Here is a 223,861-nt window from a genome sequence, read left to right on the forward strand (position 1 = left end):
GCTGCAGTCGAGTTCTCGGGCAGTGGAACTTTCAAATCAAAACTAATGGAAAGTGAAATTCTTGATGAGAGCTGATTACTTCTTAAGTCTCTTTTTCGAAGTGTTCCTGTCTGGTCTCCACATAGGAATCTCTCGACTCAGACTCCAGATGCAGACTATGGGGCCTCCACACCTCCAATTCTTTCTGCAAATGTTCCATATTTAATTGTCGCCAGAAATCAAGGACATTGGTTGGTTACGCAAGAGTGAGGGTTCCCGACCGATAAAGATAACGGACTTTGGTAGTCTACAGCGACTTGTCTCGGACACCTGACATTATCAGTTCGATAAGTATTTACTATCATCTACTTTTAATAGTTAGTTTTATTCATGAGTGCTAACGATCTAAACTCTCGCGATACTCTATCCTTATTCCGTGAGCTCCCATATTTTGGATTAAATGTAAACTTAGCTCATGGTCAATTTAATAATTGTTTACCTTCCCATTTACCGGCCAAAAAATACCTAGAAAAACTCTCTAGCATTTATGACCTTAATCTTTTCAAGCTAAACGCACTTGAAGACACCAATCCGAGTGATAGTATCTATAATCATCGTATCCATAGTCGATACTACTCCCCATATAGTTTCTACAAATTTAAAAGTGAACTTCCCAGTCGTGTCAGTGATTCGAGCTTCTCTCTTTTACATAATAATATCAGGAGTCTTAAGCGAAATCTTGAAAACTTTCAAGTTCATCTATTGGACGAGTTAAATTTCGAATTTAGCATTATAGGAGTCTCAGAAACTAAAATAATCAGTGGTAAAGAAATGGATTTTAATCCAAGCATACCTGGATACACCATGACCATGTTAAATATCTTGGCGTCCTATTGGACAGCAACTTAAGCTGGAAATTTCAAATTAATAATGTTGCATTAAAAATAAGCAGAACTGTTGGTGTTGTTGCCCGTCTTAGGCACTTCGTCCCACGTACAACCCTTTTAAATATTTATCAATCATTGATCTTGCCTCATCTGACATATGGTTTGGCGGCTTGGGGTCAAGCTGCCAAAACCCATTTAAAAAAAATCCTCGTGCTTCAAAAACGAGCCCTTCGTTTGATGTACTTTTCTGAACCTAGAGCCCATGCTGTGCCTTTATTTATTTCCTCGAAAATTCTACCCTTACAAATGTTATATGCTGAAAAAGTATCTTCTATAATGTTTGACGTTTCCTGCATGAATGCTCCGTCTAACATCTGTGATTTCTTCACTAAAGCTAATTCAAAGCACAGGCATGAGACCAGGTCTTCTTCGTCTGGAAATTATTATGTTCAAACTTCAAGACTGAATCTAAATCAAGATTCTTTTTCCAGGTTTGGAGCTAAACTTTGGAACGCAATTCCTAACGAATTTCGTCAACTCTCCAAGGAGCTTTTAAGAAAAATTTTCATGACTTTTTGCTCTCGATAATGGAAGCAGAGGACGATTATGTTGAAGTGCCCATTCTCCTACAAAAAATGGCAAATTCTGCATCCTCGACTCAATGTATATAATTGATAGTTCTGTTAGTAGTAAATTTGATTGTAATATCATTCTGTAAGACTATATGTTTTGTAACTTTAGCTTGTTTTTTTTTTTTGTTTTTTTTTTTCAGTAGTTCTTATTTATCCAGATAGTTTATTTAGTTACTTTACAATTATTATATTATCTGTTATGACTGCTGTAACCTTTCCTCTCCGCCCGCCTCGTCTAGCTTTTGCTATTTGCGGGTGGAGATGGCAAAATGATTTGCATGAAATAAAGTATAGTGTCTGTGACATTTCGAGCCCGCTAACAATTATCAGCGGTATATCGTATTACACTCCGGAACAATAGAATATCAAGAGAATTCAATATCGATCGATCGATCTGCAAAGAAGAGTGTTTCGTACCATGACTTATACAATTTGAGCACCGCAGATCTTCTATTTGATGAAAAGGAAAAGAAAAGAAGACCTGCAAGTAAATCTTTGGGATTTTTCGAGGCAGAGCGATGACATGATGTCAGAATTTTGATTTGCTTTAATTTAATTTTCGCGCTAAGACTACTGAATTTGCATTCAATGCCTGGCATATCTTTATTCCGAAATGGACTGAGAACTAATTTATTTCCCTGCAAGAACATAAACAAATATGGCCGACGATTCGAAGATCAGCGTTGCTCGTGTTTAACTATTTCAGTCATAGTTTTCAACATGGCGTCTCGTCACTTACTCAACATGGAAAATAAGGGATATTCTGGCGCGTTGGGAACTTTTTTGATGGGAGGAAATGGCAATTTTACAGGATATTTGGACGCTTCGAACTCTGTAGCAGTCAATTTGATCGAGAGCAGTTGACTTTATTGATGCACTTTCCTGTATGAATAGGCGAGTGTTTGGGATGGAGAACGACGGATTTTGAAGAACTGTATGGCGACCTAGGTCAATGATCAATTACAAAAGAACTGGCTCGGGAAGTAAGTGGTTTTTATTTATCGAGTCCCTGTGAGGTTTGATGAATAGCAGAATCAGTACTGAATATGTCTCGATCGAGAGCAGACGGGACCATGAGCTCCTGATTGTTATATTTTAGAAATTTTACAAATTTCCATACAGTTTCTTATATTATTTGGACGCCATTATGGACGAAATGCGCAAGCGCTGCCGCCAGAGGTATGATAATTATTGTAAGGAGAAATTTGATGTTAGTCACTGTTGGGATTTAAAGGGTTAATTTTCCATTTAAGTTTTTTCTCCCAGTAAACTGGTGAAGTAAAACATAAATGATCAAGAAAACAACCCAACAAGAAACAATTAACAGATCTTATGGAAACTTCCCTAGGAAAGACTCGGTTTTTCTTGAAGATACTAATTTCTCTCTAAAATTTAATATACTTTCTGGGAGACACTGTTGATTCACATGTTTACATTGTATATTAACCCATCTCAAGAATTAAAATTTTTGATGTTTTTCAGATTTTTTCAACTTGTTGTCAGCCACCCAGAAAGATTTGCAGAAGGTTTTGAAAGAGGAAAATGTGAGTTTTTCAAATAATAAGATACTCTTACAGATATTTTGCTATGATCCCTGTGAGTGTGGGTGATTTTTCCCATAAAATTTGTAAACTGACATACTATAGCAAAACAACACTTGATTTAAACTCCATGGGTATATTTTTCATATAATCAACAATAATTGTGACTATTTTCATCTTAAGGGGTCATAAATGTTTTAAAGATAAAATCAGTTGACACAACATCCACTGAGCCACTTGTGAGGAATTATGTAGAAATGGAGTGAAAATTGAACTACAATTCACTGCAACAATGGGCTCTTCCACCAGTCAATGTTGTAGAATGGTGTAAAACAATTAAAGAAACATTGTACATGAGAAGAAGAGTTAAAAGTAAGGAAAATAATTGGTATGCTATTCCAGAATATTGCCATTTCAATGGTAGTGTGTTGACAATTTTCTCACTGATTGTATGTATAATTATGCCTGGGGGATTTCTTTTGTGACAAAATATCTGTTGCAACTTACTGAAACTAAGTTTGATAATCATTATTAAACTCCTTGCTCTGAGAAATTAATCTCTTTTCAACTCAGTGATCAGTGGCTTAATGGCATCTATCATGCTCATAAATTAGATGTCAGTCACTCTCAGGGATTAAGCTGCTGATTACTTGGTCCCTCCTTATCACTGTTAACCCTTCACAGGCCTCTCAGCAGCTTGTGTTTCTCTACTAGGCCTCATTCTCTTCTGTGGGTGAAGAAACACTTGACAAAGTGCAATTAACCTTTAAACTCCCAAGATCTGATTATTAATTCTCCCCTGTAGCTGCTACACATTTCCTTGTAAATTAGTTACAAGAATTTGGTGTTCAATCAGGGTAATATCTTGTACCAGATGAGTTTGAATATTCTCATTACCTGTTTGCTGAATAATATATGGATATTAAAGGGAGAAGTTACATGTTCATCACTTCTGGGAGTTAAAGGGTTAATGAGGCCCTGCTCACAGATGATCTAACTTTCTTTTGAATTTAACCATTACAAGAATGACTTGGCCTTCCTAGAAATAAAAATAACCAGAAGTTATTCCTTTTGGTTAGGATCTTGTTGAAGAATTTCAGAAGAAAAGAGATTTTGTGGAAGAGTACACACCACTTACCAAGGAGACATATGGGGTCAGTAGTAGTAATATTTTTCTAGGGGTGCATTATGATTCAGTAATTCCCTTTACTGTCTGCCATACAATTCATATGATGTTAGTTGGGAGAATTTGGTTTTGGATCAACTAATAATCAGAGCATTATTTGCCTGCTTGGTGATGTATTGATGTGGTGAGGAGAAATAATGTTTTGGTCATGCATGGGTGTTTAAGGGTTGATTGTGAAAATGCTTCTCTCTCACCATGTCAGTCTGGGCTAGGATTCTGCACCCTGAGCTACTTGTGGGTGAAGGATAGATTACATTTACATGCATCTTGTTGGTTTGCTTTAGGGGTCTTTTATGAGGGAAAAAAAGACCTGGAATTCCAAAATGCCAACTCTGCTGGAAACTGTGGTTGAAAAGCCAGAATGTCTAATTGTCAATAATAACATAAACAATTAAGTTATGATTCTGTAAATTGCTTGCGCCAAACAGCACCTATGATGAGAACAAGGTTTTTGAGGAAAGTCAGATTTGGTTTTAGCTTCTAAGTAAGATTTGACAATTTTGAGAATTTTTCCTTCAATAAATAAATGTTTTTCTACTTATGATTTTTCGTAGAACTTCACCGAAATGGTACACAGTCAGCAACGTATGTAGCAATTAATGTTTTATTTGCTGGAATGTGTAATCTGCATTAAGGTTGTGTAGGCTGAAATAGTGAATTACAACTTCAAATCTCATGATTTTGGTGAATGGTCCAGTCTAGTGAATTTTAACAGAAAGTATGGCTAAAAACATTGATATCTAAAGAACATTCATGTGAAAACAACATGAGGGTGGCAAAGACCTACCTGAATTATTATTCAATCATACAGTATTGTAATGCATCAGGATGTTACAAAATATATGATTGATTTTGATAATAAATGATACTGTATGATTATGACAATCTCACCATGATGGCATATTAATACATATGTAAATTTGGTAATTTTGAATTTCTTTGTGAATTTCAGGTGTTGCATTAGCAGTAAATGATTTTAGTTTTGGCATCATGACAGCATCTGCCAGTGATGATAGTAATACCAAGGAATTGAAAGGGTTTGTTGTTCTTTGTCTGAAATTGCTAAATGATATGATTTTGTAATAATGACTTAATATTTATTTCATATCTTTCCATTATTAACCTGTGGTGGCAAACTTCCAATGCAAGCAATGATGGACCAGACATACAGTTTGGCTGATTTTTTTCCCATGTGAATAACCACTGTTTTACCACATCTTACATGCTAGCTCTACTCACTGTAACCATCATGAGAACTGGCAATAAGATGCAATCAAGACCTATCAAGACCTTAGCATGATAGTTATGTCTTCCTCTCTTGTTGAAGTGATCAGCATCTAAATTCTTCTCACCATATCACTGCTGCATAGTACATTAAGGTCATGAGAATAAAGGAAATGATAGAAAAAAACAAAGAAGCTCTTGATTGTTGAACAACTTCTCCTTGTCAGTATAATAGAATATGTACCAAGAACAGTATTGAGAATATACATTCTGATGTCAGGTTGTAACAAAAAGCTATTTTTACTTTTACAGGAGTTTTGTGACTTTTTCAAGCGCACTAAATGGTGTCAAGGTATGATAGCATTTTTAGACAGGAACTAGTGTTGCTAGCAGTATTTTAAATTCCAAGAGTTTAATTTGTTTTGTCTTACTTGTGTGTGTGTGTCTTCTCCTTTCCTTAGGAATCGCTGGATGTTATGTCCACTAATGATGACAACACATTAGGTTTTACTTTAGAACTTTATTCCAGATGCATGGATGCTGCCAAGGTATGTGAAATGTGTATTGGAAAACTTGGATCTTATTTAACTCTTCAAAGGATACCAACTTTCTTTTTGTGGGCAGGGTTAGGGAAGGGGAAAGGAGGTGACTATTTTCTTTTGGGGTGGGGTGGGATGAGAGAATTATCACAGCCTGAGAAAAGCTCAGGATCACTGCACATCTAAAGATGACAGAAAAGAAAAGCCAAAAATAACCAAACAACAACAAAAAGTCATCAGCCAGACTGTTGACCAATCTATTTCTCATATCCCAAATGATTTGTGGGTTGTGTCTTGAGTGGGAACACTGGGTTCTACCCCCTCTATCTCTATTGCATTCAATTTTTTCAATTCATTGGCAAGAATTAGTGCATTTACATGAATGTAGCACAAGAGAGAGGTTATCTGTAGAGAAAGTGCCCTTTGGAGTAAATATTTACATTTCATACTGCTAAGCAAAAGGGATGGAAAACTTACAAAGACTGGAATGGTGGAATGGAATCATGAACTGACTTGGGGAGTTTTTTTTTAAATTTACAATGCTTCATGGTTTAATTGAATTTGGAACCATCAAGTACAGATGAGCTGGAATGTGGGACTTCTGGATTACAATTCCAGTGCCCTAACTTTGAAAACCCCTTTAATTGGTTATTTATTCTTGCTGTCTCAAGATGATTATTTTAACTGTTTACGGCACTTGTTTTGTCCATCTGTTACCCTGCAGGAGATGCTTTTCCGTCGTACATGTAAACTAGTTGAGTATGAGAACGCAACAAAAGCACTGGAAAAAGCCAAACCCAAGAACCAAGAAATGGTAAGGTTCTGACAAACATGTGCTTTGCACCTCTCTCTGATTTTTCTACATGTGATTGAGTGTTGTTGTTGTTTTTTTTTTCTCGTGATTCACATGAGGCTGCACTTAGCAAGAGACTCAAAGTTCAAGTTGAGCTTCTGAATAATTATGGTGAACACCAGAATTGAAGAATCCTAAATTGTTTTATACATTTTTTTTATTTTCAGCTTCAAAAAGCCAAAGACGATGCAGAGGAAGCATACAATTCAATTTCAGAAGCTGCAAAGAAAGAGGTGAATAAAATGATATAAAAAAAGGCCTTTTGTTTTACTTAGACTTTTGGCTTACTGTTTTGCCAGAAAATTGTGCATGCCACCCTTACCTGGTTGCATTTTTTGGTTTGTTTTACAGGCAGACCACCCTGTTGTTGCTTTACTTGTAAGACACATGTCAAACAATAATATGAATATTTGTGCCATTTTCATGTTAAAACCTGAATATCAAAAAATTAGTTTATACCACACAAGTGAATAGTATTTTTTGTACACACTGATTGGCTAACTTGAAAGTGATGAGCAAGTACCATTAACCTCTGAGAATCCAAAGTGACAAAATCGCTCATCAACAATTTGATTTTCAACCATTTTCCTTGGTTTACAATGAATCCTTTGTGCCGGTGTAATAAACAGAGGAGAAATGGCAGATGATTTAAATATTTGTTAAGGGCACATAAAAGAAATTGTCATTTGGCTCTAACTGCAGTAGACAATCTGCTTACTCGATTGATTTTAATTTTTGTTTTTTTTTTTTATTTAAATATAGATGATCCGTTACAATAGGCAAAGGGTGTTGAGCCTGCAAGCCAGTCTTATCCAGTACGCTGAATCGCGGTTAAAGAATGGAAGAGATACCTACGCCATTTTGGCCAAACTATTGAATGACATGAAAAAATCTGCTTAATCAATGAGCACAGAGAAAATTAGACGGCACCGTAAATTTGGGAGGCCAAAATTTAATTCTAATTTTCTTTATGAAACTAGATTATGTTGATTTGACACGGATAATACAAAAATAATTTTTAAAACGATGCAAGGTCGTTTCAGGCATTGGCTCACTCCAGGTGTTCAGTTAGTAAAACGGAGCAGAGACTGGAGCGGAAAAGTGAAACAGCAAGAGAGGCTTGGGTTAGGTGGGATTCATTGAGTGACTCAACCCAAGCCTCCCTCGCTTTTTCACTTCTCTGCTACTATAGTGCTGTTTACTATCACACTTTGTTTTGCCGACTGAATGCCTGGAACAGGCTATTCAGGCACTAATCATAACCATTGCAATTTCTTCAAATGTGATTGGTGCATTAGCTGCTTCATTTTTTCACTTCTCATTCTGTACAGCTTTAATTGGACAGCATAATTGGACAGTTGGCTTTAATCGGATACCTGTAATTGGACAGTTGAAGCAACGAATCATACTAAGTTCAATCAGCCAAATCCACCAATCACAGATTTAATCACAATAACCATAGCAACAACCACTTGTCTCAAAAAAAAAATTAAGAATTTCCAAAATGGAGACATATTTTTTTACTGTAGACATTGTCTATACCAGAGATATTTGACCTAAATGTATTTCTTGTTTTCAGAAATAATAACAATTAAGATTAAATGCTAACAGGACTTTTTGTCGTCCACTTCCTTCTGTAATCATACTCGTGATTGACAAATTGGTCTCTTGCTTTGCAGTCGTCCAATTTTGTTAATCACGGGTATGATAACAACAGACCGAATAAGACTCCACTCAGTCCTATTACCATTGTAGATTGGCTGGAAATGGCGGCAAAAATCCAGCAATTACTTGAAATTTAATCAGCAAATATTTCATGACAGAAAGAAATTTTCCAATTTTGTGAAGGCTACCAGCCTTGAATGAAGGCTCCAGAACATTCAGTAAACACTTAACATGGTGAATTTTCAACTTTATGTTGTTTTCATACAGATCACCATTATACTAAAGAGTGTGTGAATTTTTTTATGTCGTATAAAATAATACTTTTATTAAATCTGAATGAATGGGTTTCAAATATGCAAAGTTTTCTACATACTTTCAAGGTAACAGACATTATGGAAAAAAATTTCCTCTCCAATCCTCTGAAAAGTACCAACCAAAAAATTGATTTCCTTTGTATTGAAAAGCTTTTGAAATTTATATTAGATATAGCGATGGTAAGTTTTTGTTTGAATTGCTTCATAATTACCTGTAAAGGCAGAACTTGACGTTTTCAGTTGACTTAAATGTGAGTATACTTCTTATTCTGACGAAAACTATGTTTTTCCAGTGTAATTATTTTTTTCAATATAGAATGGACCATATACAATGCTAGTTGACGTTTTAGCTCTACCAAAGCTCTTAACTCTGTTAGAGACGACTGATTCCCCCTCCTTTCCTCCTGAAAACTATGTGATCCCAACCTCTCCCTTAAAAAAAAACATTTCCTCCAGCCCCCCAGGCTATAAAAATGACTCTTTCTTTAGTATCGCCGCTAACCCAGAAATTAAGCCCGAAACGACAAAACTTCCTTAATGATCCCCTCCTCCTAACCCTACCCCTACCTACAATTTAGTCATCAGCTGTTTGAATGACCTGGATTCTTTTCTAATGAGATCAGGCGCAAATCTGTCTGCTGCTGACGTTTAGTTGTGAAAGTCAACACGTGAAATGTCATCAGATATGCTGCGCTCTGCAAGTTGGTTTCACTTTTGAGCGTGGTTGCTTCCGAGCAGTACTTTTGTCATTTTGTTGGCTGAAAACGTCGACTTGTTCCCGCGATCCTCAACGAAGTAAGTATAGATCATTTGTAATCAAGATTCGAGAAGAAAATTCCAAACAGCGTTTGTTTACAACGAGACCAAAGCTCGGTGTAAGACCATTAAGGGTGTTGTTAAATATTCTTGCTCGTAGACTCAAACTGCAAAGCTTAACGGCTCTATGAACGAGTTTAACATTGCTTCATTTTAATCATTTATCAACTGCTAAGTCGATTTCGTTTTCAATACAACAAATAAGGAATTTGTCCTTCATCAATTTTCAGAACTATGGTTTCTCTTAATTAGACGGAATTAATACGATTCTTGATTTGCTGAATGGTAAATCTTATCTCGTATGAAGAAACTGTGGTTATTCATCGTCGTTAAATACAATATCAGCTAAAGTATAATCGTTTATATTGCGATTTGTTTTCACATCCGATGTACGTAGATCGAGACGTTTTGATTGCAAGCAAACGGCTCGGAGTCTTTTTCGTGCGAGCTCGGCTATCACGATCTACAGCGGCAGTGAAAATATCGAGAGACAAAGGATACCATTTATTGGCCATAGTTGTTCCTCAGGGCAATAAAATTAGCCTCGCTGGTAAGTACATTGTGTTATAGAGTAATTTAGTTGTTTCTGTAGCAGGCTAGGACTTGCTAACTTTGAAAAACTAAACATACACCTGCCTTTGGACAACAGCGAGAAATACAGTACTAGTCTTCGATTTCGAGATTGAAAAACGATCGTGATCTTTCTATCTATTTAGTCATTGCGTGTGTTTTGATGTTGGGGAAGTTTTGCGACTGTCGATTGTCTGAGAGAAACAAACAGACAAAAACAACTCCGCAGTCGATTAGAGATCCAATATTTCGAATTCACCGTTCAGTCCACAAACATTTTCCCCTAATTTTGTAAAGTTACACGCTCTTAGCTTGCTGAGCATTTTGATGAAGAAAGTGTAAGGTTTGTTTTATTGTTGAAAATTGTGAACTTTAAACTGAATTGTGTTCGTTCAAAAGTTTTACCTCTAGTGAAAGACTCTCAATTTAGATTTTAGATTTTAGATTTTAATTTCAATGAAGGATCACGAACTTTCTTGTCTGTTTAGTCATTGCGTATGTCTTGATGTTGGGGAGCTTTTGCGAATGTATGTTGTCTAAGAGAACACCATAGAAACAACTCCGCAGTCGATTGGAGATCTTTTCGAATTCACCGTCGTCCATTAAAATAAACAAGCATACATTCCGGAAAACTGATATTGATACGACACACGCTGAAGGAGAAAGAGCTTAATAAAACAGTTTCAGCAAAAAAAAGGTGAAATTGCACAACAATTTCTACAATCGTTACCCAAGATTAGTGAAAATGTCAAAAGTGACGTTATTTGATGCACTTAATGATTTGACCATCTGATGTGCTGCGTGTGTCAAATGAACGAAAGAACTGCTTTGTTTTGTTAGAAAATAATGTTGGAAAAAGCAAAAAGCAGATTAACCCCAATACCATTTCGTTAAAGCAGCAGAATTTTCGGTGTGAGAATTATCCATTTTTTATGGACAACGGTACAATATGGAATAAAGTATAATCGTTTATTGCGCTTTGTTTTTACCTTCAATGTGCAGATCGGGGCGTTTTGATTGCAATCCTTCTCTGTGCGAGGCCGGCCATCACGATCCACAGCGGCAGTGAAAAGATCGAAAGACAAACGATAGCATTTATCAGCCTTAGTTGTTCTTCAAGGCGCTGAAATTAGCGTCGCTGGTAAGTCCATTTTGTTATAGAGTAATTTAGTTGTTTCTGTAGCCGGCCATGACTTGCTAATTTTGAAACTAAAACTAAACATATACTAGTCTTCCATCTCAAGATTGATAAAGGATCAGGAACTTTCTTGTCGATTTAGTCATTGCGTATGTTTTGATGTTGGGAAGTTTTGCGAATGTATGTTGTCTACGAGGACACCGTAGAAACAAACTGACAAAAACAACTCCACAGTCGATCGAGATATTTTTCGAATTCACCGTTGTCCATATAAAAAAAGTTTTCCCTAATTTAGTAACCTTATACGCTCTTTGCTGGCTGTGCATTTGAATGATGAAATTGTGAGTTATGTTTTATTGCTGAAGATTGTGAACTTTAAACTGAATTGTTCGTTCGAAAGTGTTTCCATCCGTGAAAAACTCTTAATTTAGACCTTTTCCCTAGTTTGCTCCAAGAATTGTTTCAATGTGGTTTAAAAACAAAATTTGAGCAGAACATTCTAGTAGAAGAAATGCGAATATGGTTGACCTCTGGTCAAGAGCTTACTCCAGTTACTTGAAATATCACACCAGACACGACTGCAGTTAGAAAATCGCTGAATTGAGTATTTTCTTGGGGCTGTCTTTTGTCTGCTTTGTATCCAGAGAGGGAATGTAGAATGGTGTGCAAGTAAACCCCCCTTCCCTTTACCCCAGAACCCACTCCTACCGATTCGAGAATTTCTTTAAATATTTTCTCAAAGACTCGGGGGGAGCTGGTGTGCTTTGCTTTCCCACTTTGTAACGTTTTTACTTACATCGAACTAAACAGTTCAGCTTACACTTAACGGATCAGCGCATAAATGTGACGTTTGCGGTTATCTACGCCACCAAAAAACACGCAATGTCATCGGATTACTATTTGTTGGGGTCATAATACGTAACACAATGGTTTTACTTTCGTGTTCCTGATGAAATTAGGAGATCCTCGCAGCTAAGAACACTACTGAAACGAGTAGTTGTAAATAGGACCTGAAAAAAAAAAAAAAAAAAAATTTTTCAGGTCCTATTTACAACTACTCGTTTCAGTAGTGTTCTTAGCTGCGAGGATCTCCTAATTTCATCTTTCCACCGCAGTACAAATATGTGAATTTCGTGTTCCTGTTTACGAGTTGAAGGCTGGTTGCACATGAACCATTTTTGTTTCTTTTCTTGTGGGTTGAAATTTTGACTCTTACACGGAAATCAAAACCGATTGTTATACTTATTGCATAGATTCTTTGAAAAAGATTTTTACAGTCTCTCTGTGAAAAAGTTTTTTTTAAATCTAATGTTTTAACCTTGTTACTGCTCTAAAAAAGGGCCTTTGACCTCTGTTGAAGAATTCACATTTCCTTGCTTAAAAAATGTCACGCCAGATACTCGTAAGGTCAGCAAATCACCAAAATTTAGTATTTCCGTGATGCCGTTCTATTATCTACTTACCATTTATGTGAGCAATGTGAAATAGTGTCTAATACGAGGAATTTTTCACCGACTTTTGTAGAGGGGTGGAAGTTTGAAAAATTTTTAAGATCAACAGGCCAAGGCACATTGTCGTGTTAATTTGCTGGGGGCCAAAAATGGACCAATGATGAAACCAACGCGAAAACAATTAATATAATACCAGCAGGGTGCAGCTATTTAGGGATGTGAATAATGTGCATTGCGACAAAGCCAGATTAGCTTTTGCTTTTGAGTTCCTTGAGTGTTTTGTTGACTACAGAAAGCAGCCTTGTTCTTTATGTTCTTTATCGCAAATGAAGTATGCATACCTCACCAAAAGGTTTCTAAAACTTAAACGACGGTACGCGTACTTCAATCCATTTGCATGAAAGTTACGTGTAGCAGTTAAAACTCGTTTTAAACGGAAAATAAACACATGCGACACAAGCTGGCGGAGAAGGAGCTTAATAAAACAGGTTTAGCAGAAATGTGAAATATCTCTACCATCGTCACTTTACATTAGTGAAAATGTTAAAAAGTGACGTTATTTGATACATTTTACGATTTCATCATCTGATATGCTGAGTGTGTCAAATGAACGAAAGAACTGCTTTGTTTTGTTGGACAATAATGCTGAAAAAAGCAAAAAGCAGATTACCCCCGCTGCCATTTCGTTAAAGCAGCAAAACTTTTTGTGTGAGAATTTTCAATTTTTTTTTCTGGACAACGGTACAATATGAGATGAAGTATAATCGTTTATTGCACTTTGTTTTTACCTTCAATGTACAGATTGGAACGTTTTGATTGCAAGCCTTCTTCGTGCAAGCCTGACCATCACGATCCACAGCGGCAGTGAAAAGATTCAAAGACAAACGAGAGCATTTGTCGGCCTTAGTAGTTCCTCAAGGCGCTGAAATTAGCCTCGCTGGTAAGTACATTGAGTTGTAGTGTAAATTTATAGTTTCTTTAGCGGGCCACAACTTCCTCATTTTGAAACTGAAACGAAACATCTAACTGCTTTTGGACAATCGCAAAAAAAAATGCAACACAGTACATGTGTACGTGACAAACGATAGAATTTATTAGCCTTAGTTATTCCTCAAGGCACTGAAACTAGCCCCGTTAATAAATATGTATTATGTTATAGTGTAAATTTGTAGTTTCTGTAGCGGGCCATGACTTGCTAATTTTGAAACTGCAACTAAACTTCTAACTGCTTTTGGACAACAGCAAGAAATGCAGTACTGGTCTTCGATCTCGAGATTGATAAAGGATCACGAACGTTCTTGTCGATTTAGTCATTGCGTATATTTTGATGTTGGGGCGGTTTTTGAATGTATTTTGTCTGAGAGAACACCGTAGAGACAAAATGGCACAAAAAACTCCACAGTCGATTGGAGATCTTTTCGAATTCACCGTTGTTGTTTATAAACACTTTCCCCTAATTTTGTAACCTTATTCGCTCTTGGCTTGCTGTGTATTTTGATAAAGATATTATAAGGTATGTTTTATTGCTGAAGATTCTGAACTTTAGACTGAATTGTTCGTTCGAAAGTTTTTCCTCCGGTGAAAGACTCTCAATATAGAACTTTTTCTTTGTTTGCTTCAAGAATTGTTTGCGTGCAGTTCTAAGAAAAAATTTTTTTTTTTTTTCGAATTCACCGTTGTTGTTTATAAACACTTTCCCCTAATTTTGTAACCTTATTCGCTCTTGGCTTGCTGTGTATTTTGATAAAGATATTATAAGGTATGTTTTATTGCTGAAGATTCTGAACTTTAGACTGAATTGTTCGTTCGAAAGTTTTTCCATCCGTGAAAAACTCTTAATTTAGACCTTTTCCCTAGTTTGCTCCAAGAATTGTTTCAATGTGGTTTAAAAACAAAATTTGAGCAGAACATTCTAGTAGAAGAAATGCGAATATGGTTGACCTCTGGTCAAGAGCTTACTCCAATTACTTGAAATATCACACCAGACACGACTGCAGTTAGAAAATCGCCAACTTGAGTATTTCCTTGATGTTGTCTTTTGTCTGCTTTGAATTCAGAGAGGAAATGTGGAATAGTGTGCAAATAAATCCCCCTTCTCTTCACCCCAGAACCCACTCCTGGCGATTCGAGAGATTCTTAAAATATTTTTTTTAGGACGGGGGTGATTTTTTTCTTATCTATCCCGGACTAAACAGCTCTGCTAACACTTAACGGATCAGCGCTCAAATGTGACGTTTGCGGTTGTCTACGCTTTCAAAAACCACGCGATATCATCGGATTATTATTATTTGTTTGATACTGGTTTTACTTTCGTGTTCCTGTTTACGAGTTGAAGGCTGGTTGTGCATGGGCAATTTTTGTTTGTTGTCTTGCGTGGTTCAAATTTTGACAAACCCACTGTTGTACTTATTGCATAGATTCTTTGAAAAAGATATCTTCAGTCTGTTAAAAATGCTTCTTAAAATCGAATGTTTTATCCTTGTTACTCTTCTGAAAAGGAATTTGATCTAAACATTCTTGAACATAATTTATGTTCGATTATTGTAGTAGTCATATCAAGCACTGGTGTTTGAAGATTGCTTCTTCATCCGCCTTTTTTCTTGAGTTAGGATGCTAGAATGGTTTTTATGTAAATGCCCCCTTCCCCCTCCACCCTACTTTCGCTGATAGGGGAGTTTTCTAGCGAGAAATACAGTACTAGTCTTCGATTTTGAGATTGATAAAGGATCACGAACTTTCTTGTCGGTTTAGTCATTCCGTATGTCTTGATGTTGGGGAGATTTTGCGAATGTATGTTGACTAAGAGAACGCCGTAAAAACAACTCCGCAGTCGATTGGAGATCTTTTCGAATTCACCGTCGTCCTTTAAAATAAACAAGCATACATTCCAGAAAACTGATATTGATACGACACACGCTGAAGGAGAAGGAGCTTCATAAAACAGTTTCAGCAAAAAAAAGGTGAAATTGCGCAACAATTTCTACAATCGTCACCCCAGATTAGTGAAAATGTCAAAAGTGACGTTATTTGATGCACTTAATGATTTGACCATCTGATGTGCTGCGTGTGTCAAATGAACGAAAGAACTGCTTTGTTTTTATAGACAATAATGCTGAAAAAAGCAAAAAGCAGATTAACCCGAATATCATTTCGTTAAAGCAGCAGAATTTTTGGTGTGAGAATTATCCATTTTTTATGGACAACGGTACAATATGGAATAAAGTATAATCGTTTATTGCTCTTTGTCTTTGCCTTCAATGTGCAGATCGGGGTGTTTTGATTGCAATCCTTGTTCGTGCGAGGCCGGCCATCACGATCCACAGCGGCAGTGAAAAGATCGAAAGACAAACGATAGCATTTATCAGCCTTAGTTGTTCTTCAAGGCGCTGAAATTAGGGTCGCTGGTGAGTACATTTTGTTATAGAGTAATTTAGTTGTTTCTGTAGCCGGCCATGACTTGCTAATTTTGAAACTAAAACTAAACATATACTAGTCTTCTATCTCAAGATTGATGAAGGATCAGGAACTTTCTTGTCGATTTAGTCATTGCGTATGTTTTGATGTTGGGGAAGTTTTGCGAATGTATGTTGTCTACGAGAACACCATAGAAACAAACTGACAGAAAACAACTCCACAGTCGATTGAGATGTTTTTTCGAATTCACCTTTGTCCAAAAAAAATTTTTCCCTAATTTAGTAACCTTATACGCTCTTTGCGAGCTGTGCATTTGAATGATGAAATTGTAAGTTATGTTTTATTGCTGAAGATTGTGAACTTTAAACTGAACTGTTCGTTCGAAAGTGTTTCCATCCGTGAAAAACTCTTAATTTAGACCTTTTTCCTAGTTTTCTCCAAGAATTGTTTCAATGTGGTTTAAAAACAAAATTTGAGCAGAACATTCTAGTAGAAGACATGCGAATATGGTTGACCTCTGTTCAAAAGCTTACTCCAGTTACTTGAAATATCACACCAGACACGACTGCAGTTAGAGAATCGCCAGATTTAGTATTATTCTGCTTTGTATACATGGAGGGAATGCAGTGTAATGTTTGCAAGTAAACCTCCCTACCCCTCTCCCCACAACCCACTCCTGCCGATTCGAGAATTTCTTAGAAATATTTCCTTGAGGACCGGTGGAGAAGAGGTAACGTGCTTTGCTTTCCCAGTTTTTATTTTTTCACTTACCCCGGACTTAACAGCTCTGAGTAAATGTCCTAAACAGTTCCACTTTCTTCTTCCCACCTCGCAACTAATTTTATTGATGTCTACCATTTCAACTACTCTCCTGTTTTTCATTCTTTGCTGCCATCTGGTCCTCAGTATCCGTCTTAGGCATTAGTACTGAAAACTTTTCAGTGTTCTTTCATCGGTCTTTTTGATTTTCCATGTTTCATAACCATGTAGCAGGACCGATCGGACTAAAGTCTTGAATTGGCACATCTTGGCTCTCTTTCCTATTCTTCTGGCTACCCACACCTTCCATAGCCTCTAGAATGCACCTCGTGCCTTCTGCATTCTGTTCCTAATGTCTTCACTGCCTCCACCTTTCTTGTCTACAATAGCTTCAAGATACGCCACCACAATGCTCTCCCTGTTCGTTGCAAACTCCATCCTCAGTGTCTTGCTGTTGTCTTCCTCATGATCCAAACCATAGTCAGTAGGAATAAGAATCCTGACATTACGCATCCCTGCTTTACTCTTGACTAAATCTTGAACCAGTCTGATATCTCCCGTCCGTCGATTACGGCGCATTCAAACCCTCCGTATATCCCTACTACCACTCTCACCATCTTGCGCGGAATTCCATAGCTCCCCGTGGTGATCCACGAGCTTTCTCTGTGTACCGTATCAAGGGCTTCTTTTCAAAGTCCACAAAGTGCGTGTGCAGACTCGCCCTCCAGTCGTTTGCCTGCTCTAAGATGTTTCTTTAATGTAAAGATCTGTTCAGTTGTATTTCCATTTGGTCTAAAGCCGGCCTGCTCTTTTTTAAGCTTCTTGTCTAAACCTTTCTTGATCCGTTCTAGCAGCATCCTGTGGAATATTCTATTGATGGTGGGTAGCAAAGTCACTCCTCTCCAATTGTTACAATCACGCAAATCACCTTTCTTAAATATATTGACAACAAGTCCCTTCTTACACACTTCTGGCCACCTTTCTCTTTTCTAAAGCCTGTTATATCATCAGTCTGCCCACTTGCGGTGTATTCCATGTCAGCCCTTAGTAGGTCTGGGCACTGGCTTTGTTTTCCTGAACGCATCCTTAACCTCTTGTATTCGCCATCTTCCTATATCGATTTCCTCAATCTACTCCAGTTCTTCTGTTTCTTCTTTCTCTTCCACCGGATTTGTGGGGTCATCTCTGTTTAAAATTTTACCCAAGTTCTCTACCCAGCTCTGCAATCTTTCTTGTGATTCTGTCTTATGCACCCCCCGTTTGTCTTTCACACGCAATTCTCGCCTCCTCTGTTCCTGGCTATTGTCTTGGTTATGCTGTTTAGCTCCTCGTCTCTACCATTCTCAGCGGCCTTGTCTGCTGCTGTAGCCCTTTCCTCCAACCAATTCCTCTTATCCTCCCTAGCACTCTCTTTCACTTCCTTTTCTTTCGCACTATACTCCTCTCTCTATCGCTGTTCAAGTCGTTCCAATCTCGCACCCTCTATATTAAGTTTTGCGTCTTACCCCTCCTGAATTTTTTCCCACGTCGTGTCTCCTATCCATGGCTTGCTCTCCTTTTTTACCTTCCAATAACTTTCTATGTGGCATCTCTGTACGTCACCAAGATCTTGTCGTGCTTCCTTTGAATCTTCTATATCTCATATCGTTGCAAACCTGTTCTTCACTTTAATGTTATATCTCCTCCTGATCTCTTCACTTTGTAACTAACACAAGTCAAATCTCATACTTGTTTTCTTCTTCCCATGCGCCTTTGCCAACTTTAGTCTCATTCTGGTTCTCATCAGGTAGTAGTCACCATATACGTCTGCTCCTCTCATCACTCTCGTGTCCGGAATCGATGTTCTCATGCGTCCATTCACAAAGACATGGTCGAGCTGGTTAACAGTCTTCCTACCTGGTGACTTCCAGGTCAGCTTATGGATCTCTTTATGTGGGAAACTGTTCCAGTTACAACTACGCCATTCGTACCACAGAGGTCACATAACCTTTCCCATTATCATTCATGACTCCGACACTAAATTTCCTCAGTATCTCCTCTCTGTTAGTGTTGTTACTCCCGTAAGCGTTCAGGTCTCCCATCATCAAAATCATATCATGACTACTGCAGCTTGCAACAGAGTCTAGCAGTTGATTGTTAAATTCATCCTTTCCGTCGTCCATCGTACCGTCTGTTGGTGCATATGCTTTTATTACCGTTAGCTTTTGTGGTTTGAGTAGAATCTTGCCTTGTACTAATATAACTATGGTTTTAATAGGATGTAACTGATAATGGCCACTCGGTTGAAGTACACCACAGAGCAACTGAATTACTACAGGATTTGTTACGTTGTCACTGACATACTAACTGAGGGTCTGCGAACCATCTTCAAACAAGAATGGGACAATCGATACAAGACAACACTGGGAGAATGGAAAGATCAACCCAAAAATGGAATGGTCTTCTGGAATGGCGAGTCTACTCGAAACAGAAAAAGAAACGCTGGGCTGTTGACAACCATGAAGAATGGCGATAGGGCTGAGTGGGATTGTACCATGCTGTTTTACGCTATCCTGTATTCAGACTGCATATATTCACTCAATCCATCAATTAGATCAAATGTGGACGACCTAAGGAAATTTCGAAATGAAGAATTTGCACATATGCGACGGGGCCACCTCTCCAACGGAGATTTCCAAATTGTTATTACAAAGGTTAAAACTGCATTCCACGCACTCGGTCTCCCGACATTGAAAATCAATGAAGTTCAAAATCAGACAAACTTCTTAACAGAGGAGTTAGACGACGTTTTAAGGAAGGTGGACGACTTGAAACAAGAAGTTAACAAGAAGGAAAAGGAAGTTCTAGAAAAGGACAAGGAAGTTCAACAAAAAGAAGAACAGAGGCTTGCCTTGGAAGAGCAATTACATTCCGATGTCTCTCCATTTTGTATTCTCCCTCCCAAACCTAACCACGACATCGCTCCTCGGGAATCTGAAGTTGGTGAAGTTTTACAAAACCTCCAGACACTAAAAGACGCAAATGATGGGTTGAGCATACTGTATTTGTCAGGAAATCCAGGAAGTGGAAAATCTCAGCTGGCCCGTTTAGCAGCCAAGCGATTTTACGACGAGGTCGAACAAATACCTTCCGCAGCTTCATTTGTCATGACATTGAATGCTGAAAACTCAGAAGCACTTTTGAAATCGTATGTCCTTTTCGCTCAACATTGCAAATGTCCCGGCTATGAAATAACAAACACTTACGGCTCCAAGGATTTGAACACAGACGAGAAGATTTCATATTTCAAGACCTTAATAAGTACAAAAATTGAGCATTACGCTTCATGGCTGTTGGTAGTTGATAATGTGACCAGCGAATCTCGTACCAGCGACTATTTGCCAGATGCAGACAGCGAGTTGTGGGCAAGGGGTCAGATGCTAATAACAACACAAGACACTGCGTCTATGCCGTTGTCAAGCTCTTCCATACGAAATATCTCACTCAGCGCTGGAATGCATCCTGATGATGCATGCTTTCTGCTGAACCTCCTTACTGGAACCACGGATGTCGAGATTATAAAAGAAACTGCGAAAGTACTCGACTACCAGCCACTTGCCTTGGCAGGCGCAGCTACGTATGTAAGACAAGTTCGTCAGAATAAAGCAACCCCGAAGTTTGGCTGGACCGACTATTTGAAGAAATTGGAAATGGGGAAACGAAGTGCTACTGAAAACATTCTTGCTGAGACAAATCCATGCTATTCAAAGTCCATGACCAAAGCAATAACACTCGCCGTCGAAAAGGCGATGACAGATGACATAATTTGGCATCGCACGTTCCTTTTTCTCTCAATGTGTGCATCACAGCCGATCCTGCAAGACATTATTACCGAGTATATCAAAGCAACTGATGACGATTTTGAAGATGAAGATATGATAAGAACAAGGATGAGTCGATGTTCACTGTTGCTAATTGAAGAAGAATCAACTGGTGTTTATATTCGAGTCCATGGTGTGGTTCTTGATGTTATTAAATCTGCGACAAAAGGTTTCGCAAAGGATCAAAGCTACAAAGTGGTGTATGGCGCGGTAATGTCTTTCTCAAAATTTGAAGAGCTAGAATCTATTGTTGTGGGAACAAGAATAGTTCCCCATCTTACAACGTTGAGCTTAAAAATTGAAGACATGTCACTCGGGAAAGGAATACCAGAAGCGACCGAAAGAGCCTTGTGTAATTTTCTGGATGGCCTTTGGAGCCTTAATGACATGTGCCTAAACCATAGTGAGTTTAGAGCGGCGCTAGTCTATGGTAAATGGCTGTTAAAAATTCAGATGAAACAGCTGGGACCTGAGCATGTTGATGTTGCAAATTGTTACAACAATCTGGGTACTTTACACAGTGATCTGGGCGACACAGATGAAGCAAAAGACTGCTATAAGCGTGCACTGGAGATTCGTCTGAAACAGCTGGGACCTGAGCATGTTGATGTTGCAAGGTCTTCCAACAATCTGGGTACTTTACACAAGGCTCTGGGCGACACAGATGAAGCAAAAGACTGCTATAAGCGTGCACTGGAGATTCAGATGAAACAGCTGGGACCTGAGCATGTTGATGTTGCAACCTCCTACAACAATCTGGGTATTTTACACAGTGATCTGGGCGACACAGATGAAGCAAAAGACTGCTATAAGCGTGCACTGGAGATTCGTCTGATAAAGCTGGGACCTGAGCATGTTGATGTTGCAAGGTCTTACAACAATCTGGGTACTTTACACAGTGATCTGGGCGACACAGATGAAGCAAAAGACTGCTATAAGCGTGCACTGGAGATTCAGATGAAACAGCTGGGACCTGAGCATGTTGATGTTGCAAGGTGTTACAACAATCTGGGTAATTTACACAAGGCTCTGGGCGACACAGATGAAGCAAAAGACTGCTATAAGCGTGCACTGGAGATTCGTCTGATAAAGCTGGGACCTGAGCATGTTGATGTTGCAAGGTCTTACAACAATCTGGGTACTTTACACAGTGATCTGGGCGACACAGATGAAGCAAAAGACTGCTATAAGCGTGCACTGGAGATTCAGATGAAACAGCTGGGACCTGAGCATGTTGATGTTGCAAGGTGTTACAACAATCTGGGTAATTTACACAAGGCTCTGGGCGACACAGATGAAGCAAAAGACTGCCATAAGCGTGCACTGGAGATAAAGATGAAACAGCTGGGACCTGAGCATGTTGATGTTGCAACCTCCTACAACAATCTGGGTACTTTACACAGTGATCTTGGCGACACAGATGAAGCAAAAGACTGCTATAAGCGTGCACTGGAGATTCAGATGAAACAGCTGGGACCTGAGCATGTTGATGTTGCAAGGTCTTACAACAATCTGGGTACTTTACACAAGGCTCTGGGCGACACAGATGAAGCAAAAGACTGCTATAAGCGTGCACTGGAGATTCAGATGAAACAGGTGGGACCTGAGCATGTTGATGTTGCAAGGTGTTACAACAATCTGGGTAATTTACACAAGGCTCTGGGCGACACAGATGAAGCAAAAGACTGCTATAAGCGTGCACTGGAGATTTGTCTGATAAAGCTGGGACCTGAGCATGTTGATGTTGCAAGGTGTTACAGCAGTCTGGGTACTTTACACAGTGATCTGGGCGACACAGATGAAGCAAAAGACTGCTATAAGCGTGCACTGGAGATTCGTCTGATAAAGCTGGGACCTGAGCATGTTGATGTTGCAAGGTGTTACAACAATCTGGGTAATTTACACAAGGCTCTGGGCGACACAGATGAAGCAAAAGACTGCCATAAGCGTGCACTGGAGATAAAGATGAAACAGCTGGGACCTGAGCATGTTCATGTTGCAACCTCCTACAACAATCTGGGTACTTTACACAGTGATCTTGGCGACACAGATGAAGCAAAAGACTGCTATAAGCGTGCACTGGAGATTCAGATGAAACAGCTGGGACCTGAGCATGTTGATGTTGCAAGGTCTTACAACAATCTGGGTACTCTACACAAGGCTCTGGGCGACACAGATGAAGCAAAAGACTGCTATAAGCGTGCACTGGAGATTCAGATGAAACAGCTGGGACCTGAGCATGTTGATGTTGCAAGGTGTTACAACAATCTGGGTAATTTACACAAGGCTCTGGGCGACACAGATGAAGCAAAAGACTGCTATAAGCGTGCACTGGAGATTCGTCTGATAAAGCTGGGACCTGAGCATGTTGATGTTGCAAGGTGTTACAGCAGTCTGGGTACTTTACACAGTGATCTGGGCGACACAGATGAAGCAAACGACTGCTATAAGCGTGCACTGGAGATTTGTCTGAAAAAGCTGGGACCTGAGCATGTTGATGTTGCAAGGTGTTACAACAATCTGGGTACTTTACACAGTGATCTGGGCGACACAGATGAAGCAAAAGACTGCTATAAGCGTGCACTGGTAATTTATATCTCCAAGTATGGTCAAGAACATGTAAGGACACTAAAGGTCAGCAGGAACTTATCTCGGCTAAAACAGAAAAGAAAGAGAGTTGACCCTTGTGCTGTTTTGTAAAAGAAGAAAAGAGACTCGTGTTAATCGTTTAGTAACTGTGCTGATTAATAGACGTTGTTGGTCTTTAATTTAGGTTTACTCGTTGTGTTTTCTTTGCACGTGAGAACTTAGACCATTTTAATTTTTTCATAATATCTTGCATAATTTGTGCTTTTAATATTCCGATCTGGAACCTCGCACAATTGATATGTTTTTTTTTTTATTTCTGAAGAAGTAGTTCATTACTTTCTAATTTCTGAGGTTGCTACAAAAGATTGCAGTTCTACGGATAATCAACAGTCAGAATATGCACCCAAGTAGAGAAATTTTTAAGTTGCTAATCAGGGCTGCTTTTTCAGAATCGTGCTCTTTTAAATTGATGATTTTTATTCATATTCATAAATAAGAGAGAGTATCCATACAAGTGGTCCGGCCGATCTAGCTTGAAAATAGATTTCGCTGATTTCTTGTATATTGAAAGACTTTCATGTCCTTATTCTAGAACCACAATCCACTTCATCTGATCTTTAAAATTTATCGAGTTGTGAGAGATTTTCTGATCACCCCAGCGAACACTTGTAGCGACCCATATCGAGGCTCAAATTTAAGGTAACATTGGAGGTCGATTTTACGAAAACTGTCATGCCCTTTATAAAACGAACACCAAAACGAGCAATTTAACAAAAACAATGTTTTACTAGCTGAAAAAAGAGTAGAAATAGATATTATTAGATGTTAGAAGAAAATCTATGAAATTTCGCTGTTCACAGGAAACGTATTAAAGTTTTTTATTAAACGCTTCAGTACCTTATAATTGAAAAATCGAAATCTGCTGCTCACCTCCCGTTCCCGCCCCTCTCTTCCCTCCCCCCTCCCCGCCACTTGTCATCAAGGCCCACGTGAGCCTCAATCACTAGAGTCTGATCAGCGGTTGTCTTAAAGAAATAAACATCATTTGTTCCGAACTTCGTAGACGGAAAATTATTTGGATAAATTCATTTGCTAACATGCCACAGGAAACTAAAAAGAAAATCCCGTTACTTCTTCATCAGTAGCCGTTTAACATCCAAGGTTGAGAGGAAGTAACCTCTGCTAACCTCTGCTAAGAACACTACTGAAACGAGTAGTTGAAAATAGGACCTGAAAAAAATTCAGGCCCGTACAAGTCCTTTTTTCAACTACTCGTTTCAGTAGTGTTCTTAGTGACGCGGTGAAGTCTCACAATGTATTGGCTCACAATTCCTAATACCCACATTCCTACAAACTCCTCTTTCATCTTGAAGAAAAAATTTTAAACGAAAGTTTAAGCTTTTTTTAATTGGACTTGAGGGTTGAAATTATCGCTAGTTTTTCTCATACAGGGCTCCCTCCCCTTCTCCCCAGTCAAAAATTTCTCATGAAAGCCTAATTAAAGCCTGGATAGCGCGTGGGTGATCATTATCATGTCGTAAAGAAGTTACTTGCATGGGGATGGGGTTATTTATTGATGAAAAAAGTTAGTAAGATTGTTGTTCGTCTGAAGGTAGAATTGTAACATGTTTTACTTCTCCATAATATTGCGGGACACGAGTGAAAAAGGGAACAAATGTGGTATTAGAAACACTTTTGGAAAACGAAATTAAAATACTTTTTTGATGATATACTCTTGTTAGATAACGAAACTTATAAAGATCCAAATCCAACTAAGAATGAAACATTTTATTCTGAACTCGTAACTCTACATTGCACCCAAAGTGTATCTTTGATTGTAACGTATTACACTGTCCAAGGGATTGGATTTGAATTGTCTACGTGGGCGGTTTTATCGTTGAATTGCGGCCATTTTCTCCGTGATAACGCTTCCCTCGATGCCTTTAAGAAGTATTGAACCTTTCATCTAATCCTTATAGACCTTCCGCACTAGAATCCATCAATAGATACTGTATAACAAGATCCAAGTAACATTTTGATGAACCCGTGGATATAACGTGCAGAATATAATTGGTTATTTCGGCGGGTCAAGTCCAAAACAACCTTGACATTTGATTTCCACTCTCCCAACAAAGTGTTCAGAGGGAATGTCCAGTTGTTCACATTGTGATAAAAGGGCTATTGTGCAGTACATTATCGGTACAAAATTAGCCGTCATCCCCACAAGAGCTCTCCTTGATTGATTTGCCAAAACTAACATTGGGTTCGCATCCTATATAAGATATATGTATGCTCTCCCCAGACTTCCTAGGCCGCGTTAACGCGTTGCTTTTTCCTATGCTTTGCATATCCACGGCTTAAACCGGTGAAGGTAGGACTATAGCAAAAAAGAATCTCAACTCAGATTATCTGAAGTCGTCAAACTATTTCCTTAGGCTTCAGAGTGACTGTTTCGAAGCTCCGCGTAAGTATGTGGTTCCGTGTTCAGTAACTGATAATGGGAATGAGGACTCGGAAACTGCAATTCTTTAATTCCTCATAGACACAGGTATTAACTGGATCTTCATATGCTGGATTGTTGTTTCCCCTGGTCTCAGACGTTGTTCGCTGAGTTCTTCTGACGGAGAAACGATAAAATAGCTGAGAAAGAGAGACACGAATCTTTAACTAGCTCGCATGTATCAAACCTTGCTATGTGATGCCATGTCATTCAAGCGAACGCGCCCTGGAATTCCGAAACAAGAAAAAATCTTAACTTTGTTAATGCCTTACTCGGCCAAAATAAGAATATTTGTTTTATGCTTTGTGCGTGAGTTGTTGTGTAGTGGAGGTAACCTTCAGACGCTAATATTACAAAGGATACGGGAAGAGAATATATCAAAGTTGGGAATTGCAGTGGTTTGTTAAATAGTGCGCAGGAACAACTGATGGAGAGGTTCAAATTTGAGGCACGGTAGGGTCACTGTGATGCAATCTTGAGGAAAATACGTTACTTCTTTATTGTCAATGTGATGCTTTACACCATTGAATATCGAGGGCAAGTGGAAAACTATCAGAGAAACTTAATGAATCGGTAAGGGAATGGGAGGGGAGGGGGGAGGGGAAGAAGGAAATGTTTTTCAGCGATGAATAAGCCTGGCATTCAGTACGATTAGTTAAATGCTTCCTGTTGTTATTTTACTGATATTGAGACGAGCTCTGACGATTTTGGCTTGAACGCTGTCAACATGTTACCCCACCATCACCCTTGCTCTGTTCCCGCCAGTTCACCCTTCCTAAGCCTTTTCACCTCTTTTTCTTCCATTGCAATTCAACTCTATCGGTTTGTATTCCACTTTTGAAAAACCACGACGTCAGTAAAAATAACAGTAAGAAATTCTTTTTTTTTTTTTTTTTTACACTTTTTTTTATTGCCGTTTTGAAAATAAGAAAGTGTTTACAAGACTCTCAGGTGACTCTCTATGGTGACGATAATGACAACCATAAAAAAAAAGAAAAGAAAACGATGCTTTTGACTTACATTCTTTGCTTCCATACACAAAAGATGGCGACAGCAACTATTACAGTGACTGGTACAACTATTGCCATGGCAATGATGACATTGAGAAGGTGACCTGATGTCCCTTGCCCATCGGCATTTGACGTTTTGGAATTTGCTGATGAAAATCAGAATTGTCAAGTGGTCAAATACGAATATTGTTTACAGCAGTACAAATAAATTCATCACAAGTCAAAATAAGACATCTAGTATAATTTTTTTAGAGACGTTCACAGTTTCCCTGCCATCTAGATGGTAACGCGCCAAACGTTGAAGTCCCGGATGGACAAGGAACACAAGAAGTCTGCGCCTCTTTATCCTGGTAATGATCCACTGCGCATGCCTGGCACTCTGAAGTATTGTGGAAGTATCCAACAGGACAGCTCACTATAAATAGCAAAAAAAGGACGATGATGTTCAAAAAGGTTTGACCTATCATCAAACTGTTTGAGTCAGCAATTTCAGAGCTGTTTACAGCATCTGACTGCATAGCAAGGCAAGTGCATTGCCTTTTCGATACTTATATTACAATCATTCTTCATCGTCATGCGAGGAAACTCATTTTCAGGAGAAATGTTTTGTACGTTGATTCATTTGAAAGAATGACTTTTTGGTGCTTGGTTATGATATGCTTCCTTCGTTGAGTTAATTGCATCTTTCTTATTACTTACGATAGGGTCTAAACTTAGCCAAGTACTCCGTAAACATCTAGGGGTTTAAAAGCTATGGGAAGATTTTAGTTCTCCTTAAGTTAGAGTTAGCGCTTTCAATACGTTTTTTTCAACTCACATAATTTTTCAAATGCCATCTGCGAAGAAATTCTGCGCCTTTGAAAGATTGTTGATCTAGAGTAGGCAGCCAATCGTATAACACCTATTTTCTTAAATAAACCAATAATAAAGCGGAAGTGAAATTGCTTTTATGGCCACTTTGGAAAACTCGGGCATTTTAGAAAATTTCATAGTTATAGGGAAGTACTTAGCAAACGTGAAATAAAAAATTATCTGGCTATTCTTTCATTTGCATCATGCATCTCACTGCTCCTGTTTGTCTAAAGCGATCAAATTATAGTGAAATTCTTGATGAGAGCTGATTACTTCTTAAGTCTCTTTGTCGAAGTGTTCCTGTCTGGTCTCCACATAGGAATCTCTCGACTCAGACTCCAGATGCAGACTATGGGGCCTCCACACCTCCAATTCTTTCTGCAAATGTTCCATATGTAATTATCGCCAGAAATCAAGGACATTTCGAGCCCGCTAACAATTATCAGCGGTATATCGTATTACACTCCGGAACAATAGAATATCAAGAGAATTCAATATGGCGGCGATCACGGCTCGATCTGCAAAGAAGAGTGTTTCGTACCATGACTTATACAATTTGAGCACTGCAGATCTTCTATTTGATGAAAAGAAAAAGAAAAGAAGACCTGCAAGTAAATCTTTGGGATTTTTTGAGGCAGAGCGATGACATGATGTCAGAATTTTGATTTGATTTAATTTAATTTTCGCGCTAAGACTACTGAATTTGCATTCAATGCCTGGCATATTTTTATTCCGAAAAGGACCGAGAACTAATTTATTTCCCTGCAAGAACATAAACAAATATGGCCGACGATTCGAAGATCAGCGTTGCTCGTGTTTAACTATTTCAGTCATAGTTTTCAACATGGCGTCTCGTCACTTACTCAACATGGAAAATAAGGGATATTCTGGCGCGTTGGGAACTTTTTTGATGGGATGAAATGGCAATTTTACAGGATATTTGGACGCTTCGAACTCTGTAGCAGTCAATTTGATCGAGAGCAGTTGACTTTATTGATGCACTTTCCTGTAATAGGCGAGTGTTTGGGATGGAGAACGACGGATTTTGAAGAACTGTATGGCGACCTAGGTCAATGATCAATGACAAAAGAACTGGCTCGGGAAGTAAGTGGTTTTTATTTATCGAGTCCCTGTGAGGTTTGATGAATAGCAGAATCAGTACTGAATATGTCTCGATCGAGAGCAGACGGGACCATGAGCTCCTGATTGTTATATTTTAGAAATTTTACAAATTTCCATACAGTTTCTTATATTATTTGGACGCCATTATGGACGAAATGCGTAAGCGCTGCCGCCATAGGTGTGATATTTTAAGGAGAAATTTGATGTTAGTCACTGTTAGGATTTAAAGGGTTAATTTTCCATTTAAGTTTTTTTCTCCCAGTAAACTGGTGAAGTAAAACAAAAATGATCAAGAAAACAACCCAACAAGAAACAATAAACAGATCTTATGGAAACTTCTCTAGGAAAGACTCAGTTTTTCTTGAAGATACTATTTTCTCTCTAAAATTTAATGTACTTTCAGGTAGACACTGTTGATTCTCATGTTTACATTGTATATTAGCCCATCTCAAGAATTACAATTTCTGATGTTTTTCAGATTTTTTCAACTTGTTGTCAGCCACCCAGACTTTTGAAAAGATGAAGATTTGCAGAAGGTTTTGAAAGAGGAAAATGTGAGTTTTTCAAATAATAAGATACTCTTACAGATATTTGGCTATGATCCCTGTGAGTGTGGGTGATTTTTTCCACAAAATTTGTAAACTGACATACTATGGCAAAACAACACTTGACTTAAACTCCATAGGTATATTTTTCATAAAATCAAGAATAATTCTGACTATTTTCATCTTAAGGGGTCATAAATGTTTTAAAGATAAAATCAGTTGACACAACATCCACTGAGCCACCTCTAAAGAATTATGTAGAAATGGAGTGAAAATTGAACTACAATTCACTGCAACAATAAGCTCTTCCACCAGTCAATGTTGTAGAATGGTGTAAAACAATTAAAGAAACATTGTACATGAGAAGAAGAGTTAAAAGTAAGGAATATAATTGGTATGCTATTCCAGAATATTGCCATTTCAATGGTAGTGTGTTGACAATTTTATCGCTGATTGTATGTGTATGCCTGGGGGATTTCTTTTGTGACAAAATGTCTGTTGCAACTTGGTAAAACTAAGTTTGATAATCATTATTAAACTCCTTGCTCTGAGAAATTAATCTCTTTTCAACTCAGTGATCAGTGGCTTAATGGCATCTCTCATGCTCATACACTCACAGTGTAAGGTATAAACACTTTTTTTATTACATAGCTTGCAGTGAGAAGCAAAGTAAGAAGGGTCTTAGGACAAGTCTATTTCATGAGCTGTGGATGATCTCAGGCATCATAGTCACAAGGTGCAAAATGTTCCAGGATTTTTTTATGCTTTTTTGTTTTGTTTTGATTTTTTTATCTAAGAAGTCTTTGTTTAGTAAAATTGTGATATCACTGGATTATTGTTTAATTACAATACAGTGTATGTCTCATTCAGGGCTGTAAAATATGAATAATTGTAGTTTGAATTATGGCATACAGAGAGACAGTGTTTTAACCCTTCACACCCTAACATCAGTATGTATATTCTCCACACTGTTCTCTAAACATTTTCTAGGATGCTGACATTTCTAACAATCAAGAGCTTCTGTAGTCAGTGATCAGCTCCTTTATTCTCCTGACCTTAATGTTTGATTCAGGGGGGATATGGCAAGGGGAAAATAGATGTCAGTCACTCTCAGGGGTTAAACTACTGAATACTTGGTCCTTCTTTATCAGTGTTAACCCTTTAACTCCCAAGATCTGATTTTAAATTCTCCCCTGTAGCTGCTACATATTTCCTTATAAATTAGTTACGAGAACTTGATACTAGACCAAGTTAGCAGCTTCTACCTGACAAGTTTGAATATTCTCATTACCTGTTTGCTGAATAATGTATGGATATTATAGGGAGAAGTTTCATGTTAATCACTTGTGAGAGTTAAAGGGTTAAACCCTTTACAGGCCTCTCACCAGCTCTTGTTGCTCCAGGTCTCATTCTCTCCTGCAGATGATGAAGCACTTTAGCCAAAGTGCAATTAACCCTTAAACTCCCAAGATCTGATTTTCAATTCTTCCCTCTAACTGCTACACTTGTCCTTATAGATTAGCAACGAGAATTTTGTGTTCAATCAGCATAATATCTTGTACCTGATGAGTTTGAGTATTCTGATTACCTGTTTGCTGAATAATGTATGGATATTATAGGGAGAAGTTACATGTTTATCAGTTCTGGGTGTTAAAGGGTTAATGAGGCCCTGCTCACAGATGACCTTTTTCTTTTTTTTTTTTAATTTAACCATTATGCGAATAACTTAGCCTTCCTAGAAATACAAATAACCAGAAGTTGTTCCTCTTGGTTAGGATCTTGATGAAGAATTTCAGAAGAAAAGAGATTTTGTGGAGGAGTACACACCACTTACCAAGGAGACATATGGGGTCAGTAGTTGTTATATTTTTCCAAATAGAATCTTACTCCAGGGGTGCATTATGGTTCAGTCATTCTCTTTACTGTTTGCTATACAATTCATATGATGTTTGTTCAGAGAATTTGGTTTTGGATCATACATACAGTGTATGTCTCATTCAGGGCTGTGAAATATGAATAATTGTAGTTTGAATTATGGCATACAGAGAGACAGTGTTTTAACCCTTCACACTCTAACATCAGTATGCATATTCTCCATACTGTTCTATAGACATTTCCTAAGATGCTGACATGGAAAATTTGTCTAACAATCTAGAGCTTCTTTAGTCTGTGATCAGCTCCTTTATTCTCCTGGCCTTAATGTTTGGTTCAGTGGGGATATGGTAAGGAGAAATTAGATGTCAGTCACTCTCAGGGGTTAAACTGCTGATTACTTGGTCCCTCCTTATCACTGTTAACCCTTTGCAGGCCTCTCAGCAGCTTGTGTTGCTCTACTAGGCCTCATTCTCTTCTGTGGGTGAAGAAACACTCTTGCCAAAGTGCAATTAACCCTTAAACTCCCAAGATCTGATTATTAATTCTCCCCTGTAGCTGCTACAAATTTCCTTGTGAATTAGTTACAAGAATTTTGTGTTCAATCAGGGTAATATCTTGTACCTGATGAGTTTGAGTATTCTCATTACCTGTTTGCTGAATAACATATGGATATTAAAGGGAGAAGTTACATGTTCACCACTTCTGGGAGTTAAAGGGTTAATGAGGCCCTGCTCACAGATGACCTAACTTTCTTTTGAATTTAACCTTACAAGAATGACTTGGCCTTCCTAGAAATACAAATAACCAGAAGTTATTCCTTTTGGTTAGGATCTTGTTGAAGAATTTCAGAAGAAAAGAGATTTTGTGGAAGAGTACAGACCACTTACCAAGGAGACATATGGGGTCAGTAGTTGTTACATTTTTCTAGGGGTGCATTATGATTCAGTAATTCCCTTCACTTTCTGCCACACAATTCATATAATGTAAGTTTGGAGAATTTGGTTTTGGATCAACTAACAATCAGAGGATCACTTGCCTGCTTAGTGTTGTATTAATTAGGTGAGGAGAAATAATGTTTTGGTCATGCATGGGAGTTTAAGGGTTGATGGTGTAAATGCTTCCCTCTCACCACGGTAGTCTGGGCTAGGATTCTGCACCTTGAGCTACTTGTGGGTGTAGGATAGATTACATTTACCTGCATCGTGTTGGTTTGCTTTAGGGGTCTTTTATGAGGGAAAAAAAGACCTGGAATTCCAAAATGCCGACTCTGCTGGAAATGTCTAAATGTCAATAATAACATAAACAGTTAAGTTATGATTTTGTAAATTGGTTTTGTGCTAAACAGCACCTATGACGAGAACAAAGTTTTAGAGGAAAGTGAGATTTGGTTTTAGCTTCTAAGTAAGAGTTAACAATTTTGAGATTATTTCCTTCAATAAATAAATGTTTTTCTACTTGTGTGTTTTTTGTAGAACTTCACCAAAATGGTAAACAGTCAGCAAGGTATGTAGCAATGTTTTATTTGCTGGAATGTGTAATCTGCATTAAGGTTGTTTAGGCTGAAATAGTGAATTACACCCTCAAATCTCATGATTTTGGTGAATGGTCCAGCCTAGTGAATTTTGACAGAAAGTATGGCCAAAACTTTGATATCTAAAGAACATTCATGTAAGAACAACATGAGGGTGGCAAAGACATACTTGAAGTATTATTCAATCATATAGTATTATAATTTATAAAATAATTCAAATAGTATGTGCGCTCTGATTGGCTATAAAACTATTTTACATGAGCGTATGTAAACACAGTTTTCATTCCTCTTTCATTAGTTATTTTATAAAAGAAATGTAAAATGGTTTCCGTGTTTACATAGCCTGATGTAAAACACTTGGGAGGTTAGGAGAACACTCGATAAGCTGGAAACCACTCCGCTTTGCATCATGGTTTCCTACGCTTATCTCATGTTCTCCCAACTTCCTGCATGTTTACATCAGGCTATGTAAACATGGAAACCATTTTACATTTCTTCAGTATTAGGATGTTGCAAAATGACAGTTATTTTTGATAATTTATGATAATGCATGATTATGACAATCTTACCATGATGGCATATTTATACATATGTAAGTTTGGTAATTTTGAATTTTTTGTGAATTTTAGGTGTTGCATTAGCAGTGAATGATTTAAGTTCTGACATCATGACAGCATCTGCTGGTGATGATAATAGTACCAAGGAATTGAAAGGGTTTGTTGTTCTTTGTCTGAAATTGCTAAATGATATGATTTTGTAATAATTACTCAATATTTGTTTCATATCTTTCCATTATTAAACTGTGGTGACAAACAATGATGGACCAGACATATAGTTTGGCTGATTTTTTTCCCATGTGAATAACCACTGTTTTACCACATCTTACATGCTAGCTCTACTCACTGTAACCATCATGAGAACTGGCAATAAGATGCAATCAAGGCCTATCAAGACCTTAGCATGATAGTTATGTCTTCCTCTCTTGTTGAAGTGATCAGCATCTAAATTCTCCTCACCATATCACTGCTGCATAGTACATTAAGGTCATGAGAATAAAGGAAATGATAGAAAAAAACAAAGAAGCTCTTGATTGTTGAACAACTTCTCCTTGTCAGTATAATAGAATTTGTACCAAGAACAGTATTGAGAATATACATTCTGATGTCAGGGTGTAACATTTTCCCTATTAGTTGTTTCTTCTTGCTGTCCCTAGATGAACATTTTAACTGTCTACAATGCACTGTAATGCACTTGTTTTGACTATTTCTAACCCTGCAGGAGATGAATTTCTGTCGTATGTGTAAACTAGTTGAGTTTGAGAATGCCACAAAAGCACTGGAAAAAGCCAAACCCAAAAACCAAGAAATGGTAAGATTCAGACAAACACATGCTTTGCACATGATGTGCATTCTTTTGGTATCTCCCTTTTGTTTTGTTAAACATGATTGAGTGTTTGCTTTCACCTGATTCACACAAGGCTGCTCATCTGCTAGCAAAAGAATTGAAGGTCAAGTCAAGCTTTTGAATGATTATAGTGAATGCCACAGTTAAAGAATGCCAAATTGTTTCATGCATGCTTTTTTATTTTCAGCTTCAAAAAGCTAAAGACGATGCAGAGGAAGCATAAAATTCAATTTCAGAAGCTGCAAAGAAAGAGGTGAATAAAATGATATAAAAAAAGGCTTTTTGTTTTACTTAGACTTTCAGCTAACTGTTTTGCTGGAAAATTCTGCATGCCACCCTTACCTGGTTGCATTTCTTGGTTTGTTTTACAGGCAGACCACCCTGTTGTTGGTTTACATGTAAGACACATGTCAAACAATAACATGAATATTTGTGCCATATTCATGTTAAAACCTGAATATCAAAAAATTAGTTTATACCACACAAGTGAATAGTGTTTTTCGTGCACACTGACTGGCTAACTCGAAAGTGATGAGCAAGTACCATTAACCTCTGAGAAGCCAAAGTAACAAAATCGCTCATCAACAATTTGATTTTCGACCATTTTCCATGGTTTACAATGAATCCTTTGCGCCAGCGTAATAAATAGAGGAGAAATGTCAGATAATATAGATAATTGTTAGGGGCACATGAAAAGAAATTCTCATTTGGCTCTAACTACAGTAGACAATGTGCTTACTTGATTGTTTTTTTTTTAATTTAAATATAGGTGATCCGTTACAATAGGCAAAGGGTGTTGAGCCTGCAAGCCAGTCTTATCCAGTACGCTGAATCGCGGTTAAAGAATGGAAGAGATACCTACGCCATTTTGGCCAAACTATTGAATGACATGAAAAAATCTTAATTAATGAGTGCAGAGAAAATAGACGGTACTGTAAATTTGGGTGGCCAAAATTTATTGCTAACCTTCCTTATGAAATAAGATTATGTTAATTTGACACAGACAATACAAAAAAAGTTTTTAAAATGATGTAAGGTCGTTTCAGGCATTGGCTCACTCCAGGCGTTCAGTTAGTAGAAGGGAGTGAAGACTGGAGTGGAAAAGTGAAACAAGAAGAGAGGTTGGGTCAGGTGGGATTCATTAAGTGACTCAACCCAAGCCTCCCTCGCTTTTTCACTTCTCTGCTATTATAGCTCTGTTTACTATCACACTTTGTTTTACCAACTGAATGTCTGGAACAGGCTATTTAGGCAATAATCACAACCATTATACTTTCTTCAAATGTGATTGGTGCATGAGCTGCTTTGATTTTTTACTTCTCATTCTGTACAGCTGTAATTGGACAGTTGGCTGTAATCGGACACCTGTAATTGGCAGTTGAAGCAACGAATCATACAAGTCCACTCAGCCAAATCCACCAATCACGGAGTCAATCACAATAACCATAGCAACAACCACTTATCCAAAAAAAATTAAGAATTTCCAAAATGGAGACATATTTTTTACTTAAGACATTGTCTCTACCAGAGATATTTGACCTAAATGTATTTGCTATTTTCGGAAATTGTAGCTATTAATATTAATTGGTAACAGGACTTCTTGTCGTCTAATTCTTTCTCTAATCATATTGATTATCATCAGATTGACAAGTTGGTCTTTTACTTCTTTTTTGTCTAAGTTTGTTAATCATGTGTATGATAACAACAGATGGAATTAGACTCCACTCAGTCCTATTACCATTGTAAATTGGCTGGAAATGGTGGCAAAAATCCAGCAATTACTTGAAATTTAATTAGAAAATATTTGATGACAGAAAGTAATTTTCGATTTTGTGAAGGCTACCAGCCTTGATTCAAGGCCCCAGAACATCCAATAAACACTTAACAGGGTGAATTTTCAACTTTATGCTTTTTCATGCAGATCACCATTATACTAAAGAGTGAATTAATTTCTCCACGTCTTTTTATAAAATAATATTTTTATTAAATCTGAATGAATGGGTTTCAAATATGTAAAGTTTTCTACATACTTTCGCAGTAACAGACATGGATAAAAAAATTTCCTTTTCAATCCTCTGAAAAGTACCAACCAAAAAACTGATTTCCTTTGTATTGAAAAGCTTTTGTAATTTGTATTAGGTATAGCGATGGTAGGTTTTTGTTTGAATAGCTTTACCTGTAAAGGCAGAACTTGACGTTTTCAGTTGACTTAAATGCGAATATACTTATTATTCTGATGAAAACTGTTTTCCTAGTGTAATAATTTGTTTAACTTAGAATGGGCCATGTACGATGCTAATTGTCGTTTTAACTCTACCAAAGCTCTTGCGGTTTGAAATTGGTGACTCCCCCACCAGTCGTGTGGGGCGGAGTATTTTGGTTTTGTAACAATAAAATTTACTTGTTCCCTCCATGAAGCTCCGTGGTATTCTCTTAATCCCCCTAATGTGCAGTCAATCTTCTGTAGTCCTCTTTTTAACTCTGTCAGAGACGACTTTCGACGACCTTCCGTTCCCCCATGCGATCCCACCCTCTCCCCTAAGAAAACAAATTTCCTACAGCCCACCCAGGCTATAAGAATGACTCTTCCTTTAATATCCCTGGTTGTCTAGAATTTTAGGCACGAAACGACTAAACTTCCTTCCATGATCCTCCTCTTCCTAACCCTACCCCTATCTACAATTTTGTCATCTGCTGTTTGAATGGCCTGGATTCTTTTTTAATGAGATCAGGCGCAAATCTGTCTGCTGCTGACGTAAAAGTCATCACAATGTCATCAGGGATGCTGCGATATGCAAATTGCTTGAACTTTCGTGCATGGTTGCTTCTGAGCAGTGCCTTGTCATTTTGCTGACTGAAAACGTCGACGTGTTCCCTCAACAGTTCCTTAAAGAGAAACAGAAACAGAAATCGTTAAAGAAGTAAGTATAAATCACTTGTAATCTAGATTTGAGAAGCAAATTCCAACAAATGTTTGATTGCAACAACATCAAAGCTCAGTGTAAGATCCATGAAGGTTGTTGCCACAAATTCTTGCTCGTAGACTCAAACTGCAAACCCTAACGGCTCTCTAAACGAGTTTAATTCAACTTCGTTATAATAATTTATCAAATTATACGTCAATTTCGTTTTGTATACAACAATTTAGGAATTTGTCCTTCGTTCATTTGCAGAACTATGGTCTCTTAACTGGACGGAAGTTTTACGATTCTTGGTTTGCTGACTGACAAATCTTGTACGAAAAAAACTGTGGTTATTCATCGTCGTCTTATCGAGCCTTATTCAGTCTAAAGGCGCTGAAATTAGCCTTACTGGTAAGTACATTGTGTTATAGTGTAATTTAGATGTTTCTGTTGCGGGCCAGGACTTGTTAATTTTCAAACTGAAACGAAACATCTAACGGCTTTTGGACAACCAAGTATCTACTTTTCATTTATGTGGGCAATGTGAAATGATGTCTATTGCGAGGAATTTTTTACAAACTTTTGAAGAGCAAATTAGCTTTAAAAACTAAATGAAGATCAACAAGTCACAAGGCACATTGCTGTGTTATTTTGCTGGGGGCAAAAACTTGACCAATGATGAGGCCCAAGCGAATTCAATAGTTGTCAGTAAAACAATTGATATAATACCAGCAGGGCGCAGCTATTTAGGGATGTGAATAATATGCATTGCGACAACGCCAGATTAGCTTTCGCTTTCGAGTTCTTCGAGTGTTTTGTTGACTACAGAAAGCGGCCAATGTTCTTTATCGCAAATGAAGTATGCATACCTCACTGAAAGGTTTCTAAAACTTTAACAACGGTAAGTGTACCTCAATTCACTTACATGAAAGTAATGTGGAGCAGATACAACTCGTTTCAAACGGAAAATCAACAAATATACATTCTAGAATGAATGACTTTTGAAGAACAAATTAACTTTGAAAACCAATGAAGATTAACAGGTCAAGGCACGTTATTGTGTGCTTTTGCGGGGAGCAAAAACTTGACCAATTATTAAACCAAAGCGAATTCAATAGTTTTCGGTAAAACAATTGATATAATACCGGCAGGGTGCGGCTATTTAGGGATATGAATAATATGCATTGCGACAATGCCAGATTAGCTTTCACTTTTGAGTTCCTCGGGTGTTCTGTTGACTACATAACGCATACTTCACTATAAGGTTTATAAAACTTTGACAATGGTAGGTATACTTTATTATCTTACATGAAAGTTATGTGTACCAGGTACAACTCGTTTCAAACGAAAAATCAACGAGCATGTATTCTAGAATATTTATATTGATACGACATACCTGGAGGAGACGGAGCTTAATAAAACAGATTGAACGAAAAGGTGTAATTGCATGTACTGCGATTTCTACTATCGTCACTTTCGATTAGTGAAAATGTTAAAACTGACGTTATTTGATACACTTCATGACTTCATTATTTGATATTCTGAGTGGGTCAAATAAATGGAAGAACTGCTTCGTTTAGTTAGATAATAATGCTGAAGAAGGCAAAAAGCGAAAAGCAGATTTTTCTCCGCTACGATTTCGTGAAAGCCGTACAATCTTTGGTGTGAAAATTATCCCTTGCTTTAAGGACAACAGCACAATATCAGATAAAGTAATATCGTTTAATGTGCTTTGTTTTCCCCTCTGATGTACAGATCGGGACGTTTGGATCGCAAGAAAACGGCTAAGAGTCTTTTTCGTGCGAGTCAGGCCAGCACGATCCACAGCGGCAGTGAAAAGATCGAAAGACCAACGATAGCATTTACCAGCCCTATTTGTTCCTCAAGGCACTGAAATTAGCCATACTGGTACGTACATTGTGTTATAGTGTAATTCAGTTGTTTCTGTAGCGGGCCAGGACTTGTTAACTATGAAACTGCAACGAAACATCCACCTGTTTTTGGACAACAGCAAGAAATGCAGTACTAGTCTTCGATCTCGAGATTGATAAAGGATGACGAACTTTCTCTGTCGATTTAGTCATTGCGTATGTTTTGATGTTGGGGACGTTTTTCGAATGTACGTTGTTTAGAGGAACACCGTAGAAACAAACTTAGTAAAAAAACTCTGCAGTCGATTATAGATCTTTTTTCGAATTCACCACACTAAAAGTTTCCAAAACTTTGACAATTGTAAGTGTACTTTAATTCAATTACATGAAAGTTATGTGTACCAGATACGACTCGTTTCAAACGGAAAATAATCAAGCGTACATTCTAGAATATTTATATTGATACGACACACGCTGAAGGAGAAGGAGCTTGATAAAACAGATTTGGCGAAAAGGTGTAATTGCACGGCGATTTCTACTATCGTCACTTTAGATTGGTGAAAATGATATTAAAGGGACGTTACATTTCATCATCGGATGTGCTACGTGTGTCAAATAAATGAAAGAACTGCTTTGTTTAGTTAGATGATGATGATGAAAAAAGGATAAAGTAAGAAGCAGACTACCCCCGCTACGATTTGGTTACAGCTGCAAATTTTTTTGTGAGAAAATTATCAATTGTTTTAAGGACAACGGTACAATATTAGATAAAGTATTATCGTTTCATGCGCTTTGTTTTCACTTCCGATGTACAGATCGGGACGTTTGGATTGCATGCAAACGACTAGGAGTCGTCTTCGTGCGAGCCCGGCTATCACGATCCAAAGCGGCAGTGAAAAGATCGAAAGAAATTAGCCTCGCTGGTAAGTACATTGCTTTATAGTGTAATTTAGTTGTTTCTGTAGCGGGCCAGGACTTGCTAATTTTGAAACTGAAACTAAATATTTAACTGCTTTTGGGCAACCAAGTATCTACTTTTCATTTATGTGGGCAATGTGAAATGATGTCTAATGGGAGGATTTTTTTATCGACTTTTGAAGAGCGAAGTAACTTTGAAGACTAATGAAGATTGACGGGTCAAGGCACATTGTTGTGTTATTTTGCTGGGGGCAAAAACTTGACCAATGATGAAACCAAAGCGAATTCAATAAAACAATTGATATAATACCAGCAGGGTGCAGCTATTTAGGGATGTCAATAGTATGCATTGCGACAACGCCAGATTAGCTTTCGCTTTCGAGTTCGTTGAGTGTTTTGTTGACTGCAGAACGTAGCTTATATTCTTTACCGCAAATGAAGTATGCATACCTCACTAAAAGTTTTCATAACTTTGACAACCGTTTATATGCTTCAATTCACTTTCATAAAAAGTGATTAGAGGCAGAGAAAACTCGTCTCAAGCGAAAAATAAAGAAGCGAACTTTCCAGAATTCTTATGTTGATATGATATTCGATGTTAAGAAAGAGACAATTATCTGGAAGAGAAGGAGCTTGTTGAGACTGTAACAAGATGAAATATCATGCTGATCACTGTAATTTCTTCCATCGTCCTCAGCACAAGTTACTTTAAATCAATGAAAATGTTATTGATTTTATTTTAATACGCTTTATGATTTCATGATCTTATATTCTGAGTGTGTCAGCTTAACTACTGATCAGAAGTGCTGTCTTTAGCGGGACAGTAAATTTGAAATAAGGAAACGCGGATTATTCCCGCTTCAATTTTTTCAAAGCTCCAATCTTTATGGTGTGAGAGCTGCCTATAGATATACCAGCTGTGAAAAGACTGCAACAGCTAAGCAAACAAGACTTCAAAACATATGAGATGCTGTGTCTGTGAGATCACGGAGGAACGAAATAAACAGCAAAAAAAAAGTAAATACCTTGAACACTTACGCTCTTCGCTAAGTGTCTTCTTCAATGGATTTGGTCCAAATGTCAATATTTCATAGAAGGCCTCGTATTATTTCAAATGGATCTCTTGGCTTAATTTGGGGAAAGTCTTTTACTAAGCGGGCTATATTCATTAAAGTCTACCTGTCATTTTGACTTTTCTTCGACGATCAAATCTTACAGTAGAGTGAAACCAAACGTACCCAAGAGAAACTAAATTATCTTCTCTCGATTGACGCAACCCAGTAACCTACCCAATAAAGTAATTACTTTAGCAAATCAAGAGAAATGGCCCGTCGGTTCGACATCATATTAATTCGATCGACGCCTTAGAAGTATTGTCTTTTCCATTTAAAATTTCTCGAAGGTTTTTTACTTGTAAGTTATGATCTTCTGGATTAGTCCCCTGCCAAGTGAGCCACGAATTTTCTACACTTTCGTAAGGCGAAAGAAGTTTGAAAAATAATCTTGACTAATGTCAAAGGTCAAAGCACATCGAACGTGTCATTTTTCTACGGCAGATAATCGACGAAAACCGCAACAAAGCGAATTATAAATAGTTTTCAGTCAAATAATATGCATAGTACCTGCAGGGTGCAGACTTTAAAGCTTGTGAGATTTCTATTCTGGGACATAAAGAAGGAACGAGATAAACAGCAAACAAAACAAATGCTTTTCGTTAAGTTTCCTCTCAAATCATTCTGTTCCAAATGTCAACATTCCATAGAAGGAAGCTTTTCATTTCCAATAAATTTCTTGGCTGAGGGCTTGGGAAAATCCTTTTTCTCGGCAATTTTCATCAATAACCCCGTTTCCTTTTCATTTTTCCCTCATTACGCTTGACCAGACGCAAATGTAATCCTTGACTGATTACCGTCACATAAGCCGTGAACAGAAAGTAAAAAAATTTTTTCGAATACTTGCAAAAGATACCTTAAGGAAGAGAAACTCACTAATTGTGGCAGTGTTAGATGCAGAAGGCGCAGAATAGCTGCTTCCGCCGGCAGGAATCCAGAATGTCCAACAGCTTATAGAAGAAGTTTTGATATTCATTATATAATTGGGTCAAAGCGTTTCAAATGTCTGTGTCATTTTGTGATAGGAAGTGAAAGACTGAAAATAACAACAAACTACGCTCAATACTTGTTAATTCAAGAAATAACTTCCGCGTCGCCCTGCGTTTGTTCAGTAAGAAATCACAGATGAAGTCAAAATGTGGCGCGAACAAAAAGGTGGCACACGAAGCGCAGCTGACTGCGTCTACTGTCCTTGCCACATTTGTGATGTCATCTGTGATCCATTATTGTTAAGAACCCAGGCAACATGGATTCTATTTGTTTTATATACTGCATTTGTCCTCCAATAGAGCATAGATAAGAACCAATCACAGCGCCTGAGTTTTTTGCTTATAATATAAAAAAAAACCTGCGGGTACCTTTGCTGCTGGTGCAGCTTTAAAAGCACGTGATTCTAAATTGTTCAACCTTTGATTGCAGACAGTTCAAGTATTCCCAAGGTTTTTCAAACTCCTAGAGCGGTATGTATTACCTAAATCACTGAATCCTAAGTAAGTTCCAAGTAACCTTTTAAACGGAGGCTGCGTGACATGACTCTTAGGCAGTCACGGTTAGGTTAAGATGTCGGAAATGATTCTAAAAAGTCTGCTATGTTCCGAAACTTCACGTCTGTTGTATAAAAAACAACTTGATCTCCCTCTTTCTCACACTGTTCAAGTCTCACGCTCTGGTCTCTCTCATTTTGAATATATTATATGATCCTTTTGTTAAATCATCTGTCACCTCATCGCAAAAATATCAATCGGGAATCAATTAACTTTGAATAATCCTGACACAAACCCCTGTTTTTCTCCAACGGAGAATAGTACCGCCCGAGCGTTCCTTCCCTGCTTGAAGTTTGGCAGCTCGAACTGTTCCCTCCCGTCCCGAAATCAGACCTTCCTCTATTCCAATTTTCCATTTGTTGCGATTTCGTTCCTCGTCTTTGATGATGTGTGTATTTTGACCCTTGCTTTTCATCCGGTTTCGTTCTCGCAACCCTCGTAAATATTCAGCGGTCCACCTGAACCACAAAGCATGCTTGCATTTTTGCAGGTAATTAGCTCTTCTGCGCTGATCAAATTCTCTTAGATGGTGTGGTGCCAGTTTTGGTAGCTGGTTTGATTGAAGAAATAACATTGAGTTAGGGGTGGGCACTATTACTTCGACGTAACATAAAGCTTAACTTGTTTGAGCCACTTCTCGGTGCCGACAAAGGTTTTCCCATGGTCGGAATATATCTTCTCCGGACGCCCACGACGCACGATGAGCCATTTCAAACTTCTTAGGAATTCTCTGGTCGCCAGGTTTGGTAGCACTTCCAAAAATAATGTTCGAGTAAGACTGCATGGGTACCATGCAAGATAGGTCTTTCCTTCTGTTTTGGCTCTGATACAGTACTTAATGGGCCCTGCAAAATCAACCCCAATAACCTCTAATAGGGTGCTCCCCTCTGCACGGTTAGTGGGAAGGAGTCCAGGGGGTGGTGTTGCCAGTGCCATGGCCTGATAACGCTTGCGGCCTGAACACGCCCTGAGAACTTGTTATGCAAGTGCCCTTAAGCGCCGTACCCATTATTGCTCAAGTCCTTTGGTCATGGTAAGGGCCACTCCTCTGTGCAATGTGTCGACGTGAGATCAGCGAACTAACTTGCGATTGAAGGGCGAGGAGTCTGGCAGAAAGATGGGGTAATGGCCTTGAATTCTTCCTTTACACTTTAATATTCCCTATTGATTTCTTTGCTCATTCAACTGTAAGCCGTGTTCTTGAAATTTCTCGTTCAAATTCGCTTGCCGTTAAGCTCGCTTGATTTAGAACGTTGTCTGTTTCTCTATTTCTTCAATTGTAAGGGGACCAACGACTATCTATTTCTGGCGGTTCTTACGTTGTGGAGGAATCTCGCGATTCAGGCAACACACGCCACAGCTCGTGCTTCTCGAGCAGCTCATTGAAGGCGTCGTAGTTCTCTGTTTTCTCTATTGCTAGAGCAAACAACTCGTGCGTTTGTTTTACTTCTGGTTTTGTTTCCTGAGTGGATGTCGTTACAAGGTCTGGCGGCCAGTCCTGTGGCTTTGATATTCTAACACCTCCTCCCCGAATCCCCACGTCCGCTTTATTTTCTTCTGTTGGTACATGCCTCCAGTTGATTTGATTTTTCTGAAACTTCCTGACTCGATATCCGACGAACTGCATGTATTCGCCGTTTTCACGGATCCAGTGCAGTGCTAATGTGCTATCCAGCCAACCATAAACACTTCCTACGGGAAAACCCCCCCAGGACTTCTTTGACGTTTAGCACTTGATTTGTAGATATATGTCCAGCCACTAGTTCTAAGTGGGGAATCGTGAGTCCTTTCTTCGCAAGCCGCGACTTTTCAGTCACAAGGCCTTGATTCGTGGCTGATGGTTGATCCGCTACTGCAAAAGTTGCGGCTGGAACTCCTTTCCCGCTTGAGTCTCCAAATGTATGTAAGTCGATTGATAATATCTTCCCCTCATGCTTCACTACGTTTCTTGGCGCGTTTACGTGCTCTGGAAGACCTTGTTTCCATTTTCTCCATTTGGCTTGTAAGTCACACGGTAGGAGGCTATCCCACGCGAACCTAGTGCCACAGGCATCTCTGTAAAGGATTTCCCCGGAGAGGGTCACGGGCGAAGCTAGTCTAAGAGGATTGTAAATTTTTGCGACTTTTCCTAGGATGTCCTTTTTTTTCGGCCTAGCGGTTAAGGTAGGGAAGCTGACCTGAATTTCGTCCTTTTCTTTGTCCCAGGGGATTCTCAGCAGTTTTGATTCGCCCTTTCTGGTACCCAGTTATTGTTTGGCGTAACTCTGACTTTCTTTATCTTAAGTCACAGTTTCAATCTCTAACTCCCGATTGTTTGAATGCCACTTGTGCAGCTCGAAAGTCGCCTCAACAAAAATTATTGTGGATGTCATCTGGAATTCTGACGCTTGGTTTGTTGTCTTACCACCACTGATTAGATCGTCTTCGTACTTAATGCGCTCTATCTCCTCTACTAGTTCCAGGCTCACCAATTTGTATCGCTGTAGATGTTGTTTGATAACTGCGTCTAAGAGGAGTGGAGACAGTGCTAAACCAAAGAGTACTCGAGTGAATCGCAAGGTTTCTACTTGCTTGCTTGCCAGATCTTTTAACCAATGAAAGCGTAAGGCTTCGGACGTGAATTTGCAAAAGTGCTTGTTTTAAATCGCCAGCTATTGTCACGGGATAAAACCTATTTCGTATAAACAAGTTATAAAGCTGGTTCTGTAGTGGAGGGCCGATCTCGCGACACTCATTAAGTGAGGGGACACTTGCATTTGCCCTTGCAGAAGTATCATTGACAATACGCATCTTTGTAGATTGTGCGTTCTCACGCACGACGGTTTTATGAGGAATGTAGAACTCTATTCCACCCCTGACCACATCCTCGGCGCGTTCCACGTTCCCTTGACTCAGTTGATTCTAGATGATGTCGTTGTACCTCTCAAGCTTGTCTTATTTCTCTAACTTACACACAAGATTTGGAAACATTTTAAACTTCCGCTGTGATTGTTCGGTAAGGGAGGATGATTCCTTTTCCATGGCAGGCTCCTCTCGTATCGCCTTCTGGACTCTAGTTAGTTGCTCTTCGTGAACGGTTTCCTGGTTTCCACTTGATATATCTGAATTATCCTTTAGCCCCAAAACATCTAACTTGCACAATTGTTTGTAATCGATTGCGTTGGTCTGCGCTATGAAAATGTTGCTGAGATCCAACTCCGTACTGGGTGACAAGATTGTCCAGCCGAACTTCGTATATTCTGCCATTGGTTCTCCCGAGCGCCCACTCTTGGTCTCTTCCATGTTTTTATCTTAGCATACTCGTTTGTTCCAAGGATCAGATGAACGAGGAAAATCGCCTTCTCGTCGTTATCATTCGAGGTTACGCCCTTCAAATGAGAAAACTGCGCTACTATTTCTGTGCATTTTGGGTTTCAACAACTCTTTGTGGTCAACCTTGTTTACTTCGGCTTCTAAGGTGAATTTGCCATCTATGATTCGAATTGTAGGCCTAGATGTCCATCGCTTTGTTTGAAGTACCATACATCGTTTCAATACGCTTGAATTGTTGACGGATCGGACGCAAATGGAAACATTCCAGAATCGTTGGTGAAGCGTGGGAACTTCTGGCTCCCGTATCCAACAATGCTCGACACTTAACACCATTCACGTCAAATGTGACCATGGGTTACACCAATCATTTTCTCTCTACGCTCGTTGCAGTCATCAGCTGGTCTCGCGATGTAGGTCTCTCGCATATCGACGTATGATGTCTTCGGCTACAGATCTGGCAGCCAGAACAACATTTGCTCTCAGCAGCGCGGTGTCGACTTCCTGCAAAATTAAAACACAGTTGTTTCAGACCTAGTTGTTACAATTGTAACAAAATTTTTACAATTCACAGCTCTCTGTTCAGTTGCGTTGTCATTTCGTTTGCAACGAAATTTTTTTCGCGATCGCAGAATTTAACACCTGGCTTCCCTGCACTCGCAATAAGATTTATTTCCTTCCAACTTTTCAAAGCTTTTATCAATTGTGGAAAGTTCCACTCCTTTCAGTCTATTTCTCCTCTTACTAGATCTGCTTTTACGCCCCTTAGTTTGTCAAACACACTCCTTGCATTTCCTGTCACGTCTTCCAATTTGCCAAGTGTCTCCAAACATTGCACATTTTACACGAGCTTCGAGGATAAGCTCAGGTTGTGTTCCTGTTATGACAGGCAACTTCGCGATGTTCTGGACTTACGCATTCACGATCTCACTAGTTTTCTCATGTTCGCCGAAGAGGATATTCTTTGACCCCTCGTGGCGCTCTGTTGTGAAAGGCAGTACGTCTATCTCCGTTCGAACCTTTGGATCAACCAGCTTTTTTAGATATGCAAACTTGGTCATAGATGCTAGGTTTGCTTTATCAATTTCAGCTTGAAATTTGTTCAAGAACGGCAGCCATGCTTCATACGTCCCATCAAACTTTGTGCTCTGTAGTTTTGGTAGCTTTGTTGTCCTTTGTTCACTCTGATTAGCCTTCTCAACTGGTTGTTGTTGTTCCTTGTCCTTTTCCAGTTGGCGTTCGAATTTTAGCTTCATCTCTATTTGTTCTCTTTCGAATTTAAGCTCCTCTTCACGAGCACGGGCTTTCTTCTCTTCTTCGTCATTTTGCTTTCGACGTTCGATTTCTACTTTCTTCTCCACGAGCCATTTCTCCAGTCGCGAAATTTCTTCGTCAGCTTCGGTGATCGATTCTTTAATGATACTGCTCCAATTTCCAACGTTTCTGCGCTTTTTCGGCCCCGAACATGGTCCGCTCAACCCTTAGTTTAAGCGCGTCTGCTACTTTTACCAAGGCTTGTCGGTTGTCGCTATCTCGCTCAACTGTTTCTAGGTTTCCCTTTTCCACAATGCCGCGTGTTTTTTTCATAAGTGTACAATAGCATCTGCAAAATTCTTTGGTCAGCATCATGCTTCGCGAGTCCCGTCGGAAGTGCCACTGTGATGCAAATGAGACTAAAAGGTCTGCTATGTTCCGAAACTTCACGTTTTATTTTATAAAATTAACTTGATCTCCCTTTCTCTCACAAAGTTCAAGTCTCACGCTCTGGTCTTTCTTATTTTAAATATATATGATCCTATTGTTAAATCATCTGTCACCTTGTCGCAAAAAAATCAATCGGAAATCAATTAGCGTTGAGTAATCTCTGACAAAGATTGAAATGCGAGACGTGATAATTAGAGTGATAGGTTTGAGGAGAGAGCGTTCGAAATTTGTGAAGTGGTGAACGTTGATGATAAACAATAAAACAGGGATTGGATGATTGGGAGTAGAGTGTACCCCGCAGGTTCGGTACATTTTTTCTTTAGACGGATGACGCCTCGCCCACTGACAGGGGGGGGCACGGACAGGAGAAAGGCATTTGTATTCAAAAGGAAAGAGGGAGAACGTGCATGAGCCTAAAGCTCCTTCGTGCCTTAACTGTGGAGATTATTACTGGGGAAATCCTGCGATGTTAAATTGTGTTACAACTGTGGACGAGAGGGTCATGAGGCAAACCACTGCAGGAGTCGCCCATGTTTCAACTGCAAGTCGAGACACCACACAAGCCTATGGGACAAACCATCAGTAAACGGACCGAGGGACAACATGAAGTTCACCACATACACCCTGGCTCTGAAGATAGATCCTTACGGGCCATCATTCCGCTAGAGGTTCAAGGCGTTACATTGTGGGCATATTTGGACACGGGATCTGGTAGGAATTTTATATCCAAAGAAGCAGTTAAAAAGTTAAATCTGAAGCCCTCACGCCATGAAACGCGCCGAATCGTTACCATAAACGGCGTGCAAAGACACTCCGTGCCCATATCAATGTGAGAATTCATTCCCTGGACGACACAACAGGCGAGCCGATAGAAATCTCTAGAAGTGAGTATACGACTTTTACAACCGCGAAAAAGCCGACTATTGGGAAGTTAAAATCAAAGTACGAACACGCCTGAGACAAGCTGTTCTATATGACGAGGAATAAAGAGTACCCAATACACGTGAAACTGGGGGATCACTCTACTGGAAGATACGAACTGAGCAAACGTTGAAGGGACGCCCTGAGGATCTCACCGTGGATAGTACGACTTTTGGTTGGGTAATACATGGAGGAGAAGATTACGCCGATAACAAGTTTATGTATATCAAGGAGGCAAACGAATACGAGAAGCTATACAGTCTAGACGTATTGGGAGTGGAAGACAGAGCAGAGCATGACCAGTCAGAAGTGCTCAGCAGTTTAACGAGACCATCACAAGGGAAGCGAACGGCAGGTACGAAGTGAGCGTGCCATGGATCCAAGGAGGTTCCTTGGCAAGTACAAACGAAGAACAGTGCAGATGACGTTTTTGTAGAGTTGAAAGGAAGCTAAGCCAAGATCCCAATTTGAAGAAAGAGTACGAAAAAATAGTAAAAGACCAGCTAGAGGAAGGAGTAGTGGAGGCTACGTCCGAAATACCCGCAGCAGAACGCACGTTTTATATGCCACATAAACCAGTGGTTAGGGAGACTGCGAGCACAGCAAAAGTGAAAATGGTTTTCGATGCTAGTGCCAAGCCACACCCTTTGGGAAACAGTATCAACAGGTGTATGTACACGGGTCCACCACTGCAGCCCTTACTGCGGGACATTTTAATCAGAGCACGCGTGTCCACACACATCTTAATGGCAAATATTCAGAAGCATTCCGACAGATTGGCGTCAGAGCGAAAGATAGAGGTTCCTTCCTACTCTTGTTGAACACAAACGGTAGAGAGAAACACTTGAGATTCACCGGAGTACCCTTTGGAGGAAAGTCAAGCCCATTCTTGTTTGGGGCTACCCTCAACTATCACTACGATCAACAAGATGAAGAATGTCAAGAAACCATTCAAGCCCTAACAGAAATCACGTATGTAGACAATTTGATGAAAACAGGGGAAGAAGTAGAGGAGCTAAAAGAATTCAAGAGGGAAGCACATGACATTCTGGAGAGTGGGAAGTTTCCCGTCCACAAGGGGGAAGCAGACATTGAGCGCCTAAAGAGCGAAGACTCGACACACCCAAGTTAGATCCTTGGGACGGTCCGGGACAAGAGAGGAGACATACTAGAGGTGCAATTACCAGAGCCCCGTGTCAGCCATCGACAAAGAGAGTACTACTCAGCCACCTAGCAGGTATTTACGACCCACTGGGGATAATGTCACCGACAACTGTGAAAGGAGAGCAGATCTACCGAGATGCATGCGACGAGATGAAGGGTTGGAACGCGGAAGTTTCAGAGAAGCTAAAGAGGGAGTGGATCAAATGGTCTACGCAATTGAAGCCTGTGAGAGTTCCAAAAAGCATAGCAAGAGGAGCTGGTCGAGTGCAAGCTGTACATCTTCATTTATTCGCTGACGCCAGTAACGTTGCAACCATAACCGTAATCGAAAGCACGGCAGGAGTAGTTCAAGGTTTACTCACCTCAAAATCTAGAATCTTAAAACGAGCCACATCTACTGCGAGACTATAACTAATGAGCGGTCAGATGGCGGCAAACATGGTCCGAAATCTACATGACGCCCTGGAGCGATTGCTTATTGGTTCCATAACTGTATGGATGGACGGTATGGACGCCCTGTACTGGATCACCAATCCGGGAAAACCTTGGAAAGTTTTCGTAGGAAACCAAGAGAAGAAGATGGCAAAAATCCCCAGCGAGATAGGAGTCAGCTGGAAGTACTGCCAACAGAGAAGAATTTGGCTAATTTGGCAGGTCCAAAATGTGGCCTCTAGATGAGAAGCAGCGGCCGGTGCAGCTAGATCTTCAATGCACTAAAGACGTCAACGATGAACAAAAACCTACCAAGATAGAAAGTACCTACGCTAAGGATCATAAACCCGATGAGTGGGAAACAATTCTAGAAGGAAACAGGTATGGGAATACTCTGCAAGTAACGGCGTGGGCACTGAAGTTCGAGAACAATTCCCTAGCATAAAGACGAGCAACTGGGAAGACAACAGGCCCCTTTACAACGGAGGAGATTGTGGGCGCAAGGAATCGTTAGGTCAGAAAGGTCCAAAGTAGTACGCCGCCAAACTTGTAAGCACCTGGCTGGGAGTTATTCGAGGACCACGCAAGCATATAAGGTGTAAGGAAAGAATACCTGGTTATAATCCAATATACATTGAGGGAGGCCTATTTGGCTAGAAGCTAATTTCTCATACGCATGAACAGATACTGCATCTGGGAGTGGGAAACACAATGACAACCTTACAAAATCACTGGTGGATTTCAAGGCTGAGGTCCAAAGTCAAGAAGTTTATCAATCGTTGCAACATTTGACAGGTGTTCAGCACAAAGCCCTACGGATCCGCATTTACAGCAGAAATGCAGAGTTTTAGTTCGGAAGGTGGGTAACCATTTGAGACAACTGGAGTGAATTTCTCGTGTCCACTCGACTACAAGATCGCATAGAAAGAGCGAGGAAATTGACACGTTCTAATATTTATCCGTGCCACTTCGAGAGTTGTACATTTGGAGGTAACCAGACCATAGACGGCGGAGGACACGAACACGAGAAGGACACGACCGCGTCTTATCATTTCAAATAACGCATCGTTATTTAAAGCCAGTGCAAGCTGGATAAAGAAAATACGCAAGAGCGAGAGGCTGCAAGATCATCTTGCAAGAGAAAACATTAGATGGCAGTTCAACCTCTCTAGATCCCTATGGTGGGGAGGGTGAACGAACGTTGATGATAAACGATAAAACAAGGATTGACGACTAAGAGAAGAGTGTAACCCACAAGTTCGGTAAACTTTTTCTCTGAATTTATTTTTGTTTTCGATCTCTAGCTTCAGAGTTATCATTTATTTCCTTTCGCCGAGAAACCACCGGATACGATTTCACGTGAATTGAAGTTAACTGTTAGGTGTGTCATGCTTGATCTAAGTGAAAAGTGACGATCCGTTCCCGGCGTAATTTTGTTCTTGGGCTGAATGATTCAATGTCAACATTTTAACCTAATTTTTTCTCTCTTGTGTGCGAAGTGGGCAAATCAGGTGAGATCTGTAGAGTTCCGTATTTCAGGTCGACTGTGTCTCGCAAAAATACCTATCCTGGGACCAATTGAGCACTGAAAGAAACGAAAAAATTAATAAATAACTGAAGGAAGAAGATGATTTCTTACACACATAAACCGCGTCTCTGATGCTTCACACTCTTTTCTGTATTATACTTATGTTATGAGTGACAGTGAATCTTTATCACTCTCTTTTCCTCCCTTCTAATAGCCTCTGACTCCATTTAGCCAACTGCTTTTAGAACGAGATTTTTTCCATTCCCCTTACCCTCCTCTCTCCTATACAACTGACATGAATCGTGGTAGGTAAGTGAGTGGTTAAAAATAAGTACGGCAAAACCGTAAGAGGATCAGCAAAGGTATAGTGACCAATGACATATCCGAAGTGGGTATTAACATTACTATGGTTTTCACAGGATGTAACTGATAATGGCCACTGCTCTCACGTACACCCCAGAGGAACTTAATTACTTCAGGATTTGTTACGTTGTCACTGACATAATAACTGACGGTCTGCGAATCATCTTCAAACAAGAATGGAACAAACGACACAAGACAAAATTCGGAGAATGGAAAGATGAACGTAAAAATGGATACGACTTCTGGGATGGCGAGAAGGATGAAAACAGAAAAAGAAACGCCCAGATGTTAGAAACCATGAAGAAAGGCAACACAGCTCAATGGGATTGTTCCATACTGTTTTACGCTATCCTGTATTCAGATTGCATTGGTAAGTGGCACAATCCTCGTCTCGAATTATCGATTAAATCAAAGGTGAACGAACTAAGGGAAGTTCGAAATGACGTATTTGCACATGTAAAAGGAAGCAAACTCTGCGACAAACTTTTCCATGAGGCTCTTAGGAGGGCTAAAACTGCATTCGACGAACTCGATCTCCTCACATGGAAAATCAGTGAAGTTCAAAATCAGGAAAACTTCCCTACAGAGGGGTTAAACGAAGTTACAATGAAGTTTGAAAAATTGAAACAAAAATACGAGGAAAAGGAAAAGGAACTTCAACAAAAAGAAGAACAGAGGCTTGCCCTAGAAGAGCAATTACATTCCGATGTCTCTCCATTTTGTATTCTCCCTCCCAAACCTAGCCACGACATCGCTCGTCGGGAATCTGAAGTTGGTGAAGTTTTACAAAACCTCCAAACACTAAAAGACGCCAATGATGGGTTGAGCATACTGTATTTGTCAGGAAATCCAGGAAGTGGAAAATCTCAGCTGGCCCGTTTAGCAGCCAGACGATTTTACGACGAAGTCAAACAAGTACCTTCCGCAGCTTCATTTGTCATGACGTTGAATGCTGAAAACTCAGAAGAACTTTTGAAATCGTATGTCCGTTTCGCTCAACAATGCAAATGTCCCGGGTATGAAATAACAAACACTTACGGCTCCAAGGATTTGAACACAGACCAGAAGATTTCATATTTCAAGACCTTAATAAGTACAAAAATTGAGCATTACGCTTCATGGCTGTTGGTAGTTGATAATGTGACCAGCGAATCTCGCACAAGCGATTATTTGCCAGATGCAGACAGCGAGTTGTGGGCGAGGGGTCAGATGCTAATAACAACACAAGATACTGCGTCTATACCGTTGTCAAGCTCTTCCATACGAAATATCTCAATCAGCGAAGGAATGCATCCTGATGATGCATGCTTTCTGCTTAACCTCCTTTCTGGTATCTCAGATGCCAAGATGGAAAACAGAATTGCAAAAAAACTAGACTACCAGCCACTTTCATTGGCAGCCGCAGCCACGTATGTGAGACAAAATCGTCAGAATAAAGGAACCTCGAAATTTGGCTGGACCGACTATTTGAAGAAATTGGAAGAGGGGAAACGAAGCAACACTGAAAGCATTCTTGCTAAGACAAATCGAGCCTATCCGAAGACCATGACCAAAGTAATAACACTTGCTGTCGAAATGGTGATGGAAAATGATATAATTTTGCATCACATGTTCCTTTTTCTTTCAATGTGTGCATCACAGCCGATACTGCAAGACATTATTATCGAGTATGTTAAAACAACTGATGACGAATTTGAAGATGAAGATATGATAAGAACGAGGATGAGTCAATGTTCACTGTTGCTAATTGAAGAAGAATCAACTGGTGTTTATATTCGAGTCCATGGTGTCGTTCTTGATGTTATTAAATCTGCGACAAAAGGTTTCGCAAAGGGTCAAAGCCACAAAGTGGTGTATGGCGCAGTTATGTCTTTCTCAAAATTTGAAGAGCTAGAATCTATTGTTGTGGGAACAAGAATAGTTCCCCATCTTCAAACCTTGAGTTCAAAAATTAAAGACATGTCACTCGGGAAAGGAATACCAGAAGCGACCGAAAGAGCCTCGTGTAATTTTCCGGATGGCCTTCGGAGCCTTAATGACATGTGCCAAAACCACAGTGAGTTTAGAGCGGCGCTAGTCTATGGTAAATGGCTATTAAAAATTCAAACGAAAAAGCTGGGACCTGTGAATGTTGATGTTGCAAGCTCTTACAACAATCTGGGTACTTTACACAGTGATCTGGGCAACACAGATAAAGCAAAAGACTGCTATAAGCGTGCACTGGAGATTCAGATGAAAGAGCTGGGACCTGAGCATGTTGATGTTGCAACCTCTTACAACAATCTGGGTACTTTACACAGTTCTCTGGGCGAAACAGCTGAAGCAAAAGACTGCTATAAGCGTGCACTGGAGATTCAAATGAAAGAGCTGGGACCTGAGCATGTTGATGTTGCAACCTCTTACAACAATCTGGGTAATTTACACAGTGATCTGGGCAACACAGATGAAGCAAAAGACTGCTATAAGCGTGCACTGGAGATTCGTCTGAAAAAGCTGGGACCTGACCATGTTGATGTTGCAGCCTCTTACAACAATCTGGGTACTTTACATAGTTCTCTGGGCGACACAGATGAAGCAAAAGACTGCTATAAGCGTGCGCTGGAGATTCAGATGAAAGAGCTGGGACCTGAGCATGTTGATGTTGCAACCTCTTGCAACAATCTGGGTAATTTACACAGTGATCTGGGAGACACAGATAAAGCAAAAGACTGCTATAAGCGTGCACTGAAGATTCGTCTGAAAAAGCTGGGAGCTGAGCATGTTGATGTTGCAACCTCTTACAACAATCTGGGTACTTTACACAAGGCTCTGGGCGACACAGATGAAGCAAAAGACTGCTATGAGCGTGCACTGGAGATTCAGATGAAACAGCTGGGAGCTGAGCATGTTAATGTTGCAACCTCTTACAACAATCTGGGTATTTTACACAGTGATCTGGGCGACACAGATAAAGCAAAAGACTGCTATAAGCGTGCACTGAAGATTCGTCTGAAAAAGCTGGGAGCTGAGCATGTTGATGTTGCAACCTCTTACAACAATCTGGGCACTTTACACAAGGCTCTGGGCGACACAGATGAAGCAAAAGACTGCTATAAGCGTGCACTGAAGATTCGTCTGAAAAAGCTGGGAGCTGAGCATGTTGATGTTGCAACCTCTTACAACAATCTGGGTACTTCACACAGAGATCTGGGCGAGACAGCTGAAGCAAAAGACTGCTTTAAGCGTGCACTGGAGATTCGTCTGAAAAAGCTGGGAGCTGAGCATGTTGATGTTGCATCCTCTTACAACAATCTGGGTACTTCACACAGTGATCTTGACGAGACAGCTGAAGCAAAAGACTGCTATAAGCGTGCACTGGAGATTCGTCTGAAAAAGCTGGGAGCTAAGCATGTTGATGTTGCAAGGTGTTACAGCAATCTGGCTGCTTTACACAGCGATCTGGGCGACACAGATGAAGCAAAAGACTTCTATAAGCGTGCACTGGTAATTTATATCTCCAAGTATGGTCAAGAAGATGTAAGGACACTAGAGGTCAGCAGGAACTTATCTCGGCTTAAACAGAAAAGAAAGAGAGTTGATGACCCTGAAGCTGTTTTGAAAAAGAAGAAAAGAGACTCATGTTAATAGTTTAGTAACTGTGCTGATTGATAGACGTTGTTGGTCTTTAATTTAGGTTTACTCGTTGTGTTTTCTTTGCACGTGAGAACTTAGACCATTATAATTTTTTCATAATATCTTGCAAAATTTGTGCTTTTAATATTCCGATCTGGAAACTCGCGCAATTGATATGGTTTTATTTCTGAACAAGTAGTTCATTACTTTCTCATTTCTTAGGTTGCTACAAAAGGTTGCAGTTCGACGGATAATCAACAGTCAGAATATGCACCCAAGTAAAGAAATTTTGAAGTTGCTTATCAGTGCTTCTTTTTCAGAATCGGGCTCTTTTAAATTGATGATTTTTATTCATATTCATAATTAAGAGAGAGTATCCATAAAAGTGGTCCGGCCGATCTAGCTTGAAAATAGATTTCGCTGATTCCTTGTACATTGAAAGACTTTCATGTCCTTATACTAGCACCACAATCCACTTCATCTGATCTTTTAAATTTATCGAGTTATGAGAGATTTTCTGATCAACCCAGCGAACACTTGTAGCGACCCATATCGAGGCTCAAATTTAAGGTAACACTGGAGGTCGATTTTACGAAAACTGTCATGCCCTTTATAAAACAAACACAAAAACGAGCGATTTAACAAAAACAATGTTTTACTAGCTGAAAAAAGAGTAGAAATAGATATTATTAGATATTAGAACAAAATCCATGATATTTCGTTGTTCACAGAAAACGTATTAAATTTTTTACTAAACGCTTCAGCACCTTATAATTGAAAAATCGAAAACTGCTGCTCACCTCCCGCGCCCGCTTCTCTCTCTCTCTCCCCCCTGCCACATGTCATCAAGACCCACGTGAGCCTCAATCACAAGAGTCTAATCAGCGGTTGTCTTAAAGAAGTAAACATCATTTGTTCCGAACCTCTTAGAAGGAAAATAGTCTGGATAAACTAATTTGCTAACATGCCACAGGAAACTAAGAAGGAAATCCCGTTACTTCTTCATCAGTACCCGTTTAACATCCAAGGTTGAGTGGAAGTAACCTCTCATTCTTGTGGAATCGAAGAGCGAACTTCGATAAAGATCTTCAACGACGCGGTGAAGTCTCACAATGTACTGGCTCACAATTCCTAATACCCACATTCCTACAAACTCCTCTTTCATCTTGGAGTAAATTTTTAACGAAAGTTCAAGTTTTTGTTAATGGGACTTGGGAGTTGAAAACATCAATAATTTTTGTCACACAGGGCTCCCTCCCCTTCTCCCCAGTCAAAAATTTCTAACGAAAGATTAATTAAAGCCTGGATAGCGCTTGGGTGATCATTATCATGTCGTAAAGAAGTTACTTTCATGGGGTGGAGTTATTTATTGATGGAAAAAGTTAGTAAGATTTTTGTTCGTCTGAAGGGTAGAATTGTAACATGTTTTACTTCTCCATAATATTTCGGGACACAAGTGAAAAGGGGAACAAATGCGGTATTACAAACACTTTTGGAAAACGAAATTTAAAATACATTTTTTGATGAGATACTCCTGTAAGATGAAGATAATGATAAAGATCCAAATCCAACTAAGAATGAAACATTTTATTCTGAATTCGTTACTCCAAGTACTTCTTTGATTGTAACGTATTGCACTGTCCAAGGCACTGGATTTGAATTGTCTACGTGTGCGGTTTTATCGTTGAATTGCGGCCAGTGTTGACCCTTTCCTCTAATCCTTATAGACTTCCCGCACCAGAACCCATCAATAGATGCTGTATAACAAGATCCAAGTGACTTTATGATGAACTCGTGGATATAACGTGCAGAATATAAATGGTTATTTCGGCGGGTCAAGTCTAAGTTTACCAAAACAACCTTGACATTTGATTTCCACTCTCCCAACAAATTGTCACGAGGGAATGTTCAGTTGTTCAAATTGTGATAAAAGGGCTATTGCGCAGTACATTATCGGTACAAAATTAGCCGTCATCTCTACAAGAGCTCTCCTTAATTGATTTGCCAAAACTAACATTGGGTTCGCATCCTATATAAGATATATGTATGCTCTCCCCAGACTTCCTAGGCCGCGTTAGCGCGTAGCTTTTTCCTATGCATTGCATATCCACGGGTAAAACCGGTGAAGGTAGGACTATAGCAAAAAAGAATCTCAACTCAGATTATCTGAAGTCGTCAAACTATTTCCTTAGGCTTTAGAGTGACTGTTTCGAAGCTCCGCGTAAGTACGTGGTTCCGTGTTCAGTAATTGATAATGAGAATGAGGACTCGGAAAGTGCAATTCTTCAATTTCCTCATAGACTCGGGTACTCATTGGATCTTCATATGCTGGATTGTTGTGTCCCCTGGTCTCAGATGTTCTTCGCCGAGGTCTTCTGAGGGAGGAAAGACAAAATAGCTGAGAAAGAGAGACATGAATCTTTAACTAGCTAGTATGTATCAAACCTTGCTATGTGATGCTATGTCATTCAAGCGAACGCGTCTTGGAACTCCGAAATAAGACAAAATCTTAACTTTGTTAATGCCTTACTCAGCCAAAATAAGAATATTTGTTTTATGCTTTGTGCGTGGGCTGTTGTGTAGTGGAGGTAACCTTTAGATGCCGATATCACAAAGGATCTGAGGAGAGGATATATTAAAGTTGGGAATTGCGGTGGTTTAGTAAATATCAAGGGAAACTGGCAAACTATGAGAGAAACTTGATGAATCGGCAAGGGAATGGGGGAGGGCGAAGAAGGTAATGGTTTTCAGCGATGAATAAACCTGGCATCCAGTACGATTAGTTAAATGCCTCCTGTTGTTAATTTACTGATATTGGGACGAGCTATGGCAATTTTGGCTTGAACGCGGTCAACACGTTACCCCACCATCACCCTTGCTCTGTTCCCGCCAGTTCACCCTTCCTAAGCCTTTTCACCTCTTTTTCGTCCATTGCAATTTAACTCTATCGGTTTCTATTCCACTTTTGAAAAACCACGACGGCAGTAAAAATAACAGTAAGAAATTTTTATGGTGACGATAATGACAACCATAAAAAAAAAAAGAAAATGATGCTTTTGACTTACATTCTTTGCTTCCACAGACAAAGATTATTAGAATGACTGGTACAACTATTGCCATGGCAATGATGACATCAAGAAGGTGACCTGATGTCCCTTGCCCATCGGCATTTGACGTTTTGGAATTTGCTGATGAAAATAAGAATTGGCAAGCGGTCAAATACGAATATTGTTTACAGCAGTACAAATAAATTCACCATAAGTCAAAATAAGACATCTAGTATAATTTTTTTAGAGACCTTCACAGTTTCCCTGCCATCTAGATGCTAACGCGCCAAACGTTGATGTCTCAGATGGACAAGGAACACAAGAAATCTGCGCCTCTTTATCCTGGTAATGATCCACTACGCATGCCTGGCAATCTGAGGTATTGTGGAAGTATCCAACAGGACAGCTCACTATAAATAGCAAAAAAGGGACGATGATGTTTAAAAAGGTTTGACCTATCATCAAACTGTTTGAGTCAGCCATTTCAGAGCTGTTTATAGCATCTGACTGCATAGTAAGGCAAGTGCATTGCCTTTTCGATACTTGTATTACAATCATTCTTCATCCTCTTGCGAGGAAACTCATTTTCAGGAGAAATGTTTTGTACGTTGATTCATCTAAAAGAATGACTTTTTGGTGCTTGGTTATGATATGCTTCCTTCGTTGAGTTAATTACATCTTTCTTATTACTTACGATAGGGTCTAAACTTAGCCAAGTACTCCGTAAACATCTAGGGGCTTAAAAGCTATGGGAAGATTTTAGTTCTCCTTAAGTTAGAGTTAGCGCTTTCAATACGTTTTTTCTACTCACATAATTTTTCAAATGCCTTCTGCGAAGAAATTCTGCGCCTTTGAAAGATTGTTGATCTAGAGTAGGCAGCCAATCGTATAACACCTATTTTCTTAAATAAACCAATTATAAAGCGGAAGTGAAATTGCTTTTATGGCCACTTTGGAAAACTCGGGCATTTTAGAAAATTTCATAGTTATAGGGAAGTACTTAGCAAACGTGAAATAAAAAATTATCTGGCTATTCTTTCATTTGCATCATGCATCTCACTGCTCCTGTTTGTCTAAAGCGATCAAATTATTTTTTAGAATACTTGCTTATGGAAAAGTGCCAGCGTAACCAACTATCTTGGACAAAATAAGAATCTTTTAAGCAAAGTAAGTTAACCAGTCACTTTGTGTTTTGAGATTCTTAAGGATTTTTTTGATAACAAACTCTGCTTACCACATTTGGAGCCTCTTAGAACCTGTCCACTATCACATAAAAGGCGCACGAAGCGGACTTGAGGTGGTTTTGAAGCATCGAAAACTAAGGAAATCCCACTGATATTTTAGATTCATATCTGCTCTGTTAAACTTTAATAATAGGCTACTGGAAATTTCTTCATGTTGTCTGATTAAGATCAGCTTCAGTCGTGTTCCCGGGCAGTGGAACTTTTAAATCAAAACTAATGGAAAGTGAAATTCTTGATGAGAGCTGATTACTTCCTAAGTCTCTCTTTCGAAGTGTTCCTGCCTGGTCTCCACATTCCACCTCGACATTTTCGATTGTGCATAACCTAAGTTAATCGCAGCCATTGTGTGGTCCCAAATAAGTGGTGTAAAGTGCGATAAAGTTGCTGGCGATCTGCTGATGAATTTGCTGGCTGCACTGATGAGCTAGGTAGTGGAGCTGAATTTTGAGCAGAGTCGTCGGCTGGCGTGTTTCTGTAAAAGAAGTTTTTAAAATGAATAATTGCTGATTTTTTTGTTTAAAAAACCTTTTTAGAAAATCCCTAAAAGTGGAAAAACGCGAATGAGTTACAAATGGTATCAGATCTTTGACTCCCAAAGCAAGGACTCCATGTTGTAAATGATTGACATAGATATTTGAAATGCAACAGTTAGTTGGGAGACGATTCGTTTTAGGCTCACAGTTCAGCGGTACTTATTTGTAATCCTGTTTAGAGAGAGAGGCCTAACGATTGTGAAAAAAAACCCCTTCCTATGAAAAAGGCCAGGAGCCCGTTTCTCGAAAGATCTGGGAAGTTAACGGGCCAGGCGGATTTTGTTTGCCATGTTTCTTTCGAGATAGAGATTTTGACAAATTTGAAATGCAAACAGTAAAGACGACAAGGAAAGAAAAAGAACTCACTAGTGCCTGGACGAAGACTCGCATCATCATTGCGTATCATGTAATTTAATTTGTAAATGTTATATTTGTTCTTCTGAAGTTAGTGGAACTTCGAAAATCATGCCCCAGGGTTGAATAGGAATCTCTCGACTCAGACTCCAGATGCAGACTATGGGGCCTCCACACCTCCAATTCTTTCTGCAAATGTACCATATGTAATTCAAAACATTTTTTCATAAGCTACCCAAGCCCCTTATGTGAGCAACGTCTTATTTATCAGGCCTAACAAGGCCAAAAAAGCTGTACATGGCTGCTAACTTGATGACCAGCCTTGCTTTCTGGTAGTAACGATCTAGAGTCAGTAGCATCGTTGCCATTAGGCATTCATTTTCCATAGATGCAGCCGGTACTTTGTCATTTGGAAACCATCCTATTGACGCACTACACAAATAGAACTCTGCTGGTGGTTTGTTAGCGAAGTGAGACAGGGTGGTTACCAAGCGCCGCAGATCGAGCTACTGAACTACACATCATAAAGGACTGGTAAGACAGAAATTCAGGGACGATGTGGATTTGGGTTACAGAGGAATGTTCAGAGAAATGGAAGAAAGGAGAAAAACTGGTATATTTTAATGCTGAAACAAAGACAACGGTAGAGTAAAGAAATTGAGGATAACCAATGGAAAGGAGTAATGAAGGAATAGGAAAAGGGGACAGTTGAGTAATTGTATGGATTTACAGCAGATTACAGAGTATTGGAAAGAAAAACAGTGGGTTGGGAAAGTTTTTTTAACCCTTTACACCCTAAATTCAGTATTCATATTCTCCATACAGCTCTTTATACATTTCCTAAGGTGCTGACAAGGAGAATTTGTTTACCAATCAAAAGCTTCTTTTGTTGATGATCATTTCCTTTACACTCATGACCTTAACTTGTGATTTAGGTGTGATATTGTAAGGAGAAATTTGATGTTAGTCACTGTTGGGATATAAAGGGTTAAATTTCCACTTAAGTTTTTTCTCCCAGTAAACTGGCAAAGTAAAACCAAAATGATCAAGAAAACTACCCAACAACAAACAGATCTTAGAGAAACTTCCTCAGGAAAGATTCAGTTTTTCTTGAAGATATTATTTTCTCTAAAATTTAATATACTTTCTGGGAGACATTGTTGATTCTCATGTTTAAATTGTATATTAGCCCATCTCAAGAATTACAATTTTTAATGTTTTTCAGATTTTTTCAACTTGTTGTCAGCCACCCAGACTTTTCAAAAGATGAAGATTTGCAAAAGGTTTTGAAAGAGGACAATGTGAGTTTTTCAAATAATAAGATACTCTTACAGATATTTGGCCATGATCCCTGTGAGTGTTGGTGATGTTTTCCAAAAAATTTGTAAACTGACATACTATGGTAAAACAACACTTGTTTTAAACTCCATAGGTATATTTTTCATATAATCAACAATAATTGTGACTATTTTCATCTTAAGGGGTCATAAATGTTTTAAAGATAACATCAGTTGACACAACATCCACTGAGCCACCTCTAAGGAATTATATAGAAATGGAGTGAAAATTGAACTACAATTCACTGCAACAATAACCTCATCCACCAGTCAATGTTGTAGAATGGTGTAAAACAATTAAAGAAACATTGTACATGAGAAGAAGAGTTGAAAGTAAGGAATATATAATTGGTATGCTATTCCAGAATATTGCCATTTCAATGGTAGTATGTTGACAATTTTCTTGCTGATTGTATGTATATGCCTGGGGGATTTCGTTTGTGACAAAATGTCTGTTGCAACTTGGTAAAACTAAGTTTGATAATCATTATTAAACTCCTTGCTCTGAGAAATTAATCTCTTTTCAACTCAGTGATCAGTGGCTTAATGGCATCTCTCATGCTCATACAATTACAGTGTAAGGTATAAACACTTTTTTTTAATTACATATAGCTTGCAGTGAGAAGCAAAGTGAAAAAGGGTCTTAGGACAAGTCTATATCATGAGCTGTGGATGATTTCAGGCATCATAGTCACAAGGTACAAAATGTTCTAGGGTTTTTTTTGTTTTTTTTGTTTTGTTTTGATTTTTTTATCTAAGAAGTCTTTATTTAGTAAACTTGTGATATCACTGGATTATTGTTTAATTACATACAGTGTATGTCTCATTCAGGGCTGTAAAATATGAATAATTGTAGTTTGAATTGTGGTATACAGAGAGACTGTTTTAACCCTTCACACCCTAACATCAGTATGTATATTCTCCACACTGTTCTCTAAACATTTTCTAGGATGCTGACATGTTTAACAATCAAGAGCTTCTCTAGTCAGTGATCAGCTCCTTTATTCTCCTGACCTTAATGTTTGATTCAGGGGGGATACAGTAAGGAGAAATTAGATGTCAGTCACTCTTAGGGACTAAACTGCTGAATACTTGGTCCTTCTTTATCAGTGTTAACCCTTTAACTCCCAAGATCTGATTGTAAATTCTCCCCTTTAGCTGCTATCATGTATTTCCTTATAAATTAGTTTTGAGAACTTGGTACTAGATCAAGATAGCAGCTTCTACCTGACAAGTTTGAATATTCTCATTACCTGTTTGCTGAATGATGTATGGATATTATAGGGAGAAGTTTCATGTTAATCACTTGTGAGAGTTAAAGGGTTAAACCCTTTACAAGCCTCTCACCAGCTCATGTTGCTCCAGGTCTCATTCTCTCCTGCAGGTGAAGAAGCACTTTGGCCAAAGAGCAATTAACCCTTAAACTCCCAAGATCTGATTTTCAATTCTTCCCTCTAGCTGCTACACTTGTCCTTGTGGATTAGCTATGAGAATTTTTAGTTCAATTAGCATAACATCTTGTACCTGATGAGTTTGAGTATTCTGATTACCTGTTTGCTGAATAATGCATGGATACTATGGGGAGAAGTTACATGTTTATCAGTTCTGGGTGATAAAGGGTTATAGAGGCCCTGCTCACAGATGACCTAACTTTTTTTTTAATTTAACCATTATGAGAATAACTTGGCCTTCCTAGAAATACAAATAACCAGAAGTTGTTCCTCTTGGTTAGGATCTTGATGAAGAATTTCAGAAGAAAAGAGATTTTGTGGAGGAGTACACACCACTTACCAAGGAGACATATGGGGTCAGTAGTTGTTATATTTTTCCAAATAGAATCTTACTCCAGGGGTGCATTATGATTCAGTCATTCTCTTTACTGTTTGCCATACAATTCATATGATGTTTGTTCAGAGAATTTGGTTTTGGATCATACATACAGTGTATGTCTCATTCAGGGCTGTGAAATATGAATTATTGTAGTTTGAATTATGGCATACAGAGAGACAGTGTTTTAACCCTTCACACTCTAACATCAGTATGCATATTCTCCATACTGTTCTCTATACATTTTCTAAGTTGCTGACATGGAGAATTTGTCTAACAATCAAGAGCTTCTTTAGTCTGTGATCAGCTCCTTTATTCTCCTGGCCTTAATGTTTGGTTCAGTGGGGATATGGTAAGGAGAAATTAGATGTCAGTCACTCTCAGGGATTAAGCTGCTAATTACTTGGTCCTTCTTGTCACTGTTAACCCTTCACAGGCCTCTCAGCAGCTTGTGTTGCTCTACTAGGCCTCATTCTCTTCTGTGGGTGAAGAAACACTTGACAAAGTGCAATTAACCTTTAAACTCCCAAGATCTGGTTATTAATTCTCCCCTCTAGCTGCTACACATTTCCTTGTAAATTAGTTACAAGAATTTGGTGTTCAATCAGGGTAATATCTTGTACCTGATGAGTCTGAGTATTCTGATTACCTGTTTGCTGAATAATATATGGATATTAAAGGGAGAAGTTACATGTTCATCACTTCTGGGAGTTAAAGGGTTACAGTGGCCCTGCTCACAGATGACCTAACTTTCTTTTGAATTTAACAATTACAAGAATGACTTGGCCTTCCTAGAAATACAAATAACCAGAAGTTATTCCTTTTGGTTAGGATCTTGTTTCAGAAGAAAAGAGATTTTGTGGAAGAGTACACACCACTTACCAAGGAGACATATGGGGTCAGTAGTAGTAATATTTTTCTAGGGGTGCATTATGATTCAGTAATTCCCTTCTCTTTCTGCCACACAATTCATATGATGTTAGTTGGGAGAATTTGGTTTTGAATCAACTAATAATCGGAGCATCACTTGCCTGCTTGGTGTTGTATTGATGTGGTGAGGAGAAATAATGTTTTGGTCATGCATGGGAGTTTAAGGGTTGATGGTGTAAATGCTTCTCTCTGCCACCACGTCAGTCTGGGCTAGGATTCTGCACCCTGAGCTACTTGTAGGTGTAGGATAGATTACATTTACATGCATCTTGTTGGTTTGCTTTAGGGGTCTTTTATGAGGGAAAAAAAGACCTGGAATTCCAAAATGCCAACTCTGCTGGAAACTGTCGTTGAAAAGCCAGAATGTCTAATTGTCAATAATAACATAAACAATTAAGTTATGATTCTGTAAATTGGTTTAATGTGCCAAACAGCACCTATGATGAGAACAAGGTTTTAGAGGAAAGTCAGATTTGGTTTTAGCTTCTAAGTAAGAGTTGACAATGTTGAGATTAAATAAATAAATGTTTTTCTACTGTGTTTTTTTGTAGAACTTCACCAAAATGGTAAACAGTCAGCAATGTATGTAGCAATGTTTTATTTGCTGGAATGTGTAATCTGCATTAAGGTTGTTTAGGCTGAAATAGTGAATTACAACTTCAAATCTCATGATTTTGGTGAATGGTCCAGTCTAGTGAATTTTAACAGAAAGTATGGCTAAAAACATTGATATCTAAAGAACATCCATGTAAAAACAACATAAGGGTGGCAAAGACCTACCTGAATTATTATTTAATCATACAGTATTGTAATGTATCAGGATGTTACAAAATATATGATTGATTTTGATAATAAATGATACTGTGTGATTATGACAATCTCACCATGATGGCATATTGATACATATGTAAGTTTAGTAACTTTGAATTTCTTTGTGAATTTCAGATGTTGCATTAGCAGTGGATAATTTTAGTTCTGGCATCATGACAGCATCTGCTGGTGATGATAATAGTACCAAGGAATTGAAAGGGTTTGTTGTTCTTTGTCTGAAATTGCTAAATGATATGATTTTGTAATAATTAATATTTATTTCATATCTTTCCATTATTAACCTGTGGTGACAAACTTCCAATGCAAGCAATGATGGACCAGACATATAATTTGGCTGATTTTTTTTCCCATGTGAATAACCACTGTTTTACCACATCTTACATGTTAGCTCTACTTGCTGTAACCATCATGAGAACTGGCAATAAGATGTAATCAAGACCTATCAAGACCTTAGCATGATAGTTATGTCTTCCTCTCTTGTTGAAGTGATCAGCATCTAAATTCTCCTCACCATATCACTGCTGCATAGTACATTAAGGTCATGAGAATAAAGGAAATGATAGAAAAAAACAAAGAAACTCTTGATTGTTGAACAACTTCTCCATGTCAGTATAATAGAATATGTACCAAGAACAGTATTGAGAATATACCTTCTGATGTCAGGGTGTAATAAAAAGCTAATTTTAAAAGCTTTTTTTTACTTTTACAGGATTTTTGTGACTTTTTCAAGTGCACTAAATGGTGTCAAGGTATGATAGCATTTTTAGACAGGAACTAGTGTTGCTGGCAGTATTTTCAATTCCAAGAGTTTAATTTGTTTTGTCTTACTTGTCTGTTTGTCTTCTCCTTTCTTTAGGAATCACTGGATGTTATGTCCACTAATGATGACAACACATTAGGTTTTACTTTAGAACTTTATTCCAGATACATGGATGCTGCCAATTAAGGTATGTGAAATATGTATTGGAAAACTTAGATCTTATTTAACTCTCTAAAGGATACTGGCTTTCCTTTTGTGGGCAGGGTTAGGGAAGGGGAAAGGAGGTGACTATTTTCTTTTGGGGTGGGGTGGGATGAGAGAATTATCACAGCCTGAGAAAAGCTCAGGATCACTGCACATCTAAACCAAACAACAACAAAAAGTCATCAGCCAGACTGTTGACCAATCTATTTCTCATAACCCAAATGATTTGTGGGTTGTGTCTTGAATGAGAACACTGGGTTCTACCCCCTCTATCTCTATTGCATTCAATTTTTTCAATTCATTGGCAAGCATTAGTACATTTACATGAATGTATCACAAGAGAGAGGTTATCTGTTGAGAAAGCACCCTTTGGAGTAATTTACATTTCATTTTCATACTGCTAAGCAAAAGGGATGGAAAACAAACAAAGACTGGAATGGTGGAACAGAGTCATGACTTGAAGAGTTTTTTTTTTTTTAATTTACAATGCTTTGTGGTATAATTGAATTTGGAACCATCAAGTACAGATGAGCTGGAATGTGGGACTTCTGGATTACAATTCCAGTGCCCTAACTTTGAAAACCCCTTTTTTTAATTGGTTATTTCTTCTTGCTGTCTCAAGATGATTATTTTAACTGTTTACTGCACTTGTTTTGTCCATCTCTTACCCTGCAGGAGATGCTTTTCCGTCGTACATGTAAACTAGTTGAGTATGAGAACGCAACAAAAGCACTGGAAAAAGCCAAACCCAAGAACCAAAAACAAGTGAATAGTATTTTTTGTACACACTGATTGGCTAACTTGAAAGTGATGAGCAAGTACCATTAACCTCTGAGAAGCCAAAGTGACAAAATCACTCATCAACAATTTGATTTTCAACCATTTTCCTTGGTTTACAATGAATCCTTTGCGCTGGCATAATAAACAGAGGAGAAATGGCAGATGATTTAAATATTTGTTAAGGGCACATAAAAGAAATTGTCATTTTGCTCTAACTGCAGTAGACAATCTGCTTACTTGATTTATTTTAATTTTTGTTTTTTTTAATTTAAATATAGATGATCCGTTACGTCTCATCCAGTATGCTGAATCGCGGTTAAAGAATGGAAGAGATACCTATGCCATTTTGGCCAAATTATTGAATGACATGAAAAAAACTGCTTAATCAATGAGCACCAAAATGGAGACATAATTTTCACTTTAGACGTTGTCTCTAACCAGAGATATTTAACCTAAATGTATTTGTTGTTTTCAATTAATTGGTAACAGGACTTCTTATTATTCAATTCTTTCTGTAATCATACTCGTGATTGACAAATTGGTGTCCCGCTTTGCAGTCGTCCAATTTTGTCAATCATGAGTATGATAGCAACAGACCTAATTAGACTCCACTCAGTTCTATTACCATTGTAAATTGGCTGGAAATGGTGGCAAAAATCTAGCAATGACTTGAAATTTAATCAGCATATATTTGATGACAAAAAGAAACTTTTCAATTTTGTGAAGGCTACCAGCCTTGAATCAAGGCTCCAGAACATTCAATAAACAATCAACGTGTTGAATTTTCAACTTTATGTTTTTTCATGCTGATCACCTTTATACTAAAGAGTGAATTAATTTCTTCACATCTTTTTATAAAATAATATTTTTATTAATTCTGAATGAGTGGGTTTCAAATAAGCAAAGTTTTATACATACTTCCACAGTAACAGCCATTATGGATAAAAAAATTTCCTTTTCAATCCTCTGAAAAGTACCAACCAAAAAATTGATTTCCTTTGTATTGAAAAGCTTTTGTAATTTGTATTAGGTATAGCGATGGTAGGTTTTTGTTTGAATAGCTTTACCTGTAAAGGCAGAACTTGACATTTTCAGTTGACTTACGTGCGAATATACTTCTTATTCTAGTGAAAAATGTTTTCCCAGTGTAATTATCTGTTTTAACTTAGAATGGGCCATATACAACGCCACTTGTCGTTTCAGCTTTACCAAAGCTCTCGCATCTCTAAACTGGTGACTCCCCCACTAACCGCCCCCCCCCCCATCCCCTCTCTCTCCCCACCCAGCAAAAGAAGCCACCTTATAAAAAGTGGCCACCTCTGGAAGTATCGATGACGTAAAAGGCTTTGTTAAGGTCAATTGAAGTCTTTACCTTCACCAATGGTATCCCAAGCTCCCGTCTCGAGAAAAAAGCGAACGATTTATTCATGTAAGCGTCACGCGTTCTGTGACGCGGTGTTGAGTTACGAGAGGAAACCCTTTCTGTTCAGGAGTAACAGTGATGGGGAAAGCAAGCTTAAAATGGCAGAAATCGCCAAAAACAACAACGGATACACAAGATGAGAGTAAGTTTTATTAATTTTTACGTGTAAAATGTTCAATTTCGAAATATTTATAGTTGTTAACCGACCATATTTCATTCCCCGTAACGGTTCCTCTCGTAACTTCACATTGCGTCACACAACGCGTGACGCATTCATGAATTAATCGTTCCTTTTTTTCTCGAGACGTGCGTCTGGGGCCCGGTTCATACGTCGCACTTCTGCCGTGTCGAATTCAATTCAATTAAGTGCGGCAGAAATGCGACAGCTGATTCATACGTCGAATTTCTACCGAATTTAATTCTTTGAATTGATACTGCGGTGCAGGTCCGTCAGCGGAAAAATGTTACATTGGTTACGTAACTAGACGTAACTATCTAATATGGCGGACGAAGATACTAAACGGAGGCTCTTTATTTTTCAAAAAGTTTTTGAAGGAAGGCGAAGGAGGAGGCTGACACTGCAACAGTATATGCTGCATCGTCTTCAGGAAAAGCATAGACTAATAATTCAACTTTTGCTGTTGATTGTTCTCATTTTGTCTCATCAAAATGCAACACAAGTTTATCGATCCTGTCGGCGACGTGACAATCTCGCCATTGCGCTTTTCTGCCTCGTCTCTTTTTATTCGGCGGGGCCAAATTTTCATTGTCAGACAAAGAAAAAGAGCTTTCTTCTTCTGAATCTGAAGTCTCTTCCCTTCGTGACGCCATCTTTTTATAGCTAGCCTCAGTCTACGCATGCTCAATACATTAACATAATGTATGAATTAAATTCGACACGGCAGAAATTCGACGTTTGAATCGGTGTCGCATTTCTGTCGGATAATGCGACAAGACTAGTCGAACGTGCGGCAGAAATGCGGCAGCCGATTCAGACGTCGAATTTCTGCCGAATTTAATTCGTTGAATTGAATTCGACACGGCAGAAATGCGACGTATGAACCGGGCCTGGGACACTTGTGTCTTCACCAACGAGTTTACCACACCCTGCGAAAGAGGAGACTTGGTCTGGTCATTAGTCATTCCCTGAAAGGGATGGTGGTGAGTATTTTGGTTTTGTAACAATAACATTTGTCTGATCCCCCAATAAGGCCCCGTGGTATTCTATTGATTCCCCCCCTAATCCGCAGTCAATCTTCTATAGTCCTTCTTTTAACTTTTTTAGAGACGACTGATTCCCCCTCCGTCTCCCTTGAAACCCATACGAACTCCCACTCTCCCCCCAAGAGAAACAATTTTCCTCCAGCCTCTCCCCCCCCTCCCTCAGGCTATAAAAATTACTCTTTCTTTATCGCTGGTTATTCACAATTTAAGCCCAAAACGAATTAACTTCCTTAATGACCTTCCGCCTCCTAACCCTACCTTTACCTACAATTTAGTCATCTGCTGTTTGAATTTCTGATGAGATCAAGGCGCAAATCTGTCTGCTGCTGACGTTGTAGAGGTTATCACAATATCATCAGAAATGCTGCGCTATGCAAATCAGTTTCACTTTAGAGCGTGGTAGCTTCCGAGCGGTAATTTTCACACAATAGTTCCTAAAATCCTTAAAGAAGTAAGTATAGATCACTTGTAATCTAGATTTGAGAGGCAAATTCCAACTAGTGTTTGATTACAACGAGACCAAAGCTCAGTGTAGGATCCATTAAGGATGTTGTCACAAATTCTCGATCGTATGCTCAAACTGCAAAGCTTAACGGCTCTATGAACGAGTTTAACCCTGCGTCATTTTAATCATTTACCAAATGCTAAATCGATTTCGTTTTGAATACAACAATTTGGGAATTCGTCTTGTATTCATTTGGAGAACTATGGTTTCTATTACCTTAACAAAATTACTACGATTCTTGATTTGCTGAATTACAAACCTTATCTTGTATGAAAAGACTGTGGCTATTCATCGTCGTCAAATACAATATTAGACAAAGTATTATCGTTTAATGCGCTTGTTTTCACCTCCGATGTACAGATCGGGACGTTTGGATTGCAAGCAAACAGCTCGGAGTCTTCTTCGTGCGAGCTCGGCCATCACCATCCACAGCGGCAGTGAAAAGATTGAAAAAGAAACGATAGCATTTATCAGTAGTAGTCGTTCCCTTAAGACGCTGAAATAAGCCTCGCTGGTAAGTACATTGTGTTATAGTGTAATTTGAGTTGTTCCTGTAGCGGGATCTACCTGCTTTTGGACAACAGAAAGAAATACAGGTTTAGTTTCCGATTTAGAAATTATCGCTTAATGCGCTTGTTTTCACCTCCGATGAACAGATCGAGACATTTGGATTGCTAGCAAACAGCTAGGAGTCTTTTAGCGAGCCCTGTCATCACGATCCACAGCAGCAGTGAAAAGATCGAAAGACAAACGATAACATTTATCAACCTTAGTTGTTCCTCAAGACGCTGGAATTAGCTTCACTGGTAAGGACATTTAGTGTAATTTAGATTTTTCTGTAGCGGGCCAGGACTTGCTAATTTTGAAACTGAAACTAACCATTTAACTGCTTTTGGATGACAGCAAGAAATACAGTGCTAGCCTTCGATCTCGAGATTAATAAAGGAGTACGAAATTGTTTTGATGTTGGGGAAGTTTTGCGAATTTATATGGTCCAAGAGAATACCGCGGTGTATTTTAGTTTTGTAACAATAACATTTACCTGATCTCCCCATGAAGCTCCGTGGTTTTCTATTGATTCCCCCCACCCCCCTCCCGTAATCTGCAGTCAATTTTTTTATAGTCCTTCTTTTAACTCTGTTAGAGAAGACTGATTCCTCCTCCCCCTGAAAATCATGTGATCCTCCCCCCCCCCTCTCCGCTGAAAAAAGTAAAATTTCCTCCAACCCCCCAGGCTATGAAAACGATTTTTCCTTTAATATCGTTGTTTATCCAGAATTTTGAGGACGAAACAACTAAACTTCCTTAATGACCCTCCTCCTCCTAACCCTACCCCTACTTGCGATTTAGTCATCTGCTGTTTGAATTTCTTATAAGATCAGGCGACATCTGTCTGCTGCTGACGTAAAAGTCAACACAATTTCATCAGACATGCTGCGCTATGCAAATTTGGTTTACTTTTGTATATGGTTGCTTCTGAGCAGTACTTTGTCATTTTGCTGGCTGAAAACGACGACTTGTTCCCTTAATAGTTCCTGGGATCCTTAAAGAAGTAAGTATAGATCTCTTGTAATCTAGAATTGAGACGCTAATTCCGATCAGTGTTTGCTTACAACGAGACCAAAGCTTAGTGTAAATCCGTAAAGGGTGTTGTCACAAATTCTTGCTCGTATACTAAAACTGCAAAGCTTAAAGGCCCTATGAAAAGGTTCAACCCTGCTTCACTTAAATCATTTAACAAATGCTGAATAGATTTCATTTTGCATACAACAATTTGGGAATTTTTCCTTTATTCATCTGGAGAACTACGGTCTCTCCTACCTTGACAGAATTAGTACGATTCTTGATATACTGAATTACAAGTCTTATCTCGTTTGAAAATACTGTGGTTATTCAGGCATTTACTAAAACCCGAAACAGCGACAAGAAACGATCGAAACGACCGTGACGACCGAAACGAAACGAAACGAAACTATCTAAACGAAACGATTGTAATGGTTTCGTTTCGGTCGTTACTGTGGTTTCATTTCGATCGTTTTGTTTTGGTCGTTTCGCTGGTTTCGCTTGTTTCAGCTATTTCGTTTCGGTCGTTTCGCTTCGCTGTTTCGGGTTTTAGTACATGCCGGTTATTTACCTTCGTCAAATGCAATTTTAGATAAAGTATTTTTCTTTAATGCGCTTTGCTTTCACCTCCGATGTACAGATCGGGACGTTTGGATTGCAAGCAAACGGCTCGGAGTCTTCTTTTTGCGAGCCCGGCCATCACCATCCACAGCAGCAGTGAAGAGATTGAAAGAGAAACAGTAGCATTTATCAGCATTACTTGTTCCTGAAGGCACTGAAATTAGCCTCGGTGGTAAGTACATAGTGTCAGAGTGTAATTTTAGTGTTTCTGTAGCAGTCCAGGACTTGATAACTTTGAAACTGAAACAAAATAACTATCTGCTTTTGGACAACATCAAGAAATCCAGTATTAGTCTTCGATTTAGATATTATCATTTTATGCGCTTGTTTTCACCTCCGATGTACAGATCGGGACGTTTGGATTGCAAGCAAACGGCCAGAAGTCTTCTTAGTGCGAGCCCGGCAATCACGATCCACAGCGGCTGTGAAAAGATCGAATAGAATACTTGTATTGATACGACACACGCTGAAGGAGAAGGAGCTTATTAAAATAGGTTCAGCAAAAGGTGAAATTGCACAGCGATTTCTACTACCGTCACCCTAGATTAGTGAAAATGTCAAAAGTGTCGTTATTTGATGCACTTAATGATTTGATCATCTGAATGCTGCGTGTGTTAAATGATCGACAGAACTGCTTTGTTTTGTTAGACAATAATACTGAGCAAAAGGAAATTACCCCGCAACGTACCATTTCGTTAAAGCAGTAGAATATTTGGTGTGAGAATTATCCTTTTTTTATGGACAACGGTACAATATGAGATAAAGTATAATCGTTTATTGCATGTTTATTGCACTTTGTTTTCGCCTTCAATGTGCAGATCGGGAAGTTTTGATTGCAAGCCTTCTTCGTGCGAGGCCGGCCATCACGATCCACAGCGGCAGTGAAAAGATCGAAAGACAAACGATAGCATTTATCAGCCTTAGTTGTTCTTCAAGGCGCTGAAATTAGGGTCGCTGGCGAGTACATTTTGTTATAGAGTAATTTAGTTGTTTCTGTCGATTTTAGTCATTGCGTATGTTTTGATGTTGGGGAAGTTTTGCGAATGTATGTTGTCTACGAGAACACCATAGAAACAAACTGACAGAAAACAACTCCACAGTCGATTAAGATGTTTTTCGAAATCACCGTTGTCCAAAAAAATTTTTCCCTAATTTAGTAACCTTATACGCTCTTTGCTAGCTGTGCATTTGAATGATGAAATTGTAAGTTATGTTTTATTGCTGAAGATTGTGAACTTTAAACTGAATTGTTCGTTCGAAAGTTTTTCCTCCGGTGAAAGACTCTCAATATAGAATTTTTTCCTTGTTTGCTCCAAGAATTGTTTGCATGCAGTTCTAAGAAAAAATTTTGAGCAGAAAATTCTAGAAGAAGATATGCGAATATGTTTGACCTCTGCCCAAGAGCTTACTCCAATTACTTGAAATATCACACCAGACACGACTGCAGTTAGAAAATCGCCAAATTGAGTAATTGCTTGATGTTGTCTTTTGTCTGCTTTGAATTCAGAGAGGAAATGTGGAATGGTGTGCAAATGAACCCCCCTTCTCTTCACCCCAGAACCCACTCCTGGCGATTCGAGAGATTCTTAAAATATTTTTATATTTAAAATTCGTGTTCCTGTTTACGCGTTGAAGGCTTGTTGTGCATGAGCAATTTGTTGTCTTGTGTGGTTGAAATTTTGACAGTTACACAGAAATCAAAACCAACTGTACTGTTGTAGTCACTGCATAGATTCTTTGAAAAAAATTTCTACATTCTGTTAAAAAAGGCTTTTTAAAATCTTATGTTTTATCCTTGTTACTGCTCTGAAAAGGACTTTGATCAAAACATTCTTGACCGTATTTGAAATTCGATTGTTGTAATATCACGCCAGGCACCCATGCTCGAGGGTTGCTTTTTCATCTGTTGTTTTTTTGAGTTAAGGATGTAAGAAAGGTATTTTTAATTCGATTGTTATAGTAATCACATCAGGCACGGGTGTCTGAAGGTTGCCTCTTCATCCGCGTTTTTTCTTGAGTTAGGATGCTAGAATGGTGTGTATATTAAAGAAAAATTGAGGACCGGTGGAGAAGAGGTAACGTGCTTTGCTTTCCCAGTTTTTATTTTTTCACTTACCCCGGACTTAACAGCTCTGCTTACACTTAAAGGATCAGCGCACAAACGTGACGTTTGCAGTTATCTACGTTATCCAAAAAGACGCAATGTCACTGGACCATTATTTGTTAGGGTCACAATACGTAACACTCTGGTTCCACTTTCGTGTTCCTGTTTACGAGTTGAAGGCTGATTGTGCATAAGCTATTTTTGTTTGTTTTCTTGCCTGGTTGAAATTTTGACGCTAACACAGAAATCAAAACCAACTGTTGAACTTATTTCATAGATTCTTTGAAAAAAGATTATTAAAGTCTGTTAAAAAGGCTTTTTAAAATCTAATGTTTTATCCTTGTTGCTGCTGTGAAAAGGAGTTTGATCAAAACATTCTTGACAATATTTTAAATTCGATTGTTGCAGTAATCAAGCCAGACACCAGCGCCAGAAGGTTGCCTTTTATTTCGGTTTTTTTCTTGAGTTAGGAATGTTAGCATGACTTGTATATTTATGCCCCCCTCCTTCCTCCCTCCCCCCCTCGTCTTCACCTGATGGGGGAATTTTCTGGAGAAATACCCACAGGACCGGGGGAGGGGTGATATCCCATACCTGAAGGTGAACAACTCCTTTAGTCTCCTCGTTTTAGTCAATCAGTCCTTGGTCATTCTGAAAAAAGGAGTTTGATTCTAAATTGTTCAACCTTTGATTGCAGACAGTTCAAGTATTCCCAAGTTTTGTCAAACTTCTAGAACGGTATGTATCATTTAACTCACTGATTCGAAAGTAAGTTCCAAGTAACCTTTTAAACGGAAGTTGCGTGACATGTGACTCACGCAGTCACGGTTAGGTTAAGATTGAAATAGGAGAGGTGATAATTAGAGTGATAGGTTTGAGGAGAGAGCGTTGGAAGTTTGTGACGTGGTGAACGTTAATGATAAACAATGAAAGAATTTGACGATTGAGAGTACAGTGTACCCCACAAGTTCGGTACACCTTTTCTCTAAATTTATTTTTGTTTCCGATCTCTAGCTTCACAGCAATTATTTCTTTCCTTTCGCCGAGAAACCACGGGTTACCATAGCACGTAAATTAAAGTTAACTATCACGTGTGGCGTGTATCATCATCCTCATTATCATCATCATCGCTTGTTGGGCCAGTAGATGTATAAGGCCGTCACATTGTCCGCCCAACCCCCCTGCTGCGTGCCGCCACACCAGCCACAATCCAGCTCTTCGATATCCCCTTGCCTTTTTCCTCTTTCAACATTCCCTCTCCAACTGGTCTTTGGTCTCCCTCTCGCCCTTTGACATTCTGGTGTCCACCCCAATACCGCAAAAAAGTCGTTCACACCTTCTCTCCTGAGTAAATGTCCTAAACAGTTCCACTTTCTTCTTCCCACCTCGCAACTAATTTTATTGATGTCTACCATTTCAACTACTCTCCTGTTTTTCATTCTTTGCTGCCATCTGGTCCTCAGTATCCGTCTTAGGCATTAGTACTGAAAACTTTTCAGTGTTCTTTCATCGGTCTTTGTGATTTTCCATGTTTCATAACCATGTAGCAGGACCGATCGGACTAAAGTCTTGAATTGGCACATCTTGGCTCTCTTTCCTATTCTTCTGGCTACCCACACCTTCCATAGCCTCTGGAATGCACCTCGTGCCTTCTGCATTCTGTTCCTAATGTCTTCACTGCCTCCACCTTTCTTGTCTACAATAGCTTCAAGATACGCCACCACAATGCTCTCCCTGTTCGTTGCAAACTCCATCCTCAGTGTCTTGCTGTTGTCTTCCTCATGATCCAATCCATAGTCAGTAGGAATAAGAATCCTGACATTACGCATCCCTGCTTTACTCTTGACTAAATCTTGAACCAGTCTGATATCTCCCATCCGTCGATTACGGCGCATTCAAACCCTCCGTATATCCCTACTACCACTCTCACCATCTTGCGCGGAATTCCATAGCTCCCCGTGGTGTTCCACGAGCTTTCTCTGTGTACCGTATCAAGGGCTTCTTTTTAAAGTCCACAAAGTGCGTGTGCAGACTCGCCCTCCAGTCGTTTGCCTGCTCTAAGATGTTTCTTTAATGTAAAGATCTGTTCAGTTGTATTTCCATTTGGTCTAAAGCCGGCCTGCTCTTTTTTAAGCTTCTTGTCTAAACCTTTCTTGATCCGTTCTAGCAGCATCCTGTGGAATATTCTATTGATGGTGGGTAGCAAAGTCACTCCTCTCCAATTGTTACAATCACGCAAATCACCTTTCTTAAATATATTGACAACAAGTCCCTTCTTACACACTTCTGGCCACCTTTCTCTTTTCTAAAGCCTGTTATATCATCAGTCTGCCCACTTGCGGTGTATTCCATGTCAGCCCTTAGTAGGTCTGGGCACTGGCTTTGTTTTCCTGAACGCATCCTTAACCTCTTGTATTCGCCATCTTCCTATATCGATTTCCTCAATCTACTCCAGTTCTTCTGTTTCTTCTTTCTCTTCCACCGGATTTGTGGGGTCATCTCTGTTTAAAATTTTACCCAAGTTCTCTACCCAGGTCTGCAATCTTTCTTGTGATTGTGTCTTATTCACCCCCAGTTTGTCTTTCGCACGCAATTCTCGCCTCCTCTGTTCCCGGCTATTGTCTTGGTTATGCTGTTTAGCTCCTCGTTTCTACAATTCTCAGCGGCCTTGTCTGCTGCTGTAGCCCTTTCCTCCAACCAATTCCTCTTATCCTCCCTAGCACTCTCTTTCACTTCCTTTTCTTTCGCACTATACTCCTCTCTCTATCGCTGTTCAAGTCGTTCCAATCTCGCACCCTCTATATTAAGTTTTGCGTCTTACCCCTCCTGAATTTTTTCCCACGTCGTGTCTCATATCCATGGCCTGCTCTCCTTTTTTACCTTCCAATAACTTTCTCTGTGGCATCTCTGTACGTCACCAAGATCTTGTCGCGCTTCCTTTGAATCTTCTATATCTCATATCGTTGAAAACCTGTTCTTCACTTTAATGTTATATCTCCTCCTGATCTCTTCACTTTGCAACTAACGCACGTCAAACCTCACACTTGTTTTCTTCTTCCCATGCGCCTTTGCCAACTTTAGTCTCATTCTGGTTCTCACCAGGTAGTAGTCACCATATACGTCGGCTCCTCCCATCACTCCCGTGTCCAGAATCGATGTTCTCATGCGTCCATTCACAAAGACATGGTCGAGCTGGTTAACAGTCTTCCCACCTGGTGACTTCCAGGTCAGCTTATGGATCTCTTTCTGTGGGAAACTGTTCCAGTTACAACTGAGCCATTCGTACCACAGAGGTCACATAACCTTTCCCATTATCATTCATGACTCAGACACTAAATTTCCTCAGAACCACCTCTCTGTTAATGTTGTTACTCCCGTAAGCGTTCAGGTCTACCATCATCAAAATCATATCATGACTAGTGCAGTTTGCAACAGAGTCTCGCAGTTGATTGTAATATTCATCCTTTTCCTGGTCCATCGCATCGTCTGTTGGTGCATATGCTTTTATTACCGTTAGCTTTTGTGTTTTGAGTAGAATCTTGCCTTAATGGTCCTCATGCAGATTTGCATCCATTCCATTTAGGCTCTCTTTATCCTCACACTCATCATGATGGGGACTCCTCCTTGTTGCACTCCCTCATCTCCCACGTACGCCACCCTCTCACTACCTTGCAGTGTTCTTGATCCTATCCATTTCCATCTGGTCTCGCTTATCCCTAACGCTTCAATTCCACACCCTACCATCTCTTGGCCACTTGCGCTGTTCGTGTTGCCTCCGTCATACTCCTTGCGTTCAAGAAACTGATGGTGATCTGTTTCTTGGGGGCTATTATGGGGCCTATCGGCCTTTAGGCTTCCCGCCGGCTTTGGCCGAGGAGCGTCATTACGGCCCCAGCAGCAACACGTCCGGTTTGAGTTGTATCGTCGATGCATTCGGCTTGTTACATGTGTTTCTCTCTACGGGGCAGGGTTGTTAACCCTGCGCCCAACCCTCAACTGTGGGACAGGGGATCACTTTTTGTCTGGTTTTAACCCTTCGACCTGTTCGGCAAGGGTGACCCTACCAGGAGTGCAGGACTGCAGCCAGAATAGCTATAGGTGTCGTTGAGATCAGGTCGGCGAACTTCTCTTGTATTTATGTAAGAGTGATGATTGGTTTTGAATTTTTGCCAGCATGCTTGAACCAAGGGAAAAGTGATCCTTGATGTTAGGAGACTTGCAATTTAGCTTTTGTAAGAGTACCATCACCAATTACCTCACAAGCTGAAAAAAACTACCAGCTCAGCAGAAGACGATAATCGTACAGCTTAAAAACTCCCTTGTCATTGACTTCGACCATCAGTTCCCTGCGTAATTTTGTGCTTGGGCTGAGTGATTCAGTATCAACATTTTAACCTAATTTTTCCTCTCTAATATGCGAAGGGGCCAAATCAGGTGAGATCTGTCGAGTTCCATATTTCAGGTCGACTGTGTCTCGAAAAAATACCCATCGTGGAACCAATTGAACACTGAAAGAAACAAACAAGTTAACAAATAGGGAAGCAAGTAGATGGTTTCTTTCACACACAGACCGTATCCCTGTTGCTTTGAAGTCTTTTCTGTATTATACTGACGTTTAAGTTCTGAGTGACAGTGAATCTTTATCACTCTATTTTCCTCCCTTCTATTAGCCTCTGACTTCATCGAGCAAATTGTTTCGAAAGCGTGATTTTTTCAATTGCCCTTACTTCCTCTCTAGAATATAATTGAAATGTATCAGCGAAAATATCTTGGTAGGTTAATAAATAATCACACCAAGTACCACAAAACCGTTGAAGGATCAGCGAAAGTATAGCGACCTACCGACATAGCCGAATTAGGTACTAACATAACTATGGTTTTGATAGGATGTAACTGAAAATGGCCACTGGGTTGAAGTACACCACAGAGCAACTGAATTACTACAGGATTTGTTACGTTGTCACTGACATACTAACTGAGGGTCTGCGAACCATCTTCAAACAAGAATGGGACAATCGATACAAGACAACACTGGGAGAATGGAAAGATCAACCCAAAAATGGAATGGACTTCTGGAATGGCGAGTCTACTCGAAACAGAAAAAGAAACGCTGGGCTGTTGAAAACCATGAAGAATGGCGATAGAGCTGAGTGGGATTGTACCATGCTGTTTTACGCTATCCTGTATTCAGATTGCATATATTCACTCAATCCATCAATTAGATCAAATGTGGACGACCTAAGGAAATTTCGAAATGAAGAATTTGCACATATGCGACGGGGCCACCTCTCCAACGGAGATTTCCAAAATGTTATTACAAAGGTTAAAACTGCATTCCACGCACTCGGTCTCCCGACATTGAAAATCAATGAAGTTCAAAATCAGACAAACTTCTTAACAGAGGAGTTAGACGAGGTTTTAAGGAAGGTGGACGACTTGAAACAAGAAGTTAACAAGAAGGAAAAGGAACTTCTAGAAAAGGACATGGAAGTTCAACAAAAAGAAGAACAGAGGCTTGCCTTAGAAGAGCAATTACATTCCGATGTCTTTCCATTTTGCATTCTCCCTCCCAAACCAAGCCACGACATCGCTCCTCGGGAATCTGAAGTTGGTGAAGTTTTACAAAACCTCCAAACACTAAAAGACTCCAATGATGGGTTGAGCATACTGTATTTGTCAGGAAATCCAGGAAGTGGAAAATCTCAGCTGGCCCGTTTAGCAGCCAGGCGATTTTACGACGAGGTCGAACAAATGCCTTCCGCGGCTTCATTTGTCATGACGTTGAATGCTGAAAACTCAGAAGCACTTTTGAAATCGTATGTCCTTTTCGCTCAACATTGCAAATGTCCCGGGTATGAAATAACAAACACTTACCGCTCCAAGGATTTGAACACAGACGAGAAGATTTCATATTACAAGACCTTAATAAGTACAAAAATTGAGCATTACGCTTCATGGCTGTTGGTAGTTGATAATGTGACCAGCGAATCTCGTACAAGCGATTATTTGCCAGATGCAGACAGCGAGTTGTGGGCAAGGGGTCAGATGCTAAAAACAACACAAGAAACTGCGTCTATGCCGTTGTCAAGCTCTTCCATACGAAATATCTCACTCAGCGCTGGAATGCATCCTGATGATGCATGCTTTCTGCTGAACCTGCTCGCTGGAACCATGGATGTCAAGATTATAAAAGAAACTGCGAAAGTACTCGACTACCAGCCACTTGCCTTGGCAGGCGCAGCCACTTATGTAAGACAAGTTCGTCAGAATAAAGCAACCTCGAAGTTTGGCTGGACCGACTATTTGAAGAAATTGGAAATGGGGAAACGAAGTGCTACTGAAAACATTCTTGCTGAGACAAATCCAAGCTATTCAAAGTCCATGACCAAAGCCATTACACTCGCCGTCGAAAAGGTGATGGCAGATGACATAATTTGGCATCGCACGTTCCTTCTTCTCTCAATGTGTGCATCACAGCCGATCCTGCAAGACATTATTACCGAGTATATTAAAGCAATTGAGGACGATTTTGAAGATGAAGATATGATAAGAACAAGGATGAGTGGATGTTCACTGTTGCTAATTGAAGAAGAATCAACTGGTGTTTATATTCGAGTCCATGGTGTCGTTCTTGATGTTATTAAATCTGCGACAAAAGGTTTCGCAAAGGATCAAAGCTACAAAGTGGTGTATGGCGCGGTAATGTCTTTCTCAAAATTTGAAGAGCTAGAATCTATTGTTGTGGGAACAAGAATAGTTCCCCATCTTAAAACGTTGAGCTTAAAAATTGAAGACATGTCACTCGGGAAAGGAATACCAGAAGCGACCGAAAGAGCCTTGTGTAATTTTCTGGATGGCCTTTGGAGCCTTGATTTCATGTGCCTAAACCATAGTGAGTTTAGAGCGGCGCTAGTCTATGGTAAATGGCTGTTAAAAATTCAGATGAAACAGCTGGGACCTGAGCATGTTGATGTTGCAAGGTGTTACAACAATCTGGGTAATTTACACAGTAATCTGGGCGACACAGATGAAGCAAAAGACTACTATAAGCGTGCACTGGAGATTCAGATGAAAAAGCTGGGACCTGAGCATGTTCATGTTGCAAGCTCTTACAACAATCTGGGTATTTTACACAAGGCTCTGGGCGACACAGATGAAGCAAAAGACTGCTATAAGCGTGCACTGGAGATTCGTCTGAAAAAGCTGGGACCTGACCATGTTGATGTTGCAAGCTCTTACAACAATCTGGGTAATCTACACAGTGATCTGGGTGACGCAGATGAAGCAAAAGACTGCCATAAGCGTGCACTGGAGATTCGTCTGAAACAGCTGGGACCTGAGCATGTTGATGTTGCAAGCTCTTACAACAATCTGGGTACTTTACATAAGGCTCTGGGCGACACAGATGAAGCAAAAGACTGCTATAAGCGTGCACTGGAGATTCGTCTGAAACAGCTGGGACCTGAGCATGTTGATGTTGCAAGCTCTTACAACAATCTGGGTATTTTACACAAGGCTCTGGGCGACACAGATGAAGCAAAAGACTGCTATAAGCGTGCACTGGAGATTCAGATGAAACAGCTGGGACCTGAGCATGTTCATGTTGCAGGCTCTTACAACAATCTGGGTACTTTACACAAGGCTCTGGGCGACACAGATGAAGCAAAAGACTACTATAAGCGTGCACTGGAGATTCGTCTGAAACAGCTGGGACCTGAGCATGTTGATGTTGCAATGTCTTACTACAATCTGGGAAATTTACACAGTGATCTGGGTGACACAGATGAAGCAAAAGACTGCTATATGCGTGCACTGGAGATTCGTCTGAAAAAGCTGGGACCTGACCATGTTGATGTTGCAAGCTCTTACAACAATCTAGGTATTTTACACAAGGCTCTGGGCGACACAGATGAAGCAAAAGACTGCTATAAGCGTGCACTGGAGATTCGTCTGAAAAAGCTGGGACCTGAGCATGTTGATGTTGCAGGCTCTTACAACAATCTGGGTACTTTACACAAGGCTCTGGGCGACACAGATGAAGCAAAAGACTACTATAAGCGTGCACTGGAGATTCAGATGAAACAGCTGGGACCTGAGCATGTTCATGTTGCAATGTCTTACTACAATCTGGGAAATTTACACAGTGATCTGGGTGACACAGATGAAGCAAAAGACTGCTATATGCGTGCACTGGAGATTCGTCTGAAAAAGCTGGGACCTGACCATGTTGATGTTGCAAGCTCTTACAACAATCTGGGTAATCTACACAGTGATCTGGGTGACGTAGATGAAGCAAAAGACTGCTATAAGCGTGCACTGGAGATTCGTCTGAAACAGCTGGGACCTGAGCATGTTGATGTTGCAAGCTCTTACAACAATCTGGGTACTTTACACAGTGATCTGGGCGACACAGATGAAGCAAAAGACTGCTATAAGCGTGCACTGGAGATTCGTCTGAAACAGCTGGGACCTGAGCATGTTGATGTTGCAAGCTCTTACAACAATCTGGGTACTTTGCATAAGGCTCTGGGCGACACAGATGAAGCAAAAGACTGCTATAAGCGTGCACTGGAGATTCGTCTGAAACAGCTGGGACCTGAGAATGTTGATGTTGCAAGCTCTTACAACAATCTGGGTACTTTACATAAGGCTCTGGGCGACACAGATGAAGCAAAAGACTGCTATAAGCGTGCACTGGAGATTCGTCTGAAACAGCTGGGACCTGAGCATGTTGATGTTGCAAGCTCTTACAACAATCTGGGTAATTTACACATTGATCTGGGCAACACAGATGAAGCAAAAGACTGCTATAAGCGTGCACTGGTAATTTATACCTCCAAGTATGGTCAAGAACATTCAAGGACACTAGAGGTCGGGAGGAAGTTATCTTGGCTAAGACAGAAAAGAAAGAGAGTTGATCCTTGTGCTGTTTTAGAAAAGAAACTCGTGGTAGTAGTTTAGTAACTGTGCTGATTCATAGACGTTGTTGGTCTTTAATTTAGGTTTACTCCTTGTGTTTTTTTAGCACGTGAGAATTAGACCGTTTTAATTTTTTCATAATATCTTGCATAATTTGTGCTTTTAATATTCCAATCTGGAAACTCACTCAATCGATATGTTTTTTATTTCTGAAGAAGTAGTTCATTACTTTCTCATTTCTTAGGTTGCTACAAAAGGTTGCAGTTCTACGGATAATAAACAGTCAGAATATGCACCCAAGTAAAGAATTTCTTAAGTTGCTAATTAATGCTTTTTTTTAAGAATTTTGCTCTTGTAAATTGATGATTTTTATTCATATTCATAATTACGAGAGAATATCCATAAAAGCGGTCCGGCCGATCTAGCTTGAAAAATAGATTTCGCTGATTTCTTGTACATTGAAAGACTTTCATGTCCTTATTCTAGAACCACAATCCACTTCATCTGATCTTTTAAATTTATCAAGTTATGAAAGATTTTCTGATCACCCCAGCGAACACTCGTGGCGACCCATGTCGAGGCTCAAATTTAAGGTAACATTGGAGGTCGATTTTTCGAAAACTGTCATGCCTAAAACAAACACGAAAACGAGCGATTTAACAAAAACAATGTTTTATTAGCTGAAAAAAGAGTAGAAATAGATATTATTAGATATTAGAACAAAATCCATGATATTTCGCTGTTCACAGGAAACGTATTAAAGTTTTTCACTAAACGCTTCAGTACCTTATAATTGAAAAATCGAAAACTGCTGTTCACCTCCCGTCCCCGCTCCTCTCTCCCCCCCCCGCCACTTGTCATCAAGGCTCACGTGAGCCTCAATCACTAGAGTCTGATCAGCGGTTGTCTTAAAGAAATAAACATCATATGTTCCGAACTTCGTAGACGGAAAATTCTCTGGATAACTAATTTGCTAACATGCCACTGGAAACTAAAAAGAAAATCTCGTTACCTCTTCATCAGTAGTTGTTTAACATCCAAGGTTGAGTGGAAGTAACTTCTCATTCTTGTGGAATCGAAGAGCGAACTTCGATAAAGATCTTAAACGACGCGGTGAATGGTGATTTTGGATATATAAAATGCATATATTTGCACTGCGGTGAAGAAATGAAATTAAGAGCTCATCGCAGCTAAGAACACTACTGAAACGAGTAGTTGAAAATAGGACCTGAAAAAAATTCAGGCCCGTACAAGTCCTTTTTTCAACTACTCGTTTCAGTAGTGTTCTTAGTGACATGGTGAAGTCTCACAATGTACTGGCTCACAATTCCTAATACCCACATTCCTACAAACTCCTCTTTCATCTTGAAGTAAATTTTAAACGAAAGTTCAAGTTTTTTTTCATTGGAGTACAGGGTTGAAAATATCATTAATTTTTGTCACACAGGGCTCCCTCCCCTTCTCCCTAGTCAAAAATTTCTCATGAAAGCCTAATGAAAGCCTGGATAGCGCGAGGGTGATCATTATCATGTCGTAGAGAAGTTACTTGCATGGGGATGGGGTTATTTATTGATGAAAAAAAGTTAGTAAGATTGTTGTTCGTCTGAAGGGTAGAATTGTAACATGTTTTACTTCTCCATAATATTTTGGGACACGAGTGAAAGAGGGAACAAATGCGGTATTACAAACGCTTTTGGAAAACGAAATTTAAAATACTTTTTTTCGATGAGATTCTCTTGTTAGATGACGAAACTGATAAAGATCCAAATCCAACTAAGAATGAAACATTTTATTCTGAACTCGTAACTCTACATTGCACCCAAAGTGTATCTTTGATTGTAACGTATTACACTGTCCAAAGGATTGGATTTGAATTGTCTACGTGGGCGGTTTTATCGTTGAATTGCGGCCATTTTCTCCGTCATAACGCTTCCCTCGATGCCTGTAAGAAGTATTGAACCTTTCCTCTAATCCTTATAGACCTTCCGCACTAGAACCCATCAATAGATTACCTGCACAAGAGCTACAAGAGCTCTCCTTAATTGATTTGCCAAAACTAACATTGGGTTCGCATCCTATATAAGATATACGTATGCTCTCCCCAGACTTCCTAGGCCGCGTTAACGCGTTGCTTTTTCCTATGCATTGCATATCCACGGCTTAAACCGGTGAAGGTAGGACTATAACAAAAAAGAATCTCAACTTAGATTATCTGAAGTCGTCAAACTATATCCCTAGGCTTCAGAGTGACTGTTTCGAAGCTCCGCGTAAGTATGTGGTTCCGTGTTCAGTAACTGATAATGGGAATGAGGACTCGGAAACTGCAATTCTTCAATTTCCTCATAGACACGGGTACTCATTGGATCTTCATATGCTGGATTGTTGTGTCCCCTGGTCTCAGACGTTCTTCGCCGAGGTCTTCTGAGGGAGAAACGATAAAATAGATGAGAAAGAGAGAAATGAATTTTTAACTAGCTCGCATGTATCAAACCTTGCTATGTGATGCTATGTCATTCAAGCGAACTCGTCTTGGAACTCCGAAATAAGACAAAATCTTAACTTTGTTAATGCCTTACTCGGCCAAAATAAGAATATTTGTTTTATGCTTTGTGCGTGGGTTGTTGTGTAGTGGAGGTAACCTTTAGATGCCGATATCACAAAGGATCTGAGGAGAGGATATATCAAAGTTGGGAATTGCGGTGGTTTAGTAAATAGTAAGCAGGAACAACTGTTCGAGAGGTCCAAATTTAAGCCACGGTAAAGTCACAGTGATGTAATTTTGAGGACAATATGTTACTTCTTTTGTCGTCAATGTGATGCTCTCCACCATTAAGTATTAAGGGAAACTGGCAAACTATCAGAGAAACTTGATGAATCGGCAAAGGAATGGGGGAGGGCGAAGAACGGAATGGTTTTCAGCGATGAATAAACCTGGCATCCAGTACGATTATTTAAATGCTTCCTGTTGTTATTTTATTAATATTGAGACGAGCTTTTGCAATTTTGGCTTGAACGCTGTCAACACGTTACCCCACCATCACCCTTGCTCTGTTCACGCCAGTTCACCCTTCCTAAGCCTTTTCACCTCTTTTTCTTCCTTTGCAATTTAACTCTATCGGTATCTATTCCACTTTTGAAAAACCACGACGGCAGTAAAAATAACAGTAAGAAATTCTTATGGTGACGATAATGACAACCATAAAAAAAAATAAATAAAAATGATGCTTTAGACTTACATTCTTTGCTTCCACACACAAAAGATGGCGACAGCAACTATTACAATGACAGGTACAACTATTGCCATGGCAATGATGACATTGAGAAGGTGACCAGATGTCCCTTTCCCATCGGTATTTGACGTTTTGGAATTTGCTGATGAAAATAAGAATTGGCAAGCGGTCAAATACGAATATTGTTTACAGCAGTACAATTAAATTCATCATAAGTCAAAAGAAGACATCTAGTATAATTTGTTTAGAGACCTTCACAGTTTCCCTGCCATCTAGATGCTAACGCGCCAAACGTTGATGTCCCGGATGGACAAGGAACACAAGAAGTCTGCGCCTCTTTATCCTGGTAATGATCCACTGCGCATGCCTGGCACTCTGAAGTATTGTGGAAGTATCCAACAGGACAGCTCACTATAAATAGCAAAAAGGGACGAAGATATTTAAAAAGGTTTGACGTATCATCAAACTGTTTGAGTCAGCCATTTCAGAGCTGTTTATATTGCATCTGACTGCATAGCAAGGCAAGTGCATTGCCTTTTCGATACTTATATTACAATCATTCTTCATCCTCATGCGAGGAAACTCATTTTCAGGAGAAATGTTTTGTACGTCGATTCATTTAAAAGAATGACTTTTTGGTGCTTGGTTATGACATGTTTCCTTCGTTGAGTTAATTACATCTTTCTTATTACTTACGATAGGGTCTAAACTTAGCCAAGTACTCCGTAACCATGTGGGGGCTTAAAAGCTATAGGAAGAGTTTAGTTCTCCTTAAGTTAGAGTTAGCGCTTTCAATACGTTTTCTCAACTCACATAATTTTTCAAATGCCATCTGCGAAGAAATTTTGCGCCTTTGAAAGATTGTTGATTTAGAGTAGGCAGCCAATCGTATAACACCTATTTTCTTAAATAAACCAATAATAAAGCGGAAGTGAAATTGCTTTTATGGCCACTTTGGAAAACTCGGGCATTTTAGAAAATTTCATAGTTATAGGGAAGTACTTAGCAAACGTGAAATAAAAAATTATCTGCCTATTCTTTCATTTGCATCATACATCTCATTGCTCCTGTTTGTCTAAAGCGATCAAATTACTTTTTAGAATACTTGCTTATGGAAAAGTGCCAGCGTAACCAACTATCTTGGACAAAATAAGAATCTTTTAAGCAAAGTAAGTTAACCAGTCACTTTGTGTTTTGAGATTCTTAAGGATTTTTTTGATAACAAACTCTGCTTACCACATTTGGAGCCTCTTAGAACCTGTCCACTATCACATAAAAGGCGCACGAAGCGGACTTGAGGTGGTTTTGAAGCATCGAAAACTAAGGAAATCCCACTGATATTAAGATTCACATCTGTTTTGTTAAACTTTAATAATAGGTTACTGGAAATTTCTTCAGTTGTCTGATTAAGATCAGCTGCAGTCGTGTTCTCGGGCAGTGGAACTTTCAAATCAAAACTAATGGAAAGTGAAATTCTTGATGAGAGCTGATTACTTCTTAAGTCTCTTTGTCGAAGTGTTCCTGTCTGGTCTCCGCATAGGAATCTCTCGACTCAGACTCCAGATGCAGACTATGGGGCCTCCACACCTCCAATTCTTTCTGCAAATGTTCCATATGTAATTATGGGCAGAAATCAAGGACATTTCGAGCCCGCTAACAATTATCAGCGGTATATCGTATTACACTCCGGAACAATAGAATATCAAGAGAGTTCAATATGGCGGCGATCACGGCTCGATCTGCAAAGAAGAGTGTTTCGGACCATGACTTATACAATTTGAGCACCGCAGATCTTCTATTTGATGAAAAGAAAAAGAAAAGAAGACCTGCAAGTAAATCTTTGGGATTTTTCGAGGCAGAGCGATGACATGATGTCAGAATTTTGATTTGCTTGAATTTAATTTTCGCGCTAAGACTACTGAATTTGCATTCAATGCCTGGCATATCTTTATTCCGAAAAGGACCGAGAACTAATTTATTTCCCTGCAAGAACATAAACAAATATGGCCGACGATTCGAAGATCAGCGTTGCTCGTGTTTAACTATTTCAGTCATAGTTTTCAACATGGTGTCTCGTCACTTACTCAACATGGAAAATAAGGGATATTCTGGCGCGTTGGGAACTTTTTTGATGGGAGGAAATGGCAATTTTACAGGATATTTGGACACTTCGAACTCTGTAGCAGTCAATTCGATCGAGAGCAGTTGACTTTATTGATGCACTTTCCTGTAATAGGCGAGTGTTTGGGATGGAGAACGACGGATTTTGAAGAACTGTATGGCGACCTAGGTCAATGATCAATGACAAAAGAACTGGCTCGGGAAGTAAGTGGTTTTTATTTATCGAGTCCCTGTGAGGTTTGATGAATAGCGGAATCAGTACTGAATATGTCTCAATCGAGAGCAGACGGGACCATGAGCTCCTGATTGTTATACTTTAGAAATGTTACAAATTTCCATACAGTTTCTTATATTATTTGGACGCCATTATGGACGAAATGCGCAAGCGCTGCCGCCATAGGTGTGATATTGTAAGGAGAAATTTGATGTTAGTCACTGTTAGGAATTAAAGGGTTGATTTTCCATTTAAGTTGTTTTTCTCCCAGTAAACTGGTGAAGTAAAACAAAAATGATCAAGAAAACAACCCAACGAGAAACAACAAACAGATCTTATGGAAACTCCCCTAGGAAAGACTCAGTTTTTCTTGAAGATACTATTTTCTCTCTAAAATTTAATATACTTTCTGGGAGACACTGTTGATCCACATGTTTACATTGTATATTAACCCATCTCAAGAATTAAAATTTTTGATGTTTTTCAGATTTTTTCAACTTGTTGTCAGCCACCAAGCCTTTTCAAAAGATGAAGATTTGCAAAAGTTTTTGAAAGAGGAAAATGTGAGTTTTTCAAATAATAAGATGCTCTTACAGTTATTTGGTCATGATCCCTGTGAGTGTGGGTGATTTTTTTCACCAAATTTGGAAACTGACATACTATGGCAAAACAACACTTGATTTAAATCCCATAGGTATATTTTTCATATAATCAACAATAATTGTGACTATTTTCATCTTAAGGGGTCATAAATGTTTGGTAAGGAGAAAATAGATGTCAGTCACTCTTAGGGGTTAAACTGCTGAATACTTGGTCCTTCTTTATCAGTGTTAACCCTTTAACTCCCAAGATCTGATTGTAAATTCTCCCCTTTAGCTGCTACATATTTCCCTATAAATTAGTTGTGAGAACTTGATACTAGATCAAGATAAAAGCTTCTACCTGACAGGTTTGAATATTCTCATTACCTGCTTGCTGAATAATGTATGGATATTATAGGGAGAAGTTTCATGTTAATCACTTGTGAGAGTTTAAGTGTTAAACCCTTTACAGGTCTCTCACCAGCTCATGTTGCTCTTAAGGCCTCATTCTCTCCTGTAGGTGAAGAAGCACTTTAGCCAAAGTGCAATTAACCCTTAAACTCTTAAGATCTGATTTTCAATTCTCTCTCTAGCTGCTACACTTGTCCTTGTAGATTAGCATCGAGAATTTTGTGTTCAATCAGTGTAACATCTTGTACCTGATGAGTTTGAGTATTCTGATTACCTGTTTGCTGAATAATGTATGAATACTATGGGGAGAAGTTACATGTTTATCAGTTCTGGGTGTTAAAGGGTTATAGAGGCCCTGCTCACAGATGACCTAACTTTTTTTTTCCAATTTAACCATTACAAGAATAAGTTGGCCTTCCTAGAAATACAAATAACCAGAAGTTGTTCCTCTTGGTTAGGATCTTGATGAAGAATTTCAGAAGAAAAGAGATTTTGTGGAGGAGTACACACCACTTACCAAGGAGACATATGGGGTCAGTAGTTGTTATATTTTTCCAAATAGAATCTTACTCCAGGGGTGCATTATGGTTCAGTCATTCTCTTTACTGTTTGCCATACAATTCATATGATGTTTGTTCAGAGAATTTGGTTTTGGATCATATATACAGTGTATGTCTCATTCAGGGCTGGGAAATATGAATTGTTGTAGTTTGAATTATGGCATACAGAGAGACAGTGTTTTAACCCTTTACACCCAAAAGTCAGTATGCATATTCTCCATACTGTTCTCTAGACATTTCCTAAGATGCTGACATGGAGAATGTGTCTAACAATTAAGAGCTTCTTTAGTCTGTGATCAGCTCCTTTATTCTCCTGGCCTTAATGTTTGGTTCAGTGGGGATATGGTAAGGAGAAATTAGATGTCAGTCACTCTCAGGGATTAAGCTGCTAATTACTTGGTCCTTCCTTATCACTGTTAACCCTTCACAGGCCTCTTGGCAGCTTGTGTTGCTCTACTAGGCCTCATTCTCTTCTGCAGGCAAAGAAACACTCTTGCCAAAGTGCAATTAACCCTCAAACTCCCAAGATCTGATTATTAATTCTCCCCTGTAGCTGCTACACATTTCCTTGTGAATTAGTTACAAGAATTTGGTGTTCAATCAGGGTAAAATCTTGTACCTTATGAGTTTGAGTCTTCTCATCACCTGTTTGCTGAATAATATATGGATATTAAAGGGAGAAGTGAAATGCTCATCACTTCTGGGAGTTAAAGGGTTTAAATGAGGCCCTGGTTAGGATCTTGTTGAAGAATTTCAGAAGAAAAGAGATTTTGTGGAAGAGTACACACCTCTCACCAAGGAGACATATGGGGTCAGTAGTTGTAATATTTTTCTAGGGGTGCATTATGATTCAGTAATTCTCTTTACTGTCTGCCATACAATTCATATGATGTTAGTTGGGAGAATTTGGTTTTGGATCAACTAATAATCAGAGCATTATTTGCCTGCTTGGTGTTGTATTTATGTGGTGGGGAGAAATAATGTTTTAGTCATGCATGGGAGTTTAAGGGTTGATGGTGTAAATGCTTCCCTCTCACCACGTCAGTCTTGGTTAGGATTCTGCACCCTGAGCTACTTGTGGGTGAAGGATAGATTACATTTACATGCATCTTGTTGGTTTGCTTTAGGGGTCTTTTATGAGGGAAAAAAAGACCTGGAATTCCAAAATGCCAACTCTGCTGGAAACTGTGGTTGAAAAGCCAGAATGTCTAATTGTCAATAATAACATAAACAATTAAGTTATGATTCTGTAAATTGGTTGCGTCAAACAGCACCTATGATGAGAACAAGGTTTTAGAGGAAAGTCAGATTTGGTTTTAGCTTCTAAGTAAGATTTGACAATTTTGAGATTTTTTCCTTCAATAAATAAATGTTTCTCTACTTATGATTTTTTGTAGAACTTCACCAAAATGGTACACAGTCAGCAATGTATGTAGCAATTAATGTTTTATTTGCTGGAATGTGTTATCTACATTAAGGTTGTTTAGGCTGAAATAGTGAATTACAACTTCAAATCTCATGATTTTGGTGAATGGCCCAGTCTAGTGAATTTTAACAGAAAGTTTGGCCAAAAACATTGATATCTAAAGAATATCTATGTAAACACAACATGAGGGTGGCAAAGACATACCTGATTTATTATTCAATCATACAGTATTGTAATGTATCAGGATGTTACAAAATATATGATTGATTTTGATAATAAATGATACTGTATGATTATGACAAACTCACCATGATGGCATATTAATACATATGTAAGTTTGGTAATTTTGAATTTCTTTGTGAATTTCAGGTGTTGCATTAGCAGTGAATGATATTAGTTCTGGCATCATGACAGCATCTGCTGGTGATGATAATAGTACCAAGGAATTGAAAGGGTTTGTTGTTCTTTGTCTGAAATTGCTAAATGATATGATTTTGTAATAATTACTTAATATTTATTTCATTTCTTTCCATTATTAACCTGTGGTGGCAAACTTCCAATGCAAGCAATGATGGACCAGACATATAGTTTGGCTGATTTTTTTCCCATGTGAATAACCACTGTTTTACCACATCTTACATCTACTCACTGCAACCATCATGACAACTGGCATTATAAGAGGCAATCAAGACCTATCAAGACCTGAGAGTGATAGTTATGTCTTCCTTTCTTGTTGAAGTGATCAGCATTTAAATTCTCCTCACAATATCACTGCTGCATAGTACATTAAGGTCATGAGAATAAAGGAAATGATAGAAAAAAACAAAGAAGCTCTTGATTGTTGAACAACTTCTCCTTGTCAGTATAATAGAATATGTACCAAGAACAGTATTGAGGATATACATTCTGATGTCAGGTTGTAACAAAAAGCAATTTTTACTTTTACAGGAGTTTTGTGACTTTTTCAAGCACACAAGGTATGATAGCATTTTTAGACAGGAACTAGTGTTGCTAGCAGTATTTTAAATTCCAAGAGTTTAATTTGTTTTGTCTTACTTGTGTCTGTGTGTCTTCTCCTTTCTTCAGGAATCACTGGATGTTATGTCCACTAATGATGACAACACATTAGGTTTTAATTTAGAACTTTATTCCAGATACATGGATGCTGCCAAGGTATGTGAAATATGTATTGGAAAACTTGGATCTTATTTAACTCTCTAAAGGATATTGGCTTTCCTTTTGTGGGCAGGGTTAGGGAAGAAGAAAGGAGGTGACTATTTTCTTTTGGGGTGGGGTGGGATGAGAGCATTATCACAGCCTGAGAAAAGCTCAGGATCACTACACATCTAAAAACGAAAGAAGAGAAAAACCAAAAATAACCAAACAATGTAACAAAAATTAATTAGCCAAACTGTTGATCAATCTATTTCTCATATCCCAAATGATTTGTGGGTTGTGTCTTGAATGAGAAGACTGGGTTCTACCCACTCTATCTCTATTGCATTCAATTTTTTCAATTCATTGGTGAGTATTAGTGCATTTGCATGAATGTAGCACAAGAGAGAGGTTATCTGTAGAGAAAGCACCCTTTGGAATAATTTACATTTCATTTTCATACTGCTAAGCAAAAGGGATGGAAACTTGCAAACAAAGACTGGAATGGTGGAATGGAAACATGAACTGACTTGGGGAGTTTTTTTTAAATTTACAATGCTTCATGGTATAATTGAATTTGGAACCATCAAGTACAGATGAGCTGGAATGTGGGACTTCTGGATTACAATTCCAGTGCCCTAACTTTGAAAACCCCTTTTTTTAATTGGTTATTTCTTCTTGCTGTCTCAAGATGATTATTTAAACTGTTTACTGCACTTGTTTTGTCCATCTCTTACCCTGCAGGAGATGCTTTTCTGTCGTACATGTAAACTAGTTGAGTATGAGAACGCAACAAAAGCACTGGAAAAAGCCAAACCCAAGAACCAAGAAATGGTAAGGTTCTGACAAACATGTGCTTTGCACCTCTCTCTGATTTTTTACATGTGATTGAGTGTTGTTTTTTTTTTGTTTTTTTTTCCTCGTGATTCACATGAGGCTGCACTTAGCAATAGACTCGAAGTTCAAGTTGAGCTTCTGAATAATTATGGTGAACACCAGAATTGAAGAATCCTAAATTGTTTTACACTTTTTTTTATTTTCAGCTTCAAAAAGCCAGAGACGATGCAGAGGAAGCATACAATTCAATTTCAGAAGCTGCAAAGAAAGAGGTGAATAAAATGATATAAAAAAGGCCTTTTGTTTTACTTAGACTTTTGGCTTACTGTTTTGCCAGAAAATTTTGCATGCCACCCTTACCTGGATGCATTTCTTGGTTTGTTTTACAGGCAGACCACCCTGTTGTTGGTTTACCTGTAAGACACATGTCAAACAATAATATGAATATTTGTGCCATTTTCATGTTAAAACCTGAATATCAAAAAATTAGTTTACACCACACAAGTGAATAGTATTTTTTGAACACACTGATTGGCTAACTTGAAAGTGATGAGCAAGTACCATTAACCTCTGAGAATCCAAAGTGACAAAATCGCTCATCAACAATTTTATTTTCAACCATTTTCCTTGGTTTACAATGAATCCTTTGTGCCGGCGTAATAAACAGAGGAGAAATGGCAGATGATTTAAATATTTGTTAAGGGCACATAAAATGAAATTGTCATTTCGCTCTAACTGCAGTAGACAATCTGCTTACTCGATTGATTTTAATTTTTGTTTTTTTTAAATTTAAATATAGATGATCCGTTACAATAGGCAAAGAGTGTTGAGCCTGCAAGCCAGTCTTATCCATTACGCTGAATCGCGGTTAAAGAATGAAAGAGATACCTACGCCATTTTGGCCAAACTATTGAATGACATGAAAAAATCTGCTTAATCAATGAGCACAGAGAAAATAGAGGGCACCGTAAATTTGGGAGGCCAAAATTTATTTCTAATTTTCTTTATGAAATTAGATTATGTTGATTTGACACGGATAATACAAAAATAATTTTTTAAAACGATGCAAGGTCGTTTCAGGCATTGGCTCACTCCAGGTGTTCAGTTACTAAAACGGAGCAGAGACTGGAGCGGAAAAGTGAAACAGCAAGAGAGGCTTGGGTTAGGTGGGATTCATTGAGCGACTCAACCCAAGCCTCCCTCGCTTTTTCACTTCTCTGCTACTATAGTGCTGTTTACTATCACACTTTGTTTTGCCGACTGAATGCCTGGAACAGGCTATTCAGGCACTAATCATAACCATTGCAATTTCTTCAAATGTGATTGGTGCATTAGCTGCTTCATTTTTTCACTTCTCATTCTGTACAGCTTTAATTGGACAGCATAATTGGACAGTTGGCTTTAATCGGATACCTGTAATTGGACAGTTGAAGCAACGAATCATACTAAGTTCACCAAAATTCACCAAATCCACCAATCACAGAGTTAATCACAATAACCATAGCAACAACCACTTGTCTCAAAAAAAAAATTAAGAATTTCCAAAATGGAGACATATTTTTTTACTGTAGACATTGTCTATACCAGAGATATTTGATCTAAATGTATTTCTTGTTTTCAGAAATAATAACAATTAAGATTAAATGGTAACAGGACTTTTTGTCGTCCACTTCTTTCTGTAATCATACTCGTGATTGACAAATTGGTCTTTTGCTTTGCAGTCGTCCAATTTTGTTAATCACGTGTATGATAACAACAGACCGAATAAGACTCCACTCAGTCCTATTACCATTGTAGATTGGCTGGAAATGGTGGCAAAAATCCAGCAATTACTTGAAATTTAATCAGCAAATATTTCATGACAGAAAGAAATTTTCCAATTTTGTGAAGGCTACCAGCCTTGAATGAAGGCTCCAGAACATTCAATAAACACTTAACATGGTGAATTTTCAACTTTATGTTGTTTTCATACAGATCGCCATTATACTAAAGAGTGAATGAATTTCTTTACGTCTTATACTAATAATATTTTTATTAAATCTGAATGAATGGGTTTCAAATATGCAAAGTTTTCTACATACTTTCAAGGTAACAGACATTATGGAAAAAAATTTCCTCTCCAATCCTCTGAAAAGTACCAACCAAAAAATTGATTTCCTTTGTATTGAAAAGCTTTTGAAATTTATATTAGATATAGCGATCGTAAGTTTTTGTTTGAATTGCTTCATAATTACCTGTAAAGGCAGAACTTGACGTTTTCAGTTGACTTAAATGTGAGTATACTTCTTATTCTGACGAAAACTATGTTTTTCCAGTGTAATTATTTTTTTCAATATAGAATGGACCATATACAAAGCTAGTTGTCGTTTCAGCTCTATCAAAGTCCTTAACTCTGTTTGAGACGACTGACTCCCCCTCCTTTCCTCCTGAAAACTATGTGATCCCATCCTCTCCCTTAAAAAAACATTTCCTCCAGCCCCCCAGGCTATAAAAAGGCCCTCTTTCTTTAGTATCGCCGCTAACCCAGAAATTAAGCCCGAAACGACAAAACTTCCTTAATGATCCCCTCCTCCTAACCCTACCCCTACCTACAATTTAGTCATCAGCTGTTTGAATGACCTGGATTCTTTTCTAATGAGATCAGGCGCAAATCTGTCTGCTGCTGACGTTTAGTTGTGAAAGTCAACACGCGAAATGTCATCAGATATGCTGCGCTCTGCAAGTTGGTTTCACTTTTGAGCGTGGTTGCTTCCGAGCAGTACTTTGTCATTTTGTTGGCTGAAAACGTCGACTTGTTCCCGCGATATTTCCTGAAATCCTCAACGAAGTAAGTATAGATCATTTGTAATCAAGATTCGAGAAGAAAATTCCAAATAGCGTTTGTTTACAACGAGACCAAAGCTCGGTGCAAGACCATCAAGGGTGTTGTTAAATATTCTTGCTCGTAGACTCAAACTGCAAAGCTTAACGGCTCTATGAACGAGTTTAACCCTGCTTCATTTTAATCATTAATCAAATGCTAAGTCGATTTCGTTTTCAATACAACAAATTAGGAATTTGTCCTTCATTCATTTTCAGAACTATGGTTTCTCTTAATTAGACGGAATTAATACGATTCTTGATTTGCTGAGTGGTAAATCTTATCTCGTATGAAGAAACTGTGGTTATTCATGGTCGTTAAATACATCATCAGCTAAAGTATAATCGTCTATATTGCGCTTTGTTTTCACCTCCGATGTACGTAGATCGAGACGTTTTGATTGGAAGAAAACGACTCGGAGTCTGTTTCGTGCGAGCTCGGCCATCACGATCTACAGCGGCAGTGAAAATATCGAGAGACAAAGGATACCACTTATCGACCATAGTTGTTCTTCAAGGCAATAAAATTAGCCTCGCTGGTAAGTACATTGTGTTATAGAGTAATTTAGTTGTTTCTGTAGCAGGCCAGGACTTGCTAACTTTGAAACTGAAACTAAACATACACCTGCCTTTGGACAACAGCAAGAAATACAGTACTAGTCTTCAATTTCGAGATTGAAAAATGATCGTGATCTTTCTATCTATTTAGTCATTGCGTGTGTTTTGATGTTGGGGAAGTTTTGCGACTGTCGATTGTCTGAGAGAAACAAACAGACAAAAACAACTCCGCAGTCGATTAGAGATCCAGTATTTCGAATTCACCGTTCAGTCCACAAACATCTTCCCCTAATTTTGTAAAGTTACACGCTCTTAGCTTGCTGAGCATTTTGATGAAGAAAGTGTAAGGTTTGTTTTATTGTTGAAAATTGTGAACTTTAAACTGAATTGTGTTCGTTCAAAAGTTTTACCTCTGGTGAAAGACTCTCAATTTCGAACATTTTCCTTGTTTGCTCCAAGAACTGTCTCAATGCGGTTCGAAAAAAAAAATTTTATCAGAACATTCTAGAAGAAGACACGGGAATATGTTTGACCTCTGTACAAGAGCTTACTCCAATTACTTAAAATATAACACCAAACACGACTACAGTAAGAAAATCGCCAAATTTAGCATTTTCTTGATGTTGTCTTTTGTCTGCTTTGTATTCAGTGAGGGAATGTGGAATGGTGTGCAAGTTAACCCCCCTTCCCTTCTCTCTACAACCCACTCCTGCCGATTCGAGACTTTCGTAAAATATTTTTTTAAGGACCGAAGAAGGGATCAACGCACAAATGTGACGTTTGCGGTTGTCTACGTCTTCAAAAACCACGCGATGTCATCGGATTATTATAATTTGTTAGGGTCACAATACGTAACACACTGGTTTTACTTTCGTGTTCCTGTTTACGAGTTGAAGGCTGGTTGTGCATGGGCAATTTTTGTTTGTTGTCTTGCGTGGTTCAAATTTTGACAAACCCACTGTTGTACTTATTGCATAGATTCTTTGAAAAAGATATCTTCAGTCTGTTAAAAATGCTTCTTAAAATCGAATGTTTTATCCTTGTTACTCTTCTGAAAAGGAATTTGATCTAAACATTCTTGAACATAATTTAAGTTCAATTGTTGTAGTAATCATATCAAGCACTGGTGTTTGAAGATTGCTTCTTCATCCGCCTTTTTTCTTGAGTTAGGATGCTAGAATGGTTTTTATGTAAATGCCCCCTTCCCCCTCCACCCTACTTTCGCTGATAGGGAAGTTTTCTAGCGAGAAATACAGTACTAGTCTTCGATTTTGAGATTGATAAAGGATCACGAACTTTCTTGTCGGTTTAGTCATTCCGTATGTCTTGATGTTGGGAAGGTTTTGCGAATGTATGTTGTCTAAGAGAACGCCGAAAAAACAACTCCGCAGTCGATTGGAGATCTTTTCGAATTCACCGTCGTCCTTTAAAATAAAGAAGCATACATTCCAGAAAACTGATATTGATACGACACACGCTGAAGGAGAAGGAGCTTAATAAAACAGTTTCAGCAAAAAAAAGGTGAAATTGCACAACAATTTCTACAATCGTCACCCCAGATTAGTGAAAATGTCAAAAGTGACGTTATTTGATGCACTTAATGATTTGACCATCTGATGTGCTGCGTGTGTCAATTGAACGAAAGAACTGCTTTGTTTTGTTAGACAATAATGCTGAAAAAAGCAAAAAGCAGATTAACCCCAATATCATTTCGTTAAAGCAGCAGAATTTTTGGTGTGAGAATTATCCATTTTTTATGGACAACGGTACAATATGGAATAAAGTATAATCGTTTATTGCGCTTTGTTTTTGCCTTCAATGTGCAGATCGGGGCGTTTTGATTGCAATCCTTCTTCGTGCGAGGCCGGCCATCACGATCCACAGCGGTAGTGAAAAGATCGAAAGACAAACGATAGCATTTATCAGCCTTAGTTGTTCTTCAAGGCGTTGAAATTAGGGTCGCTGGTGAGTACATTTTGTTATAGAGTAATTTAGTTGTTTCTGTAGCCGGCCATGACTTGCTAATTTTGAAACTAAAACTAAACATATACTAGTCTTCTATCTCAAGATTGATAAAGGATCAGGAACTTTCTTGTCGATTTAGTCATTGCGTATGTTTTGATGTTGGGGAAGTTTTGTGAATGTATGTTGTCGACGAGAACACCATAGAAACAAACTGACAGAAAACAACTCCACAGTCGATTGAGATGTTTTTCGAATTCACCGTTGTCCAAAAAAATTTTTCCCTAATTTAGCAACCTTATACGCTCTTTGCTAGCTGTGCATTTGAGTGATGAAATTGTAAGTTGTTTTATAGCTGAAGATTGTGAACTTTAAACTGAATTGTTCGTTCGAAAGTGTTTCCATCCGTGAAAAACTCTTAATTTAGACCTTTCTCCTAGTTTGCTCCAAGAATTGTTTCAATGTGGTTTAAAAACAAAATTTGAGCAGAACATTCTAGAAGAAGACATGCGAATATGGTTGACCTCTGTTCAAGAGCTTACTCCAGTTACTTGAAATATCACACCAGACACGACTGCAGTTAGAAAATCGCTAAATTGAGTATTTTCTTGGGGCTGTCTTTTGTCTGCTTTGTATCCAGAGAGGGAATGTAGAATGGTGTGCAAGTAAACCACCCTTCCCTTCACCCCAGAACCCACTCCTACCGATTCGAGAATTTCTTTAAATATTTTCTTAAAGACTGAGGGGGGGACTGATCTGCTTTGCTTTCCCACTTTGTAACGTTTTTACCTACATCGAACTAAACAGCTCTGTTTAGCTAACGGATCAGCGCATAAATGTGACGTTTGCGGTTATCTACGCCACCAAAAAACACGCAATGTCATCAAATTACTATTTGTTAGGGTCATAATAAGTAACACACTGGTTTTACTTTCGTGTTCTTTTTTACGAGTTGAAGGCTGGTTGCACATGAGCCATTTTTGTTTCTATTCTTGTGTGGTTGAAATTTTGACTCTTACACCGAAATCAAAACCGATTGTTTTACTTATTGCATAGATTCTTTAAAAAAGATTTTTACAGTCTGTCTGTGAAAAAGGTTTTTTTTTAAATCCAATGTTTTAACCTCGTTACCGCTCTAAAGAAGGGACTCTGATCAAAACATTCTTGACCATATTTTAAATTCTATTGTTGTTATATCACGCCAGGCACATGTGCTAGAAGCTTGCTTCTTAATCTGTTGTCTTTTTGAGTTAAGGATGTAAGTGTGTATATTAATGCCCCCCCCCCCCCGGCCCCCCCCCCCCCCCCCACCCACACTCTCGCTGATGAGGGAGTTTTTTTTCTTTCGGGGAAGGGATTATATCCCATACCCTAAGGAAAGCAACTCCTTCGTTCTACTTGTTTTAGTCACTCAGTCCTTGGTTATTCTGAAAGAGGACTTTGATCCAAACATTCTATAACAGGACGGTGAAACATCGTTGACCTCTGTTCAAGAATTCACATTTTCTTGCTTAAAAAATGTCACGACAGAGACTCGTAAGGTCAGAAAATCACCAAAATTTAGTATTTCCATGATGCTGTTCTATTATCTACTTACCATTTATGTGAGCAATGTGAAATAGTGTCTAATGCGAGGAATTTTTCACCAACTTTTGTAGAGGGGAGTAAGTTTGAAAAATTTTTAAGATCAACGGGTCGAGGCACATTGTTGCGTTAATTTGCTGGGGGCCAAAAATGGACCAATGATGAAACCAAAGCGAAAACAATTGATATAATACCAGCAGGGTGCAGCTATTTAGGGATGTGAATAATGTGCATTGCGACAAACCCAGATTAGCTTTTGCTTTTGAGTTCCTTGAGTGTTTTGTTGACTACAGAAAGCAGCCTATGTTCTTTATCGCAAATGAAGTATACATACCTCACCAAAAGGTTTTTTAAAACTTCAACGACGGTATGTGTACTTCAACCATTTACATGAAACCTGTTATGTGCAGCAGTTAAAACTCGTTTTAAACGGAAAATAAACACGCATACATTCTAGAATACTTATATTGATACGACACAAGTTGGAGGAGAAGGAGCTTAATAAAACAGGTTTAGCGGAAGTGTGAAATAGCACAGCGATCTCTGCTATCGTCACTTTAGATTAGTGAAAATGTTAAAAAGTGACGTTATATGATACATTTTATGATTTCATCATATGATATGCTATGTGTGTCAAATGAACGAAAGAACTGCTTTGTTTTGTTGGACAATAATGCTGAAAAAAGCAAAAAGCAAAAAGCAGATTACCCCCGCTACTATTTCGTTAAAGCAGCAAAACTTTTTGTGTTAGAATTATCCATTTTTTTATGGACAACGGCACAATATGAGATGAAGTATAATCGTTTATTGCACTTTGTTTTTACCTTCAATGTACAGATCGGAACGTTTTGATTGAAAGCCTTCTTCGTGCAAGCCTGACCATCACGATCCACAGCGGCAGTGAAAAGATTCAAAGACAAACGAGAGCATTTGTCGGCCTTAGTAGTTCCTCAAGGCGCTGAAATTAGCCTCGCTGGTAAGTACATTGAGTTGTAGTATAAATTTGTAGTTTCTTTAGCGGGCCACAATTTGCTCATTTTGAAACTGAAACGAAACATCTAACTGCTTTTAGACAATCGCAAAAAAATGCAACACAGTACATGTGTACGTGACAAACGATAGAATTTATCAGCCTTAGTTATTCCTCAAGGCACTGAGATTAGCCTCACTAGTAAGTATATATTATGTTATAGTGAAAATTTGTAGTTTCTGTAGCGGGCCATGACTTGCTAATTTTGAAACTGCAACTAAACATCTAACTGCTTTTGGACAACAGCAAGAAATACAGTACTGGTCTTCGATCTCGAGATTGATAAAGGATCACGAACTTTCTCGTCGATTTAGTCATTGCGTACATTTTGATGTTGGGGAGGTTGAATGTATTATGTCTAAGAGAACACCATAGAGGCAAAGTGGCACAAACAACTCCACAGTCGATTGGAGATCTTTTCGAATTCACCGTTGTTGTTTATAAACACCTTCCCCTAATTTTGCAACCTTATCCGCTCTTGGCTTACTATGTATTTTGATAAAGAAATTATAAGGTATGTTTTATTGCTGAAGATTGTGAACTTTAAACTGAATTGTTCGTGCGAAAGTTTTTCCTCCGGTGAAAGACTCTCAATATAGAACTTTTTCCTTGTTTGCTCCAAGAATTGTTTGCATGCAGTTCTAAGAAAAAATTTTGAGCAGAAAATTCTAGAAGAAGATATGCAAATATGTTTGACCTCTGCCCAAGAGCTTACTCCAATTACTTGAAATATCACACCAGACACGACTGCAGTTAGAAAATCGCCAACTTGAGTATTTTCTTGATGTTGTCTTTTGTCTGCTTTGAATTCAGAGAGGGAATGTAGAATGGTGTGCAAGTAAACCCCCCTTCTCTTCAACCCAGAATCCACTCCTACCGATTTGAGAATTTTTTAAAAATATTTTTATATTTAAAATTCGTGTTCCTGTTTACGCGTTGAAGGCTTGTTGTGCATGAGCAATTTGTTGTCTTGTGTGGTTGAAATTTTGACGCTTACACAGAAATCAAAACCAACTATACTGTTGTAGTCACTGCATAGATTCTTTGAAAAAGATTTTCACATTCTGTTAAAAAGGCTTTTTAAAATCTTATGTTTTATCCTTGTTACTGCTCTGAAAAGGACTTTGCTCAAAAATCCTTGACCGTATTTTAAATTCGATTGTTGTAATATCACGCCAGGCACCCATGCTCGAGGGTTGCTTTTTCATCTGTTGTTTTTTTGAGTTAAGGATGTAAGAAAGGTATTTTTAATTCGATTGTTATAGTAATCACATCAGGCACGGGTGTCTGAAGGTTGCCTCTTCATCCGCGTTTTTTCTTGAGTTAGGATGCTAGAATGGTGTGTATATTAAAGAAAAATTTGAGCAGAACATTCTAGAAGATATCCAAATATGATTGACCTCTGTTCAAGAGCTTACTCCAATTACTTGAAATACCACACCAGACACTACTGCAGTTAGAAAATCGCCAGAGTTAGTATTTTCTTGAAGTTGTCTTTTGTCTACTTTGTATACATGGAGGGAATGCAGTGTAATGTTTGCAAGTAAACCTCCCTACCCCTCTCCCCACAACCCACTCCTGCCGATTCGAGAATTTCTTACAAATATTTCCTTGAGGACCGGTGGAGAAGAGGTAACGTGCTTTGCTTTCCCAGTTTTTATTTTTTCACTTACCCCGGACTTAACAGCTCTGCTTACACTTAAAGGATCAGCGCACAAACGTGACGTTTGCAGTTATCTACGTTATCCAAAAAGACGCAATGTCACTGAACTATTATTTCTTAGGGTCACAATACGTAACACTCTAGTTCCACTTTCGTGTTCCTGTTTACGAGTTGAAGGCTGATTGCGCATAAGCAATTTTTGTTTGTTTTCTTGCCTGGTTGAAATTTTGACGCTAACACAGAAATCAAAACCAACTGTTGAACTTATTTCATAGATTCTTTGAAAAAAGATTATTAAAGTCTGTTAAAAAGGCTTTTTAAAATCTAATGTTTTATCCTTGTTGCTGCTGTGAAAAGGAGTTTGATCAAAACATTCTTGACAATATTTTAAATTCGGTTGTTGTAGTAATCAAGCCAGGCACCAGCGCCAGAAGGTTGCCTTTTATTTCGGTTTTTTCCTTGAGTTAGGAATGTTAGAATGATTTGTATATTAATGCCCCCCTCCTTCCTCCCTCCCCCCCTCCTCTTCACCTGATGGGGGAATTTTCTGGAGAAATACCCACAGGACCGGGGGAGGGGTGATATCCCATACCTGAAGGTGAACAACTCCTTTAGTCTCCTCGTTTTAGTCAATCAGTCCTTGGTCATTCTGAAAAAAAGAGTTTGATTCTAAATTGTTCAACCTTTGATTGCAGACAGTTCAAGTATTCCCAAGTTTTGTCAAACTTCTAGAACGGTATGTATCATTTAACTCACTGATTCGAAAGTAAGTTCCAAGTAACCTTTTAAACGGAAGTTGCGTGACATGTGACTCACGCAGTCACGGTTAGGTTAAGATTGAAATAGGAGAGGTGATAATTAGAGTGATAGGTTTGAGGAGAGAGCGTTGGAAGTTTGTGACGTGGTGAACGTTAATGATAAACAATGAAAGAATTTGACGATTGAGAGTACAGTGTACCCCACAATTTCGGTACACTTTTTCTCTAAATTTATTTTTTTCCGATATCTAGCTTCACAGCAATTATTTCTTTCCTTTCGCCGAGAAACCACGGGTTACCATAGCACGTAAATTAAAGTTAACTATCACGTGTGGTGTGTATCATCATCCTCATTATCATCATCATCCGCCCAACCCCCCTGCTGCGTGCCGCCACACCAGCCACAATCCAGCTCTTCGATATCGCCTTGCCTTTTTCCTCTTTCAACAGTCCCTCTCCAACTGGTCTTTGGTCTCCCTCTCGCCCTTTGACATTCTGGTGTCCACCCCAATACCGCAAAAAGGTCGTTCACACCTTCTCTCCTGAGTAAATGTCCTAAACAGTTCCACTTTCTTCTTCCCACCTCGCAACTAATTTTATTGGTGTTTACCATTTCAACTACTCTCCTGTTTTTCATTCTTTGCTGCCATCTGGTCCTCAGTATCCGTCTTAGGCATTAGTACTGAAAACTTTTCAGTGTTCTTTCATCGGTCTTTGTGATTTTCCATGTTTCACAACCATGTAGCAGGACCGATCGGACTAAAGTCTTGAATTGGCACATCTTGGCTCTCTTTCCTATTCTTCTGGCTACCCACACCTTCCATAGCCTCTGGAATGCACCTCGTGCCTTCTGCATTCTGTTCCTAATGTCTTCACTGCCTCCACCTTTCTTGTCTACAATAGCTTCAAGATACGCCACCACAATGCTCTCCCTGTTTGTTGCAAACTCCATCCTCAGTGTCTTGCTGTTGTCTTCCTCATGATCCAATCCATAGTCAGTAGGAATAAGAATCCTGACATTACGCATCCCTGCTTTACTCTTGACTAAATCTTGAACCAGTCTGATATCTCTCATACGTCGATTACGGCGCATTCAAACCCTCCGTATATCCCTACTACCACTCTCACCATCTTGCGCGGAATTCCATAGCTCCCCGTGGTGTTCCGCGAGCTTTCTCTCTGTACCGTATCAAAGGCTTCTTTTCAAAGTCCACAAAGTGCGTGTGCAGACTCGCCCTCCAGTCGTTTGCCTGCTCTAAGATGTTTCTTTAATGTAAAGATCTGTTCAGTTGTATTTCCATTTGGTCTAAAGCCGGCCTGCTCTTTTTTAAGCTTCTTGTCTAAACCTTTCTTGATCCGTTCTAGCAGCATCCTGTGGAATATTCTATTGATGGTGGGTAGCAAAGTCACTCCTCTCCAATTGTTACAATCACGCAAATCACCTTTCTTAAATATATTGACAACAAGTCCCTTCTTACACACTTCTGGCCACCTTTCTCTTTTCTAAAGCCTGTTATATCATCAGTCTGCCTACTTGCGGTGTATTCCATGTCAGCCCTTAGTAGGTCTGGGCACTGGCTTTGTTTTCCTGGACGCATCCTTAACCTCTTGTATTCGCCATCTTCCTATATCGATTTCCTCAATCTACTCCAGTTCTTCTGTTTCTTCTTTCTCTTCCACCGGATTTGTGGGGTCATCTCTGTTTAAAATTTTACTCAAGTTCTCTACCCAGCTCTGCAATCTTTCTTGTGATTCTGTCTTATGCACCCCCAGTTTGTCTTTCACACGCAATTCTCGCCTCCTCTGTTCCCGGCTATTGTCTTGGTTATGCTGTTTAGCTCCTCGTCTCTACAATTCTCAGCGGCCTTGTCTGCTGCTGTAGCCCTTTCCTCCAACCAATTCCTCTTATCCTCCCTAGCACTCTCTTTCACTTCCTTTTCTTTCGCACTATACTCCTCTCTCTATCGCTCTTCAAGTCGTTCCAATCTCGCACCCTCTATATTAAGTTTTGCGTCTTACCCCTCCTAAATTTTTTCCCACGTCGTGTCTCCTATCCGCGGCTTGCTCTTCTTTTTACCTTCCAATAACTTTCTATGTGGCATCTCTGAAAGTCACGAGGATCTTGTCGCGCTTTCTTCGAATCTTCTATATCTCATATTGTTGAAAACCTGTTCTTCACTTTAATGTTATATCTCCTCCTGATCTCTTCACTTTGCAACTAACGCACGTTAAACCTCACACTTGTTTTCTTCTTCCCATGCGCCTTTGCCAACTTTAGTCTCATTCTGGTTCTCACCAGGTAGTAGTCACCATATACGTCGGCTCCTCCCATCACTCCCATGTCCAGAATCGATGTTCTCATGCGTCCATTCACAAAGACATGGTCGAGCTGGTTAACAGTCTTCCCACCTGGTGACTTCCAGGTCAGCTTATGGACCTCTTTCTGTGGGAAACTGTTCCAGTTACAACTAAGCCATTCGTACCACAGAGGTCACATAACCTTTCCCATTATCATTCATGACTCCGACACTAAATTTCCTCAGTACCTCCTCTCTGTTAATGTTGTTACTCCCGTAAGCGTTCAGGTCTACCATCATCAAAACCATATCATGACTAGTGCAGCTTGCAACAGAGTCTCGCAGTTGATTGTAAAATTCATCCTTTTCCTCGTCCATCGCATCGTCTGTTGGTGCATATGCTTTTATTACCGTTAGCTTTTGTGTTTTGAGTAGAATCTTGCCTTAATGGTCCTCATGCAGATTTGCATCCATTCCATTTAGGCTCTCTTTGTCCTCACACTCATCATGATGGGGACTCCTCCTTGTTGCACTCCCTCATCTCCCACGTACGCCACCCTCTCACTACCTTGCAGTGTTCTTGATCCTATCCATTTCCATCTGGTCTCGCTTATCCCTAACACTTCAATTCCACACCCTACCATCTCTTGGCCACTTGCGCTGTTCGTGTTGCCTCCGCCATAGTCCTTGCGTTCAAGAAACTGATGGTGATCTGTTTCTTGGGGGCTATTATGGGGCCTATCGGCCTTTAGGCTTCCCGCCGGCTTTGGCCGAGGAGCGTCATTACGGCCCCAGCAGCAACACGTCCGGTTTGAGTTGTATCGTCGATGCATTCGGCTTGTTACATGTGTTTCTCTCTACGGGGCAGGGTTGTTAACCCTGCGCCCAACCCTCAACTGTGGGACAGGGGATCACTTTTTGTCTGGTTTTAACCCTTCGACCTGTTCGGCAAGGGTGACCCTACCAGGAGTGCAGGACTGCAGCCAGAATAGCTATAGGTGTCGTTGAGATCAGGTCGGCGAACTTCTCTTGTATTTATGTAAGAGTGATGGTTGGTTTTGACTTTTTGCCAGCATGCTTGAACCAAGGGAAAAGTGATCCTTGATGTTAGGAGACTTGCAATTTAGCTTTTGTAAGAGTACCATCACCAATTACCTCACAAGCTGAAAAAAACTACCAGCTCAGCAGAAGACGATAATCGTACAGCTTAAAAACTCCCTTGTCATTGACTTCGACCATCAGTTCCCTGCGTAATTTTGTGCTTGGGCTGAGTGATTCAGTATCAACATTTTAACCTAATTTTTCCTCTCTAATATGCGAAGGGGCCAAATCAGGTGAGATCTGTCGAGTTCCATATTTCAGGTCGACTGTGTCTCGAAAAAATACCCATCGTGGAATCAAGTGAACAATGAAAGAAACAAACAAGTTAACAAATAGGGAAGCAAGTAGATGGTTTCTTTCACACACAGACCGTATCCCTGTTGCTTTGAAGTCTTTTATGTATTATACTGACGTTTAAGCTCTGAGTGACAGTGAATCTTTATCACTCTCTTTTCCTCCCTTCTATTAGCCTCTGACTTCATCGAGCAAATTGTTTCGAAAGCGAGATTTTTTCAATTGCCCTTACTTCCTCTCTAGAATATAATGTATCAGCGAAAAGATCTTGGTAGGTTAATAAATAATCACACCAAGTACCACAAAACCGTTGAAGGATCAGTGAAAGTATAGCGACCTACCGACATAGCCGAATTAGGTACTAACATAACTATGGTTTTAATAGGATGTAACTGAAAATGGCCACTGGGTTGAAGTACACCACAGAGCAACTGAATTACTACAGGATTTGTTACGTTGTCACTGACATACTAACTGAGGGTCTGCGAACCATCTTCAAACAAGAATGGGACAATCGATACAAGACAACACTGGGAGAATGGAAAGATCAACCCAAAAATGGAATGGACTTCTGGAATGGTGAGTCTACTCGAAACAGAAAAAGAAACGGTGGGCTGTTGACAACCATGAAGAATGGCGATAGAGCTGAGTGGGATTGTACCATGCTGTTTTACGCTATCCTGTATTCAGATTGCATATATTCACTCAATCCATCAATTAGATCAAATGTGGACGACCTAAGGAAATTTAGAAATGAAGAATTTGCACATATGCGACGGGGCCACCTCTCCAACGGGGATTTCCAAAATGTTATTACAAAGGTTAAAACTGCATTCCACGCACTCGGTCTCCCGACATCGAAAATCAGTGAAGTTCAAAGTCAGACAAACTTCTTAACAGAGGAGTTAGACGAGGTTTTAAGGAAGGTGGACGACTTGAAACAAGAAGTTAACAAGAAGGAGAAGGAAGTTCTAGAAAAGGACAAGGAAGTTCAACAAAAAGAAGAACAGAGGCTTGCCTTAAAAGAGCAATTACATTCCGATGTCTCTCCATTTTGCATTCTCCCTCCCAAACCTAGCCACGACATCGCTCCTCGGGAATCTGAAGTTGGTGAAGTTTTACAAAACCTCCAAACACTAAAAGACGCCAATGATGGGTTGAGCATACTGTATTTGTCAGGAAATCCAGGAAGTGGAAAATCTCAGCTGGCCCGTTTAGCAGCCAGGCGATTTTACGACGAGGTCGAACAAATACCTTCCGCAACTTCATTTGTCATGACGTTGAATGCTGAAAACTCAGAAGCACTTTTGAAATCGTATGTCCTTTTCGCTCAACATTGCAAATGTCCCGGGTATGAAATAACAAACACTTACCGCTCCAAGGATTTGAACACAGACGAGAAGATTTCATATTTCAAGACCTTAATAAGTACAAAAATTGAGCATTACGCTTCATGGCTGTTGGTAGTTGATAATGTGACCAGCGAATCTCGCACAAGCGATTATTTGCCAGATGCAGACAGCGAGTTGTGGGCAAGGGGTCAGATGCTAATAACAACACAAGATACTGCGTCTATGCCGTTGTCAAGCTCTTCCATACGAAATTTCTCACTCAGCGCTGGAATGCATCCTGATGATGCATGCTTTCTGCTGAACCTCCTCACTGGAACCACGGATGTCAAGATTGTAAAAGAAACTGCGAAAGTACTCGACTTCCAGCCACTTGCCTTGGCAGGCGCAGCCACGTATGTAAGACAAGTTCGTCAGAATAAAGCAACCTCGAAGTTTGGCTGGACCGACTATTTGAAGAAATTGGAAATGGGGAAACGAAGTGCTACTGAAAACATTCTTGCTGAGACAAATCCAAGCTATTCAAAGTCCATGACCAAAGCAATAACACTCGCCGTCGTAAAGGCGATGGCAGATGACATAATTTGGCATCACACGTTCCTTTTTCTCTCAATGTGTGCATCACAGCCGATCCTGCAAGACATTATTACCCAGTATATCAAAGCAATTGATGACGATTTTGAAGATGAAGATATGATAAGAACAAAGATGAGTCGATGTTCACTGTTGCTAATTGAAGAAGAATCAACTGGTGTTTATATTCGAGTCCATGGTGTCGTTCTTGATGTTATTAAATCTACGACAAAAGGTTTCGCAAAGGATCAAAGCTACAAAGTGGTGTATGGCGCGGTAATGTCTTTCTCAAAATTTGAAGAGCTAGAATCTATTGTTGTGGGAACAAGAATAGTTCCCCATCTTAAAACGTTGAGCTTAAAAATTGAAGACATGTCACTCGGGAAAGGAATACCAGAAGCGACCACTAGAGCCTTGTGTAATTTTCCGGATGGCCTTTGGAGCCTTAATTTCATGTGCCTAAACCATAGTGAGTTTAGAGCGGCGCTAGTCTATGGTAAATGGCTGTTAAAAATTCAGATGAAACAGCTGGGACCTGATCATGTTGATGTTGCAAGGTGTTACAACAATCTGGGTAATTTACACAAGGCTCTGGGCGACACAGATGAAGCAAAAGACTGCTATAAGCGTGCACTGGAGATTCGTCTGAAACAGCTGGGACCTGAGCATGTTGATGTTGCAAGGTCTTACAACAATCTGGGTAATTTACACAGTGATCTGGGCGACACAGATGAAGCAAAAGACTGCCATAAGCGTGCAATGGAGATTAAGATGAAAAAGCTGGGACCTGAGCATGTTGTTGTTGCAAGGTCTTACAACAATCTGGGTACTTTACACAGTGATCTGGGCGACACAGATGAAGCAAAAGACTGCTATAAGCGTGCACTGGAGATTCAGATGAAACAGCTGGGACCTGAGCATGTTGATGTTGCAAGGTGTTACAACAATCTGGGTACTTTACACAAGGCTCTGGGCGACACAGATGAAGCAAAAGACTGCTATAAGCGTGCACTGGAGATTCAGATGAAACAGCTGGGACCTGAGCATGTTGATGTTGCAGGGTCTTACAACAATCTGGGTACTTTACACAGTGATCTGGGCGACACAGATGAAGCAAAAGACTGCTATAAGCGTGCACTGGAGATTCAGATGAAACAGCTGGGACCTGAGCATGTTGATGTTGCAGGGTCTTACAACAATCTGGGTACTTTACACAGTGATCTGGGCGACACAGATGAAGCAAAAGACTGCTATAAGCGTGCACTGGAGATTCAGATGAAAAAGCTGGGACCTGAGCATGTTGATGTGGCAAGGTGTTACAACAATCTGGGTAATTTACACAAGGCTCTGGGCGACACAGATGAAGCAAAAGACTGCCATAAGTGTGCACTGGAGATTCGTCTGAAAAAGCTGGGACCTGAGCATGTTGATGTTGCAAGGTCTTACAACAATCTGGGTAATTTACACAGTGATCTGGGCGACACAGATGAAGCAAAAGACTGCTATAAGCGTGCACTGGAGATTCAGATGAAACAGCTGGGACCTGAGCATGTTGATGTTGCAGGGTCTTACAACAATCTGGGTACTTTACACAGTGATCTGGGCGACACAGATGAAGCAAAAGACTGCTATAAGCGTGCACTGGAGATTCAGATGAAACAGCTGGGACCTGAGCATGTTGATGTTGCAGGGTCTTACAACAATCTGGGTAATTTACACAGTGATCTGGGCGACACAGATGAAGCAAAAGACTGCTATAAGCGTGCACTGGAGATTCAGATGAAACAGCTGGGACCTGAGCATGTTGATGTTGCAGGGTCTTACAACAATCTGGGTACTTTACACAGTGATCTGGGCGACACAGATGAAGCAAAAGACTGCTATAAGCGTGCACTGGAGATTCAGATGAAACAGCTGGGACCTGAGCATGTTGATGTTGCAGGGTCTTACAACAATCTGGGTAATTTACACAGTGATCTGGGCGACACAGATGAAGCAAAAGACTGCTATAAGCGTGCACTGGAGATTCAGATGAAACAGCTGGGACCTGAGCATGTTGATGTTGCAAGGTCTTACAACAATCTGGGTAATTTACACAGTGATCTGGGCGACACAGATGAAGCAAAAGACTGCTATAAGCGTGCACTGGAGATTCAGATGAAACAGCTGGGACCTGAGCATGTTGATGTTGCAAGGTGTTACAACAATCTGGGTACTTTACACAAGGCTCTGGGCGACACAGATGAAGCAAAAGACTGCTATAAGCGTGCACTGGAGATTCAGATGAAACAGCTGGGACCTGAGCATGTTGATGTTGCAGGGTCTTACAACAATCTGGGTACTTTACACAGTGATCTGGGCGACACAGATGAAGCAAAAGACTGCCATAAGCGTGCACTGGAGATTCGTCTGAAAAAGCTGGGACCTGAGCATGTTGATGTTGCAAGGTCTTTCAACAATCTGGGTAATTTATACAGTGATCTGGGCGACACAGATGAAGCAAGAGACTGCTATAAGCGTGCACTGGTAATTTATATCTCCAAGTATGGTCAAGAACATGTAAGGACACTAAAGGTCAGCAGGAACTTATCTCGGCTAAAACAGAAAAAAAGGAGAGTTGACCTTTGTGCTGTTTTGTAAAAGAAGAAAAGAGACTCGTGTTAATAGTTTAGTAACTGTGCTGATTCATAGACGTTGTTGGTCTTTAATTTAGGTTTACTCGTTGTGTTTTCTTTGCACGTGAGAACTTAGACCATTTTAATTGTTTCATAATATCTTGCATAATTTGTGCTTTTAATATTCCGATCTGGAACCTCGCACAATTGATATGTTTTTTTTTAATTTCTGAAGAAGTAGTTCATTACTTTCTAATTTCTGAGGTTGCTACAAAAGGTTGCAGTTCTACGGATAATCAACAGTCAGAATATGTACCCAAGTAGAGAAATTTTTAAGTTCCTAATCAGGGCTGCTTTTTCAGAATCGTGCTCTTTTAAATTGATGATTTTTATTCATATTCATAAATAAGAGAGAGTATCCATACAAGTGGTCCGGCCGATCTAGCTTGAAAATAGATTTCGCCGATTTCTTGTATATTGAAAGACTTTCATGTCCTTATTCTAGAACCACAATCCACTTCATCTGATCTTTAAAATTTATCGAGTTGTGAGAGATTTTCTGATTACCCCAGCGAACACTTGTGGCGACCCATATCGAGGCTCAAATTTAAGGTAACATTGGAGGTCGATTTTACGAAAACTGTCATGCCCTTTATAAAACAAACACCAAAACGAGCAATTTAACAAAAACCAATGTTTTACTAGCTGAAAAAAGAGTAGAAATAGATATTATTAGATATTAGAACAAAATCTATGATTTTTCGCTGTTCACAGGAAACGTATTAAAGTTTTTTATTAAACCCTTCAGTACCTTATAATTGAAAAATCGAAAACTGCTCCTCACCTCCCGTTCCCGCCCCTCTCTTCCCTCCCCCCTCCCCGCCACTTGTCATCAAGGCCCACGTGAGCCTCAATCACAAGAGTCTGATCAGCGGTTGTCTTAAAGAAATAAACATCATTTGTTCCGAACTTCGTAGACGGAAAATTCTTTGGATAAATCCATTTGCTAACATGCCACAGGAAACTAAAAAGAAAATCCCGTTACTTCTTCATCAGTAGCCGTTTAGCATCCCAGGTTGAGAGGAAGTAACCTCTGCTAACCTCTGCTAAGAACACTACTGAAACGAGTAGTTGAAAATAGGACCTGAAAAAAATTCAGGCCCGTACAAGTCCTTTTTACAACTACTCGTTTCAGTAGTGTTCTTAGTGACGCGGTGAAGTCTCACAATGTACTGGCTCACAATTCCTAATACCCACATTCCTACAAACTCCTCTTTCATCTTGAAGAAAAAATTTTAAACGAAAGTTTAAGTTTTTTTTAATTGGACTTGAGGGTTGAAATTATCGCTAGTTCTTCTCATACAGGGCTCCCTCCCCTTCTCCCCAGTCAAAAATTTCTCATGAAAGCCTAATTAAAGCCTGGATAGCGCGTGGGTGATCATTATCATGTCGTAAAGAAGTTACTTGCATGGGGATGGGGTTATTTATTGATGAAAAAAGTTAGTAAGATTGTTGTTCGTCTGAAGGTAGAATTATAACATGTTTTACTTCTCCATAACATTGCGGGACACGAGTGAAAAAGAGAACAAATGCGGTATTAGAAACACTTTTGGAAAACGAAATTTAAGATACATTTTTTGATGAGATACTCTTGTTAGATGACAAAACTGATAAAGATCCAAATCCAACTAAGAATGAAACATTTTATTCTGAACTCGTAACTCTACATTGCACCCAAAGTGTATCTTTGATTGTAACTTATTACACTGTCCAAGGGATTGGATTTGAATTGTCTACGTGGGCGGTTTTATCGTTGAATTGCGGCTATTTTCTCCGTCATAACGCTTCCCTCGATGCCTGTAAGAAGTATTGAACCTTTCCTCAAATCCTTATAGACCTTCCGCACTAGAACCCATCAATAGATACTGTATAACAAGATCCAAGTGACATTATAATGAACTCGTGGATATAACGTGCAGAATATAATTGGTTATTTCGGCGGGTCAAGTCTAAGTTTACCAAAACAACCTTGACATTTGATTTCCACTCTCCCAACAAAGTGTCAAGAGGGAATGTTCTGTTGTTCAAATTGTGATGAAAGGGCTATTGCGCAGTATATTATCGGTACAAAATTAGCTGTCATCCCCACAAGAGCTCTCCTTAATTGATTTGCTAAAACTAACATTGGGTTCGCATCCTATATAAGATATATGTATGCTCTCCCCAGACTTCCTAGGCCGCGTTAACGCGTTGCTTTTTCCTATGCTTTGCATATCCACGGCTTAAACCGGTGAAGGTAGGACTATAACAAAAAAGAATCTCAACTCAGATTATCTGAACTCGTCAAACTATTTCCTTAGGCTTCAGAGTGACTGTTTCGAAGCTCCGCGTAAGTATGTGGTTCCGTGTTCAGTAACTGATAATGGGAATGAGGACTCGGAAACTGCAATTCTTCAATTTCCTCATAGACACGGGTACTCATTGGATCTTCATATGCTGGATTGTTGTGTCTCCTGGTCTCAGAAGTTCTTCGCCGAGGTCTTCTGAGGGAGAAACGATAAAATAGATGAGAAAGAGAGAAATGAATCTTTAACTAGCTCGCATGTATCAAACCTTGCTATGTGATGCTATGTCATTCAAGCGAACGCGTCTTGGAACTCCGAAAAAAGACAAAATCTTAACTTTGTTAATGCCTTACTCGGTCAAAATAAGAATATTTGTTTTATGCTTTGTGCGTGGGCTGTTGTGTAGTGGAGGTAACCTTTAGACGCCGATATCACAAAGGATCTAAGGAGAGGATATATCAAAGTTGGGAATTGCGGTGGTTTAGTAAATAGTACGCAGGAACAACTGTTCGAGAGGTCCAAATTTAAGCCACGGTAAAGTCACAGTGATGCAATCTTGAGGACAATATGTTACTTCTTTTGTCGTCAAAGTGATGCTCTCCACCATTAAATATTAAGGGAAACTGGCAAACTATCAGAGAAACTTGATGAATCGGCAAGGGAATGGGGAAGGGCGAAGAAAGGAATGGTTTTCAGCGATGAATTAACTTGGCATCCAGTACGATTAGTTAAATGCCTCCTGTTGTTATTTTACTGATATTGAGACGAGCTCCAACAATTTTGGCTTGAACGCTGTCAACACGTTACCCCACCATCACCCTTGCTCTGTTCACGCCAGTTCACCCTTCCTAAGCCTTTTCACCTCTTTTTCTTCCATTGCAATTCAACTCTATCGGTTTCTATTCCACTTTTGAAAAACTACGACGGCAGTAAAAATAACAGTAAGAAATTCTTATGGCGACGATAATGACAACTGTGACGATAAGTTTTTCGCTCCCAAACTGGGAAACTGAATCTTCGCGGACGGAACAACAACAACTGGGGGAAATAACTCTGTAGAGACGACTCGGCAGCGAGAACGGAAACTCGTCACGATTTCCTGGTACACGGAGATCTGCTTCAAGCGAGCTTATACGGACGTCAAGGATAAGACAACCTTTGGTTCCACAGTACTTTTATTCTAGGTCAGGCCAACAAGCGACATGACCTCTAGCATACTCTAGTTTGTAATCATCAAAGCTGTAAAAGATACTTGCTTAAGAAGCAACTGGTGTGAAGTGCTATTGTTACACAAATCGAGAGACCTTTAGAGACCTTCACAGTTTCCCTGCCATCTAGATGCTAACGCGCTAAACGCTTATGTCCCGGATGGACAAGGAACATAAGAAGTCTGCGCCTCTTTATCCTGGTAATGATCCACTGCGCATGCCTGGCAATCTGAGGTATTGTGGAAGTATCCAACAGGACAGCTCACTATAAATAGCAAAAAGGGACGATGATGTTTAAAAAGGTTTGACCTATCATCAAACTGTTTGAGTCGGCAATTTCGGAGCTGTTTATAGCATCTGACTGCATAGTAAGGCAAGTGCATTGCCTTTTCGATACTTATATTACAATCATTCTTCACCCTCATTCGAGGAAACTCATTTTCAGGAGAAATGTTTTGTACGTTGATTCATCTAAAAGAATGACTTTTTGGTGCTTGGTTATGACATGTTTCCTTCCTTGAGTTAATTACATCTTTCTTATTACTTACGATAGGGTCTAAACTTAGCCAAGTACTCCGTAAACATCTAGGGGCTTAAAAGCTATGGGAAGATTTTAGTTCTCCTTAAGTTAGAGTTAGCGCTTTCAATACGTTACTCACATAATTTTTCAAATGCCTTCTGCGAAGAAATTCTGCGCCTTTGAAAGATTGTTGATCTAGAGTAGGCAGCCAATCGTATAACACCTATTTTCTTAAATAAACCAATAATAAAGCGGAAGTGAAATTGCTTTTATGGCCACTTTGGAAAACTCGGGCATTTTAGAAAATTTCATAGTTATAGGGAAGTACTTAGCAAACGTGAAATAAAAAATTATCTGGCTATTCTTTTATTTGCATTATGCATCTCACTGCTCCTGTTTGTCTGAAGCGATCAAATTATTTTTTAGAATACTTGCTTATGGAAAAGTGCCAGCGTAACCAACTATCTTGGACAAAATAAGAATCTTTTAAGCAAAGTAAGTTAACCATTCACTTTGTGTTTTGAGATTCTTAAGGATTTTTTTGATAACAAACTCTGCTTACCACATTTGGAGCCTTTTAGAACCTGTCCACTATCACATAAAAGGCGCACGAAGCGGACTTGAGGTGGTTTTCAAGCATCGAAAACTAAGGAAATCCCACTGATATTAAGATTCACATCTGTTTTGTTAAACTTTAATAATAGGTTACTGGAAATTTCTTCAGTTGTCTAATTAAGATCAGCTGCAGTCGTGTTCTCGGGCAGTGCAACTTTCAAATCAAAACTAATGGAAAGTGAAATTCTTGATGAGAGTTGATTACTTCTTAAGTCTCTTTGTCGAAGTGTTCCTGTCTGGTCTCCACATAGGAATCTCTCGACTCAGACTCCAGATGCAGACTATGGGGCCTCCACACCTCCAATTCTTTCTGCAAATGTTCCATATGTAATTATCGCCAGAAATCAAGGACATTTCGAGCCCGCTAACAATTATCAGCGGTATATCGTATTACACTCCGGAACAATAGAATATCAAGAGAATTCAATATGGCGGCGATCACGGCTCGACTGGTAAAGAAAAGTGTTTCGTACCATGACTTATACAATTTGAGCACCGCAGATCTTATATTCGATGAAAAGAAAAAGAAAAGAAGACCTGCAAGTAAATCTTTGGGATTTTTCGAGGCAGAGCGATGACATGATGTCAGAATTTTGATTTGCTTGAATTTAATTTTCGCGCTAAGACCACTGAATTTGCATTCAATGTCTGGCATATTTTTCTTCCCAAAACTCTCAAGATCTGATTTTAAATTCTCCCCTTTAGCTGCTAGTACTTATTTCCTTATAAATTAGTTTTGAGAACTTGATACTAGATCAAGGTAGCAGCTTCTACCTGACAAGTTTGAATATTCTCACTACCTGTTTGCTGAATAATGTATGGATATTATATTTTTATTCCGAAAAGGACCGAGAACTAATTTATTTCCCTGCAAGAACACAAACAAATATGGCCGACGATTCGAAGATCAGCGTCGCTCGTGTTTAACTATTTCAGTCATAGTTTTCAACATGGCGTCTCGTCACTTACTCAACATGGAAAATAAGGGATATTCTGGCGCGTTGGGAACTTTTTTGATGGGAGGAAATGGCAATTTTACAGGATGTTTGGACGCTTCGAACTCTGTAGCAGTCAATTTGATCGAGAGCAGTTGACTTTATTGATGCACTTTCCTGTAATAGGCGAGTGTTTGGGATGGAGAACGACGGATTTTGAAGAACTGTATGGCGACCTAGGTCAATGATCAATGACAAAAGAACTGGCTCGGGAAGTAAGTGGTTTTTATTTATCGAGTCCCTGTGAGGTTTGATGAATAGCAGAATCAGTACTGAATATGTCTCGATCGAGAGCAGACGGGACCATGAGCTCCTGATTGTTATATTTTAGAAATTTTACAAATTTCCACACAGTTTCTTATATTATTTGGACGCCATTATGGACGAAATGCGCAAGCGCTGCCGCCATAGGTGTGATATTGTAAGGAGAAATTTGATGTTTGTCACTGTTAAATTCAGTATTTGTATTCTCCATACAGCTCTTTATACATTTCCTAAGGTGCTGACAAGGAGAATTTGTTTACCAATCGAAAGCTTCTTTTGTTGATGATCATTTCCTTTACACTCATGACCTTAACTTGTGATTTAGGTGTGATATTGTAAGGAGAAATTTGATGTTGGTCACTCTTAGGATATAAAGAGTTAATTTTCCACTTAAGTTTTTTTCTCCCAGTAAACTGGTGAAATAAAACCAAAATGATCAAGAAAACAACCCAACAAGAAACAGATCTTAGAGAAACTTCCTCAGGAAAGATTCAGTTTTTCTTGAAGATATTATTTTCTCTAAAATTTAATATACTTTCAGGGAGACACTGTTGATTCTCATGTTTACATTGTATATTAGCCCATCTCAAGAATTACAATTTTTGATGATTTTCAGATTTTTTCAACTTGTTGTCGGCCACCCAGCCTTTTCAAAAGATAAAGATTTGCAGAAGGTTTTGAAAGAGGAAAATGTGAGTTTTTCAAATAATAAGATACTCTTACAGATATTTGGCTATGATCCCTGTGAGTGTGGGTGATTTTTTTCACCAAATTTGTAAACTGACATACTATGGCAAAACAACACTTGATTTAAACTCCATAGGTATATTTTTCATAAAATCAACAATAATTATAACTATTTTCATCTTAAGGGGTCATAAATGTTTTAAAGATAAAATCAGTTGACACAAAATCCACTGAGCCACCTCTAAGGAATTATGTAGAAATGGAGTGAAAATTGAACTACAATTCACTGCAACAATAAGCTCTTCCACCAGTCAATGTTGTAGAATGGTGTAAAACAATTAAAGAAACATTGTACATGAGAAGAAGAGTTGAAAATAAGGAATATAATTGGTATGCTATTCCAGAATATTGCCATTTCAATGGTAATGTCAGTGTTGACAATTTTCTTGCTGATTGTATGTATATGCCTGGGGGATTTCTTTTCTGACAAAATGTCTGTTGCAACTTGGTAAAACTAAGTTTGATAATCATTATTAAACTCCTTGCTCTGAGAAATTAATCTCTTTTCAACTCAGTGATCAGTGGCTTAATGGCATCTCTCATGTTCATACACTTATAGTGTAAGGTATAAACACTTTTTTTTAATTACATAGCTTGCAGTGAGAAGCAAAGTGAAAAAGGGTCTTAGGACAAGTCTATATCATGAGCTGTGGATGATCTCAGGCATCATAGTCACAAGGTACAAAATGTTCCAGGATTTTTTTATGCTTTTTTGTTTTGTTTTGATTTTTTTATCTAAGAAGTCTTTGTTGAGTAAAATTGGGATATCACTGGATTATTGTTTAATTACATACAGTGTATGTCTCATTCAGGGCTGTAAAATATGAATAATTGTAGTTTGAATTATGGTATACAGAGAGACTGTTTTAACTCTTCACACCCTAACATCAGTATGTATATTCTCCATACTGTTCTCTAAACATTTTCTAGGATGCTGACATGTTTAACAATCAAGATCTTCTGTAGTCAGTGATCAGCTCCTTTATTCTCCTGACCTCAATGTTTGATTCAGGGGGGATACAGTAAGGAGAAAATAGATGTCAGTCACTCTTAGGGGTTAAACTGCTGAATACTTGGTCCTTCTTTATCAGTGTTAACCCTTTAACTCCCAAGATCTGATTGTAAATTCTCCCCTCTAGCTGCTAGTACGTATTTCCTTATAAGTTAGTTATGAGAACTTGATACTAGATCAAGATAGAAGCTTCTACCTGACAAGTTTGAATATTCTCATTTCCTGTTTGCTGAATAATGTATGGATATTATAGGGAGAAGTTTCATGTTAATCACTTGTGAGAGTTAAAGGGTTAAACCCTTTACAGGCCTCTCACCAGCTCATGTTGCTCCAGGCCTCATTCTCTCCTGAAGGTGAAGAGGCACTTCAGCCAAAGTGCAATTAACCCTTAAACTCCCAAGATCTGATTTTCAATTCTTCCCTCTAGCTGCTACACTTGTTCTTGTAGATTAGCTACGAGAATTTTGTGTTCAATCAGCGTAACATCTTGTACCTGATGAGTTTGAGTATTCTCATTACCTGTTTGCTGAATAATGTATGAATACTATTGGGAGAAGTTACATGTTTATCAGTTCTGGGTGTTAAAGGGTTATAGAGGCCCTGCTCACAGATGACCTAACTTTTTTTTAATTTAACCATTACAAGAATGACTTGGTCTTCCTAGAAATATAAATAACCGGAAGTTATTCCTTTTGGTTAGGATCTTGATGAAGCATCTCAGGAGAAAAGAGATTTTGTGGAAAAGTACACATCACTTACCAAGGAGACATATGGGGTCAGTAGTAGTAATATTTTTCCAGGGGTGCATTATGATTTAGTAATTCCCTTTACTGTCTGCCATACAATTCGTATGATGTTAGTTTAGAGAATTTGGTTTTGGGTCAACTAATAATTGGAGCATCACTTGCCTGCTTGGTGTTGAATTGATTAGGTGAGGAGAAATAATGTTTTGGTCAGTTTAAGGGTTGATGATGTAAATGCTTCCCTCTCACCACTTCAGTCTTGGCTAGGATTCTGCACCCTGAGCTACTTGTGGGTGAAGGATAGATTGAATTTACATTTACTGTACATGCATCTTGTTGGTTTGCTTTAGGGGTCTTTTATGAGGGAAAAAAGACCTGGAATTCCAAAATGCCAACTCTGCTGGAAACTGTGGTTGAAAAGCCAGAATGTCTAATTGTCAATAATAACATAAACAATTAAGTTATGATTCTGTAAATTGGTTTTGTGCCAAACAGCACCTATGATGAGAACGAGGTTTTAGAGGAAAGTTAGATTTGGTTTTAGCTTCTAAGTAAGAGTTGACAATTTTGAGATTATTTCCTTCAATAAATAAATGTTTTTCTACTTGTGTTTTTTTGTAGAACTTCACCAAAAGGGTACACAGTCAGCGACGTATGTAGCAATGTTTTATTTGCTGGAATGTGTAATCTGCATTAAGGTTGTTTAGGCTGAAATAATGAATTGCAACTTCAAATCTCATGAAAATCTCAGAAAGTGTGGCCAAAACATTGATATCTAAAAAACATCCATGTGAAAACAACATAAGGATGGCAAAGACATACGTGAATTATTATTCAATGATACAGTGTTGTAATGTATCAGGATGTTACAAAATATATGATTGATTTTGATAATAAATGATACTGTGTGATTATGACAATCTCACCATGATGGCATATTGATACATATGTAAGTTTGGTAACTTTGAATTTCTTTGTGAATTTCAGATTTTGCATTAGCAGTGGATAATTTTAGTTCTGGCATCATGACAGCATCAACTGGTGATGATAATAGTACCAAGGAATTGAAAGGGTTTGTTGTTCTTTGTCTGAAATTGCTAAATGATATGATTTTGTAATAATTACTTAATATTTATTTCATATCTTTCCATTATTAACCTGTGGTGGCAAACTTACAATGCAAGCAATGATGTTTGGCTGATTTTTTTCCCATGTGAATAACCACTGTTTTACCACATCTTACATGCTAGCTCTACTCACTGTAACCATCATGAGAACTGGCAATAAGATGCAATCAAGACCTATCAAGACCTTAGCATGATAGTTATGTCTTCCTCTCTTGTTGAAGTGATCAGCATCTAAATTCTCCTCACCATATCACTGCTGCATAGTACATTAAGGTCTTGAGAATAAAGGAAATGATAGAAAAAAACAAAGAAACTCTTGATTGTTGAACAACTTCTCCTTGTCAGTATAATAGAATATGTACCAAGAACAGTTAATTGAGAATATACATTCTGATGTCAGGGTGTAACGAAAAGCTAATTTTAAAAGCTTTTTTTACTTTTACAGGAGTTTGGTGACTTTTTCAAGTGCACTAAATGGTGTCAAGGTATTATAGCATTTTTAGACAGGAACTAGTGTTGCTAGCAGTATTTTCAATTCCAAGAGTTTAATTTGTTTTGTCTTTCTTGTGTGTGTGTGTCTTCTCCTTTCTTCAGGAATCACTGGATGTTATGTCCACTAATGATGACAACACATCAGGTTTTACTTTAGAACTTTATTCCAGATACATGGATGCTGTCAATTAAGGTATGTGAAATATGTATTGGAAAACTTGGGTTTTATTTAACTCTCTAAAGGATATTGGCTTTCCTTTTGTGGGCAGGGTTAGGGAAGGGGAAAGGAGGTGACTATTTTCTTTTGGGGTGGGGTGGGATGAGAGCATTATCACAGCCTGAGAAAAGCTCAGGATCACTGCGCATCTAAAAAAGAAAGAAGAGAAAAACCAAAATTAACCAAACAACAACAAAAATTAGCCAGACTATTGATCAATCTATTTCTCATATCCCAAATGATTTGTGGGTTGTGTCTTGAATGAGAAGACTGGGTTCTACCCACTCTATCTCTATTGCATTCAATTTTTTCAATTCATTGGTGAGTATTAGAGCATTTACATGAATGTAGCACAAGAGAGAGGTCATCTGTAGAGAAAGCACCCTTTGGAGTAATTAACATTTCATTTTCATACTGCTAAGCAAAAGAGATGGAAAACTTGCAAACAAAGACTGGAATGGTGGAATGGAAACATGAACTGACTTGGGGAGTTTTTTTTAAATTTACAATGCTTCATGGTATAATTGAATTTGGAACTATCATCATCAAGTACAGATGAGCTGGAATGTGGGACTTCTGGATTACAATTCCAGTGCCCTAACTTTGAAAACCCCTTTTTTTAATTGGTTATTTCTTCTTGCTGTCTCAAGATGATTATTTTAACTGTTTACTGCACTTGTTTTGTCCATCTCTTACCCTGCAGGAGATGCTTTTCCGTCGTACATGTAAACTAGTTGAGTATGAGAATGCAACAAAAGCACTGGAAAAAGCCAAACCCAAGAACCAAGAAATGGTAAGGTTCTGACAAACATGTGCTTTGCACCTCTCTCTGATTTTTTTACATGTGGTGGTTTTTGTTTTTGTTTTTTTTTCACATGATTCACATGAGGCTGCACTTAGAAATAGACTCAGAGTTCAAGTTGAGCTTCTGAATAATTATGGTGAACCCCAGAATTGAAGAATCCTAACTTGTTTTACACATTTTTTTATTTTCAGCTTCAAAAAGCCAAAGACGATGCAGAGGAAGCATACAATTCAATTTCAGAAGCTGCAAAGAAAGAGGTGAATAAAATGATATAAAAAAGGCTTTTTGTTTTACTTAGACTTTCAGCTTACTGTTTTGCTGGAAAATTCTGCATGCCACCCTTACCTGGTTGCATTTCTCGGCTTGTTTTACAGGCAGACCACCCTGTTGTTGGTTTACATGTAAGACACATGTCAAACAATAACATGAATATTTGTGCCATTTTCATGTTAAAACCTGAATATCAAAAAATTAGTTTATGCCACACAAGTGAATAGTGTTTTTCGTGCACACTAACTGGCTAACTCAAAAGTGATGAGCAAGTACCATTAACCTCTGAGAAGCCAAAGTTACAAAATCGCTCATCAACAATTTGATTTTTGACCATTTTCCGTGGTTTACAATGAATCCTTTGTGCCAGCGTAATAAACAGTGGAGAAATGTCAGATGATATAGATAATTGTTAGGGGCACATAAAAAGAAATTGTCATTTCGCTCTAACTACAGTAGACAATGTGCTTACTCGATTGATTTTAATTTTTGTTTTTTTTTAAATTTAAATATAGGTGATCCGTTACAATAGGCAAAGGGTGTTGAGCCTGCAAGCCAGTCTTATCCAGTACGCTGAATCGCGGTTAAAGAATGGAAGAGATACCTACGCCATTTTGGCCAAACTATTGAATGACATGAAAAAATCTTCTTAATCAATGAGTGCAGAGAAAATAGACGGTACTGTAGATTTGGGTGGCCAAAATTTATTGCTAACCTTCTTTATGATTTAATTTGACACAGACAACACAAAAATAATTTTTAAAATGATGTAAGGTCGTTTCAGGCATTGGCTCACTCCAGGCGTTCAGTTAGTAAAAGGGAGTGAAGACTGAAGTGGAAAAGTGAAACAGGAAGAGAGGTTGGGTCAGGTGGGATTCATTAAGTGACTCAACCCAAGCCTCCCTCGCTTTTTCACTTCTCTGCTATTATAGCTCTGTTTACTATCATACTTTGTTTTACCAACTGAATGTCTGGAACAGGCTATTTAGGCAATAATCACAACCATCATACTTTCTTCAAATGTGATTGGTGCATGAGCTGCTTTAATTTTTTACTTCTCATTCTGTACAGCTGTAATTGGACAGTTGGCTGTAATCAGACACCTGTAATTGGACAGTTGGCTGTAATCAGACACCTGTAATTGGACAGTTGAAGCAACGAATCATACAAGTCCACTCAGCCAAATCCACCAATCACGGAGTCAATCACAATAACCATAGCAACAACCACTTATCCAAAAAAAATTAAGAATTTCCAAAATGGAGACATATTTTTTACTTTAGACATTGTCTCTAACAGAGATATTTGACCTAAATGTATTTGCTGTTTTCGGAAATTGTAGCAATTAATATTAATTGGTAACAGGACTTCTTGTCGTCCAATTCTTTCTGTAATCATATTGATTATCATCAGATTGACAAATTGGTCTCTTCTTTTTTGTCTAATTAGTTTGTTAATCATGTGTATGATAACAACAGATGGAATTAGACTCCACTCAGTCCTATTACCATTGTAAATTGGCTGGAAATGGTGGCAAAAATCCAGCAATGACTTGAAATTTAATTAGCAAATATTTGATGACAGAAAGTAATTTTTCGATTTTGTGAAGGCTACCAGCCTTGAATCAAGGCCCCAAAACATTCAATAAATTTCTTCACGTCTTTTTATAAAATAATATTTTTATTAAATCTGAATGAATGGGTTTCAAATATGTAAAGTTTTCTACAGACATGTAACAGACATGGATAAAAAAATTTCCTTTTCAATCCTCTGAAAAGTACCAACCAAAAAACTGATTTCCTTTGTATTAAAAAACCTTTTGTAATTTGTATTAGGTATAGCGATGGTAGGTTTTTGGTTAAATAGCTTTACCTGTAAAGGCAGAACTTGACGTTTTCAGTTGACTTAAATGCGAATATACTTATTATTCTGATGAAAACTGTTTTCCTAGTGTAATAATTTGTTTGACTTAGAATGGGCCATGTATGATGCTAATTGTCGTTTTAACTCTACCAAAGCTCTTGCGGTTTGAAATTGGTGACTCCCCCACCAGTCGTGTGGGGCGGAGTATTTTGGTTTTGTAACAATAAAATTTACTTGTTCCCTCCATGAAGCTCCGTGGTATTCTCTTAATCCCCCTAATGTGCAGTCAATCTTCTGTAGTCCTCTTTTTAACTCTGTCAGAGACGACTTTCGACGACCTTCCGTTCCCCCATGCGATCCCACCCTCTCCCCTAAGAAAACAAATTTCCTACAGCCCACCCAGGCTATAAGAATGACTCTTCCTTTAATATCCCTGGTTGTCTAGAATTTTAGGCACGAAACGACTAAACTTCCTCCCATGATCCTCCTCTTCCTAACCCTACCCCTATCTACAATTTTGTCATCTGCTGTTTGAATGGCCTGGATTCTTTTTTAATGAGATCAGGCGCAAATCTGTCTGCTGCTGACGTAAAAGTCATCACAATGTCATCAGGGATGCTGCGATATGCAAATTGGTTGAACTTTCGTGCATGGTTGCTTCTGAGCAGTGCCTTGTCATTTTGCTGACTGAAAACGACGACGTGTTCCCTCAACAGTTCCTTAAAGAGAAACAGAAACAGAAATCGTTAAAGAAGTAAGTATAAATCACTTGTAATCTAGATTTGAGAAGCAAATTCCAACAAATGTTTGATTGCAACAAGATCAAAGCTCAGTGTAAGATCCATGAAGGATGTTACCACAAATTCTTGCTCGTAGACTCAAACTGCAAACCTTAACGGCTCTCTAAACGAGTTTAATTCAACTTCGTTATAATAATTTATCAAGTTATACGTCAATTTCGTTTTGCATACAACAATTTAGGAATTTGTCCTTCGTTCATTTGCAGAACTATGGTCTCTTAACTGGACGGAATTTTTACGATTCTTGGTTTGCTGACTGACAAATCTCATCTCGTACGAAAAAAAACTGTGGTTATTCATCGTCGTCTTATCGAGCCTTATTCAGTCTAAAGGCGCTGAAATTAGCCTTACTGGTAAGTACATTGCGTCATAGTGTAATTTAGATGTTTCTGTTGCGGGCCAGGACTTGCTAATTTTGAAACTGAAACGAAACATCTAACGGCTTCTGGACAACCAAGTATCTACTTTTCATTTATGTGGGCAATGTGAAATGATGTCTATTGGGATGAATTTTTTACCAACTTTTGAAGAGCGAATTAGCTTTAAAAACTAAATGAAGATCAACAAGTCAAGGCACATTGCTGTGTTGTTTTGCTGGGGGCAAAAAGTTGACCAATGATGAGGCCCAAGCGAATTCAATAGTTGTCAGTAAAACAATTGATATAATACCAGCAGGGCGCAGCTATTTATATTTAGGGATGTGAATAATATGCATTGCGACAACGTCAGATTAGCTTTCGCTTTCGAGTTCTTCGAGTGTTTTGTTGACTACAGAAAGCGGCCAATGTTCTTTATCGCAAATGAAGTACGCATACCTCACTGAAAGGTTTCTAAAACTTTAACAACGGTAAGTGTACCTCAATTCACTTACATGAAAGTAATGTGGAGCAGATACAACTCGTTTCAAACGGAAATCAACAAACATACATTCTAGAATACTTATATTGATAGGGCACGCACTGAAGGAGAAGGAGCCTGAGAAAACTGGTTTAGCGAAAAGGTGAAATTGCACGGGAATTTCTACTATTGTCACTTTAGATTAGTGAAAATTTCAAAAGTGACGTTAATTAATACACTTTACGACTTTATTTTCTAATATGCTGCGTGTGTCAAATAAAGGGTAGACCTGCTTCGTTTAGTTAGAGAATAATGCTGAAAAAAGCAAAAAGTAAAACGCATACTATCCCCGCTACGATTTCGTGAAAGCTGCACAATCTTTGGTGTGAAAATTATCCCTTGCTTTAAGGACAACGGCACAATATCAGATAAAGTAATATCGTTTAATGCGCTTTTTTTTCTCCTCTGATGTACAGATCGGGACGTTTGGATCGCAAGCAAAAGGCTAAGAGTCTTTTTAGTGCGAGCCAGGCCAGCACGATTCACAGCAGCAGGAAAAAGACTGAAAGACCAACGATAGCATTTATCAGCCTTAGTTGTTCCTCAAGGCACTGAAATTAGCCTCACTGGTAAGGAAATTGTATTATAGTGTAATTTAGCTGTTTCTGTAGCGGGCTAGGACTTGCTGATCATGAAACTGAAATGAAACATCCACCTGTTTTCGGACAGCGCAAGAAATGCAGTACTAGTCTTCGATCTCGAGATTGATAAAGGATCACGAACTTTCTTGTCGATTTAGTCATTGCATATGTTTTGATGTTGGGGAAGTTTTGCAATTGTATGTTGTCTAAAGAACAGCGTAAAATAATCTGTCAAAAACAACTCCGCAGTGGATTAGAAATCTTTTTCGAATTTATCGTTGTCCATAAACATTCTCCCCCAATTTTGTAGCCTTATACGTTCTTAGTTGGCGGTGCATTTTGACGAAGAAATTGTTAGTTATGTTTTATTGCTGAAGATTGTAAATTTTATACCGAATTGTTCGTTTGAAAGTCTATCCTCCGGTGAAAGATTCTCAATTTGGAAATTTTTCCTTGTTTGCTCCCAGAACTGTTTCAATGCAATTCTAAAGAAAGACTTTGATTAGAACATTCTAGAAGAGGACATGCAAATATGGTTGACCTCTTTTCAAGAGCTTACTCCAATTACTTGAAAGGACTGCGGTTAGAAAATCGCTAAATTGAGTATTTTCTTGACGTTGTCTTTTGTCTGCTTTGTATTCAGAGAGGGAATGTGGAATGTTTGCAATTAAACCCCGTGCCTCTCTCCCCACAACCCACTTCTGCCGATTCGAGAATTTCTCAAAATATTGCTTTAAGGACCGGGGGGGAGCTGATGTGCTTTGCTTTCCCACTGTTGTAACTTTTTTACCTACCTTGGACTAAACAGCTCTGCTTACACTTAACGAATCAGCCCAGAAATGTGAAATTTGCGGTAATGGACGCCATTTGAAAAAACGCAATGTTATTGGATTATTATTTGTTAGGGTCACAATACGTAACACACTGGTTGCACTTTCGTGTTCCTGTTTCCGAGTTGAAGGCGTGTTGCGTATGAGCAATTTTTGTTTCTTGCCTTGTTGAAATTTTGACAAGATTTTTAAGAGAAAATAGATTATCTTCTCTCAATTGACTCAACCCAGAAACCTTTCTACGTTACTTAAGCGAATCAAGAGAAATGGCCCGTTGGTATGACGCCATAGTCATTTGATCAACGCTATAAAAGTATTGTCTTTTCCATTTCAAATTTCTCGAAGTTTTTTGCTTGTAAATTATGGTCGCCTGGATTAGCCCCCTCTCAAGAGAGCCACAAATTTTGTACACTTTTGTAGGGCGAAAGAAGTTTGAATAATAATCTTGACCAATGGGTCAATGCACATCAAAGTGTCATTTTTCTACGGCAGATAATTGACGACAAACCGCAACAAAGGGAATCAAAATTAGCTTTCAGTCAAATAAAATGCATAGTACCCTCAGGCTGCAGCTATTTAGGGACCTGATAAATGTGCTCTACGACGAAGGCAGATAAACGTTCGCTTTCGAATTCCTCGAGTGTTTTGTTGAATACAGACAGCAGCCTATGTTCTTTTTCGCAAATGAAGTACTGCTACCTCATTAAAAGGTTTCTAAAACTCTGAAAACTGTAAGTGTACTTTAATTCACTAACATGAAAGTTATGTGTACTATAATGTTTGTGAAAATAAACAAAGATACATTCTAGAATATTCATGTTGATACGATACACGCTGAAGGAGAAGGAGTTTATTAAATCAGGTTTGACGAAAAGGTGTAATTGTATACACTGCGATTTCTACTATCGCTACTTTCGATTGGTGAAAATATTATTAAAAGTGACGTTATTTGATACACTTTATGATTTCATCCTCCGATATCCTGAGTGTGTCAAACGAATGAGAGAACTGCTATGTTTAGTTAGATAATAATGCCGAAAAAAAGCAGAAAGCAGATTACCCCCGCTACGATTTGGTTAAAGCTGCAGAATTTTTTGTGAAAGTATTATCCATTGTTTTAAGGACAACGGCACAATATTAGATAAAGTATTATCGTTTAATGCGCTTCTTTTCACCTATGATGCACAGATCGGGACGTTTGGATTGCAAGGAACAACTAGGAGTCTTCTTAGTGCGTGTAAGACCATCACGATCCACAGCGACAGTTAAAAGGTCGAAAGACAAACGATAGCATTTCATCACCCTTATTCAGTCTCAAGGCGCTGAAATTAGCCTTACTGGTAAGTAAATTGTGTTATAGTGTAATTTAGATTTTTCTGTTGCGGGCCAGGACTTGCTAATTTTGAAACTGAAACGAAACATCTAACGGCTTTTGGACAACCAAGTATCTACTTTTCATTTATGTGGGCAATGTGAAATGATGTCTATTGCGAGGAATTTTTTACCAACTTTTGAAGAGCGAATTAGCTTTAAAAGCTAAATGAAGATCAACGAGTCAAGGCAAATTGCTGTGTTGTTTTGCTGGGAGCAAAAACTTGACCAATGATGAGGCACAAGCGAATTCAATAGTTGTCAGTAAAACAATTGATATAATACCAGCAAGGCACAGCTATTTAGGGATGTGAATAATATGCATTGCGACAACGCCAGATTAGCTTTCGCTTTCGAGTTCTTCGAGTGTTTTGTTGACTACAGAAAGCGGCCAATGTTCTTTATCGCAAATGAAGTACGCATACCTCACTGAAAGGTTTCTAAAACTTTAACAACGGTAAGTGTACCTCAATTCACTTACATGAAAGTAATGTGGAGCAGATACAACTCGTTTCAAACGGAAATCAACAAACATACATTCTAGAATACTTATATTGATAGGGCACACCCTGAAGGAGAAGGAGCCTGAGAAAACTGGTTTAGCGAAAAGGTGAAATTGCACGGGAATTTCTACTATCGTCACTTTAGATTAGTGAAAATTTTAAAAGTGACGTTAATTGATACACTTTATGACTTTATTTTCTGATATGCTGGGTGTGTCAACTTGAATAAACGGTAGACCTGCTTCGTTTAGTTGGACAATAATGCTGAAAAAAGCAAAAAGTAAAACGCATACTATCCCCGCTACGATTTCGTGAAAGCTGCACAATCTTTGGTGTGAAAATTATCCCTTGCTTTAAGGACAACGGCACAATATCAGATAAAGTAATATCGTTTAATTCGCTTTGTTTTCTCCTCTGATGTACAGATCGGGACGTTTGGATCGCAAGCAAAAGGCTAAGAGTCTTTTTCGTTCGAGCCAGGCCAGCACGATCCACAGCGGCAGTGAAAAGATCGAAAGACCAACGATAGCATTTACCAGCCTTATTTGTTCCTCAAGGCACTGAAATTAGCCTCACTGGTAAGGACATTGTATTAAAGTGTAATTTAGCTGTTTCTGTAGCGGGCCAGGACTTGTTCATCATGAAACTGAAACGAAACATCCACCTGTTTTCAAACAACAGCAAGAAATGCAGTACTAGTCTTCGATCTCGAGACTGATAAAGGATCACGAACTTTCTTGTCGATTTAGTCATTGCGTATGTTTTGATGTTGGGGAAGTTTTGCGAATATATGTTGTCTAAAAGAACAGTGTAGAAATAATCTGTCAAAAACAACTCCGCAGTCGATTACAGATCTTTTTCGAATTTATCGTTGTCCATAAACATTTTCCCCCAATTTTGTAGCCTTATACGCTCTTAGTTGGCTGTGCATTTGACGAAGAAATTGTTAGTTATGTTTACTGTTGAAGATTGTAAACTTTATACCGAGTTGTTCGTTTGAAAGTTTATCCTCCGGTGAAAAATTCTCAATTTGGAAATTTTTCTTTGTTTGCTCCCAGAACTGTTTCAATGCAATTCTAAAGAAAGACTTTGATTAGAACATTCTAGAAGAGAAGAAGCAAATATGGTTGACCTCTTTTCAAGAGCTTACTCCAATTACTTCAAAGGAATACGGTTAAAAAATCGCTAAATTGGGTATTTTCTTGACGCCATTTCAAAAAACGCAATGTTATTGGATTATTATTTGTTAGGGTTACAATACGTAACACACTGGTTGCACTTTCGTGTTCCTGTTTACGAGTTGAAGGCATGTTGCGTATGAGCAACTTTTGTTTCTTGTCTTGTTGAAATTTTGACAAGATTTTTAAGAGAAAATAGATTATCTTCTCTCAATTGACTCAACCCAGAAGCCTGTCTCCGTTACTTAAGCGAATCAAGAGAAATGGCCCGTTGGTATGACGCCATATTCATTTGATCAACGCTATAAAAGTATTGCCTTTTCCATTTCAAATTTCTCGAAGTTTTTTGCTTGTAAATTATGGTCGCCTGGATTAGCCCCCTCTCAAGAGAGCCACAAATTTTGTACACTTTTGTAGGGCGAAAGAAGTTTGAATAATAATCTTGACCAATGGGTCAATGCACATCAAAGTGTCATTTTTCTACGGCAGATAATTGACGACAAACCGCAACAAAGGGAATCAAAATTAGCTTTCAGTCAAATAAAATGCATAGTACCCTCAGGCTGCAGCTATTTAGGGACCTGATTAATGTGCTCTACGACGAAGGCAGATAAACGTTCGCTTTCGAATTCCTCGAGTGTTTTGTTGAATACAGACAGCAGCCTATGTTCTTTTTCGCAAATGAAGTACTGCTACCTCATTAAAAGGTTTCTAAAACTCTGAAAACTGTAAGTGTACTTTAATTCACTAACATGAAAGTTGTGTACTATAATTTTTGTGAAAATAAGCAAAGATACATTCTAGAATATTCATGTTGATAAGATACACGCTGAAGGAGAAGGAGTTTAATAAATCAGGTTTGGCGAAAAGGTGTAATTGCATACACCGCGATTTCTACTATCGCTACTTTCGATTGGTGAAAATATTATTAAAAGTGACGTTATTTGATACACTTTATGATTTCATCCTCCGATATCCTGAGTGTGTCAAACGAATGAGAGAACTGCTATGTTTAGTTAGATAATAATGCTGAAAAAAAGCAAAAAGCAGAAAGTAGATTACGCCCGCTACGATTTGGTTAAAGCTGCAGAATTTTTTGTGAAAAATATTATCCATTGTTTTAAGGACAACGGCACAATATTAGATAAAGTATTATCGTTTAATGCGCTTCTTTTCACCTATGATGCACAGATAGGGACGTTTGGATTGCAAGGAAACAGCTAGGAGTCTTCCTCGTGCGAGCCAAGCCATCACGATCCACAGCGGCAGTTAAAGGGTCGAAAGAAAAACGATAGCATTTGATCAGCCTTATTCAGTCTCAAGGCGCTGAAATTAGCCTTACTGGTAAGAACATTGTGTTATAGTGTAATTTAGATTTTTCTGTTGCGGGCCAGGACTTGTTAATTTTGAAACTGAAACGAAACATCTAACGGTTTTTGGACAACCAAGTATCTATTTTTCATTTATGTGGGCAATGTGAAATGATGTCTATTGCGAGGAATTTTTTACTAACTTTTCAAGAGCGAATTAGCTTTAAAAACTAAATGAAGATCAACAAGTCAAGGCACATTGCTGTGTTATTTGGCTGGGGGCAAAAACTTGACCAATGATGAGGCCCAAGCGAATTCAATAGTTGTCAGTAAAACAATTGATATAATACCAGCAGGGCGCAGCTATTTAGGGATGTGAATAATATGCATTGCGACAACGCCAGATTAGCTTTCGCTTTCGAGTTCTTCGAGTGTTTTGTTGACTACAGAAAGCGGCCAATGTTCTTTATCGCAAATGAAGTATGCATACCTCACTGAAAGGTTTCTAAAACTTTAACAACGGTAAGTGTACCTCAATTCACTTACATGAAAGTAATGTGGAGCAGATACAACTCGTTTCAAACGGAAAATCAACAAACATACATTCTAGAATGAATGACTTTTGAAGAACAAATTAACTTTGAAAACCAATGAAGATCAACGGGTCAAGGCACGTTATTGTGTGCTTTTGCGGGGAGCAAAAACTTGACCAATGATTAAACCAAAGCGAATTCAATAGTTTTCGGTAAAACAATTGATATAATACCGGCAGGGTGCGGCTATTTAGGGATATGAATAATATGCATTGCGACAATGCCAGATTAGCTTTCACTTTTGAGTTCCTCGGGTGTTCTGTTGACTACATAACGCATACTTCACTATAAGGTTTATAAAACTTTGACAATGGTAAATATACTTTATTCTCTTACATGAAAGTTATGCGTACCAGGTAAATCTCGTCTCAAACGAAAAATCAACGAGCCTGTATTCTAGAATATTTATATTGATACTACATACCTGGAGGAGATGGAACTTAATAAAACAGATTTAACGAAAAGGTGTAGTTGCATGTACTGCGATTTCTACTGTCGTCACTTTCGATTAGTGAAAATGTTAAAAGTGACGTTATTTGATACACTTCATGACTTCATTATTTGATATTCTGAGTGTGTCAAATGGAAGAACTGCTTCGTTTACTTAGATAATAATGCTGAAGAAGGCAAAAAGCGAAAAGCAGATTTTTCTCCGCTACGATTTCGTGAAAGCTGTTCAATCTTTGGTGTGAAAATTATCCCTTGCTTTAAGGACAACGGCACAATATCAGATAAAGTAATATCGTTTAATGCGCTTTGTTTTCCCCTCTGATGTACAGATCGGGACGTTTGGATCGCAAGAAAACGGCTAAGAGTCTTTTTCGTGCGAGCCAGGCCAGCACGATCCACAGCGGCAGTGAAAAGATCGAAAGACCAACGATAGCATTTACCAGCCTTATTTGTTCCTCAAGGCACTGAAATTAGCCTCACTGGTAAGGACATTGTATTATAGTGTAATTTAGTTGTTTCTGTAGCGGGCCAGGACTTGTTAATTATGAAACTGAAACGAAACATCCACCTGTTTTTGGACAACAGCACGAAATAAAGTACTAGTCTTCGATCTCGAGATTGATAAAGGATGACGAACTTTCTCTGTCGATTTAGTCACTACGTATGTTTTGATGTTAGGGACGTTTTGCGAAGGTATGTTGTTTAGAGGAACACCGTAGAAACAAACTTACAAAAACAACTCCGCAGTGGATTAGAAATCTTTTTCGAATTTATCGTTGTCCATAAACATTTTCCCCCAATTTTCTAACCTTGTACGCTCTTAGTTGGCGGTGCATTTTGATGAAGAAATTATGAGTTATACTTTATTGCTGAAGATTGTGAACTTTATACCAAATTGATCGTTTGAAAGTTTTTCCTCGGATGAAAGATTCTCAATTTGGAAATTTTTCCTTGTTTGCTCCTTGAACTGTTTCAATGCAGTTCTAAAGTTTGAATAATAATCTTAACCGATGGGTCAAAGCACATTAAAGTGTCATTTTCCTTCGGCAGATAATTGACGAAAAACCGCAACAAAACGAACACAAAATTAGTTTTTGTCAAATAGAATGCATAGTACCCTCAGGCTGCAGCTATTTAGGGTCCTGATTAATGTGCGTAGATAAACATTTGCTTTCGAATTCCTCGAGTGTTTTTTCAGTACAGAAATAGCCTATGTTCTTTTACGCGAATGAAGTACCACTACCGGCACTAAAAGGTTTCTAAAACTTTGACTACTACAAGTGTCCTTTAATTCACTTACATGAAAGTTGTGTGTACCAGATATTTCAAACGGAAAATAAACAAGTGTACATTCTAGAATATTTATGTTAATAGGACACACGCTGAAGAAGAAGGAGTTTGATAAAACAGATTTAGAGAAAAGGTATAATTACACTGCGATTTCTACTATCGTCACTTTCGACTGGTGAAAATGTTATTTAAAGGGACGTTATTTGATACACTTTATGATTCCATCATCTGATATGTTGTGCGTGTCAAACGAATGAAAGAACTGCTTTGTTTAGTTAGATAATGATGCTTAAAAAAGCATAGAGCAAAAAGTATATTACCCCCGCTACGATTTCGTTTAAGCTGCAGAATTTTTGGTGTGAAAATTATCTTTTGTTTTAAGGAAAACCGTCCAATATTAGATAAAGTAGGATGGTTTAATACGCTTTGTTTTACAGATCGGAACGTTTGGATTACAAGCAAACGGTTAGGAGTCCTCTTCGTACCAGTTGGGCCATCACGATCCACAGTGGCAGTGGAAAGATCGAAAGACAAACCATACCATATATCAGCCTTAGTTGTTCCTCAAGGCACTGAAATTAGCTTCGCTGGTAAGTTCATTGTGTTATAGAGTAATTTATCTGTTTCTGTAGCGGGCCAGGACTTGCTAATTTTAAAAATGAAACAAAACATCCACCTGCTTTTGAGCAACATCAAGAAATAAAGTACTAATCTTCGATCTCGAAGAACACTTTCGAAGAGCACTTTCGTGTTTAAACCTTTCAAACACGAAAGTGCAATCAGGGTGTTATCTAGAGTGAAATAATTAAGATCAACGGGTCAAGGCACATTCTAGTGTCATTTTTCTGCAGGCAAAAAATGAACCAATGATGAAACCAAAGGGAATTCAACAGTTGTCAGCAAAACAATCGATATAAGGAATTTGATCAGAACATTCTTGAACATAATTTAAGTTCGATTGTTGTAGTAATCATATCAGGCACGGGTATCTGAAGATTGCTTCTTCATCTGCCTTTTTTCGTGAGTTAGGATGCTAGAATGGTGTGTATGTAAATTTCCCCCTTCCCCCTCCACCCCACTTTCGCTAATAGGGGAGCTTTCTAGCGAGAAATACAGTACTAGTCTTCGATTTATGAGATTGATAAAGGGTTCAAATCCCGTACGGGCCTTAATTTTTTTGCCATTTTTTTTGCCAAAACAACTCCGCAGTCGATCAAAAATGTTATCGAATTAGCCCCTGTCCATGAACATTTTCCCTTAATTTTGTAACCTTATATGCTGTTAGCTGGCGGTGTATTTTGATCAAGAAATTATAAGTTACGTGTTATTGCTGAAGATTGTGAACTTTATACTGAATTCTTCGTTCGAAAGTTTTTCCTCCGGTAAAAGACTCTCAATTTATAACTTTCTCCTTGAAGCAGAACATTCTAGAAGAAGACATGCGAATATGGTTGACCTCTGTTCAAAAGCTTACTCCAATTACTTGAAATATCACACCAGACACGACTGCAGTTAGAAAATCGCCAAATTGAGTATTTTCTTGGTGTTGTCTTTTGTCTGCTTTGTATTCAGAGAGGGAATGTGGAGTGGTGTGCAGGTAAACCTCCCTTCCCTTCTCCGCAGAACCCACTCCTGCCAATTCGAGAATTTCTTTATATATTGCTTTAAGGACCGGGGCGAGCTGATGTGCTTGGCTCTTTATCATTTGTTTACTTATCTCGGACTAAATAGCTCAACTTACACTTAACGGATCAACGCACAAATGTGACGCTTGCGGTTATCGACGCCAATCAAAAAGACTCAATGTCATTGGTTTATATTTGGTCACTTTATGGACTCGTAAATTGCCATTCTGAAAAAGGACTTTGATCAAAACATTCTATAACAGGAGAAAGAAACATTGTTGACCTCTGTTCAAGATTTTAAATTTTCTTGCTTGAAAATGTCACGCCAGATACGCATACAGTCAGCGATTCACCAAAATTTAGTATTTCCCTGTTTTATGACCTACTTTCCATTTATGTTAGCAATGTGAAATGGTGTCTAATGCGAGAAATTTTTACCGACTTTTGTAGAGCGAAGTAAGTTTGAAAAAGAATTAAGATGAACGGGTCAAGGCACATTGTTGTGTTATTTTTCTGGGGGCAAAAAAAAGGACCAATGATGAAACGAAAGCGAATTCAATGGTAGTAGGTGAAACAAATTATATTCTTCATAGAAGGTCGCTAGTTATTTCAAATAAATCTCTTGGCTTAATCTGGGGAAAGTCTTTTACTAAGGCTATATTCATTGGTCTACCCCTGATTTTGACTTATCTTCAACGATCAAATATTTCGGGTGAGTGCAGCCAAAGGAACCCACGAGGAAATAAATTATTTTGTCTCAATTGACGCAACCCAGCAACCTACTCAGTAAAGTAATTACTTTAGCGAATAAAGAGATATGGCCGGTTGGTATGACATCACATTCATTTGATAAACGCCTTAGCAGTATTTTCTTTTCCATTTAAAGTTTCTCGAGGAATTTTGCTTGCAAATTATGATCTTCCGGATTAGCCCCCTCTCATGTGAGCCACGAATTTTGTACACTTTTGTAGGGCGAAAAACTTTTGAAAAATAATCTTGACTAATGCATAGTACCTGCAGGGTGCAGACTTTAAGGCTTGTGAGATCTCTTGTGTGGAAGATAGAGAAGGGAAAAAAATCAGAAAACAAATAAGACAGCAGAGAAAACAAATGCTTTTCGCTAAGTGCCTTTTTAAATCATGTTCCAAATGTCAATATTCCATAGAAGGGCGCCTGTTATTTCCAGTATATTTCTTCGCTGAGGGCTAGGAGAAATCCTTTTTCCCGCCAGTTTTCATCAAAAATTCCGTTCCGTTTTTCATTATCCCTTCATTACGGATGACCAGTTGCGAATGTAATCCTTGACTGATTACGGTCACATAAACCTTGGACAGAAAGTAAACATTTTTCGGAATACTTGCAAAAGAAACCATAAGGAATAGAAACTTAATAATCGTGGCAGTGCTTGATGCAGAAGGCGCAGAATAGCTGCTTTCGCCAGAAGGAGTCTAGAATGTCTAACAGCGTACATAAGAAGTTTTGATATTCCTTACTTGTGTTACGCGAAAATTTACTGATTTTCCCGTGTGTGTTATTCGGTACATATTTATTCGTAAACTTTCACATTTAACCATTTCAAGTCCTTTCATTTTAATAAATCAAAAAATGCATAAAAACCACAGTAGCTTTTGAATAGATTTTTGTTGTTACTCGCTTTCATCATATGCACCTGGTTGTCGGCACTTTTTTCATTTATTACATGGTTTTTTTGGGTAAATGTAAGTGTTAATGGTCTTTCTGGAAACATTGGTTTTCATGGTAGATAGCAGCTGAGTTTATACGCTTAAATTTAATTTCTTTTCATGTGATGGTTTCCAAACCAATCTTGCATAGATAAGCAGAAACTTTTAATTGCTTTTCCGTTTCTATTTCCTGAGCTGCGCTACTGCAATTAAGATAGGTATTGTTTTCTATACCAGAGCTGTAAATTCGCACCTAGGTTTCCTACTTTAATGGCCTAGAGTTTATTGCATCTGTCTTTTTAATTTTGAGATTCGTTCCGTCGTAGAAACAGATGGAATATTTAAGTAGTTTTCATTTAACTTCAAAGAGACTTTTTTCCGTTCTTTTGTGTCCTTATTCAAATATTACGATCTGTGTAACAATAGCACCTCACACCAGTTAGTTCTTAAGCAAGTACCTTGTACAGCTTTGATGATTACAAACTAGAGTATGCTAGAGGTCATGTCGCTTGTTGACCTGACCTAGAATAAAAGTACTGGGGAACCAAAGATTGTCTTATCCTTGACGTCCGTATAAGCTCGCTCGAGGTAGATCTCCGTGTACCAGGAAATCGTGACGAGTTTCCGTTCTCGCTGGCAAGTCGTCTCTACAGAGTTATTTCCCACAGTTGTTATTGTGCCGTCTGCGAAGATTCAGTTTTCCAGTTTGCGAGCGAAAACCTATCGTCACACTTGTTAATTTAAAAAATAACTTACATGTTGCCCAGCGTTTGTTCAGTAAGAAATCACAGATAGCGTCAAAATGTGGTAAGAACAAAAACGAGGCACGCGAAGCGCAGCTGAGTGTATCACTGATGTTTTTACCACATTTGTGACGTCATCTGTGATCTATTATCATAAAAAAAACCCAGGCAGCATGGATTCTATTTGTTTTGTATAATAAATGCATTTGTCCTCCAATAGATCTTAGGTAAGAACCAAACACAGTGCCTGTGTTTTTTGCTTATGATATAAAGAAAGAACCTACTGATAATTTTCTGCTTGAGCAGCTTTAAAAGCACGTGATTCTAAATTGTTCAACCTTTGATTGCAGACAGTTCAAGTATTCCCAAGTTTTCTCAAACTTCTAGAACGGTATGTATCATATAACTCACTGATTCGAAAGTAAGTTCCAAGTAACCTTTTAAACGGAAGTAGCGTGACATGAGACTCACGCAGTCACGGTTAGGTTAAGATTGAAATAGGAGAGGTGATAATTAGAGTGATAGGTTTGAAGAGAGAACGTTGGAAGTTTGTGACGTGGTGAACGTTGATGACAAACAATGACAGAATTTGAGGACTGAAAGTAAAGTGTACCCCACAAGTTCGGTACTCTTTTTCTCTAAATTCATTTTTGTTTCCGATCTTTCGCACGTAAATTAAAGTAAACTGTCACGTGTGGTGTGTATCATCATCCTCATTAGCATCATCATCGCTCGGTTGGGCCAGTAGGTGCATAAGGTCGTCACATTGTCCGCCCAACCCCCCTGTTGCGTGCCGCCACCCCAGCCACAATCCAGCTCTTCCATATCGCCTTGCCTTTTTCCTCTTTCAACAGTCCCTCTCCAACTGGTCTTTGGTCTCCCTCTCGCCCTTTGACATTCTGGTGTCCACCCCAATACCGCAAAAAAGTCGATCACGTCCTCTCTCCTGAGTAAATGTCCTAAACAGTTCCACCTTCTTCTTCCCACCTCGCAACCAATTTTATTGGTGTCTGCCATTTCAAATACTCTCCTGTTTGTCATTCTTTGCTGCCATCTTGTCCTCAGTATCCGTCTTAGGCATTAGTACTGAAAACTTTTCAGTGTTCTTTCATCGGTCTTTGTGATTTTCCATGTTTCGCAACCATGTAGCAGGACCGATCGGACTAAAGTCTTGATTTGGCACATCTTGGCTCTCTTTCCTATTCGTCTGGCTACCCACACCTTCCATAGCCTCTGGAATGCACCTCGTGCCTTCTGCATTCTGTTCCTAATATCTTCACTGCCTCCACCTTTCTCTTCTACAATAGCTCCAAGATACGCAAACTCCTCGACATCTTTCACTTCTTCACCATTCACCACAATGCTCTCCCTGTTCGTTGCAAACTCCATCGTCAGCGTCTTGCTGTTGTCTTCCTCATGATCCAATCCATAGCCAGTAGGAATAAGAATCTTGACATTACGCATCCCTGCTTTTACTCTTGACTAAATCTTGAACCAGTCTGATATCTCCCATCCGTCGATTACGGCGCATTCAAACCCTCCGTATACCCCCACTACCACTCTCACCATCTTGCGCGGAATTCCATTGCTCCCCGTGGTGTTCCACGAGCTTTCTCTGTGTACCGAATCGAGGGCTTCTTTTCAAAGTCCACAAAGTGCGTGTGCAGACTCCCCCTCCAGTCATTTGCCTGCTCTAAGATGTTTCTTTAATGTAAAGATCTGTTCAGTTGTATTTCCATTTGGTCTAAAGCCGGCCTGCTCTTTTTTAGGCTTCTTGTCTAAACCTTTCTTGATCCGTTCTAGCAGCATCCTGTGGAATATTCTATGGATGGTGGGTAGCAAAGTCACTCCTCTCCAATTGTTACAATCACGCAAATCACCTTTCTTAATTTATTGACAACAAGTCCCTTCTTACACACTTCTGGCCACCTTTTACTTTTCTAAAGCCTGTTATATGATCAGTCTGCCTACTTGCGGTGTATTCCATGTCAGCCCTTAGTAGGTCTGGGCCCTGGCTTTGCTTTCCTGAACGCATTCTTAACCTCTTGTATTCGCCATCTTCCTACATCGATTTCCTCAATCTACTCCAGTTCTTCTGTTTCTTCTTTCTCTTCCACCGGATTTGTGGGGTCATCTCTGTTTAAAATTTTACCCAAGTTCTCTGCCCAGCTCTGCAATCTTTCTTGTGATTGTGTCTTATTCACCCCCAGTTTGTCTTTCGCACGCAATTCTCGCCTCCTCTGTTCCCGGCTGTTGTCTTAGTTATGCTGTTTAGCTCTTCGTTTCTACAATTCTCAGCGGCCTTGTCTGCTGCTGTAGCCCTTTCCTCCAACCAATTCCTCTTATCCTCCCTAGCACTCTCTTTCACTTCCTTTTCTTTCGCACTATACTCCTCTCTCTATCGCTGTTCAAGTCGTTCCAATCTCGCACCCTCTATATTAAGTTTTGCGTCTTACCCCTCCTGAATTTTTTCCCACGTCGTGTCTCCTATCCATGGCCTGCTCTCCTTTTTTACCTTCCAATAACTTTCTCTGTGGCATCTCTGTACGTCATCAAGATCTTGTCGTGCTTCCTTTGAATCTTCTATATCTCATATCATTGCAAACCTGTTCTTCACTTTAATGTTATATCTCCTCCTGATCTCTTCACTTTGCAACTAACACACGTCAAATCTCACACTTGTTTTCTTCTTCCCATGCACCTTTGCCAACTTTAGTCTCATTCTGGTTCTCATCAGGTAGTAGTCACCATATACGTCTGTTCCTCCCATCACTCTCGTGTCCAGAATCGATGTTCTCATGCGTCCATTCACAAAGACATGGTCGAGCTGGTTAACAGTCTTCCCACCTGGTGACTTTCAGGTCAGCTTATGGATCTCTTTCTGTAGGGAACTGTTCCAGTTACAACTAAGCCATTCGTACCACAGAGGTCACATAACCTTTCCCATTATCATTCATGACTCCGACACTAAATTTCCTCAGTACTTCCTCTCTGTTAATGTTATTACTCCCGTAAGCGTTCAGGTCTCCCATCATCAAAATCATATCATGACTACTGCAGCTTGCAACAGAGTCTAGCAGTTGATTGTTAAATTCATCCTTTCCCTCGTCCATCGTATCGTCTGTTGGTGCATATGCTTTTATTACCGTTAGCTTTTGTGGTTTGAATAGAATCTTGCCTTGATGGTCCTCATGCAGATTGGCATCCATTCCATTAAGGCTCCCTTTGTCCTCACACTCATCATGATGGGGACTCCTCCTTGTTGCATTCCCTTATCTCCCACGTACGCCACCCTCTCACTACCTTGCAGTGTTCTTGATCCCATCAGCATGCTTGAACTAAGGGAAAAGTGATCCTTGATGTTAGGAGACTTGCAATTTAGCTTTTGTAAGATTACCATCACCAATTACTTCACAAGCTGAAAAAAACTACCAGCTCAGCAGAAGACGATAATCGTACAGCTTAAAAACTCCCTTGTCATTGACTTCGACCATGAGTTCCCTGCGTAATTTTGTTCTTGGGCTGAGTGATTCAGTGTCAACATTTTAACCTAGTTTTTTCTCTCTAATATGCGAAGGGGCTAAATCAGGTGAGATCTGTCGAGTTCCATATTTCAGGTCGACTGTGTCTCGAAAAATACCTATCGTGGAACCAAGTGAACACTGAAAGAAAGAAACAAATTAACAAATAAGAAAGCAAGAAGATGGTTTCTTTCACATATAAACCGTATCCTGGTTGCTCTGAACACTTCTCTGTATTATACTGACGTTTAAGTTATGAGTGACAGTGGATCTTTACCACTCTCTTTTCCTCCCTTTTATTAGCCCTTGACGCCATCGAGCAAATTGTTTTGAAAGCGAGAGTTTTTCAATTGCCCTTACTTCCTCTCTAAAATATAATTGACATGTATCAGCGAAAATATCTTGGTAGGTAAATAAATATTCACACCAAGTACCACAAAACCGTTAAAGGATCAGCAAAAGTATAGCGACCTACTCACATAACCGAATTGGGTACTAACATAACTATGGTTTTAATAGGATGTAACTGATGATGGCCACTAGGTTGAAGTACACCACAGAGCAAGTGAATTACTACAGGATTTGTTACGTTGTCACTGACATACTAACTGAGGGTCTGCGAACCATCTTCAAACAAGAATGGGACAATCGATACAAGACAACACTGGGAGAATGGAAAGATCAACCCAAAAATGGAATGGACTTCTGGAATGGCGAGTCTACTCGAAACAGGAAAAGAAACGCTGTGCTGCTGACAACCATGAAGAATGGCGATAGAGCTGAGTGGGATTGTACCATGCTGTTTTACGCTATCCTGTATTCAGATTGCATATATTCTCTCAATCCATCAATTAGATCAAATGCGGACGACTTAAGGAAATTTCGAAATGAAGAATTTGCACATATGCCTCGGGGCCACCTCTCCAACGGAGATTTCCAAACTGTCATTACAAAGGTTAAAACTGCATTCCACGCACTCGGTCTCCCGTCATTGGAAATCAACGAAGTTCAAAATCAGACAAACTTCTTAACGGAGGAGTTAAACGAAGTTTTAAGGAAGGTTGACGACTTGAAACAAGAAGTTAAAGACAAAGAAGAGGAACTTCAAGTGAAAGAAGAACAGAGGCTTGCCCTAGAAGAGCAATTAAATTTCGATGTCTCTCCATTTTGTATTCTCCCTCCCAAACCTAGCCACGACATCGCTAGTCGGGAATCTGAAGTTGGTGAAGTTTTACAAAACCTCCAAACACTAAAAGACGCCAACGATGGGTTGAGCATACTGTATTTGTCAGGAAATCCAGGAAGTGGAAAATCTCAGCTGGCCCGTTTAGCAGCCAGGCGATTTTACGACGAGGTCGAACAAATACCTTCTGCAGCTTCATTTGTCATGACGTTGAATGCTGAAAACTCAGAAGCACTCTTGAAATCGTATGTCCTTTTCGCTCAACATTGCAATTGTCCCGGGTATGAAATAACAAACACTTACCGCTCCAAGGATTTGAACACAGACGAGAAGATTTCATATTTCAAGACCTTAATAGGTACAAAAATTGAGCATTACGCTTCATGGCTGTTAGTAGTTGATAATGTGACCAGCGAATCTCGTACAAGCGATTATTTGCCAGATGCAGACAGCGAGTTGTGGGCAAGGGGTCAGATGCTAATAACAACAAAAGACACTGCGTCTATACCGTTGTCAAGCTCTTCCATACAAAATATCTCAATCAGCGCAGGAATGCAACCTGATGATGCGTGCTTTCTGCTTAACCTCCTTTCTGGTATCTCAGATGCCAAGATGGAAAAAGAAATTGCGAAAGAACTAGACTACCAGCCACTTTCATTGGCAGCCGCAGCCACGTATGTGAGACAAGTTCGTCAGAATAAAGGAACCTCGAAATTTGGCTGGACCGACTATTTGAAGAAATTGGAAGAGGGGAAACGAAGCAATACTGAAAGCATTCTTGCTGCGACAAATCCAGCCTATCCGCAGACCATGACCAAAGCAATAACACTCGCTGTCGAAATGGTGATGGAAAATGATATAATTTTGCATCACATGTTCTTTTTTCTTTCAATGTGTGCATCACAGCCGATACTGCAAGACATTATTATCGAGTATGTTAAAACAACTGATGACGAATTTGAAGATGAAGATATGATAAGGACGAGGATGAGTCGATGTTCACTGTTGCTAATTGAAGAAGAATCAACTGGTGTTTATATTCGAGTCCACGGTGTCGTTCTTGATGTTATTAAATCTGCGACAAAAGGTTTCGCAAAGGATCAAAGCTACAAAGTGGTGTATGGCGCGGTAATGTCTTTCTCAAAATTTGAAGAGCTAGAATCTATTGTTGTGGGAACAAGAATAGTTCCCCATCTTCAAACGTTGAGCTTAAAAATTGAAGACATGTCACTCGGGAAAGGAATACCAGAAGCGACCGAAAGAGCCTTGTGTAATTTTCTGCATGGCCTTTGGAGCCTTAATTACATGTGCCGAAACCATAGTGAGTTTAGAGCGGCGCTAGTCTATGGTAAATGGCTGTTAAAAATTCAGATGAAACAGCTGGGACCTGAGCATGTTGATGTTGCAAGGTGTTACAACAATCTGGGTAATTTACACAGTGATCTGGGCGACACAGATGAAGCAAAAGACTACTATAAGCGTGCACTGGAGATTAACATGAAACAGCTGGGACCTGAGCATGTTGATGTTGCAACCTCTTACAACAATCTGGGTGTTTTACACAGTGATCTGGGCGACACAGATGAAGCAAAAGACTACTATAAGCGTGCACTGGAGATTAACATGAAACAGCTGGGACCTGAGCATGTTGATGTTGCAACCTCTTACAACAATCTGGGTGTTTTACACAGTGATCTGGGCGACACAGATGAAGCAAAAGACTGCTATGAGCGTGCACTGAAGATTCGTCTGAAAAAGCTGGGACCTGAACATGTTGATGTTGCAAGCTCTTACAACAATCTGGGTAGTTTACACAAGGCTCTGGGCGACACAGATGAAGCAAAAGACTGCTATGAGCGTGCACTGAAGATTCGCATGAAACAACTGGGACCTGAGCATGTTGATGTTGCAGGCTCTTACAACAATCTGGGTAATTTACACAGTGATCTGGGCAACACAGATGAAGCAAAAGACTGCTATGAGCGTGCACTGAAGATTCGTCTGAAAAAGCTGGGACCTGAACATGTTGATGTTGCAAGCTCTTACAACAATCTGGGTAGTTTACACAAGGCTCTGGGCGACACAGATGAAGCAAAAGACTGCTATGAGCGTGCACTGAAGATTCGTTTGAAAAAGCTGGGACCTGAGCATGTTGATGTTGCAAGCTCTTACAACAATCTGGGTAGTTTACACAAGGCTCTGGGCGACACAGATGAAGCAAAAGACTGCTATGAGCGTGCACTGAAGATTAGCATGAAACAGCTGGGACCTGAACATGTTGATGTTGCAAGCTCTTACAACAATCTGGGTAATTTACACAGTGATCTGGGCGACACAGATGAAGCAAAAGACTGCTATGAGCGTGCACTGAAGATTCGTCTGAAAAAGCTGGGACCTGAACATGTTGATGTTGCAAGCTCTTACAACAATCTGGGTAGTTTACACAAGGCTCTGGGCGACACAGATGAAGCAAAAGACTGCTATGAGCGTGCACTGAAGATTCGCATGAAACAACTGGGACCTGAGCATGTTGATGTTGCAGGCTCTTACAACAATCTGGGTAGTTTACACAGTGATCTGGGCAACACAGATGAAGCAAAAGACTACTATAAGCGTGCACTGGAGATTAAGATGAAACAGCTGGGACCTGAGCATGTTGATGTTGCAGGCTCTTACAACAATCTGGGTAATTTACACAGTGATCTGGGCGACACAGATGAAGCAAAAGACTACTATAAGCGTGCACTGGAGATTAACATGAAACAGCTGGGACCTGAGCATGTTGATGTTGCAAGGTCTTTCAACAATCTGGGTGTTTTACACAGTGATCTGGGCGACACAGATGAAGCAAAAGACTGCTATGAGCGTGCACTGAAGATTCGTCTGAAAAAGCTGGGACCTGAACATGTTGATGTTGCAAGCTCTTACAACAATCTGGGTAGTTTACACAGTGATCTGGGCGACACAGATGAAGCAAAAGACTGCTATGAGCGTGCACTGGAGATTAAGATGAAACAGCTGGGACCTGAGCATGTTCATGTTGCAACCTCTTACAACAATCTGGGTGTTTTACACAGTGATCTGGGCGACACAGATGAAGCAAAAGACTACTTTAAGCGTGCACTGGAGATTAAGATGAAACAGCTGGGACCTGAGCATGTTGATGTTGCAACCTCTTACAACAATCTGGGTGTTTTACACAGTGATCTGGGCGACACAGATGAAGCAAAAGACTGCTATGAGCGTGCACTGGAGATTAAGATGAAACAGCTGGGACCTGAGCATGTTGATGTTGCAACCTCTTACAACAATCTGGGTGTTTTACACAGTGATCTGGGCGACACAGATGAAGCAAAAGACTACTTTAAGCGTGCACTGGAGATTAAGATGAAACAGCTGGGACCTGAGCATGTTGATGTTGCAACCTCTTACAACAATCTGGGTGTTTTACACAGTGATCTGGGCGACACAGATGAAGCAAAAGACTGCTATGAGCGTGCACTGAAGATTCGTTTGAAAAAGCTGGGACCTGAGCATGTTGATGTTGCAAGCTCTTACAACAATCTGGGTAGTTTACACAAGGCTCTGGGCGACACAGATGAAGCAAAAGACTGCTATGAGCGTGCACTGAAGATTCGCATGAAACAGCTGGGACCTGAGCATGTTGATGTTGCAGGCTCTTACAACAATCTGGGTAATTTACACAGTGATCTGGGCGACACAGATGAAGCAAAAGACTACTTTAAGCGTGCACTGGAGATTAAGATGAAACAGCTGGGACCTGAGCATGTTGATGTTGCAACCTCTTACAACAATCTGGGTGTTTTACACAGTGATCTGGGCGACACAGATGAAGCAAAAGACTAAGCGTGCATTGGTAATTTGTATCTCCAAGTGTGGTCAACAACTTGTAAGGACACTAGAGGTCAGGAGGAACTTATCTCGGCTAAAACAGAAAAGAAGGAGAGTTGACCCTTGTGCTGTTTTGTAAAAGAAGAAAAGAGACTCGCGTTAATAGTTTAGTAACTGTGCTGATTCATAGACGTTGTTGGTCTTTAATTTAGGTGTACTCGTTTTGTTTTCTTTGCACTTGAGAACTAAGACCGCTTTAATTTTTTCATAATATCTTGCATAATTTATGCTTTTAATATTCCGATCTGGAAACTCGCACAATTGATATGGTTTTTGTTATTTCCGAACAAGTAGTTCATTACTTTCTCATTTCTGAGGTTGCTACAAAGGGTTGCAGCTTTACGGATAATCAACAGTCAGAATATGCACCCAAGTAAAGAAATTTTTGAGTTGCTAATCATTGCTGCTTTTTAAGAATCTTGCTCTTTTAAATCTATGATTTTTATCCATATTCATAATTAAGAGAGAATATAGATAAAAGTGGTCCGGCCGATCTAGCTTGAAAAATAGATTTCGCTGATTTCTTGTACATTGAAAGACTTTCATGTCCTTATTCTAGAACCACAATCCACTTCATCTGATCTTTAAAATTTAGCGAGTTATGAGAAATTCAGGTCTGATCGCCCCAGCGAACACTCGTGGCGACCCATGTCGAGGCTCAAATTTAAGGTAACATTGGAGGTCGATTTTACGAAAACTGTCATGCCCTTTATAAAACAAACACTAAAACGAGCGATTTAACAAAAACAGTGATTTACTAGCTGAAAAAGAATAGAAATAGATATTATTAGATATTAGAACAAAATCCATGATATTTCGCTGTTCACAGAAAACGTATTAAAGTTTTTCACTTAACGCTTCAGTACTATATATGTGAAAATTTGAAAACTACTGTTCACCTCCCGTTCCCGCTCCTCTCTTCCCCCCTTCCCCCCCGCCACTTGTCATCAAGGCCCACGTGAGCCTCAGTCACTAGAGTCTGATCAGCGGTTGTCTTAAAGAAATAACCGTCATTTGTTCCGAACTTCGTAGAAGGAAAATTCTCTGGATAAACTAATTTGCTAACATGCCACAGGATACTAAAGAGAAAATCCCGTTACTGCTTCATCAGGAGCCGTTTAACATCCAAGGCTGAGTGGAAGTAACCTCTCATTCTTGTGGAATCGAAGAGCGAACTTCGATAAAGATCTTAAACGACGCGGTGAATGATGATTTTATATAAAATTCATATATTTGCACTGCGGTGAAGAAATGAAATTAAGAGCTCCTCGCAGCTAAGAACACTACTGAAACGAGTAGTTGAAAATAGGACCTGAAAAAAATTCAGGCCCGTACAAGTCCTTTTTTCAACTACTCGTTTCAGTAGTGTTCTTAGTGACGGGGTGAAGTCTCACAATGTACTGGCTCACAATTCCTAATACCCACATTCCTACAAACTCCTCTTTCATCTTGAAGAAAATATTTTAAACGAAAGTTTAATTTTTTTTTTCAATTAGACTTGAGGGTTGAAAATATCATTAGTTTTTCTCATACAGGGCTCCCTCCCCTTCTCCCTAGTCAAAAATTTCTCATGAAAGCCTAATTAAAGCCTGGATAGCGCGTGGGTGATCATTATCATGTCGTAAAGAATTTACTTGCATGGGGATGGGGTTATTTATTGATGAAAAAAAGGGCTATTGCGCAGTACATTATCGGTACAAAATTAGCCGTCATACCTACAAGAGCTCTCCTTAATTGATTTGCCAAAACTAACATTGGGTTCGCGTCCTTTATAAGATTTATGTATGCTCTCCCCAGACTTCCTAGGCCGCGTTAACGCGCTGCTTTTTCCTATGCTTTGCATATCCACGAGTAAAACCGGTGAAGGTAGGACTATACCAAAAAATAATACCAATTCAGATTATCTGAAGTCGTCAAACTATTTCCCTAGGCTTTAGAGTGACTGTTTCGAAGCTCCGCGTAAGTATGTGGTTCCGTGTTCAGTAACTGATAATGGGAATGGGGACTCGGAAACTGCAATTCTTAAATTTCCTCATAGACACGGGTACTCATTGGATCTTCATATGCTGGATTGTTGTGTCCCCTGGTCTCCGACGTTCTTCGCCGAGGTCTTCTGAGGGAGAAACGATAAAATAGCTGAGAAAGAGAGACACGAATCTTTAACTAGCTCGCATGTATCAAACCTTGCTATGTGATGCTATGTCATTCAAGCGAACGCGTCTTGGAACTCCGAAATAAGACAAAATCTTAACTTTGTTAATGCCTTACTCGGCCAAAATAAGAATATTTGTTTTATGCTTTGTGCGTGGGCTGTTGTGTAGTAGAGGTAACCTTTAGATGCCGATATCACAAAGGATCTAAGGAGAGGATATATCAAAGTTGGGAATTGCGGTGGTTTAGTAAATAGTACGCAGGAACAACTGTTCGAGAGGTCCAAATTTAAGCCACGGTAAAGTCACAGTGATGCAATCTTGAGGACAATATGTTACTTCTTTTGTCGTCCATGTGATGCTCTCCACCATTAAATATTAAGGGAAACTGGCAAACTATCAGAGAAACTTGATGAATCGGCAAGGGAATGGGGAAGGGCGAAGAAGGGAATGGTTTTCAGCGATGAATAAACCTGGCATCCAGTACGATTAGTTAAATGCTTCCTATTGTTATTTTACTGATATTGAGACGAGCTCTGGCAATTTTGGCTTGAACGCTGTCAACACGTTACCCCACCATCACCCTTGCTTTGCTCACGCCAGTTCACCCTTCCTAAGCCTTTTCACCTCTTTTTCTTCCATTGCAATTCAACTCTATCGGTTTCCATTCCACTTTTGAAAAACCACGACGGCAGTAAAAATAACAGTAAGAAATTCTTATGGTGACGATAATGACAACCATAAAAAAAAATGAAAACGATACTTTTGACTTACATTCTTTGCCTCCACACACAAAAGATGGCGACAGCAGCTATTACAATGACTGGTACAACTATTGCCATGGTAATGATGACATTGAGAAGGTGACCTGATGTCCCTTGCCCATCGGCGTTTTGGAATTTGCTGATGAAAATCAGAATTGTCAAGTAGTCAAATACGAATATTGTTTACAGCAGTACAAATAAATTAATCATAAGTCAAAATAAGACATCTAGTATAATTTTTTTAGAGACCTTCACAGTTTCCCTGCCATCTAGATGCTAACGCGCCAAACGTTGATGTCCCGGATGGACAAGGAACATAAGAAGTCTGCGCCTCTTTATCCTGGCAATGATCCACTGCGCATGCCTGGCAATCTGAGGTATTGTGGAAGTATCCAACAGGACAGCTCACTATAAATAGCAAAAAGGGACGATAATGTTTAAAAAGGTTTGACCTATCGTCAAACTGTTTGAGTCAGCCATTTCAGAGCTGTTTATAGCATCTGACTGCATAGTAAGGCAAGTGCATTGCCTTTTCGATACTTATATTACAATCATTCTTCATCCTCATGCGAGGAAACTCTTTTTCAGGAGAAATGTTTTGTACGTTGATTCATCTAAAAGAATGACTTTTTGATACTTTGGTTATGATATGCTTCCTTCGTTGAGTTAATTGCATCTTTCTTATTACTTACGATAGGGTCTAAACTTAGCCAAGTACTCCGTAAACATCTTGGGGCTTAAAAGCTATGGGAAGATTTTAGTTCTCCTTAAATTAGAGTTAGCGCTTTCAATACGTTTTTTCAACTCACATAATTTTTCAAATGCCTTCTGCGAAGAAATTCTGCGCCTTTGAAAGATTGTTGATCTAGAGTAGATAGGCAGCCACTCGTATAACACCTATTTTCTTAAATAAACCAATTATAAAGCGGAAGTGAAATTGCTTTTATGGCCACTTTGGAAAACTCGGCCATTTTAGAAAATTTCATAGTTATAGGGAAGTACTTAGGAAACGTGAAATAAAAAGTTATCTGGCTATTCTTTCATTTGCATTATGCATCTCACTGCTCCTGTTTGTCTAAAGCGATCAAATTATTTTTTAGAATACTTGCTTATGGAAAAGTGCCAGCGTAACCAACTATCTTGGACAAAATAAGAATCTTTTAAGCAAAGTAAGTTAACCAGTCACTTTGTGTTTTGAGATTCTTAAGGATTTTTTGGATAACAAATTCTGCTTACCACATTTGGAGCCTCTTAGAACCTGTCCACTATCACATAAAAGGCGCACTTGAGGTGGTTTTAAAGCATCGAAAACTAAGGAAATCCCACTGATATTAAGATTCACATCTGTTTTGTTAAACTTTAATAATAGGTTACTGGAAATTTCTTCAGTTGTCTGATTAAGATCAGCTGCAGTCGTGTTCTCGGGCAGTGGAACTTTCAAATCAAAACTAATGGAAAGTGAAATTCTTGATGAGAACTGATTACTTCTTAAGTCTCTTTTTCGAAGTGTTCCTGTGTGGTCTCCACATAGGAATCTCTCGACTCAGACTCCAGATGCAGACTATGGGGCCTCCACATCTCCAATTCTTTCTGCAAATGTTCCCTATGTAATTATCGCCAGAAATCAAGGACATTTCGAGCCCGCTAGCAATTATCAGCGGTATATCGTATTACACTCCGGAACAATAGAATATCAAGAGAATTCAATATGGCGGCGATCACGGCTCGACTGGTAAAGAAAAGTGTTTCGTACCATGACTTATACAATTTGAGCACCGCAGATCTTATATTCGATGAAAAGAAAAAGAAAAGAAGACCTGCAAGTAAATCTTTGGGATTTTTCGAGGCAGAGCGATGACATGATGTCAGAATTTTGATTTGCTTGAATTTAATTTTCGCGCTAAGACCACTGAATTTGCATTCAATGTCTGGCATATTTTTCTTCCCAAAACTCTCAAGATCTGATTTTAAATTCTCCCCTTTAGCTGCTAGTACTTATTTCCTTATAAATTAGTTTTGAGAACTTGATACTAGATCAAGGTAGCAGCTTCTACCTGACAAGTTTGAATATTCTCACTACCTGTTTGCTGAATAATGTATGGATATTATATTTTTATTCCGAAAAGGACCGAGAACTAATTTATTTCCCTGCAAGAACACAAACAAATATGGCCGACGATTCGAAGATCAGCGTCGCTCGTGTTTAACTATTTCAGTCATAGTTTTCAACATGGCGTCTCGTCACTTACTCAACATGGAAAATAAGGGATATTCTGGCGCGTTGGGAACTTTTTTGATGGGAGGAAATGGCAATTTTACAGGATGTTTGGACGCTTCGAACTCTGTAGCAGTCAATTTGATCGAGAGCAGTTGACTTTATTGATGCACTTTCCTGTAATAGGCGAGTGTTTGGGATGGAGAACGACGGATTTTGAAGAACTGTATGGCGACCTAGGTCAATGATCAATGACAAAAGAACTGGCTCGGGAAGTAAGTGGTTTTTATTTATCGAGTCCCTGTGAGGTTTGATGAATAGCAGAATCAGTACTGAATATGTCTCGATCGAGAGCAGACGGGACCATGAGCTCCTGATTGTTATATTTTAGAAATTTTACAAATTTCCACACAGTTTCTTATATTATTTGGACGCCATTATGGACGAAATGCGCAAGCGCTGCCGCCATAGGTGTGATATTGTAAGGAGAAATTTGATGTTTGTCACTGTTAAATTCAGTATTTGTATTCTCCATACAGCTCTTTATACATTTCCTAAGGTGCTGACAAGGAGAATTTGTTTACCAATCGAAAGCTTCTTTTGTTGATGATCATTTCCTTTACACTCATGACCTTAACTTGTGATTTAGGTGTGATATTGTAAGGAGAAATTTGATGTTGGTCACTCTTAGGATATAAAGAGTTAATTTTCCACTTAAGTTTTTTTCTCCCAGTAAACTGGTGAAATAAAACCAAAATGATCAAGAAAACAACCCAACAAGAAACAGATCTTAGAGAAACTTCCTCAGGAAAGATTCAGTTTTTCTTGAAGATATTATTTTCTCTAAAATTTAATATACTTTCAGGGAGACACTGTTGATTCTCATGTTTACATTGTATATTAGCCCATCTCAAGAATTACAATTTTTGATGATTTTCAGATTTTTTCAACTTGTTGTCGGCCACCCAGCCTTTTCAAAAGATAAAGATTTGCAGAAGGTTTTGAAAGAGGAAAATGTGAGTTTTTCAAATAATAAGATACTCTTACAGATATTTGGCTATGATCCCTGTGAGTGTGGGTGATTTTTTTCACCAAATTTGTTAACTGACATACTATGGCAAAACAACACTTGATTTAAACTCCATAGGTATATTTTTCATAAAATCAACAATAATTATAACTATTTTCATCTTAAGGGGTCATAAATGTTTTAAAGATAAAATCAGTTGACACAAAATCCACTGAGCCACATCTAAGGAATTATGTAGAAATGGAGTGAAAATTGAACTACAATTCACTGCAACAATAAGCTCTTCCACCAGTCAATGTTGTAGAATGGTGTAAAACAATTAAAGAAACATTGTACATGAGAAGAAGAGTTAAAAGTAAGGAATATAATTGGTATGCTATTCCAGAATATTGCCATTTCAATGGTAGTGTGTTGACAATTTTCTTGCTGATTGTATGTATATGCCTGGGAGATTTCTTTTGTGACAAAATGTCTGTTGCAACTTGGTAAAACTAAGTTTGATAATCATTATTAAACTCCTTGCTCTGAGAAATTAATCTCTTTTCAACTCAGTGATCAGTGGCTTAATGGCATCTCTCATGCTCATACACTTAAAGTGTAAGGTATAAACACTTTTTTTAATCACATAGCTTGCAGTGAGAAGCAAAGTGAAAAAGGGTCTTAGGACAAGTCTATATCATGAGCTGTGGATGATCTCAGGCATCATAGTCACAAGGTACAAAATGTTCCAGGATTTTTTTATGTTTTTTTGTTTTGTTTTGATTTTTTTATCTAAGGAGTCTTTATTTAGTAAAATTGTGATATCACTGGATTATTGTTTTAATTACAATACAGTGTATGTCTCATTCAGGGCTGTAAAATATGAATAATTGTAGTTTGAATTATGGCATACGGAGAGACAGTGTTTTAACCCTCCACACCCTAACATCAGTATGCATATTCTCCATACTGTTCTCTAGACATTTCCTAAGATGCTGGCATGGAGAATTTGTCTAGCAATCAAGAGCTTCTTTAGTCTGTGATCAGCTCCTTTATTCTCCTGACCTTAATGTTTGGTTCAGTGGGGATATGGTAAGGAGAAATTAGATGTCAGTCACTCTTAGGGGTTAAACTGCTGAATACTTGGTCCTTCTTGTCAGTGTCAACCCTTTAACTCCCAAGATCTGATTGTAAATTCTCCCCTCTAGCTGCTAGTACATATTTCCTTATAAATTAGTTGTGAGAACTTGATACTAGATCAAGATAAAAGCTTCTACCTGACAGGTTTGAATATTCTCATTACCTGCTTGCTGAATAATGTATGGACATTATAGGGAGAAGTTTCATGTTAATCACTTGTGAGAGTTAAAGGGTTAAACCCTTTACAGGCCTCTCACCAGCTCATGTTGCTCCAGGTCTCATTCTCTCCTGCAGGTGAAGAAGTACTTTGGCCAAAGTGCAATAAATCCTTAAACTCTTAAGATCTTATTTTTAATTCTTCCCTCTAACTGCTACACTTGTCCCTGTAGATGATAAGCAACGAGAATTTTGTGTTCAATCAGCGTAACATCTTGTACTTGATGAGTTTGAGTATTCTGATTACCTGTTTGCTGAATAATGTATGGATATTAAAGGGAGAAGTTACATGTTTATCAGTTCTGGGTGTTAAAGGGTTATAGAGGCCCTGCTCACAGATGACCTTCTTCTTTTTTTTAATTTAACCATTATGCGAATAACTTAGCCTTCCTAGAAATACAAATAACCAGAAGTTGTTCCTCTTGGTTAGGATCTTGATGAAGAATTTCAGAAGAAAAGAGATTTTGTGGAGGAGTACACACCACCTACCAAGTAGACATATGGGGTCAGTAGTTGTTATATTTTTCCAAATAGAATCTTACTCCAGGGGTGCATTATGGTTCAGTCATTCTCTTTACTGTTTGCCATACAATTCAAATGATGTTTGTTCAGAGAATTTGGTTTTGGATCATACATACAGTGTATGTCTCATTCAGGGCAGTGAAATATGAATTACCGGTATTGTAGTTTGAATTATGGCATACAGAGAGACTGTTTTAACCCTTCACACTCTAACATCAGTATGCATATTCTCCAGACTGTTCTCTAGACATTTCCTAAGATGCTGACATGGAGAATTTGTCTAACAATCAAGAGCTTCTTTAGTCTGTGATCAGTTCCTATATTCTCCTGACCTTAATGTTTGGTTCAGTGGGGATATGGTAAGGAGAAATTTGATGTCAGTCACTATCAGGGATTAAACTGCTGATTACTTGGTCCCTCCTTATCACTGCCCTTGCAGGCCTCTCAGCAGCTTGTGTTGCTCTACTAGGCCTCATTCAACCATAGAGTATTTTAATGTACCAGGATGTTGCAAAATATATGATTGTTTTTGATAACATATGATAATGTATGATTATGACAATCTCACCATAATGGCATATTTGTACATGTATATGTAAGTTTGGTAATTTTGAATTTCTTTGTGAATTTTAGGTGTTGCATTATACAAGGCTGTGCTCTAGCGGCGCCCGGTCGCCTCAGGCGACTAACATTTGGTCTCGGGCGACTGAAAAAGAAAAGCGGTCGCCCGTCCGGGCGCATAGATTTCGGCTTGTGTGAAAACTCGAAACGAAACCAACAAACGTATAGAAACGGAACAGAACGGAACGAAAGAAAAAGAAACTCCATCGTGCTCCCCGGCTCCCGCTAGCCCGAAAAGCAGTTTCAACAGTGGAGCGCGTGATTAATAAAACGAAACCGTCTTTGTTGCAAATTTGTGTTTATTTAATTAGCTTCGTCCGTGGCATGCAAGATGTTTATCAGCACCATATTTGGCGACTTGCTCTCAATTGTGATCATTCGATCAAAATTTGACGAAAATGGATCTTTAATATAAGAACCCTTTTGTTTCGAAACCTATTTTAGTGATCTTCAAAGAAATTTTCTTAGCGGTTTTAACATGTATGTGGTTAATTTATAACAGAATTTCATGATATCACAAGTTCGCCAAAATAGAGTACGTGACTGCTAAATATAGTAACTCGCTTCGCCGCCCGTGCCCGGTGAAGTGAATATTGAACGAGAGAGATTATAGATGAAACTGTTTGGCAATTCTGCGGATTCCCTGGAACTGTAAGAAGTATACAACGCTACTCTTTCAAAACGTCACGGATTAGTAAAGATTGTCATTCAGCAATGGTTTCCTCGGCCGGAAGTCGCACAAACTTGCAATCAAGTTTTAATTAAACATCCTATCAATGGTTTCGTCTACTTTCTGAAAATTTTAACTTTCTTGCAAATAGTAAGTTGCAATGACGAAGGCTTCCCGATTCACTGTAACTTTCTCTAATGAGAGCTAGATAAACTTTGAAGTCCATGCATGAATCAAAATCTTTGAATAAGGATTTTTTATTGTTAATTATTAACTGATTCAGCTATAAAATGGATTATTAATTAATTAATCAATTAATTATTAATTAATTAATCAATTCGGGCGACCAACCTGGAAGGCTGGGCGACCTACTTGTCATGGTTAGGCGCCCAAAGGGCGCCCTGAAAATTTTCCTTGAGCACAGCCTTGCATTATAGCAGTGAATGATTTTAGTTCTGACATCATGACAGCATCTGCTGGTGATGATAATAGTACCAAGGAATTGAAAGGGTTTGTTGTTCTTTGTCTGAAATTGCTAAATGATATAATTTTGTAATTATTACTTAATATTTATTTCATATCTTTCTATTATTAACCTGTGGTGGCAAACTTCTAATGTAAGCAATGATGGACCAGACATATAGTTTGGCTGATTTTTTTTCCCATGTGAATAACCACTGTTTTACCTCATCTTATATGCCAGCTCTACTCACTGTAACCATCATGAGAACTGAAAATAAGAGGCAAACATATTTCAATATTTTTGAATGGTTAAGTCAGCTAACAAGACCCATCAACACCTTACTCCATTTGCAGTAATGTGATAGTTATGTCTTCCTCTCTTGTTGAAGTGATCAGCATCTAAATTCTCCTCACCATATCACTGCTGCATAGTACATTAAGGTCATGAGAATAAAGGAAATGATAGAAAAAAACAAAGAAGCTCTTGATTGTTGAACAACTTCTCCTTGTCAGTATAATAGAATATGTACCAAGAACATTATTGAAAATATACATTCTGACGTCAGGGTGTAAGGGTGTAAGGGTGTCAGGGTGTATTTTAAAAACTATTTTTAGCTTCACAGCAGTTTTGTGCCTTTTTCAAATGCATTAATTGGTGTCAAGGTATGGAAGTATTTTTAGACAGGATCTAGTGTTGCTGGCAGTATTTTTCAATTCCAAGAACTTAATTTGTTTTGTCTTATATGTGTGTGTGTCGTCTTCTTTCTTCAGGAATCACTGGATGTTATGTCCACTACTGATGACATCACATTAGGTTTTACTTTAGAACTTTATTCCAGATTCATGCTACCAAGGTATGTGAAATATTTATTGGAAAACTTAGATCTTATTTAACTCTGTAAAGGATAACGACTTTCCTTTCATGGGTGGGGTTAGGGAAAGGTAAAGGGGGTGATTATTTTCTCTTGGGGTGGGCCAGGATGAGAGCATAATCACAGCAGAGAGAAAAGTTCAGGATCACTGCATGTCTAAACAGAAATTCATCAGCCAGACTGTTGACTGATCAATTTTCCATTTCCCACATGGTTTGGGATGCGTGTCTTGAACAAGAAGACTGGGTTTTACCTCCTCGATCTTTATTGCATTCAATTTTTTTAGTCATAGGCAAGAATAAATGCATCCATGTAGCATAAGGGAGTGCTTATCTGGAGAAAAAGCGCTTATGTATTGTTTACTTTTTGGGGGAATTTGCATTTCATTTTTGTACTGCAGTGCAAAAAAGGAAAGGAAAACTTTCAAACAAAGACTGGAATGGTGGAATGCTTTGTGGTAGTAGTTGAATCTGGAACCATTAAGTACAGATGAGCTGGTTGTGGTACTTCCAGATTGCAATTCCAGTGCCCTACCTTTGAAAACCCATTTTCCCTATTAGTTATTTCTTCTTGCTGTCCCTAGATGAACAAATTTAACTGTCTAATGCACTTGTTTTGACCATTTCTAACCCAGAAGGAGATGTGTTTCTGTCATATGTGTAAACTAGTTGAGTTTGAGAATGCCACAAAAGCACTGGAAAAAGCCAAACCCAAGAACCAAGAAATGGTAAGGTTCTGACAAACACATGCTTTGCACATGATGTGCATTCTTTTGGTACCTCCCTTTTGTTTTGTTAAACATGATTGAGTGTTTGCTTTCACCTGATTCACATAAGGCTGCTCATCTGCTAGCAAAAGAATTGAAGGTCAAGTCAAGCTTTTGAATGATTATAGTGAATGCCACAATTATAGAATGCCAAATTGTTTCATGCATGCTTTTTTTATTTTCAGCTTCAAAAAGCTAAAGACGATGCAGAGGAAGCATAAAATTCAATTTCAGAAGCTGCAAAGAATGAGGTGAATAAAGTGATATTAAAAAACCTTTTGTTTTACTAAGACTTTCTTACTGTTTAGCTGGAAAATTTTGCATGCTAGCCTTAACTGGTGGCATTTCTCAGTTTGTTTTACAGGCAGACCACCATGCTGTTGGTTTACATGTAAGACACATGTCAAAGGATTATATGAATATTTGTGCTGTTTTCATGTTAAAAATCTGAATATTAAAAAATTAGTGTATACCACACAAGTTAATAGTGCTTTTCGCGCATGCTGATTGCTTAGCTCAAAAGTGATCAGCAAGTACTATTAACCTCCAAGAAGCCGAAGAGACAAAAATACACATGAACAATTTTTTCCAGACTATATTTGGTGATTTGGCAATGAATACTTTGCGCCGGTGTAATAAACAGAGGCAAAATGGTATAAATAATAATAAAAATAATAAATAATTGTTAAGGGCACATAAAGGGAAATTGTCATGTGGCTCTAACTGCAGCAGACAATCTGCTTTCTTCATTGATTTTAATTCTTTTTTTTTTTAATATAGATGATCTGTTACAATAGGCAAAGGGTGTTGAGCCTGCAAGCCAGTCTTATCCAGTACGCTGAATCGCGGTTAAAGAATAGAAGAGATACCTATGCCATTTTGGCCAAGCTATTGCATGACATGAAAAAATCTGCTTAATCACTCAGGGCAAAGAAAAGAGATGACACCGTAAATTGGTAGCCAAAATTTATTGTTAATTTTCTTTATGAAATTGGATTATGTTAATTTGACACGGATAAAACAAAAATAATTTTTAAAATGACACAAGGTTGTTTCAGGCATTGACTCACTCCAGGTTAGTAAAACAGAGGGAAGACTGGCACAGAAAAGTGAAACAGCGAGAGAAGCTTGGGTCAAGTGGGATTCATTGAGTGACTCAACCCAAGCCTCCCTTGCTTTTTCACTTCTCTGCTCCTATAAGCAGCATTTACTATCACACTTTGTTTTACCCACTGAATGCCTGGAACAGGCTATTCAGGCACTAATCATAACCATTACAATTTCTTCAAATGTGATTGGTGCATTAGCTGCATTATTTTTCTCTTATCTTTCTGTACAGCTTTAATTGGACAGCGTAATTGGACAGTAAGTCCTCTCACGCGAAAACGTTCCTTACGGTATCCGTTCGAACGGTCGAACGAACGGTATGTGAACGGATGACAAACGGATAGAGAAACCGTTTAAAACGGATGCCGTGAACGGCTGAACGGCTTCAGAAAAATTTCGAACGGTTGAAGTCGAACGGCTGAACGGCTAAAGGAAAATTTCGAACAGTTGAAGTCGAACGGCTGAACGGCTAAAGGAAAATTTCGAACGGTTGAAGTCGAACGGCTGAACGGCTTCAGAAAAGTTTCGAACGGTTGAAGTCGAACGGCTGAACTGCTGAAGGAAAATTTCGACCGGCTGAACGGCTGAAGTTTTCAACGGATAAGGTCAAAGTAAACGGTTGAACGGCCGATCAAAAACATTCGAACGAAATGACAGTAATTAAGATAAACGCGACACGCGCCGCTTAGATCTGAAAACTGATAGAAAACCTAGAATAAATCTAATCCTGTTTTGAAAATAATAAGTCTTTTGAGAGTAAAGCAAATTCGTTTTCGCGGGGGACGCCCATAACAAAAGCCGGTAATAGTCTGCGTTCTCTTTTAAAATAATTGTCATGCAACCATTTCCAGAATTCGTAATATAACGCCATTAATTGAATTTGTAAACATCTCGTTTCCGAACACAGGCGACGCTGTACTGTTGGTTTGGCAAGCATGCTCTAAACAAAGCAGAGTTTAATTCCTTGCAGAGGGGAAACACGCTATGTTAGGAACCTTCAAGTGTTTACCAAACTAACTTTAGTCTGTCCGATGTACTCTTGACTGATCGCAGTGCGAAGACTATTAACTTTGACAGGATCATGGCTCGAAACATCCCTTCCAAAGGAATTGTAAGCTACGGTTTCAAAACATATCGCCAGCCGTTCGCCACGAACATCCAGTTCGAACGGCTCACAACTTTTTTGAAACGTATAGCTCCAGCCGTTCGAATGGCTCCCTTTTTTTTTTGAACGGATAGCTCAAGCCGTTCGAACGGCTCCCAATTTTTTTTGGAACGGATAGCTCCAGCCGTTCGAACGGCTCCCAATTTTTTTTGAACGGATAGCTCAAGCCGTTCGAACGGCTCCCAATCTATTTGGAACGGATAGCTCCAGCCGTTCGAACGGCTCCTAATTGTTTTTGAACGGATAGCTCAAGCCGTTCGAACGGCATCCCATCCCATTCGAACGGCTGATGAACGGCTTACGAACGGCTATCCGTTTCAAAACGGCAAACCGTAAGGAACGCTTTCGCGTGAGAGGTCAGCAGCCACTTATCCTTAAAAAAAATTTGAAGAATTTCCAAAGTGGAGACATATTTTTTACTTTAGACATTGCCTCTACCAGAGATATTTGACCTAAATGTATTTGTTGTTTTCGGAAGTTATAACAGTTATGATTAATTGGTAACAGGACTTGCTGACATTGAATTCTGTCTGTAATCATACTCATGATTGACAAATTGGACTCCCACCTTGCAGTCATCAAATTTTTTCAATCACTTGTATGATTACAGATTGAATTGGACTCGACTCAGTCCTATTACTATTATAAATTGGCTGGAAATGGTGGCAAAAATCTAGCAATGACTTAAAAATTAATCAGCATATATTTAGTGACAGGAATAAATTTTTCAATTTTGTTAAGGCTCCCAGCCTTGAATCAAAAGCCCCAAAACATTCAGTAAACACTCAACATGGTGAATTTTCACCTTTATCTTATTTCAGACCTTTTACTGCAGATCACAATTAAACTGAAAAGTGAATGAATTTCTTTACATCTCATAAAAGAATATTTTTATTAATTTCAAATGAATGGGTTTAAAATGTGCACAGTTTTCTACATACTTTTGGAGTATTGGACACTCTGGAAAAAAATTCCTTTCCAATCCTCTGAAAAGTACCTAAAAAATTGATTTCGTTTGTAGTGAAAAGCTTTTAAAATTTGTATTAGATATAGTGATGGTAGGCTTTTGTTTGAATTGCTTTATAATTACCTGTTTAGTTGACTTCAATGCAAATATACTTCTTATTGTGATGTGTAATTTGTTTTATGTTAGAATGGGCCATATAGAATGCTACTTGTCCTTTTAGCTCTACCAAAGCTCTTGCGTCTCGAAATTGGTAATCAGCAGTCAATCTTCTACAGTTGTTCTTTCAACTCCATGTGATCCCACCCTCTCCCCAAAAAAAAAAAAAAAAAAAAAAATTTCCCACAACCTCTCGGACTATAAAAAATGACTCTTCCTTAAATTTCGTTGATTATCCAGAATTTTCAAGCGCAAAGCGAATAAAATTCCTTAATGACCCTCCTCCTCCTCCAAACCCTACCCCAGCCTTCAATTTAGTCATCTGCAGTTTGAATGCCGATAAGATCCGGCGAAAATCTGTCTGCTGGTGACGTAAAAGTCAACAATTTCATCAGATATGCTGCGCTATGCAAATTGGTTTTAGTTTTGATCGTGGTTGTTCTCAAGCAATACTTTGTCATTTTGCTGGCTGAAAACGACGACGTGTTCCCTCAATCGTTCCTGAAATCTTTAAAGAAGTAAGTATAGATCACTTGTAAGCTAAATTTGAGACGCAAATTGCAACTAGCGTTTGATTACAACGAGACATAGCTTGGCGTGAGATCCATCAAGGGTGTTGTAACAAATTGTTGCTCGTAAGCTCAAACTACAAAGCTTAACGGCTTTACGAACTAGTTCAACCCTGCTTCATTTTAATCATTTACAAAATGCTAAATCGATTCCGTTTTGCATACAACAATTTGGAAATTTGTCTTTTATTCCGTGGAGAACTTGACAGAATTACTACGATTCTTGATTTGCTGAATTTCAAATCGTTTGAAAAGACTGTGGTAATTCATCGTCGTCAAGTACAATATTAGATAAAGTATTATCGTTAAATGCGCTTTGTTTGATGTACAGATCGGGACATTTTGGATGTTGTTGATAAAGGATCATGAACTTTCTTGTCGATTTAGTCATTGTGTATGTTTTGATGTTGGGGAAGTTTTGCGAATGTATGTGCGAGGACACCGTGGAAATAAACTGACAAAAACAACTCCGCAGTCGATCAGAGATCTTTTCGAATTCACAATTACTTTCCCCTAATTTTGTAACCTTATATGCTCCTAGCTGGCGGTGTATTTTGATGAAGAAATTATAAGTTGTGTTATTGCTGAAGATTGTGAACTTTATACTGAACTGTTCGTTCGAAAGCTTTTCCTTCGGTGAAAGATTCTCAATTTAAAACTTTCTCCTTGTTTGCCCCAAGAATTGTTTCAATGCGGTTCAAAAATAAAATTTGAGCGGAACATTCTAGAAGAAGACATGCGAATATGTTTGACCTCTGTTCAAGAGCTTACTCCAGTTACTTGAAATATCACACCAGACACGACTACACTTAGAAAATCGCCAAATTGAGTATTTTCTTGTTGTTGTCTTTTGTCTGCCTTGAATTCAAAGAGGGAATGTGGAATGGTGTGCAAGTAAACCCCCCTTCCCTTCTCCTCAGAACGCACTCCTGCCGATTCGAGAATTTCTTAAAATGTTGCCTTAAGGATCGGGGGCGAGCTGATGTGCTTTGCTTTTTATAATTTTTTTACCTACATAGGACTAAACAGCTCAGTTTACACTTAACGGTTCAACGCACAAATGTGACGTTTGTGGTTATCGACGCAAATAAAAAAGACTCAGTGTCATTGGCTTATTATTTGTTGGGGTCACAATACGTAACACACTGATTTCACTTTGAATTCGTGTTCCTGTTTACGAGTTGAAGGCTGGTTGCGCGTGATTAATTTTTTGTTTCTTGCCTTGTCTGGTTGAAATTTTGACGCTTACACGGAAATCAAAACGAACTGTTATGCTTACTGCATAGATTCTTTTAAGAAGATTTTTACAGTCTGTTAAAAAAGCTTTTTAAAATATGTTTTATCCTTGTTTCCTTATCCTTTCCTTGATTCTTGAACATAATTTAAACTTGATTGTTGTAGTAATCACACAAGGCACACGTGCCTGAAGGTTGCCCCTTTATCCGCCTTTTTCTTTAGTCGATGCTGTTACAATGATGGTTATATTAATGCCCCCCCCCCCTCCCATCCACTTTCGCTGCCAAGTAAGTTTTCTAGAAAAATACCAATAGGACCGGGGAAGGGGTCATATCTCATACCCTAAGGTGAGCAACTCCTTTGTTATCCTAATTTCAGTTATTTAGTCTTTAGTCACTTTATGGATTCGTAAATCGCCATTCTGATAAAGGACTTAGCACAAAGCATTCTATAACAGGAGAAAGAAACATTGTTGACCTCTGTTCAAAATTTCACATTTTCTTGCTTGAAAAATGTCACGCCAGAAACGCGTGCAGTCAGCAAATCACCAAAATTTAGTATTTCCGTGTTCTATTATCTACTTTCCATTTATGTGAGCAATGTGAAATGGTGTCTATGCGAGGAATTTTTACCGACTTTTGTAGAGCGAAGTAGGTTTCAAAAAGAATTAAGATGAACGGGTTAAGGCACATTGTTAGGTAATTTTTCTGAGGGCAAAAATGGACCAATGATGAAACAAAAGCGAATTCAATGATAGTCGGTAAAACAAATGATATACTTCGTAGAAGGTCGCTTATTATTTCAAAGGGATCTCTTGGCTTAATCTGGGGAAAGTGTTTTACTGAGGCTAAATTCATTGGTCTACCCGTCATTTTGACTTATCCTCAACGATCAATTATTTCGGGTGAGTGCAACCAAACGTACCCAAGAGGAAATAGATTATCTTGTCTCAATTGACGCAACCCAGTAACCTACTCAGTTAAGTAATTACTTTAGCGAATAAAGAGATATGGCCTGTTGGTATGACATCATATTCATTTGATAAACGCCTTAGAAGTATTATCTTTTCCATTTAAAGTTTTTCGAAGTGTTTTGTTTGTAAATTATGATCTTTCGGATTAGCCCCCTCTCAAGTAAGCCACGAATTTTGTAGGGCGAAAGAAGTTTGAAAAATAATCTTGACAAATGCATAGCACCTGCAGGGTGCAGACTAAAGCTTGTGAGATCTCTGGTGTGGGAGATTAAGAAGGAAAAAAAATAGCAGCAAAGAAAACTACTTCTTTTCGCTAAGTATCTTTTTACATCATGTTCCAAACGTCAGTATTCCTTAGAAGGACGCCTGTTATTTCCAATAGTAATCTTTCTTCCCGCCAGTTTTCATCAAAAATTTCGTTTCGTTTTTCAGTATTCCTTCATTACGCAGGATCAGCTGCGAATGTAATCCTTGACTGATTACGGTCACATAAACCGTGGACAGAAAGTAAACATTTTTCGGAATACTTGCAAAAGAAACCTTAAGGAATAGAAACTCAGTAACTGTGGCAGTGCTCGATGCAGAAGGCGCAGCCTAGCTGCTTCCGCCGGTAGGAGTCCAGAATGTCTAACAGCTTATAGAAGAAGTTTTGATATTCATTAAATAATTGGGTCAAAGCGTTTCAAATGTCTGTGTCATTATGTGATAGGAAGCGATGGACCGAAAATGACAACAAACTACTCTCAATACATGTAAATTTTAAAAATACCTTCCATGTCGCCCTGCGTTTGTTCAGCAAGAAATCATATGTGGCCAGAACAAAAGAGTCGCACACGAAGTGCAGCTGAGTGTGTCACTGATGTTCTTACCACAGTTGTGATGTCATCTGTGATCTGTTACTGTAAAGAGCCTCGGCAACATGGATTCTATTTGTTTTATATAATAAAGGCATTTGTCCTCCAAACGATCATATACCTTTGCTGCTGGTGCACCTTTAAAAGCACGTGATTCTAAATTGTTCGACCTTTGATTGCAGACAGTTCAAGTATTCCCAAGGTTTGTCAAACTTCTAGAACGGTATGTATTATCTAACTCACTGATTACAAAGTGAGTTCCAAGTAACCTTTTAAACGGAAATTGCGTGACGTGACACTTAAGCAGTCACGGTTTGGTTAAGATTGAGATAGGAGACGTGATAATTGGAGTGGTGGGACTGAGGAGAGAGTGTTGGAAGTTTGTAAAGTGGTGAACGTTTATGATAAGCAATTGAGAGTAGAGTGTACCCCAAAAGTGCGTTACACTTTTTCTCTGAATTTATTTTTGTTTCCGCTCTTTAGCTTCAGAGTAATAATTTATTTCCTTTCACCAAGAAACCACGTGTTACAATTTTACTTAAATTAAAGTTAACTGTCACTTGCGTTGTGTATCATCATCATCATTATCATCATCATCATCGCTCGTTGGGCCAGTAGGGCATAAGGCCGTCACATGGTCCGCCCAACCCCCCTGTCGCGTGCCGTTGCCCAGGCCACATTCCATCTCTTCCACTTCGCCTTGCCTCTTCCTCTTTCGACAGTCCTTCTCCAAGTGGTCTTTGGTCTCCTCTTGCCCTTCGACCTTCTGGTGTCCACCCTAATGCCGTAAAACAGTTGTTCACACCCTCTCTCCTGAGTACGTGTCCTAACCAGTTCCACCTTCTTCTTCGCACCTTGCAACTAATTTCATTGATCTCTGCCTTTTCAACTACTCTCTTATTAGTCATTCTATGCTGCCATCTGATCATCAGTTTCCGTGTTAGGCATTGGCATTAGAAACTGTTCAGTTTTCCTCCACCGGTCTTTGTGATCTTCCATGTTTCACGACTATATAACAGGACCGGTTCGACTAAGTCTTGAATAGGCGTATCTTGGTTCTCCCTCTTATTCCTCTGGTTGCCCACACCTTCCATGGCCTCTGGAATGCACCGCGTGCATTTAACTGTTGTTAAATTCCACCGTATCCCTCTTCTCTCGTCTGTTGTTGTCTTCCTCATGATCCAACCCATAGACATTAAGAATAAGAATTCTGACATTACACATCCCTGCTTTACTCCTGACTTAATCTTGAACCAGTCTGATATCTTCCATCCGTCGATTACGGTGCATTCCAACACTTCGTATATGCCTGCTAGAACGCTCACCATCTTTCGCGGAATTCCATAGCTCCCCATGATGTTCCACAAGCTTTCTCTGTGAACCGAATCGAAGGCTATTTTCAAAGTCCACAAAGTGCGTTTACAGACTCGCACTCCACTCGTTTGCCTGCTCTAAGATGTTATTTTTTAATTATAAGGATCTGTTCAGTTGTACTGTCATTGCGCTAAAGCCAGCTTGCTCTTTTTGAAGCGTCTTGTCTACAAGTTCAAGTTTCAAGCTCAAGTTCAAGTTTATTATTTCACACTGTTTACAGAAAAAATAACTTAACATAACATGATTTACAATGATGTAGAAAATGACAAACAGAAATTAACTAGAAGAAAGAATATTTAATCGTGTACAGTGACCAAAGTGGCCAATGAGCTTTCGAGTTCGTCACTGTCATGTGTAGATATGAGTTGGGGTTGGCCGCATATTAAATATAATTTAAATAAATAGTTACATTAAAGACGATACTGTTATCGTAAGAGAAGAAAGGCATACACAAATGCAAGTTGGAATAAAAGGACAACTGTATATTGTGAAGCATTATCTTATATAGCTAACAGTTAAACTATGGTCAATTTTGAGTACTCAATAACAATCTTTTATACCGCTTTTTGAATAGCATGTATAGAAAACGTTTAAATTCAGGTGGTACAGGTTCCCAAATTTTTATAGCAGAGAATTTAAATGTAGAAATAGCATAATTAGTGCGTACTGATGGCTAGAGCACCACCTCTACACCTTTCTCGATCCGCCCTAGCAGCATCATTTGGAGTATTTTACTCATGATAGGTAGCAAAGTCACTCCTCTCCAGTTGTTGCAATCACGCAAATCACCTTTCTTGAATATCTTGACAACAAGTCCATTCTTCCACACTTACGGCCACGTTTCAGTTTCCCAAAGCCTGTTATAACATCTAATCAGTCTACCTGCGGTGTATTACATGTCAGCTCTCGGTAGGTCTGGGCCCACTTCATCTTTTCCAGCCACTTTCCGTGGTTTTGTCTTACTTAGCGCGTCCTTAACCTCTTGTACTCGCTATCTTCCCACATCTATTTCCTCAACTACTCCAGTTCTCCTGTTTCTTCTTTCTCTCCCACTGGATTTGTTGGGTCATCTCTGTTTAAAATTTCACTCAAGTGCTCTACCCATCTCTGCAATCTTTCTTGTGATTCTGTCTTAAGCATCCCTTTTAATGCATCCGGCATCTGTAACATGCGTTTCTTTCTACGGGGCAGGGTCGTTAACCCTGCGCCTAAACTCCAACTTGAGGACCAGGGGGTCACTCTTAGTCTAGGTTTTTACCCATCGATCTGTTCGGCATGGGTGACCTTACCAGGAGTGTAGGTCTGCAGCCAGCATAGTTCTAGGTGTCATTGAGATCAGATTGGCGAATTTCTCTTGTGTTTATGTAAGAGTGATGGTTGGTTTCAAAAAAAGATGGTTTTCGTCTTGCCACGAGCGTGGGACAAAGAAAAAATGAGTTACGGGTGGATAAACTCAGTGCGGTTATCAAAAAAGTTTTGAATAATTCTTTATGAAAGTTTCAATTTGCTGTTTTTTTTTGTTTAGTTAAATGCAAGATGTTCAAACGCGATTCTCTGAAAAAAAAATACTCCTAAAGAGAGCGATACATATCATAGCGCGCACAATTTTCACGCTGATACAGTTTAAAAAGGAAAACGCTAATTTCCCATCTGTGATTTTCTGATAGCACAGCTAAGAATTCAAGCTAAGAGCTCAGGGGCAGCAATGCTCATTTTTCTTGTTTTCATGCGAAAAGGATAAGATAAAGCTTCAAAGGAATTTACCGGCGTTATTTAACAATTGGTTCATACGTCAGCGTGCGTTAATCGAGATATGAAGCACGCGGGAAGTTTGGGGAGCACGAAAGATGCGAAAAAGTTGCTCGAGGCGTAGCCGAGAGCAACTCTAGCTTCTTGAGTGCTCTCCAAACTTCCCAAGTGCTTCATATCTCGATGAACACACAGCTGACGTATGAACCAATTGTTTTATAACATTTTCAACCCGATGAAAAAATTTGTTTTGGAGGGATTTGTTTGCTGACGTCATGAGCATGCACAATAGGAATATGAAGCACGCTCGCGTAATTGAATTTGATTAGACAAATTTACTAGCTATGTTATAAAATAAACTGCATTGTTCCAAGACTGCTTTTGTAACAGTCTTCTTTAAAATAATTTTCCGCTGACTTCGGTCGCGCATACCCCGGAGCAATAGTTCTTCAGTAAAATGAAGTGCGGTCGGTTATTTCATTTCCGGTTTGTAACGCCGGATCAAATTAATAATCTCATACTTATTGTTTGCGGATATTGTGATTGAAGATCGGTTACAGGCTTGACACGAATTTTTCAAAGATATTTCTTTTAGTACGTAGACAAAATAGATATGGCAGCAGCACTAAATCGCAAGAATTCAATGTGGTCTATGATTGACATTTCAAACTAAGTTAGAGTCTGTTTTTCATCCTCCCCCCTCTCCCGGGGTCTTTCGAAGAAGAAAAGGCTCCTCTGTCTCCGTCACTCCTATCTACTAACCTTGTGAAGAAGGCGTCAATCTAGTTTTTCTTTTTTTTTTTTTTTTTGTTTTGTTTTTTTGGGGGGGTGGGGGAGGGAGTGGGGCGAAGGAGAAAAGGGGGGTCGGTGTCATTTGACTTGCTTTATTTTTTCCCTAAAGTTATCTTTTACGTTATTCCATATGTTGGAGCCTTTCTACTAATCCAGTGTTTCTTCAAATGAGTGTTTTTCTATCTTTGCAAGATGTTCCGTAAACCATGAAAAAATCGACATGCATCACTCGGTGGGCGTTTAGATTAAATTTATTGCCAAGAAATATTGTTTCTCTTCTCTTTTCATTATTATTACTTCTTTTAAAAATTGTTCTCAGGGGAAGTGGGATTGGTTAGCCTTTCACTCCCAGTGGTGATCACTATGAATCTTCTTCGTATGATATCCATACATTATTCAGCAGACAGGTGATGAGAATATTCAAACTTATCAGGTAGAAGTTGTTATCTTGATCTAACATCAAATTCTTGTATCCAATTAAAAAGGAAATGTGTAGCACAAAGAGGGGAGAATTTACGATCAGATCTTGAAAGTAAAAGGTTTAACCTCCCCCCAGTCCACCCCTGTTTGCCTATTATCCACGTTTTATAGAGGGTTTCTCCTCCGAATTATTTAGCGTCAAAGGTGTTAGTTCGTTTGAAACGCCTTGAACGTTTCATGCCTAACAGTCCTATAACAAATTTCAGAATGACCATAACATGCCTCAGTTACTCTCGATCTGAATTTTCCAAAGTGTTGGATTGAGTATCATTACGAAACCGAGTGATAATAAAATTCTAGTTATATTAACCTATTTATTCAGAAGTTAATCGAATTCTCCGGATGGTTGCAAGCTCCTAATTTTCTTGCCCTCTTACCGGCTCGATCGGAGGCGAGGTCGTCAACATTTCAAGAGAATGATTATTGGATTCTGAAATACAATACATGCTTTATGCAAAGTTAACGGCACCTTCTTCCTTTCTTCGGTTTTTGTCATCGCGAAAGGAATATTTATATTCAGCGAATCTCGACTTTGTTTGGCAAGAATCTATTCATTCTCAGAGAGGCTCCTTAGAGAAAGGTATTTTTTTGGCTATTTTTGTACCGTTTGGAACATTGAAAACATGGTTATTCTATGTATCATTCAGTTGTTACCTGCTGATGATGTGCCGTCCATAATTAATCATCGCCCATGATCGTCATCTCTATTATTTCGACTCGGTTGTTAAATAATTATTTTGAAGCTTATAGTTTTTGAGAGACATTCTTTAACACCGTACAAGTACTGATTCTAATTGTAATTGTAATCATGGGGTGACTTCGACGTACATTAGATTATTGTTGTGTCAATACCATTATCTCAATATTTCAATATTTTTTTTTTGATTACTTCGGCTTCTGTATGTTTTATCTCTGATAAAGTGCTTGTTAAATAAGCTTTGCATATATAGTTCTAGATCTAAGTGATCGTTATAGCTGAATTATAGTCGCACATTCACTTGTTTTCCTCTTGACAAAAAAAGGAAAAAACTGCTGAAGTATTTTGTCATAAAATAGTACATTTTATAGGAAGAAAAAAAAAATTGAAGTGAGGGAGAGATCATGCAATTCTGATAACTTATCGTTATCAATGGACGGGAAACACACCGTGTGCTAGAATATAAAAAAACAAACAAACAAACATTTGTCGGACAATTCTCTTCACATCACCTGTCGGCTAGATAAACTATTATGTATTTTGGTTAAGTTGCATTATTTGTTCTTGGCCGCTCGATCTCAAGTAAACGATTGCTACTAATAACTTAAAAAAAAATGAAAGATAAAATGATAGTGATAAGAGAAAATAATATAATAAATAATAAATGATAAATAAATAAATAATAATAATAATAATAATAATAATAATAAATAATAATAATAATAATAAATAATATAAAATGATGGTGATAAGAGAAAATAATTATTAGACATGAAAAGAGAACGAAACAAACCAAACCGAAACAACAAAATTGAAAAGCAAAACGAGACAAATGATAATAATTAAAACAATAATAATAATGATAATAATAATAATAATAATAATAATGATTATAATAATAAACATTAAGGGAAACTTGTGGAAAAGCTTAAATTTCAAAATTTCGTAAAACGACTGTATCCAAACAGCTAGCGGTTAATATTAAAGAAAAAGTTTTTCCAGATTCCCACAAGGAGTTGAGACTCGAACCTCCTGGTTCCGCGGAATTCGACAACTATGGGCTCAAATAGTCTAATGACGCCATTAAACCTAATGTTATTTGTCTCCAGATGGCGGATCAATATCAGTATCTGGGCAACTGCCCACCTACCCCTCCCCTAACCCAGCATTAACCCTAACTTGTCATCAATTGACTGTTGTTGGGTTAGGGGAGGGGTAGGTGGGCAGTTGCCCAGATACTGATATTGATCCCAGATGGCTGCAAACTGGAAGGGTCTGTCTCTTGATTAGCTGGTTTAAAAGATTGATGTTGTCAAAGCTTTAATTTGTGATCATCTGAAAGAATAATAAGCTAATTTGCCGATCAGATCTTCGTTAAATGACAATTTATCCATCTCTAGATTATCGTTATTCATATCTTTATTATGACTGGTATTTGTTTTTTTTACAGTTACAAGTATCATTGTCATTATCATTGTAAATACTATTATTATTTTCTCTCCTATCCTAAGAGAACAGTCTTTTTCCCGCGAGTAAATACCTGTTTCCTCGGAGGGTTTCTCTCTAAAACACCTCGAAGACAACATCGAAGGTAATTGCTCATTTGAAACGCGTTGAACTTTTAAAGCTTAAAAGTGCTCAATCAAATTTGATATCAAGAAGTTTCGATTTTTGTCAAATTCAGTTTCTTTTACCGTGCTGGAATGAGTATCTGTAAGGAGCAGATTGGTGATAAAATTCTAATTAAGCTTGCCTATTCAGAAGTCACTTCAAGTGGCTTCAGGAATGCTGTGACGAACAAGTAACACAGTTAATCAAAATGTATTTATGAATAATTAAATTTCTATTCTTTAGTTTTCTCAGTTTGATACGAACTCCAATTTCTTAATTGATTATGTTTTACTTTTTCAGATTGTACAAGCGTTTTGAATCAGGTCACTGCCAAGTGCAAGAAAGGTAAAGTGTTCCTTTTTTTCCACCCTTACAAGTTTACTAAAAAGGCCATATTATTACTATACAGGTGTAAGTGACCAGAAATTACAATACAACAAAAAAAAAATACAAAAAAAAAAAAAAAAAAAAAAAAAAGAACGGTCATATTTTTATCATAAGACAGACATATTCTACTCGATAACTTTCATGGACGTCTTCATAATTCCTTTACCCACTTCATCTAGCAGCCAGCGCTTTAACAGTACCATCTCTTTTTTTTACAACTCAATGCCACTCAAAGCACAGGTAGAGAAATGAATAACAAAGGCCCATACAAGAAGGACATACGGGTGTTTATGCGAGTATGTCGACGTATGTCGCTTGATGCGTGCACATGGTACTTCTTTACAGTGTCCCCTTATCTTTGATCTGCACCGACCGTCTATATCAGTACACTTCATTGTTGCTAATGTCAACAAAAAATCTTCATTTTAAGCCCTAATGGCGAAATATCAAATTGCACAACAAGTTTTCAAATGCAATTTTGATCGTTTCTCAATAGCTTGTGATCATAGTAGCATTATTATCATCATTATCATTGTTATAATTACTACAACAACAACAACAACAAGTCTTTATTTCTCACAAAAATGGAATTACAATGAAATAAGAAAAATGATTATAATGAAAAGGCAAAATAAACATAGTTGTATCATTTTGGAGCCTAGAGGCTGGAGGAACCGTTGGGTTTTCGAGTGAGCCCTCTATGAATTTTTATCTTTTAACCCTTGAACTATTGGTTGAAAGTCAATTGGTCACTTATTTTTTAATTATCTTTCTCTATTGGAACAGGTTATTCATAAATATGTGTGATGTGGCAGGTTATGAAAAGTAATCGCAATTTCTTTTAATGCTATTGAAATTGTGCTGTATCAATAGCAATATCAGTAGCTACAATCAATCTCAGACTGCCTATCGTTCCTTTATCGGTGGGAGAACTTACCTAAGCAGCAAAAAAATCAGCGGATTGCTTACTTTCCTACCAAAAAAGGAACAATTTGACTCATTACATTCGATTTTGATTATTTTTTACCTTTTTTTGTTTCCACAAAGATTGCCATGAATCCCCAGATTGTTCTACTGCTCATTCTGGTAGCCGTCCCCTGCTCATCTGCTAGTATGTTACTATTACTACTTCGTAATGTTTAACTACTGGTCAACAGAGTGATTCCGTATGAATCCTTACAACCAAAAAAAGTTTAGCATGATAAATGCATTACACATTCCAACCCTATTCTGAACAGGCTTTTCTGTATCTGAAGGAGACCTTGGAGGACTTAACCCGTCACTCCGAATTTTGACAGAACTGATACACTAAGTACTTGTAACAACCGGTCTAAACCATTCATAATCTCATGTTGGCGTTAATTTAAAAAAATAATGAGAAAGATTTAAATTTCAGGTAAGAAGCTCGCCGTGATTGAGGCGTGTCTTACTGGTAATTGCGACATTTCATCGAAAACTCGCCATCTTGAAACGTTTCCATGAAAATTTCATTGGACAATAAATGTCTATTTTTAATGATGGTAATAATAACAATGATGGTTAAAGTAAATCTCATCACATACTGGCGAATCAGTGAACTTCTGAATTGTGTATGATGTAGGCAATTTGTACTCCAATCGTTTCATGAGAGTTTCAGTAGATTGGAAGACTTTATCTCTCATCGAGAACAAAGGGAAACTAATCTCAGGAGTTTGTTGCCATCAAGAAATTTTTCTTCTCGGGACAGAGTCAGACCTTCTTAGGCGCCTTCTGGAGGAAAAAATTCGCACGGGCTGTTTTTTAAGTAAACTTTCAGAAACTATGAATCGACGAAAAGGTTATTAAATACAGAATTCGATAAAATCATACCGATAAACTGAAAAAATGTGAAGTGGAAGTTGATGGTTATCAAACTTTGTCTTTAATGAAAAGTCAAAGCAAAATGTCAGTCACAAAAGATCAATCACTAAAAGTAAGCTGCTCAAGTCGTGAAGCAGCCCTTAATATTCATTATATATTTTTGGTAAGAAATGTAGAAGAAGCGCCAACGTTTTGTCACGGTTCATGTGTTTCTTTTAATCATCTGCTAGTAACTTGTCGAAGCGATCAGTTTGCTTGTGCAAATCAACAAAATTGTATCTACGCGTCTGGACGCTGCGATGGGTACACTGACTGTAGAGATGCATCAGACGAACAATGCAGTAAGTACTGTGGTTGATAGGTAACTTCTACTTCTGTACATCTTCTTATTCTTTATATGGGCTTAGCGTAAAAATGCTATTCTCAAAAAGTAATATCAAATTGGAAGGCTCACTCTCTTTTCAAAAATGTAGAAAAAAAAAGCTATATTTTCCAAGAACCCCTCATTTGCAAGAATACCTCCAAGACAGCGAAATGAAGCTTTGACGTAAATCATATGCAGAGGTATTTTTACAAAACTGAACTGGCTATTGGTTGAATGCCTTCACATTGGGTCATCTTTAGATTAAGAAGTCTAATGGCATGAAGACGGTTCTTGTGATGGTTTGTAATACCAAAGTGACTTTAAAATCGAATGAAATAAACTGCAACTAGTTGAATGAGATAGCGGCGATTTCATATACGAGATGAACTCCTTTTGTATCTTACCGTTGGAAAAAATCAAATGCATTAATTAGGAGACCAGAAATGATGATTTGTACTTTGCAACGTAAAATGCTCTATATGATAAATTTTTAAAGCAACCATTATTACGCATGCATGCAGTGAATGAACACTTCGAGATTTCTCGAGTATATTGAGTTCCCCAAGCGTTAGCATATTAATTTGAAAAAGGTTTTCTGGAAATGTAGTCATGCACCCATCGGTATTGCCTTAATTGACTGTATTAATTGACTGCGAAAAGGCGAAAAGGCGAACGGTCGCAACACAGGGGATGTTAAATAGCTAATGTAGAGCTTACGAATAAATGTTTCTTTTACACCAGTGCCAGTGCGCCATACACAAAATTTCATAGAGCTTATTGTAATGGTACCAATAGACCAATTGAGTAACTTTTCCTTTTCTTTCATGTTTTACCTGCGCCAATTAGCTGGCCGTAAGTATCATAAATCTAAATATATCTTTGTGTCGTCTCCTTGTAATATTGCTCGGATAACCGCATTAAAGTAATGGCATATTTTGAACACGTCGCTTGTATTTATTTGATTTACATGTAACTATCAATAGAAAATCTAAGGTTGCGGGTCTTTGAAATATTAAAAAATGATTTCAAGAGATGGATTGAAACAACAAAAACGGAACAAAAACCAAAGTTAGCTGGTCACTTCCTGCTTGATAGGGAGGCTGTATAAGATATGGAGGAAAGAAACTGATCAAACATGTTCACTGATTTCAGTTTTTCTTTTTTCCATATATATTTACAAAGCCTTTCTGTCAAGACAACTGAAATTCACGGATATTCATGATATAAAAAACAGTTTGATGCCGAGTCCTCATCCCTTCATTTTTATAAAATCAATCTAAAAATCAAGAGAAAAAAACATGACACAGAGAGACCAACGGTCAGCGGCAACTTTCTCCTTTCTGAGGATGACGTGAATTAAAATTTATCAAGAGAAATTGTGGTAGCAACAGCTTGCGAGTTGCTTGTTTGTCTGTGTATCGGTTCAAACATATTTAGCAGAGGAGAATTTTGAGACAAAGGCATAACCTCGGAGATGAAAATAACTGTCCTACAGTTTTTGACTTCAGAGCTAAGAAGTGTGTCTAAATTGTTTGGATTATTTCAGGTTTTGTTTGTTCTTTTCGTTTTCTTAAATACACAGGCTCAATATTTTGTCTTTGAATTGAAGTTATTTGTATTATCATACAGGAAAGTGTACAAACTACGAGTTCACTTGTGCTAATGGAAAGTGTCTTAGTAAATGGAGACGTTGCCATCACGGAGATGACTGTGGTGATGGTTCAGATGAACAGCAGTGTAGTAAGTTTGTTATCAAATAGTGCAGTCGCCTTTCCTATGAGCTGATGGCTAACTATTCGAGTTGTGTTGTAGTAATCAGGTCGAGATGCAAACAAATATTGGGAGCTGTCTCTCCGCCTTCTCTCTTTTTTAATGAATCGAATAATTAATAACTATAACTATAATATGGACCGAGTAAGCAAAATTAAGGCTTGTTCTTATTGTTGTTACTGCTGACAACGTAGTATGTTTCTCTTCAGTTTCTATTTCATTTTTATTGTTTACTTAGTTGTTTGTTGTTGCTATTTATTTTCTTTCAACTACAAATGCAATAAACAAATCCTGGTTACTAAGTAATTTGAGATTGTTTTCTTTTCTCTCAATGTACGAAACATTCTCACGGAAATATCAGCTCAACGTAAGTAATCTTTTGGATATTTTAGTAATTTCTTAACTTTTAAGTGCAAAACAATATGTTCAGTTATTTATCACTTACTTATTCTATGTCATCTTTACTTTTCTGTAATTATTTCAGTGCAGTGGTATTCACACTTTTGTCAAAGAGAAGCGTAGCAGCCACCTGTTTGAAGCATTTATGCTTGTGGGAGTGGAATTTTTTTTAGAAAGTTTTTTTTTTTTTAATCGAAACTTACTGTTGACAGTCACTAGTATACAAAACATTTACTAAAAATGATTCAATGTGTTTTATGTTTTCCTATTAAGTTTTGAAATGAGGATAGTTTGACGTCTTTCACGTTTCCATGGCGAGGCCCCTTGTTTTTGTATATAATGGATTTGTTTTATTTGCCCTGGCGAGCAGGATAACAATACGCTCACAGGTCACCAAGTTTTTGCAACACGACTTACAATAGCTCTTCCTTTTCAGGAGGAGAATGAAAAGTAAAACAGTGCGCACCTTTGCTGTCAGGGTGTTGATATTGATCTTTAGGGAATTTTTAAAAAGCACAGGGGAGGATTAAGTCAGCTGCATCATTCACTATGATAATAAAAACTGCGTGTCCAAAAGAAAAGCATTCAAATATTTTGATTAAATTTCTGGCACTGTATAGGAAATATCTCATTACTCTTCCCACTTTTCTATGCTTTTTTAATGAGGGGATGTGATAGCCAGTGATTTTCTTTTCTTTCCTTTTTCTATGTTTTTCATGGACTGCACTTCGGAAACATCAGGAAGTAAGTGCTACTTCAATTTCTTAATGTAGATGTGACTCCTAACATGTCACATGACCAAAAAGCTGCTAAACACTCCCATTCTGTACCCTTTCTACCAGCTGAAAACTAATAACGACAAAAGAAAAGATCAGGAGCCGTTGTACTTCATTCAGAAATCGAGATTTGCGTTTCGGCGTGGAAAATAACTCATGTTTCAAGGTCACACACTGAATCCTAAACCTTAATGAAAATTTCACTTTAGCCTCCCTTCAGGACTCACTTAATTTTTCTTTTGCAATGTTTTGAACAACAGATGATTGTTAAAATTAGATAAATAGCTTTATCTTGTGACATCATATTTAACTTTGAATGCAAGTTAGCTTGGATTTGAGTCCATTCAATGTTAAGGATTTTTTTTTCTTCCTTATTCTCTGCAAAGGAGATATCAAAGTGTCACCATCTTAAACTTAACGAAACTTGTTTTTGGTAAAAGTCTTGAAGAAAGACTTCTCCATACTTCTGTTCCACCGAAAGAAAATCAAAATTGTTTAAGAACAATATACTTCTTTTTTTGTTTCAATTGCACCACATTGCATTAAAAACGTTTCAAGACCAAATGGCTTCGCTTTTCTTTCAGTTATTGATTAATGTGCTGATCAATTTAAAGCTTTAACATTCCCCCGTGGGGGAACTGTCGTTCGTGCCTAGGGTTGAGGACTGTGAGCCTCGCCTGGCTGGGGTTGGAATTTGAGCCGGAAGTGTCAAATACAAGTGTTTTAACTTATAATGTGGAGGTGTTTTAAGAAAAAGAGTTCACTTTTGGGTACGAATGGCTCCTGAGAAAAGGTCTACAAGGTCTAGCTTATAAGGCTTGGCAAATTTATAGAATGTCAGGATCGCTCATTTTGCCTTTTAAAAAGAAGTTGACCATCAAGTCCAGCACTTGGGTAGGGTATTGAAACACAATTTTGGCCCCGGGAGCTGAAATTTGAACGGATCAATTTTCAAAAGTTCAAACGCCTGGAGCTCCCTGTGGGGGATGTTGAGGCTTCAAATTAATCGATGCATAATTCATTTATTGGATTACTTATTTGTCATCTAATCTTCCTAACTTAATCATCATTCTGTGCTTTCTCTACTCATGTGCGGCCTTTGTGAAATACATCAGCGTGTAAGTGATTTTTGATTAGATTACTGAAGTTAATAATTTAGTTATAACATCAGTTTCTGCTCCCCTTTCCATAACATTCCTAAATACCGCAAACGTGCATGAGTAACAAAACACAAGATGAGAGGATGAGGATGAGAATTTGATGTTCTAATACCAGTTGCTGTAATAGCAAAATAAATGACATCTCTCGAAAACAGTTGATGAAGAATAACTGAGGCCAGCTTTTAGTCCCATATGATGATTGATGGGAAGTGTGTTAGTATTGCCTACTTGAACTATAAATGTTAGTTGAACTAAACAATGTTTTATAATTCTTGAATTCTGCTTATCCCTATTGTTTTCTTTGCTCTCGATATCGCCTTCGGTGGATCAAATACATGTAAATACATCAGGCGGTAAGTGAAAGCTTAGAACTAATTACTTTAAGGATAATGATGTGTTGTCATCTCCTTTTGTTTGTTTGTTTGTTTGTTTAAGAATATCTTATGATTAAAGCTGCCTTTCTTGCGTTTGGTGGACAACTAAGAAAAACGAGTGCGGAAGATTTTCATAAGAGAGAGAGAGAGAGAGAGAGAGAGAGAGAGAGAGAGAGAGAGAGAGAGAGAGAGAGAGAGAGAGAGAGAGAGATCATAATTTTTTCAGAAGATAATGCATTAAATACAACTTTCAGGGAACTGGGTCTAAGTAAACAGAGACGGAAAACTGAGAAAGTTGAAATATCGATGTAGAAAGGGATGGTCAAAATACAACGTCGACAGTACACCAGAATATTTTTTTAAACTGGCATCTTCCTCCGCTCATGCTAACATTAAGGAAACTTTTTAGCAGAAAAGGAGCAAATTAGACAAAAATCTGGCAATTACTGCAAGCTTCCTTCCATTCAGCAAAAATGCCATTGTTGACAAGTCCGCTTATAAGGTCGAAAACTTATTTCCGGTCAACAACTTTGTCCCGCAATGAACAAGCAGAATGACACTTATCAACCAGTTGCCTAAAAATATTATCAAAAGTGTGATACGATTTCTTATTCCTTGTGTTTAACCTAGTTTCATTGATTATTTTTTGAAATTACTGCATTCTTTTTCTTAAATTACTCTTTCCTCACTTAAACTAACATTTTTTGTTACTTTTCTGTCCCTGGATACCGCTCAATACAGCATGTGAGTATGATTTTAATTGTCTATTCGAATTTTGAACTGTTGAACTAAAACAATTGTTAATTTAGACACAATTTGCTGATTTATGATTTTACTGTCTTTTCTCTTCTCTTTTATTGTCTTACCTGACCTTGTGACAATAAGGCGGTAAGTAACCATTATCTTTTATTAACTTTTTTTGGCACTTTTGGTTTGACCGCTTACATAAGTTAACTAAAGTTTTTATGACTTTTTTTATGAATTTGATTTGATTGAATCGAATGCATATATCTTCGTTCATCGTCACCATTTAAACAGAATAAAATGTAGGCGATTTTCTGTTGAAAGGTAAACCTAATGTAACTAAAGAGCGGATTAATTTTTGGAGCGTGCGCATCCCGTTTTTGGTTGTGAGTTTTATTGGTATATGGGCAAACACCATAACTTCGAAAGGGGAAAACATTACGTAAAATATACTTATCGACTGGATAGGAGGGCCGGACAGATAAAGTTTGGGCTCGAGGTCATGCTAGTGCTTATAATCCGGTCCGGCCCGACCAAACTTAGTCAATAAACATTTTACCACCAAGCATTGAAGATTGCGAAATTTTTGTCTCAACCTAGATAGGATGTACTTGCATATAAAAGAAGGGCGCGCGAGTCCGTACGGGTCACACGATGATTAAAATTATATTACATGCCTTAAGATGAGTTTCGGGTCTAATTCAGGTAACGCGTCTGCTTTAAAGAGTCTCAATGGGTTTAACTGTCAGTCATCAAACAGCCCAAAGTTTAATCATCAACCGTAAAAAAATCGTTCAGTTTTAACCTTCAAACGTTCAAAGGTCTTTTAGATCTTTCCGCCTCCTCCGCTTGCCACGAACAGTTCTAAGTGTCGAAGAACCGGCGTAATTTTTTTGCGTCTCATTGGCGAACGGAGACAAGCGTTTGGTGAGTGCGAGGGAGGAGCGCAAAAAAAAAAATACTTCCCACATTTCCACCGTTTCCATCAAATTGATTAGTGAATATGATGTGACAATCGAATATCTTTCAATAAAAGCGTAGCATATCATGTTCTATGTTCGTTTAATTCCGAACAAGCCAACTGTAAAGGACAGGCAAAGAAAATGCATCGCTGATGTATTTACAAGCACATAGAGAAGTAAATTGAGAATACGAATAGAACTGACCTTAAAAAAAAACAACAACAACAACTGTAAACAATGGGATGGGATAAATGTCATTTATGAGATTTATCCTCCGAAGGTAGCGGACGCACTAGGTTTACAAAACTTGCCCGCATACGCATTTGAAAACACCAAAATAACTGTGAAGATTTATTTACGTTCAAATATATCACCTTCTCATAGGTTTCGCTCGCATAGAAGCATACATTTCTTTGGAGAAAATGTTGTCTCGACATAAAACCATGTTTGCTGCAGTCTCCGCCGGTATCTGGGGAAAAATAGCTTGAACAATTGGTGTGGGTACAGTGTACAGGGTACAGGGTACAGGGTACAGGGTACAGGGTACAGGGTACAGGGTACAGGGTACAGGGTACAGGGTACAGGGTGCAGGGTGCAGGGTGCAGGGTGCAGGGTGCAGGGTGCAGGGTGCAGGGTGCAGGGTGCAGGGTGCAGGGTGCAGGGTGCAGGGTGCAGGGTGCAGGGTGCAGGGTGCAGGGTGCAGGGTGCAGGGTGCAGGGTGCAGGGTGCAGGGTGCAGGGTGCAGAGTGCAGGGTGCAGGGTGCAGGGTGCAGGGTGCAGGGTGCAGGGTGCAGGGTGCAGGGTGCAGGGTGCAGGGTGCAGGGTGCAGGGTGCAGGGTGCAGGGTGCAGGGTGCAGGGTGCAGGGTGCAGGGTGCAGGGTGCAGGGTGCAGGGTGCAGGGTGCAGGGTGCAGGGTGCAGGGTGCAGGGTGCAGGGTGCAGGGTGCAGGGTGCAGGGTGCAGGGTGCAGGGTGCAGGGTGCAGGGTGCAGGGTGCAGGGTGCAGGGTGCAGGGTGCAGGGTGCAGGGTGCAGGGTGCAGGGTGCAGGGTGCAGGGTGCAGTGTACAGCTGGTTTTGCCTTTCTTTTTTCTTTACTCCTCCTTCCGTGCGTGACTCACACCACGTGCTCGCTTCGTGCTTGCCTCCGTTGTCTGAAAAACACAGAAAAATTGCACCTGTTCTGCGGAACCTGGCCTCCTCAGTGAAACTAAGGACTAATGATTTCCTTTTTCTTGTCTTTCTTCACATCACAACGGATGGTAACATGCAGAGTCATCAGGCGGTAAGTACCTATTTAAAGTACTGTGTACATTTTGGTCTTCCTGTTTAATCTTTAATTAACTAAATTGATTAAGACCTCTAGATCGCATTTTCATAAAGTTTGACTTGGATATATCTGGTCTAACTACAGGTGGCCCAAGCTCCAGCTGTGAGATGATCATCTTGCGAAATAAGAGTCATGGCGAAATTATAAGAGTTTGTATTGGAATATTTAAGACCACTCTTAGGAATTGTGGAGGCGCGGTGGCCTCATGGTTAGTGCGCCCGACTTCGGGTCGGGTGGTCCGGGTTCGAGGCCGGGGTCATTGTGTTGTGTTCTTAGGCAAGACACAGCGCTTCTCTTCACCCAGGTGTACAAATGGGTACGAGCAAATGTGCTGGGGGTAACCCTGCGATGGACAAGCATCCCATCCAGGGGGGAGTAGCAATACTCCTCGCCGCCTCATGCTAAGAAAACCGGAGTTAAGCACCGACCCCATGGGCCCATATAAAGGCTTTACTACTATTAAGAATAAAAAAAATACAGTCAAATTCTCAATAAAAATACCTCACCTTACTTGCACAGCGCATCACTTGTTATCTGACCGCTTACTACGTTAAGAAGAACCCATTTTAGCGAGCTATCCATTTCTAGGTTTATTAACGTAGTAAGCGGTCAGATAACAAGCGATGCACTGTGGAAGTAAGGTGAGGTATTTTTATTGAGAATTTGACTGTATTTACTTTTTTTTATTCCTAAGAGGTCTGAGAGCGATCGTAAATATTCCCATTCAAACTCTTATAATTTCGTTATAACTCTTATTTCGCATGATGATCATCTCACAGCTGGAGCTTGGACCGCCTGTGGTCCTGTGGTCCCTTCCGTTCTGTTCCTCACTGTAACATTACCTCAGGTCAGTTTGCACGTATTACAAAATATTCTTTTTCATGAAAGGGAGGATTTGTCTAAAGGTCTGTTCTTCGGTGTAATGATATTAAGTTCGTAATATGCCGTTGATCTATGTTTAAAAATTAAATAACAACAAAATGAAAGGCCTCCTATCAATCTTGTTATCAAACGTCCAGTTCTTGCAAAAAATACCGCAGCATTATTTACATCGTTTTCCGCTTCATTTAATCATAGCTTGAATGGAAGTAACAAGCGTCTTTAAATAGTCACATGAACCTTCATTCGACCAGGTTGTGAATTGTGCACCATACCTCAGTTCCCTTTTTGTAACGACAGCGACATTCAGATATGGAGGTTTTCACGGAGTCAATCGAGAGTAAAAGCTGTTTAAATTCTACTTAAATTCTAATCATAATACCCTTAGCTATTTACTATTCTCAAAATGTCTTTTGTGGTTTCTCTATCTTGGTGTGCATAGGGGTACAGCTGTTTTTTGGTGTCTTTTTTTTCACTCCTCTTCTCGAGCGTGACTCGCACTTTGCGGTCGCTTCGCGCTTGCCTCCGTTTGACTGAAAAACGCTTAAAAGTTGCCTGTTCTGCAGATCCAGGCCTCCTCAATGAAACTAAGGGTTTATGGTTTCCTCTTTCTTGTCTTTCTTTATATCAAAACGGAAGGTAAAAACAACTTTTTTTATGACGACGTCAACATTCAGGTAAGGAGGTTTTTCACGGAGTTAGTCGAGAGTAAAAGCTGTGGAAAATATTGCCTGATAATAACCCAAATTGGAACGAACACAGCTTTCCTGGCCTTTTTCCCGGGGGTGTAAGTTAATGATTATTAAGCTACAATTATTAACAACACTTCACTAAACAATTGTTGTTTTCTTTCTTTCATGTCAACTGATACTCAACAGGGGGTAAGTATCTACTTATTGTGCTACGTATGTCTATCCATTCCCTGCTCTTGTTGTTTAAGATCAATCCTATTTCATTTAAAATAGGCTTTTGACTAGTATTTACATAAAATCCAATTTGAATACTTATCATTTTTTTTTAAACTGATATGTAATTAAAATTAGATTAATCTTACTTTGTGTTTGTCACTTGTCACATAACTTTCGGGCAGCTGAGTAATTTTGTTCGAGCTAGCTTGGAAGTAACAAGAACAATAAGAAACAATAAGCTACATTTTACACGAGGGTGTTCCATTTTGTTATTAAAAAAAGGAAAAGGGCCCTAAAACCCGATTCCTTTTTTTTTTCCAATGACTCTGACATTTTTTAAAGTATTTAAATGCTAATGACAAAACCCTAAGCTACTCAATATTCTCAAAATGTTTTTCGTGATTTCTCTATCTTGGTGTGCATAGGGGTGCAGGTGTTGTTTCTTCTTTTGCACTCCTCCTCTTTCGCGTTACTCGCACTTCACGATCACTTTGCGCTTGCCTCCGTTTGAACGAAAAACGCTGAAAAATTGCCTTTTCTGCAGATCCAGGCCTCCTCAATGAAACTAAGGGTTCATGGTTTCCTCTTTTTTGTCTTTCTTCCTATCAAAACGGATGGTTAAAGCAAACTCCTCAGTCTTTCAGTACCTATTTATCGTAATGTGTATGTTTTTATCTTGCTGCCTAAGCTTCACTGAACTTAATTGACGAAGGCCTGAACCCAAAACACTAAGAACAGTTGAAAAGAGAAATAGGGGGTAATCTTTACTTTTGTGTAGCGTTATAGACATATGGAAAACTATTACAGAACTGTGAATTTAAGTCGTGAAATAAAAAGTAAAATCATCAAAATGAAAAGAGATATCATGAAGTTGAACGTGGCCTCCTCAAAGAAACTAAGGATTAATGATTTCCTCCTTCTCATTTTCTTTATATCACAACGGATTGTATAAAACTAACTCATACCGCAGTAACATTTATACTTATTCTACGGAGAAATTTCTTCAATTAATTATAACTTAAATGGCGCTGTAAATAGTCAATGAACCTTCATTCGACCAGGTTCTGACTTGTGTACCGTACGTTAGTTCCTTTTTTTCCAACCACATCAACATTAAGACATGGAGGTTTTTCACGGAGTCAATCGAGAGTAAAGGCTGTGAAAAAATATACCTTATAATAATAAATAAATACATAAATAAATAAATAATATAATAATCAAATTTGCTTCTCTGAGGGTATAAGTTAATGATTACTAAGCTAAAATTATTCTTTCTTTCATGTCAACTGATTCTCAACAGCGGATGAGTATCTACTTATTGATTGTGCTACGTATGTTTATCCATTCCCTGATCTTGTTGTTTAAGATCAAAAAAAAAAAAAAAAAAAAAACCAAGCCGAAGTTTGAACTCGGGAGTTTCCTTTGGAAAGCCCGAGTAATAGGCCTTTGGTTAGTATTTGCATAAAAGCCAATTTGGATACAGTTCAGTTTTAATTACATTAGTCTCACGTTGCGTTGGTTCCTTGTCACGTTACTTTCGGGCAGTTGAATAATTTTGTTTGAGCTAGCTTGGAAGTTACAAGTTTCAAATCGCACCTCACTTCAGATTTACTCCTGGAACATGGTCAAATAATGGCGGCTGAGAAAGCTTGAATTTAACGCTAAAAACAACCGCTTATGTCCTTCGTAACGGATTGAAATTGTGCAGGGTACATGGAATAGTCACACTGTCATAATGAGAGAAAAAAAAAATGACAATTGAAAATTCTATCTCAGGGGCACTTTAAGATGTGCATCCTCTTTGAATTTAATTATTTCAAGAGTTACTTTTTTGATAAAAAAAACATTTCGAAAAAGTGCCTTTTTTGCTTTGTTAATCGTAAATTTGCATAATATACACTCACTGACGTTAGTGCATTCGCGACCCGTTTCTCTGTAGTAGAAAATTTCATGCATACAAATGTATATTGAACTTAAAATTAAAGTCTTTCTCTGTTTTCGGTTTGAGATTATGAAGTAGTTTACGTTCTGACTGGCCCAAGCTCGCGAAAAGAGCATTTAAAAGATTAATTAAAAAAACTGCTTCCAACGGTGCTTGGGATTGAGGACTGTTATGTTGACGCCCACTCACTAAACTTGAAATTTAGCACCAGTAATTATTGTGCCCTATAACTGTATTTGTTAGTATAGGTAGCAATATGATTGCGCAATTTGGTGTTAATGAGCACGATTAAATTTTTAAAGACAACAAAATTGCACGAGCCCTTGGTGTCATATCCTCCTCTCTCTCCCTCTTTCGTTTCAACGCTACCTCTATTTAATATTTGCTCTATATGCGCTTTGAATGAATAAATAAACAAACGACATGAAAACGATCCCGTTAAATCAGGTTTGCTCCGGACATCCTAACCGAGAATGATGATCAAGGATTTCCTCGCTCGTGAGTAAGATTGTAGTAAAAAAGGGGAAAAAGTCATCTGATAGTAATCCAATTAAGAAATGTTCCACGCAATAATAATATCAATTTACACACATGCCGTTGGTCTATGTTTTATTTTGAAAAAAAAGAAAATGAGAGTTCTCTTATTAATTTAGATGTTACCAACTAAACCAGATTAATGTCGCAAGATGTCAAAAAAGGGCCTTCTGCAGCTTTGATTATAGAGAGCTCTCAAAATTATTTTAACCAACATGGTCTTATATACTTACCACCAAAGAAGTTTTCAATGGGCAAAAACGTTTTTCCGATGCGAAAAGAGTAAGCTACTTAAATGTCCCCTCCTCCCACCCCCCTCCCCTCCCCCCCAAGTACAAACAAACAAACCTACAGATCCTTTATCACATTAGTACTAAGAAAATAGCTCACGGTCTATTTCATATTTTTAATAAACTAAGGAGCATTGTTTCTCAGTGTAAAGTGTACTACACCCTAGTACCAAAGGACGAAGATATTCAACGAGAGTACACAGAGTAAAATCCAAAAATTAACAAAAACAAAAATAAATCCAGCCCAAGTGTAATCCAACTAGACAGTAACGCAGCTTTCCTAGTTCCCTCACGAAAAGTGATCTGTTAATTCAGATATAGTGATTATTTAGACAAATCATTTGAGGATCAAAATTGTGCAAAAATATTCTCCATTTGTCGATCTTGCTGTTCAGCTCAATTCAAGGTTTTAATGGGAAAAGTATGAGGCAAAACTTTTTTCCGTTGTGAAATGCTTTAGACCGCTCCTACAGAGATCGCCACTTAAATGTTTCCACTCTTTTCCCCTCCCCCCCTCTCCCCCCCCCCCTCAATACAAACATAAAGGTTCTTTATCACTTTAGAAATAAGAAAATAGCCAACGGTTTATTTCATAATTTTGATCTTTTAAGGAGCAGGTGTATTGCACCTTAGTACCAAATGAAGGGGATAATTGAGAGTAAACACTGTAAAATCATCAAAAAAAAAGAACAAAATAAACAAATAAACAAAAAAAGACCGTAAAAAAACTAAAACGAAATAATCGAATAAATTAATAAATGGCATTAAAACGATCCAATTAAACCAGGTTAAGCTCAGGACATCCTCAGTGACAATCATGTTCAATGATTTCCTCGCTCGTATCTTGAGTAAGGTTGTAGTAAGAAAGGGGAAAATTAGAACAGATCGTAGCGTACCACGCTAAAATCATAAAACAAGAGAGCATTAATTTACTTTTGTATCTTTTCTTTCATTTCCGGTCATGTGATGCTCAACAGCTTGTAAGTATCTATTTATTGTGTTACGTACGTTTATCCACCCGTTGATCTTGCTGTTCAGCTCGAATTCAATTTTATCTAAAATAGGCATTTGGTTAGTATTTGCGTAGAGTTCAACTTGGATACATACATTTTAATTACTTGAATTGAAGAACCTTACGCTGGACAACAAACTTATCAGTGTGAAAGAACCTCTTTATTGAACTTGAATTTCATTGACTTTCTGTACCGTTTTTCACTCGTGATGTTATATTTGGTTAAGAAAAAGAAATTAAAGTTGCGGAACATATCAAGGAATTCTTTGCAATGAAGTCTTTAAATAAAGGTTTTAGTACATCACTATGCAATGTTTCACTGATAAGTCACTGAGCTATGTTATGATTAATAATAGAGAAGTAATACCTACAAATAGTTCTTATCACTAAAATTTGCATCATTAATGAATAATTATAAAGTTTTCCCAATCGATGAAACTATTGGCAGCTTTATTAAAGCAACATAGCGAACTTCTGAAATGCGGGAAATGTGGTAACTCTAAGAATAGACCGTATTGTTCTAAATGGTGCACAAGGACCTTTCATACGTTGAAATTTAGATAAAGCTGTAGTTAGAAAAAGTATATTAGCTCATAAGCTTTTGCATTCAATACTAACAATATTTTCTTTTATCATTATTTCTCTCTATTTCCCAAAATGAAATTAATCTCCAGGCTGTAAGTACCCAACATTTTATTTATTTACGCGTATCACAGACATTCTAACGTACGCACATGCCGAAAATGCTTTGAAGTAAGCTGTAATCTTAAAACACTAATTCTGCTTCTTTTATTTCCTTTTTCTCCCTCAATCTTACTGGACATATCAAGTTGGTAAGTGGTTTAACGTTCATTATCAAAACGAACTTTTATCGATAACACTTTTTACTCAGGCGCTCCGTAGTGGGGTCGGTTCATTTACAAATCTCTGTCAAGAATGTAAGGAACAAGTGTGAGTGCAAGTATTTCACATCAAGGGTTCAAGAACTACTTGAAAAACATGTGAAGTTACTCTGCTGTGTGGAAGTGATAACTCTTCCACATACCTTCCACACATTTTTAACTTGCCTTATGCAATTTATACATGTGCAATAAATAATGGTAATAGGACTGAGTAGGGTCCAATTTGGTCTGTAACCATACGAGTGATGATCGAAATCGGAAGACCGCACAGCGGGAGTCAGATTTGTTAATGACGAGTTTGATTACAGATAAAATTGGACGACTTGAATTACTGTTTTCAGTTAGTCAGAACTATGAAAAAATTTGAGAGGGAAAATAGACATCAGTTGTACGTTTTCATTGAAAAAACAACAATTAACTCGGCGAAGTGCGCGACAACATCGCTGACTGTCCACTTACACAGGCACGACGTATCCACTGTCCTATTAGACCATCCAATTACAGGCATGGCGCGTACTATGATATGATGAATGATTTTTCTAGATACACTTTGGACCCTCTGGACATCAGGGAATAAAACAATTTTTAATGCGAGCACTGTAATTCCTTAAAACTTCGTAGACACTTAATGGGACGCTAAGAGTATTTAGATTATCCTTAAAGTGCCTATGACACAAAATTGTTTTGGGAAAATATTAAGCTCATCATCTGTACAAACCAATTCCGATTAGAAGAGAAGTTTCGGAAAACTTAAAACTCCCGTGGGCTGGTAACGAATTCGCGAATGATGACGTAGAAAACCGTGAAAACTCTCAGTTGACACGTACAAATCTCTCACATCTCTGGTAATTTTGTATCGGTCAGCGTTGAAATGCTCTTGCAATAATGTCTGATAGCGATGTCTACCTACCTTCAGCGAGCTCTACCGAGAGTTGTGATACATCGCACTCAAGTAATAAAGAAGAAATGGACGTTGCGACTACGGTTCAGCCCTACGAAGGAGAACCGCGTGCATCAAACGAGGATTTCGACGAAGACTGACAAAGACAGTTTCTCGCCTGCGATGTTTAAGTCAAAATTAGAACAAAAAAATCTCATTATTGAATGTTTAGTTTGTTGCTTTTGTGTTCTGTTTCTTACGGTGAAATCTATGGAAAGAATGGCTAGCATTGTTCGTTCCTGTTACCCTAAATTTTATTTCTTCGCACTAAGTGCGGCGAAGGTTCCCCTTGGTCGGTGCTATAGAGTTTCGTTCCCGTAGAATGATTCCCTTAGCTAACCAAAAGCTAACTTTTGACGGAAGAATCAGCTGTATCGCGAAGCACGATCATTTTTCGCCGTGAGGTCACCGGGCAGTTTCACAGCAAGTTACTCGTTTCCTCAGACACTGCAAAGGCAGAGGCGATCGTTGTCGGGCCGGTCAAATGGAAAAAAAAGTGCGTTTAGAGTCATCTGATTCAAGTTCATCTCAAAAAGGGATTTCAATGGAGAAATCTTCTATAATTTAAGTGCAGCATTGCCATATGACCCATTTCTCTCAATGGCAAATAATTGACATCAGTATAAGTTGTAAATTTCGTATGCATCGACTTTCACACAGCACTGGGATTCGCTACCATTTAATTCAATAATATTTGTGTTTCTTAATTTATCTTGTTCCAGTGCTTTTGTCCCAATGAAATCGCTACTGTTGCGAATTTTCTTTTTTGAGGGCAGGGGGGAATTGATGGCTCGTGGAATAGATTTTTGGGAACCTAGGTTAGAAGAACACACGGCCCCTTCGAGCTTGTGTTTATGTCAGTATTTGCCAGAGCTTTCGCACCGTTCAGGCAACAGAATATCGGTTAGCTCAGGAAAGAGCTTGACCTTTATTACAAATGTTGTATTTCTGTTATTAAAATACGATGGAAACTACAATTGGTAGGGTTTTCATATGATAATGAAAGCGCAAATGTAGTCATGAGGAAAGACAAGGAGTATAGGTACATCTTAAGCGCGTGAAGTAAAAAAAAACATTAAGGAGCTCACCGTTCTTCGCTTGCGAAATGTCAGCCGAAAAGAATGTTGAAGAATCGTTTACGGTGTGGGAACAGGCCCCTTAATCAGCATTCTCTTTAGCTGAATTCACTTGTTATCTTCCTGTGATTTGATCAGTGATATGTGTCGTAACAGCTGTCTTCGAAGCCGGTACGAAGGATAAGGCCGATCGGCGATCGAAGATCGAAACGCGTCTACTTTGGTCATACAGCTACATCCTTTGGAAAGTAGTGTATAGTATGTGTATTGTTCTTGCCGCGCAGTACGTTTGCCCTTTCTTCTTGATTTCTCCTTTCTCCACCATAGTTGCCGACGTGTTTCCACAGTTTTCTACGTCACGGCTATGATATGTAACATAAACGTTTTGGCCACGCGCTTAATGGAGACACTTTTGAGCCGCCAAATAGTACTCGCTAGGCGCTAATTATTTTAAATAGCTTTTAACCAGAAAATACAAAAATAAATCGTGTCATGGGCACTTTAAGGTCAATTTTATCAAAGTTATTTGCCTAGTGGAGTCCTTCACCTAGTTTATCTCGTTCATTTGGTATTTTTTAGTACCTCCTTCACATTAATTAGCCTCCTTGGAAAATACTTCTACCTACAGCTCGTCTGAATGCTTACCATGTTGATAAACACGTTTTAGTTTATCTTTAAGGACTACTCGATAATGATAACTTTCTTGATGGTTGTAAGTGTATTCAACATGTCATAAAATATTGAAATTGTTTCAATTTACACAATGATCAGACCAAAAAGTGCCCCTTGACAGCAGAAAATTTTTTGGTGAGCAAAAATTAATCAAATGACCACATTTTTTTTTTATTTTGGCTTTTTGGTAACGGTTGAGTTATGGATTTGTTTTCTCTAGCGACAGTAACAATTTGCGATCTGCTTGTGCACCTCATTGCATATATTTATTAGTGTCTTTCTTAGCGTTGTGGTTCCGAATCAGGCGAAAATATTAAGCAAGCAATAAAATAAAGAGTATTTTTAGGCAGAAACTAACTTCGCCAAAATATTTCTTTTCATCTTTTTTCTCCTATGGAATCTGCGTTGGACTACAGAACGTAAGTAGATAAGGAATTTCTCTTTTTCCATTACTTTTGAGTCTCTCCATCTAATACGTCCAGCTCACTACTTGACCACGAGCGTTCTCTTGTAAACAGCACAATTTGACTCCACGCATGGTCTGGGAGTAGGACGGGTTTGGGATATAGAATTGATTCAGTTTATCTTTTTAATAATAAATAATTCCTTATTCTAGACAATGCTCAACATCAGTTTGACTGATTCCAATGCATTTTAGCCTTTTCAGCAATAAAATTACGTTGAGCCCTTCGTGATGAATCCAATGGGTTGGGTTAAATGCCAAAGTGTTGTTTTTCATATTTGTGTATGCGAAGTTGGCAAAACTTGATATTCGTCATTTTTCTATATTTTTTTCTCGAAGTGGGTGGCACAGTCTAAGCATCCAAGGCGATTTTATTCTCCCTTTTCCTCGTAATTTGAATACATATTAGAAGGAATTATTTCTGCCTTAGTTTTTTTGCTGTTGTTGTTTTTTTTATTTATTCATTCTTTTTTGTTTTCTTTCTTGTACTTCTTTCTTTTCTCATTCCTGTACAACCATGAATATGATGGACACATCAGGAAGTAAGTTCCAATGTTCTTTTCTTCACTTTTGACATAGTGTCGCCATAAATTAAAAGTCGAATTTACTGAGGTCCGGTCTTTAGCTAGTCAGTCCGGGGGTTATGTTTTAAGAATACCGCTCTTAACACGTAATACGTAGTTGTCGATTTAATCCGTCCATTAACGCTATGCCGACGAGTTTTTGTGTTCCTGTATTCCAACAATAAGCAGGAAATTAAAATGCAGGTGATTCTCGTGAGATAAAAGCTCTTTCCGAGGAACCATTTCATATCTTTCTATTAGAGCACAATGACTCGCAAACGATTTAGCACCCCCTACCTTTTCTTCTTTTTTTTTTTTTTTTTTTTGATCGAAATATTCGAGGAAAATCCAAAAGAGTTTCATTTTTATCAACCACGGCTTGTTATAGCCTTGTTACTTCCTAAGGAAAAAGTCGAGAGTTTCCGATACTTTTCGCTTTTGTGCTTCTTGTCGATCAGATCGTATTCTATCATTGTAACGCAACCCCAGTCTTGATGCATTGGCCCACTCTATCACTGAGATGGTCGGTTTGCCTTTTCTAAGTAGCAAGGTTCTTAAAATTTGGTAAACTGCTGTGGTCATTTTGTAATGAAAAAGCCAGAACTTGATTTGGTTCATATGGATTTCCTCCCTACCCCTAATCCTCCATGTATTTTCAAGGGAGCGACATCTTAAGACGAAAGAAAGGTCACGGTTTGTCATCGGAGTGAAAGCACCGTTTAGATGAAAAACTATTCTTTTTTTTGTCCTCTCGATGTTGTCACTGCGACTGTCTGTTTGTGAATTGATCTGCTATAGTGAAAGTATTTAGATCTCCAGGCTCAAGAGGTCCGCGATCTGACCTGGTACTAGTGCCATGAAGTTGGGTGGGCTAGGGTCGTTCTCCAGTTTCTGTAAAGCTGTTTGTACAGCTACCTCAATGGAAGAGTTTGTCAACAGTTCCATAGATCTCGAAACTCATAACTGTGCTTAGTTTGGAGCCATTTTATAACTGCAGTAACAGTCACCGCAGGATCGGTGCAGGATGGTCTCTTGCAAGATCTGTATTTTGGAAGGAAAATGGCAGAGTTCAGTGAGCCCTGGGCAGTACAATGATATAAGAAAGAATACTTCCCTTGTGGTACGAATACAAGCTAATACACCTCGCCTCAAAGGAACGAAATTAAATTCCCTGTTTTTCATGGATATCTGGGTTTTATTAATTAAATTTAGTCGTGGTTTTGCTTTTTTTTTGCTTTCCGTCTTTTGTTTCTTTTTCCTTTCTATTTGATTGAGGCTACCACTTCCCAATTATTTTCGTGCACGTTGTGACACAAAACACATAAATAGTGAGATATATCTTCTTCTTGTTACATTTGATAATTCTATGTTATAAACTAATTGTAGTTTTTGCTTTAGAGTGTTAACTTTCTTATTTGTTTTCTTCATTTTCTTTTTAATCTGGTGCATTGGCCCTCACTTGTCAAATCAGCGCGTAATTAACGTTTTCGTTGTGTAATAATTTTCTCTTTTCATTAGTAAAGATAATGGTTAATGTCTAAGTAAATCGGTGTTCATGGTTTCTATTACATTTAACTTGCTCGAAACAAATGGAATATCTAGATTGACATCGTTCAACAAGTGAAATGAGGCACGAGATTTGCCTTCCTGTTCGTAACTGATAACTGAGTTTCATTGATTACTTGTAGTTTGTAGTTTATTAAAATCCATCGCATTCTGTTACTGTGATAGAGACTCTTTGGGATTACATTTTTCGAGCTGATTTTAGCCTTTTTCCTTTTTATTTGATTGAGGCTACCACGTCTCAATTATTATAGAGCACTTTGCGATACAAAACACATAAATAGTGAGATATATCTTCTTCGTGTTGCATTTGAGAATTCTTTGTTATAAACTAATTGTAGTTTTTGCTTTAGAGTGTTTACTTTCTTAATTGGTTTTCTTCTTTTTCCTTTTAATCCGGAGTAACGTTTTCCTTGTCTGATAATTTTTTCTTGTCATCGGTAAAGATAACGGTTTCAAGTGGAAAATCTAGATTGACATCGCTCAACATGTGAAATGAGGCACGAGATTTGCCTGCCTGTTCGTGATTGATAATTGAGTTCCATTGACTACTTGTAGTTTGTGGTTGATACATACTTAAGTGCTTTTACTTTTTTTAATATTTTTTTTTATTCATTTTCGTTTTAATCTGGTGCACCATCCCTCATTTGACAAATCAGAAAGAAAGTGATGTTTTCGTTGCTTAATAGTTATCAGTTGAAATAATTGTTACTGACTACACAACATTGCTACAAACAAGTCGAGTCGAGTAATTTTATTTCGAAAAGAGTAAATATTTCAAGGTTTTTACAATTCATTACCTTAAGAAACAATTCAAGTTGTGTTTACTTTGTTGCTCTCAGAATAGCACAGACACAGACAGTTTAAAAATTATGCTAAAAAGCATACGTTTTGATTGCTATCATGCAATCTACTTCACAAAACATCTGAAGATTAAAATTTCCTTTTTTGGGGGTTGTATTTAATGATTATAGGTATTTATCAAATTGCATTTGTACTCTACTATACTTACTTCCTTTTCTTTCTTCTTGCATTTTCCTTTAAATCTTGCACATTGACCCCAATTTGGGAAATTAGACAGTAAGTAACATTTTCATTCCTTCTAAATAGCTATTAGTTAAGGTAATGTTTTCTATAGGATTGGAATTGCTTGAGGCAAGTTGAATACCTTCCTATCCGGCCCTCCCACACAGTCAATTAGTACACAGTATCTCACAACGGCTTTAAACTGATCGTGAATTTCAGTTGATTCATTTTCTCTTCTTTTCCATCGGGTTCACCAAGGTCGCATTCGCATAACAAGTCGTAAGTAGCTTTTTCTTTACTTTTCCTCATTCATTTTCACATTTCTTGCAAACCAGGTACTTTTCGACAGTCATCATGTGTTAGACTCTCTTCAGAATTATCATCATTTTTGCGGAAGAGTAAATTTGTGAAAGAAAAAGCTTTATTTACAATGAACCGGTATAGTTTTCGCCCCAACCAATATTTTTGATTGTGGCCAAGAGTTATACTTTGGCAAAATGTCCTTTTTACTATTGGTGGCTGAGAGCATGTTAAAGACTTTTAACCGGTCAGACTTCCCCATTGACTGCCAATATGGTAACCATTTGAAATACCCAACAGTTGTGGCAAGTGTAGTAGGATGCTTAGTCATACTACTGACTGTTCCATTAACAAGACACTTTTGCTTAACGATACCGAACTTAAGAACAATGTAGGCAATAACAAATGTGCATCACCAACTAACATATCTCTTTTTCTTATTTCCTACCTTAACGGGCAAACAGATCGTAAGTACGTTTTCTTTTTATAGTTATTTGGCGGATTTCACATGTCTTTTGACTACTGCAGTAACAGTCATGTAACATATTTGTGTCACTGCCGCTTACTTTTGTAATAATGAAAGCTACAATTTTCGTTTTATTAATATGATTATGGATGAGAAATTATGATCATCAATAAACATAGCATTCTGATATTCGCCTTGCTTCCTAAGTTATGGTTGGAAACTTGTTAAGGTCATTTTGAATTAGGCTCTTGTGGGAATATTTATTCAGTATGAACCATAAGAAGATAAGGATCCAATTTTGATTCAATGGCTCAGTTTACGAAAAGATTTAATGTTATCTGTGGTAGACTGTAAAATTGAGGTGTTAGTTACTTGAAACTGATTATGAGAATTAAAGTCATAATCATGAAAATACTTTCATATCGGAACTATTTGTTGAGCAGAGGTCTTAGCCGACTGATTAATGAATATCAACGCTCTTGGTAGTTAAATAATTTCATTTTATTTATTTTTCTGTTCTCGATGTATTTTTTTCCATCATTCCTTGGCCTTGGCAATTGTGAAAAACGATCAGGACGTAAGTACATGTTCCGTTGTGATTTAAAGCATATTTATTTGCATGGCACCTTTACAGTACGTTTACGTTAACATATTTAACTAAAGTACAGGTGATAAACGAAAGAAAAAGTGCATAGCATTTCTCAATAATCAACTGAATGTTTTGAGCAACAGATGCACGTTTTAATTATATTTTTTTATAACTTTTATTTACATGCCACTTCTGCGGTCACTTAGCTGGTAAGTTGAATTTAGTTTTTCTCGCGCAATGCTTATTCTTAATAATCATTCTCAAGACAATTAAACTTTCCTTTAGTACTTAAGATCTCATTTACAACCGGACCGCGTATGAATTGTTTACTCTTTTCGGAGTGCATGTCGATTAAGTGTTGTAAAAACAAAGCCACAGCGAATCAGAACAACGAAAAATAATTGGAGCCTCAAGAATCTAATATTCAAAGCAAACATTTGGCATCCAGGATCATGTAAAATCAAATTTGCTGAGAAGCTGTAGTGCAGGACGAGGCGTAGCAAAAATCCGATGTTACCAAGGATTACTTCTGAAAACTCCATTTAAAATCGCTTTCGCTTACAATAATAAAGTTTCAACCAATGAAATTTACGCTGACATCCATCAATGTGTTTTAAGTTTACTTTTATGCTTTATTTAGAATTTTGAGCTCAACTCGTGCTTACTGTAAATTATATTATAGTTATTGGTAAAGACTTCCATAACTGGCCCCTCATCCTGTGATCTGCTAGTGACAGCTGATGAGGAACATTCGGTTCAGCAATGCTAACTTTCTCTACCTCCTAATAGCGACTGAATCTCTTCCAAGACCGCAAACAAAAAAGTTCACGGTGTCTACCATAGGATCATTATAAGGCCTGACAAACGCAGAACAGAAATAAAACAAAGTTTAACACAAGTAATTCAAGGGCTGGTCATATCACGCATAAAATCAGTCAAACCCTTAACGCGAAACCGGCGTGAAGGAGGTTAAACAGAAATTTAGAAATGCAACCCATCCTTGATAATTTTCTCTTAAGTTTCTGAAGAACCTTTTTCCAACATCACATCCTTTCCTGGGAAATATAAATTTAGGCGCTAATGTTCGCTTTCCATGTGTTGAGAAAGTACTGGAACCTAATTCCTTTCCTAAAAAAAAAGGGGGGTAGAGTTTTACGATGAATTGTTATTTCATAACTTAAGCTATGTTATTTAGATCATTAACTGCTCCTCCTTTCTTATCTCATCTTTTCTGTCTAGCCCAAAAAGAAGGTAACTATCAATATCATTTGTTCCTATAAATAAAGAACTCTCCTGTGGCTTAATATACACTATTGACTCTCTGCACCGGCTGATTACTGATCGGCAAATTGCAATCGTAAATAGTAAAGAATTATCTGCGTGTTTATCAATGACAGTTAGTGATAGCTGTAAATGTTACAATGTTACTATCTAAACGATTTTACTGATGTGAAAAATATTAGTATAAAATCAGTACCTAAGTTCTGTAATAAACGATATTTGTATAATTATCATCAGATATCAGTCATATTTGGCTGATTGTTTGTTTGATTTAACAAATTCTAAAATATTGGCATACCAAATTAAACAAACTGGTTGGTTCAAATAAACAAATGAATAGATAATGGATTAACATCTTTTCAAAATCGTTTTTCTCTTTCACGACGTTCTTCCCGGATTCATAAGCGGGTGAGTGCGACGAGTTCAGTTTGTTTGTTAAGCTAATGATGTGTGTAGTCAAGTATCCCAAGGCTATATTAGGCCACTTATTAACTCACCGAATGTGAATCTTTCTTTTCATGTTCACCTAACATCCTCATCCGAACTGATATAACAGATTGTAAGTAGCCATGCTTGAACTATCATTTATCAGTAGGCAGGATAAAGGGTCGATAAAGATGGTTGAACAAACGAATGGATCTTAATAGAGGGATTCGGACGGGGTACTCTTCTCTGAGTATCATTCGATTTATGGACAAAGATGTTGCATAGAGATGAAGTGAATTTGAAGTTGCATAGAGATGAAGTGAATTTCAACGTTTCAAGCCTCGGCCTTCGACTGGTAAAACTTGAAAATCAAAAATTGACAACGTTAAAATCCTAGTTTATTTCTTTTAAAATTTTTGCACAGTCATCCATTTGAGCAATACAAAACAGTGTCATTTTCCTTGTCTTTATAAATAATAAATCCGTGACAGATGTTGAGAGAACACGAATGAGGCTTATAAATAGGGAGCTGTAATTTGGGTGATTAAAAGCTTCAAGCCATCAATCTTTTTTAACATGAAGATGTTAGTTGGAAGTCTCCTTGGAAATTAGGAACTGGGAATATCGACTCTAATAGTTACGTATTTTGGTATCCTTTGTGACAAGCAGCAGATTAATGCAGCAAAGGAAGTAAATAGCATAGGTAGAGTGATAATATAACATATGATTCTTTGCGCAAAACTTAATCTTTTCAAAGGTTGTATGGCGTGGTCATCTTGGAGTGTCTGCAAAGAATGCAACCAGTACCGGCAAAGAGTCGGTAAGTGACAAGAGGGAGTTTTTGATAATCTGTGACTCAAAAGTGCAATGGCTGGTTTTTGCCATTGTTTTACAACTTCAAAAAGCTATACAGCATTTATAAGCTTTTATTCAAATGGATAAATTCTTATGTATATATTGCAATGATAGCAGGTAATTTAGTGTTAAAAACTGAGTTGGAAAAGTAAATTAGCCATCGTAAAGGGTAAAAAAGCTGACGTTTCGAGCGTTAGCCCTTCGTCAGAGCGATTGCAGGAATTGTGGGTTGTGTGTGGGTTTACATGCAGAAAGTGGAGCTACGCCATTGGTGGGAATATGGTGACGAGAAAACAGAAGTAAACTAGTTGAATTAAAAGCGCTCGTTGATTCCGTGGGGATTAAGGGTGCCGATTTGGAAGATAAATTTTTGTTCTAGTGTTTTGCGGCTTTCCGAACCGCCCACATGTAAGGAAAGGCCACAGACTGCCATAATCATAATCCCTAATCATTCTAAACAGCATATGACAGTCTACGGTCTTTCCTCTCATTTACTTTAATTTACGTTTTCAACTCAGTTATTAACACTAAATTAACTGCTATACTCTCCCACCGACGCAGCACCAGTTTCTTTAGAAACTTACCCGCTTTATTGCCATGATAATTAAGCAGGAACCTTCAGCAGATATTTTCAAGCGATGTTTTCTTTAACAGAAATAAGATGACTTAATCTCCAACCGTTTATTACTTTTAAAAGATTATCTGGATAACCTTACTTCTAGAATTTAACTGCTCAAGAACTCAGGAATCACGGCCTTGTATATGTAAGTGTTTTTATGTATGAGGAGAAAGTAAAGGATTCATTTTTTGGTAGAAAATGCTGCACAGATATCCTTCAACTGTCCTTTTATTAAACGTCAAACTATTTGTTTAATAGACTTTGGTTTTACTAACAGAGTTGGTAATTTTGATCGGCCACCGTAAAAATTATCAAAGTTGACGTTTCGAGTGGTAGCTCTGACGAGGCGTTAACGGTCGAAACGTTAGCTTAGAAAATCTTTATGGTAGCTATTTTACATTTTCGACTTAGTTGATAAGACCTCGAGATTTTGGAAACTTACCCCCATTTTCTTTGTAAAAAAAAAAAAAAAAAAAACATGGCTCGCACTCAATTAAAAACATTTAATTTTTTCTGCAGGAGTTTCATTATAACCGATTAGACGCTAGATATACATTTTGTCACAAAGAAAGAAAGGCAATTTTTCTTTAGCAGGAAAAGAAAGATCATTATAGTTTCATGTAAAACAGGTGTGATTTTCGCGAGCCGGTGCTAAGTATTTTTTCCTAGGTGAAAATCATGGCTACAAACTTTGATTTCTACAGCAGGGGAGAGCTGGGGAGAGAAAGAGAGTTGCACCAAGTTTCTGAACGAAGGTTAAAAAGAAGTAGAGGGGGAGGGGATGGGGATCAAGTTTTAAATAAATCATTATTTCCTGTTCAAAATTAAAAAGGTCCTCCTGAAATACATTCTCGGCGAGAGAAGTCTGTCAAATTTAATTCAATCCTTCAAGTGAACTGTCTTGTGAGGTGAATTGGACGAGAGATGGAAAGCTACCTGATACCACGAACAAGCTCACCGTTAAACAAGTGACTTATGAACACGCTGGTCAATATACATGCAGCGCTAAGAATAGTGAAGGAAAAAATGAAGCAAGCTTTACTTTTTCTCTTCAAGTTACTCTTTTCATTTTCTGTTCCTTTTTTTCTCGTATTTTCATCTTTTTCGAATTGTGTTTGTTAATTCCATCCCCAGGTCCTCCTGGAATTAATCCTGGGCTCAAGAATCAGTCTGTTACATACATACGTACGCTCTTATTGGTCAAAAGCCTATCGACTATTGTCCCTGTAAACCCATAGATAACTAAAAAATTTCCCTGCCCTGAGAAATGAAGCCATACCAACCGATATCCCAGATTTTAATTTATCTGTAACGCCTACTTTGTTTTATCATTTTCTCATTACTAAGTAGCGCCCAAATCATGTCACTCGAGGTTTTCTAAGCCCGAGAATAAAGGTGAGAACAGATTGGCATGGACTCTCCATGTGGCTTTTGTGGTCGCGTTGCATTGTAACCTTCAAATTAAAATTTTCCTCTCACAAGCGTGACTTTCTCTTTGTGTTAGAGATGATCGGAGGTTTTGTAAAGATTGCTATCAGCAAGGGCTGACTCCGATGTTCCATCGATATTTGTTTTAAATCTTTAACTGCCGAGTGTACGTTGTGACCTTTTGGCTTTTGTGTATGCGTAAGAGCCAATTGCCTAGAGGCAAAGTTGACCCCTGACAGAGACCTTTCTATGATATTTTCTAGGTACCCTCCTGTTTTGAAGCGTTGTTTGAATTTTAGAAGGCCCTCCTCTAATATTTCTTTCGGAGAGTTTGTTCTAAGCAATCTGATTGCTTTGCCTTTAATGAAACCATGTTTAACGCCTGATGGGTGGCACGAAGCGAGGTGCGTAGATTGGAAGGTCTCGGTCGCCTTGTAATGGGTTTTGATGTCCAAGTTGGATTTTTTGCGAATCTCTCCTCTAAACACTGTGGTATCGTGGAATGAGATTTGGTTCTCTGCTATTTCTGCCGTGAATTTGATAGTAGGATGGAAAAAGTTAGCTCGTTTAATGAATCATGTATTTCTTCTCTGTTTTAATCCCTAAGGGTGTCATCAACGTAAGGTTTCCATTCTCTTGGCCTGGTTTCGCTTTATTGGATTAATTTCATTTCAATTTCCGCCATGGAAATACTGGCAAATGACACTGCCCATTTTCGTTTGGGAGAAGTTCTCCCCATTGAATTGAAACAAATTTTCTTGAAAGATTAAGCCAAGCATTTCCCTGAGGTAGTGCGTTGGGATCGGTGCGTTATGGTTGTTGAACTTTTCGTATGCTTCGTTCCTTCTTCTTGAGGTATATTTGTGTACAAGCTAGAAACGTTCATTGATACAAGAATAGTATCTCTGCCTACCTTTGTCTTTTCTATGAAAATGATAAAAAGCAGTGGCATCCTTCGTATAGGATTGTTGCAATTGCAACATAAGCTGGGACAGTGTCTCCACGAAAGAGGGTATTCTCTCGGTAGGGCCGTGGCAACCTGAGATTATAGATCTACCGACCGGTACGTGTATTTTCGTGAGCTTATAGAATATTGGTATACTAGGCGGATTGGGAGTTTGTGAAAGCCATCTCTTGGTTATGTCATCAATGTGTTTGCCCTGACGCATTTTTTCAATGATCTCATTAACCCTTTTCTGCATGTTTTTCACTATCGGTGCTTTGAGAGGTTGTGGTTATTCGTGATGACTGTTATACCTTTGTCTACTTTTTTGAGGTTTAACACAAAATGGTTTTTCAACTCTTTTAAAGCCACAACCTCATTGCACGACGAATTATTTTTTGGCTTAGTTACAGTAAGCTCTGCAAGTTGTGGTTTGACATTTTACTAATTGCTCTCAAGGGCATTACAAGGCTGAACCGGTGGTATCCAGTTGGAATTAACCTGAAACGGATGTGGTTCTTTGTTTTGTCAGTGGAAGCAATGCAAATTGTTCAAGTTCTTGCAAGAGTTGTTGCCTAATTATCCATTCGTTTGTCACGGGCATTGAAATGAATTTGAGACCGTTGTTAGCATGCTGACTTGTCTGTCAAAAATTTGATAGTTTGTGAGATATTTTAGGAATGTTTCATTTGTCTCCCTTTCTTTGGCTGAAAGCCTATATTTTAAAGCATGTCTACGCTCTTTGCGTCTTATCCTTTTTGTTCTGTTTCCGCTGTTGTTAAAGCCAGCTTTTTTAGAGTCAGAGAACATGTCATGTCACCGTTTCGTTACTCGCGCACATTTACATCACATGCTAAAGTTCCCGTATCAACGTGCGCTCGTGTGTGAATAAATGAGTTTATCATGGCTGCGCGTGTGTTCATTCTTCGACAAGAAATACTGTAATACTGAAAAGTATACTGCTTAACATGGTGTCAGGACCGGTTTTTACAGCGAGCCAGCCTCTCGTAGACACAAACTGCACCACTGAATAGCTTCCACGGCTACATCTCAAATCTTCATCAACATTTCACAATTGCACCATGCCGAAGCACGAAAAGTCTATCCTCGATGTACAAACCGTGCAACCAAACTGTGACCATAACCGTTACTGGGAGACCAGATTTCATGATTAATATTTACTCGAAGGCTACAGAAACCCCGCTAAAAGTAGACTCACCGAAACTGGGGACCACTACATCGTCGCTAGGAGACCCTTCGAGTTAACAATTCCTGCAACTGAGTGGGACACCCTACACAGCGAAATAGCTTCCAAGATACCGAACGATGATGCTTGAAAACACTGGATTTGGCTTCAAAAAATCAAAGAACATTACACTGGTGCATGTAGTTTGATGCAAGACCGCTACCACTTCTGAGCAAAAATGTCACAAGCAGACCAAACCTCCATTTCAATGTAAGAAACGCTGTACATACTGCCGCCGGACGATGATCGTTTGGCGTGAACGCGGAAGCATTTATTAGGGGTAAGTTTCTCTTCGGTCTCAACGAGTTCTTCAATCGCCCCGAGAAAACAAATTTCACAGATATGGCCAACGGAAACCGGAGGATCCCCCTTTAACCTCGACTTTCGTGGTGAATCAAGCTATATCGTTTGAGGGGGCATAACATACAAACAAGCTTTTGGTTAATTCCACCACAGAAGAACAAGTTCACTCTCCCACTTCCACGAATGCGGTCAAAAAACCTCCGGGCAAACCAAGACCTGGAATCTACCCTAACAGATCTTGCTTTTTCTGAGGCACCAAGTGGCAACACTACCGTGACATATGCCTAGCTTCAGGCCAGACTTGTAGCTGTTCTCACAAAACTGATCACTTTGCAAGCGTCTGTCAACAAGTAGCCAAAGACAACCGAGCCTCCAAACTTGCCTCCCATAAACCTACCCCACCGAGTCCCAGACGGGAACACATGAGATTGGTGGAACAAGAAGAGCACTTCTACACCCTTCCCAAGGAAGGCATACAGTATGAGAACTGCTTCACCCTCTCAAGCGGGCAACCCCTAACACTGGCGTCACTACAACGGCCCCATCCTCTGACAAAGGTCATTTCGTCTTGCTTCTTTTGGAAAAACCAAACTCAAACTGCAGAGCGCAAATTCCTTTCCAAATAGATTCTGCAGTCTCTTGAAACACATTTCTATCCTGCCACCTCTCCAGCATGCCTTGGGCCAAGATTCTACCATCAATTACTGTATGACAGTCCACCAATCAGACCCATTGGTCAACTTGCCCTCCAAGCCTCTACGTGCGGACTTCATAAGGAAATGTTCCACAAGTAACCCTCCCCAGCCACTAACGACTGAACCTGACAGCCATCAGGTATAAGCAGCTGGGCCCCCTCCACCACTTCCAGATACGTCAATGCGAGTCTGGCCTACTCCAGGGACTTGAACTCCGGAATTCATTTCCAAGAACTGGAGCTCACTTTTTCAAGATCTAAGCTTCCGCGGCCCACCCGTCGGTCTTAACCAGGATCCAGATGTCAAACCCATCCATGCCCCCAATCATTGCGAGCCGATTTCAAAGCTGGATGCGATCAAAGCGGCCCTGGATGCGTATGAAACCACTGGCAAGCTGGTAAGGATATCTGAACCGAAAGCGAGAACCAACCCTCACCAAACCGGGAAAATACGGAGCTGCTTAAACCCTTCTCAGACCCTCAATAAAGCCATTCGATGTCCATATCATCAAGAATATCATCTCCACCTTGGAAGAAAACATCCACAAGCTGCATGGAAGGAATAGCAAAATCCACTTCTGCCATAGAGGAGTAGAATATTGACTTCGTTTCACATAGAAGCGTGTTTTTAGTCATGCCCTACCTGCTCCCAGTCTGGAAAGCAAGCCGCCACTGACCATACTATCCCCTCCTGTCCCTACAAGACCTTGGCAGTTCATCTCGCAAGATATATTTGAGTTCCAACATAACCAGTACCTAGTCACCGTAGACCATTACAGTGATTTCTATGAGTTGGACCAGCTGATTAACACTCAATCTACCACCATCGTCGTGCTCACCAAAGTCCACTTTGCCCGCCACGGCATCCCAGTAAATTGTTTAACAGACAATGACCCGAAAGCCAAAGAAGTTTAGTGACAACGAACGTTACTAGAATGTGGGCTAACAGAGTACAACCTTACAAGAGCACCTCCATATCGTCAGTGCCTTCTTTTTGGAACATTTTTCTTCTTTTTCTTGTCATTATCTTGTCATTATTGAACAATGGGTCACATTAATTTTATCTTGAACTCCGGAGACACTATTTGTTTGTATTTGCATATCTCTCTCTGTATATTATTTTTTTGACGAGGGGGATGTCATGTCACCGTTGCGTTACTCGCATATGATTGCATCACATTCTAAAGTTCCCGTATCAATGCGTGCTCGGGGGTGTGAATCAATTAGTTCATAATGTCTGCCCACGTGTTTATTCATCGTCAATCTAGATAGTATACTGCTTAACAAGCACACTTATACTTTCCACCTATTTTATTTGCAAGTATATAAATAGACTCTTAAGTCAGAAATCTCATTCCTTAATTTGGCTATTTTGTCACTGTTTTTTTTTATAATGTTTGCCGAGTGCTTTTCTTTGAGCGGTTGCCAATTTACATGTTTTTTTTCGTGAGATATCGTTTTCGTCTTCTTCACCAAGACTTTGTGTAAGGTATTCCGCTAGAGGGTTGTCAAAGGCGGACATTGGTGCAACTGTTTATAGTGGCTACAACGATATCGACGGTTTCGACTCTTCACGAGTCTCTTCAGCTGTTGTTTGAAGATGTTGTTGTAAGAGCAAGGTCTTTCAGGGAAAGGTAGAGTGGTGTTCTCAATTCCGTTCCCGAGTGGAAATTGCTTCTGTGACCTTTTTATACGTAGATCGTTTGGCTTGAGGACCGGGTTTCCATTATTCCTATTGGTCCTTGATGTTGGTTAGGGAACCAATAAGGAGCAGGCCATTTCAATCTTACCCGATCTGAAGGTGAGAGTGAGTTTTTAGGAAGGCCTTTTCTGCTGCATAATTCGCTTGAAAAGCTACTAAGACTCATAAGTTAAATTTGTTACGGTTTGTTCCTAAAAAGGAGGGGCTTAAAATGTTGTTTTTAAACTATAGTTTGTGTATTTTGAATTTGTTCATTAACTGATTATGCACGCCAGAGTGTTTGCACATAAAGGACGGGGTCTGTCTGGAAACCATCAACATGGAAATAAAGGTAAAGACAGACTGGCACGGATTCCCATCGCATTATCGTCTTCAAATTATATTTTTGCTCTCAAAAGCGTGTCTCGATAAGTTTATTGCAAACCCTGGGGCATCGCGCCAAATACCAACTTAATGAGTTTACCGTAACCAAATGTTAACATAAGCATTGAAAGTAATTATAGAGAAAGGGAGAAATACAGACTGCACCACTGTCTTACATATTTTATTTTGTTAAATGATCCAAACATGTCATGTATGGTTGTTTATCGAATGTTTTTGTTCACGAGATTTGGTTCTAAAGTTAGTTACAAATGAACAAGACAACTGCACCATCGTAAATCTATCAATTCGAGTGTTGGGCTGAATTGAGGGCTTTTTAGACACTCGATTTCTGATATGGCATCACTATGAAGACGTAATACAACTGATACACCTACACTACATAGGATTAACAATGTAATTGTAAACTTTTTAAGAGTTTCAGAGACGTCTATCTTCGGCTGTCACCAAAAATTGACCCCCACTTAAATTTACCGGGAAAAATGAACTTACCAACTCCTTGCTGAAAAAATTGGAATTCATTTGACCGATACGCCAGTGGTTTCAGTTTTGCCTTTTTCCTCGGGCTGCCATAAAACAGTTCATAAATTGACCAATTAATAAAATGTTTTGAAATACCGTTCGGAGTTTGCCTTTTTTTTCTGCATGCAAATCAGGGGTAAACAAAGTTTTTAAAACATTTGACAAGAATTTCATGAGGTTCACCTCGATAATTTTCGTCGGTGAGAGTCAAGACGTGCCAAGGTAAACGACATCGCCCCCCAGTAAAATAGTTTTCCAAAGAATAAATGTGGCGAGCGTGAGGAAAAGCACAGTTTTTTCATTATTGTGATCAAAGCCTAATGATGTACCTAAATTGATACTTACGGTATCAAGCCATTGATTATGACAGGGTGAGCTTAATTTTTCTGTCGAGGTCGACGTGACTTCACATTAAAAGCGTTTTTGACGGAACAAGCCAGTGAGCATCACTGCACGAACTGAGAAAGTAAAACTTGTATTTATCCCCCACACTTTTCGTCTGACAATAGTAGACTTCATCATGGAATTTTTCAAGTAGGGTAAATAAGCTTGCTCATATACGTATAACAAATAAGTCGTCTCTTTACTATTGAAGCCAGTGGATAGAATTCGCTAGGTGTGCCTACGGTGTTATACATGCGTGACATTTTCCGGACGTTACATGTACGAGTACGTGATCCGTTTGAGGGTCACAGATTCAGTGTAAATATTTGACCCCTCAACATCACGCAATGTCTCTAGTTTACAGAGGTCTAAGAACGTTTCAATATATGGATTTGCCTTCTGCGGGTAGAAGGCTACAAGCGAATTTCTCAATTGATGTTGTCGCAAACACAGTTTTTGGGAGTCACGAAACAAAAAAACTTGTCAGGACCTATTTTCATGATCTAATGGAAATAAATAGCAAATAAAAACACATTCTCTTGAGAAATAAAGTCATAAATAACGGGGGTTCTATGAAACAAATAGTGATAGAAAAAGATTTCAGTTCTGGTCAATATTAACTTTTCATAGCCTACTTCCAAATCTGAGGAAATGCGCGGTGGGAATAAAAATATTTACGTGTGTGATAATGCAAGGAGGAGAATAAAAAATCAAATAAAGAAAAAGGAGAAAATATAGGAGGGGATGGGGATCAAGTTTTATATAAATCATTATTTTTCTTGTCAAAATTAAAAAGGTCCTCCCGAAATAAATTCTCGGCGAGAGAAGTCTGTCAAGTTACATTCAACACTTCAAATTCAATGCTTCGTGGGGGCTTTTCCTAAACCAGAGGTGAACTGGACAAAAGATGGAAAGTTACTTGATACCAGGAACATGCTCACGATTAATCGAGTGACTTATGGCGTTGCTGGTCAATACACATGCAGCGCTAAAAACAGTGAATGGAAAAATAAATGTTGACTTACTTATTTTAGTTCTATTGCTCTTCTCATTATCTGTTGTTCTTTTCAAACTTTCACCTTTTTTGAATTGTGCTTTTGAATTCTATGCCCAGGTCCTCCTGAAATTAATCCTGAGCTCAAGAATCAGTCGGTTGCCTATAACTCGTCGCTTCAGTTCATTTGCTCTCTAAGCGGTTTCCCTACACCTGAGATACTCTGGACGAAAGATGGGGTGAATCTTGGTAACAACAACACTCTCACAATTAATCGAGTGAGTTATGGAGATGCTGGTCAATACACGTGCAGCGCCAAAAACAGCGAAGGAAGCAAAAACTCAACTTTCTGGATCGAAGTGGCGGGAGGTACGGTTCTTATTTACATACAGAAAGAACTTGAGTCGATAATCAATTTAGATCTTTTGTTGGATGAGGATAAAATCTTTTCTATGATACTAAATGCAATTTAAGGACTTGAAACCCCAAAAGTTTCAAAATTGATTAAAAATATTAAAAAAAGTACTTAATTGATGATAACATTTAAAGAGCGAGAACATGCCAACTTATACATCGAATGTAAATGAATTTCGTGATCAGACATGTAATTAATTTTTGGGCAGTTAAATTGATTGCTTTTTGGAGCGTCGAGAAATTTTGACTTTATAGATATCACTATATTTTGTCACGGCATTTATTATAAAAGTCCGTTTAATTTTTTCAATTACCCTTTTTCTGCTTCTTAAATAACAATGGCTGACAAGTCATGATTTCATGTACATTTTTAGAAGTTCAAAAATGTCAAATTGGCTATCAGTGCATTATTATTTAAGTATTTATTACTGAAGTTGGAAAGCGAAACATCCATGTAAATTTTTCATTGATGCAAACCTTTTAACCATTACTATTTGGCTATTCTTCAAAGTAAATGTGTAGTTTGAACTTAGAGAAACTGGTACTCTTGACCATGGTGTTGATATTAAACCTAACAACCAGTAAGAAAAGAATGAAGAAATTAATAAATAGGTAACTAAGTTGTTAACTCCTGGGCTGTTATTAAGATAGGAAATCTTCTAAGGAAGTAAAAGAATGTTTTGATGTCACATTGGGCTGACTTATACCTTCCTATATCAAAAGTGAAGAAAACTAATTTCAAAATAACCTTGGCTTAAAAATAGACTTGGCAATAACGTAATTTGCTTTTACTTTGAAACTAGTTAATTTAGGGTTGGATAAGGAAGGGGGCAGATGGGGTTAAAATGGAAAATGCGACCCTTTGTTTAGCTTGGTGATCTTTTTACTTCAAGTCTCTCTCCAGATCACCGAGCCTCCGATAAGCCAATTTGTTACCGAAGAATACCCTGTAAACCTTAGTTGCGTAGCTTCAGGTGTTCCAACACCAACCTTAGTCTGGACTTTTAATAATGGTGACCTGCCATCTGGTATCAATCAAACCGGTTACGAAGGAGGATCAATCCTAGTTTCGCCAAGTGTCACGAGAGAGATGAATGGGACTTACAAGTGTACAGCGAAAAACAAGGCAAACACAATCAGTTCCTCAGCAACTCTGCGTGTTTATGGTAAGTTCAGTTATAATCAGGATATTAATGATGATGATGATGATAATGAGTACGACGACGATGGTGACGTTGATAATGACGATGATAAAGTTGAAGACGAATAAGAGAAATAGGGAGAGAAGAAATAAAGACAGAAAAATGAACTTGTAAATCCATGGGCAATAGCGACGGAGAAAAGGAATAGCGCGAAGAGAATTTAGGTAAACTCGGCCTACTTGTATAAAGGGCAGATCACGCTATCTAACGGCTAAATATTTATCCAGTGAATCTGTGGTAGCAAAACGAAAAGCGTTCTCCGCCAGATAGAGTTTTATCCAGTGGATAGTGTTATCCACCCTTCGAGCAACCGGGGCCTGACCTACAAAAAAACTGGTGATATTAATGCTTAATACTTATGCCCTTGGATCTTTATGATTACACATGCAAAGAACTGCGTAGATCTGGGTAGGAAAGAAACGCTGAAGAAAAAGGACAGGTGATGGCACTATAGAGAGTTGATTGATTCGAAATACTTCACGATATGCAATGTACTTTCAAGCTGGAAAAATCTGAAGAAGAGAATTCCGAGACGGAGAGATCCAGAATCTCAGAAGAAAGCAAAAAGTAAGCGAGATGCAAAAGCCAAAGTTACATACGACACACAATTGTATTCTCTACATTGAACAACAAAACTAAAACAGAGGAAACTACTAAAAGCGAATACGCTTCCATCCGTGACCGAAGTCGGTGTTCGAATAGCGATTAAGCATTCGAAAGAATTCCCTCGCATCCTCAATTCTTTTAGATCTCTTCACAAAGTTGATTTATGGCTTTTTTAAAATCGCAATGTGACTTAGCCATGAGGATGGAGAATATCACAGAGTCAAGATTTACGGATTTACACGCTGAAAAAGCATGAAGTAAAATTTTCTTCCCAAGCTGGTCCAAGAAGCCGTGAGGCAATCAAATGGCGCACATCGCTTTTTTTACGTGTGAGGAACCGTGTATTGTGCTTTTTCACCCGTAAAGCGTATGTTATCCTTATTAATCTTTCACTGGCATAGTTTCCGTCTATAACATTATAAAAATCGGCTTTCAGGACTGTTTATTAAACCAAATTACTTACAAAAGATGACTGAGGAACCTCTGTGGAGAATTATGCGGAATAGAAAGCATGCAGAGCAAAAACACAAAAGAGAAAACAGCGAGTCGGTTTGTACCAGAAATCTCATTGGTTCGCTGCGCACACCTGTTCGATTTCCGATACTACCAACTCGTGCGTAAAATACCGTATGGACAGACTTTCCATGAAGTATTTTCTATCGATTGAATTGTGATAACAGCTCTTGATTCTAGTTCCGTCTATGATATCCAAAATTTATCCTTGGAAATTTCACCGTGTCAGCTTGAGAAAATGTTGTAAGTCCACTCGAGAAAATGTAGTAAGTCCACTCTCCTCAGGAAGCGACAGAAAACCACCTAATGAAGTTGTTGTAGTACTTTACAATTTAGACGTACGATCATCTACTTGAAATCACACCCGATACCGCTGTGCATGACTCACTTGTTGTGTCCTTTTGCACAAGAGTGAAGAAAAAAGAACAAGGGAAGATGGATTTTAGATGCATTTAAAGCAACCTGTCCGAAGCATTCCTATAGAGGTCGCATTTGACTCGTTTCGTTTCCATGTTTTGTTTTGGTTTTATTTTGTTTTTTGGGGGTGTTTCTGATGCAGTTGAAGTTTCAATGTGACACTAGCATTCTAACGAATTGTCCCTTTTTCAACGTAGGAAAAGCCTCTGCTCGAGTTGTTTCAGAGAAATACATAACACTTATTAAAGGATATGCCCTGGCATTGACCTGCAAAGTCAACGAAGAAACAATAAGCGTAATGTGGGAAAAAGATGGAGAGCGAATAACAGAAAGAGCAGTTATAGAAACACGATTAGACGAGAAAAAGAGTAAACTTGCTCTTACTGAAGTTGTGAAAGAGGACAGTGGTGAATATTCTTGTGAAGCACGTAACAAGCTAGGAACTGTGGCTCGCTCTGTTGTGATAGTAAATGTCAAAGGTAAGCTGTTTAAGGAACTACATATAATTTTAGTAATTAACTATGTAAGGTCATTATTATAAAATACACCTCCGCTTTTTAAGTTCCTCACAAACTTTTCCAGTGGTTTTTTGATCTTCTGGGAACTAGAAATTTGAAATTAATTAAATTTGAAAGAAAACTGTTTCAAAACGAATTTGAAACAGTAGCAGTATGTTATACATGTTAAACATATTCTATAATTCTTTCACCAATCTTTCTCTTTCTATCTGCTTGTTTTTTGTAAATTAACACATCTGCGTCTGTTTTTCCATGGGTAATTCCCCGTCACCCAACGCGAGCAATGAACAAAGTAAATTGTTGGATCGTTGTCTAAATTGTAGTAAATTGTTGGATCGTCGCTATCTGGATCGTTGGTGATTTTAGTTTTTATTTTTAATGCCGACCAGCAAATTACTTTCCTACTAAGCTTTTTTCTATTATTATGTTTCAGGAAATTCAGAGGCTCCCTCCAGCAGCTCATCTTCCTCCAGCAGCTCACTGGAGTGGTACTACATTGGGGGACCTTTGGCTGCTGTCGTTTTTCTATTGGCGCTCATTTCATACATTAAAAAACGCCGTGAGACAGGTAAAATGTTACCATACAAAAATAAAATGTCTTCATACGGCAGATTGTGGCTTTTAATAGGTCAGTGTTTTGGAGCACGAAGGGGCTATTTAAAGCAGGTCATATTCTGCATTTCCAGCGCTGATTTTGAAGGTCCCTCTACAGTCCCGGCAAAGCCCAATGCTAATCAAAGTACAAAAACGTTACAAATTATATGAAACTAATTACCATGATAACCCACCTTATTCCTTCTCCTGTTGTTTGACAACAGAGTCAAATACAAGTTACACTTGGTTTCTGAGTCGCAAACTTTAACTTAGTTAATGATGTCATTCTTACTCACAAGGAGGCGATTTCTTTCATCTCTTTCCACATATCCTTTGATAATAGCCCCACCTCATGTGCCATCTAGGCCGAAGTAAGTGAATTCTCTTTTTTTTAATGCTCACTGTTTGAACGTGTGGTTATTACCGAAGTTTCTAACTCTTGAATAAGTCTCAGTAAAGTAGTGATAAGTAAGTGCCGCAGTTTTTTCAGTTTGTACCGATTATATTTACCATTATGAGCACACTGACCAAAATAAAGGTTTTTTTTTCTTTCGAAGCAGCAGCAGTTTTCGAAGCCGCTCTAATCAAATGGCAGTCAAATGTTTCCTAACATTCTTTCTGTTTTGGATTCGTCCGTCCTTCACTTGCTTTGACACCTTGTTTAGAATCTTTTTTTTTTTGTTACCAGTATGCTGGGTTGTGGGTGGCATACTCGTAAAGAGAAAGAGAAGCTTTGGCCCTTCGTCACTCTGTTACAAAAAATACAGTTGAAATACATTCGGAGTCTTGAAGACCGATTTAAAATACTACTTGATATATTGATTGTAGACAATAATTCGGATGGTTTTGGTTAGTATTTCATTTCTCGCGTAGGAGGCACGATATTTATATGACGTAAATTGCCGAAAAACGCAGTCGGCGCTAGTTTATCTTCAAAGGAGGTTTATCCAATCGTTTTTTTTTTTTTAATAAAATCTCCTCTCTGGATCGATGCGTCGAAAAAACGGGTTCAGTAGATTAGTATCCAAACTTCACCTATAATTTCAATAATTTTTTCATTGGCAAGTGTTAATTTTCTGAAGCACGCGGAAATGAAATGAAAAATGAAATGAAAAGAAAAAAAATTAAAGTGAAGATATAGAGGATATCTTTACCACGTTACGTTAAACCAGATTTAAAGAAGGAAAAGATAGATAGGTAACACAGATGGTTAAAGTCTTATTTTCATCTGCAATTATTCAGTGAAGGGGAAGACGAAGTTGAGCTGGATAAGCTGAACGCTGTGGTTGCAATTGACGATGGTGCTACAGCTTTACCTCTCGGAATCAAAGCAGGAGAAGAAGGTTGCCTAGCACACCCTTCTGAGAGTGATAAGAGGAGAGGAGAGGCTGGCGTACAAGAGTATGATGGTAATCAACTTACTGCTGCGGATACAGACGAAAATGGAAATGACGAAGGCGAGGAGTCATCTGAAGCAGCTCCTCTTGTGCAGGACTGAGGCTTAAAAGCAAAATTGCTAAACCTCCATGGTTATAGTCTTATAACACTCTGTGGTAATTTGTAGTTTAGATTTCGAGAACTTCAGCCTCAATATTTCATAGCTTTTGATTTTAAGATGTAGTTTTTATTGTACTTTTATTTAAGTAATGCTTTGGTAGTGATGATAACCATTTTCATAGTTTATAAATGGAGGTTGAGTGGAATTTCCTTGAAAGAAAAACTTGTTTATTTACTTCACTTTTGCACTTCTTAGTTTACCGTTTATTCATTTGGTGCTCTTGTCAGTGCTTTGTTGTTGTTATTGACTGTAGGCTGATAGAGAAAAAAAACTAACAAACAAACAAACAAAAAAAAAGAAATTGCCGTTGAGATAATTTTTATAACTGATCAAGTCAGAAATGCTGCGTAAATTTGTGAGTGTTGTTCCTAGTATAAGTAATATTTCTTAATCTAATTAAGAATAATTAATTTGTTGTAAAACACCCCCTAAATGCTTCAATAAACTTATATAAGCTAAAATCGTTTTGTTTACTCCATTCATTGCAGAAAAAATGCTGGTCTGGATTTAACTGTAGATTTGAAGGACACCATAGACTAAAATGACACTTAGTCGAGCCAATATAATAATGGATTCTCATTCAGTCATTTTTCAATTTTGTTTTTTCCACGAGCAGTTACATATAACCCTGACATGAGCAAGGCCTTTGACAAAATAAACGATGGCATTCCGGCGTGGCTTAGTTCATCATTAATCCATCTAATAGGAAACAATTAGCGCTCATAAATTCTGAGTCCATTACCCTCTGGTCTTTGAATCCAGAGTGCCACAAGCGGTTATTCCATGACTTGTTTTATTCACAATTTAAATAAATAACTTTTCATATGCCCCTCAATCTTGTTTTACTGAATATTAGTGGATGATACTAAACTTCAGATTTCTCTCCTAGTTCAAGGCTGAGCTAAGACAACAATTTTTTCTGAGAAAGAGAGTTTTCTTTAAATGAAAGTGAAATAGAACCACGACCGTCGATCAAAAGATCGGTAGGGACTCGGTATTTATCTATTTGACTGTTCAATATGCTTATAAGGAAGTATTTATCGTTTGATAGGGTTTTGAAATTTCTGCTCACGAAATTAAATTATTTTTTTTTATTTGAATTTCCCGAAAATCTGACAAATTTTGATTCACTCAAAATGAATATAAAGAACCCAAAAGTAATCACTAAAACGTAACTCCACACAATATAACTGAAATAACTGAGGCGGCGAGAAAGGAAATGAAAATAACAACCTTCCTTGTTTAAAAGCCTCGCCAGCAAGAGGACTAAGGGGGCTCTTTTAAGGTGTCATTCAACAATGTTGCTTCGCACTTCGCTGAAAAGGGTTTGTTGAGTTAATATGCGAGTTATTAGATTAACACAGGAGAGAACAGGGCATATTGAGCAAAGACAGGTTCCATACTTAACGTTTATTTATTAATTTTGTTTATTCATCGGCGATCTTAAAATAAATATTAGAAACCCGTCCAAAATAGATAGAAAGAGTCAAATCTCAGTCAATGTCTCATTGTATTTCATGGCAAAGAATCAAAAGTAATTGATGTTACTAAGGCTATATTCATTGAAGTCTACCCGTCATTTTGAGTTTCTTCTTGAAATCTTTCGGCTGTGTGCAAATTTCTCAAAGTCTTTTTGCTCGTAAACTATGATCTTCTGGATTAGCTCCCTCTCAAGTAAGCCAAGAATTTTCTGCACTTTCGTTGGGCGTAAGAAGTTTGAAAATAATGTTGACTAATGTATAGTACCTGCAGGGTGCAGACTGAGTATGTCACTGATGTTCTTACCACATATGTGACGTCGTCTGTGATCTATTATTTTTAAGAACCCGGGCAACATGAATTCTATTTGTGTTATATAATAGATCTTAGGTAAGAACCAAACACAGTGCCTGAGTTTTTTGCTTATGATATAAAAAAAGAACGTACGAATACTTTGCTGCTTGTGCAGCTTTAAAAGCACGTGATTCTAAATTGTTCAAACCTTGATTGCAGACAGTTCAAGTATTCCCCAAGTTTTGTCAAACTTCTAGAACGAGAATAGAGAACGTTCGAAGTTTGTGACGTGGTGAACGTTGATGATAGACAATAAAACAAGGATTAGACGATTGAGAGTAGAGTGAAGCCCGCAAGTTCGGTACACTTTTTCTCTAAATTTATTTTTGTTTCCGATCTCTAGCTTCACAGTAATCATTTCTTTCCTTTCACCGAGAAACCACGGGCTACGATATCACGTAAATTAAAGTTAACTGGGACGTGCGGTGTGTAATATCATCGTCATTATCATCATCATCGTTCGTTGGGTCAGTAGGTACATAAGGCCGTCACATTGTCCGCCCAACCCCACTGTCGCGTGCCGCTGCCCCAGCCACGATCCAGCTCTTCCATATCGTCTTGCCTTTTTCCTCTTTCAACAGTCCCTCTCTAAGTGGTCTTTGGTCTCCCTCTCGCCCTTTGAAATTCTGGTGTCCACCCCAATACCGCAAAAAATTCGTTCTCACCCTCTCTCCTGAGCACTACCTCGCAGCTATTTTTATTGGTGTCTGCCATTTCAACTACTCTCCTGTTTGTCATTCTTTATTGCCATCTAATCCTCAGTATCCGTCTTAAGCATTAGTACTGAATACTGTTCAGTTTTCTTTCATCGGTCTTTGTGATCTTCCATGTTTCACAACCACGTAGCAGGACCGGTCAGACTAAAGTCTTGAATAGGCATATCATAGCTCTCTTTCCTATTCCTCTGCCCACACCTTCCATTGCCTCTGGAATGCACCTCGTGCCTTCTGCATTGTTCCTAATATCTTCACTGCCTCCACCTTTCTTTTCTACAATAGCTCCAAGATACGCAAACTCTTCGACATCTTTCACTTCTTCACTACTCACCACAATGCTCTCACTGTTCCTTGCAAACTCAGTCCTCAGTGTCTTGCTGTTGTCTTCCTCATGATCCAACCCATGGTCAGTAGGAATACGAATCCTGACATTACGCGTCCCAGCTTTACTCCTGACTAAATCTTGAACCAGTCTGATATCTCAAATCTGTCGATTACGGCGCATTCAAACCCTCCGTATATGCCCATTTCCACTCTCACCATCTTGTGCGGAATTCCATAGCTGCCCCTTGGTGTTCCACGAGCTTTCTCTGTGTACCGAATCGAGGGCTTTTTCAAAGCCCACAAAGTGCGTGTACAGACTCGCCCTCCAGTCATTTGCCTGCTCTAAGATGTTTTTTTAATGTAAAGATCTGTTGTATTTCCATTTGGTCTAAAGCTAGCCTGCTCTTTTTTAAGCTTCTTGTCTATACCTTTCTTGATCCGTTCTAGCAGCACCCTGTGGAATATTCTACTGATGATGGGTAGCAATTTTCACACGCAATTCTCGCCTCCTCCGTTCACGGCTATTTTCTTGGTTATGCTGTTTGGCTCCTCGTTCCTACTCTATTCTCATCGGCCTTTTCTACTATTTTCTACAATTCCACATCCTGTAATCTCTTGGCAACTTCCACTGTTCGTGTTGCCCCGGCCAAGGTTCTTACGTTCAAAAAACCGATGGTGATCTGTTTCTTGGGGGCTATCATGGGGCCTATCGGCCTTTAGGCTTCCTGCAGGCTTTGGCTCAAGAGCGTCATTAAGGCCTCGGCAGCAACACCCTCGTTTTGAATTGTATCATTAATGTATCCGGCTTCTGTAACATGTGTTTCTTTCTGCGGGGTAGGGTCTTAACCCTGCGCCCAACCTCCAACTGGAGGACCAGGGGATCACTCTTTGTCTGGTTTTACCCTTCGACCTGTTCGGCACGGGTGATCCTACCAGGAGTGTAGGACTTCAGCCAACATATCTTTGGGTGTCATTGAGATCGGATTGGCGAACTTCTCCCGTATTTATGTAAGAGTGATGGTTAGTTTTAACTTTATGCCAGTATACCTGAACTCAGTGAAAAGTGATCCTTGATTAATCACTAGCGAGCGAGCTGAGACACTCGAATAGAGTGCTAGGAGACTTGCAGTGTAGCTTTTGTAAGAGTATCATCAATAATTACCTCGCAAGCTGAAAAAAATGTCAGCTCAGTAGAAGACGATAATTGTACAGCTTAAAAATTCCCCTATCCTTAACTTTGACCATCAGTTCCCGGCTTAATTTTGTTCTGCCGAATGATTCAGTGTCAACATTTTAACCTAATTTCCCTCTCTTGTATGCGAAGGGGGTAGATCAGGCGAGATCTGTAGAGTTCCGTATTTGAGGTCGACTGTGTCTCGAAAAAAAATACCTATCGTGGGACCGAGTGAGTACTGAAAGAAACAAACAAATTAACAAATAAGGAAGCAAGAAGATTGTTTCTTTCACACATAAACCGTATCCCCAATGCTTTAAACACTTTTCTGTATTATACTGACGTTTTGGGTGACAGTGAATCTTTATCACTCTCTTTTCCTCCCTTCTATTAGCCTCTGACTCCATTAAGCAAATTATTTTTGAAAGCGAGATTTTTTCAATTGCCCTTACCTTCCTGTCTAGTATATAATTGACGTGCATCAGCGAAAATATCTTGGTAGGTAAATAAGTATTCAAAACAAGTACGGCAAAACTGTTAAAGGATCAGCAAAAGTATGGCGACCCACAGAGAAAACCGAATTGGGTACTAACATAACTATGGTTTTAATAGGATGTAACTGATGATGGCCATTGTATTGAAGTACACCACAACTGAGTTACTACAGGATTTGTTACGTTGTCACTGACATACTAACTGAGGGTCTGCGAACCATCCTCAAACAAGAATAGGACAATCGATACAAGACAACAACGGGAGAATGGAAAGATCAAACCAAAAATGGAATGGACTTCTGGAGTGGCGAGCCCCTTTCCAACAGAAGGAGAAACGCGCGTCTGTTGAAAATCATGAAGAATGGCGACACAGCTAAATGGGATTGTACCATGCTGTTTTACGCTATTCGGTATTCAGATTGTGTATCTCAATCCATCGAACAGATCAAATGTGGACGACCTAAGGAAATTTTGAAATAAAGAATTTGCACATATGCCACGGAGCCACCTCTTCGACAGAGATTTCCAAAGAGTTATTTTAAAAATTAAAACTGCATTCACCGCACTCGGTCTCCTCACATTCAAAATCAAACAAACTTCCCCACAGAGAAATTAGACGAAGTTTTAAGGAAGGTTGACGACTTGAAACAAGAACTTACGGAAATTAAAAGAAAAAGGAACTTCTAGAAAAAGACAAGGAACTTCTTGAAGAAGGAACAAAACAGGAGAAAAACTAGAAGAGCTTCACGAGAAAGGACAGGAACTTCAACAAAAAGAAGAACAGAGGCTTGCTTTAGAAGAAAAATTACATTCCAATGTCTCTCCATTTTGCATTTTCCCTCCCAAACGTAGCCATGACATCGCTCCTCGCGAATCTTAAGAGAGTGTCTCTGTAAGAGCGGTCTGGTCGATTTTGCTTGAGACACGGATTTCGCTCGTTTCTCGTGTGTTGTAAGACATTCATGTACCTATACTAAAACCACAATCAGTTTGATCGGATCTCTTTATTTTTCAGAGTTTTATGGAAATTAAATTTCACTCGAGCGAAGGCTTGTTGTGACAGTTTTCAAGACTTTAATTTCATACAACTTTAGAGGACAATTTACAAAAAAATACGGAACTCAGCAAAAAACAAATACCACAGCCATGTATATTAACTCTATCTTATTTATCGAGGCGACTTTCGTAAACATCACGTGTCAATCAAGGAAACAGGAAGACTTGAATGACACCTTATCGGTTCGCCTAAATCAAACACGCCAAAACCGATCAAATTCAAGGTAAATTTTTGAAAAAGTGAGGCGTTCTTAACTGATCCAACTAACATAGCTAGGAAGTAGGTGCCATAGAAAAGATAACTACAGAAAAAAACTTTGCGGCCCGACCTTTACGAGAACTTTATAACTCCGTGAACTTACCTAATTTTCGGCAATCTCCAAGTTTGGCCGCCATTTTGAGAGACTTGTCAACATGAAGCGTAACCGATATAAATCAAGCAGGCAAATCTAAAACCGTCAGAAATACATACGAAAGCAATTCAAATGAACTTTACTTTCAATTCAAGCGACAAAATTTGAAATTGTTCGTTAAACTTACAATCCTCATGCGACCATTTCTTTCAACAATTCAAATACTACAACTAGTGTTCGAATTCCCCTCGTCGATTCCACCGCAAGAAATAACCTGTGCCACCCAAGCTTCGACTCGAATATGAAGTACGAATCAAGTAACATAACTGCTTCATCTTCGGGGCAATATCACGCTGGTATTTTGATTTTCCGATCGACAAGAACGGTGATCAGGAATAGATCGGTTTGTTTACCTCGTAAACGTAACCGCTGACCAGCCGCTAAGTGAAAACAGCATAGCGCGGGGTGGAGTGGTTGGCGGGCTTATCGTCATAAGATATTCGAATGCATGCTCAAAAAGCTTTAGGACTATCAGTCTAAACAGTGAAGGCATGCTTCGAGGTACAGACAATTTTTATTTTATTCTCATAACTTTCTCCTTTAAATTAGAACTGGTATTAATTAATAGAGTTATCAATATATTTTTAACCGGGGCATCCATATAACCTTTTTGCTTGTCGTCAGTGGTATAAAATAAAATGTCTTTTCCACCAGAACCTTTTATTTATGCCCCATTGCACGGAATGAACACTATACTTAGAATGTTTGCTCTAAGTAATTTTTTCTGTTCCCAAGAATGTATGCAAAGTGATAGAGATTTGATTCGTTCCGCTGACACGTTCTTTTAAGTTATGGCGCGTGCAGGTTTTTCTATCAAAAGTCGCGCGTTCAACACACCGGAATTGAAAATTCGTCGTAAAATCGCACGAACCTTAGAATGAGTCTAGGCAACTTTGACTTCTGGCGAGATTAAGAGGATTGTTCAAAGGATGCCTTGAGATTTTTTTCAGGACTATAACTGAGAATTGTTAATAACTATGATAATCGTCATCATTAGCGGACGGTGCTTTTTGCCCATTGTTGTCATCATTATCGTTATCACGCCGGAAGAAGTATAAAGCCGGCATGTCGCCTCACCTAGCTACACAGAAAATTGTTCTCTCTTTTGCTCCCCTTGGATCCTGGAAACTGCTACTATTAAGACGATCAACAAGAAAGCCTTTATAATTATTGAAACTTTTGATTAACAGAATGTAGGAAAAAATCGGTGGGGAGCATGACGGGACGGAAAATGCGTGCACTGTAAGTACCTCCCGTTGTCCCATACAAAAGCCTTAGAAAAGTTTTCTAAGGCTTTGTATGGGACAACGGGAGGTACTTACAGTGCACGCATTTTCCGTCCTGTCATGGTTTTTCGCGTATCTTATAATCTGAACGATAGTTTTAAATAAAACAAATAACAATTCATTCAATTTACCTTAGTTGTCTCGTGTTTAAAAGTGGCGTTTCTGGGGACCGTAGATTCTTCTCTGATTCTTCTTGTCTCAGCCAAGACTCACTATCATCAACTTTTTTCTTGTGCTTCTTACGGCATGGGACACAGTGAGCTGAGGTAAGCGATTGCAAATTTCTCAGTTAAAGTAAAGCCCAGTAGCATCCATCAGGAATTAAAAACCGACATGCACTGTTTACTTTTATTATTCTTAATCAAATAAGGGGTATTTTAGTCTGCAAATTTAATCATATCGGTTAATGAGAATCATACAAACTGAGGAAAACTGACCGCAAATAGTTGTGAACCGTACGCATGAGTAAGTAGATTGCGTTGTCAGGTGATTTGATCTTCTACAAAAACATTATTGATTATCAACCGAGCAACTTTGTACATATTTCCATCTGTGATGAAAAGCACTTACACATAGATCTATTTTTTTTCAACGTGATGTGTACTTAAGTACCCTTCATCTAATAAAGAATTTCTTCTCTTTTCGAGCAGATATGTCACGTGACAAAAATAGATAACAGAAAATGTTACTGAAGACCACCTGATTCAACTGGAATAATAACTCCAAACAGCTTTTGAACGTCCTGAGACATATGCAAGGTAATTACATCTCTGTCTTGGATACGCTTCCTGACACCATCATGATCAGGATACTGACGTGTTACCTTTGCACTTCTCCAAAACTTCCCCAGAGTGTAGCGATGCCTGTAGCAAATCCACATTTTTTTGTT

General features: G+C 38.7%; 12 protein-coding genes, 2 long non-coding RNA genes and 1 pseudogene across 42 annotated transcripts; 13 read left to right on the forward strand and 2 right to left on the reverse strand.

Moving 5' to 3' along the window:
* Window positions 1–2,124: 2,124 nt before the first annotated feature.
* LOC136284400 (sorting nexin-6-like) lies at window positions 2,125–9,118 on the forward strand. Its single transcript, XM_066174707.1, has 10 exons — window positions 2,125–2,481; window positions 2,981–3,042; window positions 4,119–4,193; window positions 4,780–4,810; window positions 5,178–5,262; window positions 5,762–5,801; window positions 5,911–5,997; window positions 6,713–6,802; window positions 7,009–7,074; window positions 7,604–9,118. Exons 1-10 carry the CDS (start codon window positions 2,451–2,453, stop codon window positions 7,739–7,741), a joined length of 705 nt encoding a protein of 234 aa, XP_066030804.1. The 5' UTR covers window positions 2,125–2,450; the 3' UTR covers window positions 7,742–9,118.
* A 326-nt stretch (window positions 9,119–9,444) lies between these two features.
* On the forward strand, window positions 9,445–24,291 carry LOC136277000 (uncharacterized). Of its 3 annotated transcripts, XM_066158576.1 has the most exons (6): window positions 9,445–9,615; window positions 10,034–10,186; window positions 11,209–11,347; window positions 13,597–13,735; window positions 16,061–16,199; window positions 19,226–24,291. In XM_066158576.1, the coding sequence occupies exon 6, from the start codon at window positions 19,239–19,241 to the stop codon at window positions 23,526–23,528; it is 4,290 nt and encodes a 1,429-aa protein (XP_066014673.1). In that variant the 5' UTR covers window positions 9,445–9,615; window positions 10,034–10,186; window positions 11,209–11,347; window positions 13,597–13,735; window positions 16,061–16,199; window positions 19,226–19,238; the 3' UTR covers window positions 23,529–24,291. The 3 variants fall into 3 exon arrangements, with proteins under 3 accessions (XP_066014673.1, XP_066014674.1, XP_066014675.1); XM_066158577.1 differs by lacking the exon at window positions 11,209–11,347; XM_066158578.1 differs by lacking the exons at window positions 13,597–13,735; window positions 16,061–16,199.
* Window positions 24,292–28,062: 3,771 nt separating this feature from the next.
* On the forward strand, window positions 28,063–68,737 carry LOC131787180 (uncharacterized). 6 transcript variants are annotated; one of them, XR_010719185.1, is made up of 11 exons: window positions 61,190–61,458; window positions 62,041–62,116; window positions 62,765–62,850; window positions 63,885–63,959; window positions 64,811–64,877; window positions 65,461–65,491; window positions 65,855–65,939; window positions 66,450–66,489; window positions 66,597–66,687; window positions 67,380–67,469; window positions 67,763–68,737. XR_010719185.1 is itself a non-coding variant. In XM_066174709.1 (10 exons), exons 1-9 carry the CDS (start codon window positions 61,439–61,441, stop codon window positions 66,684–66,686), a joined length of 570 nt encoding a protein of 189 aa, XP_066030806.1. In that variant the 5' UTR covers window positions 61,190–61,438; the 3' UTR covers window position 66,687; window positions 67,763–68,737. The 6 variants fall into 6 exon arrangements, 2 of the variants coding, with proteins under 2 accessions (XP_066030806.1, XP_066030805.1); XM_066174709.1 differs by lacking the exon at window positions 67,380–67,469; XM_066174708.1 differs by having other exon boundaries at window positions 67,380–68,735.
* LOC136284326 (uncharacterized) lies at window positions 32,149–36,667 on the forward strand. 2 transcript variants are annotated; one of them, XR_010719162.1, is made up of 7 exons: window positions 32,149–32,224; window positions 32,794–32,824; window positions 33,482–33,566; window positions 34,131–34,220; window positions 34,444–34,509; window positions 35,026–36,257; window positions 36,377–36,667. It is a non-coding gene; the product is annotated as an uncharacterized lncRNA (long non-coding RNA). The 2 variants fall into 2 exon arrangements; XR_010719161.1 differs by having other exon boundaries at window positions 35,026–36,667.
* Window positions 37,075–56,376, forward strand: LOC136277022 (uncharacterized). Its single transcript, XM_066158627.1, has 6 exons — window positions 37,075–37,177; window positions 37,430–37,570; window positions 38,915–39,067; window positions 39,846–39,953; window positions 42,480–42,520; window positions 52,082–56,376. The coding sequence occupies exon 6, from the start codon at window positions 52,095–52,097 to the stop codon at window positions 55,647–55,649; it is 3,555 nt and encodes a 1,184-aa protein (XP_066014724.1). The 5' UTR covers window positions 37,075–37,177; window positions 37,430–37,570; window positions 38,915–39,067; window positions 39,846–39,953; window positions 42,480–42,520; window positions 52,082–52,094; the 3' UTR covers window positions 55,650–56,376.
* Window positions 68,738–69,982: 1,245 nt separating the features above from the next.
* Window positions 69,983–84,469, forward strand: LOC131787185 (uncharacterized). Of its 3 annotated transcripts, none has more exons than XM_066158528.1 (7): window positions 69,983–70,582; window positions 70,997–71,150; window positions 71,293–71,442; window positions 72,014–72,188; window positions 72,840–72,992; window positions 75,622–75,662; window positions 79,811–84,469. In XM_066158528.1, exon 7 carries the CDS (start codon window positions 79,824–79,826, stop codon window positions 83,883–83,885), a length of 4,062 nt encoding a protein of 1,353 aa, XP_066014625.1. In that variant the 5' UTR covers window positions 69,983–70,582; window positions 70,997–71,150; window positions 71,293–71,442; window positions 72,014–72,188; window positions 72,840–72,992; window positions 75,622–75,662; window positions 79,811–79,823; the 3' UTR covers window positions 83,886–84,469. The 3 variants fall into 3 exon arrangements, 2 of the variants coding, with proteins under 2 accessions (XP_066014625.1, XP_066014626.1); XM_066158529.1 differs by having other exon boundaries at window positions 72,121–72,188; XR_010715706.1 differs by lacking the exons at window positions 75,622–75,662; window positions 79,811–84,469 and adding an exon at window positions 73,639–73,771 and having other exon boundaries at window positions 69,990–70,582.
* A 1,593-nt stretch (window positions 84,470–86,062) lies between these two features.
* LOC136284117 (sushi, von Willebrand factor type A, EGF and pentraxin domain-containing protein 1-like) lies at window positions 86,063–90,928 on the reverse strand. Its single transcript, XM_066173937.1, has 5 exons — window positions 90,918–90,928; window positions 88,310–88,530; window positions 87,326–87,484; window positions 87,080–87,215; window positions 86,063–86,264 (listed from the first exon to the last, which is right to left on the reverse strand). Exons 1-5 carry the CDS (start codon window positions 90,926–90,928, stop codon window positions 86,078–86,080), a joined length of 714 nt encoding a protein of 237 aa, XP_066030034.1. The 3' UTR covers window positions 86,063–86,077.
* Window positions 88,790–113,822, forward strand: LOC136284405 (uncharacterized). The gene is made up of 14 exons (XM_066174735.1): window positions 88,790–89,398; window positions 89,896–89,971; window positions 90,859–90,933; window positions 92,358–92,388; window positions 92,756–93,363; window positions 93,473–93,559; window positions 94,286–94,375; window positions 94,585–94,650; window positions 95,178–97,205; window positions 97,624–97,776; window positions 99,622–99,760; window positions 102,179–102,317; window positions 104,730–104,770; window positions 108,870–113,822. Exon 14 carries the CDS (start codon window positions 108,883–108,885, stop codon window positions 113,044–113,046), a length of 4,164 nt encoding a protein of 1,387 aa, XP_066030832.1. The 5' UTR covers window positions 88,790–89,398; window positions 89,896–89,971; window positions 90,859–90,933; window positions 92,358–92,388; window positions 92,756–93,363; window positions 93,473–93,559; window positions 94,286–94,375; window positions 94,585–94,650; window positions 95,178–97,205; window positions 97,624–97,776; window positions 99,622–99,760; window positions 102,179–102,317; window positions 104,730–104,770; window positions 108,870–108,882; the 3' UTR covers window positions 113,047–113,822.
* LOC136284118 (sorting nexin-6-like) lies at window positions 92,370–95,315 on the forward strand. The gene is made up of 7 exons (XM_066173938.1): window positions 92,370–92,388; window positions 92,756–92,840; window positions 93,335–93,341; window positions 93,473–93,559; window positions 94,286–94,375; window positions 94,585–94,650; window positions 95,178–95,315. The coding sequence occupies exons 1-7, from the start codon at window positions 92,370–92,372 to the stop codon at window positions 95,313–95,315; spliced, it is 492 nt and encodes a 163-aa protein (XP_066030035.1).
* On the reverse strand, window positions 104,792–108,567 carry LOC136284406 (craniofacial development protein 2-like; annotated as a pseudogene).
* A 4,227-nt stretch (window positions 113,823–118,049) lies between the features above and the next one.
* On the forward strand, window positions 118,050–126,488 carry LOC136284407 (sorting nexin-6-like). 3 transcript variants are annotated; one of them, XM_066174738.1, is made up of 11 exons: window positions 118,051–118,919; window positions 119,585–119,660; window positions 120,309–120,394; window positions 121,428–121,502; window positions 122,092–122,122; window positions 122,458–122,542; window positions 123,043–123,082; window positions 123,192–123,282; window positions 124,010–124,099; window positions 124,303–124,368; window positions 124,897–126,488. In XM_066174738.1, the coding sequence occupies exons 8-11, from the start codon at window positions 123,268–123,270 to the stop codon at window positions 125,032–125,034; spliced, it is 309 nt and encodes a 102-aa protein (XP_066030835.1). In that variant the 5' UTR covers window positions 118,051–118,919; window positions 119,585–119,660; window positions 120,309–120,394; window positions 121,428–121,502; window positions 122,092–122,122; window positions 122,458–122,542; window positions 123,043–123,082; window positions 123,192–123,267; the 3' UTR covers window positions 125,035–126,488. The 3 variants fall into 3 exon arrangements, with proteins under 3 accessions (XP_066030833.1, XP_066030835.1, XP_066030834.1); XM_066174737.1 differs by having other exon boundaries at window positions 118,141–118,161; window positions 118,556–118,919; window positions 123,043–123,282; XM_066174736.1 differs by having other exon boundaries at window positions 118,050–118,919; window positions 123,043–123,282.
* Window positions 126,489–126,896: 408 nt separating this feature from the next.
* On the forward strand, window positions 126,897–149,568 carry LOC136284404 (tetratricopeptide repeat protein 28-like). 9 transcript variants are annotated; one of them, XM_066174726.1, is made up of 10 exons: window positions 126,897–126,998; window positions 127,251–127,397; window positions 128,358–128,510; window positions 130,541–130,692; window positions 131,652–131,804; window positions 133,596–133,748; window positions 135,087–135,239; window positions 136,485–136,637; window positions 140,448–140,488; window positions 144,138–149,568. In XM_066174726.1, exon 10 carries the CDS (start codon window positions 144,148–144,150, stop codon window positions 148,666–148,668), a length of 4,521 nt encoding a protein of 1,506 aa, XP_066030823.1. In that variant the 5' UTR covers window positions 126,897–126,998; window positions 127,251–127,397; window positions 128,358–128,510; window positions 130,541–130,692; window positions 131,652–131,804; window positions 133,596–133,748; window positions 135,087–135,239; window positions 136,485–136,637; window positions 140,448–140,488; window positions 144,138–144,147; the 3' UTR covers window positions 148,669–149,568. The 9 variants fall into 9 exon arrangements, with proteins under 9 accessions (XP_066030823.1, XP_066030826.1, XP_066030824.1 ...); XM_066174727.1 differs by lacking the exons at window positions 126,897–126,998; window positions 127,251–127,397 and adding exons at window positions 127,762–127,891; window positions 127,996–128,044; XM_066174728.1 differs by lacking the exons at window positions 126,897–126,998; window positions 127,251–127,397 and adding an exon at window positions 127,796–127,891.
* Window positions 149,569–153,338: 3,770 nt separating this feature from the next.
* Window positions 153,339–163,530, forward strand: LOC136284408 (uncharacterized). 4 transcript variants are annotated; one of them, XR_010719195.1, is made up of 9 exons: window positions 153,339–153,359; window positions 153,754–154,117; window positions 154,783–154,858; window positions 155,502–155,587; window positions 156,638–156,712; window positions 159,254–159,336; window positions 159,989–160,081; window positions 160,306–160,371; window positions 160,473–160,812. It is a non-coding gene; the product is annotated as an uncharacterized lncRNA (long non-coding RNA). The 4 variants fall into 4 exon arrangements; XR_010719197.1 differs by lacking the exon at window positions 160,473–160,812 and adding an exon at window positions 160,901–163,530 and having other exon boundaries at window positions 153,345–154,117; XR_010719194.1 differs by having other exon boundaries at window positions 153,345–154,117; window positions 160,473–160,826.
* A 334-nt stretch (window positions 163,531–163,864) lies between these two features.
* On the forward strand, window positions 163,865–178,626 carry LOC131783995 (low-density lipoprotein receptor 2). Of its 5 annotated transcripts, none has more exons than XM_066158519.1 (8): window positions 163,865–164,033; window positions 167,330–167,370; window positions 173,751–173,830; window positions 174,151–174,195; window positions 175,281–175,348; window positions 176,307–176,417; window positions 178,070–178,180; window positions 178,572–178,626. In XM_066158519.1, the coding sequence occupies exons 5-8, from the start codon at window positions 175,291–175,293 to the stop codon at window positions 178,583–178,585; spliced, it is 294 nt and encodes a 97-aa protein (XP_066014616.1). In that variant the 5' UTR covers window positions 163,865–164,033; window positions 167,330–167,370; window positions 173,751–173,830; window positions 174,151–174,195; window positions 175,281–175,290; the 3' UTR covers window positions 178,586–178,626. The 5 variants fall into 5 exon arrangements, with proteins under 5 accessions (XP_066014616.1, XP_066014615.1, XP_066014619.1 ...); XM_066158518.1 differs by having other exon boundaries at window positions 175,285–175,348; XM_066158522.1 differs by having other exon boundaries at window positions 173,758–173,830; window positions 175,285–175,348.
* Window positions 178,627–199,360: 20,734 nt separating this feature from the next.
* LOC131783951 (peroxidasin homolog) lies at window positions 199,361–216,137 on the forward strand. 2 transcript variants are annotated; one of them, XM_066158555.1, is made up of 9 exons: window positions 199,361–199,916; window positions 200,541–200,603; window positions 201,361–201,402; window positions 209,975–210,223; window positions 211,162–211,434; window positions 213,204–213,485; window positions 213,958–214,092; window positions 214,462–214,489; window positions 215,361–216,137. In XM_066158555.1, the coding sequence occupies exons 2-9, from the start codon at window positions 200,546–200,548 to the stop codon at window positions 215,614–215,616; spliced, it is 1,323 nt and encodes a 440-aa protein (XP_066014652.1). In that variant the 5' UTR covers window positions 199,361–199,916; window positions 200,541–200,545; the 3' UTR covers window positions 215,617–216,137. The 2 variants fall into 2 exon arrangements, with proteins under 2 accessions (XP_066014652.1, XP_066014653.1); XM_066158556.1 differs by lacking the exon at window positions 199,361–199,916 and adding an exon at window positions 199,965–200,138.
* The last annotated feature ends 7,724 nt before the right edge of the window (window positions 216,138–223,861 follow it).

The sequence above is a fragment of the Pocillopora verrucosa genome, chromosome 11 (assembly GCF_036669915.1).
Source record: "Pocillopora verrucosa isolate sample1 chromosome 11, ASM3666991v2, whole genome shotgun sequence".
Classification (NCBI taxonomy): domain Eukaryota; kingdom Metazoa; phylum Cnidaria; class Anthozoa; order Scleractinia; family Pocilloporidae; genus Pocillopora; species Pocillopora verrucosa.

Bases quoted from the DNA above. Each gene is read 5' to 3' on its own strand.
- LOC136284400 (XM_066174707.1), top strand. From the start codon at position 2,451: ATGATCAATTACAAAAGAACTGGCTCGGGAA. The intron at 2,482-2,980 runs GTAAGTGGTTTT...GATGTTTTTCAG, and splicing joins CAAAAGAACTGGCTCGGGAA to ATTTTTTCAACTTGTTGTCA. The intron at 4,811-5,177 runs GTATGTAGCAAT...TGTGAATTTCAG, and splicing joins AATGGTACACAGTCAGCAAC to GTGTTGCATTAGCAGTAAAT.
- LOC136277000 (XM_066158576.1), top strand. From the start codon at position 19,239: ATGGCCACTCGGTTGAAGTACACCACAGAGCAACTGAATTACTACAGG.
- LOC136277022 (XM_066158627.1), top strand. From the start codon at position 52,095: ATGGCCACTGCTCTCACGTACACCCCAGAGGAACTTAATTACTTCAGG.
- LOC131787180 (XM_066174709.1), top strand. From the start codon at position 61,439: ATGCTGAAACAAAGACAACG. The intron at 61,459-62,040 runs GTAGAGTAAAGA...AATGTTTTTCAG, and splicing joins ATGCTGAAACAAAGACAACG to ATTTTTTCAACTTGTTGTCA. The intron at 65,492-65,854 runs GTATGTAGCAAT...TGTGAATTTCAG, and splicing joins AATGGTAAACAGTCAGCAAT to ATGTTGCATTAGCAGTGGAT.
- LOC131787185 (XM_066158528.1), top strand. From the start codon at position 79,824: ATGGCCACTGGGTTGAAGTACACCACAGAGCAACTGAATTACTACAGG.
- LOC136284117 (XM_066173937.1), bottom strand. The intron at 87,216-87,325 runs GTCTCTAAACAA...TATTTTCATCAG, and splicing joins ATGGCAGGGAAACTGTGAAG to CAAATTCCAAAACGTCAAAT. The intron at 86,265-87,079 runs GTAAGTCTAAAG...TTTCTCCCTCAG, and splicing joins TGTGTGTGGAAGCAAAGAAT to AAGACCTCGGCGAAGAACGT.
- LOC136284118 (XM_066173938.1), top strand. The intron at 93,560-94,285 runs GTATGTGAAATA...CTTACCCTGCAG, and splicing joins GATACATGGATGCTGCCAAG to GAGATGCTTTTCTGTCGTAC. The intron at 94,651-95,177 runs GTGAATAAAATG...ATTTAAATATAG, and splicing joins CAGAAGCTGCAAAGAAAGAG to ATGATCCGTTACAATAGGCA.
- LOC136284405 (XM_066174735.1), top strand. From the start codon at position 108,883: ATGGCCACTGGGTTGAAGTACACCACAGAGCAACTGAATTACTACAGG.
- LOC136284407 (XM_066174736.1), top strand. The intron at 124,100-124,302 runs GTAAGGTTCTGA...TTTTATTTTCAG, and splicing joins AACCCAAGAACCAAGAAATG to CTTCAAAAAGCCAAAGACGA. The intron at 124,369-124,896 runs GTGAATAAAATG...ATTTAAATATAG, and splicing joins CAGAAGCTGCAAAGAAAGAG to GTGATCCGTTACAATAGGCA.
- LOC136284404 (XM_066174726.1), top strand. From the start codon at position 144,148: ATGATGGCCACTAGGTTGAAGTACACCACAGAGCAAGTGAATTACTAC.
- LOC131783995 (XM_066158519.1), top strand. From the start codon at position 175,291: ATGAATCCCCAGATTGTTCTACTGCTCATTCTGGTAGCCGTCCCCTGC. The intron at 175,349-176,306 runs GTATGTTACTAT...ATCATCTGCTAG, and splicing joins CGTCCCCTGCTCATCTGCTA to TAACTTGTCGAAGCGATCAG. The intron at 176,418-178,069 runs GTAAGTACTGTG...ATTATCATACAG, and splicing joins TGCATCAGACGAACAATGCA to GAAAGTGTACAAACTACGAG.
- LOC131783951 (XM_066158555.1), top strand. From the start codon at position 200,546: ATGGCGTGGTCATCTTGGAGTGTCTGCAAAGAATGCAACCAGTACCGG. The intron at 200,604-201,360 runs GTAAGTGACAAG...CCTTACTTCTAG, and splicing joins CCAGTACCGGCAAAGAGTCG to AATTTAACTGCTCAAGAACT. The intron at 210,224-211,161 runs GTACGGTTCTTA...TTTTACTTCAAG, and splicing joins CTGGATCGAAGTGGCGGGAG to TCTCTCTCCAGATCACCGAG.